Genomic DNA, 240,267 nt, shown 5'->3' on the forward strand with positions numbered 1-240,267 from the left:
AGCAGCTCAGTCATCAAAGCAGCGTTAAAGGAACACTTCAACACTGGGGACCTTCCCCGCACTGCTGTGGCTCGTAGCCTTCAGAAGCAGATACCTTGATCCCATTCAGGGCACTGGGGCTGGCTGGCAGCCTGGATACAGCAGCCTGCAACCCCTGCCCTGTCCTGGCCACCTCTGCATGAGGAATAGGAAGGCCATGTCATCTCTGGTCACGGCAGAACTGCACTTTAATTTCCCTCTCAGCACTTTGCATGCAGTTTAGATGATGCTATTTTGGAGCAACGTAGATATATTCCATGCTCCGGACCTTAGGGAGTGAAGTGTATCACCAGAGCTGGCCTGCAGACGCCTTCTCTGAAGGATAACAAAAACACAGCGAGTGAGATCCAAATGACATAAATCTGCCTCTCTTCCGGGGAAGCCAGTCAGATAAATTCTGCGGAGCTATTAGCCAATCCACCTGTCCTTTCCGCTTCTCACTCGCAGTCTGAAAAGGATGATCTCTCCGAAAATCACTTTAGAAAACAGACATGAAGCGTTGGGGGGTGTCCCCCGCTGCCGCCCGAAGGGCGCTGACGCGGGAAGACCGCCAGAGGGCGCCGCATCCCCGCGCAGCGCCCCCGCCCGCCGCTCGGTTGAGCTCCGCGGCCCCGGCCCTCGGCAGCGAGCTCTGGTTTGTCAGGGCGGGTGCGGCTAAACCGTGTAGTCACCACAAGTGACGGGGCGGGGAGGGAGGGACAGAATCACTTTCATTATCAAATAAGCATTTTTAAGATCCTGCCCTTTATAATTCACAGGAAAATCTCTGCAATGAGCGAGGTACCAGGAACACGGCACATACTTCCTGAAGTCAGGATTACCCAGCAATCATGAAGCAAGGGTCACCAAAGGCCACTAAGTTTGCACTGCTGCCCCAGCTCGCCTGTCCGCGTCCCTGCAGCGGCCGTAAGATCCAGCAGCGCAGACAGCAGTGTCCACCCCACCAACACCCTCCTCCTGTGCTTGAAACACCAGAGGTGGTGGGAAAGGATCCTGCTAAAGGAAGGGCCTCAGCAGTGGCGGGTCCAAGCGTGTTTTCCAGGGGGCACGCAGCACCCAGCCCGTGCAACCCGGCACCCACCTCCACGGGCCAGAGGCTGGGACTTGTGGAGAAACCCTACTGCTCACTAGTCTAGAGAAGGCAAAAGGAGACATAACAGTGTTTAAAGAGGTGAAGGCTGCTGCAAAGGCACAGGGAGAAGGTTGTCCTCCAGACCCACAGTGAGTAGGGCACAAGCTTCTGGGCTTGGATGTGAGCAAACACTAGTTCGGGTTGGACACTTGAAAAACCTTCCTAACACATGGGTTTAAGTGGTAGGGGTGGTTTGGGTGGTAGTGGTGAATTGTTTGTGATTGCAAGTTCGTAAGAACTTACTGTGGTAGGGACAGACATGCCCGTCCAGGAAGCAGCCTGGTGACTTCCCTGGCAATCTGTTCAGGGGCCAACTCAAATGTCACACTGAGTCTCTATTTTTTACAAACCAGAGATCACTGAAGACAATTAAGCAACTCTAGCTAATGTCACCATCACTGCTATCAGTTCCTGAAAAACCTGATGTAAAAATAACTTGTCAAGAAGGAAAAAGGAGAGAGGAAGCAATGGAAGGATGAGGGCAGGAGGGAGGGAGAGAAGAAGCGAAGCGGGGAGAGAGAGACTCTGCACCCCCGGGACTGCCAGGCATGGAAATGCCAGGATCTTTGCGGTTTGATGAACTTCCTCTCATTTCAGTGCTCCCTCTTCACTTTCAGAAGTATTGTGTGTCACAAACCAGGCTGAAGCAGCACAGGCAGAACCTCCAGCCATACTGTTTCTTGTCAGTAGAAACCTGCAGCTTACCTTGGTCCTTGTAAAGGCATGTCCAACCACCACAGCTCTCGCTGAGCCAGCAAAGGAAACACTGCCTGAAGTGACCCAACTGCTGACATAATCAGAGTGCAGTATCATGAGCTAAAGGAAAAACGGGCTAGCAAGGTTCACAAGCAGAGGGCTTGCCAATTAGATCAGATCACATCAGGTGAGGTATTCCCTGCAGGCTAAGGCAGCGCTTCCAAGCTCTGATCAAAAAATCGTTGAACCTTTGCAGCTGAAGCAGTGGGAAGCTTGGGAACATGTCTGTAGTCCATCAAAGGGCTCACAAGGTTTGCACAAAACACCAGCATTGGTGTAGCAGGAGGAGCTGCAGCTCCAGAAATGCTGAATTGTCACTCAGGATGCACAGCTTGAACCAAACATGTTACACTGCAAATAACCAGGGCTTGAGCATAAGCCTGGCACACACTGATAGTTGAGCAAATCTGAGTAAGCGAGGATAAAACATGACCACTGTGTAAGGGACCACTGCTGTGACCTAAGATTGGGGCTGCTGAGCAGCAGGACCTCAACACATGCTGCGCTACACAGTGTAATACCTGCCACCTGCCACACTACAGCCCCGCAGCAGGTCTGGTGCCAAGAAAAACCCATGTCTAGAAGAGGAGGGATTAGAAACAGACTCAGAAGCAAGCAGCTGTGGTCAGCGGAGAGCAGCTGCATCTGGAAACCAGCATTCAGAGTTGGAATGTCCCCAGATGCCAAGAAAACCGTCTGGTGCAATCTCCAAAAAATGCAACCAACTTGCTCTTGTCCAGTGCAGTGTCCCATCTTTGTCAGTGGTCTTCACCCACCAGTTGTGGGGAAAAAAACCCAGGTATTTGAAATCAGTGTACAGCACTAGGTTGAAATGCCCAAAGTGAAATTTTGTTCCTTATCTGTCAGATACTAGATGGCTTTTTTCCCTGGAAGTGAAGTTCTGCATAGTGTATACCTTTACTTGATTACCTGTATTTTGGATGTTCACACATGAAATGCCTGCTTTGTGCTTTTATAGCAAGTTGAAACTATTATTACCCAAAATGGGAAGTGAAATTCCCAACTGTCTCAACATGTCCATACTTGACTTCTACATACCGCATACTTCCCAATCCTAAACTAGCTCTGGCTGTGAAGTACAGCCAAAGTTAGTAAGAAAAGAACAGAAAATGTACCCTCAAATCTGTTCTAATGAAACTCTATTTAGATAATAAACATGTGCCCAGACTAAACGGGTGCTTTAGCTACACTCCCACTGAACTGGGACCTATCAGAAACAGAACAGAGAAACAGGCAAAGGGAAGGAGACAATTTCAGAAAATTATCAGTAGCTATAACAAACTCTTGACGCACTTTTCTTGAAAGAAGTTTTCTTGACCAATAAAACATGTGTCAGCCTAGTAATAGGACGTATCATCAAATACCACTTGTGCTTAAACAGGTGGTGCAACATGTATCTTTCAGGTTTCGCGGGTGAAACATTAACTATTCTCCAGCTCAGGAGGAAAGGTCCACTGCAAGAGAACGGACAGCACAGAAGCAGTAAGCAGCAGGATTGCAATGGGGTGGAAGGCACCGACGGGTAGGTTTAGAGATGACACTGTTTGACCTCCCTGCGTCTTTCATATTCGGCAGACCCACGACCACGTCGTGTTTTCACACGGACACCTTGTGCAGTCCCACGCCTAAGAGTGTTCTTACCCCTTACACCTCTACTCATTTCCACCCCGCTTGCGATGGTGGCTATGCAACGCCAAACGGAGCAGGAGCTTTCCGTTAGCAGCCACAATGGGCACAGCTCCGGAGAGCGCTCCAGGGTTAAAGTCCAGGACTTGAAGATCGGTACCGAACCAGACCTCCGATGCCCGCCGGGCCTGGCTCAGGCGCCACGGAGCTCACTCCGGCCCCGAGCGCTGCTTCGGCCGGCCTGGGAGCCGCAGCCTCTGGGAGGATGCGGCTCGATTCCCCGCCAGAGGCTCCCGAGAGCGGCTGAACGACCCGGCACCCGCTGCCGGCACCTCCGCGCGCCCCGCTGAGCCTCTCCCGCCCGGGGCTCCCGCAGAGACACCAGCAAACCCGGGGAGGCCCCTTCGCTGCACAGACCCGACCGGCCCCATGCGCCGGCACAGACACGCAGCCCCCATTCCCGACTGCGGCGCGGCCGGTAGCGGGAGGCAGCCAGGCGGGGGTAGGGAGGGGAGGAGGCAGGCGGGGTTCCGCGGCTGCCGGGCCCCGCGGCCCATGCGCCTGCCCGTGCGCCTTGGGAACCGTAGTCCGCTGCGCCCGCTGCCCCTAGCCGCTTCCGGGCCCCGCGGCGGCAGGGGACTACAAGGCCCAGGCTGCCCAGCGGCGCCGGTCCCGCCCCGTCCGTGAATGACTAGTGCAGCATGTTGTCCGGCTAGCGTGCCTCGCCGCCGGAGCTCCGTGGCGCTGCCGACGCCTCTTCTCGCAGCGCCTCTGCCACCTAGCACGGCAAGTGGGCGAGGGGAGGCGGGGGGAAAGCCGGCTCGCGGTGCCCGCTTCCTGCCGGGCAGGGGGGCGGTGGCGGTGCCATGTTGGGGCCGGGCGCCGGTGCGGGGGGTGTGTGTGTGTGGCGGGGGGGCTGCCGCGTTTCTCGCCGTGCCCAGTGACCCGCGGGAGGAGAGCGTGTTGTGAGCGGCGCGCCGTTTCCGCTCGCCGCCTACCCTCTCACGTACGCCCGGCCCTGCCCTTCCAGGTGGCCGGCCCGGAGGTACCGCCAGACAGCGCCCGCTCGGGCGGGAGGCGGCCGGGGCCGCCCGCTCTCGCCGCTGGACGCGCTCCCTGGGCCTTGCGCCTGCGGACGGCGGAGCGGGAGCGCTGCGGCCGGCGCCCCACAGCGCCCGCGGGGCAGGGCGGCCGCGACCAGTCCGGCGCTGCCCCGCCGGTGACCCTGCGGGCGGCGGGGCTGAGGGGCCTCTGCAGGCCGGGGCGGGCTCCCGCCAGGCGGGCGAGCTCCTCCTCGGCCTCGCAGCGGGGAGGCTGAGGCGTAAATCCCCGCACCGGCGGGGAAGGGGAGGCTGAGGGCCGCTGCCCGTCCTCTCCCCGTCGGCGGCCTGCGCGGAGGCTGGCGCTGCCGGCCCGCCCGCTCCGAGAGGGCACGGCACTGGGACACGCGTCCCTCGGGGTGCGGCCCCGTGTCCCGTTACAGCAGCGCCCGCGCTTTCCACTCGCTGTGTTAGGGCCGGTTCCTGGCGTCGGGGCTGGTGGAGGTGGCAGCGGGGCGCGGGTGTTCTCGGTGGTTGGTGATAAGAGCGAGGGGTTGGTCTGAGGGATTGGCTGCGATGGTGAGCGGGAGAAAAGTCGGTTTTCTTCTTTTTTTGGTCCCTGAGCAGTTGTGACTCTTCAGAGTCCGCGCTGTGCATCCCACGCAATAAACTGTGAAATCAGGTTTTTCAGTTGACCTTTGAAAACAGTCGTGATTAACCCAGGTCTCGAAAAGATCTCGTGTCCCATAACCTGTGTTTGGCTTTTGAGGGAAATACACACACTGATGATCCTGTATGCTGGTATCCATACAAAGAAGGTATTTATTTTTTGCTAGCTTTCAGGAAGAAAGAGAATGGTTTTATTCGGTAAAACTTTGCAGAAAGTTGCAGCTGCTCAGTGGTTGCTGCTGGGCTGGAAAAGCAAGGGGATGGGCTTTGAAAAGTTAAACGCATGCGTGATGTCAGTAGTTGTCCTAAGAAATATCAAAGGTGCCTGGAGTAGCCTCACTTCTCCATTTTGTAGAGATGTGTATCAGTGCTGTAGTGATGTGTATCAGCTGAACCTACTGTTCCGCTTGATTATGCACATATTCCTTCTTGGAAAACTAACAGAGCAAAGAAAAAATTAAACAGATTTCAAAGGTTTCCCTGCTGTATTTTAGCAGGGGACAGATCTTATGCAGTAGAGGTAAACCATGGGTACATTTAACTATCCTAAGCTAAATGAGTTTATTGAGTACTGGGTTACGGCTGTGGCTCTGGTTTGTGCCCTGCTCTTTGTGGCTTTTGGTAGACTTTCAAGTTTCATTAACTTGAGTTGCTGATGGTAAATTTGTCAGCCGTTGCAGTGTCTGGCACTCTTGTGTCTTAACTGTAGACTCAGATATTGCTTAATTCGGTGCTAGGAGAGTTATACGTATTTCTCAGTGCATTCTTTCTTCCATATGGCAAACATGGTGAAACATTGCTGCTGCTGCCACCACAGCTGTGAGTAAAACACAGTGGTGTTGGCATCTTAGTTGTGAGAGAGTCACCCAGTCGCTTTTTGTAAAATAGTACTTTTTGGAAAGCATATTCTTTTTCAGTATTTGCTACTCAGGAAACGTGGAGAAAGAGATTTGGGGCAGTCTTAGAAAATGAAAAAATGAAAGCAGGCCAGAGATAAGTGTGCTCCAGATTTAATGGGAGTAGTGTGTAACTACAGCTGTCTGAAGTGCTACTGTATCCTGTTCGTATCAGTGATACTTCCAGTATCACTTGCCAGGCAGGGCCAGGAGGAAGGAGGGATTCTGCTTCTCTCCTTGTCCCACCAGGGAGTGACCAGGCTGGATAGCAGCATTGGTTGCCTGTCATAGACGATTTACAATTAATACCATTATATTCTGTTGGTAATGGTTGTTACTAGGTAAGTATTTGCAAATAGGTTTCCAGTGTGAATCATTTCTGAGGTCAGACCTTCAATTATGGAAGGTTTTCGTAAAGGGCCATTCAAATTTGAGATGCTACAAACATGTTAGTTAATACTGTGGTTTTGCATTTGAACTTAGAAACTCCTAAGTTTTTCCCTGCCCAAAGTGAGTCAGGGGCATATAACTTTAGTGTTAACTGCAATTTATAGATTTGTATGAAAACGTGCATGCACTCAGTGACCAGCTCTCCTCCTTTCCACCTCTTTTTCTTAAAAGAAGTAGTAAAGTTAGTTAGAGCGGCTGTTTTCTTCTCCTGCCTCCTTCCTTCCCCCCTCCTGCCTTTAGCTGACATGCTATGCAGTTTGATTGAAATCACTGAGGGGTGCAGAGACTTCGCATGTCCACACACAGCATTGAAGTGTCCTGATGACACCACATACCAAGCTGCAAGAGAGACTACACTGGAGCTCCAGGAGTTTTCATGTGGTTAATCCCTGCAGGCTGTCTGCAAAATAACCTTGTCTGTATGGACAGGCAACATCGGGCGCATGTGTTGAAGGCTGTGTCTCTCTGCAGGAAGGGTGTGCACGCTTGTGGGAGGCAGCAAGAGCCTGCACCACAGCTTAGCAGCAACACGAACGCTGGTGAAGCTGAAAAAAGGTCTCCAGTCACCTGTGCAGTACATCTGGTTCTTGATCCTGCCCGGGCAGGACACGTATGTTGTGTGTTGCACAACCGGGAGCCATCCTTCAGAAGGACAGTGACATATACTTACAGGGTAACCAATAAAGAAGGCCTGTGCGAGGAACCAGAATCAGGAATTGCTGAGGGGTTTTCTCATTTCTTTGGAGGGCAGCAGACAGGAATGGAAATAGAAATAATCTTTTGAGGGAATATCTTTTTTTTTTTTTTTTTTTTTTTAATAACTACTGCACTTGTCAGGTGCAGGGTATTTTACACGTTAAATGAGCGGTGCAGCTGGATGGAGTAGCACACAGGACAACTTCCCTGGTTGCTGTGTGTCTGTAGTACTAAATGGTCAGTGCTAACGTGTGGCTCCTGTATCTGCAGGCCAGCAGGCTGGAATTGGCTTGCTTTCCTGGAGCTTTGTCTCTGTTAGCTCTGTCTTGAAATGTGACCCTCTTTCTTCAGGTCCCTGCGACAGCAGGGCTCTGTGTCTTCGCCTGCTGCCAGCATGTGCACCCGTGTCGTGTAACAACATTTTCGGCTTCTGGGATAGCTGTGTGATTCTGAAAAAGATCAGCTTGTTCCCAAGTCTGTTTGGAGACTAGGATGGAAGGGGCAGGCAGAAGAGTGCTGTATATACTGTGTTTGGCAGTTGGGCAGAGTTTTGTCCTACAAAATCCCAATTTTGCCAGCATAAGGGTTCATTTAAAAGTGTTCATAACAAAATGAATAAATGTGTCTGCCAGTTCTCTTGAAACCCAGCTTCTGTGTGTATCAGCAGACAGCCATTGACACGTGGAATAAACATGTATAGTTCTGTGGACCACAGTCAGATACCTTACAAGCCAGTAGTTGTCTGTGGCAGAACTTCTCTACCCATCTCCTTTGCTGGCTGCTTGTAGGTAATGGACAGAGAATAGAAAATCTTGTAGAACTCCATAGAAACTGTGCATGCAGCAGCTGTGTGCTCTTTTTGCTGTTGCTCTAGTTAGGAGTGTTTTGCAGAGGGTTACCGAGCATCAGAAGTATCACTTGGTTCATAGTTTTTAATGGCCTGGAGAGAGGAGATGTGCTGAGTGGGTATCTTACCCCAAACTCCTGATCGCAAGAGAGTTATAAAATTATTCCAAATTATTCCAATTATTCCAAATTGTCCCTGAATTCAGGTGATTCATATTGAAATAAAACAGGAAAGTGACTTGGGTAGGTATGTAGGTTCTAAAATAGTGTGAGTTTCTGAGTAGCTGGCCTGACTTGGGGCCACGTCACTTTGGTCTTTCTGTCCCATGTTTCTAAATTTAGCAACCTCTTTACAGCCTCTTAAAACAGTAAGGATTTGGCCTATCGTTTGTTCTCAATTCTGCTGTGCGTTAGCATCCTGATTCACCTCATGCTTACTCATTTCTTTTAGTATCCCTAGTCAATGTGATAGCAATAATGTCTAAAAAGAAAACATAATATGAGAATGCCTTCTTGCCTTTCACTGATAAAGATGCGTTTTCAGTCATCAGTGTCACAGGCCAGATACTCCAACACTTCCTTTCAAACAAAGTTAATTTAGTTGTCTATGACTTCTATCTTTTAACTTCCAAAGTGTGCAAATGAATGTTGGCTCCAGGGTGTAGGTCCCTGAGTTTAGGCTGCATACATCAGCACAGTTTGTGTTGCAGGAACATCTCATTGATACTCACAGGGTAAAGAAAAAAGAAATCTGTGTTTCGAAGTTTATGAACTTCTGAGTCATGAGAAACCAGAGCCACAATCTACAACCATCTGTGATCACAGAACCAGTTGCTCAGTTAAGTTTGAAAGGCGTGGGTTGTGTCAAAGAGATACATGCAATATGTAGAGTAGGTCACCTTGGTGATGGGTTTGAAATATATTCCAATTTCTGGATTTGTAGCTGTTGCATGAATTGGCAGGTTTCAACTGATGCATCCTTCAGAGTATGAGCAGTCTATCAGCAAAGGAGAGACACCATTTGGAGCTGATGGTAGTTTGTTTGTAAACACTCGTGAGGTTTCTGTGCAGAAGCATGGAAAAAGCCTCATCAACCTTAAATACTCTACTTCCATTGCAGGGGACAGTGCTGAGACTTAAGTGAGCATCTGTTAATTTGATTTTTTACCTTCTTGGAGGTTAAATGTTAGGCATGGAAGGTACTTTGTTAGGTATTCCAGACAGTGGGTAAAGAATACAGCAGTTTTTCAGTGGGAGAAAAGTTGTGTCTTTATTTTTTGGAGTACTAATATGCCTCTTCTGTTTGCATAAAATAAGTGGTCCTGTTAATTGGTAGTGGCATTAATATGACATGTGCTTATGCTGTACCAGCTAAACTGAATAACCATTGCTAGAGAAACTGCAGGTTTAGAGGATTAAAGGAGCATGGCACACTTAGTGGATGTAAGTAAGTGTTTATTGCTGCATCTCACGCTGAGCAGGTGGAGGATGTGTTCTGGCCAGGGATGCTGGTGTTAGAGGGCTGGGTCAGGAGGCTGATTGCAAAATAGCTGTTTGCATGTGCCTGTGCCTTACATCCAGCGCGGGTCAGTTCTGGTTCAGTTATGGCATGACCTGTGTGAGCTGTGCTATGTTCTCACAGGAGAACACCCACTTGATTGTGGGAGACTTTGAATCAAATTCAGTCTTCAGCCTACCTCTTGTCTTTCCCACAGTGACTCTAAAGGAACAAGAATGAGGTATGTTGGCATGTTACTGCGAGGAAGTGCTGTCCTGGGGGAGGGGGTATGAGATCTTAGAATCATAGAATCATAGAATGATAGAATCGTAAGGGTTGGAAAGGACCTTAAGATCATCTAGTTCCAACCCCCCTGCCATGGGCAGCGACACCTTGCCCTAAACCACGTGGCTCAAGGCTCTGTCCAACCTGGCCAATGATTCCGAAGGGCCAATGATTAAAAACAAAGGACAATTCACATTGCAAAATTGAAATGCTTTGAAAGCTCCAGCAGCCTCCTAACTATCTGTTTAGATACCAGAGGTCAGGTTTCTAGATGTTTTGAAGTATTCATTCGCCTCAGTTCCTCGTTTGTAAAAGAGGGAAGTACATATAATCCTATCTCAGAGGCTGCAGGATTAATACTCTGAGTACTGATGGTTGTCGATACCTTTTTCAATGCTCGTGAATGTTGCAACTGTGGAAAGCAGTAATACATACGCTCAGATCAGGGGGAGGGGTCAAGCATAAAAATGCTGACTTTCTGTTTCGATAAAAGGTGAAACACTGTGGCTCCTAGTTTCTTACTAGTTATTCTGATGTGTGTGCAGTGCGTAGAAAATACAGAACAATTAGTAGGGTACAAAGCACTTTATTTCCCTCTTGTAGTGTCAACATGTTGAAGAAAGCAAATGCTGCTTCTGAATTTCTGTATAGCTCAGAAGGAAGAAAACTATCAATAAAAGTCTTTTTAAAGAATAGCTGACTATGTTGTTTTATAGGTAGGAGCATGAGAGTTTTTTAAAAAAGGTTTTTTTTATTGATTCAACTGAATCACTGTCTGAAGGAGGCAAATTTAGACAAGATAATAAAGGAAGAAGTTCAGCCCTGCTGTAGGAAGATAGCTGTCTACCCACTGTGGTGTGCTTGGATTTTCCTACTGAACCACCTAGTTGAAATAAAACAAGAAAGGACATTCGTTCTTCAATGGCGGCTCGTGTTCTAGAGCCTGTAACTTGCTTTGCTAGAACTCCTGACTTGTGAGTGTACCTCTTGTCTCCTCAAGACTGCAAGCTAAGAGTTTCAGATGCCTAAATATGCAGCTAGAACTGAAACACTTTGGTCAGCTAAGACTACCCAGTATGAAAAATGAGCCAGTAGTTTGTAAGAAGATTTCACTCAAAGAGGAAGCTCTGCTGAAGCTGTTTTATGTTAGGAAGGCTGGAAGACTGATGTCAAATAGCATAGCAGGGAGGTTTTTCTCACACTGCTTTTGTCAGCCGCTGTGCAGGATAAGCACTGCTAGAAGGTGTTGCACGTACCTCTGTGTTCCTTCCTGAACTTGTTGTGTTGAGGAGAAAAGAATAACCCCAAAGTGTAGGGGGAAAAATATAGCCCCTTTTCCACAGTGCTGTTGTCAGTGTGAATGGCTGTCCTGCATGTGCTGTCAGGACAAGAAGACCTTGAAAGGAAAAAGGTGCCTATCAGTGAGATGAATAATGGCTAAACTTCAGGCTTGCAGTTCATTGGGTGGTCTCAAAAATTCCTGTTTGGTTGCCTAGGTATCTTGAGAGCTGGCAAAAGGGATTCATTTCTTCATATGTGTGCACATAAAGAACAATTTTTAATCACCCAGTAAATGGCAGCCCCCCTCAGACTAGCAAGGATGAAGCAAGAACAAGTATTCCACTTGCTGGGGAAAAAGGTGATTGAATCGGGGACCGAATTGGGATTTGGCCATCAAGGAGTCCTTTCAAGAAAATTCCAGAAGCAAAACCTGCTCTTGCTGGGTCATAAGGAGCCAGGTCAGACTCCTCCTTGTTTCTTTTAGCTCCGGGAATTTTCTTGGTGGCACTGTCGGCAGGAACAGTGAATCCCAGATCAAAACAGTCTCCTGGCAGATAAGAGAACAGAAATACTTTTTAATCTCTGATCTTTCTGAGTGCCTAGAAGCTGCATCTCCCAGTTTGTCTGAAAGAAATGCACAGTCATATCTGAGATTTTCAGTATGTGATTTATCTCATGAAGGCCTCTTTCAGGCCTTTGAAGTAGGTGGAGGGGAGGGATTTGTTTGGTTTTGCATGTTCGTGCCAAATCCCATGGTAAGTAGAAGAACTTGAGAACTTGAGGTTATGAGATGGTGCGGTATATGTACTACAGAACACAATAATTCTCTGAACAACTTCTTTTGCCAGTGGCTTTACAACTTGGGGTTGAATTTCCTTCTGTTCCCTGGCAGGTTCTGCTGACCTCCTCTTTTTCACATGCACGTGCACCACCCCCTGTAATCTTCAGTAAACTTTGCAGTGCTCTGCATTGCATCTCTGAATGACAGAATCTCGCCTCCCTGCCAAGTTTGTTTAAAACTCGCCTGTGGTTTAGCAAGCACAGACAAATAAGCTCTGCCTTGTTAGCTTGTCTCATTTCTGTAGGAAGCTGAACTTTATTTAAATAAGTAAATGCAAGGTTGAAAAATCAAGTTCTAAGAAATTTGGAAATGCTGTGATTCAAGTTGCCCAGATGCTTGCCAGGATTTGATCTAGATCAGCACCTTTTCTTGCTGTTGGATGCAGTGAGAGGAAGTGCATGCAGATTCATATGCTTCAGTTCCTTATCTGTATAACAGCAAGTTACATTCAGACCTCCTTCAGAGATTTCAAGATTAGTCTTTCAAGTATTGTGGGATGTGGATCTTGTGAATACACAGATATACAGGATGGTGACTTTTCAACATGGATGAGCTAGATCTGCTTGGAGTCCAAGGTATTTGACTAGTTCCCAGAGTATATGTACTTTCTCCTATGTTGTTGATGAGGATGCTGGCCAGCTGAGCAGCCGGCCTTGTATTTACTCTGTTGGCATGCGTCTTTTGTGCCTTTTGTCGCACTAAACAAGAGTTTGAACACATGCAGCTTTTCATGGCAGTCGTTCAGCTGAGTTTGTTTGCTGTTGGCAACCAGTTACAAGATTTTCTTAATGTTAACTATATAACTGGAATTCCTGAGCATGTTCGAAGGGGTGGGGGAATAAATCCAGAAACAAATCAGCATGAGTAAACTTCATTGAAGATCTCTCTTGCTCCAGTATTAGAAACATCATTTACGCAGTGGTGAGAATGGGATGAGGTTTTCTAAAATGTCACTGGGTGGAAAAGAAATCACTCGGTGCTTCTGTGTGGAAGTCTGTTCTTTAGCTGAAACTTGCAGCTCACTATTTTTAAGAGCGTTGCCATACATAAGAGACATGTTTTTCTAACCCCAGCAGGCCTTAAGCAAGCTTACAACTTTAGTTTGTGTTTAGGGCCAGCTGATGTACTGGCAGAAAAAACACTGTGGTATTTTGCACATTAAGCAGTTGAGAACCAAGCCCCGAGCTCAGCATCAGAGTACTGGCACACCCCTGGCTGATGCTGTAGTTAGACAAAGATTTTCTCAGAGGCCAGTGTTGGCTTCAGCATCTCCACTTTATACTGTCCCTTCAGTTTTGCTACCGCAGTTGTTCCTGCAGCAGTTTGGTTAACTGAGCTTGTAATGCCTTGGTAATGTTATTTTTTAACCTGAATCTGCTCTCCAGTCTGGTTTACTGCACAAGTCAACAAATGGTTAAAACAGTTTGTCAAAGGCAGGACAGGATAAAAACAGACTCTGGGTTCACTTAAGCACACAGTGCAACCAGACAGCTCCTGGTCAGGCTGGCTGAGGTGTCAGTGGGCTGCCAGGTTTCCTTCAGGTTGCAGGTCTCGGAGCAGGGGTTTCCTTCTGCTGTGCCTACGTAGAGCTGTCCACACCACATGTAAAGCCTAGAAACACAAGCAGAAAAGAGCAGTTCAGCTTCATCTGCCATTTCAGCTTACTCTGATATCCAAGTTTCCTTGACTTGACCTCTCAGAAAGGGGGAAGGCACGGTCCTGGTTTTGAGTTTGCATTATGTGTTGTAGCAAAACCAATGGAGCACTTAGGTTGCCTGTTTTTGAATAAATAGTTTGTTGCTGAACCTCTTAGACTGTTTGCAGTGTGTAGTTCTTAGTTTTAACAAGGTATTTACTTTGCAGCTCAGGAGCTGTGTCTGTAGCTGATGCATGCTTGAGTCCTGGGGCTCTGCTGGGTTTTATGGGGATTTTGCTCCAAGGAGCACACAGAAGCCACACTTTTGGCCACTCCATGTTTCTCTTGCCCAGCCTGCAGCTGTGATCTGCGGTTTGCTGGCTGACCACTAGCAGTGGACACCTCAAAGGCATGAATTGCTGAAGTCCCTCCGTACCTTCACACTGCCCAGGCAAACATTCTTTCTATAGAAACATATTTTAATCAAAGCTAGAAAGCAAAACAACTCACTTGAAAACAAAGGCTAAAAACCAGGATGCAGAGTGTTGCATTTGGGGAAGGGGAGGGGAGAGCTTTTGCCATCATGTGCTGGAATGTGCCGGCACCCAGCCAACTTGCTTCCAGCCTCCCTTGGATGTGGGGCAGCAGCCTGACATGTCTCTCCTCTCCTCAGAGCGGGGCAGCAAATGTAGTCTCTAGCCTAATAAAATTAAGCAGCCCTCACATGTGCTGTGAAACAGGTCAGCGGGAGGTAAGCCAAAGGGCTGTAATGAAGAAGCAGTGCTTTCTTGGATTGCTTCAATTTTAGTGGGATAGCAGTGAGAGTAAGAATGAGCACTAGTCGTGTGTTCAGTGTCTTGTGCAATCTCCTTGGAGTACCATCAAAGCCAAATCACAGCACTCTGCCAGCTTTAGGGAGAACTTCTGGACTTGAACAATATGGGTGGAAGAAGGAATCTTAAAACTAAGAGACGGAAACCATTAACTAAGCATTTGAAACCACAGTTCCCAGGGCTTTTCACACATTCATAATCTTACTGATGTTTTGACCCTGGCATATTTGTAAATACAAACATAATAACAGGATGCAGACCAAATAACAATGCATGTGGCTCTCTAGTTGAGTATTAAGACCGCAACTGCTCTCCTATTCCTTCCAGTGGTGAAGTCCTGTAAGTGTAGATGATTCCTAAAATTTGCCTAAAAATCGTCTTGATGTAGCTTGTTTGGACAAGACAGAACTATTGATCTAGTAGAGCAAATTTCTTGCTGTTGCTGAAACCTTTCTGGCAGCCATCCTATATCTTCAATTACTTATGAGCGATCTGGAGGAAAAAGGCATTTTTGTAAAATCTAAGACAGCAAAAAGACAAATCCTGAGTTCCCATGAAATCCACCCTTGTTTACCAAGAGATTCTCAGTGTGTGTGAGAACAGGACTATGCTCTTGATTTAGAGCCAGCTCAAGAACTGGGTTGAAACAGGCTAATTTTATCCTATTGTTGGGGGGATGGGGGTTAACAGCAGCAGAGTTGACAAGGTGGCATTTTTGCATCTTCAATTTGCTGCTTTTATTACTTCAACTTTTATTAAGATTGTAGAGACACTTCTGCTTCTCCCCACGTCCCCTACAGTTCTTAAACAAATATTGTGAGATATGCCATTAATTTTTAATCCTCTTCCTTTCCTTTTACTTCTTGCAGTTCTTGTGTGATTGGTGAAAATAAGCCTACGCTGCAGGGAAACAAGAGGAGCAACAGCCTGAGGTAGGGCTTGGAGCTGATGTTTGTTTCTCAGTACAGTTGCAGGGGAGGTCAAGACTCAATCAGCCAGGTTCTTGCACTCATCCTCGGGGAAAGTCTGCAAAGTCTGAGGGTTGAGACCACCCCTGTGAGACCCCTTTTAAAACGGGATGGGGGGCTAGGTGATTTCCGCCCCCCCCCCCATTTAGGTTCTTCCTTTTCTCCTTTCACATCTGTGTATTTCAAAACCTTTTTCTGGTGAAGCTCAGGAATGTTTTCTTACGAGACACAAGAATGCTAGTTCCTGTGTCCTGTTAATTAAAAAATAAAAAAAGGAACAGCAGACTTAATGTGGTGCTTAGTGCTTTTCCCACCGCAATGTTGTTATGATGACAAAGCCAGCATAAGTGACAGGATTAATTCCATATGTTACAGATGGATACGTTTTTCCAAAATATTTTTGTGACTAGAGTTACGTATGCAAGCAGTAGAGTCAAGCCATATGTTGTGATCAAAAGCTGAGCTGGTGTTAAATTATATTTGTGAATGTAATTGCAATTTACAGTGTAATTGCAGTTTGCAGTTGTCACTGAACAGACTTCTGCTTTGTAGTGAAAGGATAATATGTGACTGTGAATGTTTTAAACTTTGCACTGTAAAGCTGTTGTACTTTTTGGTCTTACTCCATGAAATGTATGGTAAGTTTTGCCTTGCCTTCAGTGGGGCCAAGGTAAGACACCAGGATTTATTATCTGAAAATTACTGTTTGGTATAATGGAATGCAAGAAGAAATTAATTACTCTTGTTGAAAGCTTTTAACAATTGGATGTGCTTTGTACGGTCCTGTTTTAAATCTCACCAGGTTAAGTACAAAGTAAATAAACCAGTCATTCTAGCTCAAAATCTGACATACTTCAGGAAAGCTTGGCTGCTTGCTTGCTGACTCATTAATACTGCCTTTCATTTGGAATCCACCATTGAATGATGGTGGATTCACATCCTGTTTAACTTTTTGACTTAATATTGTTCAAGAATTCCAGAGTCTCCCAATAGTCATCCTGATTCAACTTTGAATTAATATAGCTGCCTAAAGACAGTTTATAGTTGAGCTTTCCCTGATTCTTAACTCTCTCTTTTCTGCATTAATTCTGACTCTTTAACATGGATGACATAGGCTGAATGACTGGGATTGTTTGAGTTTTATGTATGGGTTTTAAAACCTGCCTGTTAGTTAAAAATAAGAAAGGTTTTATTAGCCTAAGACCTGCCTCATGTACTTCTAGTGGTAATATTTAAAAGTCAGTCTTTGGGAATCTTTTAAATTACTTTCTGACCCGTTAGAGAGCAAAACTATGCAGATGCTTTGCATCCTTTTGATTTTGATTTGTGATGTATGTAAAGTCAACATTAAGTTGGGTGTGCGTATTGTAAATACGACAACAGAATAAAATACTTGAGCAGACTCTTCTAGAATGGATATGTGTTTTCTTGTGAGTGCTGGTTAACTTTGTCAGACTCCTGGCAGACTAATGCTTACTGATAGTTGAGTCAAATATGCCATCTTACAAATGGAAATGGTATTATAATAATCAGTGCACATTTTGGCTTCCAACACAGAAATATACTACTGTAGTAGTGTTAAACTCATTCTTTTTATTCTAGAATCAGATTTTGGTTTTTAATGGCATGTCAGGTATAAATATTATCTTCTAAAATAGGCATCAAATAGTTTTTAATATGTTATTTCTCATACTTACCTAGCGAGGAGAAAAACAGTTGTGAAACCACAGATGTTTTGAACTGTTCACACTGCTTAAATTATTTACTTGCTTGAATATTATATGTAGGCTCAAATTGAGCAAACTCACAAGGGGAAAGATGTATTAAAGCATTTCATTGTAATTCCCAGCCTCTTTTTGAATTTGTTTCATACAGGCTGCTGCAGATCCAATGTCTTCCTCTGATGCACCAGAAGATGGCCCAAAGGAAACGTCAAGTGTATCGCAGAATATCAGTATGTTTCTGGTTTGACTGGGGAGGGTGTATCACGTTGGAAGTTTATTAAGCTAAAAGTCCATGCCTTTTCCTTCCCTAATAAGGCTATGGCTGTTGGCACACAAGGGAGTTGTGAATGAGGTCATATCTGACTTAATCTGTTTGTGATTTGTAGAAAAGCCCAGTTGTATAAACCAAATTTGGAAAGAGCAATGACATATTGATTGTCAGTTTGCTGCTGCCATGCTCTCAAAAGAAAGTAAATGGTTTGTGATTTAATAGATCTATTTGGCTATTGTTTTAAGCTCAGTTGTTGCTCTCTAAGCCAGAGATGTAGAAGTATGTATTTGCTTCAACATTCTGGCATCTAGTGTTGTGATGTTGAATAAGTTTTCCAAGTGGAATCCTTTCCCCATGCTAGCATGATGATGTTTTGATACGAAAGCCAAGCCTGCAGGATGTGGGAATAGAAGTGTCCCAGCCAAAACTGTCTTGTGAAGCCCAGGAAGAGCATTAGTCCTTACCTTTTAGTAGTAAGGATCAGATAATGACAGATGGTCCTTTCTCAGGAGGAGGAAAAACCAAAGGCTTCTTAAGATTTGCTTTGTATTTATTGATACACCCTTGTCATGTTAATGCACACGGTGCTCATTTTGAACAATAGGAACATTTAGATTGTGCTTTCTGGCAAATAATAAGCTCTGAACCACCTTAGGGTGTATTAGTTGGTACAAGCAACATAGCTGTAATGTTGAAGTTGCTGAATAATCCCTCAGGACTGCAGCTTTCAGAAATAACAATCATGGGAGCAAACAGAGCCTCGACTAAAGCTATGGGAAAACCATTCAGACCTAAAGAAGCAGATTAATTTTTTATGTTGCTTTTTACTCCAGATATGGAAGTTGGTTTAATAAAAACCATAGCTGCTCCTGAGAATGTTTTCCTTGATTACATCCTTAAATGATAACATCTGGTACTGCACTGTTACAGCAGTTTTTCTTCACATGGAACATTATTCAGTCCAGTTCTGAATATATGTGTGAGGTGAAACCTTGAAAATGAATAGAGATGAAATCCTTCAAGGGTTACTGAATACATAGAAACCACTTTCAACTGGGGGAATCTGAGCCATAAATGGCTTTAGGCTAGGAGGGTATTTGGAGAAGGTGTTATGCACACTTCCCATTTCTTATATTATTCCTTAGGTATCTAATTTTGGCCATTGTGGGGGACAGCATATTTGCTTAGGTAGATTTTGGTTGATCTACTATGGCTACTTTTATGATTGTGATTGAGAGTGCTACAAATGCAGCAGCTCTACCTCTTCTTGCTTTTACTGTCATATTTTCCCCAACCCTTCCTTAGGAACATGGTTTTAGATCAGACCATACTGACTGCAACACACAATGTTCTTGGGTATTGACTGTGAAGTAGTAGGCTACTAAAATGCTAACTAAGAAGGATGTTGGGGGGTGGCTTTTGTTTTATGGTTTTTTGTTTGGATTTGGGTTGATTTTGACATGAAATCTTGAGATGAGTATTTGTGGGACAGATCTGGGACCAGAGCCACACAGTTAAACCTGATTCATTAAATTAATGTATGGTAGGAGGCTGTAATTTATCTGCATCTTTGACATCCTGCCTGCAAACTGTTCACTAACCTTTTTTCTTTTCCTGGGATTATGATCTTATTCCAGGCTTCTGGACCACTTGAGACCTCTGCTAACTTGTGCAGCAGCTTGCCAGAGAGAGGGAGTTGGTTGGAAACAAAACTCTTGATGGCTTTTTTTTTTTTTTCCCCCCTAAGATTCATTACAGCTTAAAGATGATTTACTCAAAATTACTATATTTCCCACTGATGCAGAACTGAAGCTTTTCTATCTCAGTTAATGAGGCTTTCTGGCACTTAACAAGCAACTATAATGGAACTGGTAGCTCTTCCTATTTGCCACGGCAAGCTTGACATAGATGGGCTAAACTCCTGTTGTACTATTGTGCTGTGCATAGTTCATTGTTGAAAGTAGGGAAGAATGGTTAGTTTCCTGACCTGAATACCTCTTAAGGTTTAATTTTCAATTGTATACTGATTCTTGGTGTGTTAATCACAGAAAAGGCTAAGATTGGTACAGTAGGTATCCTATATGTGCCAATATATGCGGGTGACTACCAGCACATTCACACCAGTGTACTTGTGTTGCTATCATTTATACAGATAAAATCCCAAAAGGGAATGCTTTTGTTCTAGAATTTAAAAAAATGCTCTTTTTCTTTATTTTTTTGTTCTTCAATTTAGTGTATACCTTTTCTAAGTATTCTTTGCTTCTCTGTCCACCTCACCTGCCACACAGCTTCTCTCTTTCCCTTACTGAACCGCGTGGACAACCTGTCCCAGTGTCCACAGGGTAGGAAACCTGGACTGAGACCCATGCTTGGAGGCAGCCTCTCCAGTGGTGGCACTCTCAATGATGTAGCCTCAGAATTGAATGTAAGATTACAGTGGTAAATCAATGGCCTTTTAGCTCTGCTCTGCTGTTTAGTGGTGACATTTTTATTTTCTGTTTTACTTACCTGCAGTTTATAGTCAAGTGTGCTTTTCTTTTCTGTTTTTCTTTACATTTATAGCTGATGCAGATGCATTTAAAATTCTCCTGGAGATGAAGATAAAGAAGAGGCAGAAAAAGCCTACTTTACCAAGCACTGTGACTGAGCTTGACACCGAGGATGGTTCTAAAGTATATGTGGTTGGAACGGCCCACTTCAGTGACAGCAGCAAAAAGGATGTAGTAAAGGTAAATACTAGGTGGGAGCCCTTTGGCAGGATGTTTATAACATTCTAAACTTAGCATTAGGTAGAAGGCAGTCCAGCTCTGTGACTTGGTTCTGTGCTGTAACCTCTGGACTCTGTTCTTTCTCATTAGCTGTTGGAGGGCTAACAGCACTGTGGGATGAGCTAGGGGGCAGGCATATTATCTTAATTTTTTTGGTGAAATATATTGCTCTCCCATCTCAAATATTTTTATTTGTCCTTAAACAGATAATGCAGATACAGTGCTAGTGTTACAAGTAGAAGTCTGGCTAGGGAATTTACATTGCCTGTCGCAATAACAGCATCACGTCACACCGACAGCAAATACTGTGGTTGCTGCATGCTTGCTGTGATGGGGACATGCTGAGAAAATGCAAAACCTAGCACAGAAGCTGCAGTTTACAGCTTCTCTGCGCTTGGGGTGTGTATTATTAAGCTGCAAAACCATTCTGTCTGAAATTTGGATTCCATTCTCAAGATGCAAATAGTTCCAAAGCTCTAGTGAAAGTAGGAACTATTTCGTACTGTACCTCATGCAAAGTCTGCAGTTTAGAGTGGCTTTATTTTCCGGAAGCTAGAGGGGGAGGAATCTTGGGCCAGAATCATTAACCCAAGTTCTTACAAAGCTTATTCTAACTCTGATTGCAAATAATTGCAGAGTACGGTCAAAGGAACTTTGTGAATGTAAAAAGTTTAACATCAAGCTTTTCTTCCCTCCTCCCCTGCATAATGTGTTCTCCACCTCCCTGTCCCAAAGCATCCAGTAGATAATGCATTTCACTGTCATCCTCCTTAATCTATTTCTCAATACATAGTTATTTGGAGAATTTTTATTTACTCTTTCATTGTTCTTTTAATTGAAAATGATTGCTGGAATGTGCTTTTTATTAAGTCCCTTTTCTCATGGAAGTGTTGATATTGGCTGTATTTCTCTTTAATCCTTCCTAGACTGGTGTAAATAAATTCATCTTTTTCAGACAATACAAGACGTGCAGCCTGATGTAGTTGTGGTGGAACTATGCCAGTACAGAGTTTCTATGTTAAAAATGGATGAGAAAACATTACTAAAAGAAGCCAAAGAAATAAATCTGGAAAAACTTCAACAAGCTATAAAGCAGGTATGAGTCCCATAGCGAGAATTAAAGGTTTGTGTTAAGAGTAATTTGTCAATCTGCAACCAAAACCAGTGTTACCATTAGCTGGGAACCTAATACTGTTGACCTAGGTGAGAGTAACATTGCAGTGGCAAAGTTAGGTTTAGTATTTTTTTCTTTTCAGCAGGAATATCGTGGGCTCTGTTCCACAATGGGATGGTTTGGGCAGTTGTTAACCTCAGCAGGAATCCTCCTGGGTTTAACAGTTGCTCCATTTGCAGGATGCAAGTCTAACTTCATAATTGTAATGCTCTGCTAATGCATTAAATATGATCATTATTCCTGCAATCTCCATCTGTATCACAGCTGCTTAGGGATCACTTAGTTTTAGTATTGCCTGTTGCAATCTGTTTAGCTGCTTTCCTTTGTCATCCGAGTGTGTTGCTCTTTTTAATTCTCATCCACTTGTCTTTTGAGTAGTTTCTAATTGATAGTAGCCCTTGAGAGATGTTTCTGAAAAATCTGGGCTGGAAAGTGGGATTCTGTTCAAATTATAGCTACTCTGGCAGTTTGGTGCCATCTGGAATGTGTGTACAAAACAAATGTTGTCCTGCATTTTTTCAGTTTCACCCAGTTAGCCTGTGTTTAAGTAATTCTAAGCTAGGCACAGTGAAACAGCACAAAGTTGACTTAAAAATGACAGGACATTTGATTAGAATGGCAGTATGTGGTAAATAGTAAAGAAGAGTTTCCAGTGTCTAGCTGAATGAGATAGATTCATAGATTGGTTTTTTTTTTCGTTTGGTAATTATAGATCGGAATTGTTTTATTGCTGTAATTGGGGAATTTGGAGGATTGCACCACTCGCAAGAATATCATCTGCATCCATATAGAAGCACTTGTAGTGGCTGGGGGCTAGTCTACTGTGTGTGTAGTGTCTTAGTGCAGGCTTTCCGACTCACAGGCAGTAAAGTGTCTTTCCTGTTTTCTTTATGTCCTATCAAAGGAAAGGACATTGCAAAACACTTGCATATTGCATGAATTACTACATCTATCTGTTTGTTTTAGGTAAGGTGAATTGTTCTGATGCATGTAGCCAAAGGAATGCATGCTCTCAATGACCAGAGCAGCATAGCTGGGTGTCTTCTGACCTCGTAAACAGGCACAGAAGCCTTTTTTTAATATCAAAGCTAAATGCAACAGTTTTTGCTGTGCTTCTCTGTTAAAAGCAAAAGGACAATGAAAATAAAACAGCAGACTTTTTTTCTCTGTGGTGTAAATTTGTGTTGGTAGCTTTGTAATTATCACTTCCTACTAGGGCTTGAAGTGATCTTGTGTACAGACTGTAGGAAACAGGCTGTGTTGGCTTCAAAGCCAGAGAATAACACGAAAATCCTTCCTATTGTTACACCTTAATCTTAACCTTTGTTACCATGTATAATGCAAATACTAAAATTTGGACATTGCACTTTCTAAATAATATATTTCTCCATCTATAGTCGCAACCCAACCTTCCCCCATTGATTCAGTAGCAGCATGGGTTATATAGGGAGAACTGTGGAAAAACAGTCCAACTGTCTCATGTTAAATGATAGTGCCTTTGATAGTGTTTAGAAAAATCAAACCAGCTGCTAGGTTGCTTGCTCTTGCTTCAGTTTTCTTCTCATTGAAGTGTGCATTTGGGCCTAAAAGCTACACCAAAAGTCAAAACTGCTTGCAACTTTCATCCTTGAGTTTCAAATGAGGAAAACTGTGTCTCTTTACAATCAGTTGTATAAATCTAAAGCAGTAAAATTATATTTCATTGGTCTTAATTGAAGTTGGAAACTGAGCAGGGTGTTAACATGAAATTATTACACACTCACAATGGGTCACTGGTATTCACAGCTTACCAAGCAACTGCTGCGGGTTAAAACCAGCTTTCTTCCTCCAGACCCTCCTTGAATTTCAAAATCCCTACAGTTGTTTGCACAGAACTACCTGTTTGCTTTCCATTAAGAAAAGCAACACAGTGCAGACTGGTATCTGGCTCAAATGTGGATTACGTGAAGATGCACCGTAACAATTGGCTTAAACCAAACTGGTAAGACAGGTTTTGTCTTATCTTCTCCCCTGTCTTACTGTTTCCACTGTCCCTTCATTGACCATATCACAGCCCCATGATAGTCTGAACAGGGCTTGCTTTTTAGCTGCATCATGTCCCTCTGTAGCTCTGTGATTGCTAGTCCTGACACAGGAGGAGTTGAGAAACTTTGTTCTGGGGCAGAAGAGAAAGTGGGCTGGTGGCAACAAAATCTTAGCTCAGCCTCGCTTTTATAACCTCTTCTTTAGGCTGAAGTTACTTGTGCAGGAATATATTGTTATATTGTATGTAACTTTTTTAAAATCTTCTGGCCAGTTAAAAAGGTCTCATTTTGCACAGTGTAATACAGCCCTCCATGTTTAAGAAAACCTACAGGATTGTCTTATTTAATAAGATGGATATAATGTGCATCAGTAGGTGACTAGTACATCCATGTGGACAGGAGCAGGCTGCTGTCACTTGTTACCTTCACTTGCACTTTAAAGTCAAACCTCCAGCGCACTTGAAGCAGCAGAAAACCAGTTCCAGGCTCCAGGTGGCAAGGCTGTGTTTGCACAGGGCTGTGTCCAGGGGAATTAGGGTTTTTAAAAGAAGAAATCCAGAGGACTAAAACACAAATGGTTTGTTTCTGCCCACAGTTGTGCAGTTAGTGCTGGATCTGTGGATCTGTGACTTGTGATACAGTTAAAGTGTAGCCCCAAGGCCCCCTCCTTTGGCTGTGTTCCCATATGTAGTATAAGCATTTCTCTGCGGAGTCTGCTTCAGAAGCCCTCTGACAGCTGCCAATAACAGATGCCTGGGCAAAGGCATTAGACCCTGCAGTCCTCCTTTGCCTGCGTATTCCTCTCTTTTCCTGTCCTTTTCACTATCTCCATGCTAGTCATGATGTCTGATAAATTGTGTCTTCCTCAGACATCTTTTCCCAAGCCTCACGAGTATTTAATATGTTTAATCTCTTCTCATGTGTTTGGTATTTCTTTGCATGTTTTCTAGTTCAAGTATCTTGTTTTCAAAACAGCTGTTCACTAAAGGTTGTACAGCAGCCCATTGATACTGGTATTTTTATTTTGTTCCTTTCCTGGTAATCCCTCTTTCTGTTCTTGCTTTCAGACTGCTATTGAACATTGGACTGGTAAAATTGGTATTTCACATTCTCTCTCCTGTGTGCTAATAGCTTGGCATCCGTCTGCCTGTGCAGTCAAGTTTTTTCTTACTTGTGCATTACTTTGGTTTATGGCTGGTGCATCTAACCTGTGAAATTATTGCCAGCCACTCAGATGTAGTGTTCTTCTGTGATCATCTTTATCTGACTTGGAATAATCTGATATTGGTAATAACCTCATTTATTGTCTTGCTCCCGTTGTTTTTTGTACATTTTGCCCTTTATCCCTTGATAGTATCTGGCTGGCCATTTGTTGCTGGTTGCTACATAGGCTGCTTGTCACCTTTTATCTCTTTGATGCTGAGCAAATACAGCAGGCACTGAGATCCATGCAGGTTGAGCACAGATGGCTGGGACACACTTCAAAGATGCATTCCTCTGTTAGCCAGCAGCATGAATCTTTCTGTCACTGTGTAGAAATGAAACTTCAAATACATCAACCCTGAAGGGAAGAGCAGCTAGCAAATAACCTCAGAATGCATTATCCCAGTTTTCTTTGTGGGCATCTTTTCTGAACTTTTGGAAACTCTGGTCCCCCAGGCTTTGGAACTGCATCTCAAGGATGCTGAAAACCCTTTTTCTTGCTGCCCTTTCTTCCTCATCTCTCCTTAGGAGCCCAGTGCCCTGTCTTTCTGCCATGCTTGCTAGTTTGTAACATGACAAAACAGATAATCAGCTGGCTTTGAAAATAGGCCCTCTTTTGCCAGCTCTGGTCCTCAGTGGCTCGAGTCCACTTAACTGTAGAAACTGCCTACAGCCTTTGGAGAGGTCACACAAGCATCAGATGTGGCAAAGGGTGGGTCGTTTGAGCGTGGTCCTAGGTGCAAGGAATGGAGACCAGGACCTTCCTCTGGTGGCTTCTCAAACAGTTATATTAATTCAGGCTATCCTGTGTAACCTCATCTTTGGTTATGCGAAGCTTGTGATTCAGCAGGAAATGAGCCTTTGGTGAAGGAAGGGGGAATTCCTCTTCTGGTAGTGGCATGGGCCGATGCCAAATTGGAGGAGATGCGTAACCAAGGTACAGATTTCACTTTGGGACAGGTAACACTCACCCACTGAGTCGTAGTTGTAAAAATAGCTGGTTGAGGACAGCCAGAGCTGGGCAGAAGGAACAGCTCTGAATGGATCTGAGATTATTTTTTTTATCCTTTTCGTAAAAGGATAGGGAAGGGAAATTTTGCATAAGTGTATTTATGAAATTTTTCTTTCTTTTTAGAAAGAAGAATCCTTATTTTAGATCTCTGTTCAGAAACTAATAGGCTATGCATGGAGGGGCCTTCAGTCTGCGTGTGGGAGTCACACTCAGGACTATGAGGTCTTTGCAAAGGTGTTACGTGCTGAAGCCATGCACTGCGGTTTCTTGCACAATGCTAGATTCTGTTTCCGCATCAGTTAACCTAACTGGTCCTCAGCCTAGTTTTTCCCAGTTGTGGGAGTGTTTATGATTAGACCATTAGTTATTTCCTTTTCAGTATCTGTAGAACATGGCATTCACTGTACAGCCAGTGGAATATACTCATGTGTTTTGGGGTTTTTGGTAACCAGATAGATCAAGAACAATTAAATGCATAGTATGGGCTGTTTTACCATTCAGTTATTCAGACACTTTCTTCAGGCAGGTGAAGTAAATACAGGCTGAAGTAAGCCTGCCTGCCTTCCTTTCTTTTCTTAACTCTGCCATGCATTTTTGTTGAAAGTGAGCGTGCTGTGGCCACACTGAAGTGAAAAGCTACTTCACAACTGATACAGATTGAAATAAGAGCTGGTACTGATCAGTGAATTGGCTCCAAAAGACAGTTTCAGTGCTGCTTCTTCAGTAAGATTATTAATGTGTTTTTTTCATGACTCTGAGCAGTGTATTCTTCTTAGAAATCCACACAGCTTGTTAATTTCTTTTTTTAACTTTTAATAATGTTTTTCTCCCTCTTCCACCAGAATGGGGTCATGTCTGGATTGATGCAAATGCTGCTTCTGAAGGTCTCTGCTCACATCACAGAACAGCTGGGAATGGCCCCAGGAGGAGAATTCAGAGAGGCTTTCAAAGAGGTGCGAACTTCAAATGGTTATTGTGAGGTCACGGTACTGGCCTTTTGCTCCCAGAGTTGAACTAAATAAAACCATTTGTTAGTAACTGGAATGGAGCATAGTGCTGAAGCCTATGAAGGTGTAAGAATCAGCTTCAGCTTCAAAGTGTACTCAAAAGTATAGATGTTTGTAGCCCTAAGTGGCATGAAAGAAACTCCACAAAGGCTTCAAATGATAAGGGTTTTTCCTGATGATATTTCTGGTGGCATTTGTTTCCATTTCATTAATAATCTATTGATTTTGTTCCTGTTAAATAATTGGTTTTGAATGCTGGTTATGGATCCTGATCCTTCTGTTGGTGGTGTCAGGGTTTCAGGTTGTGCAAACCAACTCTAAAGCATTAATGCGATCTAACACATTCATCTAGAAGGATTGTTTGGGGAAGTGAAATATGTGACTCGTCAGCTAGTCACATCTGGTCTTTTAACGTTCCCTTTTATGCTGCTGCCAGCTCTGATACTGGGAAGTGAATAGTAGCTGGACTTCTGCTGTGTATCGCAGCTACTCTGGTTTGGTTTTTTTTTGTCTGGGAATCCTGAGACACTATTTTCCCTCTATGTATCCACCTTGCAGAATGGATCTTGCTGTTTTTAAGTTATGTACTGGAAGGAAATCTGAGATAACATAGTTGTTAAAGAATCTGAAATTATTTGGTTGGTTTATCTGTAATAAAAAGAGAACTGTTTCAAGGCTTAGTTTCCTGAGCATTCCAGGCCAGAGTGAAACATTTGCAGTGTTTCCCATTTTAAGTGGGAAAGAAAAAAATCTATCTATATTAGCTCTGTCCTGTTCTGAAGTGGTTGTTTGATATTTTTAAACAAGTATGCATAGGGATGAACTTTCTATAAATTCTGTACTGTGCTAAAATTTGTCAGTCTGAGCTACAGCGAAGTCTCACCTCATGTTGTTGCATGATATCCGACATCAGTTCTTGTTTCATAAGCTCCTTCTTGAACCTATTTTACCATGAGGAAGCGATAGGTTAGTGATCCTGACAAATCCTAGGTAAAAGCAAAATGTCCGCAGTTGTTTCACCTTAGACTTTATTCAGACCCAGACAGATACTGAGCCCCATCTCTTTAGCTTTGGTAATAAGCAGAAGCTTTATGCTTAGGTGAGAGTAACCTAAAGAAGGTGACATTATGACTTAATGTTGTTACTTTAATACCTACTGCATCTTGTAGCTATGAAGCAGTATTTTGGAAACTTTATTACTGCAAAACGAAAACACTACTTGCCATTTATTTTGTTACCTTGTGTAGAACAATAAAACAAACATTCTCTTAATTTGTATCTTCTTTTTCAGGCCAGTAAAGTACCTTTCTGTAAATTCCATCTTGGAGACCGACCCATCCCTGTTACATTTAAGAGAGCAATTGCTGCACTTTCTTTCTGGCAAAAAGTCAAGCTTGCCTGGGGCCTTTGCTTCTTATCTGACCCAATCAGGTATGAATAAGCATCCCATATGTTTATTGGGGTGAATTGTTCAGTTCTTCAGTTTGACTTCAGTACAAGCTGGAAGCCTGTGGTACCCAGCCTGGTGCAATGAAACTTGAAGTTAATGAGAAGGATAAATATGCAAACTACCCTGCAGTAACTCATATTTTCTGAAAAGAAAGCTGGCTTTCTGGTCCTGTTCAGCTCTTTCTTTAATTGCTCTTTGATCCATTACTGCCAGCTGAAGTGAAAGATTTGGTGCTGAAGAATTCCTAGTGTGCTTAAGAAAAAACTTGTTTAAACTTTTTATTTTTCTTTTTTTAATTTCTATTCTGAAAATAATCTTTCCCACTACTGTGTGTGAATATTGTAAATAGAAGAGAGTAGGGCCTTAGTATGCCGATTTATACCTCCTTAAGATTTTCAAAGGACTTGGGCCTGTTGTGCTAACTCACATGTGGATCAGGGCAGCTTGAGAACTGAATCTACTGTCTGAGCATATGTTTGGAGCAAGAGAAAACGTTTGCATTTGTGGACAACATGTGGCCTCCTAATGATTATTGCCTTCATAAAGGCATATTGTTAGGAACTTTTGCCTTGCAGTAATATTTCCCAGACAGCTCTTCTCTTGCTTAGTTTGGTTTCCCCTGCCCTTTAGAGACATCCCTGCGCCAAGTTTGCTTCCTCTTTCCACAAGCAGGTGTGTGATAACTTGCTGAAACTGGGTGAGAACATATGCACAGCTCTTTTCCTAACTTCAGTCTGCTCCTACCAGACTCGCAGTGGTGGGAGGCTTGCCAGGAATGGATCCTCTGAATCTCAGTGCCCCTGTCATGCCCTGTGACTTTAACTCTGCTCAGGGAGTGATCTATGGCATTTTTTTACAGGCTTTTAAAATTGGGCCAGGGCTCAAGCTGTAGTTGTATCAAACCTTCTGTTTTCCTGCACTTAATTGTCATTTCCTGGAAATATTTGCTGTTACATTAATCTGCAAAATGAGTTTGACTCTCTTTCAAGCCATAACTACAGTTCATGCTCGAAGTAAGTTTTCTTACTAGTCTAATACCAGCATGAAACTATTTGCAGGCTTTTGGGGGTCGTTGAGGGATATACTTCTCTGCAGCTTCTCCCATTCTTTTATCCATCCTAAGAACATTTTGGTTTTCAACTGCAGTATTAAGATAATCATAATATGTGCACACTAGCTTCCCACTGAAGTTTGGCCATAATCTCAGTTGTCATACAATTGATTGATCTGCTATGTTGATTTTTACAAGTAACATATGGGTAGAGGTTGAAAAGGAGAAGTGGTTGTAATCGGGAAGTTATTGGGTGGAGGTATTGTGTATCCAGCCATCAACATGAGATTCTATGGAAAATGGAGTAATAGTTCAACATCAGTTGGTTTTGGTTGCTCTGTTGACATTTGTAGTGTTCTTTTGATCTTGGAAACTAAAGAAAGCATATTTGGCATCATTCTTCAGTAGACAAGAGATGCGAAAACAGATGATTCTATTGCCACGAACTATGACTGTACTGCAGTTGTGGGTGCAAACAGAAGGTTAACAGCACCTATAAAAAATGCAAAAGCTCATTACATTTATTCCTGCAGCTTTTACTTATTTTCTGCCCATTTCCTATTCTGTTCAGGGAATTGATTTACAACTTTGACTTTGCTGCTGAAGACCTGTGATTGACACTAGGAACCTCCAGAACTCTTTGCATCCCCTCAGGCTGTGCCTTAGGCTGTGCTTTTTTTATTCCTTAAATAGGAGCTTCTGTGTGTTCAGTGATGAGATCTCCTTCCTTCAGAGGGCTCTATGTTGGCTCTTCTAAGCTTACTAATATACACTGAAAGTGGGGCACCATGATAACAGTTTCCTTTGAAACCTTGGTGCTTTGCTCAGTTGTCAGCTTTTAAACTGGGAAGAGTGAAAATCCAGTTGAACTGCCTACAGGCAAATGACCTCGCTCCCTTTCCCTCACTGTAGAGGCGCTGTTAAGTATCCAGTTCTACAAGTTTATAGAGACTGTTTTGTTTTTGGAGAGGAGAACTGGTTGGAGGAGAAGTATAGAGAATGGGTTTAGGTGAATAATGTGTATAATACCCAATTGTTTTGACTCATTGGTTTGCCTGTATTGGGCTCCAAAAGCGTAACAGATACTGAGAAAACTTACCTTTCTTTCAGTAAAGATGATGTGGAGAAATGCAAACAGAAGGATTTACTGGAGCAGATGATGGCAGAAATGATTGGAGAATTCCCTGATCTTCATCGAACGATTGTCTCTGAACGAGATATTTACTTGACCTACATGCTGAAGCAAGCAGCAAAGCAGATAGAACTACCTCGAGCTTCAGAAAGTAATTGTTTTAAAGCATATATCATAACCAGCATGGTGTTCTTTGTGTACGAGTGTGCTCAGCTCTCAGAAATCTGGGATATTCTGTTCATGTGTGCCGCATGTCGTACAAGATTACAGTGCTTAGAAAAATTAGAAAGGGATGTTACTCAGCTGTTGCAGCCACCTAGAGCAGCGACTCCAAATTGATTTCTTTCTCATTGTGCTATTTAAATAAAACTGAAAAATACTAATTAGCCTGACAGGCATCTGGTATTACAGCACAAGATGGGACAGTCTAGGCTTATGTCCACCTCACATCCACCCTGTTATCTCACCAAATTCATTGTCATCATCACTAGCTGCTCAGGAACACATTTATTACTTAATTATCTCTAACTTCAGAGTTCTTCATACTTTGCCTGTTATAAATTGGGCTGTTAGGAACCCTGACAATGATGATGAAACATGTCACTCTGCATGTTTCAGCAAGGTATAGGCATATAGAATGATTGCATTTCTCTAGCCTTTGGAAGTATTTTGCTGCCACGTGTGATCTGCATGCCCTTCCTATATATAAGCATGCTGAGGTACAGGTTATCTCTTATTTACTGTCTTAATAAGATACTCTTTGTAATCACTTCAGTGCAGACCTCTGGCACTATCCTGTGGTTGGAAAAAATAGCAAGGGGATTGCACTCCTGTTCTTGCATCTCCTGTGCCTAATAATCTTAGTGCTGCCTTCATGAAGTTTGTCCAAATACACCCTATTTCCTGGAAGCTCAGATGGTACGACTGAGAGGCACAGATGTGTTCAGTTACTTGGTCCAAAGAGCAAGCTGAAAGTTTATTGTTTATAATGAGTCCTGGCTGGTCATGAGCCACAAGAGGAATTGCTCTTTGATTTCTTTTCCCCTTTCAAATCTACCTTCTTAAAAGCTTAGTCTCTGGAACACTGGTTTAGTGAATGCCTATGAAATTGGAAGGGGTTTGTATACATTATGAAGGACCTGAAACATAAGATGGGACCATAAAAGACAACAGTGCGAGTGACTACCTGACTGATGGTCACTGTCTCTTAGTTAACAAGAGACAATGACAGAAACAGTTTTGTTTAGAAGTTGTGCATTTATATTATATACATGTGTTCACGCTTACAAGAGGCAAAAAAGGGGGAAAAAACAAAAAGGCAAATTATATACTTAAGATGTATAGTAAAATACAAAACTCTACAATTTGTGTGAGCAGAAATAGGACATCACCACCATTGTCCAAAGCATTTGCTATTGTAGGGACATAGTAAGGGGAAATTCCTGGATGCTATTTGCAAGACTCAAATATACTTTTAGTCTGATATATTCCTAAACTAGGTCTGATTAGTTTCTAGCCTCTGTCTGTCTATTTGCCTGGGGGAACTCTTCCAAAGAGCTTGTAAATGGAACTTTCACATTTAGTTTTTCATTCTATCTTTACTCCACACAATATATTCTGAGAGGGGGCTAAAAGTTTCTCAAAGGACTAAGTTTCAGGCAGGATGCTAAGCATTGCTGGTGTCATCTTTGAGTCCTACCCAGAAGCAGACAGGAACATACGGGTGAGGATGGAGTAGATGTGATGTGCCATGAATAGCCCATTCTGCTGAAATGCTGTGCTCTGCCTCTATTGTAGCTGCAGCTCTGATTTAGAGCAACCCTAAAATAGGCTGAGAAAAGGCAAGTCCAGAGAAAAGATTTTGAAAATGTGTATAATGGTATTAGTGTTCTCAATACAGTTTTGTTTCATATTGAGGGGGCCACTTTTAATTTTTTTTATTGTTATTATTTCTGGAAAAATCAAGAGTGGATATCTAAAGCAAGACAGTGGAACTTACATTATATATTTGTGTATTATATTTATGTATAACTTTCCCCATAGGAAAGCAGCCTCATTACTATTACTTAGAAAGTTTTCTGTGAATTATTGTGACACGGTGCTGTTTTTTCACTGGGGGGAGATATAATCCCACAAGTTTCAGGAACAACATTTTAACTTCCATTGGGTGTTGTGGAATTTGGGTGGTAGATAGGAGGTGAGGGTGAGAGCTGGCAGGTGTTGCAGTGGTCAGATGGTGACTGACTAGCTGCTGCACACAAATGGATGGGGTTTGCTGTTACATGCTGAGGCTGGGTCTGTTAACAGTAAATTTAACAGGGGCAGGTGTAGGCTCAAGCTCTGTTCTCTGATTGCTCATTCTGCTTGTTAGCAGGTCTTTTTGGATTCAAATTCAGATGTGTGCCATCTGCCACTGCCCAAAGTGGTGGAGAAAGCTCTCTGTTCAGGAGACAGCAAAGACCAGGGCTTTTCCTGATGAACAGTACGGAAACATGACCCGCACAGGGAAGGAAAGAAGCTAATTTAGCTTATGTGTGCTGACGCTCCTGCCCTGAGGCTGGAGCATGAGCCCTGGCTGGGTCTGTTTACTGAAACAAACATGTCCTGAAAATCCAGAAACCGTACTGATTTATTCTTTTTTTCAGACTCTTAACATAAGAGGCAGTAGGTGAGATGAGCATTTATTTCTAGTATGTAACAGAGTTTTAATATCTAGTAGTAAGAGTCCCTGCCACTTGGAGAATTGAATTTTGTAATCTCACACATTACGTATTTGTTTATAGCTTGAAATTAGTTCTTTTACTGATCTTTTCTCTCCATCTCTCTTTCTCAGATGAACCTACAAAATATATCCCAGCTGTTGTAGTTGGTGTTGTTGGGATGGGTCACGTACCTGGAATCGAAAAGAACTGGAACTCTGATTTAAACATCCAGGAAATAATGAGGTAACAGTCATCACTTCCTACGTGTCGACACAACAGCTTCTCTTGCTAAAAGACAGCAATAATTGGTTTGTTTGGGGTTTTTTTTTAGTTGTTTGTCACAGATTGAAGAAACATCACTGCTGTCATCCCTGCTCTGTCAGCTCATTGACTTGCAGTGCAGTGCTTGCAGATTGTACTTACAGGAAAGGAAAAGAAAATATCCAAGGGAAAAACGAAATAGTTGGATATCAAGGGAAGTAGAGATGAGAAGATGCCCCTGTCTAGAAAGAAAACTCATTGATCCACATTTCAGTTTTTTAAAACAAGAATTCAAATGAGGGCTGTAGAAGATGATGAAAACAAAACCAGGCTTCCAGTCTAGCTTAGGTAAATATAAACTGTTGTATTCAAAGTTTTTGTTGTGTCAGGACACTGCTGGCTCTGACAAACTTACTCTCACTGTTGCTCATAGCCAATTTCTAACTGTATATATATATAAAGTAATAGTATGTTCTAATGTGTATACCTAAATATAGGCTGATTTAAGTGACGTATCTGGTGAACTCTTACTCCAGAGTACCTATTAAAATAGGTGTACGTACTTTTTAAAAGAAGGAATTGAAGAACCAAAATGTTCAGACTGTGTGTATCCTATAAAGCCACAAAGGTCAGGACTTTAGAAATGTAGGAAGGATTATAATATGACCTGGTACTACTGGTTGCAGTGGTTTAGGATGATAGAGCCTTTCAAATATTGGCACTTTTATCTTATCACGTCTGTTTACTGTGTTTATGCAAGTGCCTCGCTCACCTCTTCAGAATCTCTGAAAAACAGAAATGGCTGTGCCCCACCCACATGGAATAGTTAGGCATTAAAATACAATTTAGAGAGACTTGTGGTGTCGGATCCAATAATGCAATGTACAGAAGCCCTGTCTAACCGTTTATAAGTCTCTTTCAAGGCTAAGCCTTGCCTGGAGTCATGAACTAGATGTCCATATTCCCTTGCAAATAACCTGTAAAATGAGGTTGCCCAAATCCATATAGTCGTATGGCTAATGTTGGTTGCATCATTGATGTTACAGAACTAAATAGCCCAAAGCCAGATTACATGTCTTCAAGGTTACAGAGAGGGTCTTTTCCATCAAAGTTTAGACTCTTTGACATGATTGTCTTTACCGTGCTAGTGCCATAACTAAGTGGAAGGATTACTTACTTTCATAAGACAATAATATTGCATTAGCTTGACTTTCTAAGATAATATGAAGCAAATTACGTTCTTATGATTACTATACTTGAGGCTCATTTCTCATTAAATTTTTTCACCCCTCGTGCTGTTGCACTGCAGTTGCAGAGCAGAGTTGCAGGGTTTTTTGTGTGTTTGTGGTTGTTTTTCAGACTTCTACAGGTACTTAGTTAGGTTTTATGAGTTGCAGTGATTTTGGAAATTGTCCATATAGAAACATACACATTTCTCAGACTTCCAGTTCATGCATTAAACCTGACCCTGAGCTGAAGTTGCTGTTTGCTACAGATTGTTACAAATTGATTTTTTTTTTTTTTTTTTTAATTGCACTGAGGAACTAGAATTGAGAAAGGATAGAGAAGCAGGAAAGAAGGTGTAAAGGCATCTGTTTACCTCATCTTCTGTTCAGTGTGTGTGAACAGAAGTTTTCTGCCTTTTTAAAACTCTTCCTGTGCATTTCCTTTAACCTGCAAAATCTCACCAGGAATACCTTTGCCCTACTTCAAGCACATGGATCTGTACTTGATCTAGTTCTATCCTAATATCAGTGCATCTAACCAGGTTTGAGTGTGCCTGTAATGCTTTTGCACTACTGTAACTGCTTGCTTCTGAATACATTAGAAACATTTTCTAGATATAAATAAATGAGAATGTGTGGCTTTTTTGGAATGACACACAGAGACCTCTGTCACCTGTGAGAGGATTATCTGAGTTGCGCTGTAGGCATGCTGTGGGTGCAGGGTCAGCTGAGCTACTGCAGAGCTTGTTAGTGAAGGTGCAGGGCTACTTGTGTATGTGGCTGTGCTTTCAAAGACAGCTTTATTTTGAAAGTAATATGAACTGTTCACTCTGGAGACGCAAGTTAGTAAGACTGCTTGAAGGCAGGGTAGACCTGGTGTGCCTTTTGTCCTCTGCCCTCCCGGTTCCACGTGGCCAGGACAGACTTCCAGGTGATTCTGTGAAGATCTCAAAGCCAGCCATACCTGCCAGGCTGGAGGCAGCTTCATGTGAAGCCTCTCTGGTTTGTCCGTGCTGTCCCCTGCAAAGCTCCAGAGTGCTCATGCTAGGAGCCTGCGGCTAGGCTGGGAAGCCTGCCTGGCATCCAGGGGTGCACCTTGCTGAAATACCCTCTGAATCTGCGGGGACCAGCCTGGCTCCAGACCTACCCCTCTGGCTGCACAAACCTGACCAGGTCCTGACACACATTATCCGGAATATCCAGGCTCTGTTTTCCTCCACTACCCTGAATGACAGTGAATTGACTGTGCAGGTGTTGGAATTAGGCTGTCCCCTGCATTTCTTCTGACTTTTGTCTCTGGGGAGAGAGAGGCATAGTAATATATGCCTGTAGTATATATAGTAATATGTAGTTTGACAAACCATATGAACTTGTAGTATTCTTCAAGAAATCTTGATGTATTTTAGTTATTTTGATAGGGTGATGTTTATAGGGCAAGTTAAAGTCCATAGCCATTAAGAGTGGCATTGTATATAGGTGGAAAAGGGTTTATTATTTTGTTGTTGTTATTTAATTCGGGTGTATCCCTTGAACATGAAAGAATATGTTATTCATTCATGACACATGTGTTACCTGAAAGCTTCCTGGACTATAAAGGAGAAGGGGAGAAAAGGTCCTTGTTTTGGTTAGAAAACACCTGTTGTTTCCAGCTACACAGATATTAACACTATTTTATATCTTTTGCTTCAGTGTGCCTCCTCCATCAGCTTCAAATAAGATTTTCAAACTTGTCATAAAAGCAACAGTTTTTGGACTGATGGGATACGGCTGCTACCGAATAGGTCAAAGGACAGTGCAGTTTATTCTCTCAATGCCAGCAGCACAGAACTATCTTCAGAAGCTGACAGAAATAAGGTCTCATCATTGAACATCGAGTGGAGGAACTGTAAGAAGAAGGTGGCTGAAAAAGGGTGACAGAGGCAACAGATGCGAGCTGGACTGAAAGAAGAGTGAGATGAGGATCCTAGTCAGAGATGACTCACATTGAGCAACGCTGAATCACTGTATAATAAAAGATTTGATACTAAAATTACACCAGCTATGATCTAATGAGTAGGGTAAGTGTGTTGCATGAAACCACATGATTCCAGATTGAAGAAATATGTATGCAAACGTATATATTATATATACGCATACTGTATATATAATATATATTACTGATGATGTAGTACAGCTTAAGGAGTCTATGTTCATGGCTTCTTTTCCAGAGGAACAGAACAACACAAAGTAACCTAATCGGCTGCATGTGCTCTGAAGTTCAGGGACACTTGAGTGATTCTTTGCTTTTTTTTCCTTGGGTATAATAATACCTAGTGATTGTTTCTGGTGCCAGACATTTTTACACATAATTTAGAAGGACGTCTTCTCAATGTGTGTTTTATACTTCAAACATTTAGGCTTTTTTAAACTTGAGAGCTTTCAAACAATTTCAGAACTGTACAGGCTGTCATACGTACACTGCTCCAATTTCTTACAAGCCTTACTGAAGAACAGGAACGTTGCCTTTAGATTGCGCCCCTTGTTACCACCACCAGTTGGATCATCTTTCTCCTGCATAGAGAAGGTATAGCCACACCATCAGAATGCAATGTGGTTTGTGTCAGATGTTTACAGGACACTCTGTTCCTTTAGATTAGCTTATTTAAACTGTATTATTTAGCCAAATCCTGCTGGATTCAGTATTGTAAATGGAAGAGACTAGACATACCAAAATATTGTTTTGTTGGTTGCTTTTTCTTTTTTTTTTCTTTTGAGACTTTTTAGCTGGTAGAATTCAATATATTGATGTTTTGCTTTAAGTTATCTACAGCTTTTTAAGGTATCTGCAGGTATTTTAAAAGCTCTGTAGATCTTGAATATCTGTGCTCAGGTAATTTTACACAAAGGAAAACAAATTAAGGTAAATTTTAGGTATGAGCCTTAAACTTGGGTGGGACTAATGCTGAATGGTTGTCACAGAGCATTCTTGCAGACTTAGTGTTTTATGCTTTTAGCCAGAAATAATCACCGTGTAAGTCGTCCGTTCATTACTCAATCATTCTCTCCAGTTAATACCTTAAGTCGATTGTTTTACTCTTTTCACAAAGCATATCAGCAGATTCTTCAAGGAACCTGTTAGTGGATGGAGAATTTGCAGTTTACCTTCCCGCTGTTGCAAACTGGCAAATCATGTGCATGCAGGATTTACTCAGTGGCACTGGAAAGCCTGCTGAATTTGCAGAACTAACAATCCTATGAATCCATACGCAAATGCTCAGTGTTGTATATTCAATGTGCTGTACTGTTTATGTAACATAATCAGTGGTTCAGGTCCATTCTTTTCTGTTCTAGTCAGTCCTTTCAGTGTTAACAGCATCCTGTAAAATTTAAATATATGTTGAATTGTCCCAGCCCCGCCTCAACCCTTCGAAGCCATATGGTATTCTTTTGGTGACATGTACATTTGTTTTATGCATCTGTACATGTGATGTAAATTTGAAGTATTTTTAACAATGTGTGCCTTTACTCCAAAGTGATTTAAAGTAAACAGCAGTATGTTCTATGATATAAAGAATAAAATATTTTAACCACCCTTTCTGTTGAAGGCATTTATTTTCCTTATTCATCAGTATTTTTATTGAGAACAAGCACTGGTTAGCTAGATCTAGGACATGGTAATTTCACCATCTGACGCATTTTTCTGAACAAGAACGTCAGTTGGAGTAAATACCTCCCACTGAGGGGCATCTGAGTGTAATGCTGAAGTAGGGAAGCTAGTTTCTCTACCTACCATATGTTACCAGTTAAGAGAGGAAAGGCTGAGTTTCCCTGCCCTACTGAACATGCAGGGAGCCTGACCTCTCAATGTGAGTACCTAAATTCAGAGTCCAGAGTTAGGCATGGTGAGTTGACTTTTGTTGTTGTTGCTGCTTTTCTTTCAATGTCTCTCCAGTGCTCAATCATGCAAGGAGCTGATGGCCTTAGTCCCAGCCCAGCAAAGCGCTCAAACACTGGTTTTAACATCAGGCACAATCACTTGTGCTTAAAGTGCTGCCCTCTGTATGGGACTTACTTACAGACTCTTTAAGTGGAAAAGGTGTTGAATTAATGGCAAAAAGCGTTCAATCTTTCAAACTGAGCCAGGTAAAAAAAACTATTAATGAAGTATTCATACTGGAAGTAAGTACAGATAAGCTGTATTCCATTCAGATAATTTACCAGCTGAGTACTCTGCTCATTGTACACTTTGTCAATCAGTGGTCCATACTTTTTGATTGTCTGTGTGTGCAGCAGAGTGCAGTCCTGTTTTCCTTGATCAGGCAAAGTTCTCTTCAGCACTTGGAGCTGCATCTGCAAAGTAAACTGTTGCTCTAGTCACATACTGTCCATGGGACCAGCAGATGACCTGCACAGCACATGAGCTGTCAAGCTCTGCTCAGTCAGGCAGCCTTAGCTTGCGCACCCCGAGGGCAGCTGCCTGCTCTCAGTGTATTGTTCACCAGCATGCTGCTGGCCAGGGTTGTGTTCATGGTGTCTCTTTTCTATACCGAATACTGAACCAAATTTAAAAATCGATGTCTGAAGGTGACTAATACTGCCTGGATTTCCACTGGAGCTGTTTTTCTGTGTGTGTATTGTTCAAACATCTAAAAGGTGCTGAGAAATATATCAAGTTATCTCAAAGGGCCGGGCAATAGTGGGAACTACACATGGGAAAGAAACAACACACTGTCGCTTGTGTAATTCTAAGATACCCCTGTATGTATTTTCCTGTTTCTTTCTAAAACTGAAATAAACTTTAATTTTAGACTTGAGTGTTTTGAGACTGATTTTATTGCATGATTTGGGGGGTTTCTTAAGTAGTTGCAGGAGAAGGATCACTTTCAGCTCAGACTGGTGCTGAGCTCCTGGGTTGAGTGGGTGTGGAACACAGGACAGAAGTAGCTCCAAAGATAAAAGCTGAAACGGGTCTACTGACCATTCAGGTGAAAAGATACAACTAGTGTGCGCATTCCCACAGCTGCAGGCCTCTTGTGTCTGTCTGGGAAGGGGCATAGGGAATAGCTGGAGCAGCTGTCCTGTTCAGGAGGTCCCAGCTGAAGTGTCCCCTTCCTTGTCCCTGCCTTCCACATTTGCCATCTTACTGACCCGGAGCAAATGAAGCTTTCTGTATTCCAGGGAGGTGGCAGCAGCAAAGATGGGGCTAGCCTTATCCTTACTTCCAGTATGGGGTAAAAGGTGGCAACTGGGAACGTGTGCTCTTGCTCCATCACAAGACCTTGCGCTTGGGCCCTGGGTCTGGCTCCTCCTCCAGCAGCTCCATGCTGGAGGTGGCTGTGGTGCAACATGAGGAAATGCTCACTTTGCTTGTTTAATGTTGGGTTAATTAATACTGTATGTGGATGTTCTAGTGGTGTTGGGTTGGGGGGGGGTGTGTATGTGTGAAGAGATGCCCACTACCACAATACTCAGTGCTGATGCATCAAGACTGATGAGGGAAAGTAGAAAGAATCAGACTAAAAAGCTGTTACATACTTACCTCAGTTTCAGTAGGCCGTGTGTCCTCCCAGCTAAGTGATGTTCTTTCAGTGGTAAAATTCACAAACTGGGTAAATTAGGAGTGATGTTTTGATTTTGGTAGTTATCAATGCACTGTGTCTCTGCCCACCTCCCACTTTCATGGCCAGCAGAAGGGTTTGTACAGCCCCTGGAGCTGTGTGCAGCCCAGGCTGGCAGGGCCACTTGGTCCTTTACCCTTGAGCAGCACAGAAGGCTTCTCAGTGTGCACCACCTGCCCATGAGCATCTTCTCTCCACCTCCCTGCATCTCCCTTCCTGCTTCCATCCCTGTGTTGTCTCCTGCCTCAATGATTACAGCCGGAGTTCTTTGCAGCTGGGACCCAGTGTTACATTTTTATTTTGCCTTCTGCATTAGCTAGAAAATATGAGTAATAGTAATAAGTTAGTGCCATCTACTGACTGCAGATGGTTTTACCTGGTACATCTGTGTTTAAGTGAAAGTATCTACCAGCCCCATAACTGTACTTTAAAGGAGGCAGGTGTTAACCTTGGAGATGTTGGGTTTTGACTCAGATGTGATACCTGGTATTAACTTAAACACCACAAAACAGGAGCAGCCTGCATAGTTACTGACTTGCAGTATACACCCATTTCTTCTTCTTGTGAGTGTAGTGATGCTTGAGAGGTAGGTTCTTGATGAATCAGCAATAACATATTAATCTCCTTTTAAAATTTAAATATCTGCCAAAGAACATGATTATGTTGCTTCCAGGGTAAATACAGAATTACATTGCTAGAGAAGAACATCCTTAGTACACCTTAATATTTTACTCTGTTGTAAGAATTATGGGGTTTAAAACACCTGAAATTAGCATGGATTGCTTCATTTGTAACATCTCGAGGATAGACTTAATTCATCTAACATGTAAGGCCCAGCCTCAGCAGACCTTTACCTTCATTCTTCTAAAAGCTTAACGTATTTTGTTTGTCACATTGAGGGACTGCTGTTCTTCTTAGGTAGCTGGAGACTCACTGGGCTTCTCACCTAAATCCATCATGACCACCCTGGCAGGCTCTTGGTGCTGCTCTTTAGCATGGGGAAGAGCAGGTGGGCTTGGGCAGCGCACAGCAGCCTCGATGGTTCATCACGGTCATCGGCAGTTGCTGCCTGGCAAATACCTACATGGATTGCTGCCTGACTGTGCACAGGCAGCAGGCCAATAACAGCATTCCTGGGCCTGACTTGTAAGGTCAGGCATTACCCCCTCTGGAACGTCCAGGCCTATTAGAGGAAGGCTTGTAGTAGGCAACACAGTGGACCACTCCTCTGTGATAAGGTGTGACTCCCCTCTTCAGACCAGTTACCCCAAGACATAACTGAGGCACACTGTTTATTGACTGCTGAACACAGTATGAGGAAACTAGAGAAACAAAAATAATCAAAACTTCAGAACCAAACCACTGGCCAAGTTACATATTTATGCAAACCGTAAGGCACAGCTATGAAGCTATGAGCTCTTGATCCCAGATCTAACACATTTCACGCACAGCCACCCTTCCACGGCAGTTTTTTAAGTCCCAAGGTGCAGGTTCATGCCCCCACACCCCGCCATGAAGCCAGGGACCTGACAGAGCCAGTCCAAAAGATTGCCCCAGCCAATGCTGCCAGCCTCCCAGGGCTTGAGTCTGCAGGTCACTGTTGCTGCCAGCCATAGGCATCCACACTCCCTCCATCAGCAGGAGCCCTCTGGTCTTCTTCAGTTGACTTCACACCTCATCCTTCACTCTTCAGCATCAGGGGCCACCTTTCTGACGCCTCCTTTCCTCCACCCAAATCCTTCCCAAATAAACAACCTGTTTCCAATCACTTCCTCCCCACTGATCCTGGTTATGCTACAGCCATACTTAACTGCGGTATTTCAGATGCCATTAACCCAGGCAGTTGCAGCCTTACATGCTGTTACCGGCTGGAATACCAACTGCAGGCAGCCTACCTCCCCACAACTCCCCCATGGTTGTCCCATTAGGCTTAGTTTACCTCCTGCAATTACCAGACACAACTATTCCACATCAGCCTTGATGCCCGTGCAAGCTGCCCAAGCGCTAGCAGGACCTTATCTGGTAGTTTACATACTGGAGGCAGCAGCAGAGGCACTTGTTTGTCACCCTTCTGCCAGTGCTGCCGGGGCATTGGCTCTGGGGGGGCATGCTCCAGTGGGACATCTTGCTCACAAGCCACCCCCTGGTCTGCCTGACCTCCTCCAAGGACAGCCAGACCACTGCAGGTGCTGATAAGCTCAATCCCTTGCAGCTGGAGGCCACCACGACTGTTAAGGCTGGCAACGCACGTAAAGTGTTCAACTGGGCACATGAGCACATTCCTCCCTTTTGAAACAAACAAAGCATATACGGAAGAATAAAGAACAACATGACTTCTATCATAACTAATAAGTACAAGATTAAGTGCATTAAGTGCTGCATAGCAGTAGTTTTGGAAACCAACTCATGATATGTCATAGCAACAACGTACAGTTCACAGTTTCAGTCTCCAGTTCTGACAGTTCCGCACTTGCCAAGGTGGTCTCAGGCTTGCAACTTGCCTATTCTCCAGCTTCTCCGCTCCCTTCCGTATGCTGTCATACTGTCTGAGCACCTCATCCCAGCGAGGCTGCTCAGCTCCCAGACAGACATCATTAGCCCCTCAGTCTGGAACAAAACTCCCCTTTTGAGAACAGGCAAATGAATGTAATGCCACATCTTTGGTCTTCTAGAGCCACAGAGGTCACTTTATCCTCCTGCTCTCCTTACAGGTGAGGCAATGCATATACAGTCTGCACTGTTACCAATCACCACCAGTGTCACACTTAGAAGCCATGAGAACATGTGAACAGGGCCTGCAATGCTTTTAGAGTATTCTTGATGATGTTTTAGCACAACGATGAGCACCTTGAAGATGGTTCTTGGTGACACTGCGATCCACACCTGTGTTCAATCCCACATCCACAAGTGATCCTGAAAACCAGTCTTACCAACATGTTAGTTAGAAACATTCTCTTTGGTTTCAGAGCAGTGGTTTCAGGGCAGCTGGCAGGCATCTACTAATGAAACAAACACACACCCCCACCCCTTTTTTTGTTTTCATTTAGTTTTGTGTTTCCCAACCCACGAAACACAGTCACCCTAAATTTTCTCTGGCCCTCCCCTTCATACCCAGGGTGTGGATAAGACCACATTTCCCAGTGAGGGTTGATTTTCATGTTGCTTTATATTGGCATGCAGCTCCACAGTTGTGTGGCACTGGAGAGCAGTATGGGCACATGGTCTCTGCTGGCTGAGCCCCGCTGCAGGATCAGATCAGTACTGGAGGCACACAGCTGTTTACCAACATCACCACAGAGGATATCTGTCTGTGGGGCAGGGCCACAACAGTACCTGGCGAGCTCTTTGGTCCCGTGGCCCAGCACACAAACAAAAGTGCTCCAGCTTAGTCCTCTTTCTTCAGCAACTAGCTTCCGCCTCACCTTGATGGACCTATGAGCTCTCTCCAGTACCCTGGAGGGCTGCAGATGGCAGGAAATACAAGTTCACTGATTCACCCCTTCCAGGACGTGTGGACGGGAGCACCTGTCAAGTGGTTTCCTGTACCTGAACCAGTTAAGAGTGAAGGATCGCATCCGTTCAATCCTTCACATAGTCACCAAACGGTGGTGTTAGCAGTAGCCTCACACACTGCCATTGCCTCTCTCCATCTTGCTGCTCTGCCAATAACAACAAATACAAACAGACACAACACCCCCCTTCATCCCGTTAAAGGGACCCACATAATCAATTTGCCACTGTTCCGTGGTGCCCACTCCCAGGGGTCAGAAGCATAACCCACTGTGGATTTACAGTTCACAGAATGGTTTGAGTTGGAAGGGACCTTTACAGATCATCTAGTCTAACCCCCAGGGTTGCAAGGGGCTTCCACCATTCACATACCCCACAGCCCTGGACTTCCACACAAATTGTGAAAATGGAAAATTTAAATCCCAGTCTAGTCAGCCTTCATTGCACCCCCTGACCCTCCTCGTGACCCTTCATGCTTCAGTACTCTATGGATACTGGGGTGGGAAGAGGGGGTCTCTGGCTGGAACCACCTCATACTCTCCATTTACTACCCCTGTTTCTGTTTTACTTTTAGACTAGCACTTTGCTGACTTGGGAACTCCTGCAATCACTTCACTTCTAGACAGCAAAGCAATACAGTTTCCCCCCGAACAGATCTACCTTGAACTGGTACAGGAAATTAACTCACAAAATGTTTGCTGCCCCCCCACCCCTTTATCCACCCATCCAGTTTATCCTCCCCTACCCACAACTGGGCTTCTATTTTTCTGCTTCCCACTACCAATATCGAAACAGATCTAGGCAGGAGCAAAGGACCCTGATAACCTAATAACATTGTCTCTAATCCCATAGCAATTAAGAAAGTAACTTCCCCATCCTTCAACAGACATCATACCCCCATGTAGCCCCTTCCCCCTGCGCACCAGGTCAGTGTGGTGGAGGTTAATCCCACTGACAGCAGGGGATATGACTCCTAATCTTTAAGGTCCCCCAAGGACGGGTACAGCTTTCTGTTTGGGATAGAGGGAGGAGCTGATGTATTCATCTGCTTCAGTTTTTCCCAAATTTCCTCTTGCTTCACCCCCTTTTCCTGAAAGATTTTCTTCATTTTGGCAAGTAAAACTCCTGTGGGCTGGCTATCAAGCTCTCCTTCATTCACCCCCTGGCTTATCAAATATCTCCAAATTGTCCCTCTAGGAATGTACTTCCTTCCCTTTACCCCTGTCCTGTCCTTCTTCGCCATCCCTTGCCCCTCAGCTCCCATCAGGGTCCCCATGTTCTCCAAGGTAGCCATGCACTCACCGAGGGGGCGACCGATTAACGTAGCCCCCAGGCTGATGAAAAACCCCTTGTGCGGCTCGGGGGCACGGCAGGCCAGCACCCCTACATCCCCCTGTTCCACATTCACCCCAAAGACATCAAAGTCAGGGGTCACTGGCTTCTCCCTCTGCTTTAGCACCCGCAGTAAGACATTCCCACACACGTAGGCTGATGCGTCCCGGACATCCTTCCAGGGTGCCCCATCCATGTTATCTCTGAGGGGCTCGTACTCTCCTAAGTTCCTGACCACCAGCCGCAAGATCTCTCCCCCGGACACCCCTTCGACAGGCAGGGCTCTGAGGATGGCCCCCACCTTGGGCCACGGCAGCCCGATGGCGGTCACCACCCGCTTCGCCACCTCCTGCGTGAAGGCAGTGCGCCGCTCCAGGGCCCACATTCGGTTTACCCACACGGGCCACCCCTCCTTCCGTTTCCTCCAAACCTTCTCTTTCCCGGACAGATCCCCCTCTCCCTGGTGTCCACCTCCCTCTGCCGGCTTTACTTTCCTGGCACCCGCAGCACCCCCTCCTTGCACCGGCAACTCTTCCTGCGCCTCCAAACTCCAGCCGTCCCCATCCCACACCTCTGGGTCCCAGTCTGCCTTACTGAGACCCGCCACCTTCCTCTGGTCCCAGCCGTTCCCCAGCGTCAGCAGGGTGCCCAGGCAGTGCACTCTCCTCCTGAGGCGGGCGTTCTCCGCCGCCTCGTCCCGCAGCTCGTCCCGCAGCTGGCGCAGCTGCTCGGCCTGCTCGCTCAGCAGCGAGCTGTCACAGCGCAGCGCCAGCACTTCGTTCCGAGCGACCTGCAGGTTGTTCTGCAGGCTCTGGATGCGCTGCTCCTTCTCCTCCACCGCCGCCTGCAAGACCCGCGCCAGATCGAACAACAGCCACTGCAGGGCCGAGCACTTCTTCTCGCCCTTGGGGTGATACACTGACACGTAGTTCAGCCACTGCCTCTCCGCACCTTTCAGAGTAGGGTCCTCCCCAATTACCTTATAGTCCCACGGGTCCCCGCCGTGCTCCAGCATGGCCTGCACCAGCACGCCCCTCTCCTCTCGGCTCGGCGGGCTCTCCGGATCCTCCTTCTCCTTTGACTTCCCTCCCCTCGACAGCCAGGACATCTTAACGCCCGCTAGCGCAGCGCCGAGCCGGGACAGCCTCGGGCGAGCCCACGCGTGCCGCGCCGCGGCGCTCCCTCCGCACACCCGGGGTGAACGCTCCGTGCCTTGAGAGAGAGGCGCGACCCCAGGGCACCAGCAAAGCGGCGGCGACCACTCACACCCCCAACAGCGCCCTGCTATGGGCTGCAGCCGGCAGCCCCTCAGCAATGCCCCCGGGCGGGCTGGGGCCGCCAGCCACGGGGCCGGCTTTTATAGCCCCGTCCGCGCCGGTGCCGGCCCCCAAGCACCGCTTCCCGCCGCCCGGCTCCCGTCCAGACACTGGGACCGGGCTCCGCTGCGCCCCGCCCCTGTCCCCGCCCCTCGCCGCGGGCAGTGGATGGCGGTTGCGCTGCTCGGCGGTCGCTGCTTCCCCGCGGTGTTGCTGCGGCGGGCGGCGGGCCCGTGCCGGCGCGGCCCCGAGGGTGCCGCCATGCAGCGGTCCGCCGCTCCCGAGGGCGGCGCGGGCTGGCTGGGCGCCCTGCGCTTCGACAACCTGGCGCTGCGCTCGCTGCCGGTGGACGCCTCGGAGGCCGGCGGGCCGCGGGCCGTGCCCGGCGCCTGCTTCTCCCGCGTGCGGCCCACCCCGGTGCAGAACCCGCGGCTGGTGGCCATGTCGCTGCCGGCGCTGGCGCTGCTGGGGCTGGAGGAGCCCGCGGGCGACCGTGAGGCGGCGGAGGCCGAGGCGGCGCTGTACTTCAGCGGGAACCGGCTGCTGGCGGGCTCGGAGCCCGCCGCGCACTGCTACTGCGGGCACCAGTTCGGCAGCTTCGCGGGGCAGCTGGGCGACGGCGCCGCCATGTACCTGGGCGAGGTGCTGGGCCCGCGGGGCGAGCGCTGGGAGATCCAGCTCAAGGGCGCCGGCCTCACACCCTTCTCCCGGTAAGGCCCGGCGGGGAGGGACGGTGCCGGAGGGTCCCGGTAGAGCTGGGTTTTGGGGGAGCGGCACCCCGGAGCCCCCCGCGGGGCGAACCCGCCGTGCGGGGAGGCCGGAACGGGGACTGCCCGCTGCCTGCCCGGCAGGCGCTGGTGCAGCTGGTTCCGTGCTGAGGATCGCTCCCTGGGGCAGAGGTCGTCTCTTAAGCCCTCGTGTTTCCTTTTATCTTCGCTGCAGCAAATGTGATGCTTAAATGCCAAACCAGAAGGTGGCAAATTCTTCCTCTGGAAAATAAGACTGTAACTGTGTTTCCCTCAGATGGTGCATTACTTCTGTTCCTGGTTATCCTCCTCTGAGGCTTTCTCCCTTGAGGAGGACGCAGAGCGTGGTGGAAGTGGGGCCAGCAGTGTGTAATAGCCACCAGACCGCTTCCTGCCGTGTTATCCTATGCCCCACACAAATGGTATTTAAAATCATGAAATCATAGAATAGTTTGGGTTGGAAGGGACCTTAAAGATCGTCTAGTTCCAGCTTCCCTTCCATTCCATGGACAGGATTATCTTCTGCTAGACCAGGTTACTTCAAGCCCTGTCTTGTCTTGTTGGTCTTTCTGCCAGCAGTGCCTTTCCTCCATCCTTCCTTTCTTCCGTCCCTCCTGTGGGAGGGAGTGGTGGAAAAGCCCCCAAAATGGCATGCTGTCCAAATCCCTGTAAGGGACGTGTGCCTTCATCAGTCAGTTTACCCTGCATTGCTTTTAATCTTTCGGGTCAGTTGTCCCACTTGGGTTTGCTATATTTTGTGTTCCAGCTGTGCACAGGCTCAGTAACACCTTAGTTTCATACACGTGGTGCTCTGAAGGTCTTCTCCAGTGAAGGTTAAGGAAATCACAGTGAAGATCTCAGATATGGTGGCAGCGTTGTAGGTCTGCCCTGGGCAGCTCTCCTGCTTGCCCGTGGCTTCTGAAGTGCTGGGAGTGTGGGCTGAGAACCACCGCTGCCTGCTCTGTTTACTTGTTCTCTATTAAATAAGCTAGTTTGCTATTTGCTGTCTGTTCAGGTGCTATTTGCTGTCTGTTTGGGTGCTTTTTAAATACAGCTGCCATGCATGCCCCTATTTGCACCTCATTTCTATATTAATTACCCAGAAAGATACGAACGAATACTGCTTAAGTGCCATGACAGCAGCCAGTCACTTTTTATGTAATAAGACAGCTATATTTGCCCAATCTTTTTTATTTTTTTGAAAGGCTCTATTGCGTCAATAGAAACAACAGAGTTAATGATTAGGAGGGATGTGTGTAACTGGAAGCTTTATTTTCTTCTGTTATGTGTGGTCTTCATTACGTGTTGCGTCCATCTAAATTGAACTTTAACAGAAGTTGGAAGGTCCAGCTTTCGTTCTGCCACTAGTTTGTTGTGTGACCATGGACGCTGCATGTCACTTCTAGGCTTTTGGTTCCCCACTGCTAAGGGGTAGACAGGAGTTCCTGCCTTCGTAGGCTGAAAACTGTCCATGTCCTCTTGTTGCAGACAAGCTGATGGCCGGAAGGTCCTGCGGTCGAGCATACGGGAGTTTCTGTGCAGCGAGGCGATGTTTCACCTTGGAATACCAACAACGAGGGCTGGAACGTGTGTGACATCGGACTCGAAAGTTGTCCGTGACATATTTTATGATGGGAATCCAAAAAACGAAAGGTGTACAGTTGTTCTGAGGATAGCTTCTACGTTTATAAGGTAGAAGCATGTTTTGTTGGGATTGTTTATTCCTTTAAAGCCAAGCACAGCAGTCTTTTAAAACACAGTTTTAAGTGCATTTACATAACAGCACTGTTTGCATGTTTCTTGAAAACCTCCTCCTGGAGGCTTGGAACTCTTTTGGTGGGCTGTAGGAAGCTACTGCTGTTGTCCAGCGGATGGGATGAGCTGGTGTCACAGCACAGATGAACACTCAGGATGCTAGCCTGGTAGGAAGAACTGAATTCTGCAGACCTCAGAGGAGTTTTTTCACATTTATGCATGCACAGAATACATAGGGGGTTTTGATGTTGGTAGTTGGGTTATAGCTGTACCCTTAATTCCAAAGCTATTCTAATATTGTACTGTCAAAGTTTGGGTGTTCTTTCCCTGCCTGAGAAGTGTACAAGGTTCCTGCTCTGACACACAACGTTAGGATTTCAGGAAGTTGCATTGCTTCTTGTAAGGTAATAGAACCTTAGAAGTAGAGAATTAGAGGAAGAGACATAAGGAATATGTGCATGTATGTGTGTTTATGTATGTGTGCATATATACATGTGGAGAAATCTATCTTACATTCTTGATGTGTACAGTCTAGTATTTTAATAAGACCTATTCCTGTATCTTTACTCAGGGAAAGAATTTTTCTGTAGAAGTGTTTGTAAGAAACTTTAACAGGCTGGTTTTCAGTACAGGCTAGGTCCTCATCTGTCAGTTTGGTTACATGTATGTGCTTCCTTGTGTTGAGTCACTGAGCCCCGCTAGGTTCAGTGCAGGAATATCGTGGGTCTTTTCTCTAAGTCAGGTGAAGAATTGGCATTAAACTCGAGATGATGTGGTGTTAGGGTTACAACAGTAAATGTTTTTATTGCATGTAATATGAAATGAAATTAATAGTATCAGATAATACTTAAACATGTTTTTATTATTTTAAAACAGATTTGGTTCTTTTGAAATTTTCAAACCTACTGACGAATACACAGGACGCAAAGGCCCCAGTGTTAACCGCAATGATATTCGAATACAGATGCTTGATTATGTGATCAGCACTTTCTATCCAGAAATCCAGGAGGCTTATTCAGACAACAGTATTCAGAGGAATGCTGCTTTCTTCAAAGAGGTGAGAAAGATCAGAATCTCTTCCTGAATCTGTAGCGGTCATCTTCAGGAACTGCATCTGCAAGCAGAGATGACTGGAGTTGGTTAATACCTTGTATCCTCTGATTGCCTTTGAAGAAAACACTCTTAATAGAACTGTGTATTGATGAAAGTAATGTTGATATTGATCACACTAGTGAGAGTGTTTTTAACCTTTTTAATAGTAAATCATGATTTCTGCTCTGGGAGAGCTTCCCAAGACTTGTCTCCATTTGCTGAGAACGTCCTAGACTGCAAGGGGGAATTCTGGCCCTGACTGTCAGATAGTGAGTTGATGGTACCAAGACATCGCTTGCAAGGGATCATCTTATAAAATACTGAGAACATTGAGTCCCTTCCTGTCTCTCATGTTCCAAATTACAAACAGGAATGTTGACTGCAAATCATTTTAACTCCAGGCTTCAGAATTGAGATGTTTAAACGCAGTCAAGCACTGCAAGGGCTTGCCTGAGGAAGTTGCAGAACTTCCAACTTTGGGAATGGTAAGATTGGGTGAGATAAATATGTTTTAGATGTGGTGTAGTATCAGGTCATTCTGCAATAGCCCGGAGGAGAGGCTGGGTGATTTCTCAGAGACCCATTTTGAACCCTTTTTCAGTTTCTGTATAAGTTTAAACCTTAACGGTTACTGGAGATCCATAATAAAAATTGGAACTGTAACACCAGTTATAGTAGAATTGCTGTATTTTGCTTTGAAGTAAAACATAGCTAAATTAATTGGTATCTACACTCGATCTCCTGAATATACCTTTTGCCTCACTGTTGATACTGTATTGCTATTCTTGCTATTTTTGATATTGAATTTCTATTACTATATTCCTTTTATCTCAGTGAGCAAAGAAAGAATTTGGGCTAAGGGAATAAGATGCTTCTCTTTGTGTTTTAGTGATTGGTACATAGTGATGGTAACCTTGCTGAAGGGATCCAGTTTGAAATTACTGGAGAACTATTACGAAGGCTCCAATTTGGGTCACCTGAAGTTCAAATAATGTTGCAACCCAAATAAGAATGTTATAACTAGCCAGGAAACCAAATAATTAACCAAATACCACAGTCTAATACACTTGAAAAGTCTAGGTAAAAGCAGTTGTGAAATCTGTTTGAAATCTGAAATGATCTGATTGGGACTGAGGGAATGGCTGCAGCCTGGTGCATGTTCAGAACACCTCAGTAAGAGGTCAGAAGGCAGGCTTAAAATGTGACATTCTCTGGATTTTGTGGGTTTTGAATTTGGGGATATAGTGGTGGCGTTCATTTTGTGTGTTGGTTAGATTTGGGGGGTGTTCTGGTTTGCTTTTCTTGGAGTTGTTTTGGTTTGATTTTTGTTGTTGGGGGGGTGTGTGTGTGGTGTTGTGTTTGCTTTATTTTCCTTTAACACAGCCTGAGCCTACTTGTATTAGTTCTTCAAAAGCAAATGGTTTACTGCCCCCCATCCTGGCATCCTTTTCTTATTGCCCCCGTTTCCATTTCTTTGTTGATTTGTTGTGCTCCTGCCTGTGCCTGTCCATGCTCGGTGCCTGTGCTGGCATTGCCTCTTCGTGTTTTCTCTCCTGAGTGGAGATTTCCCATATCTTTCTCCACCTGAAAAGCATCCAAGTTCCTTACCGAATCTGGGAAACCCATCTGTCTTTTTTAGTAGTGGCGATGTGCTGTCAGCTCAACTCTAATGTATTTTATCTTTCTTTTTGCACTGTGGAAGAAATAGAGAAAAAAAGTACAAGTGTTTGCTTTCTTGACAGACAGTGCTGTCAAATGCAAACACCATTATCTGGACTTCTCAATTGGTAGGTGGTGTGTTTAAATTTAAATGAGTGTGCCCTTGAGATAGTGCTGTTATTTATCTATACATGGTACTTGTTTTCTAGCCTGGCTAGTAGTAGAAAAACGTGATCAAAAAGAATAAAGGACAAAGCAAGAGCAAAGCTGTCGCTTTCTAATCTAATATACCCACCTGTGAGTGGCACCCAGGCTTTGATTGGGTTTCGGTGTTATCATTAGTGGGATTTCTTTTTTACCAGAGCTCTGGCAGAGTGTGATGGACTCATACAAAGATATCAGCAGTCGGAAATTGCCGTACTGCTGGAGTGCTTTCATCCCAGCGCTGGTGGCCAGGGCTTCTCTTGTTTATAAGTTTTACCACCTCCCTGTCACGGAGCCCTTGTGCAGGGTGTGTCCCCATTACTGGCTTATGACATGCCAGTAATCAGTTACGGACACACACAGCTGACTGCCCCATTCAGCAAAAACCGGTAAAGTACCTAACACGAGAATATGGTAAAAAATGGAAGCAGGAGATCTCAAGGTGGACAAAAAGTTTCTGTTCCAGGCATCGTTTGTGGATTTTGCTACTTGTCAGATTATCCCAGGACAAGGTTTTTCCGTTTATTCTTCCTTACCTGCTTGCACATGCTTAAAAAAGAAAAAATTCTGGCTTTGAAGACAGAGGCATAGAACTGATGTTTCCTCTGTTAACTAGATATTTTTTTAAAACCTTAATAAGATACATGTATATTGCAGCTTGGAGAGAATTGTTGCTTTAAATTTCTGTGCATTGACAACTATTTGGGAAGATGAGTGATTTTAACTGTGAAAATAGTTTGATTTAAAAGTTTTAGCTAATGGCAGCATAAAATCTGTATTTACAGCAATTCAGTAAAGTATTTAGAAGCACCTTGATTTATTTAAAAGTCTGGTTAGCTTCCTGAATTCTAGATTTCATAGGGCATGTCTAGTTGTAGTTGGCAGCTGGGCTGATATAATTGACTAACTAGAACTGCTTTAAAATATTATGCTATTTCTTTGAAGAATGGGGCATATGCAGTGATTGCAGTCAGGGATTCCACAGCAATAACTCTCAGTCAAGCAATGGAAGAACTCCGGTGAAACGTGCATTCGGTGAAGAATTGCATTTAAATCAAATCGGTGTTCTTAGAATGTGTTTTCTTAACCTTGTAGCTTTTTTCCACTCTCAGCAAATTGAGGGAAGTACTTCTCAGTGCTAAAACTTGTTAGCAGGGAATACTTTCTTTTGTGCAAACCACTTACCTTCCTGTAAATGACTCCTACATACCGGGTAAACCAAAAGGCTGACTTTATGCTGGGCTTTGTTGCATAGAGTTAATTTTATTTCTTAGACTTTGCTTATGTTTTCTCCTACCTATAGTTAAAGGGTCTTTAAAATTTGTATGAACAAAACAATGTATTTGTATAGTGACTACAGTAGTCAGCAAGTCTGTTGTCAAACAGTTTACCTTATTTCAGTGCTCTTGTCTCCAGTACATTTTAAAGCTGTCAGTTGACTTGCAGTCAAGTAGAGGGGGAAGAAGAGGAGGCAAACAGAAAAGGGGAACTGAAAAACAGGAGGAAAGAGGCAAACTGTCCTTAAGATATTTGTGTGTAAGGCATCCTGCCAGAATCTGCTTCTACTGGAGCTGTAGAAACATCAGTTCAGACTAGGAAATGCTGGGAAATACATGAATGTATTGGAAATATATTGTGTTGGTAAATGGGGAAAAAAACCACCTCTCTTTTAGATAACAAAACGGACAGCGAGGCTGGTAGCTGAATGGCAATGTGTTGGGTTTTGCCATGGCGTGCTGAATACAGATAACATGAGCATAGTTGGACTAACCATTGACTATGGCCCTTTTGGATTTATGGACAGGTCAGTGTGGAATAATTACTTGAAATGTGTGTTATGTATTTGCTGTGTAGAGCTTTCTTGATGTTCACGATTGCTTTAATATTTTAACTCTAAAGTAGATTTATGAACCTTCTTTATGGCAAAATAGATTAAGTTAGTTCTGGTTGCCCTGTAATTCTTCTTTTCAACTTCTTTTTAACCATATTCACAACACCTCTAAGCATTAGACTGTTCTTGTAGCCTGTGGCGGTTCTCAGTGTTTGAGGGGGCAGGAAAATATCTAATGAGGTAACTTTGGGAAAAGAACCAAGGAGTGTTCCCTTTGGATTTTTTTAGTTTCCTAGAGGAGACTAAAGTGAGAAAAATAATGCATCTCACTCCGTTGATGTCCAGATAACTAGAAGAATGCTAACTATTTCTTTCTTTGTAGATATGACCCTGAGCACATTTGCAATGGTTCTGATAACACAGGGCGCTATGCTTACAACAAGCAGCCAGAGATTTGCAAGTGGAACCTGGGGAAGCTTGCTGAAGCTCTAGTTCCAGAGCTGCCCTTGGAAATAAGCGAACTCATCCTGGAAGAGGAATATGATGCAGAATTTGAGAAACATTATTTGCAGAAGATGAGGAAGAAGCTAGGCCTAATCCAGCTGGAATTAGAAGAAGATAGTAAGCTGGTGTCTGAACTCCTTGAAACCATGCATCTCACAGGTTGGTGAAGAGCACAGAAGGTTATTGTTTAGTAGCCCGTGAGTATCTATAATCAAACCAAAATGTAGTTTATATCTTGACCTTACAAGAAAGCAGCCTTGCACAACTACACTGTCATCTGAGAGAACAACAAAAGACTGAAAAATAATTACCTTCTTGTGACCTGTGGGGCAGTCGTTGCCTTATACATGTCTTCCCCTCTCACATTTGCACCCTCCCTGAGGGAGCAGTTTGTTTGCCTCTTCAGAGTGGTGACTTGTACTGCTGCGTGGGGAGTTAGGAAGGAGGTTTTCATGCTGATTTATTAGTTGTATTATTCATAGAATTCACCTTTTCAGGTGGAGACTTCACAAATATTTTCTACTTGCTGAGTTCATTCTTGGTAGTAGACTCTGATCCTTCAAAACTGGAAGATTTCTTAAAAGAGCTTACAAGTCAGTGTGCTTCTGTGGATGAACTGAAAGTTGCTTTCAGACCACAGATGGATCCAAGGTAATACTCTTCTTTACTTAAACACTTTGAGCCTGTGCTTTTAGTTTCATTATAACCATAATGAACTCTGCATGCTGTGTGATGTTTGACTGATTTTAAGTTTCAGTACTTCACTGTTAACTGGGTGCATCATGATCTACAGCAGTGCAAATTCTTGTGTGTTTCATGACTGGCGGATGCTCAGCAGTGACTTGCAGCAGTTGACTCTTGGGGCTAAAGTTGTCTGAGCTTTTGTTTGGTCCTTTTGGTTTTTTTCTCCTCGTCTGTCTCTGCTGACTAAGTACATGAGAGTGCCAGATAGTGAAGCGATATAGAAATATTTTATAGAAGAAATGGATTTGAACAATAATGATACCATGTTCTGCCAATGTACTGACAGCAAATCACTTTCAGCCACCAATATTCTAAGCTAAGTATAACCTAAATGCACACTTTAGGCTCTGAAAACTTTGTGGTGCCATCCATGTCCCATTTGATGGGCCATGTTCTGCAGTCCAGCTACTTCAAGCGTGGAAAAAAAAGAGTCAGTTTTGTTCAATTGCTGCTTATAACAGTGACTGTAGCAGTTTTTCACTTTTGGGAGCAGTGGAAACCAGGGAATGAGTGTCACCCATTCATTTGCCATATTTTTCCTAGCGTCTTCCCAGATGGGGAAAAAAATTAAAGTGGGGTATTTTGGGCATATTTTTTCCCCTCTCTCTGTTTAATATGTGCTCCATGAAGTAATGAATCTACAGAAAAAGCTGAAGAATTTGATGTGTTGTTAAGAATTTGCAGAAAGCAGGGAGTTGAGAAAATGGATTGATGTGAAACTTGTATGGACAAATTGGTGTTATGCCAAGATGGTTGGCTGTAGCCATTTATCATTTCGGAGGTATTACTGGTTATTTAAGTTTTGTGGTGATACAGTAGAATGAAAGATAAATAAATTGAAGTGGTGGATACCGCTTATTTAATTAAGTTCCAGGTTTCAGCCACTTTGGAATTGTAAGCAGATACCATGCAATATGATGATAGCTCCTGTGATAGAGATAAGACAGTATTTCATTAAACACTGCATTCAGGCTTAGAAGAACATGAAAAGTAGCTATAAATCATCACGATATGGATGTAAAGCTTTGGAGGGGAGTAGTACTGTGTTAGAGTGCAGAACTATTTTCATCACAGCACTTGGCTATTATAGAGCTGGGTGTGTCAGATGTGTAAATCAGATTTGGATACTACTTTATATAAACTCAGAAATCAAAGCACCTACCTTATCTTTGCTTACTAAAAGCAGGAAAGTATAATCTGATATAATTAGTTGTCTGTTTTGAGGCCAGGAGATAACATTCTTATCCTTTGTTTATAAATGCATTATAGAAGGAAATACAAACACTCAGTGTATTTTGATATGCTCCAACTTACGCTTTTTGGGTTTTGTTTAATTTATTTTACTTTATGCTGCAGTGCAGTTGTTAATTCAGGAAAAATGAAAGTTAGCATAGCATGGTATTGAAAGCTGCTGTACAGCACCAGCTAACACAGTCAAATTGGAAAAGAATCTAATCCTAGACAAGCTCACAGCAAAATAACCTGGATATGTTAGGAATTTATTACCACAAAGCATTTCTTATTCTGTGATTTAGACTGGATAAGTGCAAAGAAATTAAATAAAGTTGTCTCATATGACTTACAGGATGTACCTTCTCCCAGGTCATTTGGGGTTTTATTAGTACTAGTAAAATTCATAGGTGTTAGATCCTTATTCTGCATGCTGATACAGTGTTAGTGTTAGGAAAAGACATTGAAAAAAAACAAAACCTACGGACTCTGATACCTAAGTAAGTTCAAATTCCTTATTCCAAATTCCTTTCAAAGTTCCAAGGGTATTCTGATGGGAATTGCACATCTAAAACCCGCTGGGAATTCTGAAAATCTGCACTTTTAGAACAACAGGAATGCAAACAAACACACTGAAAAAGGGGGGAGAAACAATAAAATGAGCATAATTTTTGATTTTAAAATTGTTCTGTTAAAGATGAAGTGCTGTTATTTTAAGCTCTCTAGTGAAATCATAGGTTATTGTGAATACTTTCATATCTACTTTATGACTGCAAAAAGCTGATTCTTGATGGGCAGCTCAGCATTAATGTCTAATGTGTGTGTTCCTTTTGTTCCCAGACAACTGTCAATGATGCTGATGCTGGCTCAGTCTAATCCTCAGCTGTTTGCATTAATTGGAACAAAAGCCAATATAAACAAAGAGCTAGAGCGCATTGAACAGTTCTCCAAACTGCAGCAGTTGACAGAAGATGATTTACTCAGCAGAAATAAAAGACATTGGAAAGAATGGCTGGAGAAATACAGGTGAGGTTTTGCACTCTTCAGAGCAGTGTATTTCATTTCCTCATTTTATTTGAGAACATCATGCCTGTCTCATGAAAAACAGCCTGTCTCAAAGTATATACACTGGGAGAGATGTGGGGCCACGCGACTCCGAATATTAACTACTGCCATGGTCAGCATCTGTGTTGCTGTGGATCTTTGTATTTTGTTTACCAGATTTTGGGGAGGATTGAGGGTATAGGAATCAATTGACATCAAATCTAATATTAAAAGTGCTTCAAGAATATTTATGTTGAATTCTAACAGAGAGTAATTTCAGTTGTGAGCTTTTAAGTGCTCAGTAACTACAGCTGACTGACTGTCAGCATTGTATCCTTTTAATTTTTTTCTGAAAGAAAAAGAAATATTTATTAATATAGAAAGCAAGTAGAAGTATTCTTAATCAAGGCGTAACTGTAAACTGTAAAAGAAATCATTGACAGGAAAAGAATATCCAGATTATTGTAATGCGCCTAACTTAACAGGCTAAAAACTCAGTGTCAGCATGAGGGGGGGTTGTGGTTTTTCGGGGTTTTTTGGATTTGTTTTTGTTATGTTTTGTTTTGTTTTATTTTTTCTAATAAAGAAACCCCCTCAGTAGAGCATTAGTTGTTTCCGTTGTGTGGATTAGGTCAGGGCTCCATTCCTCACCTGGCTGCCTCTGATCATGTTCTCCAGTGGGGCTGAGAGTTTTAGCGAGTATTCCTGCTAAAAGGTAGCTCAGACTGCCTCAGCTGTATTGCATCCCTTTGATCGGAATGTCAAAAGGTTTAACCAATAAACAAGCTTAGAAATCCTTCAAGACAAGATCTAAATGTGATGGGTTTTGTGGAGCAGTGTAGAACAGACTGTGCACCAGTGTCTTAGTCTGACTTGTCAGAGAATATGCAGGTGTACTGCTTCCTCGAGCCTTGTCAGGACCTGCTGATGGTCTGTGATGCTACTTTTAAATGAAGTGTTTTGTATCTGTTGTCATGCTGCATTTTATAAACTGAGGGGATTATAGGTGATATAATGTCTATTAAAAACTGCAAATTAAGGATTTCAAGGCAAGGAAACATGTCAACTTTTACATGTGATTCTTGATCCAAACCATTATTTTCACTGCTTGATTTCAGAGACCGTTTGCAAAAAGAAATAGAAAGTGTTAGTGATGCTGATGCCTGGAACGCTCATCGTGTGAAAGTTATGAATTCCAACAATCCAAAATATATCTTGAGAAATTACATTGCCCAGAATGCCATAGAAGCAGCTGAAAATGGGGATTTCTCAGAGGTATGCTCTTACTCCTTAACATCTCTCTGGGCTTGCATGCATGTGTTGTGGTGCTGTTGATAACTGGCATTACGCTGGTGAAATTCCTTCTGGCATCTCAGGCAGTAAGGGGATTGGGAATTTATGGTTCAAAAGGCCTGTATGATTTTTTGAGCGAGCTGTAATTCTAATGACTGCAGAATGAAGCAAGGAATTGAAAATCTGAATCTGAACTTCACCAGCTTCGTGGGCTGATCCCAGAATAAGACACTTGCTCCTGCTTTTGCTGTCTTCAGAATGGTGTTTACCTTGGGAGGCAGTTGGGGATTAATGTACACTCATTCCTTGCTGTGCTGTTGTCTTCTAAAACTTCTGACTTTCACCTGTGGAGCTCAGCTGGGGGATTGTTACATGCAGAATATGGGAAAATGTATTAATTTTGAGAAATGACACAAGAACTTTTATTTGATACTTGTATTTCAAGTTACTTGAGCTTGAGTTCTGTACAGATACAAACTCAGCCAGCTACACTTTTACAGTGTTTAGCTTATTTGATATGAATATTGTTAATCTGTTTAACATTTGGCTTGTCTGGGGTTTGTGTATTAAATACAATGCACTCGATCATTATTTGGTGTGAGGTTCTTTTCTACATCATTTTGCTTTCACTTTCTAAGTTCTCATAACCATGCTGTTTTCTCTTCAGGTAAGAAATGTACTGAAACTGTTGGAGAATCCATTCCAAGAAGCAGAAGATTTCAGGGAGGTAAAGGAAGATGCAGAAGAGGAGGGAGCAACTGCTGCAGCAGCTGCTTGTGCTCAAGAGACCAGAAGCAGACTACCCTATAGCAGTAAACCTCCACTGTGGGCTTCAGAGCTCTGTGTTACATGATCTTCATAACTGCCTTGTTTTGTTTTTTGCTGTAAACTGAAGACTGACCCTCTTTCAGCAGTGAAGAATGCAGCAAGGCAAACATCAGAGTGCTATTAAGTTATTGAAACAACCCTACATTTGGATGCATCTGCAGCAGTCTTCAGCTGTGCTTATTTGAAGCAATCATGGATCGTTGGAACAAACCGATGACAATCAACAGTCTCCATATATCAGTGATTTAAATGTTTTGAGACTAAAAGTCTTTCCTTTGTTCGTACAAGTATTCATACACTGCAAGTAAAAAGCAATATTTTATGTTGAGGCAGGCTGATTTTGACATCCAAATGGAGTTGTTGTTTAGTGAAGACAAAAAGAGCAAGTCAGGAATCTGATCTATTTTTGTCTGATGTCTTAACTAATAGTACTTCTAACATTTATTTACTGCTTTCTCTATGCAGGGACTATTAGTTCTCTTTAATGGAGGAATAGATTCAGTGTTGCTTGTTTGAAGCTATGTTTCATTTAATTAAGAAGTTCATTTCTTGCGAACCTTCAGATTGATGTTTAATCATTATCTATTTTCAGAGAATTTGTGCAGCCTGGGTCTTGGGGGAGCAATGGAATTTTATTTTTATTTAATACATTAAGAGCAGAATGAAGGGAGACCACATGCATTTGCACTTGAAAATCTTGGTGGTAATATTTATTCAGGTTCAGTGTGTTCGCATACAACATGTGTAAATACTTACTAAAATCATGGGTGCAGTTTGTAAGCCAATTGACTTGGGCAAGGCCAGTTAGCCAAATCAGTGTGAACCTTAAAGTACACCAGTACTCAAATCCAGGTTCGTTTTCTGTTTGTCTGCTCTTAACAGAGTCTCCTTGTGCAAGCAGCATGCAGGTGAGGTATCTGTTTGTTCACACTGGTCGGTGGGATCCTTCCATTCCCGCTCTGGTCTTGCACCATTTGGTTTGCTTCCACAGACTTTGAAAAGTTTGACACTGAAAGTTGTCATTCAGGCCATGTTATTTGAGCCTGTGTTAAAGATCACAGAGGATATGGGAGGACGATGGGAGCTGACTTGCTTGCAAATTACTTGTTAATAGTGTTTCAGTTGAGGTTTCAGCAGAAAGTTGGTTGCCACATCATTATTGCCACATCAGCCAAAACCAGTTGTTGCATAGTTAGTTACTACTTGGCTTTCTGAACTGCTTTGTAAAGGAGTCTTAGTACTGGTTCAGGTACCTGAAATCTTGAGGAAGTTTGGTTTAATGCAAAGGTTTCTCTTTTCCAAAGAGACCACCGTCTTACACTGTGAGTTCAAGCCTACTAAATTCTTCTTCCACCCCTGTGCAAGCTTAGTATTAGCTCAGGTTGATTTGTGCTCTTCTAAGTCTTCCTCAAAATACAAGCTACTGAAAACCAGAACAGTTGTGCTGCACTTGTAAGCTGCACTGACAACCAGCTTGTCCTTCTTGCTGCCACAGAGAAGATGATGCTTTGAATGTAAACATAAACATTGTTGTGTCGTGCCTTCAACCTGGACAAACTGATACTGAGTAATGAGTTGTGACAAGCTAGAATCTTTGATGGCACTTTCTGTAACGTTGCAGAGTCCTTACAGAAAAGGACAAGCTTGAAGGTGTATTTACCTTGTCCTTGGAAGGATGATATAGTTGAAAAAGGAAGTACCTTGACAAAGTGGGCAACAACTAATGCTGGCTCGTGCAGCTGGTTGCCTTCTAGAAATAATCCCGTTTGAGAGTTAACTATCAGATTATTTAGCATATAAAATACAAATTATCGTGCACCTCTAATGCCAAAATCCTGGAGAGAGGGATACTTTGAATAGCAATTTTAAAAAGGGAAATTGACTGTAACCATGGGGAATGAAAACATGGTGATGTTTCCTGCTAAATACGTTCTTTGCTTCTAGATAGATGAAGTGCAACAGGTCCAGAAAGCTTTCAATGATGAATGCAGACCCTTGGTGTGACTGCTTTGGTGTGCCACTCAGTAACGTATTTGTAATAGATGCAGTGTGTTCACTGGTGGGTAGGAATATGAAGGGGGTCTAACTGCACTGATACTCACCTGCTTGATTTCTCAGTGCATACAGGAACATCGATGCTTCAGATCTGAAGAAGTGTGATGATCAGAAGTCAAGTGGAAAGCTTGTGCTCTTCCAGCACACTCATTTCAACATGCGGGTAGTAGTTTCAGCTCTGATGATAATGAATTTCTTCTGTTCTTGTTCTGGAGCAGGGTGGAAGCAGGAGGTTGGGGACAATTAGACCAAATTTTGTCCAGGCAAGAATTTTATCTCTTAGCTCAGTTCTTCAGAGAGAAGGGAATACAGCTTTTGACATTTGGGAGTCTAAATACTTGAATCATAAATTGCTTATTGATTTTTACAGCTTGTATTTGCAATAGGTAAACCTGAAAATACTACTACTTATTGGTCAAATATTCTGCTTGTAAAAAAGCCATGGACTTGTGCTCAAAATGAAAAATGAATTGGTGACTCTTCACATCAACAGCTTTCTATGGAAACACTTGATCAGACAGTCGGTGGCTGAGGAGCTGGAAGGACCCTTGCATCAAAGCAGGTGGTACCCAGGTCACAAAACTGAACTGCAAAGCTCCTGGGGACATGTCTCTGGATGGTCTCACGTGGTAGAGGATGGTGTCCTCTCCTGACTCTCTTAAGATTTCACTGTAACTCTGCTTGATGAGCTTGTAAATCTGTAATTCCCAAATGTTTTGCTGTCAGCTCTCACTTTGGAATGTTTTGTGGGTTGTTTTGGTTTTGTTTAGTTTTTTCCTCAAACAAGTGCTATGGCTTTCTTGGATTCTTTTATAAAAAAAACCCCATGAATTTTAATATTCTTTTTCATGCCTGTTTTCTGAAAGTTTTGCTGTTAACCACACTGTTTGCAGACTTCATTTCTTTATAAGTATTTGCTCTGTGTTAACATCAGATGGCCAGGCTATATCACAGACACCTCACTTTGTATTTTTGCAGTGTTTTCTGAGGAGTAGATTATCACAGGTAGAGCCTCCTGCCTCGTCAGTGATCTTGGTAGCATGCTTGGAGCAAGGTAAGGACCCTCACCTTTTACAAAGAGACACCTCTCTCTTAGTTACTTGGCCATAAGACCTATGCTGACACCTCTTTTATTCTTCCTGACATCACTGGAATTAAACCCTGATGTCAGCAGATACAGGATGTGATTTTTAAACTCTGTTCACAGAAACAGACTGTAGGATAGAAAGCGAAGATGCATTTTGTTTGTTTAAATTGAGTAGCTGATGCAGATAATTTTGCCAAAAAGCTACTACAGCCATTTCCATACTGAAGTGCTCACGTAACACCAGAGTTGAAAATACACATTAGTTTTTCTCATTTGAGGTAATTTTCGGCATGTCCTGACTGCCCTTTCTAAACAGTGTTTTCCAAATCCAAACTGATTTTGTTTTGTGCAGGGTCTGGACAGGATGGAGTTAACGTTCTTCATAGCTGCCTTTGTGGGGCTGTGTTTTGGATTAGCAGCTAAACCAGGGCTGATAACACAGCAGTGTTTTGGCTATTGCTAAGCAGTGTTTGCACATCATTAAGGCTGCCTCTTCCTCTGCTCTGCAGGGAGAAGTTGGGAAGGAGACACAGCCCACCTGAACTGGCCATAGGGCTGGTCCATGCCACAGAGCATCATGCTCAACAATAAATAAGGGGGTAGGAGGGGAGGGCTCCTTCATTTCCATACTTTGCTCCCTTTTTTGTTTCTAAAGCCACTTGTCCCTAAGGAAGCAGGTCATCGCTGTAACGCTGTGCCTGAAGCCCAAACTTTGCTGCTAGACTTTTTAACAAAGGATGACTTGGTGAAATGATCAGCATTAGAGAGCTCAGGGTGAGGCCTGGGGTGCGATGCAAATGCAAACAGCAGCGTTTAAGCTGAGTCAGATCACAGAATAGTTGAGGTTGGAGCAGGTCTCAGGCAATAGTCTAATCCAAATTCCCCCCCTCCCCAAAACCCCTATCTTTATAAATGTTTGAAAATTAAAAGTATGACAATGGTGAGAGTATAAGGGATTAAGAGAAAAAAATAAAGTACTTAAAATGGTAAAATTTAAGAGAAACTATTTGTTCCATGTTGGTTTAGTGTATCTTTCATTTAGGGAAAATATGCTACAAATGTAGCAATTGCAGGCTAGTTTTATAACACCATAGAAGGGAATCTTGTGTTGGTATCCAGTGGGATGATGAGCAGTAGTACTCAGGACTTGAATTTGAGAAGTCTCTGATATTTAGCTATTGCTAATCTTGCTGCTCTTTTCCTTCATCATAGAGGAGTCATTCAGAAGTCAACGGGGCAAGGGCTTCTCCTCTTGTATAATGGTACCAGGAGGTTAATTTAGGTGCTCTGAATAACTTTTTCTCTCACTCCCCTCTCTTTGCTGTCTCTGTCAATGGACAGCTGAGGCACTTCAGGCATTCGAGAGAGCTGACTGCAGGTTGGCAGCGTGCTCTTCCTCCAGGAGCTACGCTGGGTTCATGTTAAAACTAAACCTTTGTCTTTCTACACATACACCGTAGCGCCCAAGGTCCCAATCATCAGGTACCGCTGTGCTCCCTAGCGGGAGTCGGGTGCAGGACAAGGCATCAGTCTATAACAGAAGGCAAGCCCACACCTACACACCTGCCCTTACACCTTCCTGAGAGCAAGTCAGGCAGACAAACAGCTCTCTGTCTGCCCAGGCACCAAACAGCTCACTCTGCAAGCCACGTCCTCTCTCAATGTGCTATTCTGCAGAACAGAAGGAAGCTAGTTTAATTAATTAAATATAGCACAGATGAACAGCATAGAAGATGTATGTTACAACTGTGCACTGGCACATTTTTATAACTGACTTCGGTACCAGAGCAGGAGCAGAAACACTCAGGTCAACTTTACAGTTGGAATATTCTGACTCTAATGCTTAATTTCTATTTCAGAAAAATAAAAATTGTAAAACTACCTGCACATCATCAGAAAATAATCATATTCAATGGCCCATAGTACTGGTAACATGCTGCCTGTACCTGTACTTCTACGTAAGTCATCACTGATCAGATAATGAAGTCCCGGTGACTGTATCCATGTTTTAAGCAACTGAGAGTCCAGGATCTCAAAATGAACACATTTCAAAGCAGACTGCCTCTCTACGACATTCTCATACCATGAAGTTTTAAGTGCAATAGTCTCTTTTCACTATACAGGTTAAAAAATGACAAACAAGGAACAGAAAAATTATTAGCAAATTGAAAATGTGATCCTGCAGCTGAAAGCAGTAGTTGGAAAACAATTACCAACTGCTTGAATAGTCAAATACAGTATCTTCTGGCAGGTCATCTTAGCACAATGTGTTTTTATCATGCCCTCTTCCACTGTGACTAATAGCCTTGAAGAATTAGTTATGTTTAGATTGAAAATCAGTATCAGCTTGACAATAAAGTCGTCAAATAGGTACTTATGTCTGAACATTTATGCCTCATCCTCAGTTTTAGAAAGTACTTGTTAGTTTATTTCACATACATGTATTTACATTGCAGGAAATTCACAACACTGAAAATAGAACATTTACACATTCACAGATATACAGGTTTGCACTCTCTCCCCTGTTAAGACCAGGCACTCAGCTCTTCTGCCTTGGCAATAATGACAACATCAATTCTCAGTAGATGAAACAAGTGGTAGGTGTGGTGGGTTTTAAGATGCATCATTCTCTCTATGTGGTGGTTATATTCTTCAAGCTATTAGATGGCGGGTTATTTCACTGAAGAAAATGCCTCTTGCATGGCATTTGCATAAGCTTCTATAAATAATAAGCATATAGGATTATCTGTGGTTTACCATGCTATTATCAGTGATCCTACTCTACAGAGGTCAGTTATCCTTGTAGTAGTTATTAAAGTTGATTCGCAGCAGAAAGTCCTCCAAGTGGGGTTGGTATCCTCTATTTACAAGCTTTGTTACCACTGGAAGAAAAACAAAAAACAAGCTTCAATTAAGATTAACATTGTAAAGTCAGCCTTGGCAGCTCCTGGGCATTTTAATAGAAAACAAAAAAAAAGCAGCCTAATGTAGAAATCTGAGGACAACAGAAACAAATGGTCATTTTTGCACAGGAAAGGTCCTTTCTGGAATTACAAAATATTTCCAATAAGATGCAAAAGAAAGATTACATGTCAGTTCTAAGTGAAACTGTATTATTCTGATAAGGAAATGCTTTCACAAGTTGCTTTCACAGTAAGACAGTGTGTTCTTATCATAATTTCGACTGACCAGGAAGCATGTTTAGGTTCTCTGGTGACCTCTGTGAAAGAAGCAGCTCTGCTAAAGTTTTCTTGAGCATAGCCCATTGTGAGAGAGAAAAACCAAAGAGAAATTGCTGGGACACACCCCTCAAGCTCTATGAATGAACAAACTGACTGCTCTAAACATCCTTAGTAACAAAGGAAAAAGGCAATAGAAACTCCCTAAGCTCACAGGCATCCCATGCAGTAGTAAAAAGGGAATTAGCAAGCAGCAGTAACATGCAAGGAAGAAGGGAAAGTGTGTAGTTAGAAGTTGGGGCCTGAGCCAAAGCCATTGAAGTCCAGGCTACTTTGTATTGGCTTTCAATGGATTCTGGATCAACCCATTGTGAGAGCATTTCACAATACATGGTGACCGAAGGTACAAGTGTAGATGAACAAGCACATACTTGTTTTGTAGTGCTTAATAAAGAGGGTGTAAAGAACCAGGTCACTCAGCAAATTTCCTTACGGAATGGTCTATTAATCTCTGTCCATGAAGCAACCATAGATCTCGCAGTATGGGCTTAGGTGGCTCCCAGAGGTGTTCTGGCTTCCTGTGGAATTTGGAAGCAGCCATTCTAACTCATCCTGAAATATCTGGGTTTGGTCCTTTGACACCATTTTTGGACACCCTTAAAGAATAAAAAGGGCAGCTCATTTCCTGAAGAATACCATCTGACTAGAAAATATTCCAGCAAAATAGATCCAAGGAGAACAGTTGCACTTCCTTCAGGAATTAAGGGCTTTCTAAAAAGAAAAAAGCAAACAAACCCCCATGCACCACCTTTGTACTCAGGGGAAGGTTAAGTAACTTGTACTAAAAAGACAAGCAAGATCTGAAAGAAATGGACAGGAAAGACAGATAACCATTTCTTCACATTATAAGCTGATAGTGAGGAGAAATTTTATTATGTTAAAGCAAAGAACATCTGGCAAATTATCTGTGCAGTTGAGAAAACACTTGCCTGGAGCACTGGATATAAGCTCCAACTAGTGCTTGGAGCCTCTCTCAGTTTTATTCCAACACAGGAATCAGAATGTTCAAATCTCCTAACAATGGTAATACTCAACTAATGCAGATATATATAAAATTACTTCTAAGTACTATCTATCTCTCATTGCTGCCAATAAAAAGTGCCAGAAATCAATTCCAAAGAAAAGAAAATGTAAGCACGTACACAGAGCTAAATACCAAACACTTACTTTGCAAATGAGCAAAAACCTATGGTCAGTTTGGGGATATCTGTTAGATTTCTTGTGTGGACATTTTAATTGATGGATATGCAGACCTTTGCAAGCCATAGTAATGCAGTTTTCATTTGAGAACTACATGTTCTAACACACGGTAAGTACACACATTTTCCCACTAGTACACTGTATTTCCAAAAACTCTTCGTAATTTTTTCAGTTGTCAGTTGACTTTTTCTTCTATCTAAAATGTATTCCATTTCTTACCTTTGAATAAGAAGTGGGAGTAATACTTGAAGGTGTTGTACGACTGCTGCATCAGACCAAAGTTGGGATGAACCGCCATTTGCTTCCCTGCATCGAAGCTCCAGGACTGAGAGATCAGCTGGCTGCGGAACTTCAAAATAAGGCTGAAGATGCTGTGTATAATGTTCATCACAGGGGCTGCCTTCTCTGTCAACAGACCCCTAACAACAGAACAAACACAAATTTAGAGGTGCAGTCGATGTATATTACTGGCTGTAGGACTGTCCTGGGTCCAGCTCTAACAGTTACTTTTTTTTTGCGCTGGTGTATCTAATTTCTAGAATGCCATCTGCTTTTGCAAAGGAGATGACATTTAAAAACATTATCACGCTGAGTCTCCTTCAGCTTTAATCCCCTCTCATCCCATCTCCTCCTACCCAAACAGCAGCTTTAGGCATGTTTTTTCTCATTAAAACTGCAAAAGAGAGACATAAAAGAACGGGTTTCTTTTCTTGCTTATACTTTATCATCATCTCCTCTCCCTTCATCTCCCCACTTCGTTATTCCAGTATATACTCTTTAAGAAGAAACCAAACAACCCTTGATCCTCTCCTCTTATTCAGACTGCCCTTATGCCTCATACACATCAACCAAAGGGCTAAATGCTTGTGATTCCTGAAAGACAAATGCCTGGACAGAGGCATCAGGTCACATTTCTTCCTTCGAAGTCCAGCCCTGGTCACTGCACATATATTAAAGGCATGTACAATGCATAGAGAAGCATTTTACTTCAGCTAGGCTTACTTGTGAAAGCTACTCATGCTGAATGAAACAGCATTTATTTACAAAGGCTATGACAAAGATGAGGTGAAAGAAAAACAGAACTGTGGCAAGTGTGCCTTTAGTCTTCAGGTTAGAGCTGCCCTGAGTAGATGTAAACCTTGCAGAGGCAGGGTGAACAGGAGCTGGAGCCAACTCCAAGGAATCTAGGGAAATGAGGATGGGTAGCTGAGGAAAAGCATCAAAGTATGGACCTCATAATGTGCCATGAAGTTTGTTTCCCTTACAGAGGAACACATTCCTATGTAAAGACTACTTAGTGTGTCAGGTAGAAGTCAGTTTTGCCTATGTAAGTTAGGCTAGACTGGCTGCTACATTCACTTAAAGATTTGAAGTAAAAATAAATATGGTAGCTTGCCTGAAGATTGCTTTGTTGAGGTATTCAGCATGTGTTCTGTGAATTTCTTCCAGGTTACCTACAGAAGACAGTTTGTTTCCAAATTCACACCAGGTAACATGAAGAATCTGATTAGCAATGTAGCCTTGAATAACCTTCACAAAATGCTGCATTTCATGTTTATACAGCTGGAGCTGTCGAAACTGAACAGAATTTGATGCACGACTGACTAAAGCTGAAAACAAAACCAGAAATACATTACCATCAGCACCCACGGAGACCATCTAAAATCAGGATTTGTAAAGGAATTAAGGTTTTTGTTAGTAGACTCTGTTTAAAATGCCAGGGAAGCTTCTTTAAGAAATTGTGGCTTTTGATGCTTGACATGACTGTTTATAAGCAATTGTTTGGCACAGGGTGCTAAAAGCACTTTAAACAGGACACTCTCTAGTTCACTTATTACACATACCAGTGCGTTTTAAGTGAAACCAAACATCCTTGAGAGTCCACACCATGTGCTTCAGCTGAAGCAAAAAGGAAAAGATCTTGTTGTATTTATTCATGCAGCTCTCAGTAATGATGATGTTCAGAGGCCAGTCAACCTGAAATAAATAACAGTGCTGATCATACTACATTTTGTGTTAGAAATTATAAGAATATTTCAGATACAAGTACTTCAGGGACATACAAATTAATATATGCATTTTAACAATGCAGTGCAGTGGCCAGGCTCAATCAATCCTGTAATTTCCATTACACAATTTTTTGACTCCATTCTTAAAGGTATTCCATTATTAAGAACATATTCACCCTATCATGGTATGTAAGAACCATGTATAATTGCAGTACTGTACCTTTGTCTGTGCTGTCTTACCTTGTACCTTAGCTCTAAGCAACTCAGAGCATCAGGCGCATTGGGCTTGAACACTTCTGGAAGATACTTGAGGGCAAAAGAAAGATTGGAAGCAAGCTGGGTGTCACCATGGAGGCTGTACTGTAATGCTTTATTTAGGATGGAATTAAGAACCAGTGGATTCAGCAGTTCACCAGGTGTTTGTCCTGATCCAAGCTAGGGAAAAGAAACCAACAAAACAAACCAATCCTAATTACACAGTATTAACAAAGAGTCTTGGCTCCTGAACACCTACAGCCACATAGCTGCACTGGCAACCAGCTATATTAACCCATGCTATCCTACCTTGCTGTCTTCCCCATGAACACAGGTTAGTCATGAAAATACTGTCTCATCAGAAGGCCCAGCACTCTCTTCAGATGCTCTCCCCTCTGCTCTGTAGTATATCTGAGCTAAGAGTAGGTATTCTGCAACATAGGCCTTCCCACTGGATTTTTAGCAAATGGGCTCTTCCAGCCTTGCTGCCAGCAGATGGGAGGGGACAGAGCAATAGTGCAGCAGTTTTCACAGGAAAATGTGAAATAAAATACCCTTCCATGACTGCTTATCTGTCAAAGTTTGAAATTACTATGTGTAAAATCCTTGCACTCCTCCTATTCCTGGGATTAGCAGCAGGAAATATTACTCTTTTCGTTGGGACTTCCTTGGGCCTGGGCATCCCTTCTGAGCAAAGACCTTCTTTGCCTCAGTCCTTACAATGTTAACAGTTCCTTGCCACAAGGCATCTCGACATAGCGCAAAAGAGGAATCCAGCACAAGCCAGGATTCTAATTCACACTATTCCCTCATTCTCAAGATAAAGCAGGCAACCTAAAACCCACAGTTAAGACAACAAAGCACATACCTTCTCAAACAACAGGTCACTGAGCGACTGAGCAAACTCCCCATCTTCCATCAACAAAAAGTGTCTCAGTGCTTCAAAATGCTTCTCCACGTTCAGTTCCACAAAGTAGTAATCAACTATTGCTTTGTTCACAAGAGAAACACTAAGAATAAAAACAAAGAAAAGGTATGCTTCTTACAAGCAACTCCTTCCTTACTGCTAACATTCAGGTGTGGCTACATTGGATTAATGCTCCAGTACTTAACTCTGACATCCAAGATAGGATGATATTCACACAAGCAAAAAAAATGAAACAAATAAATAAAATCTTCATCCAGAATATAGCAGAATTAAAACCTACCACTTCAGCTAACTGGGTTTTGAACAGTACTGGGAATTATTTTAAGGCTGGCTACATATAATGATCTTTAGAACATGCTGCTAGGCCTGGAGCAACATTTTGTCAATATCCTTCTGTCTTATCTCTGCCACCTACACAAACAGATTAAGAAAGACTATTAAATCCCTGAGAAGAATATCCTAATTGGTAAAGCTCTGACACTAGATACTGAGGGCAGGTCTATAAGCAATATAGGTCTATACCAGAGTTTTCAGTACAGTGTAGGTATTCAAGCCAGTTTTAAATAATTTAACTTGAATACCAGGGATAGGCTAATTCTGCCAGCACACAACTCAGGCTTGCTCACTTTGCTTTGCTGAACACATAAATCTGTCTAGATTGTTCTGGTAGCCAATCTGGATGTTTAAAACTAAGTTCTACATTGCACCAAACTTTGAGTCTAGTGTACTCCGAGTTACTAAACGGAAATCCAAACTTACAAGAAAGTAGATTCCCAAACAGGAAGTATGTCAACACATCTGTGAATAACTGTTTCCATGACAGAAGCTAATCTTGTACATAAGAAGCTTTTCTTTAAAATAGCATTAGATATACTAATAAAATGGTCCAACATATGTGTTTTCCCTATATATTCCAACAGTAACAAGAACAGCTTCTATTATACTTCTAACAGCCTTGAAGCTGAAGTTCCACAAAAACATCAAATATATCCTGATCAATATGAATGAGCTTTCACATGATCAAAAGATTTTTCTTCCTCCCCCTTATCTTTCATCTGCCAAATAAAAACTAGCACAAACATTATAAATAATAGACCTTCTTTTTAAAAGAACAAGGAAACCAATGGTGTCAAAACCATTGCCGCATAATCCACGAGTCTGAGAGCAAACAGTTCCCTCTAAACCCTTGTATTTCAAACAGACATTCAAATTTTTAATTTACTAATAAAAATTTAAGTTTATGTTACTATTTACAATGTAAATCTGAACTTTTTAGTTAGTAACGGGCCATTCACTGAACCACTTCTGGGAGCAAAGAGAAAAATTAAGAGAACAGATCTACGCGCACTCTTGTCTCAAGAAAGAATAACGAAGCATACAACACTAATGGCTAAATTATTGATTCACTGTTTCTAATAAACACTCACTGAGATACAAGTGGAGCAGTAATAGACCGTTTCATCAGCACTGGCAGAGATAAGAGCTCACTCAGCTGTACAGCCGTTTCATCTGTTGCTGACTGTACCATGGGATCCACAGGAAAAGTGTAGGATCTTGGTATCACATGATGCAAGAGATGAGAAACTGGTAGTTCTGCTAAATTTAAAAACATATAAGCATTGTAAGTCACCATATTTAAGCAATTTGATAATCTGTTTCTATTAAACTCTACAAACCCCTCTAAGTTAGAAAATCATAATGTGTCAAAGTGTATTTCTCATCTCTCTGCCTAGAAGCAAAGTGTTTGGCTACTGCAGTTCACAGTACTGGTAATTTGCTGGTAATTCAGGGGGGTTTTTGGCACTCAGCTTTCTTGCTCAAGTTTCCCACATCTTCTATTGATCTACTGTTCCAACAGTTCTACTCACACATCAAATCATAACTATCTTGATATTTTTCAATACAATACTGATCCGATAAGGCTTTCAAATAAGCTTGTTCTTTCTTCCATGTATCCTCCTCTCCTCCTTCTTCCTCCTTAGTCTTTGGAGTATTGTCTTCAGAAGACAAAGTTTCTTGAAGCACACTATCTTGTGGACTTGCTTTTTCAGGTTCTTGTGCCTAAAACAAAAAAAAACCCAAACAAATTTCATGAGAGATGCTGGCTTTGTCTACTCACACTTAATGTGTTCTTACAGGTACTTCACTAGTTGTTCCAACTGAAAATAAAAGAGCTTACTCACCTCTACTTTTCTGACATGTACAAACAGTAAGGTATTACAGTGATTACCAGATTAGGGCAGAAACTTACTGCCTTAACTACCAGTGTGTTTAATCTTCAAAGGAAAAGGAAATCTCAACAACTACTTTGTTTCTTACCTGTAAGATCTCGGAGGAATCTGGAGAAGGGTCCTTGTTGGCCACACTTGCAATTACTGTAATTACAAGTAAATTAAAGACAATACTAAATACTTAGCTCATACTTCAGATCTGCTCCCGAAGTTGTTCAAAATTTCTCTATAGCCTATCACAGGCACAACCACCACAGTAACAGTCCCACCCAGGCAGTTTTATGCCTGTTTTCTACTCAAGATCACGTGAGGTCCTATTTGACAAAGTTTCAGACTAGAATTTTTTTAATGCTCTGTTCCTTCTACATAGGAGACAAGACTAAGCTCAAATTCTTTCCTCTGAATTCTAACAGAGGAATCTGAGATGTCTGAAAAGTTATGCAAGGAATTAAGCAATAAATACCCATTTTGAACACAGACATCTACAGTTACTTTCATGAGCCCTTAAACAAATGCTGACTGGATAAACTTAGTTTTAATTTACCTTCTTGTTTCTCTTCCATTGTATTTTCTTTATTGTCATCTTTAGTAATAGCATCAGGAAGGACTGGAACACTGTCAGATGACTGGGACTGTGGTAAAGTCTTTTCCTTCATCTGTGACGCTTTTGCTTCCTTTCTGCTCCCTTCAGCAGGAGATGATTCTTCACTGTACAGAAGTGTCTGAACTGTGGAGTCAGTTGAAGGACTCGAAATGATTTTACGATGAGGTATTGGATCATCTTCTGTAGATGGGGCCCACTTCCCTATTTGGATGCTTGACTGGGATGCATGACCAAATGGGCTCCAACGAGATTTCAGAGGCTCTGTATCTGAAACCAGTTCCCCAATTTTGATGTGTGACTGTGAAGCATGCCCATGGATGTTCCACCGAGGCCTAGCTGAGACCACCTCTGACACGTTTTCACCAATCTTGATATTGGCATCAGATGCATGACCATGGATGTTCCATCGAGGCCTTGTAGGAGCTACATTTGACACATACTCTCCAATCTTAATATTGGCTTCTGAAGCATGTCCGTGAATATTCCACCTGGGCCTTGAGGGCTCTACCTCTGAAGCATATTCCCCAATTTTAATATGAGCTTCAGAAACATGCCCATGAATATTCCATCGGGGTCGGCTAGATTCAACTTCAGAAGTATAGCTGCTGATCTTTATATGGGAGTCGGAAGAATGCCCATAAGGACTTGCATGTGGCTGGTAAGTCTCCACATGAGGTACATACTCTCCCACTCTAATGCTGGCATCAGATGCATGTCCATGAACATTCCACCGAGGCCTTCTGTACTCTACATCAAATTCATTTTCTCCAACTCTAACATGTCCCTGCCAAGTGGCAGATGGTCTGAGAACTGTATTAAAATCATACTCATTTTGCTGAAGCAATGGTGCATTGTCTTCTCCTTCCAGCGCTCTTCTCAAGACAGGCTGATTTTCACTTACTTCAGGAGTCTCGGAAAGATCCGAGTTAATATTTCGGAATGCTTCATCCAGCAAAGACCCTTGTACACTAACCGCAACAGGTTGTTCATCTTGTGGCTTTGGTAAGAAATCTTCTATATTCACACTGGATTCAGGCAAGGATTCAGCACTGTAGAGAGGACTGAATGCTTTCTCTGAACTTTGAAGACTGCTTTCAGATTCTGCTGCTTTAGGCTGAAAATGCTGATCAGGATTATTATTTCTTGGCTCTGGCAGTGCTTTGTCAGCAGAAGTAGCATATTCCAGTCCAGGCTCAGATTCTTTTTGGCCAACTGTCTCATTGACATGTGGAGATTTCACAGAAGACCCCTAAAAAAGAAATAATTATTACACTGTATGGCTAGGCACATAAGCTACTTTTGAGGGTACACTTTATCACCATTTTTTCAGATGTACTACAAATAGTGTGATAACTACTCACCCTGCTGTTATAGTAAACCTCATGTTTACTGAACTGAAATGAACCACAAAATTAACTCCCTTGAGGGACGTGGAACAGCAACCTGGAGTTGATGTAAGAAAATAAACTCACCTGTGAATGTGGATCTTTCACAACAGGGGTTTTATCTAAAGCCAACTGGCACTGTTTATAAGGAATAATATCTAATTTTCTCCTGTAGCTTCCATCTGGAAGTTTTTCAAGCATTTCCTGTAAGTAAAAAAGACAAAACCAAAAGTCTTTAAGTACCAAATACCAAATTCTCTAAATTATGTTTCTTAAATCTTTTCAGAAGATACCTCGATACGTTTTTGATCTTCTAACAGAAACTTAAGACGGGCTGTTTCCAACTTGTGTCGCTGGATTTTCCATAAGGCTCTCTGTTCCCTACGGGCTGCATCATCAGAAAGTCTGCTATAATGGTCAATTAATTCCTGCCTAAATGAAGACAGAAATAAAGCTAAGTTACAGATTTTCACATACTCATTTTCCTCTTCCCTTCTAAAGAATAAGACCTTTTAGCACTCTAGAGTGAAGCACTGAGAAGCAATTATTTAAAATTGTTTAAAAGTAGAAGCCAGAGGCTTCAATCCCAGAGAATAAACAGTGGAGAAAATAGGGGAATATATTCTTAGTCAATATGTATTTCTATAAATTTTCCTAGTAGGTCACTCATTTATCTTAAGTATTTTTAGATATAACAGAACACAGTGAAATACAACTAGATGCACAACAAGAGCAATTCAAATAATTATTGATCTAACTCGTCTGCTTTTTACTTCTGCTTTGACATACAGGTGACCAGTTTTGCTGTGGGCTCAGCTTTTAATTGTAATACGTAGTCAATTTTTTTGTGAAATTCTGATGATAACAAAACCCTGACTGGAGAGGGCTGGCATGAGTCAGTGCCTCCCAGATTTTTAGGCCACTAACCATTCCCAAATGACAAAATTGCTCACAGATTACCAAAAAATCCTTACATCCATCTTTTAACTGCAAATATTACCCTTGTAGAGCAATATCTGGGAATTGCTAGTACCATAAATTTTAATATACAGTAATTTATTTTTCCCGAGCTTTTTATGATGGCTTTGGAGTATCTAAGCTTTGGGAGACTACTCAGATGCATTTACCTTGCCTTTTTTTCCAGTTCTTCTTCCAAAGCTTTCAGTCTTTTTTCTCTCTCTCTGAGCTCTCGGGCATAGCTGAAATCATCATCAATCTCCTCTTGCTTTATTGCAAGACGACGCTGCATAAATATTTAACACTTTTAAAAGCCATTCTCAATACCAGCTGTAATACACAGACCTGCAAGAAGTTCATATTTGTACCCCATTCATTCAGTTCATTCAACTTCAGTACAACAGATCAAGATATCCTTTCAATTATTTGCCTAAGAAATAAAATTGGCCTTTAGAAACACACAGAAATACCTCCTGGTCTTTTGCAAATTGCTCTTTCAGCTTCTGAAACTGTTCCCGTTTCTTTGCATCCAAAGCCATTCGTTCTGACATTTGCCGATCTGTATTAAAACGGATATTGTTAGTTTACATTAACAAGCCCCCTGGAAAACACATGAAACACCACTGCAACTTACCATTAATGGCTTTCAGTACTTTGCTAGCAGTTTCTCTAGCGTGAACAATTAATTCTTGTTTGGCTATTTCCATGCGTAAATCCTAAACAGAACCCAAACAAAAATACACATGGGACTTTTTACTATCATTTTAGACTTGAAAATACACTGTTGCAGAGACAGGTGCACATGTTATGAAGGTTAGTAATCTATGGCTACAGTACAGAAATATGAATCGAGCAATTAATTATACAGAAAGTCTGTAAGCTAATATTGAAAGTTAGTATTCCAGGCCTTTCCACAAGCCAAATCCATCATATATACACTACATTGGTGGCATTTGAAAGTTAGAAGTCTCTTTGTAACTAAAAGAGTTCTAAAAAAAACAAGTAGCTATGCAAATCACAGTCTCATCTTCTTACTACCTTGTCACATTTCTTACATTAAAATTTAACCATCTTTTCACTACTTTTCAGTAGAAAGGCAAATCTGCTGCTGCAAAGAATAAAATGGAAGTCCAAACCTCATTTGATACATGAAAATATCAACACACCACCTATGCTTTCATAAGCTATATTAAGTAAGTTTATGTGTTGCGATAACAATTCAAACGGCGACTGACCAATGAAAAAGTTCTGGCCATAAATACAAATCCTTTCAGAGTTCTACAAACAATGAAAAATTAGTATTAAAAAAAAAGATAAATCCCAACAAAAAGGTCTTTATTCTTTTATTCTTTTACCTTTTCCTCCTTGCTTATGGAACTGTATCGGGCAATTCTTTCCATCCGACCCACATACACTGCACAGTCTCTCTCTATTTCTTTCAGCTCCTCAAGCGAAAAAATAACTGAAATCCGGGGAACAGGAATATCCGACCAGCATATATAGTGCTGAAAAATGAGAAATGTCCTCTTAAATACATTTTTTAATCATAAAATGTTACCTTATGAACTCAAATTACATTTTTTTTTTAACTTAGCAATGCTTCAAGCACTGAAACAAGCCTCCACACAAGATCTGAAATTTTTATTAGTATCTCTGGTTTTAGCATTAATACCATTAAAAGTAGGAAACAGAGGTATAATGTTCCAGAACTTGCATCACAGGGCAAATTCTCAGGGTCCCTTTTTTTCCCACTGAATTGAGTAGGAATCTAAAATCTGATACATACATTTATATGTATATATTAGCACACTAGTCATGTGCTAAATGCCTAAAGCTTTGCTTTTCTGAATATCCAAATCAACTAAGCCTGAGTAATGCAGCACTGAATGTATCCCGTCTATCAAAAGTTAGGGTTTGTTTACTTACATCCCCCACAGATCCCCACTTAATAGGAACTGTCTGGAACACAACACACACCTACAGGAAAGAGCTCTACACAAGACATAACCCTCAAAAATATGGCCAGTGCACATCACAGAGTACCTATTCTCTAAGCTGAGTATCTTAGGTCTTTCTGCTCCACCTCAACTTCCCTAGATTTCTCAAGCTGTTCTACTGAGTGCAGAAAACAGCTAAGTAAGCTTTAAAAAACAAGAGCACACAAGCATGCTCACACTGGAGTCCCCAGTCTGGTTAAAGCCCAGAGCTGTGTTCCTGGGACTGTGTTAGCCAAATCAAAAGGGAACAGCCAACTGTTCAGGGCATTATCATGGGAAGGGATGAAATGTGTCTGGCACTCTCTGACAGATGGAAGATGATTGAACCTGGGTGCTCCACATCCTGGGGGAATGTTCTATCTATTATGATACTGTGACATTGACTGATAAAGCTGTAATTTATAAAAGAAATGATGATGGCTGATGCTGTTTTATAAAAAGCCCAGTACTACTGGCACATCTGAGTCATGGTTAGAGAATGCTTATCAAAGCAGACTCGGGAGAACTAGCAGAGGGCAATCTCACTTCAGGTATTAGGCTTATGACTGATACCTGATACCAAGACATCTGATACTGAGCTGCTGAGCTCTGTCTAGACTGGACAGCTCTGATCCTAAAAAGGAAGAGAATGGAAACAGTGCCTTTAGATACCTCTGTGGTTGTTTCTTTGTTAGACATGTATAGAGAAGAGGGAAAATACAAAGTAGTTTAACATGTTTTTCTTATCAAGAACAAGACTCGTTCTGCAAAATATGAATAAACTACCTAAGCAGGTTTTGGAGATGTAGTGATAGATCTGAAACACAAGAGCTGTGGAGAACTGAGCCAAGACCTGGTAAGTCAGGCATCTTTAAACAAAAAAAAAAACCCAGAACTATGAGTTGGGTGAAAAAAGGAAGGCACTTGCTTGGAAGCCTAAAACATTTCTGCTTTCAACACAAAGGAAAGTAAGAAGTATAGCATTGTGCTTTGGATACAATAAATTTGATGCTGTTAAAAATGTATATTTCTGCAGTGAGGTGTTAGCAAGTAAGAGTGGATAATCAGCCCACAGGCATCTGCAAGCAAGTAATTGCCTTTCATGAATCAACATCCTACTTAGGCGATACCAGTTTTCAACAAAGAAACAAACTTGCTAAAATCCTAGAATCTTGCTCTAAAGAGACATGATTTTCTTAATGGACTAGGAAGGAACCAAACCAAAACTTACCCTAGGACAGCACAACTTCAGCAAGTTTATGGTTTTCCCACATATGTATACATCATTAGCAATATGTTTAAGAAATACAGGGACACAATCTTCTACTTCTTTTGAAATCAAAACATAACCATGAGTCCAGTAATGTTTATCTACATATCAAACAAAAGGATGAAAGTATGTATTTTTAATTATTTCATTAACAACACAAATTATATAAATTAGAAATGCTCCATATACATACTGTACCTCTGAAACAAAGATAATCCTCATTCACCTGGATCATAAATTCTCCATAAACATCTCTGAATACACCACTGTATACCCAATCATAGATAAATCTAAAAAAATATAATTGTACAGTATTGAGAATCGATCCTCTCACCTTCTGAACTTTATTATAACCAAACAATAGGAATATTCTCTAAAACATCAAAACAAACAAGCTATAGGCAGGATAAAACCCAGCAATTAAGTGCTGTCACACTGATATTTAAAGATACATGTAGGATTATGTCACTGCATTTTTCATAAACCATCTTTATATAGAACATTTCAGTGATAATTAGTTAAGATGCAAGAACACTACCTTCATCAAAGCCATCTTTTCATTTCTGTACATTAATTTACTAAGTATATATCAAAAATTTCAATAAATCTTTGCGGCACACCAAAAGCATAGGGTGAGATAAGCAGGAAAGATTTCTTTTAAAGAGAGGTAACTCGCAGGGAGAAACTGAAAGGGTATAAAACAAAAATGCAATACTAAGCACTTTTTCCCTTGACCTAGACTCATTTTTAATATACATGCAGTAATGAGATCTACTGCTTTGGAATATTTATTCATGCTTTGTCATATTCCCTCTGTGTGAAACCAAACTTTTGAATAAATAAAAAATACAATTATCTGAAGCTATAGATAAAAAAGCTCAGAGCACCTTAGAGATAATATTTTCTTTTCTTACTAGCTGCGGTACTAACACAGTTTCTAGACATTGGGTCAGTGTAACAGGAACCACTGTTCAATTGTAAGATTGTAAGAAAAAAGTTTATAAAATGTTAAATCTGACATTTCTATGATTTATTTGAGCAAAAACCATTATTTAATTTCTTTCAGGTTAATAAATGTGTGGGATAACAATTTCTGCAGATAAGACCTCCTTCCATAGCAGCTCTGACTGAACATGATTGATGCTTCAGTAGAGATCTGCAGCAAGTTCAGGAGTCAATACTGTAAGTAGCACATACTAGTGAACATACTTTCACACTTTTTTAGGTTCCTGCCCTTGCTATTTCAGAAATCTGGCTACCTTCTATAAACTGTGGGCAGGAGCTGTGAAGTGAGTCTTCTAGTAAATCTGAAATTAAATTTCTCCAGAGAACATTTTATGTAGAAGGAAGAAAAAACAAGAAGGGTGGCCTTGGGAAGAATCTTAAATTTAGAGCATTTTGACAAATTTGAGGTTTCTCTTTCTAGTATCATTACGTCTATTAAGTATCACTGTAAACAAAACTGCTGCAATCCAAGGAACTCCACTTCCTATTGTTAGTTAGTTGCATCTACTTAACGAACAACAGATCTATTAATTTTTTTTATTATTATTTTTGCTTACTAAAAGCCCACAAGAATTAACACAGTGGAAATAAACATGAACTTTTCCAGTTTGTGCAAGATCAAAAGAAACTTGTTAGTTGCCATTTTCAGGATTTTACTACAAGTATGAGAAGAAAAAAAAAGATGTGTATCCAAGTCTTACATTTCAGTATGAATTTCCAAGACCAGCAGCAAGAAAGAAGTCTTATTTACATGTATGTATTTACTAATCTAGTCACACATAAAACCCTTATGTTGTTACTGAGCTGCAAAAGGGAGGGAAAGAAGGATTCAGTAAAATTCGTTAATTTTAGTATGTATCTGCAGATACAGCCACATCTTATATTTTCTCTGACAATGTGAAAAGCCATTGTTAAATTACTCACCAGATTAGTAATTCAGAACTGCTCTTAAACACAATTATGCAGAGAACAGTATGGACGCACCTTGTGTATGGTTCACAGCTTGTCTTCAACAAAGACAGAAGAACTGGATAATGCTCATTGCTACAGTTGTTGAGAGCCTCTTTGTACAGATATGAAAGCAATTTAACACCCTAAGAAAATGGAAAAATATTCTAATATTAGGTCACAAACTTCACTATAACTATAATAATGAAAGATTCATAAATGCATAGCTTTACAGGTTTCACTAGACACAGAAGGCAGGATTCATCTCACTTCCTCTAGCTATCTGCAACTAAGATCACTTTATCTGAGCTAGTTACCTCAAACTCACTTTATAGTCGCCCAAGGAAACTACATATGTTTAGACTTGGATCCATCTGACTTGCTACAAACACCTCCTTCTAATTAAATACATTTTAATTAAATGCACCCTAAGGCTTATTTTGGGTCCTTTGTTTACTTTAGGAACTGAAAACAGGACAAAATTACCAATTTTAAAATACCTGGAGAAAGGATCATGGCATTCTAACTGGAAGTCCAAGGCCATATCTTTCATAGTAAAGAGAGCATTAAATATTGCATGTAAAATCCTACCTAATTTTGGAGAACACTAACATTGTAACCCAAACCAAACATAAAAACATCAAATGAATTATCACCGTAGGAAATGAAGCACCAGCTCCGCCACTGATCCCCAGCGCTGTTGTTCCTATGCCACAAAGTTCAGCTAAATACCTAAAAAACAGTATTAAAACACATGTAACAGTTTCAACCAGAAGTCTCTGAGACCACAGTGATGAACTAAAGCTGAATCTACTGCATCAACTGAACAGTAACAGGGATAAAAAAGAAACTGAATATAAACACCTTACATGTTTTCCCTAGAATCTTCTGGATAGACAGAAATCTTTCCGTTAAAATAGATAAAAAATACCAAAAAACTATGTAAGAATGCCCGCATAATATTGTCTGGTATAGTGAATATGAAGAAATAGATTGCATCTTTTCTGCTATGAAAAGTTTAAATATTTAATATTATTCTCTTACCTCAACTGACGACCTAATTTTCTGAAGAGAAAGCTGATTGTTAGAAGACTTAAAGTAGGAGGAGTTGACAAAACACAGGCTCGGTAATATTGAAGATACTTTCTCAGCCCACTTGTGAATGCCTAGTACCAACAGAAAATAAAAATGTAAAGCTGTTAATAGTCTGTCTGTGTCTCACATCAATCGCATCAGGATGAAAGCAAATGTTTTACTAAAATAATTTGCACATGCAGGTAAGAGGGACTGAAGTAAGAGGGAAGTAAGAGTCCATGCAACTTCAGATATTCAGATTAACCAGATGACTCCTCTATACTCTTTATATATGAATACACAGAGTCTGTACCCACGCAGAGTATAACAAAGCATCTTGGTTCAGCTTCTTTGAATTGCCCTTTGAGGAGCTCCTTGTTCTCTAACAGTATAATATGCACCCAGGGAAACCACTTTCCTTACTTTCATGCCTAAAATGGATACAGAAAAAAACTCATCTAGAACTTTTTCTAACAAGACAAGGAGAGAGACCTTCCTATTCGATGTTTATTAACATTGCTGTAAATCAAACATTCAGAAGGAATACATTTTCATAACCAATCCTAACTTAATTCTATGCATTAGAAAGATATTACACAGTGTACATACAGTTCAGCATAACATACAGACGACTGACAGGGAAAACTTGCACTTAATTCTGAACTGAGAAAAAACAATTAAAGGTATTAAATATAACATTTCTCTATTTCGGTTTTTATTTTTAAATATATATTATACATATACATACTGTGTTACGAAGGTTATTGTATTTTAATTTTATACAACTTAAGGTATAACTATGTGATGTTTTCTACATCTAAAAATTATATTCCTTTAGTCCTCAACAGAATAACATGACTACATGAATCACACTTGAGGTAATGAAGACCTCTTACCATGTGTTTCAGTGCAAGCAAGCCCTAAGCACACAGAGCTCTGATTTAAACACAGTAGCACCCTACACTGCCGACCTGAGATGAGCATCACACTTGACATGCCTTGCAGTTTTGCAGAAGGCAGAAATTCCAGCTTTACACAAAATGGAAATTACCATCTCTACCTAAGGTAACTGGCCCATTAAATCTGATGATTTAATACAATTGCTTTACCTGAAACACAAGTCCTTTGCTGTATGAAGAGTCTAAAACTGGCTGAAGAGAAAAACGACTTAGTCGTGTGTAATAGGTTCCATACTCTGCAACTTCTGAGAGCAGGTTGTGCATTGTCTCTGGTGAAGTTCCAGATACATATACCCCTTCCTTTATCACAAATGTCTGAGCAGCCTGAAAGGATATAGGCAGGGGGAAAAAAGCAGATTCGTATTTCATAGCTTTATTCTGACTTAAAATAGCAACCATTCACACACAAAACCAACAAATTTTCAGTTTAGATACTCTGGTGACTGAGACTATACAGCTAGGACAGCTAAACATTAAACTGTTGCAAAATTTCAGGAGTATGAATGGTATTTGCAAATATAGAAAGACTCATTATCTAATTCCTTAAAGAAAATCCAGTCTACAAAACTATTTACACATCTATTTTCAAGATTCATAAACCTATTTTCGCTTACACGACTACAAATACTCTTAACGTATTGCAATAACATCACTATTGCAATATATAAATACTGCCTTATTGCCATTAGACCACATTCAACTTTTTAACTGTATCCACAACTGCAAGATCCCAAAAGAAATACACGTATTAAAGAGGAGACCTCTACAAAGAACAAAAGAAAAAAGATTTGACTAAGAAGCGCAGTTAAAAATCTTCCATACCTGATTGAGTGAAAACGTAGTGGATACCACACCAATGAGGACATTTAAGACATCCTTAACCAGTTCAGGTTCTCTCATTAGTACAAGCTGTGGAAGCTGAAGCACAGTGTTACTAAACAGTTGTAATTCCCCTTCTCGAAGTTTGTAAAATTTGTCAAAAGCTTCTCGCCCAGCTTCAGTAAGATAGGGTTCCTCTTTTTTCCCAGGGGGGCTGTGTCAGAGTAAACACAACATTACAAGGTGATTATATGAAAAGAAGGAAATATACCTCCTAAATCAAAAAAGGCATTTCAGAATTTTACACAGCCGGTAGTGACCACAGAAAAAGCTACTAGTAATATAGACATTTTCAAGGGAATGTGCGTTCCATCAATGAAACTGTACCCCAAACTCAGTACAGTGAAGAAATAGGTAGATAATTAGAACGTCAGTTCAGAGACAGAAATCATGACAGAGAACTACCAGCCTCTTCTGTGGCCTCCCCTGATGCAGTTTTCACATTAAGAAAATGAAGTCAATATATACCAGATTTCCAGGGTCCGTGTAGTATTAATATTCAAATATGTTCAAGAGCAATATGCTCAAAATGCTGTAACGACTTGTATTAACTTATTTGGGCTCTTCCCAGTGAGGATTACTATCCCCTCCAAAACAGTGTCTCCTTCCAGTTACTCCCAAAATTCTGAATTCTAGTAGCATGTATTACATAAAAGCTGTCAGGCGTATGGTCTATATTTGACTCTAAGATCCTTACAGTCTAAATGGCAGCAAAAAAACCTGTCATATTAGGAACAAAGCTAGAGCGTGCTACAGCGGCTGTGAAAAATCACATCAGGGAACTTCTGAGCTTCTCAGGCTCAGAGCTGAAAAACCAGCGTGTAACACTGCAACAGACACATCAATAGGTTATTACTTAAAATTACAGAAAACAGCAAAGTTTCTCCAAGAATCAGGCACACTACTGTCTATCAGGAATGTAAGGAAGATCCCTGCCATACCTTCCTTTTTCTTTTTTCTTCCATTTTAGGGAAGCCAGGAAGCTTTAATAGGGCTATACAGAATGTCCTCTCAGGGGATTCATCTTCTACTGAACAGCCAAAAGAACTACAACTCTAACTATACCACCAAGAAATCCATAGTAATAACTTCTGTTTTGGTTACAGACAGGGAAAATTAATACAATATTGTACAGTACTGGGAGATATAGGTTTAATTATCCTAGTGCTCTACAATTACCACTTTCTCTTTTGAAACTGAAAATATGGGAGCATTTTAGACTGAGATAAATTGTATAATGCAAAAGAAGTCAGATCAGTTAGAAAAATATTGCATTTCACACAAACAAACAGCAAGCGTTTGCGTAATCTCTTCAGTGGTTTTGACAAAGATAATTTTATCTCTTCCTATGAAACAGCTGCAATCCAAGAACTAGTTTGTTGAAACTGCACGACTATTATTCCTTTCTCAATCATTAATGCAATATACTGACTGTTGTGAACTAAACATGAATATTTCAGCATTTATACTGAGGTCATTTGGAACTAAGATGAAATGCACCTCCATACATTTGCATAAGACGCATAGCAAGTTTGCCAGTAAGAGCAGACACATACTATCCAATTCTTTCCCAACATCTTCGTTTGCTGGATCCATATGTAAGCACTGCATCCCACAAGTCTATGTCTGGAGTCATGCTCGGCTCTGACTGAGAATCTGGAGTCAGATTGGATGCCGACTGGAATCCCTCATCTTCCGACTGGTCTATACTTTGGGGAACCTGTCAGAGAGAGTTCAAATGTTATACATTGAAACATTTTACTGAAGAAACATATGCTAATAAAGAAGATTTCCTGCTATCATTCATGATCAAGGGACTCTACATAACAAAGCCTGTGTTGTCCACCCTCCCTTTACATCTATTTTGAGTGTTTCCCTGTAAACACTCTTTCCATTTTTAAGTATCTACTGGTATTAATGCCCATACATAAAACAACAATCACCACCAAAATAATATACTAAGTTTGTGGGTGTTAAACTTTAAACTTACTCCTTTGGTAAGCATATAGTCCTACAAGTTGAGAATCTGAGGTCTGCATATTCAATATGTTACACTAATAAAATCATACTGCTAGGTATTTCATTTGAGCAAGTGAACCAGGCCCTAATTCTTCAAATTTGTAAGCATTTTGTTAACTATGACTAACGTAGTTTGTTCCCTTATGCTTATTCATATGCAGAAAGCCTGCAGGTGTCCAAACAGTGTATTTACCATATCCTCAGCTCCCACTCAACAGGAGTCGTATGTGCAGAACAGTATTCAACTTCAGTAAAAGACAATTGCACCCACATAAAAAGCAGCACGTTCCTCAAGAAATCACAGATTTTCCAGTCTGAGGGAAAGAGTGCAGCACTTTCTCAGAAAGGTTCTGCCTCCCCTAAGTTACGACTTGCATCCATATGTGCACATTGAATGGCACAGAGGTTTTCCTTTTTAATCTCTCTGCCTTTAAGTTTCAATTAAGATGCTGAGTTAAGGGAACTGCAAGAGCTATCCATATGTTAAGCAGAGAGAACAAAATGAAGATTAGGAGTGCAGAGAAGGATCCCTGCTTCATCTTCAATTACAACACTGTATGCTTCTATTACAAATTAAATGACTACCTATAGTTTGAACTATAGTTTCAAAGTGGCATAGTGAAAGCATGCATACACTCTTAAGTCCAAAACAAATGATACCATACTTTAATTGCAAGTCCAGACAAATCTGCATTGTCAGGCACTGGCGGTAAATCCAGCTTGATGTCCATGTCGTATGTACGGCTATGGACAAGAGCACCGAAGAGCGAGACCCGTGTTTCTTTCTCAAACTTGTCCCCAGCCGGACAGTCTCGTGAGAAGAGCCCTATGGCCGGGAGCCCGGTGCCAGGGGCAGCCTCCATGATCTGAAGTGTCTTCTGAATTGTGTCGTTGAACTGACATTCTTCATTTGTTATTAGAGATTGTATGTCGGCTTCAAATACACTTACATCGTAATAATCATAACCCTGATACTTGACATTTCTCCCAACATATTTGTTGTTCAGAAAATAGTCCTTTTTTTGTGGTACAAGCTGGGGAGGCCCTGTTCCAGCAAGCTGTACTAGGAGATCCAAGACAGAGTTAACTTCAGTAAATGGTAAGCATTCAGCTGTTTCTAGCTCCTCCACGAGATTCTCCAGTCTATCCGCCTGAGCACCGAGGCCACCAACTCTCAAATTGAAGGACAGCATCAAGATTTTGTTTTTCACTGGCAGCCTGGAAACGTTTGACTGCAGCTTACGGGCCTCCTCTTGGAAAAGGTTCATGAACAGGGCATTATAAGCAACCCTTTTCAGATTTTGCTTAGCCCTTCTCTTGCTGATCTTCTGCCTGCCCAGGTGGACCTTCCATGGCAAACCTGTCAAGTGTGCTTCACACAAATCACTGAACAACTGCGTGATGCTCTCCATTTCAAATCAAATTGTCAGGTTACAGAAGTTACAGTCCAGTGCTTTGGTTTCATTCAAAGATCTGAAAAACATCAGGGAAAGGAAGAAACACTTATAATGTGTATAAGAAAGATGAGTGTGCTTTAACTCAAACTATGACAGCCCAAAACTGGAGAGAAGAAAACTGACCTAGCACATATTTAGGACACAAGCTATAAAAATAACAGCATGACTTTGATCACAAGCAAACTGATGGTGGTGCAAGCTTAATTCCAAGTGCCTGATTTTGCTCGGCACACTGAAATAGAAGAGGGAAGACTGTTCTGATCTAATACAGGATTTCCTGTGGGAACACCTCCAGAGCTTTACCACCCTATCTCCTCCCAGCAGACATCACCACCCGCTCCCCCCAGCGCAGTGCCAGCGGCAGAAGCCACCGGGCCACGCAGAGAGCGGGCGAGAAGATGCGGGCGGGAAGATGCGGGCAAGAGGGCGCGGGTGCTGACGGTGACGAGCAGCGCGGGGCTGGGCTGGGCTGCAGCGGCACCGGCCACCCCCGCAGCACCCGCCGAAAAGGCGCGGGAGGTGCCAGCACCACGGCGGGGCAGCTCCCGCGGCGGGGGCTGATCCCTGGGGATGCGCTGGGCCCAGCCCCGCACGCCCTGCTCGCCCCCAGCAGCGCACGCTGTCAGCACCCCGCCATATGCCGCTGCTCCCGCCCGCTCCCGCCGCAGCGCTCCAGCCGTACCTGCGGCGGCTCCCGGGGCCGCCCCAGCCGCTCCTTCCCCCGGCGCGGGCCGCCGACCACGGCGCCGCCGACGTCACGCGAGCGCGACGGGCTGCGGAGAGGCGCTGGGCGTGGCGGGCGGCGGGAGCCGCTGCCCAGGACGGGGGGCGGCGCAGGGCGCGCAGGGGCAGTGGCTGCCGGGCCCGGGGCAGTGCAGCCCCGCTGCGGTACCGCCGATAGCACAGCGGCGGGTCAGCGCTGGCGGGCTTCAAACCATCCCCGCGGTGCTTGCCTGTAGCGTCGGCACCCCGTTCACAGGAAATAACACAGTGATACAGAGAGCAATAAACCTCGCTGGTGTCCCGCGCCGCGCAGTGCGGCTGCAGCCTTCTGGCCATACCTGCAAAGTAGTTCTACCAAGAGTACAAGTTTTTCCTCTTAATTCATGTTTTAATAAAATGCATCGAGATCTTAGAAAAATACATATCAAAAAACGACATTCGTATCGTTTAAGCAATGTAAAAATTCAGTTGAAAGACGGCAGAAAAAAGAGCTATTTTTGAGGGTTTTTTTTCCTTGAAAATGCTGAATTATCAATTTCATTTTTTTTTTTTTTTTCCCCCAGTGGAGAGAGAAGAATAAACAAAAAAATCTGTTCTGAAAAGTTTTGAAGCTAAAGTTTGCCCTTGCAGTTTTCAATCTAAAGTACTTTCTTTCTGGAATTTGAAGTTGAGTTTAAAGAAATTCTGAACTGAAGCAGAACATCTTCATGTTCTTCAACTTCTGTTTGTGAAAATGCTTTTAATTTCTTTTGAAACAGATTTTCATTTCAAAGTGTTCAAGGACTGGGTATAATTTCCCATGCAGCAGTAACTGAAAAGCAGTACCAATGAGAAGGGTATCACTGAGAACAGAGAACTGCAAAGACAGATTTAGTTACTAAAATAATGTCAAGTTGATCCCAGCAGCACCACCAGTATAAACATAATTTTAAGTGTTTGGAATTAAAAGGCCACATTATCAAAGTCCCAATCACACAGAGAAGTGCTCTTAAAAATGAGCCCTAAATCACAATCTGGAATGCTGCAAAACGAAGCAGACTGTGGCTATTGCCTCGGGATGTTTCTTTAATTCTGAGAATTGACATGATGTCAGCCTTAGGCTGCTACCAAATCTCTGGGGGCTTGGGGGTTTTAGTTGTTACAGAATTTACGTTTGGAAAGAGAGGTGAGTGAAGTCCCCTCTACACTGCTCTATTCAATTATGTCATCTTATAAATGCAATTTTTCTTTTTTCTCTCATGCCATTATCATCACGAGTGTGATGTAGGACATGCACACACTGTAGCTGTTCAGCTGCTCTTCTTTCTTTTTGCAATTGATAACTACCCATTAGAAAAATTAAAAGAATAGACAATGTTAGGCGAGCCTGTATATCAGATTATGAAATAAAATTTCACTACTTTGAAGGACCTGTTTTTAAGCTTAAACTCCCAATGAAGTGCTGGTGGTGGCAGCAGTGCAAGCACTCTGGTATGATGTTGAATAGTACTAAAATGTTTTGGCTGTTATGATTGCTTATTTCAGATGCCTGTCTTCTGGAATTCTTGAACTCGAATCAAGCTCCTGCATATGCAAGCCTGCTTTACAATGCCACAAATAACACAGGCCCCCAGTTTGCAGTCATGAAGTACAGGAGTTGTTTCAGGCGTCAGTCCCAAATAACTAGTGCCAATATAGAATTTGCAAACAGAGTTCTCCAGCTGAAAATACTCATTTTAACTGTTTTTAAAACAGCAGACAATTGCAAATGGCTCTCATTGTGTTTAGAGATTGACCATCTCTTTTCCTGGTGATTTAAAAGGCAACATGAACAGCAACACATTTTCTTCTGCTGTGAAAAATGATTCTGAAGTCAGTTTCTTGGAATCCCATCCTTCACTGAAAAGACCAATAAGAAAAACAGTTGTTAATCAAAGCTCATACCCCAATTCCCAACCCCGCAAGAACACTTTTATTGGAACCAGAACGCTGCTTTTCGCCATTTCTCCTGAAAGAGAGAAGGGCATTTTCTTTCAGAGAGATGACCACTTTTATCATTGTTTTTTCTGTTGAAAACCAAAACTTTATCTGATTCCTGCACAAATGCAGTACCTGATCCTCAGCATGACTAATCACTACTGAGTTCAGTGAAGTTATTTGTGGATGGGATAAATGCATGAAAGTGTCACCTGATTTGGCACTATGTTCAGAAAACACATTAGCAATCTGAGCCAGTGCACATCTCACATTTACTAACAATTCTTTAAACACTTAACATTTTGGGAGTGTCATTTCAAGATTTTGGAGTAACACTATTCAAAGTCCCCAAGGGTACACTTATTATGCTGTGACATTTGGTGCTTTCTGGCTGAAGTGGCAGAATTAAAAGCATTCATAATTTCATGCTTTTCACAGTAGACCAATTGTTCCCACTGACTTTCATATCCTACTGAGTAACAGGATCCAGCTGTTATTTTACCATCTTTTCAGAAACCTGCCTATCTAAAGATAAAACCAGACAACTTACCTGAACACTGAAGCATTTTCCATTCCTGCTGAAATTGGTCTCTTAATATTTTTATTTTATTTACTTTTTCCTGGGTAGGAGGTACAAAAACTCCAAAGTGAGGGGTAGAAGTACCCGCTAATGCTTTGGCTACACTTTGCATTAAGTTTATCTCCGTATCCTATTTAAGAAGAAAAAAAAACACTCCCAGTAACCAAACTTTCTTTGTTTCAGTAATACATGGAGTACTTTAAAACAAGCTTTTGTAGTTAAGTAAGTTGCTAGTATTAGTGGCAAGAATGAGCAACTTTCCTTTTTCAAATAAAAATGTGTCAAAATGGAGAAGTTTTACAGAAGTTTTACTGAAAAAGGTAAATTATTTTTTATGTCCTGTAAAATTTGTTTCTTTCAAATAGAGAAAGAATCTCAGTTTTCCTTTAGTGATTGAAAAGAGATAATGCTGGGTTAAAGACAGAAGATGTTAGACAGGAAGGGGACTATGGAGCTTGTTTATTTCATGCATCATTTACTTTCTATAGGTAGAAAATAGTGATATATTTTCCTTCATCAAGAAGTGACTTTTCTGGATTCCTGACAGTCTAAATCAGTATCATTTGCTCACAGAAGTTCTATTCTGAAATGTCAATAGCATGTGAAGATTATTTAAAATTAATTTGGAAGACTGCAACTCTATTTTATTTTTAAGAGACAGAAGGATTTTTTCAATTATTCTAAAAAGCCAAACGCATTAAAAACTCCCCAGACATTACATAAACTTGTTACAGAGCTACCTGCAGAGTACCACTATAAAAGTATGAGTCATTTTGTAATGATGTATGCCTAGCTTCCTTTTTGTCTCCGAGTTTCCCTTTAGAATAGCAATAATTCTTTCCATTTCATATTCCTAATTAGTAATGTGCAAATATACTATTCATGTCTACTGCATATCAACGTACAAATTATTGTAGCTTGGACAATTTACATATCAGCACTGCAAATTAAAACAAATGACATTTGAGAAGACTACAGAATTAAGTATGTCAAAACCCACTTAACTGGCAGCTAAATGAATAGTGTATCTTTAAGTGGATACTTGCTGTGGAACAGATTAGAATAAGTATATGTGAACAATTATTCGTTGTTTCTCATTAAAGAAGAGCTAGAAGGCACAAAAGCAATCAAAAGTTACTGTTTCACAGAACACACAGAGCAGTTGTGTTACTCACAGCCACAGGATGCTGCAGAGGCCAAGAGTGTAAACTGAGTTCTTTAAGAGATTAGAAAAACTCATGGAAGATACGCTCACTGGCACTTATCACACACAGGTCTGGATACAGCTTCCGACTTCCTAAATTTAGAAATCTTTAATGTGGTAATGTATGGAAAAACTAGACTAGGGAAAGATTTGTATATTCTTCATTTCCTTTGTCATGCTCTCTACCAGAAACACAAAGCTGGGGTACATTGGGACTCAGTTACATATTATGGCAGTTAAGGCCACTTAAAGGGTACGTGCCATTCTGATTTACCTGCTGCATGATTGAAATCGTGTGTGATAAAGTACAGCATGGGGGAGAGAAAACCAGGAAATTTAGTGGTTTATGATATCAGGCCAATGGGCTGCTTACAGGCACATTTCATGGAAAGAGGCCATACAATAAAAAAACACAAGCATCTGTTTTCAGGAGACAACTCTGAGGAATGAATCCCAGGTGGAAAGGGAAGTTGTACAAAATTGTCAGAACATCTAGTGTCCACAGACATAACCATGGGCTTGCATTCGTGCCTCAGCTTCTCAGTCGCGCAAGGCAGCCTACTGCTCAGATCTCAGCTGTGTCTTGTTCTCAGGACAGAAAGAAATTTGGATTGTTTGCCCCATGAACTCAGAGGTACCAAAGGCAGTATAGATACAGCCAATATTTTCTACTAGGCTGCCTGGAAGCAGCTCATACGAAGCGTGCTGTTGCTTGATTTCAGGTCTGTCCTAGCCACTTCAAAATACCACAGCTTAGCACTACTTCTTACCTCGATCACTGCAAAAATGCGAGACTCAGCTAATCCTTGTAGCAAAGCAAAAAGCAGAGAAATCCCACTTATTCCAAGGCTCCTGTTTGGTCCAACAGCTATTATTGTCAAGTTCGGTTGATAACTGTATGCTACAGGAAGAATGACTCCAAGTACAGCAGAGAAAAAGTCATTTCCTTTGGCATCCTTTAACAACAACGAGAAACTCTTTAGCACAAATATAAAGCCCCAGATTCCCAGATATAAACCAAAACAGTAAGGTGAATCTCAAAAAGCTTTTGATTGACCTAGGAAACGGGACACTGATCTATTTTCACAGCAATTTTTACATTAAATGTGCAGATTATTCATCTTTTCTTTAGTGACTTCATACTGTAACTCTGCCTTCTTGAAGATGAACCACAGTAGCTACTGAAGGTTTCCACAGCCTTATGCATTCTAATATACTCTAAAGATCTGTGAAGGAGTAGTACCCTGGCAAGGGCAAGAAAATGAAGTATTTTCAAAGGTCCAAATTGCAGTGAGAAGTGTGATTCTCAGTGACATTTTATGACTCTGTAAACATATTCTCTTATTTCTTTTTTTCTCTAATGTTGTTTCCAGGGAGTGAATCTTACCTCTTTCCAGTTTAGAGAAATACAGTGTTTGGAGCTGGTCTTTCCAGACTGTTCTTTCTCACAAATATGTATCATGAGTATTTTTCTGCAAATAAAACCCACATCTGAGTATTTAACCAACAACTTCCAAAAAGGTTGAGATAAAAAAAAGGTCTTTTCTTTCATCATTCTTTAAATACAAATTTGTAACACAGGAGCAAGTAACTATTTGCATTACTACATGCCTTAATGTAAACACTAATTAAAATGGAAATAATTTTTAAGGCATTTTTTAAACAAGAGTATTGAAAGCTATGGGCAAATTACTTTTAAGTAAAAGAGGAACTGGCAAAGAAGAGTTATAGATAAGTAAAGATTACTTCCAATAAGGAACTCTGCATCAGCAGCATGTGCCCCCTGCAGTTATAGGAATACTGTGGACATGGCTTTTAGTTATTTTAGTGTTTGAAATTAAAAGGTCATGTTATTGAAGTCCCAATCACACAGAGAAGTGCTTTTAAAAATAAGCCCTAAATCACAATCTGGAATGCTGCAAACTGAGGCAGACTGCGGCTATTGCCTCGGGATGTTTATTTAATTTTGGGAATTGATATGATGTCAGCGTTAGGCCACTACCAAATCTCTGGGTGTTTGGGGCTTCTGTTACATAAAATTTGATACTAAAAAAATGTTACTTATTATATTAGGGCAAATTACATGTCCTCTTTCTTACTTTATATTTTCAATATTCTATGTTCAATAACAATCTAATTTTCAATTAATATACAGGGATTATTCTTTAAACCTAAATCTTAAAGTGGCATTTAGAGATAGCACTTTGTCTTCAGAGATATATTTGGGGATGTTCTGTATTTTGTCTCATGCTAAACTCAATGACCATCAGCTCATGACTGATTCCTTAGTGCAGATTTCATCATACATATGGACACTCATGAACATTTATAAAGCCTTTGGGATCCCTGAAGTTGGTTGATGAGAAAGCGAACACGAGCCAGCAGTGTGCGCTCACAGCCCAGAAAGCCAACCGTATCCTGGTCAAAGGAGGTGATCCTGCCCCTCTACTCTGCTCTTGTGAGACCTCACTTGGGAATACTGCATGCAGTTCTGGTGTCCTCAACATCGGAAGGACATGGAGCTGTTGGAGCAAGTCCAGAGGAGGGCCACAAGGATGATAAGAGGGCTGGAGCACCTCCTGTATGAAGACAGGCTGAGAGAGTTGGGGCTGTTCAGCCTGGAGAAGAGAAGGCTGCGTGGAGACCTCATAGCAGCCTTCCAGTATCTGAAGGGGGCCTACAAGGATGCTGGAGAGAGACTCTTCATCAGGGACTGTAGTGATAGGACAAGGAGAAATGGGTTTAACTTTAAACAGGGTAAGTTCAGGTTAGATATAAGAAGTTCTTTACTGTGAGGTTGGTGAGGCACTGGAATGGGTTGCCCAAAGAAGTGGTAAATGCTCCATCCGTGGCAGTGTTCAAGGCCAGGCTGGACAGAGCCTTGGGCAACATGGACCAGTGTGAGGCATCCCTGCCCATGGCAGGGGGGTTGGAATTAGATGATCTTAAGGTCCTTTCCAACCCAAACCATTCTATGATTCTATGAAGTAAAGAGAAACTTCACCCATCTTCTGTGTTCGGTATGATTTGCATGTCTCCAACAAATATACAAAGCACTCTGCAGGAAACAAACAAACAAAAAAAAAATGTTTACATCCACAAGTATTTTTTTTCTATCAATCAGTGCAATTTGTTTAAAGAGTTTGCATGTAGATTACATAAAAATAATGTATATTGCTTCTGAATTCGGTCCATTAAAAGTACAAAGAAAAAAACATTTATGACAGCTCAAGGGAAGTTCTTTTCTCCCACTAAATACTTTCGAGAAAAAATGAAACCAAGAAAATGTCCTCAGGCCAAAGACAATCAAAATCTGACAAAGAAAATGTAGGCTAGCGCGGCAGTCATCCTTACAAATGTTTTGCCTCTGGTAAAGCAAAAGGGTTTTGCTGGCATTTACAATACTGCCTAAACAACATACTGAAAATGCTCTGTGTACGGAGATGCTATTTGTTTTAAAATTAAGGTTTCAAAGGCTGTTTGTCTTATTTCCAACACCCAGTATCTTATTTTTACATTTTGTCAAAGATCCCCAAATGCAAAAGATACAAATTCACCTTTGAAATCCAAACTGAACAGAATGTCTTAGTGCAACAGCAACAGACGCAGCAGTGGGGGATACTGCAATTCCATTGCATACCTGCAAAATAGGTTCCTCATTCAGCATTAATGCTGCACAAGATGATGCCTTTTGTAAGAACTGTATTTTTACCTGTTTAGATGTAACATTCAAACAAAGCTATTGTTGTATGAAAGGAATCTTAATGATCTATCAATCATAGCAGGGTTAAGAAAATGTTATTAGTTAATTTTCTAAAGAAAGGCCATATTTGATTGTTATGCCAAGAACTGTTCCATTACTTCAGAAGTATGGTGCTCTGCTAAAAGGCAACTGTAAAAATAGCTTTTGTAGGAGGAGGTCATCTTTAATGGTTCTCTTAGATAGTCTGCAGACTGGATACACTCAGTGTACCAGTAGGCAAACTGCACCAGAAAAATACACCCTATGAAAAGGAGGTCATCCCTGAATTTTAATTCTGATTCTTCCTTTAGCCTAGGCAAGCTAATCCTTCCCGGAAAATCCAATGGCAGTATTACTCACTCAACCTTTCAGGTTTCATTTACGTCATGTGGTGCTTTGTACTCTACATGAAAGCTAAGCAAAAAGATAATGCATGCTCCCTCTGCTCACTCCTCCTCTTTGTATTTGTCAACACAAAAAGTTCAGCTTAGCTTCTGCAGCTCATGGCAGGTTCTATTTCTGTACCTTTTTTTTTTTGGTTTTGGTCTATTTATAGGCTTTCCTGGGGGTATGAGCAATCTATAATGTTAGAAGTTTGTCCTTGAGATCTACATATGTCACTTCCAACAGCAAGAAGGTGGCTTACAAGAAAGAGTCCATTCTGACAGTTACTGTTCCTCGCTGGCCTGGTACTTTAAAAAGAGCTTTTTATTCAAAGGGAAAGACTAATTTATTACAGTTAAATATTCCTGTTTGCAGTTTTTCTTCTTTGCTTCTCCATGGTTTTATACATAAACACAAACATGCACCCTCCCAGCCTGCCTGCTCTTCATTCCTGACCCTGCAAGAATCAGAATGCTGAGCTGGAATTACTCTGTTCAGAATCACAGCATACAGTGGGGTTTTTACACCTCCGCTGACTGGCAGGGGGTGTGTGCATGTGTAAATCAAAATTTACTTTGAGTAAACTGTTGTACAGATAATGGTAAATGGGTGCAGCTGCACGTAGCATGGCATCTTGTCATGAAAGGTAATGCAGAAGTAAAGTCTCCCCGAAAAACAGGAGGCAAAACTGTGCATTGAGACAGGAAAATTTTTTACATTTCTTGTTCAGATTTCTTGCTGCTGCTCACTAATGCTGGATACACCAGCTTCTGCCCCCCTCAGCTGGAAGGGTGCATGCCTGGCTCTCCTGTATGGCTGGGAGTGATGAGAAGGTTCTTCCTGGCTCATATGCTGTGACTGCAGAAAAGCTGGACAATGTCTTGCCCAAAGATCATTAGAAAGATGTCTTTGGGTTAACCACGATCCCTAAATAATTTTTTCTCATCTTGCATACTCTTGTGGCTAAGCATGTTCTAGCTGAGGATAGGAGGGTTGTGAACTACATAGTAACTAATATCTGGACAATAATATAGTAGAAGTCAGAGGAATCCAACTCTCCTCCCAGCCTCCACCCCCAAGATCAAAGCAGTTTATTATTACCTCCTTCTTAAGTATTTTCTCTAGGACAGCCAACACACTGCCAAGAGAGATCAGAGTTTTCTCCTCTTTCACAAGGTCTGTGTAAAACCCACTGTAAAATAAATTATGTGAAGAAAACCTAGGTTAGAGGCAATGTGTTCAATAAGGACACCAATACAGTACTTTGCAGTTAGTACTGACAGTGTAACATTTATATAGGTGTTACACATTGATTCTCAAAAATCTAGCTCTACCAGAAAGATGACAACACTGTTCTACCTCCACTGAAATAGTTTTATCTAAAAGTGTTTTGATTAAAAATCCTTCAAAGAACTAAAGGCTGTGAGTGATAACCAACACCAATGTCTTCATTTTTCAAAAGAAGAAACTCTGGCTATAACTAAGTAGACTAAAGCCTAAAAGATGGCTGTGGTGGAGACAGAGCTAGATGACAGTCAGCACAGAGACCTCTCATCCTCATAATTAGGGTGAAAATTAAATAGATAGGACCAACCTGACAAGAGCTTTGAGTTCTGTTTTGTCCATTTCCTTCACCAAATGAACAGATCCAGGGTGCAAATGTGCTGAATCTTTAAAGTCAATTGTTGTTGCTGTTTTGATGGGAGGCACTGGAAATAGAATGTTTTTCATGTGCAGTTCCAAAAACCTTTTTACTTTGACAGTTTCATTGTTGCTAGATATCTTAGCTTCATGCTCTGTGGAGGGGTTTGGATCAGCTTTCGGTAGCAGGTGCGATTTGGTGCTCAAATTTTGTAAAAATGATGTGTCTAGAGAGAGAAAAAAAAAAAAGAGGGGTTTGACATGTATTAATTCCTGAGCAGTGCGTTAACATTTGGTTACATATATTACAATAATTTTATTTATTATTAATGTACAGATGTACATTATGAAACAGTACATCTGTATTCACAGTATGCATATTTATTCCCATGCACCAGCTACAATGTTTCCTGCCACAGATGCTACTTTTCAGTGCTGCTACATTTGTTTTAATGTAGCAAAAGGTCATAAATTACAATAAATCTTATGCCCATACTTTTGACACAGAAAACAGCACCCTCAAACAAAGATATTAAAGTGCTACTTTTTGGCATGATGCAAACATCATCATCAGGCTAAACATCAGCTTCAGAAGTTCTTTTCAGACCAGCTGAAGACATGGCCTTGAATAAAGCCTCACACTGCTTCATCCGTCACTTGATGAATAACTGGTGGCTCAATTATTTTAATCCATTGGTATTAATCTTAATAATTTTGAATTTCTGTATGAATCCATCTACCAATCACATTTGCTTGAAGAAAGATAAGCAGTTACCTTCATACATCAACCACTTCCAGTAAGGTTTATGTGCTGCTCTCACATTTTGAATAGATTCAACAGCACTACAAAGGAAACAGGATTAACAGTATCAGCAGTAATGAAAATAAAGGAAACAAATTACCTCAAAGAAAAAGCAAAACCAAAAAAAAAATCCAACTGAAAATGAACAAGCTCTGGTCTCTTCTGAGAATACAGAACAGAAAGAGAATGAGAGCCAACGGGCAGATTGCTTGGAAAGATTAGATTCAAGAGTCAAAAAAAGAAAAGTGAAGAACACGTGCAGTAGGTGCACACGTTTACACACATTGAGTGAAATCCCAACCCTGACCTTGCAGGAAGCACACCTGTGCCTGACTTCAGGAAAGGCAGGATTTCACCTGTCTTTTCTTTGTCAGACATTTTATCTACACAATGTAAAGATGTCCTTAGATTCACTCAAAAGCAAGACTATCTGTTCAGTAACCAAGTAAATCACATTCCCTGCTATTCTTTGTGTTGAAATCTCTTTTATTATCACTGGTTATTTGCAGCACTTCTGGCAAATGGTCCTATGTCAGCTATCATACAAACATAATTCAGGTCATGTTAAGCCCAGGAGAAATTTTGTGTGATGGAGGTTATTTCTAAGGTGTTCAGGAGCTTGACTGATATAATGGATAAATACATAATCAACTCTCTATTACCTAGGATAACAGCAAACAGATACTGGAATTGGTAGAGGAAAAAGTGATACGGGGGCTATGGGATGTGCTTGGAGCAAAATAACTAGCTTTGCTCCATCAGAGTTTACGAAAAACAATGCTGCTCACAGCCTGTGTATATTTACACCACTTCTCTGACTGATCTGAGCTCCAAGTTTTAACCAACGCAGCCAACTGGTAGGAGCTGCAGCCAGAATGCATGAGAAGCATTACTACTTGAAAAAAATACAGGACAACTATTGAGGTGAGAGAGGGACTGAGGATGGAACATGAAAATGTGGAGGAGATAGTACAGACAGGTAGAGGGAAAGGTGCTGTTTAGACGTGGGACTGATTCAGGCCCAAGGTTCAGGCTGATTTCAGATTCACCACTGTGCAAACACAATCCTACTGTCTCCAGAAAGAAGTTAGACTCAAAGTTTAATTATCTTGGTTCAGGTCAAGTGCTTTCACACCCCAGGCTGTGATGCTCCAAATTCCAGAAGCAGGAGGAGTCATCACAACTGGCTCCACACAGCATAAGCTCTCACTGACAAGAGAAAGGTCAGCTCCAGCTATTGCTGTACCACAGCAATGAAGTGGCTTTGAAGTCTGAAGAACTAATCCTTGCTATTACATTCTTTCCCAAATGCTGGCTGTTATTAACTGGCATTGCCTTGATTACAGCAGGATTGTCTCGGCCTTGAGTGAGATACATCTGTACAGGATAAAAAGGTCCAAGGATAAATAGCATAAAATTATAACCCACTAAATTCTCGCAACTTGAAGTAATTTCAGAAACAAAAGTATATAAAACTGTACCTCGGAAGACTTTTTTTTTGAAAGCAAGTTATCCAGAGCAGAAAATAATATATTATAAAGCATCATATTAAAACCTTGCTTCAGCAAAATGTTCAAAGCATGCACGTCTTTAATCTCTGATAAACACATGGGTGATTCTAAAATTCTTCATACACTTACCTTAGGCAAGGTGCCATTTCTCCAGTTATTTGAGGTACAGGATCTCCAAGCAAAGTTTTTACAGTCATGCAGACGGATTCAGACAATGACTTTAAGTGGTATCCACCCTAGAAAAAAAGTATGTTGTGTCACTTAAGGAACAAGTACTTGTAACATCTATCAGAATATCATCATGGAAAATAATTAAACCTTTGAAATATATCTGAATTTACAGAAATGGAAGAAGATACGCAAGTACATCTAAGTCAATGACTTCCAATAGAAAACCAGTTAAGTTAGAGGCTACTTTCTGAAATTCATTGGCACCCCATGGTTCGACTCACTTTATCATGGTTCGATTAATTTCTGAAATCAGACCTGACTTTGTGATGAAAACCCTGGAAACATATGCCTTCTCCTTTCCTATCCGTGATATGCCATCTTCAACAATTCTGATGGAAGACTCCTTAGAAGGCAAATATCACTGTCCTCTAAAATGTCTGTATATGGGAAATCTCTGTCAGCCTGACACTTTCAAGATACGGTTGTCCCAATGGTTTGGCAGAATTTGGAGAACAACTGAAGACACATTTAAGACTGCTAGATTGCAGATGACAGACTGCTTCTTGCACACCACCATTGTGGAGCAGTCCCACCACTGGCATTAGGAGGGGATGCCTATTTGCACCTCAGCTAGTAGACAGAAATATCTGTAAAATCTTGCTGGAGAGAAGGATGATGGAAGAAAGGTCGTGCAAAACAGAGGTCAAGTGAATCAATGCATGAACAGTTCACTCCTGAAGACCTTGTTGGCAGTAGTATTTCCACATGCTTATGTACGTGAAAAGCCACCATTTTTCTAACATGCAATAGAAATAGGGAGTTGAAATCTGGATTTCAAAAGGAGGAAACATTTGTAGCTGCTTAAAAAAAACCCCAACAAACCAAACAAAAACCCCCACCTCTTTAAAAAAAAGAGCTTGCATAGAGGCTTTTAATAAAAAAAAAAAAAAAAAAAAAAAAGAGGGAATTTAGTGAAGGCTCCATTACTAAGAGTATATTTAGGTTAAGGGCTTTTTAAACACTCCTGGAGTAAGACGTACTTGTAATGGTAATGCAGCTTATTCGCTAAATACATTTTAATGAGTGTGGGACTGTCTGGAGCAGCAGGCTAGTCACTGATCACAAGAACTGAACATACTTGTGGAGGATATGAGTTTTTTGAACAATGACCATATGTTCCTATTTCAAAATGTTAAGTTAAAAAAAAAAAAAAAACCCAGTTTTTAAGACATGCATTTCTTTTCATGTATAACAGCACTGTCAAATCTTAGCCATTTTTGCATTCCTGATTCTCAAAAGAAAGATAAAAAGAATAAATTATTTTGTTAGGAAGTTTTACTTCCTAGCTTCTAGCTTGCCTTACATGGCTCTAATACAAAGACCCTTTCCCTGGGAGTATGTTTTACAGGTCATTACCTCCAGGATGACACACAGCTTGCCATTAGCCAACTGCATCAGGAAATGGGTAAGGTGGGCAAAAACCTCAGGAGTGGCATTCATCCGACCCTAAATCAAAGAAAACACTTTGAGATGAAACCCTGAAACAAAAACATTGGTAAAAAAACCCCATACAATCTGAAATACATGACCCTGAGCTGGAATACTGGAACACTTGCCTTTCATTGCACCTAACAAAATGCTGAACCAACTGCTTTAAAGGTGCAAAAAACCCCACCATAATTATGCCTATTGAATAATATGTCTTTACATGTTTAGTTGTAGTATTTAATGAGTTTGGGTCAGCTTAAAGACTCAAACATGTATTTTTAGCTTAGACAAAGTGACATTGGTAGGACATTTAAGAGGTAGATCAGAACAGATTCATGACTGACAACAGAAAGGCCACAAGTTACTTACTTCAGGGTCACCAATTCCAGAATCATATCCAGAGGAGACAATGACCAATTCAGGATCAAACTGTTATAAAACAGAGAGAGTTGTAGCACATTCTTATGTCCTGTTTTCAATTTTGTACTGGAATTCAGCTGTTATTTAAGCTAGAATATGAATACAAACACTCTCCTTGAATAAACACTAAGATTACCCTTTTACACTATTTTCATTCCTCCTGGAGAAGTTGCAGATCATAATATTGAACATTTAAAAGCTAACATTCCACAAGTACTATTCAGTTGATCAGGACACCAGTCATGCCAGCAGAAATAAGGTGTTAACTATGCTACTGGCAATTCCTGTATTTCTACAACATTCAATAGTACCTGCTTAAGAAGTAGTTAGCAAGTAGGTTTTGGTTTTGCTATTCAAACAGCAGAGCAGAAAAAAAATTACCTCAAAAGCCACTGGAAGCAACACATGGAAAAATGCAGCAAGATAATCTGAATTTTCCATCCCAACCTGCAAAATGTCAGAAATAAGGTCATATTTTCCTGTTGGAATAACGAATTTTCTAAGGTACTTCAAGACTTTAGGGAAAGATAGTATCAGAAGTTAAAGATAAGGGAACCTTACTAGGTCAAGTAAAACAAACTCAATGTAAGTGAGGTGCATAAATATCCACTGAAGTATGAACTTCAGTTCTCTGCTTAACAAGGATGGATGTAATCATCTCCTGAAACACTTTCTGATTTGATGGCCAGGCAAGATATTAAAGAAAAAACAAATATGCATATATGTTTATCTTCCTTTTTTTTTTTTTTGTTTTTTGTTTTTTGTTTTGTTTTGGTTTTTTACATTATCACATTCTGAGCCGTATTTTTCAGTAGACATTCCAATGTCAGGAAGGATGTACACTGTGCTAAGACATCTGCCAAGGAAGCAAAGTGGTGCATTTCTCATTTCTCACAAAGCATTACATAAAGCATGAGATACAAAGCTACTGCATTTGCTTTGTTGTGCTGTAAACAACATTTACCTTATTCCAAGGCAAATTTATGTTAAAACCTTTTCCTTTTCCCAGACCCACAGCATCATAATCAGATTCTTTGAGCGATGGCCAGAATTCCTGATGTTCATAGCGATGCCAGGAAAAATACAAGACACTGAAAGATATAAAAAAAGAAATCCAGCTTGACAAAAGGATTCTGGAACTGACTTTATATCCTGAACCCAGTGACCACATTGACTGAAAGTAAAAAAATAGAGTTGTCTTTCCTTTTTAGTCCTCTTAATGGTCTTGAACTGTGAAACTTAGCATTGTAGGTCCTATGGCAAAATTAACCTAAAAATTAACCTGCTAAAAATTTCTTGTATGCATGCACTCCATTTGGCTCAAAGACAGGGCATTTTCAGAAGAGCAGACTCGTGTCTAGAACCTACTTCTGTGGCTTTTCTGAAAACAATATAAAGCTCATGTATTTTATCCAACTACTACTTGAATACTTTAACTGAGAGATTTGTGAATACAGAGAATATATGTACCACCTGAACACTGGCATGAAGAGATCTTATTACTGGCGAACCAAGGTAATCGTATCAGTCATTTTGTGTTTGCTACTCTTTAAAGTAGAACAGATTTACATATTCCTCTTTTTGTTATATTTTCCCCTCTATTTTATAACAAGTAGAAAACAACAGTGACTAAAATAGCAAGGAGAATGTTTTGTAAAATTCTAGTTTTAGAAATTTAAGAAATCTTATTCTCTACAGAGACAAGCAATCTTTTACCAGCTAATATTAAAAAAATAAAATTGTTCAAACCTTGGATCCTCTTCAAATATATATTGAGTTCCTTGCCCATGGTGCACATCCCAGTCAACAATTAGGATTCTGCACAGACCAGTAAAAGAAAACATTCAGCACAACCATCACAGCATTTTAATCTAAAGGAGGCACAGATGAATATGTTTTTCTGACCCAAAAGGTGTACGATGCCCAGAAAGCTCTAGACATTAATTTAAAACAGTACTCTGTCAGAGTTATCTAAATGCCATACTGGGGTATGAAAAGCTTCTCTAGAGCCAACCATGCACTTACCTCTGTAGACCATATTTCAGTTTTGCATATTCTGCTGCAATAGCAACATTGTTGAACAAACAGAATCCATTGGCTGCATTTCTCTGGCTGTGGTGACCTGGAGGTCTAAACCAAAGTTTTAAATAGTTACAACAAAAGAGTTTTTGGTAAGAAGTGAAAACTCTCTCACCTATTTTCTTACCTTACTAATGCCATTCCATTGCACACTATTCCTGACATCACAGCATCCACCAGCTGCAAAGTCGCTCCTACCGCTAGTCTGGCACAGCGGTAAGTGTTCTGAAAGAGAGAAACTCGTAGTTGCCATCAATCACTAATCAGCTTATTTAAATTAATCACACGTGACATGCTTTTGCACCCCAACAGCAAATTGTCTGGAGATAATTCCACCCAACTGAAGTTGTATGCAGACAGTTGAAAGCATTATTTTACAACACAGATTCCAATATGCTTTTTACTAGATTTACCTGTAATCGCCTTATCCTTTTTAAGGATGTTCTCTCTGGAGCAGTTAAGAAATATTGGATGGACATATTGAACTGACTCATGGAATAACATGGCATCTTTGAGAGTAAGGAATGAAACCTTACAGAGACAAAACATGAAACATGTGGCATTGCCTGGCACAATATTCAAGAGCAGCTGTTACCAAAATAGGATTTGTAGGTCACTAATGGTCTACAGTGACATTAAGTGTCTTACTGACATTAAAAATAGAGCTAAAATTTGGGTAGTGAGCTATACTGGCATGATATAATTAACGAACAGATGACAGGACACTTAGCCAATTTAAATTACAGCATTATACTAAACTTGAAACAGACAACATCATAAATAAATGCAAGTCTATTTAAATAGCAAAAAAATATATTGCAAATTTTGCCCTACTTAGGAAAGTGCCACCTGGATGGATGCAGTAACACAAATACTTGTAATTCCCCACAGAGGAAGCAATTTAACTTACACACCGGATGAAAGAAGAAAGCATCATAATTTCCAGAGACTTTTTTCAGTTCCTCTTCATTCATTGTTTGGGTGCTTTTTGCCACTTCCAAGTGTTCTGAACTGCAGAGGAGAGAGATGTTAATGCAACACTTCACTAAGCAACTATAAGAGGTTTTTAAAATGTGAAATGTAATGAAAAGTAGCTGAACATGTTAAAAGGGGCTCTCTGTGAGACTTTGCAAGTCCAATAGGTGCTCTGGAATGCCAGTTGCAGGGTATAGTGAAAAAAGTAAGGAGCACTATGAAAGTAAGGGTTCATGGGTGTCATCATGCTCTGCTCCTGACTCCCCTTGCCTCCCAGAAGGCTGCCCTCGTGCTCCCTGGCAGGGGCAAACGAGTGCATAAGCAACACGCAGAACCATCTGCAGTTGGCCACAGAATCATCACACTGAGGCAAAAAATGCTGGAGCAGATTTCATTGCCATGACTTCAGAATGGGCAAGCTGCTGCTCCCCTGAACATCCCCCAGCAGAATTAGCTGCAAAGTTTCTCTGTTCAGTTTGCTCTATCTCAAAGACACTTGGGAGAAAGAGGAGGTTTTTATCTTTCTGAAGCGTCCTGGGTTCAGCTGTAGCAGTCATTTTTCTCCTTCTTAGTAGCTGGTGCAGTGCTGTGTTTTCGACTTTAGCCTGAGAACAACGCTGATAACACCGATGTTTTTAGTTCTTGCTAAGTAATGCTTACTTCAATCAAGGACTTTTTCAGTCTCATGCTCTGCCAGGGAAGAGGGGCGCAAGAAGCTGGGAGGAAGCAGAGACAGGACACCTGACCCAAACTGGCCAAAGGGGTATTCCATACCATGGCACGTCATGCCCAGTATATAAACTGGGGGGAGTTACCCAGAAGGCCCAGATCGCTGCTCAGGTTGGGCTGGGTATCAGTTGGCGGGTGCTGAGCAATTGTATTCTCTCCGCTTGTTATTTCCCTTATTGTTATTATCATTGGTGGTAGCAGTAGTGGTTTGTATTATACCTTAGTTACTGAACTGCTCTTATCTCAACCTCTTTTGATTCTCCTCCCCATCCCTCCGGGAGTGGGGGGGGAAGAGTGAGCGAACGGCTGCGTGGTTCTGAGTTACTGGCTGGGCTTAAACCACTGCATAAAGAAATACTAATTTTTCTACACATTTTGAAGTCTCTTCACGATTTTGATTAGAAGTTTACTTCTGATCCTATGTATAAATCAGCATTCATTGCTTAAGAACCCAAAGAGTGAGAATAGGGATTTAGTGGAATAGCAGATTCATACTTCAGCACCTACACCATACTCAACATCATTCGTCTGAGCTAGAGTATGATGCATTTTCCATTGAAATTACTGGAAGTCACTGGAAGTTTTGGAGCAGACCTTTTCAAATTGAGTGAAATATGACCTGGAAGTATGAGATTTGTTATTTCATTGAATTAATCTGAATGGTGATGGAAGTAGGTTTCAGACCTGTGAACCAACAGGATCTCCTCCTCGCTTCCTTCTCTGGCAGGCACATGGACACATCTTTCCACCAAATGGTAACACTTAAGCTGCTCATAGGAGGAGGACAGCCTTTCTGGCACTTCAATATCACAAACAGGACTAAAAATAAACAATAATAGTATTACTATAAAATCATACTAGCACAGCTAACAAATACACTTCATAATGCCTAGCTTTTAACTTCCCATTGTAAGAAGATTCATTACCCTCATAGAGCGACATACAGGAGTAAAAGAAAAATATAATTTTTAAATACTTTTTGCTTCGGAATTGAGCCAAAAATTGGTTCTAAAATATGCAAGCTGAAAAATATGTATGGTTCTTAAATAAGAAAGAAACACAACGGCGTCATGTTTTGTTTGCTCTCTCACCACTCAAAGTAGCAATGCTTAACTACAGACATAGGAATGCTGAAATTAAAAGCTGTAGATTACAATGAAGGGGAACAGAGGAGAAGCGGGTTTGGGAGAGAAGACAAGAGTGGGCTGGTACTCTGAGCACTGCGAAGGTACTGGTCTAATTTATGTAAATTTAAGCAAGTGTCATACACCAATTTCTAACTGAATTTAATTGTTGCCTTTCATCTGAGTGAGTATATCTACATGTACTCATAAATATATATCATATCTACAAGATAAATGATACTTTAGCTTTATAACCAATTTAATTAACTTAAAATACCTTATTTAGAGGGTTACCCAGATGCCTAAAGCTAACACTTCTTGTTAAGGCCTGCCAGACTGGAGGCCTACAGCTTCTCAAATCCAGTTTCAGATTATCATTACAACACCTGGATGCAAATTGAGAATAAAATAAAAACTTTCCTCCAAATGGAAAAACTTCTTATTTACTAGGAAAATTACACTGGGTGTTTCCTATTACATTTACAAAACCTGCATTTACTTGGTATTTCTCTCAGATGACCTGGTAAGAATCTATTCACAAACTATTCACAAAAACGATGGCAGTGACTTACTCACTCCAAAGTAGTTTGTGAGTGGTCATCTCCTCATCATAAATCAGCGCTGTTCCCGAAGCCATTGCTACAGACAGAACAAAACAAAAATCCCAAGACATGTATTTCAGGCAGGAAGTTAACATATCTTAGAACAAATTTAATATTATATTAGCTAGTGATAATATATGTGCACATCATATCTGCTTGCACGACAATTCTGCACTTTAGACTTTGTACTTACGGAACAAAAGCAATTTAGCAGTCCTCCTGACAAGACGGAGGAGCTAAGCAGCAATGCAAAGCTGATGGTACAGACCTTGAAAACGGATGCACACAGGCAGGATTCAGGATTACCTGAATTTTGGAGACCCGGGTGCAGGGCTTTGTGGTGCAGGTGAAGGGGGTATGTCACCCCTCCAAGCCCCTCTAGCCCACGCTCAGCCTTGCAAAGAAAGCTGAGGACCTGAGCACAAGCTTCCTCATCTGCCATTACTCGGAGATACTTACCTCACACGGCTAATGCAAAAGAAAAAGCTACTTGTGAAAAGTTATAAAGCCACGAACTTGAAATCCAGGATTATACACACCACGGACAGCACAATTATGGGGGTCTGCTGTGTTCAAAACTTTACCGGTCTTTCAAAACCCCCGAGACATTTAAGAGAAATAAAGAAACCGGTGTGACAAAGAGGGCTGAGGCGCACCGCGGGCCGCCAGGCCGCCTCACCGAAGCCCCGGAGCCGCCGGAGGGCGCGTTACCCCGGGCCCGCTCCGCTCCTCGCCGCCCGGGGAAGCCCGGCAGCCCCAGGCGCCTTCACGGGGGGAAGGTCGCACCCGGGCACCGCAGCGGGCTGCAGGCGGGTCCCAGCCTCCGGAGTCGGCAAGGGCGGGAAGCCGGCGCGCCTCAGACACAGCCTGGGCCCAGCACCTGGGAGCGCCGCAGCTCGGCCGAACGCTCCTCCCGCGGCGGCGGCTCTGGGAGTGCCGGCGGGAGTCCCCGCCCCGCGGCCGGAGCGGGATTCGAACCCGTGTGTCTAGTTCTCGGCGGCAGCGGTGCCACTGAACCTCACACCCGTGTGTCCCGGGAAGCCGTGAAGTACACAGCAAGGAAAACCTTCGCTTTGCCAGAGCCCTCTGGAGTATGCCTGGCGGGTTGAGTTGTGTTGTCATGCCAAGGGCAGTTCAACCACAGGAGGTAGGGTTTTAGTATGTAACAAATCCAAGAGAAAAAATAAACAAAAACCCAACCAAACACACCACCAATTAAAAAAAAAAGAAAAAAAAAAAAAAAAGAAAAAAAACCAAAAAACCACAAAACACCACCACCAAAAAACAAACAAACCCCCCAAAACCCCAAAACCAAAGAAGCCCCAAACCCTGAACTGTAAGGTGTCCTCTAATATAACGAGAAATAAAATGAAAACTTGAACTGTTTTTGCAGACTAACCAGAAGCTTGTTGTGAGCACGTCATCATTGAATCAGAATGGCTTGGGTTAGAAGGGACCTTAAAGATCATTTAGTTCCAATCCCCTGCCACGGGCAGGGTCACCTGCCACTGGATCAGGTTGCTCCAAGCCCCATCCAGCCTGGCCTTGAACACTGCCAGGGATGCAGCAGCCACAGCTGCACTGGGCAACCTGTGCCAGGGCCTCATAGTGAAGAATTTCTTCCTAATGTCTAACCTAAATCTATCCTTTTTCAGTTTAAAGCCATTCCCCCTTGTCCTATCACTACACGCCCTTGCAAAAAGTCCCTCTCCAGATTTCCTGTAGTCTCCCTTTAGGCACTGGAAGCTGCTCTAAGATCTCTCCGGAGGCTTCTCCAGGCTGAACAAGCCCGGCGCTCTCATCTGTCAGTCGGGAGGGTCACAGCCCACCGGGCGGCTGAGGAGGAGCCTCCGGAGGGCCCTCCAGCAGCAGCCGGCATGTGTCCAGCAGCCAGCAGCCTTGAAATATTTACCACCTTTCCTGCAGGGACCAACACAGACGCAGCAGGATCAAATGAACTGAGCTTTGGAACAACCTACTTTTTGCTAAGCAGTGACTTCATTATACAATATAAACTGAATATAGGTTGTGTTAACTTTTTTTTCCCCTCACTTTCTACTAGTTTTCCAATTCATGGTAGAAAGTGATGGAGCAGGTGCCTGCAGGAGCATGCATACAAACCTGCACTTAAGGAGGACATTAGAGGAACCCAGGTCAGTACAGATGGGAGTTTTAGAAAGCTACTGACCATAAATTTTGCCATATTTGTTTCAAGAAAATATGACCATAATAGACACTGTATTGCTGAAATAGCTTCTAATTTGAGTATTATCAATTACCTGTTGTTATGTCTATTATGCACATTTATAAAACTAAAATTAAGTCAAGGTCTGTCCATCTTCATGTCGTCTTTAGTATTAGTGTGCTGCACTGACAATAAGGATGTTAATCATGTGACACCTGTAATATTTCGCACTTCTTAAGTATTATCACTCCATTAGTTCCCTGCAGACCACTTAGACAACTGGTAAAGTTTATACATTGGCTTTTGTAATGTGTCTGAAAACGAAAAGGGACCTTTTAGTAGCAGGGACCTGATTGTGATTCCAGTTGAACACTATCAGCTCTGTCATTGTAAAATGACACACAGTGATTAAATCTTGTGCCTGGGGCCAACCACATCATGTTTAGTTACTTATTCCTATTTATTCCACTTTGATTCCGGCAAAAGCGACCAGCAGAGGGCTGCCTTTCTTTAAGATACTGTAATGGGAGAAAATGATGTGGGTTAATGATACATTAAGCAAGGGAAAATTTAGGTAACTGAAGAAAATGGCAGAGTGGATGGTATATAAATATGTATTAGCTGGATTAAAACTGTTTTACGCTACGTTTTGCACATAGTACAAAATTTTTTTGCAATAACTCAAAGGAATATTTATACATGATTGACCAAGTTCAAACTTCATGTCATTAGCTGTAACGCTACAGAAAGGAGGCCTGATAATGCTGGGCTTTAAGTTCAACTTATAATACAATTTTAAAAGAAATTAAGACTTTACATTCCGCTTATAATACATTCCTATTTACAAGGTAGGTTTGGCATGAAAGTATAATCATCTTTTTACAAATAATGTGATAAATATTTACAAGCATTTATGGTATCTCCACTTCTGAGTGGCCAAAGTCAGCTGGGAGTCCCTCCTCTGCCAACGATAAACCCGTTTTACTAAAATGATGCCCTCTTCAATATTGCCCACAAGGAGATACACCATGGGACGATGGGTCGGAGTCATCCTCTGTGTACAGTTTTCATTAATAAGCAGCCACTGTTGTATCATACTCTGAGTTTCATAAGGCAAGAGTGAGCTCTGGGTAATGAATTCCACTTGGCATTCAATGTTATACTCTTGGTCATCAAATACTGTTCTCTTCTTGGACAGCTTTACTCTCACTGCTGAGTTAAAAAAGGAAATGTGTGAGTCACTCCATTTATTCAAATGCCAAAAAAGACACTACCAATGAAAGCAGGATGATTCCTTAAAAATACTATCATAATTAATGCTGATAGACTACGGCAAGGCCTTCTCTAGCAGCAGTATACTTTTTAATGGCTGCTTTGCCAGAAATACTTTCCATAAAGTATGTTGTGCCACAATGTAGCCAACTAAACAAGAACAGAAGAGCTGTTTGATTGTAAACTAGATCATTGATAAATCTTTCATGCAAAATAAATCCTCCTTATATTTTGATTTGAAAGAACATATTCTGAAAAAACAATCCAAAGTTAAGAGTCAAACTCTTAATCCTTTTAAATTACAGCAGAAACTGTCATTATTGTAATCCTAATTTTAAAGCATTTTAGAAGGAGAGTCGTTAGTTTCTTTAATAGCAGCCATATTAGCAAGGACTTACCAAAGTTACTGTCACAGAAAACTTCGAGAACTGTCTTGTGTGTAAAGAATTCCTCCACTGCTGGGCAGGTCTGGCAGGCAGGCTTTGGTAGGGCTGCTGAGAAATTACCAAGCATTATCATTGTGTTTTAGAATCTTTTGGTTTGATTTTCTGCTGCCAAAGCTGAGAGCCCAGTGTTTAACCACAGGGGTGACAGAGAAAATACACAACTGGTCAGTGATAATACAGAAAGTCTCTGAAAACATGGCTAGGGATGAAAAAGTTTAATTTTCCATGTGCATTCAGTCCTTGTTTGAACTGGCAAGCTCAATTATCAGCATCAAATACAATAACAAATACAGTATTATTTTTAATACTGCTGCAGTGGGTGGGAAAGGGGTTAGGTGGCTGATTCTATCAGTGACTCTGGATGCAGCTGCACTAGGATTGTGAATACATGAGTTTGGGTGTGATAGCAGCAACTGAGTCCTACTGTTTTCTGCAGAAGTTAAAAAGCCTGAGTACATCTGAATAGTTGAACATTATTGTCATGATATCTCTGTTTTCCCTAAAAAAAAAAAATAAAAATCAGATAATAAATAATTCCAACTTTTCTAAGCTGATATGAGAATTAATTTATTCTATATGTAAATTTATTTGTGATAAGGGCCATTGATAAGTCTATAAAGAGACCTCAAAATAAATCAAACACAGTGTGCTACCATGGCTATGATACTGCCCATAGCAGTGCAGGTGATAACTGCCTTCCTCCGCTATCTAAGCATAGACTACACTTTCTTTTTTTAAAGTGATGCTGATTTACACCACCTGAGGTCTGCTGCAGCTCATGCTACAAGTTCCAGCACTTTCCCCTGCCATCTCCATGAACAGTACAGATAGACATGACTCCACCTATAAAATCACAGACTGCCTGGGAGCAGTGTCCGCTGTATCTCCTTGATTCCCAGGAGCATAGAGTAGGGCCACCCTCCCCTCCACTGTCTTCCAGCTACCTTTGTGCAAGTATTTGTATTCCTTTGGGAGAGATGCCAGGCACATGTCCTCATCTGCAGGGAATCGATCGCAGACCAGGCTGTCAGGCCAGGGGTGTCCGTGGCAGGCGAGCACGGGGGCACAGCTGTTACGAACAGCAACACACATACTCCTACAAGGATGGATAAACCTGTGGCCAGAGGAAATACCAGGCTGAATCACTTAAACTCACCCAGTGATAACAGAAACTATTGCAACAGTGATTTCTCTGCAAAGTACATCAATCATCTGCACTGATATTTAGCATCTTTCAATAATAATATAGTTCTAGAAATGGCAGCTGTGCAAACTGTGTGAGTGGTTTGCACATGGATTTCACTGAGCTTACAGGATTAAGTCACAGTTTTTAAAATTCTTTTATTACAACCTAAAAAAGCTTCAGCATGAGCTTGATTCTATTCACAATAGGTGCTTCAACGCTAAATTAACAAGAGTAAAGTTTAAACTGTAACAAAATAAAACATGATATCCCTTGACAACAGCATTCATTTTCCCAAGGCAAACTGAAGTGGAAGTGGAACATGTTTTCAGTACTTTTCTTTCTGATGAGTACAAAAAAGTTAGAATTACTCCAGAAAAAGTGGAGATTGCCTTTAGATTATGATAAACATTCATCTCATTTGATCCCTGTTCTGGCAAATAAAAGCTGGAGTTTTGTACTGCGCTGTGGTACTTACGTATCTAAACAGATGGGAGCGAACAGGGAGCACAGGAATGTCCTCACGTGGGGGTGACAGTCCGTGTGCGCAAGGTGCTGCCAGGTGGTGGATTTTAGGATAACCTCTGCCATGCTGGTGTGTCCCATCAGGTTGGGAAGCCTCATTTCAGAGTATCCAATCTTGTGGCACATGCCCATCTCCTTGGGTATCACTACGCATTTCGTGGATAATCCAATGTCAAAGCCTGTTGCCACTCTTAGGAAACCATTCACAGCAAAAACAAGTATTTTTGCAGTCAAGAACATCTTCCAGTGGCTCCTGGGCTGCTGAGCAGGCAGCTGTCAAGCCCCTAAGTGCCAGGGTATGCTGAAACCTTGTGGCTTATATATCCCAAGAGCTTAATGAACTGTGGTTATCAACTGCTTATCAAATCACTTGAGACAAGACCAGGTCTTATTGCCTATTCAAGGGATTGTTGTGATAATCAGGGAGGTGGAGACAAAGTATAGAAGCATGTTCCCTAAAGACACAGGTTTGGTATAGACTTCATGTGTCCCATGGTGTCAGTGGCTGCAGCATGCTATGTGGCATATTAAATTTTGACACCTAGAAGGTTTGTTCTGTGCTTTCTAAAACAAATTAAGAAATCCCCAAAAAAGCGGTTGGGCAGACAAGCTGTCTCCTGGGGCTGCTGTGTCTCCTTTGTTTTCAGACACTGCTGACAGGGCAGAAAAAAACAGCGTAGATTGACTTATCAAGTGAAAATGTTTTGCTTGTGCTAATTGCCTGTGTCTCTTCCACTGTTTTACAATGTAGAAGAGATACTTTCTTTGGTCAAGCACTATAAAAGAGACAGCCTCCCATGAAGAGCCAAGTGTTTTGTCTGGAAATTTGGATCCCTATCCTGTTACATACTAAAGGTCCTAACTTGTATTAATTTTAATAGACCTGAAAATAAGGAATTGTTTTACTGATTGGGGTATGTGCCTACCAGATGGCTGTAGAGCTTACATCTTTTATTTATTCAAGTTCAGTGGTGGATTTAATATTGTAGGACTCTTGTAGCTATCGGTATATATTCAGCATGAAAAGGCAGTACACATATGGAGAAACATTATTATTATTTCAAATGAAACTGGCTACACTTAAAATTACTCAAATAATGCAGCGTTTCACCTATTTATTAATACATTATTATTACATCAAGCTGTATGAAAGTAAATTATACCAGATGTGTACTATTTCTCTTCATAGTACAAAAAAAAAAAAAAAAAGTAGTAGTAACTTTCTTAATGAAAAGCTAACAAAACTACTGACTGAGTACTTCACTTCTTAGCATAGTACTGACAAACAGCTCTGCTATAGAGAAACTTTGCAATCACTTAAGGTGACAGTGGGTATGGGTAATGTGTAGTTTACCTATTATGAACAGAAAAGTCAGATTCTTAGTTAAAAGAGTTGAAGATTTAAAGAAAACATTTTGTGGAAACTTTTCATTTGATGAAAACAGTTTTCCAATTAGTTACGGGTGTTAATTTTTATTTCCATTTCTTACTACATTTTTATTAACAGAAATGTTCAGGTATTAATAATAATTAGGTAGATCTACTGTAAAATATCTGGCTTGACTATTAGGCTAAAATGAGTATGTTCGTACTAGTGTATCATCTAGTATTTCTGATGCTTGTTTGAAATACATTTTTCAGAAACAGCAGCTTTTTGTGCTTATACCTAGATGTAGCACATTTAGACAATGTGCTACATATCATTTACATGTTTATACCTAAATGTTAGATTGTTAATCCTAGTATCTTTGAAACCAATGACAAAGTGTCACTGACTCCTTAGCTGTCTTCTTTACTCTAAGCTACTGGGAAAATGACAGTATCTGTATAAATAAGTCAGAAAAAATGACAGCATTCAAGGTTCCAGTAACTAAAGATGTATTAAAAAGAATTGTTAGTTTTTCTTTTCATCTTTTGTTGCCGGTTCTGGGTTGTTTTGGGGTTTTTTTCCAATAAACATGGTTTCTCTGTATCTTTTATCTCATTTCAAAGGAGAGGAACTGAATACCTAACCGGGCCGATTTAGGCCTGATGGTAGCATCCCTTTACCATGTATTCCATAAGAATACATGGTAAAGCTCCATGTATTCTATAAGAAGTTGAAGAGCTTTACTAAAACTCAGTAAAAGTCCCGTTTTCTTGTTAAATCTATGCAGGTATCCCTGGGGGCCACACTTTCTCATAGATGCTCTTGCTACCACTCTGCAATGAAGTGATGACACAAAGCTGCTCAGCACAGGGAGAGGGCAGACCCGCATGCCCAGCCAGCTGTGCAGCTGCTTTGACTGGCTGCCTGGTGTCATCTGGCTCTCACCATACTCAGAGCGAAGCTGTAAGCCTCGCCTCCTATGCACAGGCACGGCTGTGTAGGGTCCAGAGTTCAGCTCGCACAGGCTCCAGAGATCTTGCAGACACCCTGACGTTTCTCATCTGAGCGTCACTTCGGTGTTCCGCAACTGGAGTGAAACTGGACTCCATATGGGAGTGTCTCCCTTCTCCAGCAGGCTTCTGCATCCATCTGCATTGCTGACATCTTTACCAAGTCACCCCTTTATTCTATGAAACTAATCAAATTCCTCTCTGACCCTAAGAGTATTCTTTTGTAATACTTTTCTCATCTGATTGCTATCTGAAAGTAGGTGGCAAGATCTCTGGAGAAGGAAAGCCTTCTGTTGCATCTATGGCATGGTATTGCATGCATATTCCTGAGTGATATAAAATATATATTAAGAAAGAATATTTGGTCTCTCAATTATTTAGATGCTTTTCTCTGTCACTGCCTCGCAACCTACAAAAAAACTTGATTGACCCTAAAACCTGAGTCAAATCTGTTACTCCAGGTAATGAGGGGTTATTGTGCTGCCCTGCAAAGAACAGCTCTGTGGTGCTGCCGAGGGCCTTGCTGTGCCTCTTCCCACCATGGTATGCCTTGCAAACCATCCCGTGCTAGGCCAAACTCTGGCTGTACCCAAGACCAGGCATGCTGGCTTCTGACATAGCAGGTCTGATTCTGAGAGCTCCCTCTGGGCCACCACTGATGGACAGAAGGAGACAGGCATAACGAGAGAGTGTGAGATGAAGATGATCTAATAAGACCTAATACCTCTCCTGACAAATTAGTCACCATAGGAACTGTCTTAGAAATAAATAATTGTGCATCTGAGTCAGTTTCCTACCAGGGCTTCACAGCAGGTAGGTCATTTATGAGCCACTGCAGAGCTGTACCTTAAAGATTCTTTTAGCCTCAGATATGCCTCAAAGGTGGCCAGCTATCTTTTGGTGTTTTGCTTTTGGTGAGCTCACTTTCAATGGGTCATCATTTTGTAATGCTAAAGAAAACAGTTTTTCTCCATGTGAGTACAGTGGTATCATTGAAGGCTGAGGGTCTGACCATGCAGGAAGGTTAAGGCCTCCAGTGAGACAGGAAGGAGCACACTACTGCTCAGCCACATCTGGCACGGTGCTTCAGTGGAGAGCCTACAGGATTCAAGAGTGCGGAGGCCATCAGAAGGACGGCAAGCCACCTGCTTTGCTTCTGTTTCTTCTTGTTTCCTTGCTGTTTTGACCAGAGTAGCCATTCACCCAGGGAATCGTAAGACTACATGTTTGTCAGGAATGACAAAGCTCACTTGAGGGCTGAAGGATCAACACCAGCTCTGAGTACAAAATGTGCACAAATGCCTTTGCTGGACACCTGTGAGTGCATTGGGTTAAGCTGGATCCGAAACCAGCGCATTGTCTGTCATTCAGTCATTTTTGTTAGCTTGCTTTTTTTTTTTCGGGTCAGGAAAGAGCATCATTTATGGGAGCTTCTGATTCTTCTCTCTTCTGACAGTCACTGGGTTCAAGATGTTAGCTGGGTCAAATGACTTACCCTGTGTCATTTTCTGTGTCATTTACCAAAGAATTTGGCAATTTGACACTTCTTTTTGCTATACTCACTTTTAAGCAAGGGAAAGACTTTGGCTGTGCTTCTGTTTAGGCTTAATTATTTTGGTGTTCTTCATGAGCAGATGTTACCTTCAAGCTTTGTTTGACAGCAAGTCATTTATCATTTTTAGCAGGAGTCTTGCAGAGCAGTTATTAAAAATGAACACGTAAAGTCGATTGCCGTTGCTTCAAGTCAGCCAGATACTGTCTCCTCAGCAGGGGCATGAGCTGCAGCACACGTTGCTGTGCCATAGAGTCACCTTTTTTGCAAACTCTCAGCTGCTCATTGACATGGTGTGGAAAAAAATGTCAGGCAAATATTCACACAGCTCGCTTTTGGGAACAGTAAACTCATTTACTGTTGCCACACCAGCTAAACATTCAACTTACACAAAAGCTGGTGGGGGCACAGTATTTCTAATCACAGTGACATGTGTGTGTAGAGGTTGCTTGAATAAAGACTGTTTAAACTGGAAAAAAAAGAAGACTAGTTTAGCAAACTACCACATGAATTGCAGCCTCTGAATACGTTTTGCACAGACAGTGTAAAATACAAGACCTGAGGGTTTAGAGAAACTAGAAATCTGGAGTCCAGCTAAGGCTCTTTGAGGCATCTGAAGAAAGCTGTGTGGTTGTTCCCCTAGCCACCGGCTGCATTTATTGTTCCTGGATATGAGCAACAGTCACCTGCTGATGGACCCTGATAACAGGAAGAGCACCTGGAGGCTGCTCTGTGCTGACTCCTTTGACTGTTACCAGGGAAACAGACAGAGATTAACAAGGAGCCACCCATCAGACCCCGGTAAGAAATGGGACTGATTTTTTCTTCAAAGAAAGTAGCAGTTTGAGAGCAAACTAGCATATGGAGGCATTTTTGGTTTGAATCTATGCATCTGTTGCAATATTCAGCTGGAGTCATTTTTATCTGGAGTCTAATTGCAGAGGTGCAAGGCTCTAGACAAGGATCAAAGCTTGTAACCGTGCATCCACAAAAGAAGGTCACAAACGAAGGCTGTGGAGAGGCGGTCCTCACTCTGATGACAGCTTTGCTGGACCAGCATCCTTACTCAGCAGGGCAGGATTTGTTTAATAACGTGTCCTTTGCTTTATGAAAAAATACAATTAGGCCATGATGGTATCTGCAGAGGAAGAGTCATAGATGATTTTGAAAAGGCCTCGTTAATTTATTTCTCACAATGGCTTTAGCATTCCTTTAATTTTTAAAGGACAGGAATACTGTATTTCCTTATAAATCTGTAATGCAAATTGTTAAAGGCTCAGTGCTCTGGCATGCTGAGCTCTGTCCTTATTACTATCAATCAATTAACTCACAGGAAAGTTTGTTTTAATAGTCAAAGAGAAGTTCGATGTTTTCTGACCCTGCCAGAAGCTTGCTGTGGAACCTTTAAGCCCACTGCATTGTACTCCTCCACACATACCCTGTCCTGGTTAATAGTGCCAGGGTCATGCTGGACATTAAATGTGTTTGAATATGAAGCATTCAGATGCTACAAGAGCAGGGAGGAGGCGTGTGAGTACCTGCACAGATTCCATCAGTGTCACCTAAAGGCACAAGGGTACTGAATACTATACAAAACCTGGGTAAGTAGCATTTCCTAAGTAGGCTGAGTAAATCAGGGATGGAGGAAGGGCACAGGGAGATTAGATGACTTGCTAACCAGCTAGCAGCCAATGCAGGCATACAACCCATTGCAATATTCATTGACTCATTCACCTTTCAGGTCTCCAGCCCAGCAATATTTTTGTCACTGCAGAGCAGGACAAGTTGTGTAAAGTGATTTTAGGGGAAGAACTGAAATTCTGTACTAACTTACTAGTGGCATGTTCATAAAACTGCACTCAGGCCATATCCCATGTGCTGCACAGCAGGGCCTTATAATAAACACTATATTGGCTAAATGCTGTGTGAAGCTGTTTGCTTTAAAGGTAGCTGAAAGGAGGAGAAAAGCCCTGGCACAATTATCATTAAGAAAGTGGAATTTTGCTCTTCAATCATGAGCAGTGCAGCAGGCTTAATGGTGTTGGTTTTGCTCCAGGGCAAGCAAATTCCAAATGATGGCTTTCAGGTGGGAGCAAAATACAATCTGTCTGAGTTTAGGGTTTTACACTATTGATCATGTACCAGATGAGCACCTTCCACAGAGAGCCAGGAGTAATAGCCACTCTTCTCTGTTCTGCCCTCAGGTAAAAAAATTAAACTTCTTAGGATTTTTCTTTTCAGTTGGTATTGATTTGCTGGTGGGGCTGATTCTGCCTATTTGTCTTTTTAGTTTTTAGTCGGTTTTACTGGGTTTCAATTGAGTTTTGCTCTGATTTCTTTTTGTGGAAGAAGAACCATTTGACAAATGGAGTTTCACATATTTCAGGCACAATTTTTGTTCCTGTTTCTTTTAGACTACAGCAGTTTGGGCAGTCTTTTGGCAACTGGGCTGATGCTGGTTTTCTCTCTATCAAATTTCTATCATCATAGCTGAGTCCCCATCATGCAGGTCCATCATGAGCAGCTCCAAATGAAATAAGAAGTGAGGTTAAATGGAGAGCACACCAAACCATTTCCAAACCTGCATGAACAAAAGGGAGTAAAGGTAGGCTCAAGACTGTTCTATAAGGAGGAGGGAAACAGCTGTTTGGGCTACAAGTAAACAGCAAGTACATGCCAGCTATTTGTAGTCGATTGAGAAAGTAAACAGGGTCATCTTGTCTATTCCCCCTGATTCTTTCTTTGTCTGTGGCCTGTATACTGATCATCAAGATAAGACAGAAACACATTAAGTCATGAAAATTATGTCTGGCTTCTGGCTGTCACTGGAGATAACTCTATCAGTTAAGCACGTAAAACCGTGGGTGAGTGTTCTGCTGACTCCAGCACGCCTGGAGCCTGTCCCTTTTAAGTTGCTTGGAGTTACTTTGCGTCTAACTTCTATATACCCCAGCCACCCAGAGGAAAGGCTTTTAGCATCTGATGTTATAACAGCGCATAGCAGCCCAGGCTTTGTTTGCCTGACAGCTTCTTCAGCTTTTTTCCCCTGGTTATGTCTGTCTGATAAAAGCTATCACCGCTTCCCATAAGCCTTGTTATATCTCTACTACAACATTACTAATGTTAAACATATTAGGGCAGGAGAGCTTTTGTTTGCTGAGAGAGAAAAATGTTTTTACAAAGTACGTCCAGAGAGTGATACCAACCTGAGCACTTGGTTGTGTGCGGAAATGCTCTGTATGCTCTGGTTCCTTTTCTTTCCCTGTGGCTTGTGTTGCACACATTGCCTCTGTTGAGATCAAAGACATTTGGTTTCTATTACCCTATCTTGAAGAGAAGTTCACAGATAAAGAAGTCTCCACCCTAATGATTAAACCCTACTTGGATTTAAAAACATAGGCAGAGCCCTTCAGCCTGCAGGCCAGGATTAGAGGGTCCATGACTCCATCACCCATTTGCTAATCTGGACGCAGACCATGCGTGGCCTGCCTGTGAAATGTTGTAATGTCATTTGGCTTTCACAGCCCTTTACCTTCATCCCAGGGCAATCATTTTCTTCCAGTGACACTACCAGGAAATGAAACGGAGATAAATCCATCCTAAATAGCTACACAACAGTAAGAGCTGAATAAATAAGGACAAAATATACAGCAATCATTTAGAAATGGCTCAAAATCAAACAGTACCTAAACCATCTTTAAAACTGTGGTTTACTTCTCTCTCCCTCAGGGAGGGAGAACTAAAGAAATAGTTAAATTTAAGATTAATCAGAAGGGGCTTGTTTTGTTTTGTTTTGGGTTTTTTTATTAGGAACCATTTTCATTCTCTAAATAGCATTAAGGGTTTCATGCTGATTGCAGTGGCCAGAGAATGATAACTGTATCCACAGGAGACTCTTTTCATTATGGAAACCATAGAGGGGCAAATAGTTTAGAGGGAAAGGTATTTTGAAATTAGACTCAGGAGCATCCAAAGACAAAAGATTTGTGATTGCAGCTCTAATTTCAGACCTTAAAAGGAGCATGTTTGCCTGACAGCTTCTTCAGCTTTTTTCCCCTGGTTATGTCTGTCTGATAAAAGCCATCACCACTCCCCATAAGCCCTGTTATATCTCTACTACAACATTACTAATGTTAAATGTACTAGGGCAGGAGAGCTTGTTTTGTTTGGTAAGAGAGAAAACTATTTTTACAAAGTACATCCAGAGAGTGATACCAACCTGAGCACTTGGTTGTGTGAGGAAATGCTCTCTACTTCTTTTCCCTCTTTTTCTCCCCCATCAGATTTTGCCATCCTTGCTTATGCTGAGTAGTATTTTTCTTCCTGATATTCTATGAAAATGAAACAGAAGTACTGGAATTATTGATAGGCTGATCCTGTACCCAAGGAAGGCAATGACAGTTTCTATAGCCCATTATACCTTGAAAGCCAAAATTCTGCCTGTTTTGCTTCTGCTGAGTGCTACAATACATCCTATTGATGTCAGTGCGGTTCTCACGGCATACCTTGATCTGAGTAAGACTGACAGGGGTGACCAATCTAACCAGGCCACCTGTTCCACTCTTTGGTGAATGATCTTTCAGGAGGTTACATAGAAATGTTTGGTTTGGGAACACGATGTTAAAAAAGGATTCAGTATGGAAGGTACTTTACCCTGCCATACGGTTTAGTGAGTAAATACCCTCATCCTAATGTCTTGGCTCTAGAAAGGGATGCTGCAGGTGCATATGCCAAGCTTTAAAAGGAACAACTTCTCTCCCTGTGCTTACTGGAGTCCTTACACAGCTGTTCCCTCCCTGCACTCCGGGGGAAGAAGCCAGTTTGGGTCCATGCCCACACATGTGAGAACATTCACTTGGCTATTTCTTTTTTTAAGGATTAGTGGCATTTGATTTATGTGCTAAGAACACTGCTTGGATAGATAAACACAGAAAAGCTAACACAGAAAAATGAGGGCGCTTCAAATTGGTGTACTTCCAAGTTTTCATTTTTCTGCTTTCCAAGAGGAAAGGACCGTTTCTGGTACAGGCTTTTCATAACCAGCCTTACTGACATGCCCGTTTTTTAATGCCTAACATTGCTGGACAAGAAGAAAGAGATTTAGTCTTCTTTAAACCTACTAACTGATCACAAAGGATACATGAATCAGCTGATGATGTCACATCACCATATTAGAGAAGAATTTATTAACCCTAGGGGAGCCCTCATGCACTCTCTGGTATGAATTTGGCCTATTAAGGCAAAATTTTGGGGGCACAGTGATGCTCTCCGCATGCTCAGCTTGGCTCTTCAGCCTTTCCTGAGCATTTTCTCATGGGAGTCGTGCTTACCCCTCTGCTAAAATCTGAGGTTACAGTGCAAAGCCAATTTTCCCTTTTTATAAATAATTTATATCTCAAAGTACTTTAATGGTGCCAAACGCTAGCTATGGAAAGCAATTTAAAAGCTGGAAGACATGCAGTAAGTTCATAACATGAATCTCATCAAATCCAGGTGATCAAAATCAGTAATCCAGCCCTAAAGCATAAAAAGCTATAAAATTAATTGAGAAACCTAAGGAAAAGTAGTTAATGTTCTGTTTTAGAGATTTAAAATGGCAATGGTGGGTAGCTACAGTAATTACAGTTATAGTGAGCTGTTTGTAAAGAGAATCCCACTCATTTTACAGAGTCTCCAAACATTCACTTGTTTATGTGCGGCCATAGTTTCACACCTGATAATTCAGCAACTTTAATGTACAGCACTACCAGTGTGTTTGGAAGCCGTAAGAGAAGTCATGTTAAAGCCTGTAACGTGACATGGGACCCGCAGTTTATTTGTACCCTGCTGACTTTGCCCTCCCGCTCAGCCAGCAAGGCAGGACTCGATCTCAGCATTCACAGTATTCTCACTGCTGCGGTTTTACCCCTCTTTGACGAGTCTGTTTATTTAAGATATTAGTAATAACTTTGAAAAATCTTCCTGTATCATCTTTTCTTTTTTTAAAGGAAATCTGTGCTCTCTTGCAGTTACTTTCCTAAGTCATCATTACCTTTGGCACACATGCATCATGTATGAAAAACTTCATTAGGGCAAATGATGTTATGACACTTACTTGGTCCAAATCCTGTTAATAACAAATAGGGAATCACAGTGACTTATAGTAGATTTGCCAAATGGCAGCAAAAATATGTACTGATTCCATTTTATTTTTGAGCACTGCCAATAAATTGTTTCAACTTGACCCCAATTTAAAGTAAAACACCGTATCTAGGTCAGGGCAGAAGGTGGGGGGCAGCCAGGGACAGCCCCAGCGCCAGGTGTGCGGGGATCCCTGGGGATAGGGATAGGCCAGGCTGGGACATCAGCCCGCAGGTGGTGGCGGCTCAGCGGGACCCATGGCCAGGCACAGAGCTGTGGGGTGTGGGGAGCTGCAGCACAGGCAGGGCCAAGGCGAGAGCCTCAGCTGGAAGCAGCTCCCCCAGCCAGGGTTTGGCCCTGCAGTGTCTGGAAGCTTCCCCCTGGGGTCTCCATGAGGAAGGGGCCGCCTTTGGCTGCATGAGCTCTGAGCTGGCCTCCAGCGCTGGCAGCTGAACCTCTGAGAGCAACCCCTAGAGCAGAGCTCACCATCACACTGTCCTAAACAGCTACTGCACAAAGGCTGCATTTGTATTATCTTATGGCTAGAGGACAACAGCACAGAGGCATTACAGTGTACACACCCATCACTTTGGGGTGAGCCCAATTTTCCAGCCACTGTTGGCTCTGTGCCCATGTCTGTGCTAGTAAATTAACCATGCCTGGAGCAGTTTGCTGAATCTGAGAACTCCAGCTGGCAAGAAACTGTCCAACCCCATGCTATGAAAGCCTCTTGCCCTCTAAAGCTGGCTGATGGCTTCCCACTGCCCCCAGAAACACTATCCAACCACCGCCAGCTCCTCAGCTGTGCTGGGGGAGTTGCAGGAAGACTGCAGCTGCCTCGGGCCATAACTGTGTTAGTGATTTAACAGAGCAGGCAGGTCAGCACCTGGAAACACTCCCAGCCCTGGTGACTTTGCTAGTGCAGAGCCCACGTGTCCAACGCAGCTCCCACAGGCTTGCATGTGCAAGCCCGGAGCACTTCCCGCTGCAGGAAGGCACCGGGTCTCCAGCCAACCAGCCAGAACACAAGAAACAGTCAAAGGCATCTCTGACGGATGTGGGGAGCAGGATCTAAAGCATCTACAGCAAATCATTTTGGATACCACAACCACGACACAGTGCTTTCTTTCATGCTCTACATTCTGCCTTGTTGCAGTGATTACATAGTTGCCACCTTCTGCAAGAGCTTGGGGGCAGGAGCTATCTTTTCTGGTAACAACATCCTAACACGTTCCTAGAGAAGACTTAGTCATTGTCCTCAATGAAAAAGGTACCACATGAAGGGAAATAACATAAACTTGTGTGATAAAACACATAGACAAGGAACTCCTTATCACCTATGTAAACTGTGTTGACAGTAGTAATGACATGACAGATTGAGACTGTTGGGACTATGATGAACCCCTGAGATGGATCTCCCTGTGGCTACATTTTAGCCTGAAAATCCAGAATTAAGAACCCCTAGCTAACACACTCACTGAAGACACCTTACATTTAATGTAATCATTTAAATGGAATCAAACATTTGCCTGATTTGATCATCTTATTCCAACAAGATGGAACAACACATGTATTTCTAGCTGAACGTACACCTCTGAAGGATGCTTTCCAGGGAAGTTCCCTGCGGTGTTGTGCTTCCTTCATCAATATGCAAATGTGCTCTTACAAAGGAGCTCTGCTTCAGGGGTAGCAGACATTTGTGCACCAGTCGTACTTCCTCTTTATTGAAAGTTTATACTATGTTAATTTTCTGCATTAAACTAAAAGTCTTCTTGGGATTTTTTTAAGAGTTCAAATTCTAACCAAGAATACTTGGTTACTCCAGCCACGGTTCAGGAGTCTTCCCGGGTAGCAATTTTGATTCCTCGTAACTGACCTTTACTTGATAATGTTATCCTAGACCTTGAAATGGGCTTGCTTTAGAGAAAACTTCAGTTAATGTTTTTCTGGTTACACTTCTCGGCCATATTTTCTTTCCTTACACGAACACACTACTGTTCGTATGAAAAAGGAAATTCAACCCTGGCTCAAACCCAAAACGTAAGGAGTTTCCTAGGAACAGCAAAATGGTTGGACACCTGCCAAAGTGGCACTACTTGGCAGCAGGAGCACTTGTCATGTACAAACGGGGCTCTTAAAATGCCTGAAAAAAAGCTTTCTTGGCCCAGGCCCCCAGCGGACTGAATGCCCATCGTTTTCTGAGCACTGTAATTTTACTGTTATAACCCATGATAATATTACTGTTATAATAATAACAATGAATTTCCCATTAATGTCAGACTGAATTGGATGAGGTGGCAGTCTTTGGTTGTCAGTACCATGAGTGTCACTCAGCTGAGGGCTCACGGCTGCAGGCACCATGCAAACACAGCAAGAGTCATTTCCTGCTCCCTGCGAGCACATGCCCCCAGGACACCGCACTGTAAAACTGAGAGCATTCTCAAACAGACCTGAGCAATTTCTTTCACTAAATTTCATTTGGTTGCTTCACAGTTGCCTCTTTTCCCTCTCAAAGATAAGAGCACATTCAAAATACTTCAGTGAAGATCATAGAAGTTGCATGCCTGGATCACTCAACATAGCTGGGAAACGCACCTCATTGCTTACTGATGAAGCAATGGAGTGCTTCACTTGGGGTGAACTAGAAAACTCCAGCATGGAAATATGATGACGTTAAGCATAAAGGAGCTCTGTTTGCAAAGCAGGATAATGGCATTCAAAAATCATGCATCCTTAAATTACTTTCCTTGTCCCACTTACATCCTTGCAGAGGGATGCTGTTCTTGGTAGCTGAAAAGCATGCATCTTTCCCATGCCTGAGAGCTCCATGTGGTTGCTAGGTGGCAATGCAGTTTTTAGATCATTATGTTACTATCCCAGAACGCTGCAAATCTGTGCACAAGAGCTGCTCCTTAACTGGTGGTCCATGGAGTTTCAAAGAGTGCCTCTCTGATGGAAACCTCCCTTGATCTTCCTCCAACTCATGCTTCTGAATTCTCAGATTTTACGTATGTAGTCTGCGAAACTGCTTCTGGTATTATTTGACTTACACAACCAGTTGCCCTACAGTGTATTGAGAAGATGGAGAATTAATCAGCAGATATGGCAGGTGTTATGAGCCTCTATTCTTCCCCTGGTACCTGCAGGGACCATCTAACGCCCTGCAGGAGTATTTCATACCAAGATCCAGTGAATGATAGCATCTAACAGATGCTTTGTTCTCTGACAACCTTAGCTGAAGCAGATCAGAAGCATCTGCTATACGCATGTGAACAGCAGATCAGAAAGTAGAAAGCTCAAAGAATCCCACCCAGCTCATACGCCTGGTAGTTCCAATCAAGAACAAAGTGGATCTTCTGAAAACATTTTGCAGGACACATACTAGCACTCATCTCAGCGTTATCCTGTAAAAAACCCAAGATAAAACCCCAAATAATCAAAAAGTGAAACCGTATGCCACATCTGGCCCACAACACCACATTATCAAAATTCAACACCAACGATGAGTACAATGAAGACTAATACAAATGGGGACAATCTTGCTCAAACAGTCAGTGGGCATGTGGGTTTTCAGGACAAAGGTCCCATATATCCTCCTAGAACTCTGTTAACTCACCATGTTCAACTCAAAGTTACAAATGCTTGATGATTGTCAATTTGGCTTTTAAAATCAGGCTGAGGATTGCAACTGCATTTAAGGACTGAAATCCTGTCCTTCAGAACAAAGCAGAGATTTCTGGTAAAATCCAAGGTGCTGTAAGAAAAAATTAGGTGGCAGTAGTACAATCAGACCAGCTCTGTGTATGACTTGAAGTTTGGAAAATAAGAGGAAGTTTCACATCAGTAGTCTGACTTCCCAAATAAACTACATCAGCATCTCATATCACATGAAATGTACCTACAGTATTAAGTTTCATATCGTTCCCTTAAACAGAAAATAATATTTTCAGGAGTGATGATACAACTGGGAATATACATGGGGAAAATAAGACCATTGCTGTGTAAAAAGCAACACCCCGACCTTTATTTGTCACAATACATTTCAAGTACATGCAAAAGGTATTTACATTTCTCTAAGGCAAACAGAAATTGAGTCCTTATTCCTGAATTGCTTAGCACCAGTAGAAATAGCAAATAAAACCGTAGGAAACGTTGTCTCTCCCTTTGAAGCAGCAGCTGCCTCCCATGCAAAATATTTCTGCTTTCACCTTGCATTTCTTTTAATGAGCTATTTATACTGATAATTACTACTGCTATTTGGAGCTGTTTCTACAGATTTCAACCTCTTCACAGAAACATCTTGCCAAGATGTGACAAAATTTCCACGTTTGTTATTCTACCTTACGGGCTGCTTGCCGATGAGACAGCACAGCAGTACTTCTGTCTTGGCTGGCACATGCACCAGGGTCTTCTCTTCAGTTATTTATAGCATTCTGTACTCCTCCAGTATCTAGAAAAACTAACATTATCTTCTTATGTCTTTCTCATGAGGGCTAGCTGCTTCTCCAGTACTAAGAGAGGGAAAAGCTCACCTCAGCCAATGGAGAGTTTTAGGGAAGTGAAAATGCCCACTGAAGTGTTGGCATTTATGAAGAAAATGCAAAGCAGTTTTTCAATGAAAAATAATGCTCCCTCGAAGTCTCACTAACATTTGAGTCACCTGCATTATCTCTTCAGATATTTGCTAGAATTTAGGATGTTGCAGTTCCATTTAAAATACAGAAGGAGTATTTTCAAAGAAGTTTTTGACAATTTTCATTTCCCATTGACTGGCTCTATCAAGCCTACTAACTCCAGTAAGCACTTTTCTCCCATGACTTTTAAGACTACCACAGAGCTTGATCCTAAGAGAAAACATCTGTTCTGTAAAAAACTAAAGTTCCTAGTTAACGTAAAAGAGTAGTCCAAGCAGGAAGTCAATATTGCAAAATGGGGTACGACTCTTAAGTGTGCCTTCCTCAGGTGACCTGTAGAGTGGAAAAATGTTTTGTTTCAAATTACATTCTCTGCTTTTTTTTTATGCATTCCTGAAACTCTGTTTTTTAATGACTTGTCAAATACATCAATAATTCAAGGTTTCTGTCACCATTTAGTCTCTCTAAGTGCCCATCTCAGTTAATAAATGCTCATCACAATTTGCAAACAAATGCTAATATTTACAGGTGTTTAACTTAACATTCATTGAAAAACAGAACTGTGTCTTGATAAAACTTCTGGCTTAAGCTGGTTATTAAAGCAAAAAAACCCAAGTAATTTCTTACTTCTTTTCCGATTATTACTTGCTAAGATCAAATGTCTTCCTTCACAACTCTTGCACTTAGTAGCAACACACAATGGCATATTGCATTGGGAATAATCCACATCCAACTAGTCAATTGTAAAGACATTACCTTTAGCAAGGACAAGCAATCTCACATGGAAATTCTACACCAAAGGTTTGCCAATTTATCTTCCTACCTCTGAGAAATTATTACGAGCTAAGCACCTAGGAAAATATAGTAAATGGACAGAAACAGGAACTCATGAAGTGTCTAACTAACCTATCCCATCAGGAAGCTGACTCCTTTTGATGAGGCACCTCTCAACAGAAGGTCCGAGGGTTTTTCCAAGTAAGATGAGTTCAGAAGGCTAAACCCAGGAATGGTTATTCTGCACCTGGCACCACTTCTGTACAGTGTGAACAAAACCACTTGCTGCAGGTATTCCCAATGAACAGCTGCAGAGTAGCATTTTTATCCTCATTTTATTTTCTGTGACGTGGCCTGCATGCAGCTTTACTTCTAAAATCAGCACTGCTGATTCCATAACCAGTATGTCCTCTGAGAAGAGGTACTTTCTCAGTGATCATTTCAATACTAAGATGCTAGAGAGCTTCCAAAACTTTAGGAAATCTTAAAATTCATTTCTCCCTGGAAATCTTTGTTCCCTCATCTATTACATAAAGAGACTGCACTGTATTTAGAGAAAAATATCGTGCCCCTCGATAGCAATTGTTTATCCAGTGACTGTTCACCAAGTGTTTGTGAAGTCATGTCCTATTACGCTGGTTACTTTGAAAAACATCTAGGACATTGACACTTCTCTGCTTCTTGTCCAGATCTGTCAGAACTGGCTGGAGCCCAGGTTCTCCTCCACTCACATAGCACAGGGGACACAGGCATTGATTTGGGCTGTTTCCACTATCTGCTGCACTAGCTGAGGTAGCAGAGGCTGACGAGCCTCCCCAGGCATCTTACCAAGGTGAAATATTCCAGAGAAAGTCACATGAATACTTCTTGCACTCAAGATAGTTCAGTGGCCTTGGAGAACAGTCACAGCACATCTCTGACATACTCTGTGTCTCAGCTTGCTTGGGGTGGTGACTTGTACTCTTCTGATCTCTGAGTGGAAGAATTAGTCCTACCTGCTCTTTTGAGGATGGCACCAGGTTATCACAGTCTGAATCCCTTCAAGCAGAAAGAAGAAGTTGTAGGCAGGAATGTTTCTGGATAGTTTTGAAATGCTACTCCCAAAGGCACCGACTTCCACATGCAGAGTAAGACATTGCTCTTTCTTAGAGTGCAGATGACACAGATAATATCCAGTTTATTTATAAAAGTTTTATACACCTGAAATCTCACAAACATTTACAACTTTCTTGTTTTCTTCTGAGTTCTGAAAAGACCAAGTCATAGAATTACACTGCTGTCTCCTTTGACTCCAAAGTCTGTGGTGGCTTGAAGTTCAGTAACTCTTTATATGTAATGCCTGGAAAACAACAGAATAAACATAAGAGTTGCTGGTCTAATCAGAAAAGGAGCTGCACAGATACAAGCAAGGTGCAACCGCCAGCATGGTTAGGTTCTGGTCTAGGTCAGGAAGAGAGAGACCTCTTCAGGCAAAAAGGAGAGAAAGAGTACAAAAAGTAAGGGAATCAAGGATCATCTTTTCAACATTTCAGATTTGAAGAAGTAGTCCAATACTGAAATGTTATGGGTGCTTTCAAAGGGATGCAAGCATTAACTTCACAGTATAGTGGGCAAGATCCTCAGGAAGAGCTACTCAGCAAATCAGCTTTAAAAGTCAAGTCCTCACTTAAAAGTCAAAATACAAACCTCTAACATTAGATGAAAACCAGATTCAGGGTTAGTGTCTGCTGAGATAGGTATGTTTTCTCTCCCTGAGAGAACCTAACTCCATATTAATGCCAACAACTGTTTCATTATACAGCAACAGTCCTATACAGCCAACAGCGAGGAATCTGTTCACTTGTCTCTCCACTGGAAGGAACATGTTACAGAAATGGTTTTGTTCTACATTGCAGAGGACAGGAGGACAAACACAGGAAGGAGAAGGAGAGCCTCTGTTAGGAGACAGAGAAGAAACCTTTGGGGATCATTCCTTGGTAAGAACAACACTGGCTTATCAATAGTGTTTCTCTATCTTAATGATGTCTATTTACTCTGTTCCACCAAAAGCAGAAAACGTTATTTGTAAAGAGGAATATTCCTATTTCTGGATGGACTTTCCATCTGGTTATTTTTTAAAACATCACAAATCTAAACTCACGCTTCCACTCATCTAGCGGAAGATCCATGTTATCAAATGTGTCGTCATATTTCTCAGCTTCAATTTCTTCCTCAGGGTCGTGAATTGGTTCGAAGTAAGGATGCATCAAAGCCTCAGCTGCGGTGATTCGCTTCTCTGCATCCAGCACCAGCATCTTCTCCAAAAGGTTTACAGCTATTGCAGAGAAAAGAAACTGTATTCAAATCACACTACTGACTCCAGCTTGTGCATAGTTAACATTGCCTTGGAGATATTTCAAATAAATACACAGTTACAAAGCAGAATCATTGGGTATTCATTCTACAGCCTTGGGACCCACCTGCATGGCCAGTGTTGTGAGCAAGCTGGGGTGTGCACAAAGCCTGACTCAAGGCAAAGGTGCTCCCTTGCTTCTGTACACAACACAGCCACATCACCTCAGCTAATGCTTCTCAGCTTCTGCCTCCAGGACCACTGCGCTTGAGGCTTTCCCATGTGTCTTTCATCATTGCCACACTACTGTGGTTCTAAGCTACATCACAACCTGACAGTAGCAGAATGAATGGTTGGGTGTAGAGAATAAGAATTGGCCTGTATGTGACCAAATCCAAGGCCAACTAAACTTTGAAGTTCACTAAGCCAGTTGTGCCCGTACAGAATCTCAGTGCTGACTTTATCTGCTGTGTGTTTCTGCCCTCAGCCAAAACAATCCATGAAAATCTACTATGTTCCTCTCCAGTGGATTTTGGATCAGGTCCACTGTTAGACTGTCAAAATGAGCTAGGGTAAACAGATATGATAAATGATTTGTTTATTCACTGTTTTTCTATCTTGAAAGAACGTTCCTGGGTTGGGTGGAGCAGCTGAAAGGAAGAAGAGCAGCAGCATGGGACAGGATACTGCAACTCCTGCTTGCCACATTGTCAATTCTCTCCAACCTTCTCTCCCAGACCACGAGCTGTTGTTCTCTCCATAAGGAGCAGCCAGACAACCACAGAGATGATAGGAAAAAAACATCATAAAATCTAAATGGAAATGTGTCGTTTGCTGTAGCTGAGAAGGTCAGTGAGCTAACCATGCAGTCAGGGTAACAGCTGCTTATTAATCATGTTTATTTCTACTGATTCTGAATATATAATTTTAATTTCATAAATTGAGAAGATTCAATTATCCTAATTTATATTCTAATAGAACTGGCTTTGTGACTGTTCAGGTCATTGGGGAACAGATACAGTTTGGGCAGAGCCATCTCAGACCTCTGGCTGCCTCGGGTCATACCACAGTTATGCACACTTGGTATGCTCTTCTGGCTGTTTATATCTATCAAATCCAAGCCAGTGCTTCTCAGGAATGCACAGATGTTTCTCAGGATGTATTAATTCCATGACTAAAATGTCAGCTTTCTATTTGCTTGCATTTCAACTGCAGATGAGATAGGTCTTTCAGAAATATATTTCAAATACAATGCAGAGAAAAATTCATTATTTATATTTAATCTCCCAGGGCTCTTGAGAAAGCTGCTGCAGTAAAACCATTAAGCAGATGCTGGATTGAAGCCTAAAACACAAAATACTTCTTTTTTCACACTTCTAAGAAACATCTGAGTCCTGGCAGGGTCCAAACTTGGCAAAGTTATGAATTATGGAAAGCAAGAGATAGAAAAGCACAAAAACCATCACATAACCTATCACATGTCTGATACTGCTTCCATTCCAACACAAACACAAGACAACATAGCCATGTACATAGCCACGCAAACTGTCTTACCCAAAGGATTCGCATACTTCAAGATGGATGAAAAATCTTTTTTCTGGACTTTTGGGAGGCTTTTGATATAGTTTTTTGCCTTAAAAGAAACATGGGTGTTTAATTAGACCTTTGCTGCCTTTGTAATCTAACATTAACTATAACGCAACAGTGCTTTGATAGCACATTGTACAAATTAATTCGGGGGGGTCATAAACCCTAATTATATTCACCTTCTTATTGAAAGGAACTTTTCTTTTAATCAAGCCTTAAAATGATGATTAAGAAATGATAATATAAAGCTTTAATTATTAGTGCTCCATACTTAATATATTAGCTAGAATAAATATGTATGCATCATTTGAAAGAATGTCATAGTGAGTTTACAGGAACCTCTTACACAGTAGTTCATTAGTATTTAAATTGTACACTTAGTCTAATGAATAATTTTACATTCTTTATAGTAGGGGCTTAAAGATTCTAGAAGGACATCCACATAAGAATAGAAAAGACAAAGTCAGAGACACCTGCAAACAACTGAGTTTTCTCAATAAGTTCACATTTTCACTACGTTTCCGGTAAAAGTAGTAACGCATCAGCCCACCTGCCTATATTGTATGCTCCGGAAACTCAGAAATATTTAGATATACAGATTTTTCAAGTGTTCTGATCATTTTCTGTCCCGCCTTAATCTCCAGTAGCTCTGTGCAAAGCACTTCAAGGCAGAAGGGTGCCATCAGGGGTCATTTCGGTAGCCAACACATATTATCTCAGCTAGTCTAAGTACTCAGCATGGATTAAGTAAAACTAAGATGTGTAAAACCAACTGACAAAGCCAAATACTCACATCTTGACTGTGCAGCTTTTGAACAAAATCTTGAGTTGGTGTACCCGTTATTTTCATTATTTCTGTGAGCTGGTCCAGATCTGATTACCAGAAATAAGGAACAAAGACTTTCATCATAAGAAAACTAATCACCCTGCAAAAATTGTGTGTTTCTTCACTACTGGAGAATAAAGCAAAAATCACAATGCAGTGACTGGAAAACAATAAAAAAAGGTAAACAATTTTGCTGTCTTCTATCAACACTGTCCTCTAATAATTATCACAACTACTACTGCCAATGAAGTATCACTTGAGGTTGAATTATGACTTAATCTTAACTATTTTCTTAATCCTCAGCAGCAAAATGACAGGGCAAGGTGTTCTCTGTAAATCTGAAACATTTTACTAGATGTTACTTACAGAACGTTTTTTGGTAAAATCTCAAAAAGCAGGAAAAGGACTAGCATGTGCATGTAAGTCTACATACTACAGCAGAATCTTCTGTGCATGTTCTGGAATTACTGAGTCTATTACTAAAAAATCAAAACATACCTTCTGTATCATCACAGAACCTTTTACCTGATTATTTGAGATATGATTCAAAGATCAGCTCTCTTTCTCTATTGCAAAAATTCGGTAATTTTTAATGGTAGATGTGCAAGAGTGGCACAGCTATTAAACAGGCAATCAATGAGAAAGGTGCAAGCCATTTTACTATTCATTTCAATTTATGCTCATCAGTTTTTGAACAGACCTACTGTATCGCATCAGAACTTCTCATAACTTTCTTACATTAGTGTCATAAATTCATTGAAGGATACGATCATTTCCTTTGAACAGAGGCCTCCCTGTTATCATCTCAGCCATTATACAGCCCACAGACCAGATGTCAACTGGAAAAAAAGACCAATACTCACATTAAATTGCCGAATACCTGTCCATTTAAATGTACATAAAGTTTAATTTAAAACATAAAGTGTAAAATTTACTTTTATAGCCCATTAAAAATAAATTAATGCCTTGCCAATTAGGATGAACGGTATAAGTGAAACTTCCAGCCCTTCTCCAGCAAACTGGAGATAATCTGATAATACGCTGAATCAGTTTCTCAGTAACAGGCAGATGCATGTGGGAAGTAAATTTTCAATGCTTTCAAAAACTTCCACGGTTATCCTAGCATTACTTGAATTCCCCGTCTGCCATTTTCCCCTGTCTGTTTGAGTTAGAATCAGCACATCTTTGCAGGAAGATGACAGTCAGTGCAGAACACGAGAACAGAAACCAGACTGTCACATCTGTATACATTTCTATCACCCCTTTGGCACTTTTGGTTACTCTCAGAAAATGTAAAAAATGTCTCCAAACCAACAACCACCACACAATTACCTGCAATTTATCTACAAGGAAGTTTTGCATAATTAGATTGTCATTTCCACCTCCAACTTCTCATTAGTTTCAGAAACAAAGACTTGCTTACATATTGCCTGACTCAGCGAATGCTTTAGCTCCGGTATGACTTTTCTGAAGAGATGCTGACCTGTTTGCGTATAATGCATCCAGTTGAGTATGACCTCTGGGGCTCTGTACCACCTTGTAACCACATAACCAGTCATCTCACTGTCTGTGTGCCTCGCCAATCCAAAATCCAGAATCTGTAGTGGAAACACAAAGAACAGCCTTATCAGACAGCTAGCAATCTATTTCATACAGACTGTACAAGCATGTAAAAGAAAAGAATAAGAGCAATCTGTAAATATTGGTTTATTTTTGCATCTTTTTCTCACTGAAGTGTCTTGTTCTCATTTTTAAAAACAAGACAGAAGTAGTAAGTAGCTTTACAATTTTTTTCCCAAGTTAGATACTCCTATGGCAGCACTAAAAGCTGTAAAACCAGTAAAGAAAACAATAAATTCTTCAATTAGCATTTAAAAAGATAATGGACACATTCAATGGAAAAATTTCCCTGGCCATGGAATCACCATCCTACCATGTTAGGGCTAAAAGAACAGCACCCATCTTAGATGGTATTCATTGCTTTCTTATCTCAGGTGGTGCAATCATTCAAGAGTGTATCCAACAATATTCTGAAGTAAGCAGGTATCATTATTTCTATTTTATGAGTAACTCATACAAGGGATAGCTTCCTGTAGGTCACATTGAAAACCTGCAACAGCATAGGGAATTACCATTATTTAGTCACACTGAGTCTTCTCCAACCTACTGCATCAACTACAGAACAACCCTCTGCAAGGAATGCAAGCTCAGTGCAATTCTTTTAAAGGATTATGCACAATTCAGCTTTTTTCTAAGATTCTCAGATATTTATCTCTAGATACAACAATGCATGTACAATACAGCACAGCAGCAAGATGAAAAATGAACGTTATGGCCTTCTGTCAGCTTCTATAAAATTGGCCTAATAATGCCCACCTGCTGTACGGACCATCAAAAGATGGTGCCAAAAGATGTGGCCAACAGCAAGAAAATTCCACTCCTGGAATGACAGACAGTTTGTATTTATCAGAAAGTTCATGCTTCTAACAAGAAGTAGGGGGCTTGGGTAAGTAAAGTCTATTCAAGATAAATCGTCATCTTCCACAGACAGTTGAGTATGTGGCTTTGCATGAACAGCCACAAGTTTCCATGTGTAACAGGCTTCATATATATGTATTGAGAAGGCAGAGTTTTTACTAGGAGCACCTGCGCATTACTAAACCAAGAGTGATGGTTTTGTAATGCTCTCTGTAATTAGACATTTGAAAATATTTCCGGATAGTTTCATCATTCCCTAGCACTAACAGAAAGGAAAATTGTATATGCATTCATAGATTAAGTGTATAAAATGTTATTGCTTATCTTTATTGCCATACTTGAGACATCATTTCGGTATTTTCCCCATAACTGCTGATTACCTACCAATTTAAAAACAGGAATAAGATGCAAAAGGGAGAGATTTTTATTCTTACTAATAAAATGCACTTGATTATGGCCGATTCTTTGGGTACTGAAAATTTATTGACTCAAAATATTTGCAATAGCAAAATACACTTTTATATACAGCTTTCAAATTTATGCTACATATACAGCATACATCATGTTTCCCCAGGCTGGAAGAAAAAAGGAAGTTTTACATAACAAGTCAAAAGCCACATGAAGTACCATCTATTCTGTCACAGCTTTTTTGGCATTTTCCACACTAAGGCTCATGATACTTGGAGTTGGAAACAGCTAAGATACAATTTGGGTTTGTCTTGTTGTAAAAGCAGAAAACGTCACTGAGGTTTTTTGTGCACTATGTATTAACTTCAGGACTTCTTCCCATTTACATAGTTATAAGGCTCAGGAACAAGCATACCCTGTTAGTACTTGATATGGTACCACTTCAACAACAATCTTCACATGAAATTATTACTCTCATACTCAAATCTTCAACTTTTCAGCTGGAACTTCCAAAGCAATTTTCAGAGCAAGGTTGAAAATCCTTTTCATAATGCAGGAATTATGAAAGAGAGAGCAAATTCCCTCAGCTCCTTAAGGATAAGCTCCCCTTCTACTCAGCAAACTTAATTTTCCTAACTTGCTTCAGTAACTGTAACAAAAATAACTTCTAACTTGGAGGCTGCAGGAAGGGCAGCAATTTCCCCCCATGCACCCTTCACTATCACGTTCCTGACTCCTGTGTAACAGTTGAGAGCATTAGAGAAGGGAGCCAGAAAGCGTGTTGTGAAAAACAGAACTGATTGCTTATTAATTAATTACCAATTCAAGGAACTTGAACTACAGCCAACTTGCCTACAGCCTCATCACCGCTGGAGTTGATGCAAGGGAAGCTGCTGAGCACACAGCGGAAAAGGCTTGCACTGTCCCTAGCAGTGTGGTAGCGTGGTCCCGTGCCCGCGTTAAACTGACTTTGAAAGTGTGCTCACATCCTGCCTTTTGCACCTGAAAGCATGCATGTGGGGGAAGTCAATCCAACTCCTTCAGAGTAAGACAGATCCCCATTAAAGCCTTGGGGTTTTTTTTTATGCACACTTCTGTCGTGGTTTGAGCCCAGCCAGTAACTCAGAACCACACAGCCGCTCGCTCACTCCCCCCCCCCCCCACTTCTTCCTCCCCCCGCTCCCGGAGGGATGGGGAGGAGAATGGGAAGAATGTAACTCCCACGGGTTGAGATAAGAGCAGTCCCGCAACAAAGGTATAACACAAAACCACTACTGCTACCACCAATGATAATAACGATTAGTGAAATAACAAGGGGAGAGGATACAATTGCTCACCACCTGCCGACCGATACCCAGCCCGACCCGAGCAGTGATCTGGGCCTTCCGGGTAACTCCTCCCGGTTTATATACTGGGCATGACGTGCTGTGGTATGGAATACCCCTTTGGCTAGTTTGGGTCAGGTGTCCTGTCTCTGCTTCCTCCCGGCTTCCCCTCCTCCCTGGCAAAGCATGAGACTGAGAAAGTCCTTGGTTGGAATAAACATTACTTAGCAACAACTAAAAACATCGGTGTTATCAGCGTTGTTCCCAGGCTGAAAGTTAAAAAACACAGCACTGCACCAGCTACTAAGCAGGAGAAAAATGACTGCTATAGCTGAACCCAGGACAACTTCTCAACATACTATAGTTGGCTTTCTGCTTATAGACCAGAGCTGCCTCTTGACAACCAGTGTTTTCTAGTTTCAAATCTGCACTTTTCTTCTGCATATGATATCAGAGCTCACTGTACAACCAGGGACATGATAATCTCACTCTGGGAGTCAAAAGAAACAAAAACTAAAGCTCAATGCTACATTTTCTCCTTGTCATTTCACAAAATTTTGTGCTGATATAGAATTATTTGTCCTAGTTTATCTAAAAGCTTAAAAATGTCCAAGGTAATAGAAAATAACTTGTGTTAAATAAGGAGACAGTGATCATATTATGGAAGAATGTCTCAGACCTGGGCTGCATCTCAATACACAATTGCACAGACGGGGGGGATGGGAAAGAGAAACATGTACAACTGTTTTTTCTAGATTCTCTTTTTCCCCCTACCAACCTGGGATCCACTCACCATCTCGTCCCCTACAGGCCAGGAAAAGGCAATGGCTTTCTATGCTGGATAAGGAAATTTTGAACTAACAGGATCCTGAACATTCAGGTCAGTCTCCAAAAAGCAAAAATTTGTATTATACATAATATATACATTTTTTATATATATATGTATGTATGTATGTATACATACACACACATAACATATTCATAATTGAACTACTCCCATAAAGTCTTATGCCTCTTTTAAGGAGGAACCCTTGGCCATAAGATCGAAATGCATTTACATATCAGGATACAAAAGCCCCCATTCAAATTTACTGTTGTTTTGTGAGGATGTATAGGTCAGTCATTCAAGCACATGATATAAGATGTAGCTTGATTTTGTAATTCACTGAAGAACCCTGACTTACCTTTCAGATTGCTAGAGCTAAGAGAAGACAGGTGAGAAAAATCAATTATAAAGATGAATAAAAAATGAAAATACAAGAATATAAGTATTCTGGGGACTGCTGGGGACTGGAAGCAGCCTGGGGCTACCATGTGTGCACTCAAGAGAATATATTCCCAAAATAAACAGTGTTGAGCACTACATAATTCTGCTTCATAATACATAATTGACTTTTTTAATAACAAAGTCATTTCACACAGCCAAATAGATGTACTTTTGCTAGCTCAGGGTACACTGCATAATGATTTTTGAAGTACAAATATTATCCAGCCTAACAGGCTTTGGAAGATTTCCAATATATTTAAGAAACTGCAATCAGAGCTGGCCAGATTCACTATTTCAGTTCAATGATTTAGAAGGATGCTTGAGATGACAAACACGCAAGAGGAGAATTACCATTCAGACAGACTCTACGGAGAACACTTCCAAGGAAGCGGCAACACCCACCTCTCAGGACTGATAACTTTCCACCATGAGTGCTGCAGCCCTGGTCTCCAAGGATGCATGCCAGCTAAGCCCAGTTTTGGTACTGGAAAGGGGTGTGGATGTGCACCATCCTCCTACCCATCCCTAGAGGGAAGCCCCAGTGGGTGGGATGAAGGCAGTCACGGTACACACCGATACTTGCCCCATTCCAGAGAGGCAGCAACCAGGTAATACAAAAAATGCCATAAAATGCACCTGTCTTGCAGTGTAGTGGCAGAAACTGCCATTAGCTGCACTATAGGAGCCTGAATTAAGAATTGTCTCCCTTTAATGAATTTTTTTCTCACCACTTCAACTACAAACAAAAATGAAGCAGAACTGATATATTCTATGATTCCTGCTATGACATACACTGTAGTCTACATGCAATTAATACTACTGTTAGTGGTAACAGTGCAGAAGGAATCACTTTCAAAGAAATAAGATGTTCTTATTCTTGGTAAGCAGTATGTGATTCCTCTCATGCTTCTCTGAAGAGATTAGCTGCAACATATCATAAAAACAGTTCTCCATTACAGCTCTTATCTGACTGTAACCATGACATGACTTTTTTTTCTTTAAAAGTATTTTTAGTTGTGGGACTGCATAAAAACACACCAGTATTCATTGCATCATACACATCACACAGGAAAAGGGGGACTGTCACATACATGCCCTTGCTATGGGCACACAGCTGTGGTGAGGACTGCTCTATCAACTCCAAACCCACAGAAGCAGTTTCAGTTCTTACACTGCCCTTCACACAGCTGGAGGGGGCCAAGGTCAGCAACTGCTCCAACGATGCCATGACTATAACCCACAGCACTGACTTCCTCACCTGAAATCAACTACATCTTGGAGCCAACCCCATCTCTTCCCTGTTAGCATTGGGTACCACCTTCCCACAGTGTCCTATCTGGACTGGATGTTTTTAGCTGGAACATCCTGGGCAACATTTCTATTTGAGGTGCAGCCATTTCTTGTGCTCGGCTCCATAATGGTCTCAGAAATTGATCATTGCCTCTGCCATGCATAGGAAATGCACATTTATCTCAGTCAAGGGCATACAAATAGGAGGTGAATAGATTTGCACTATTCAGGTCTTTACATATTAAATAAATATTTAATTATTCTTGTGGTGACTGAAGTCAGGCAAATGGGAAAATACTTCTAAGGATCAGTCTCTTGTAATTTTTTCCCTCTTCCCTTTCATTTTCCAGCATTCCCCTATTTCTCCACGACTCCTCAAAGCCCACGGCCTGAAAGCCTGGCCCATCACTGAAACCAGTCAGCACATCTGCAGCTCTTGCACCCATTGTCTTCTGTGGTGTATTTCTAAACACATCTGACTGCTTTTTCAAATAAACATATCCTACCTTCAATTCACAGTCTTCATTTACTGCCAGGTTTCCAGGCTTTAGATCCTGTAATCAGATTTGAAATGGATGTTAGTTATCTATTTTACAGCAAGCACAATGAAACACTCTTTCTTTCTTTCATTTATATTTAATGGTTTTCACACAACTACTTACAACAGCAACAGGTAAAACAATGTCATAAATCTAAATGAGAAATATAACAAATCACAGAAACAAAGAAACAAACTTACTTATGTTTGGTTTTTTTCCGAGCATGTTTTCCCCCCAGACAAATCAACTTTTTTCCTGCTAGAAGTCAGGAAAATACTTGCCAGTGAAGGAACTTACTCATCTTACTGTGAGTGGGGTTTGAATATAAATTGGTACTATTGGTAATAGGCATTTTATACTATCATCACAAAGTTAAGGATTCACATAAACATTTCTGCACTGTACGTATTGCATATCAAAATACAGTTTAAAAAGGTGTGATAGGCTTAGAAGGAGTACTGAAGGAATCAAACAAGATTTTACATAAAAGCCTGTGCTCTCTTCTGTGGGAAAATCGATTTCCTAACAAAGGCAATTGAATGGAGACTGCAACACAGAAAAAGAATTCCCTTAAGCCTCTTTAGCTGCTATGGAGACTCCTAATGATCTTCAGAAGTTGTACTTCTAAGTTTAGCAGCAAAGGGAAGTGTACTGGCAATAACTGAGAAGATTTTGCAACATCGGTGACTTTTAGACATTCACAGTTATAGAGAGAGAAAAAAAATCAGAAATAAATTTTCCTTCAACTTTTTCAAACCTTTGACACACTTTGGCACAAGACAGAAGAATTTTCTCTCAACTTTTTATCAGGCATCCACCTGTTTTATATGAAATTTTAAGATCAGAGGGGCCTTCGAGCGGAGCAAATTGGAGCAAAGAAATATAATGAAATCAAGAAACTTAAGAGCCATCAAGAGGGAGCTTAGAAAAGGTCTCAGCAACTGTAAATTTAGACCATGATCACAGCAGTTGTAGAAATAAAAATATCAACTTACTATATTATTTTGGCAGTTTGCGTAGTTTCCATGTCAAGCTTAAAGCACACATCATTATATGGTGTGCACTTTCTGTGCTGCTCCTGATATCTTAGTAAGAAAGGTCAGTTTCTATTGCCGTGATATAGTTTTGGGGGAAGTTATGCTGCTTGGAACCGGGAGGGAATCATTCAGAACTCCTTATTCACAGTGCCAAAGTGACTTTAAGTGGACTTTAGACACAGCAGGGATTCAAAAAGAATCATATGCTTAATTTCTCTCAGAAAAAAATGAGGGTTGAAGGCTTTACAACTTCAGACTATTTTTTCAGTTTCTATGTTTTTACCCCCCCTCCCTTGAACATTAACATAATGTTTAAACAACATTTAAATATTGTTTTTAAAAGTTTAATCTTCATTAAAAAAAAAAAAAAAAGCCAGAAAAAAACCACTTAACCATCTTAGTCTAGACACTATTTGTTCTTGTGGAGACTTACAACTCAGCTTCACAAGGTAATTTAAGGAAGCCAAATCTAAGCTGTATTCAGTGCAACTCAAGTGCCCAGCTTACACTGATGCAGCCATACCACCTTTTGTCTCTACTGAAGAAGAAACCAAAGGCATCATCAAACCCAGACACTATAAACAGAGTTTCAGGTACATTTATGAACATGCTTATACACAAACACCTCTCACATTATCAAAACATAAACATCTTTTATATTGTTTCCACTTACCCTGTGAATTATGCCTGACGAGTGAATATACTGTAAAAAGAGAAAGTATATTTTAGTTAAGGAGGTCCTGACTTAAAGAAGTTGCCTGGGGCAGGGGAGAAAGTACTTTTTCATGGTGCTAACGTAATTCAATTAGAAAATGTTTATTTATTGCACAAATGACCTTTTTAGCTACGTTTTTAACATTCAGATAATTAAACTAGCACTTTGCCCTTCCCCTCCCACAATAAAAAGAAACCACTAAATCAGTTTGAATACTGCAACAGATAATTTTTTTTTTTCTAATTCTTCATATAGTTCTTTCTAATTCTTCCCATACATAAAATCCTGCTTCCAGTTAATTTTTGGCATTGCTATATACATATATATATGTACGTATCACAATAAATCCTACTATTTTATATGTCAGAAATGCTCTCTTGCAACAGATGTCTCTTGTGTGCCATCATAGTTTCATATGTTTCAGCAGCACTAGGTTTTAAGAGACCAATTGAGACCAGGATGAAGGCCAATTAAGGTCTTAGCTGAGAAGTCTTGCTACATGCTTCAACACTTCCTCAATGAAACATGTAGAGGGCATGTTGCAAGATATTCTCTTTTACCTGAATATTTTCATCACCCTTTCAGTGATCTATATAAGGGCTCACAAAAGTCAAACCGAGTTTTTAAAGCAGTGACTGAACAGAAACGAAATCTCTGACATTTACTTTCTTCTCTTTTACACCCAATACAGCACTCCAGATGTGGTCTTATAGGTTCCGAAATGCAGTGAAAAAAGAAAATCTCCTCCCTTAACCCTGTGCCTACAACTTCGCCAGTCCGGCCCAGATCGTGGTAGGGTTCCGCTGCCACACTGCTGACTGCCATGCCCGAGTCCCCGCAGGTCTTGGCACTTGCAGTAGACCAGTTCCTGCTACACACTGCTTGCAGATTGGGCAAGGTTTAACATCACCCACAGGAAATGCCAAAGTGCTTCACAGGATTTCCTGGGGCAGACACAAGGGGCTGAAGGCGTACGACTGTTCCCCAGAACACTGGCTGTAAAACCTCTCCACTAAATGAAGAACTACAAATTGTATCTGTCATGGATGTGCATGGAGTAGATTGGGATGGGAGGAACTGGATGCAGACAGAGGAAGCTTGTCATTTGTATGCAGAGACCAGAGAGGATATACATGGAGGTTTTGGGGGGGTTTGTTTTGGTGGTTTTGTTTTGGTGTTTTTGTAAAGAAATATATCTGTAAGTAAGTAGTTAGACTGCCAACAAAGAAGAAGATGGTGTCTTCTGCCAGTAGCCTTCTTGATCAAGGATATCACAATTACTTGCATTCTAAACCATTTCAATGTCTTCTTACTGAAGCCTCTTGCTTTTCCAGAGCAGATGCTTAAAATATTCTATAGGCTATTTTTGTTGTTATGACTGTACACAGTAAAGAAGTAAGTGGCAAACTGAGAAATCTCTGCACCTAAGAATGTGGCATGTAGAAACAGGAATTAAAAGAACTGCATCCTTTGAGTTGTAGTTAATTTCACCTGTCTGGGGGAAAGAGCATGGTTTTGCTTGTGTTCTCACCCCACTGAAGGTTTCGTGAGTGTTCACAGCACCAAAATCATGCTAACACTTTAAGGAGCACTCCCATATTTTCTAAACTCTCCTCTTAATACAACACTATTGAGATTATATGAAGTAGCACTTATTCCTGGTGCTAATGTACACATCAACCTTTCTGTAAGCTGAAATACTGGTGCTCTGCTGCTGTGTTTCTTTAACAATAGCCGTATTTCTTTAACTGCATTCTATTATCTCCTGGCAGGTAGCAGGACTGGAACTATGCCAGTCTTTGTTCAGAAAATTTTCCACTCCAGTTCAATAACCTTCTGAAACGGGATTCTGTTCTTACCGATTCTCCTCATTAAATTATCCATTTACTGACAGGTTTGTCACTCACAACATGGCAAAACCATCCAGGCCAGAGCAGACATATTCTTCACAATGTTATTACTACTTCACCTGAACAATATTTGATTCAAGAACTCAGTTAATGTGAGCAAAGTGCCTTGAGCACAGGAGATCTGTGCATTATCCTAAAGACAATTTTTGGTAGCATGCATAAATCCTTGAATGCAAGCTTCAGATTGTGCTAGGAAGTTATCCAACAGTTGTCTAAATTCTAAGCATTCTTGTCTGCATATGCAATCTCTGCACAAAATAAAAAAACTAATCAAAGGGGAATTAAAAGAGACTCAGGAGAAAGTATTCCAGGCAGCATGCAAAATGAAAATGATGAGTGACTTGGCAGGGAAGGAAAAACTGAAGAGGAAATGTGTGAGAGTGAGAAGAGAAAGCAGAGAAGCAAAAAGAACAAACATAAATGTGAACCGAAGAAAGTAAATAGAGATTTTAAAAGGGGAGAACTCAAGCAGGTAAATATCACCATGAGTGTGGCAAAAGAAGCTTGAACAGGTGTTTGTATGGCCCAAGAGCTATCCATCCATTCTCAAATACTGCACAGATAAGAAAACAGGACTGCCACCCACCTCCCCAGACCTCCACCAACAGGAACCCAACTGGCACTCCTGCAGAAGAGGGACCCAAGACTGAAAGCACTGGAAGCTCCAGCCCTTTCCACCCACATAAAGACATTTATGTTCAGCTTGCCTTCTGCACTCTTTGACAATGCACAGCTTTTATGTCAAACAAATAAAATGATGAAAGCCCTTCCAAGTTGCAAACTCGTACTTAAACAAAATTTAATGCCAGACTGAGGTCTGGCTAGGAAAAAGACAAAGCAGAGGCACCTCATTGTTTTTAAGTGGTGTCAAATCACATTGTTTTTCCCTACGACAGATGAAGTTAAATTCTGATAAATTACAAGGCTCACCAAAGGAAGGAGCCTCATCCAAGCTGGATGGGGCTTCGGGCAACCTGGTCTCATGGAAGGTGTCCCTTTCCATGGCAGGGGGGTTGGAACTAGATAATCTTTAAGGTCCCTTCCAACCCAAAACATTCTATAAAGTGCTTTTGTACTTCACACAAAGGACAAATGCCTATTGCAGGTAACATTGTTAACACACACCTCCCACTCCAACAGAGTCCATCAAAGTTAAAAAGTGGAAAAAAAAACAAAACCCCAGAGGTTAAGCTTGGGAAGTTGAATGAGTTTTACAACAAAGATATACAGAATCTCCTTCCCAGGTGTTGTAAGTACTTTTCCCTATAATGCCTCAAATGAGTGCTACCTGTGTGCATGCTTGGTTCCCCCTGCCCTGCCAAAAAGGCAATCTAAGTAAACACAGATGCACTTCAATCCAGATACAGTAGTCTTTAGAAAGTACAAGATTTGCATGCAAAACTTGGCAGAGTTTCTTAAACAGCAAACTTACTGATAGCTGGAAAAGGACAAATTACTGAGCCTTTTTTTCTCTGCAGGATAGCAATACTGCTTTCAGCTTAACACACCTCCTAGCAGAGACAGTGCTGCACCAATGTCCCTGAAGCACTGAACCACTCCCATTTCTTGAAGATATTTCCAACTAGGTGTATTGTTGTGTCTGGATGAATTGGTTCAAGATGAATTCAAACTTTAATGGAACAGATGCATTAAAGACTCTTCTCATGTTTGCTGTGCAATAGGAAATGACAAAACAACGCTCTAGTAGCTGAATAATGTCTTACTTCTTACCGGTAACTTTGAGGTAAGTACGGTTACACTCTGAAAAATGACGGGAGAGAAACAAAATATTCAAGAAGTGGTTCTCTTCTTATAGAAGATGTAACAGAGTTACAGAGACCAGAAATACCAATTAACTAAGACTATCTCAGTATCCCTGCTGGTTGCCTTGTAACTGGAATGAGAACTGCCTTCATTTTTATAAGACCCTGGGAATAGCAAGGAACATCAAGAACTTCCTGCTCATTTCCTCTGTGGTGGGTTGACCTTGGCTGGCCACCAGGTGCCCACTGTGCTACTCCCTCATTTGTCCTCCTCAGCAGGACAGGGGGTTAGAAAACACAACAGAAAAGCTTGTGGGTTGAGACCAGGACACGGAAATCACTCATCAATTAGTAGCATGGGCAAAACAGACTTGACTTGGGGAAGATTAATTTATTGCCAATTAATAACGGAACAGAATAGTTCAAACCCAACACTAAACCCACCTTTCCCCTCCACTCTCTTCCTCCCAGGCTCAATTTCACTCCTGTCTCTCCTACCTTCTCCCCCTGAGCAGCGCAGACGGATGGGGAATGGGCACTGTGGTCAGCTCATTACACATTGTCTCTGCTGTTCTTTCCTCCTCATGCTCTTCCCCTGCTCCAGCATGGGGTTCCTCCCATAGGAGTCAGTCCTCCATGAATTGCTCCAGCATAGGTCCTTTCCATGGGTGCAGTCCTTCAGGAGCAGACTGCTCCAGCGTGGATCCCCATGGGACACAGGTTGTGCCACAAAACTGGCCAGGAGCCTGCTCCAATGCTGGCTCTCCATGGGCTGCAGCTTTGCTCAGGCACATCCCTGTGCTTCAGCACGGGTTCCTCTATGGGCTGCAGGTGAATACCTGCTCTGACGTGATCCTCCATGGGTTGCAGGGCGGCAATCTGTGCCACCATTCTTCTCCATGGGCTGCAGGGGAATCTCTGCTCCAGCACCCAGAGCACCTCCTCCCCTCTCCTTCCTCACTGACCTTGGTGTCTGCAGGGCTGTGTCTCTCACATTTTCTCACTCCTCTCTCACAGCTGCCACGCAGCATTTTTTACCCCTCCTTAAACTTGTTATTACAGAGGGGCCACGAACACTGCTGATGGGCTCGGCTCTGGCCAGCTGCAAATCCGTCTTGGAGCCAGCTGGAACTGGCTCTATCTGACATGGAGGCAGCTCCTGGTGTCTTCTCACATAAGCCACCCCTGCAGCCCCCACTACCAAACCTGCCACACAGTGTCAAAAACATCCTCTCTAATTCCTACTCTGTTTTCTTCAGATGTAGGCCAACCATGCACAGCAGCTCTGCTTGCCTGCCCCATTTACTGATCCAGCAGACTTCAGTCAACCTTTGAGACCCACAAACACTGCTCTTGGTCTCCGACACAATCTAGGCCACTGGGACCAAAATATGTTTCTAAGCCATTTCACTGAAATGAAATTCATTATTCATCCTTTCCACTACACTCAACTCAAGCTATTTTTCTACAGTTCATATATTGCTTGCATCTAAAATCAGCCCAAATGATGTTTTTAATCTCTGGTGAATAGTAGAAACCTGTTTCCCAGTTACCAGCAACTAAACAGGCCACTCCACTTATGCCGTCCTTGAGAAAACACTTATTAGGACATGGCTTTGTAATTAGGGAGCTACAAAACTGAAATCGTAATTCCAGATTTAAAGCCCAGATCAGAGGTGAATTCCCTCCAGTTTAAATAAAGCCAATTTCCCCAAACCTGGCTTTAGCTTCTGCAGTTGTAAAATGGGAATTACAGCATATAAATGCACAACTGTAGCATAAAAAGGATAATTACTTAGCATATGTAAAAGGCTATGTGAATTAATATCTACTAAATGAAGAACACAAAATCTGAGATAAGGTCACAGACAAATTAATGATGCAGGAGTCAACAACAAGGTATATTTACTAAGTTTTATGAAGGGAGTAAAACAACTTACTTGACCTTCTGCATCCATGAAGTACTGAGAGACAAAGGAATCTTGCGTATGCTTCTCCTGATGTTTTTGTCCAGGAACAGCATGCTGTCCTGCAATATTATTTATTTTTAATAGTGTTTGGCAGTGCAAATATAGATCTGGAAGATCATCCTGATGGATGTGCCAGACCTTCCTGTATCAAAACCAGTTCTGTATCTCCACTGCACAGACACGTGCCTCTGCAACACACCTTCCAGTACTGCAACTCCACTTATCTCTGTATGAGCGCAGAGGAAAGTCTTCCCATACTTTGTATGTTGCAGGCACAGGACCGTAAAACTGAAACTGTACAGTGCAAGCAGCAGGCAAGGAATGACATTCAGTTCCAGACAGTGCCATTCCATGGCCTCATTACAACATGCGTTTGCAGAGCAGCAAAGGGAATTAAACAGGCGTCACTGCAGAGAGCCTGGCTGAAGCCTGCAGAGCCAGGTTAAGGTTCTTCTTCTCTTGGAATTGTGTCATCAAAATAAAAACATAATAAAGAAGTAGTAGCCTTTTTATGATCAACAGTTGTGAACACCCAGAAAGCAAACACTGTAAACCACAAAGCACTGTAGTGCCAATCTAGACTGAGAAGCATTTTCATATCACATTAATACAGGTTATAGATGGACGGGGAGCTTAAAGAGTATCTTCTTTTTGTGTTGTAAGTTTTGAACTTCAATAAATCACAATCCATTTTTTAAAAGCCAGACAGAGGAAAAAAGTAGTAGCAATAATAAACAGCAGAAAGATGAGGAAGAAAACCATACAAAGTATATGACAGCTTATGCATTTAGAATCATCTTTGTGCGAGCCAGTAACATTCAAATCTATGTTGTTTTGTTGTAGCTGTTGGGTCTGCACTCCACAGAAGTATAAGATCCAAGACATAAAAGAGAGATGAATATAAACATTATTTGTGGGAAAGAGTGGAGAATTAACAGTGAGGCTAAGCTGGCTTACAGTCAGGGTCATTCCCCTCCCCCTTCCCCCCCCCCCCAAAAAAAAAAAAAAAAGGGATGAAAAAAAAAAATCATGGAGAAGCCAAATAACTAACTTAAGGCTGGAGTCTGATTATTCTTTTTGTTCAAGTATCAGAAAATTTTACATTGAAGGTATTATTCTTTCCCCAGATGCCATGCTCTAGCTAAGTCACGACTTACTAGAAGAGCTACAAGATAAAGTCTTCCTACACAGTTCAAAACTAAGCAGATCTGAATGGTCCCTTCTAGCTTTTTATGAATCCTTTCATAATTTCACAGTGTAAAATGCCAGTACATTACAAAACCAGGTACTAAAAAACAAAAGCAAGTGAAGGTGGCAAGAGGCCTGCACAATGAACAAAGAGGTCCTAGGAGAACTTGAAACATAAAAAAAGAAGCATACATGAGGTGAAAGCAGTCAGGTCATGCAGCAGGAATGTGGAGGCACTGTCCAAGTGTGCATAGATGGAGTTAGGAAAAGCAAAGCCCACCTGGTCCTGAAGCTGGTGATGGACATGAAGGGCACCAAGGCGGCCTTCTACATGCACATCAGGAGCAAAAAGAAAACTAGTGCTGAATGGGGAAGAGCATCAGGTGACAAGAGGTATGGAACAGGTCAAGGTATTCAATGCCTTCTTTCCCTCCACCTTTACCAGTAGTATTTGACAAATCATAGGTCCCTGAGACCACTGACATCTTTCACAGCTGCTTAATTCAGGTGCCTATTAGTTTGGGCTTGTGATTTATCTGTGCTCCTCTCAGCCCCTCCCACTCAGATTTGTCACTAAAAGTCCTTCCTCTTTATCAAAGCTCTCCCAGACTTGAAGACTTCAGAGACTCTTTAACTTTACGTGCACGTTACGCAAAGGACACATACTTTTCAATTACATAGCAAACATTCAGATATATGGCTCAGAAAGGTACTTCAATATAGAAATAATCCCAATAATAGAAATAATGACTTACGTATTTAAATTTAGCAATGAGCTTTAATTCTTTGCAGGCTGGATTCTAACACACAGGGACCAGACCAGCACTTGCCATGGTTCTTGAACACTGCTCAAAATCAGCATGAGCCCTAGGAGTCAACAGGGCTCAGAATCCCTCTTGGGGTCAGACTTTCACCCCAAAATACCACAGCAAAAGGTTGATAGATATGTATGGTACATATATACCCTATATAAGGGTGTGGTATGAATATATACACATACACACACCAATCCATATATATATATATACACACACATATGTGCATACAAATATATATGTATGCTCCTCAGAAGAGCACAGAAACGTACTACACTTAGAACAAGTTAGGTGCAGATGCCTTGGCAACAGTGTCAGACCAGTATTGGTAAGCCACGGAAACATTTTTAAATTACAGAAATCTGAAGCTGATGACACAGCTGAAGGATCAAGTCAAGGGGAATCCTGGCTCTAAACTCAACAGCGGTTTCATTCTTAGTCTCTACACTCTCCAACTAGCCACAGTAAGAGGTATGGCAAAGCAGTAACACAATCAACTGCTGGGGAACAAGGCAACTAAAAATCACAGCAGGGACTTTCTGGTGTACTCTAACACAGAAACCAAGGCCATTCTGGATCAATGTGCTATACAGATCTTGAATGACTATCTTTTCTTTTTGCTTGAAAAAGCCACAGACAAAAACCTAATCCAACACCTCCCCTCCCCCAATAACATTTATCACCACAAAACAACTGCTGTGTAGAATGTCATTACTTTTACTATGCCAGGCAAGATAAAGTTTATCCTATCAAAGGATAAGTATTTCTAGCTCTCAATTGTCTCTCAATAATGATTTACTAGGAAAAAAAGATTGTGAAATCAAAATAATAGGAGAAGTGACAAACCTTTAAGCCTTTCAACATCTGATATACCAGGAACTGGATTCGGTCTTCAGTTAGTTTCTCATGCTTCATTATCTTACTCAAGTCTGTTCCCATAAATGGCATGACAAGGTAGCTTAAAAACAAAATAAAACAAAACCAGAATAACTTTATCAAATAAATTGAAACATAATTGTATGTTATAGTTCAGTGACAATATTAAATTACAGATCATTCTGTCTACCAAACAATTCCATCATCATCTCCCCACCCTCCAATTTTCTGTTTTTATCTATTTTGGTTCAAAGCAATATATAAACATCAAGCACTGCAAAGAACAGGATGAGAAGCACAAACCAGACTGCATTTTTATGTTAGCACAATTTGCTAAGTTTACAAATTGATGACTTCAAATCTCTTACAGTCAAACGCGGGTGGGTGGAGAAACAAACAAAATGTAAGAGAGGAAAAACCAACTCCTGTCTGCATTTTGAAATCCAAACTTTAGTAATAATTTATGAGCAACACATTGGAACAGGACAACAGTGGGATCAAACACTACGGGCTCATGTTTAACACTTTGTCTGCCACTTAAAACTTCACAAACTTATTTTTATTATTAAAAAAGTATTTATAATCCACAGCTGGAGTCCTCAAATAATCTGAGTAGGTTAGGCACCTGATTAATACTTCACTTCAACTGGAACTTAATGCCTAATGCATCTAAGTTCTTTGTAAGTTCTAGTTAAAACCCAAAATTCTTACAAAATGAGGACCAGCAACCTGTTCTGGCACATCGTGTATCATACAAGCATGGATAACGCAAAGAATAGAGATGAAGGTGGTGAAAAGCAGCTGGTAGAGTAGAACTTGAATTGGTAAAGATTTATGCATTTCTGATTTTGTACACCATTTCAATCAGCTGAACATCTACAACTGAAGGAGATTCAGCACAAAACATGAGCAGGGAAAGGACTGTTCCTTCATAAAGCAGACAGGACTTTGTCTTCAATCTTCGTTAACAAATTGACTGGCAGAATAGAGGAGCAGGAGAGCAGAGTGGCAGGTTGAGTAGGAGCATGCTCCCCTCTAGACAGGAAGGCTACAAGTCAGCTAAGAAACCCCAGGTGTCAGACAAGACCAGCCTTAGTGACTGGCTCAGGTGAAACCACCCATTATGTTTCTGCTACTTCTAGCCATAAATCCACTTGAAATTGATATTTATACAACAGGCCACAGACAATATCTCATGACTAGTCAGCAAAAAGAAAGTCTCCCTTAAATGACCCATTTGTGATCATTTCACAAAAACAGTTTCTCCACTTTTAAATGTACACACATCTACCTCTGCTCACCTCTAACAGCTTGCCCAAAGTCTTGAAAGCAAGACTTGCCATAGGCTCACCTGTCGCATTTTCAGATATAAAAACATCCCTCCTACTTGACTTGCACCTCCAAAACTCAAAAGATTATTTTAGGGTCTCATTTAAAACAGTGCTTGAGCATACATGTTCATTCCATTACATATGCTATATAAAAGGCTATCACAATAGGCAATATGAACAACAACCTTTCTGGCTCAATGATTGTTTTGGCCCAAATGATCAATATGAACACATGCTCCAAGTTTTCTGTACTTCATTTTCTACATTTTCCAGTCAGATAGCTTTCTTTGTTAACATATAAATATGCAAGGTTAGTTTTGAAACATAGCTACATTAGATGAAATCCAGAATAGTTCTATGAATGTAACATGAAATCTACATTAAGCCCAACAAGACTTCTAACCACTTCTAACCACTCTAGTGACTCTTAATTCACAAGAATTGTAGCAAGATCCATAAGCAAAACAGCAAACATGCTAAGTATCTGAGATGCTGCCAAAAAGTCAGGTACATGCCTGGTGCTAGAAATAGTCTATGTCATGTGCTGTTTGGACCACTGGACTGGGAAAACAGTCAAGGGAGTACAACAGACCACAGCACAGACCACAAATTCAGCAGCATCAGCAGTTTTTAATTAGTCGTAGCATTAGGATGGATCATGCTGAGACATGTCATGCAGCAAGTATCATTTTCAGCCTACTTGTTTGGGTTAAGAATTGTTCTATCATTTGGGCAACGTGGGCCTTTGGGTAAGAAATCAGCACTTGAAAGGTGGATTAGGAAATCCATTAAACTTTCATTTATTAAGGGCTGAAAGTAGTACACACTTTACAGATAAAAAAGCAACAACCCTTCCTCCCACACAAGCAATGTTGCCCTGCTTCCAAACACAAACAACTCAGAACTTACAAGTCATTAAACTTCTCCAGTGTTACATCTGGTGTGAACACATCTAATATTCCAATGACCTAAAAATAAAAGAGAAAGAGAAAAAAAAAACAAAACAAAACCAACAACATGGATTAATACTGATTTAGCACAAAAAATCCTGAACTGCACAATAAGTGAAAAAAATGTAATCAAAACCACTTCTATAGTGAGGCATTAGCTACATGCATAGAGGTGGCAGAAAGTATACCTAAAGTAGTGCCTAGCAACACCAGGATTTGTTGTGTGTTTAATTTTATAACTCTGAAGGCTGTTGATCCTGTGATAAAAAATAATAAAAATGTATTTACTTGAACAAGAAGTTCAGAGGCTGACAGTCTTATGTAAGAGGAGAGAGCATCTTTTAACTTTAACCACTGAAGTGTCAAAAATGAACCAGACAAATCAGTTCATAACCTGAAGCAGTTGTAAGTACTAGTCACTGAGCTGGGCCTGCTGCTTATCAATGAAGAACATTTTAAATGTCTTCCTATTTCAATAACATAGTAATTTAGGTACAGAGACTACAATATATAATTGGGAGTACAGAGAAAAGCTGGAACTAAACTGTTTTTATAGAGAGTAAATTATCAAGAGCTTAATATGATTTACCATGGCTTATACCTCATGTTCTCCTTAAGAGTATTTTTTTTGTCAAGCAAAAGCATTCCATCACTCAACAGAGAAATAACAATCTAGTAAAACAGATTTCCCACCATAGTTTTTGCTATTAGTACGGTTCTCAGCAAAACTATATCAACCGACTAGATGCATTATGGTAACTGCCGATGCTTCTCTCAAGCTCACTAAACACCTGAAAAGTAAACAGAACTCAATGCTCCAATAGAGCTGAAATTGTCTAAAGCCAGATCTCAGCTTGGATGCTGCTTAACCTAGGCCTAAATAGCACAGGCTTGCTTTTAGACATGCTTCTTTTCTACTGCTAATTCATGATCATTTCTGGCTGCTCAGACGAAGCTTCCCAAGCTCTGAACTGCTTGAGGCGTTTCCCAGGTGCAGGATGTCGTTCGTGTTGATAGAGGTGTGCAAGCGTTTGCTGGAAAGCATGCTAAAAGACTAATAACCTTTACTGCCTTGTTCAGACCTCTATCTCCATGGCCATACAGTTTAGGGACATCAGATTATACATCAAACTTAAACAGTGTAAAATTAGAAACTTCAAGAAGGAAAACAGGGCTAGAAGCATATTATGTTGTCCAATCAAAGTACCAAAAGAAGGATTGCAAAATCTACTTTGATAATAATCCAGATGGATTTTTGACATTACTACTATTTCTTAACCTTTAAAAAAAGTATGTGAAAGTAAGAGAAGCAAGAGCAGAAACTGAGGAAAAAATGAAAGAAAGAAAGATTACTTCCTTTATTTACAGCTACAAATAAAAATCCCCAACTGTGATGCAATCCCTACTGCACATATTTTTAGCCTTTCCACATTCAGGGCGAACTACCGCAGTTAGTTTGGGTATTATCATAATGTCATAATGATGAACAAGACAGAAAAACTAATAAAGATGAAGACAGAAAATTACAACTCTATTTCTTTGTAGCCACAATTATATTTGAAAAAAATCACTAATAATATTTTCCCAAGGACTGTTAAATGAAACTAATTAAGAAGAATACTATAACCACTATAAAACAATAATTAAACCCACAGAGAATATGATTATTGTCTGAAATAATACCTTCAGTGCTAATATTATAGCAATAAATTATTTTTTGTTTTTTGCATAACAATTTTACTTAAGGTTTTCCATTTCTAGGTGGAGGCAGGGAGAGAAAGAAAAGAGAGCAGGATTAGGAAGATGTACGTGACAACAATGGAGCATAATGCAGCTCTATGAGCATTTCCTGAGGCAAGCATGTGCACACACACAGAGCGTACACAGCCAGAAAAGTTCTGTGCTCTCCACAGATTTCAGTATTAAAAAGAAGGAAGTTAATGTTTTAGTGGCAATCTTATCCAGTATGCATTTCTTTCCCTATCAAAGGCCACTTTTTCACAAGTCCTGCTTGTTCCCCTCATGGAGATATTTCCATGCCTTCATTTACCTTAGCAGGAAACACAAGAAAATAAACCCCATCAAGTCTGAATTTAACAGTGAAAGACACAGGGACACCACAATAAAAAGAAGGGACATAGAAGAGGATGACAGCAGCGTGACCACACATCTGTGGTACACCACGTCTGTGCACCAAGGCATTATCAGGCACCTGTAGTGAAACACAGAAGCACAAAGAACACACTTCCATAAAGAACATACCAGTCCCAACACATACTTAATGAAGTTCACTAACATTTTACTGCTTCGCCATGCAAGTAAACAGTTACTTAAAGCTGCCTAATATACAACATACATTCCTTCTGAGGTAAGGCTGCGAACTCATGGAGACAAGCTTATCATTGCTGCAAACTCTCTGCAGTGAAGGATACCACTGAGACCAGTGCTCAGCTCCTGCTGAAGGGAATTTTAAATAATGAACCAGAAAACTCTTTTAACATGCCAAGGGCTTCACAATACTTCTTTTCTTGCTTTACAAAGCAAGCTTTCTAAAAATCCTGAAATCCATTTTACCATACAAAATGGGAAGACATACTAATAGTTAATCAATTTTAAAATAAAAGTGAGGGACCCATTTCCTCTTCCTCAGTAATCTTTATTTAATAGCTGTGCTTTGGGATGATTTTCCTGTACTGGAACAGAGTCATGAGTATTTCCATTTAGGTCACAGCTTTCTGCAGATATATTAAGCGCAAAGAGGTACAGGATAAAATAAATCCTCTAAGGAAGATACAACTCCAGATACTTCTTCAGGAAAAGAACAGGACAAAGCGTAGGAAACTCCCCCCTACATAATACCATGGAAAATCCTGTGTCTGTCTAAAATGCTCTCAATTAAATACAGTATTTGGAAAAAAACCTTTGCAATACTTAATGTCCCAGCATAAAGGTAAGACACCATAAAACAATTACAAGAATAATTTGTTTTTCTCAGTGTGGCCTATATGAAATGTAATGGAAGTATCTGTGAACCCTTCTGTAGATCTATTTTTGGTGTTCATTCACCAGAGATGGTAGTGCAGCCAAGGAATGAACCCAGTACATTCTGTGATGGCAATGAAAAGCATCTGTGGAAACCAGCAGGAGCACTGCCCTTTCAGGGTCTCATTTTTTCCCTCATTAACTCTGCCAAAAGGCAATTTCTCAAATGAATGAGCCCACAAAGCACGCACAGAAAACAACCTGGATTTTGTACCTTCCTCACTTATATCTTGAGGAGAGAGTGCAATACTGAGTCTCTCCCATCTTCCTGCAAAGCAAAATCACAGTAACACCAAAACTACCCATATACTGATCTAACTTGTTTTCCACAGCTATGGTTTTGGTTTTACTCAATATATTTACTCAATATATGTTGATTTTAGGTCTTCCCTATGAAGCCAGTGGGTGGTGGGTGACAGTACCTCTAGCCCTTCTCATCCTTATCATCCATCCACCCCCCAAGACATTCATACTAATTACCCTGATCAACTTTAACTACCGTCAACAAATAAATAACAGCTTTATTGGAAGGTGGTTTCTGCCTTTCCCATCTCAGCTGTCTACTTTTCCAAATGTTATTCCAGAGGTGGAGCACAACAGCTAAGAGCTCCTCATCTCTATCCTCCCCTGCACTTTCACATAACGGATTACGTTTATTCAAGGACTGTTTCACTGCATTTCTGTAAAGGAAAGTTTCAGATGTCAGCATCAGCACATCAGTGAAAGACTTGGGTCTTGTATAAATTAATAAGTAAATGTAGGTTATGTCTCATACAGCAAATGCTGCCTTCTCTTGTGGATGTTACGCATGAAAACACAGTGAAGTTGACTGGTTTTGGCACTTGGGCTACAAACGCAAGTACATTTTTAAAGAGAGATCCCTACTGGGGAACACTGAACTACATATTGTGCTGCAGTACATTTTCTGCAGGGTTAGCTCCAAATTCCTGTTTCTGTGCTGTTCCACATCACAGGGCACCTGCATCCTTCTGCTACACCAAGAAGTCTCAATCTTTTCAGAATTTTAACTATCCACGTGCAAGGCATGCACCACAGTCACCTTTCTTCCTCACTGATTACTGCTACATGACACAAGGGATGACTGCTGGACTGAGAGCTCCTTTCCTTTTCTCCTGCCAGTTGGCACACCGGCAGGCACAAACCATACCCACTCTTCTTTCAAAGATCACCCTCAAATTAAAAGGCCTACCAAAATAAGAAAGGATACCAGTGTCATGAAAGACACTGATTTATCTCCTAAGCCAAGTCTCATCCTCTTCACACACAGCCTCTGCCCCATGGTCCTCAATATGATTTGTCCTCTGGATTTGTTAGCAAAGAGTTGATGAGAAGTCCCATGCTACCAAGTTTGTATGGTTTATATAGAAATACTCCTCACTACATTGAAGTAATGTCCTGCTTGAGAGCCATTAGGGAGAAATAAGGTCTAGCATATGTAATGAAAGTTGGTCATGCCAGCAGCCACAGTCGTCTCCTCCTGAAAATGCCTCAATAGACAAGCAAATTGATTCATGAGTTAGCTTTCTTACAAGGTGAAATACAATTCCAGTATAATTCAGCAGGGTGACTCCAGTATATTTTTTTACAGGTCATCCTACAACCTTTCCACATTTAAGGAGATGAGCATATTCCTCAAAGGGTCTGTAATGGAAGCCATCCAGGGTATTAAGCAGAAGTTTTCCTCCATTTTCTCCACTGAAGCATGACAAGCTAATGAATTATATCACTGCGGCACGATCTTAATGGTATCTCCTGCCACCTTAATGGAGGATCAGAGATGCAATTTTTAACATCTGTCAGACCATTAGAATGATGGAAGAAATTGTGAATACAGAGTAAGGTTAAATAAACTATGATAATGTATTGCTACATGCTTAATACAACACTTCCATGGAAGCTACGAAGGGCACAGATGGCCCATCCAGAGATAATCATGGTGAAACAAATGAAACACCACACTCTTTATGCAATCTAACAACAAATGCGTCATGATAACAGAAATAGTTTTGAAAGAAAAGATCAGAAGAGCATATTAAATGTAATTTTAACTATGAAATAAACAGAACCTTGAAACAGTTTATATCCTGAAGCAGGAAGAAGGCAAGATGAAGGTTTGTACTTGCAGATTAGTGCAACATTGCAACAATATCCCAAATCTAATCCACAGTGGCTATTGCCACTGCTGCTGTTAGACCAGCTATCACATACCACATCCTTTACATACTTAGATTACCAACACTCAATACAGAGATAACAGTGGCTATTTTATTGTGATCTTTGAAACAATTACTTCAGTTTTATTATTTTTAATAGCAGGTTTTTATAGTACAGTCAGTTTTAAAAAAATTAGTTTTTAATAGCTGTATTTATAGTACAGTCAGAAAGATCAATAACTGCTATTTTATAGAATTATAACACGTTAGCTAATAGAAGTATCGCGAAACATACTCCAATCACTGTTTTATTTTACTAATTCCTGTTAGAGGGAGATATGCATCCACCATAGTGGGACTCATTCAAAACTTCGCAGACAGACCCACAGAAGCCATGATGGTAACAACAGAGAAAAGGCAAAGGTCCTGCCACTACCATACTTATCATTAAAGGTGTGCACAGCACACTGTGGACTGCTGATGTCAACAGGGGAGGACCTTACTGTCTGCCTGTAAATCCAGCCTTCAGTGGAAATACGCAAAAAAGAGGCTTTTTGACAGAATGGTGGTAGGTAAAAGTGGGGGCTGAAAGTCCTGGCGAGGAGCGACATTGCCATTCTGGTTTAATTTTGGATGGGTGGAGCAGCTAAAGAAGTATCCCAAGATCAGCACACAGACCAGAAATCCTAAAAGGCTTTGTTGCTATTCCTAACTCACTGTGGGTGAAACAACGGACAGGAGGGTGTGAGGCTTGGATGGCAGATGGAAATTCTCTTGATGGGCTGTACCACCCATGTCAGCCTCATTGTGGATGGGTGGAGTAGTCAGCTTGTCTCCAGTGCCCATGAATCCCTGCAGGATCATTTATTCAGTCTTTGTTCTCTACTGAGTAGACGCCATACTCAGTGGTAAAACTTTTCCTTAGTACATAGACCAGATTCTTCTTTCTGTGGCCCAAACTGTTTCCTAAGACTGTAAATTATTTCCTTCCTTCATATATATTGATTTGTAACTTTTACAGATTGTGATCACGCTCCCCAGTGAGCATTTTCTTCTGGACTCTTTAATTATGAAATGAGTCCATGGAGGGGTTCCAGAGTATTATCCTGACGGGCACACACCACATAAAAACTGCTAGGACTGGAAAATGCAACCCAACAGATCACTCTGGGAAATGGAAGAAAAATAATCTCAAAATTCTGGACACAGTCAGGAGCTTGGCAACTGCACGAGCTGCTCTGCTCCCAAATGTTCTGTAAAGAAAATGCTGAGAGTAGGAAAGCCCATGCATGACACAGAAGTTTCCTGCAAATGTTAACTCTTTAACATAGACATACTGGAGTGGTTATAAAGCAGTTACTTCAAAGGAATCATCAATAATCAAATGTATTAAAAGATTCAGACTAAAATGTTAAGCAGCACAAAGGTTCTTAAACCTATAAAAAGGGCTGTTTTTTTCTGGACAGACAGGATATTCCACAGATTATTCTTCAAAATAACCTAGATGCTGTTGTTACTCACAATGTTAACACTATAACATCAAATGGCAGTGACTGGCTATTGTTATTAGCACTTTCTCTCATCCTCGCTTCCGATCTCCTAGCTTTCCTCTAAAGCCATCTGAATGGAGCTATGTGTAATATCCCACATTATTAACATTTTAAACCAGATTCTTACACATAATTTTAAGAACTCACTCCAAACTCTCTTTTCTTCCACATGCATTCTTCATAAGGAGCATTTAGAGCTATTACTGGGATCTTCCAAGCCCACCCTGGGACCATTCTCCCCTGGTATCCATGTTCTGATTCCACAAAAACTTTTCACACAAATCTCTCATCCTTTATTTTTTTCTTAAACCACTAAGCACTACTGGGACTCAACATCTGTATCTCAATGACACTTTCAACACTTCTTCCTATGGCTGTTCTGACACGTTACAAGGGAATCTGTGCAGAGCTCTGTATCCTATTCTCTGCTTCCCAGTAATTTATTTAGTCATTCATGAAGTTTTCCTGTTTCATATTAGTATAAGCCCAAAATTTTCAAATGCTTCACAAATGATAAAAAAAAACCAAAACAGGAAATCCCTACCCCTTCCCAAAGATATGCAGGTGTGCCATGGCCATCTTCATGCAAAAAGAGATGTTGGCACCAGAGACCCCCGGGGACTGCCACATGCTCTGCACTCACCTGCACCTCACAGGAACACAGTGATGGAAATCGTAATTTCTGGTCCTTCGTATCTCTTGCAATGGCCCTGAGAACAAATCCCACCCTGGTCCTAACCTTCCCCACCGAACCTTTCCTACATGGAAACGAAGTGATGTTTCCCACAGGATATTCTAGTTTGTGTGAGCTGATGTTTGTGGATAAAGGGCAGACAAAAGACAGGCCAAAAGATTCCTGAATTCCATTCAGCTACACATCTTGTCCAAATCCACATATTTTCTTTGTTTTTAGGGAGTGTAAGTTGCAGCCTGAAAACTCACGTTTTCGTGCTTCATGTGTTTCAGGAGGCGCAGCTCTCGGTAGGCGCGTTTGGCAAAGAGTTCAGACTGAAACGGGCGGTACAACTTCTTAATGGCCACTTTGGTACCACTTCTTCCATCCACGGCTGAGCTTTAAAGGGAGAAGGAAGAGTTTGGTGAGCAAGGGCTGAAGCGAGGCCGCATCCTGCCCGCGCTGCCCAGCACTCGGCCAGGTGCCTGCGTGACCTCCCTGGCCAGGGGAGGAGACCACGGCGCCTGCAGCACGCCGCGTCTAGTTTCATTCGTTTAAAAGGTTGCCAGGCCCTGTGATGAAAAGTAGCCAATTTTCAAAGGCTTTAAAGAAGAACATCTGGGGAGGAAGGAAAAACATAAAGGAGAAGGGAAAGAAAAATAAAAATCCCACAAACCCACCACCAACACCAGCCCAAACCTGGTGTCCCGCCCCAATGACCCGCACCCCGGGCTCTGGGGACGCTGTCGCTCGGCGGGGCCGCACCCCGCGGGCAGTGCTCCCCGGGCAGGGCAGGGCAGCGCCCCGGGCTCTGCTTGCTCCTCGCAGGACCGGAGGCGTGTCCCGAGCTGCAGAGCCGCGCAGGGCTGTGCTCCCGCGGCGGCACTGCCCGGGCCCGGCTCGGGGCAGCCAGGTGGGCAGCGGGGCCGGGCCGGGGCAGGAACAACAACCGGGAAAGTTGTCAGGGAACAACGCGAGGAAAGGGAGCGGCGAGACGGGCCGAGCCGGGCAGCGACTCCCCGGTCCCGGGCAGAGGCCACCGCGGCGCCCGCCGCCCCTTCACCCCGCCCGGGGTGTCCCGCCCCGTCCCATCGCGCCGCACTCACCAGACGGCTCCGTAGGCGCCCGACCCCACTGGCTGCAGGTCCCGGTAGCGGTCCCGAACTTCCCAGAGGGTCTTGGTGATCTCCTGCCGGTAGAAGCCGTTCTTGGGGGAGGACATGGCGCCGCAGCCCCCCGCCGACAAAGAGCCCGGGCGGGGGGAAGCGGGAGCGGCCAGCGCCGCCGAGCCGGGCTGGGGCGAGGGGCGGGGCTTGGGCGAGCGGCACCTCCCCCGGCCCCACCGGGCGGCCCGCCCGCCTCACGGCTGCCCCAGCGGGGCCGGGGCCGGGGCTGGGTCTAGGCGGTCCCGCCCCCCTGGCCCGGGCACCTGGGGCTGTTCGGCGGCGGGGGCCCGGCTGCAGGGCCTGGGGCAGCGCAGCGAGCACCGGCGGGGGAGCAGGTGCCGCGGCTGTCGCCGCCCCACACGCCCTTTGCTGTGGAGCTGGAAGCGGTCCCGTACCGGCCCTCTTCCGCGCGGGTGCACGCCGCGGTGTGGAACTTGGCTCTGGGCGCGTTCTGGGTCTGATAAGATAAACCGGCTGTTACATGGAAGTGTTAAACAACGGACGGGACTGCCGGTGGTGAGGGCTGGGGGTGTAAAAGCGGATTTTCAGGTGACCTTTGCACGAAGGTGTACGGCTGACGGCTTCCCAGTTCATCTCGGGGTCAGCCCCCAATTTTCAATACTATTTCATCTAGTTACGTGGAAACAAGTTCACACTGGATTCAGTTGCTCAGAGCAAGCGATTCAGTGCATGGTTGGTGTGGCACGGAGCAGTTCGAGCAGCTTGGAACAACTGCAGTGCTGGAGTACTGAGAATAGCCAGCTTCTCGGTGCCTCTGCAGTAAACAGGCCTGGGCCGGCACGTGTAAGGCAAAGACCTGCTTTGAAAAATGTTTTGTGTGTTCTCTGTGCGAATGTAATTAAAATTCTTGTCCTTCAGGGTCTGGTAAAGCCTTTGTTTTGTCTGACTTCACCCCTGAGCAATGTTGCTGAGGTTAGATAATTCAGACCTGCTGTCACTACAGTTCAATTTGTGGCTTAGCTCGAAAGAGGCAATCTGGCCAAGTTTCGTTGTTCCTGATGCCTTTATGGTAGTTGCCATGGGCCCAGGCCATTTTGTGCCTGGCTGCTGAATGTTGAAGAGCTGCCCTGCCCTCCCTCCTCACAGTGTTTACATGCGGGGTACAGGAGGAACAGGGTACACCTCACAGCTGTGTTCCAGTGCTGCTCTGTAGCTTAGTGAGAATGGAAACAACCTCACATTTGGCTGGTAGTGCAGGGCTCGTGTCAAGTGTTAGGTTAATGGTACACGTTTGCTTTTAAAATCCACTGCCCCACCAGACTTTTTGTTTGAAATTTCTGACATCTCTTTTATGCCGTGTTTGCCATTCAGATGATGGCTGGAGTGAAATGTGGTACGGAGAAGGTGTAGGATAGAGCAGCTTCCACTCAGTTTTGAGCCAGTCCATTAGTTACGTTATTTTCAACAAGAAATATATCTGTTTCTAATGCAGTAAGAATTAGTTCTGCTTTTGATCCCTCAGCTACTTTTCCTCTATCCAATTGTGGCAAATGATGCTTTCTTACTGCTTGTTTTTTATCAGTCAGAAAGTAGATGATTTTGATGCAGTGGGTAAAAGTACTAACCCAGCACCCAGACATCACTTCTGTGCAGAAGTTGAGGATACTACAGAGCAACTTCTGTAAGATATTTTAAATTCATTGACGAAGTTGGCCAGCGCTGGTTTTCCCCATGTTTTTCCTTCATATGAGTGTTTAAGTTTACTTTGCTATAGAAGGATGAGGTAGCAGTGTAGGTCAAATACAAGACTACCTTCCCCCATCAGGTCACAGATATAGCAGATGAAATTATAAACAATGAAAAGACTAGGAAATCTACACTGCTGTAACAAGGGAAGCTTTGTCTAATAAAACCATTGAAATTGTCTATGAAGGGAGTGAGCTTGAGAAACTTGAATCCATCCACAGCTGATAGATCTCACAGCAGCGTCACAAAAGACATGAGCCTTAGCATCCTGTTAGGCTCGGCTGGATACAGGCTGATGTGTTTTCCCAAGACAATCTGTTGCAATGATACTTACAGGATACTATTGCTGTATCTTATCCCAGGCATTGTGTGCGTAACAGGGTAAATTAAAAAAGCAATGCTGTCAAATGTTTCTGCTTTTGGAATATGTTTATTTTAAAGTAGATAGAACAAAAAGGGACCTTCTTCAGACATCATGAATGAAAGATAGTAAATGCATTAATGATGCAAACATACCACTCTCCTATGCCCATCCCATAAAGGGAAGCTTGGTGAGGTTGTTACCAGGAAGAAACATTTATTTTGATACCTCTGGTTATTTTTTTTTTAAAGAGCCAAATTTCAATGTGTTGGAAGGTTGCCATCAGCCACAAAGCATATGAGGCAGATGGGCTGCTTACAGTACCCTTTCCGATCCCTCCAGGAACTCAGTTTACACTCCAGCATGGAGGTGAGGCTTCGGTGCTGGAGCAGGATGTCCACAGGAGAGCAGTGAGAAAGCTAACCACATTTTCCTGAGAAATTCTGCTTGTATGGAGCCTGGTGAGAGAGTTTGATGGCAACACTGCTCACAACAAGCTGTTGACTAGCAGCGATAAAATGGCACAGCTTAGTTTGTTGGGAGCTGAACTTCAGGGTAAAGGAGGGGCATCTGCATGAGCAGGGAGAAGGACTGGGACCGTGATCCCCGCTCCAGGCACTGGCAATATGGATTCAACTGGGAGAAAGCAGGAGATCATACAAAGTCCTTGGAAAAGTTAAGCACCTTCCCACCATTCTGTCTGTTCATGTCAGTAAGATGTCTTTTCACATGGTCATTTTATTCTTGATACACTAATTCACTTATGAACAATTTAATTCTGTAAAACATACCTTAAATGTCAATAAACATAAAATCTTGCTGAATTGTCAAAAGCTGATTCCTATAATACTATCTTTTTTAACCAGCTTTCTATATCCCCACATTCAAACAATACTCTGTTCTTGTCTGCTTAGACAGCAGTTGCTGTGGAGGAAGTAAGTCCATTTTATTTATTACAAGAAGTAAAGCTTAAATCAAAAAACATCTTAGTTTTCATCTGAAATATTCTCATGCTGTGCTGTCCCACCCTTCCCCACTGGAGCTGCTGCCAACTATTTTGCAACTTCTCTGTGTTTGTCTCTCTGCCCTTGAGCAGGACGCTTCAGTTCCAGTTTCTGTGACACGGAGCACCCTGGGCACCTCGCCATGCTGCGGGAGCACTCGACCAGCAGCAGGAAGGAATAAACATGCACCACTTAAGTGGTGCTTTAAAAAAAGAGTAATTATTTTGTAAACTGTCCACTTCATTTGTTGAAGAGGTCGAGTGAGATCTTACCAAGTAACTATTCACTACCCCATTATCCCTGCTTGCTGGAGTGGGTGAAAGAGCAAGGCTAGGTGTAGAGGGTAGCAGACAGCTAAGTATAAACCATCAGCTTTTAACACTCTCCCAACTCTTTCTTCTCAGAGCCTGCCTGAAGGTCCTCTTCATACTAATTCCTACAATATACTGCAGGAGTTTAGTTTTTAAACTATCACAGATTACTGCAGTCTGAGATGCTACTGTGCACAGAGTGGAAAAATACGCTTGTGCTGAAGAGTTTCCCAACTTCAGTGCAAAAATAATACGAAAAGAGTGTTAGTGGATATCACTGATTGATAGCTTTTCTTATTTGTCACTGTGTAGTTGTGCACATCACCCATTTAAATGACCAGAAACTTGGTGGTACTTTTACGCCATCCTTCCCGTCCTCCTTAATGTTGCCTTCATTTATTGCATTTCCATCTCCATGTCAGAGAGCCGGACAGGACAGGAGTATGGTGAGTCATTTTGCACAGAATATAATGTAACTAAGCTTTATTCTTGATTTGAGCCTTTGGGCTCTATTATAAAATGAGTATGAAATAGGAATATAGTGCTAATCTACATGATATTACTCTATAAGGAGCAGAGTATGGCTCAATGGAGGCTGCCAGTTATGGCAGATTTGGTGTATATCTGTCTCAGGGCTACCACTGGGATTCGGTATTTCAACAGTGATCAGTGTTGCTTGTGATCAAATTGGAACCTAAAAGGACTAGCTAAAATCTCTGTGCTCTGGTGCATGTCTTAATTTGTGACTATAATTGAAGCTGGGGGACTATGTGAGTGTGAAATGAAGCATTTCTATGCATGCAAGATTGAAGCCTAATTGAACAGTTTCGCTCATTATGTAGACATTTCCTGCCTAATGGATTAAGTGTCAGATTGGTTGGAAGATCAGTGTTTGCACAGGGAACTCACAATATATTCCCTCCTTTCAGTGAAAACTTAGACCTTTTTAGGCATATTAGGTCAATATTTCATCTTGCAGCAGCAGGTCAGTGGCAGCTACACTAGCACAGCTTTCTGGGTATCTTGGTACTAGTCCCTTAAAAGCTCTTTTTGCTTTTTGCCTATTCTCATAAATTAACGACACTTGGTGTTCTCACTTGTGCAAATGTGTTGATTTTCTGAGGACCAGCTTTAGAGAGTTGTGCTCCATCCATAAACACTAGCAGCACAATTCACACTTAAGAGAAACAAGCAGCTGCTTTTAAAACAGAGGTGTTACTATTAATTCCTTCCTAAGGAGATTGATCTTGCCAAGGCTGAATTCCTTTCTGCTGCTACCAAAGGACATCACTTACCCAATTTACAGCGTGAGACCTAAATCTTTTCCACTGAGCATCTGTCAGGGATTCTTGGGCCAAGTCAGCAATGTACAGATATAGTAAAGGATACTTCAGTAATTTGTGCCTGCAGCTGAATATGGTGCTTTTTGAACAGATTCATCTCTGACCAGGTCCCAGAGTCAGGTCTGCTCTCTTATTATGATCCAGGAGCACACATGACGGGAAGAAAGGAAGGAAGTGGCTTTTGTATTGACTGCTCACCACCTCTGACAGAGGTGCTTTTGCTGCCAATGTTTTGTCCTTGGAAGGGCTGTTCCCCTCCTGTCCCCAGGGCGAGCTCTCTATGTCAGATCCTGCAGTGCACTGACCCTCCTTCCCTCTTGCTTTCATCTTTGCACCACATCAAATACATGCCAAGAACACTAATGGGAATTCTGCAACAATGCTGTCTAATTAATGGCTCTTGACCTCCTAGAGCATGATAGAGTTTTTCATGTATCAGTGTTGATTACCTAATTTCCTATTATTTCCTCCCTATAAATTCCCAAAGTTATTAATATCCCTGCTGTTTTATACTTGGGTAGCCACTTTGTGTGTTCTGGAAGGAAGAAATTCTGTGTATTATGGCACATCATACGCTCTAATGCTGTGCTTTTACTCTGAACCATCCTTGTTTTTTCTTTCGACGGGTACATTGTAAATTAGAGATTTCTTTACTCTTGTCTTTCTGCTTTGGCTGTGGCATTTGAATTTCCTGCTGCTGGGCTTCAGTGCTGGTGAGGTAGAGAGCTTAAAAAAGAAAGATGCAGATTTTAAAAGAAGCGCAGTGTATACTTATGCTTGTCAAAAGATTGAGATGTATGCAAAAGATTTCTTTTCCCTTTTGCAAGACCTTCTGCTTCCAGTGATGATAAAATTACTAGACTTTGGGTTGCACTTAACACTGATTATAGAGTGAGATAACAAATAGTGGAAGTGATTTCTATTCAGTAGGTGGAGGGATTAACAAACTCTTGGGGCAGAAAGCTAAAATTAGGTAAATTCAGATTAGAAGTAAATAGCTAACAATGACAGTAATTAACCAGAGAAAGCCCTTGCAGAGCTGTGTTCTTCCCCAGTCACCTCCTCCTCTAGCACTGCCCAGCCCTGCTCCTGTGAGCATCCCCCTTCTGTGCTTTGCAGGTGTTCAGGGATGATAAGCACCCTAATTTAGTGCAGGCTAAAACGTATGTTTGAGGAGACCAGGACTAAAACCAGTTCTCCTCAAACGTACATGCAGTATGTAGAGTACCTACAAAAGCACGATGGTAATAATGAGAGTAAGAGTGGTATCAGATTAAAAACCCTACAGTTTAAGCAGGCTCCACTATGAGTTTTGTAAATAGAATTCTGGCCACCTAGACAATGCCATCATTAAAGAAATTTTTAGAAAACACCATTTTCTACAATAAAATCCTCATTTTTATATTTTTACTCTGTAAAATTTACTTTTAAGCGATCTGCCCTACAGGTTCACCAAGCCTGACAAAGCCCTCCTTGCTCCCAGCTGTTTACCTCTGTTCGCCTGTTTGTGTTGACTGACAAATGGGTTTTTTCCATCTGTGTTCCAATGATAAGCATTGTTAGAGCTAAGCCTTCCACCTTTCTGTCCCAGTGGGGTACTGGCTTTCCAATTACCCTGTCCTGCTGCTGCAAACTGATAACATTACCACACTGCAGTCCTGCATTGGAGTACCACATGGGAGCTGGTTACCTGCTCTAGAAAAACACTTTAATTAGTGGCTTTAGAGGTCTAAGAAATTGCCTTCATTTTGGTAATCTAGGAAGAAGATGTCTCTCTCCCTACTGCCGTTCTTGACATTAAAGTGAGATGATTTATGGGGATTGATGGTATTTAATTAAAAATAGCTGAGTTTTTGTTACCAATTACTGTCACCTTTGATTAGCTTGAATGTGGCTATGACCGTATTCTTCCTACATAATTTATCTCCTAGAAAAGCTACATCTTTGAACATAAAAGGAAATATTCAGAGGAAGATTCAGAGTTGCCAGAAGAACACATTTTGGAAGTGATAGAAAACTTTCTTTCTACCTCATGTAGCAAAGCCATGGCAAGAGTAGACCGTCTGGTCTTTGCCTACCACAGAGTTTTACACATCCTTTGAAACATGTGGCGACGGCCACCCTCACAGCCAGGAAACCAGATTAAACAAACAATGCGACAAATCCCACACTAAATTAATTATCATTGGATGCAGGAGGTTCTTGTGAAATCTCTTTATTTCATGCTTGCCCTTCCAGCTGGAATAGAGCTGCAGAGCAGCAGGCTAGCAAGCTCACAGTCAGAATTCAGAGAAAACCAAGCACTGAGCTATTGGTAAACAAATGAAAAAATATATTTATAATGTATTTATAATAAGTGATTTTCATTATGCAGCCAGGAAAATAATTTAGGGATTTATAAACTTTCACCTGTTTTAGTCTGCATGAAATTCAATTGTTGCACGATCATTACAGGCCTCATCCAGCTTCGTAGAAAGCCAAAGTAATGATGGCGAGACAATGCTTCAGAGGACTCACAAGAAATCCATGCAGGCATTTCCTTTCAGGTTAATATGCCTTGCAGGAAGCTGGGTAAAAGTGGCTGCATTCCACTGGATGTAAGTAGTAGATAACTGGCCAATATGTTCAACAACAGTCCACCAGTTAGTCCACAAATTAGAAGCACATTTTCTAGATGGAATACTTATTTCCATTTCTCAAAGACGACAAAAAATCCTGGGTCAAGTATCTGAAAAATCAAAGTTCTTGGACTTGATTTTTTTTTTAAATCTGTTTATTAAGAAAAAGTTTCCCTTTTACATAGAAAAGATACAGAGGAAGGTAAATAAATGCAGCAGAATTCATGTAACGGCTGTACAACTGAATCTTAATGACAAAAGTTGCAGAAAACCTAAATATAAAAAGCCACCTCCAAAATGAGACTAACAGAGCAAGAACAAGACATAAAAATGAACAGCATTGGACAACTGTGAAACACAAGTACGTAGAAAGACACAGCCAGTACAACACAAGAGGCCTCATGCCCAAGGATATTCCTGTTTCAGTATTATGCCTTCAATGGGGAAATCAGATAAATGTAACGCTTTACAAAATCCTGGTATCTGGTTTATCCTGCAATTTATTATTTAATATCCCAACTTTTCAGAGCTGGAAAGCCTTTAAAATTTTGCGTAAAAAGAAACTGGTGAGATTGATATTTTGTTTTTCATGAAATAAAATAAATCTTATATTCTCTTATGTTGTCATGTCTTCCAATGGCAATTATTAGATTATTTTTCCCAAGGATTAGGCGAAGGAAAGTAAGACAATGAGGAACACTGAATTCAAAGCTGTGAGCTGAACTGAGTACTCTTGCACTTCTACCTGTGACAGCCTCTGCTGAAGCTTGCAGAAGACCACAGAGATCTGCCACAGTGCCTTCGGGGCATCTTCCTGTAGACTTGGGTAAATTCAGCTGCACTCCAGCGATGGCATGGCTGGAGTACCATCGGGAAATAAAATCATCTCACAAACATCTTGTGCAGATTAAAAAATACACATGGGGAAAAGAATGAGAACAGACACTTGAATGGCAACAGAAGACAAAGATTTATTTTTACTGACTTTCAACTGGTGTTAAGATTGCTTGAGAGACATCCAGTAAATTTGTAAGACCACCACAGATATGGCTACATATGCATACTCTGTCTACCTTGCTACCACGCCCTCCCTTCATAAAGGCACTAACTATAAATAATAGGAAAACAGATAAAATGCCAGGAAAAAAACGGACTGCTTGTATGAACGTCTATGTTTATGTTTGATACATTCATGCTTTAAATGTACAATTTTAAAATTAATTTTAAAAGTCACCTTTATTTTGGCAATAAAACTGATAAAATGGAACATGCAGAACACACAGCTTGACAGAACTCAGTGCATAATTTTGTCAGAATGAAGTAGTTCTTTGTCACCCTTCGTGAGTTGGGAATACATTCTTATTACAAGGCAAAAAACCCCCACCCAAGCCAGACAACATCTGGCTTCTGTATGTAATGCATCTGCTTTTCCACATCTTCTCCAACATCTTTGGATACCAAATCTATGTATGACCACAGGTGAAATTGTATGGTTATATTCTAACAGTCTTCATAGTGCAGCAAGGCAAGACAGAGCTGCCTGTATTCACTGTTCTATCTCCAGGCTATCCATTTTTAAGTCAGGGGGTTTAAAGCTAATCACTTCTTCATAGGTAAGTTCTGTAGAGAGGGTGAAGCAGAGAGAAGAATTAGGTGATATTCTCCCCAAAAGAAAAATATTCCAGACAAAACAGTTCTATGGATGCATGTGATTTGTAGTTTGTATTTCCAGCCTTTTTAGAGGTGGGATCCAAAAATAGACTGAATTCACTAGGAATCCTTCTGTTAACCTCAGTTACAAATTAGACTCACAAATACTGTTTTTGTGCAACATGTCTGTCCCCTTGAGCTAATTACTAAAACACAGGCCCTGAAAAGGAAACATCAATTGTGCTGTCAGATGACCTGCCAAAATGATGTAATAAAAGACAAAATGTAATGGGAAATGGAAGCTTTAAAAGCACCCAAACAGGTTTTAAAACATACACTTTTAACTGCAGAGAATGTTGCCTTCAATCACTTATAAATCATTCATAAATCATATAAACCATTTGCAATTCTGTGCTACTGCCTTGGGATCTAGGTTTTGCGGGTTTTTTTATGTTTTATTGTGACTAACTTAATTTTAAGGTCCTCTGGAAGAAAAAGTATTTTGTCGTAGAAGCATGTAACAATTCTATTTTCAACAAGAAGGGCTTAGCTAGAAACATGGATTCTCTGCCATTTTATCCTGCTTTAGGAATAGCCCTTCATCTTTTCATGCTGGCAGTCATGTCCTGGTTTGTGCCTTGCACAGTAATGGAATATGTCATCAGCAGCTACTTCCTATGTAATTTCTCTACTTAGATACTGTATTTTAAGGACCAAATCCTGTTCATGCATAAATATATGGCTAACAATGCATTACGTCAGGTTCTGTTTTCCAAACAGTGATGTTTAAATATCAAACTTATGCCTATTAGCTTGTTTATTAAACAGATCTAAGACAACTGCTACACCTGCTAGCACTCCTCTAAAAAGTATGTAAAAAGCTTAGGGCTGAAATGTTGCTTATGCTGTGGTTGTGTTACGCTGTAGCACGGTGCATGGTGACCAGCGTGCTAGCTATAGTGGAAGATTTCTCTGAAAGAAATTCCATGTGCAGAACCCCTGAGGTGGAAGGATTCATGAGGTGACCCTCTCAGTGATTGACTTGCAGCTATTAAGTAGCATCTGGTCATAGGCAGCCAGCAGGAGCAAGAACGGTCCTGACTGAACTCAGAGGAAGCCAGCGACCCCACAAATTGGACCCCTGGAACTGTATTAAAAAGTACTTCTGCTGGCTGTGCATTGTACATTTATGAAGCTCCTTACCTGGTTCTTGTGCCACCTACTCAGCAGACAGTATAGATGTTACACTGAGATATGTGCAACTGGAGCAACAGCCAAGGAGAGGCATACCATGCAACTCTGAATAGCATACTCCCAGCCTCTAAAATGTGAAATATTTTCTAACTGATTAAACATGGCAGAAAGAAACTATGAGCTTGGGCTGCAAGCCTCAGCAGTGTGCAGTGGAGGCCAGAGAAATGTTTAACTGCACCATGTGTAAGACAAAGTGTCTGAAATCTCATTTCACTTTGGTGCTCAGTCCCTCTTGGGATCAAGTGCCACTGACTTTTAATTTGAACAAGAAAGAGGAGAAGTTGACATCTTGAGAAACTGGGTCAATATTTCATCAACAACACAAACATTTATGCAGATGGTCACCTTTCACATCATCTTACTTACACGTGGCACATACTGTACTTGAAAACAAAATGTTTATTCCCCAAGATAAAATATGGCCAGGAGGAAGACCTGCATGTCCTGTGCTAGTTTTGAGATTTTTGCCTCAGGCCTTTTTTCCCCACTGTATAAAGGAGGAATTTGACCTGTATTTCCAACAAGGACAGTGACGTCCTTCCTAAGGAATTCACCTCCGCATCCTCATTTTGGTTCATGAAGTGTTAAGACTGTTCCTGAAATAATTTCAGTGGAGTTTCGTCACAAACAGAAATCAGCTGCATGACTCAGAAATTGTTAAACTTTCCTGTTAAAGACTTGGTCAACTGAAAGAGTAGCAGAAAACAAATCACCCACTTGTAAGCACAGCAGCAAACTGAACATGCCTCTCAATAAACAAGATGTATGGGCAGTGCTGTATGCTGCCAGGTTTTGCAGAGGAGAGCATGTGAAAGGAGTAAGCGATACCAGTCAATCCTTCTTGTTTGTACAGACACAGTAAGCTTCTAGGAAACCCTTTTCAGGGCTCTAGGAGGTTGCTTTATTGTAGAGAGACCCATGACCCCACTCCTATCTTTCTTTAAGATGTATTTGCTGTAGTCAGCCTGCTTGTCTCCCTTGCAATGCCCAGGATAAAACATGGTACAAAAGGAAGGGCGTAAGACATGGGAGGTCAGCATTTTTCATGAGAAACCTACCCCCTATACTAACACATTTTTATCAAACCTTTCTGGAGTAAAAGCTACAGAATATACAAACAGAAACAGAAGAACATTTATTTAATAGAACTCATACTTCATCTAATCCAAGGAAAGGACTTTATCGACAAACAGGAACAATTAGTTTTCTAGAACATTATTCTCAATTTAAACTCTCGAGTAAGGAATTTTTAGCATAATATGTCCTCATTAGACAACGATGAAATTGAACTGTACTTTTCAGTGCACTTGCAAACTTGACGTTTAGCCACCTTACTTCCCTGATACTGTAGTGCAATATGATCATGATGCAAGCACAGAATTAACTAATAAAAGAAGGTTGTTGCAATATTTCTCAAGGATGGGTTTTGGGGTGACACTGCCAAGTAAAAATCAACTCTCATCTCAAACAGGATCAATAGCATGGTTTATCTATTAATCCCAATTACCTGGCCATCTAAAGAATGATCAACAAAATACACATCTATGTGGAAAATAATGATTTCTGGTTCTGAACAAAGCTAGACCAGAATCTCAAATAGTGTCACTTGCCCTAGGACATTTACTTCAGCTGAGGATCTGAACTAGAAAACTAAGAGCAAGACAGAATATGTGGTGACCTGGTAACTAGCATCAGCTTTTAGTTAAGCTTAAACCTGCTATGGCGACTCTAGTGAGGAGACGACAGACGGGGGGGAGGAAGCAAAATCTAGAAACACAACCCTTCCCACCTCTCTACTCTCGCAACACACATGGATTTATCTTTTTTCCCCAAGGCTTAAGAGTTCAAATTGATTTGGTTAGAAACAGAGCAAAACTGTTATTTAAATAAGGTTTTGTTATACTGCATGCATTAACTAATACGTGCAATTCTGTTACCTTTCCATTCATCTATGTTTCGCTCCTTATTCTCTATTGACTCATCATACAGCTCAGCCTCAGGTTCATCATCTGGATCATGATACTGTACAAAGTATGGATGGGCAAGTGCTTCTGACGCAGTAATTCTCTTATCGCTGTCTAATATAAGCATCTTCTCAAGAAGATCTACAGCTAAGGGAAAAAGAGAAATGCGGTTCAAAGCCAGAAGAGACCATCTGGAAATAAAAGAGAAGGCAACTGTTCATACACAAGCTGTTCTCACTCACCTGAAACACAGTTAACATTATTGACAAACCCACAAAATTTAGGCAATATAACAAATAAGTTTTGAAGATGTTATACCATGAGTACAATTTTCAGAGGTGAAGGAAGCTTTTTTTGGTTTGCTTGTGGTATGCACAAAGGTTCATTATAGTCTGTTTGATTCACCTCTTCAGACACCCAGGGCCTTCATTCTGAAAAGATCTCTGTGTGCTTTAAAGTTAAATATCCTGTGTTGTGCATAATGTACTTAACTTGACCCTGATCGGTGCAAACTTAAGTAAGTTAAAACTGTGATTGTGAGATTACACTTTGAATTAGCTGCACCAATGAAATGATTAGATGAAAACCCCAAAGCAACTTTACAGGACCCATTATAAAGAAAATATGTTTGAAGTTGACAGTTGCAGAATAATAGAAATGAGAGAAGTCTGTAAGGCTGAAATTTGGTTTATATTGAAAGTTTATAATTAGTTCTTCAATATTATATAAAAATGATTTTTAGTGCTTTCATATAAGCAGTCATGAATTTGCCTTGATGATATTAATATGTAGCATGCTCTCATGTACCTCATGCAAATAAATCCCATTTTTTATACGAAAACGTTCACAGCTACTTGTATTTGTAAAAATACAATTGTCCTTTTATATTCAGAATGAATTCAAAACATTTTAACTCATACTTCCCTACATACAATGTTTTAACATGCACTCGATGGAACTGACCAGTCACTGCAGTAAGGTGACTCTGGTGACTCAAACATCTCCTTCGCCATGCCACAAGAAACAGTTCACAGAAACATCTCTTTTGCACAGGCAGAACCAATTGGTTGAAACAAAAATGTTAGATGTAAAAACAATTGCGCAGGATCAGACCAAAAGCCTGCCTAGCCTCGTATCCTGTGTCCAACAATGGGTAATGTATTTCTAGGAAATAATACTCAAAAGGGTTATTCAAACAGCTATACTTCCTGGTATATTCTTCTGTTTGCCAGCAATTCAGCTCATGACCTTCCTGAGCCAGAAGTGATGTCTCTAGCCTAGACTCCATGATATTTTTATCTATTTCTGCTATATATATAACTGGCTTTTGCTTTTCATCCACAGACTGTTTTTGTTTAGGAGGTTCCCATAATCTCCACCATAAACAAAAGACACAGGCTTCATGAAGGGAAAACAGTCTCAGGATGAAAGGTTAAGCAATGCTCTTATCACCGGTCTGATCATTATTATATGGGATCACATAGCAAAGGAAGGCTTGAGTTCTTATGTTAGTGAAAGATTTAGTCTATATCAGTTTGACTTGCTTACCTAATGGATTTGCACCACGAAATACTGCTTTTAAATCCTGTTGAGGCATATGTGGAAGAGATTCAATGTATTTTCTTGCCTAGGAATAAATTGATATACATACCACATGCACAGAGGTTAGATTTTGCTCAGCAGTAACCACATCAACTCTAAAATAACATATGTAATTTTTAAAGTGTTCCTTATACATGGAGAAACCTTGTTTTTGTAAAAACGTATGACTTTATTTCAAACAGTCACTCCTGTATATTGCACAATAAGCAAGAGAGTTTTAAATAGGTATTTTTCCCCTCTATGTGCGTATATTTGTGTAAGCACTTATGTTTTCACTTACGCTTACTGGCTTATTGCAATATAACCCCAGGAAACACATGCACGTAACGTTCAACCAGAAACTGCAATCTAAATCATCTTTCAGTTACCCTCAGCAAAGTGGTATAATCCAATCTGCATCCTTCCCTTTTCTCTCTCCTCTGTCGAACAGTAGCTTCACTAACCAAAGAACAAATCCTGATACTCCCAGGACGCAGATCTTCAGATGTTTAACAGAATTTATAGTGTGCTTTGTCACTGTGTTGGTGAAAGGCTCATCGAAACTCAGCCAGGAAAAGCCTACCCACATATCAGACACATAAATGTCAGCGTGAAGCCTGACATTACACAAGCTATGAATCTCTGGGCTGAGGCAGATAGGTCAGCAAGAGGAGAGGTTGAATGCTGGGATCAGACAGAACAGGGAATTCTGAAATGGAACAGTTAAATAAGAGGCAAATGGCTGTCCCCAAATCTGTAAAAATCCCAGCTGGTCTTTGAACAAATTTAATCCTTAAAAAAAGACCCCAGTGAAATGCAACCACCATTTAAACCCATATTAACATGAAAAACTGACAAAACAGCTCAGTCACTTGTGCTAAAACATCCCAAGAGGTTGATCTTTTAGTTTTCAATTCTTTAATCCTCTACTATAACTGAAAATAGGGCTTGGCATTACAGAAAACCTCTGACCTTGCTGTCAGAAGAATGGAAAAAAATTGTCTGGGATGGCAAGCTGCATTAAGAAATATCTAAACAATAAGATCAAAATACATGGTAAAGAACTAGAACAAAGGAACAGAATACACTCCCTTTCAAGAGGTAAGTACCTCCAAGCAAGGTATGTATCTCCTTTGGCAGTGCTCCTCTAAGCAGGCAGCAGCAGCCCAGAGGTGACCTAGCAGCACTCCCATTCATTAACTTGGTTTTCGTGTTCTCCCCATGCTCTAAATGTATAAATTAGCCCCAGTAATACAGTTTTAGGATTCCTGTAGCTCACCAAAAGCAATACTATCTCCAGTAAATATTTAAGCTGCTTAATCTCATAATCGAAAAACTCACGAACTGTGGGTAATTCACACATTTGTATGCACTCCTCTGAACACGTTACTGCAAAAAACGTAGGATCTTCTCCTGTCCCAGCCATTCCCAGGTGCTGGGTACCCACAGACTCTGGGGTTGTGTGTTGGCCTATGCTAGTGAGGTTTTGTTATGCTTGGACTTTCCAGAAATAGTGTTGCTCTGCCTCTCCTGCTGCTCCCGATTACTTAATCCACTAGTGCATTCATTAGTAAGTTCAAAGGAAACCCACCAACATACACACAAGCTGAAAAACAGCCATTTGTATTAGTCTAAGGTGTATACAGAAAAGGTTTAAGAAAACAGCTTCAGGTGAGAAGGTATCTGTGTGCTGCTGCTTATCTGAATTTTTACACTGTGCCCATCACCTGCTTTTATCAATCAATACCACATCTCATTCCTCACCTGGATATCCACGGTTATTGCTTAAAGTGAATTCTGTAAGTGTAGCTTTAGCAGAGAAATGAAGTGAAAATTGTTAATTTACCAGATTACTATTTTAAAGAAGTTATATGGAGAGTTAAAAATCACACCGTTAACTATAGATGATATCATGAAAGTGAACCTCACGCAAGATTCAGAGAAATGAATAAATATGAATCAAATTAGGGATCCAAATAAGAGCACTCATCAAGAACATAAACACATGTTATTTGATTCCAATATCTCTTTTTAGATCCCTTAGGACAATGGAAAGCATAAAAATTATAGAGACATCAGATTTACTAACGATATAATGCTCCGAGCTGAGAATCAATTTGAAATTCTTTTATTACAAGTATAGCAGAAAACTAAAAGTTCACCAGGACCAATTGCAAAACTCCTTTCAAAAACCGAACACATAAGAACAAGTATCAAAATTAACCGAGCTGAGAGTCAATGCATTTGGATACCTCTAAAAAGAATGGGTTTTTTTTAATCATGGCATTCTAGCAGCAAAAAATAGAGATAATTTTAGTGTTTGCTCATTTCCAAATCAGAGGATCTGCATAACACAATCAGTGATATACGATGCCAATTAAAGAATGCTAGAAAGACACAACAGAAGGAAGCTGTGAACTCACATGTTCTGATGAGATCTTCTTCAGAAGCTCAGAACTGGGTGTGCCCACAACTTCCATTATTCTCTTTAGTTGATCAATATCTGCAGTATTTCAGGGAAATAAACAGCACATGGTCCCTCTGGTTTAAACAATTAATGAGCTTTCATGCAGATAGTTAAGATGTTTAAAACTATTCAGTGAGACAATTCCATCGTAGTCCATGGAAGGATACCAATTCATACCTGCTTAAGCCTAGTCCTGGAGTATCAAATTCTCTATTGCATTACATGAATCCTTCAGGTGTGCCTGTACATGAGAAAGGTACATGCAAAATATTGCCTTCCTGTCCTAGTTCCCAATTTAACATATTCTTAAGCTTAATTTTAACAGCACATTTATGTTTCAGATATCTGAGGGATTTCTGAAGAACAGTCTAATACGATACAGCACATAGGGCTAGATTTCTAATCTGAGGGCTGGCAAGTGGAAAGTTCTCATTTGGTAGCTTTAAAAATCTGTTGTGTATCAGTCTCAAGATTAAAAACTTTGAAAACAATCATTTTTCATTGCCCTATATGACTTGCAAAATAAATTACACTTTCCCTAGAGACTCTACGTTATTTTACAGCTTTATTGAAATGGATGTGATCATATAATTGTAGCCAATATTTTATAACTGAAAAAAAGTCTTATTTCTTGAAAACTAAATGCATGGATTTTTCCAAATACCACATATCGTGTAATCAAACAGTCTGAAGCACAGCCATACAGATGATGAACATCTGGACAATGCCTGTGGTTACAATACAGCCTAATGATGCTGAGCACAGTAGAAAGGCAAGCGGGGAGACCTGGTCTCTCAGCTCTCTTAACAGTTTTTCAGGCAATTCTGGTATCATGTTGTTTTGCACCTAGCAATGGCTTAGTTTTAACAGAAGTATTTGCTTTTTGAGGGGTTTCGGAGTACTGAGAAACTACATTCGCTGATCAAAAAATACTGCCTTTACTCAGCTGCAGTTTTAAGGTTATGTTATTTCAGTAAGATACAAACATGGAAGAAATCTGCTCTGTTGTAACTAGGTTATTATTTAAATACAGATACACAACAAAGAATAAATGTAACTCACTGTTGTTCAGGAACACCTGTTACTGGCTTTTTTTTCCCTATCAGTGGGTCTCATATTCAGCTGTCATATACTTCGAAATGAAAGATTAGCAAAAATTGTTTAGTGTTTTAGTTTGTTAGCTCAAAAACATTTCCATAGAAACACTCAAGTCATTAGAAAAAACCCAAAGAATTAGAGAGTATTGTTATAGCTGCATTTGAAGTTTTATTGTTAAGGATACAATCATTTCCTGGAAATAGGGCCTTCCCTTTCAGTAGCTCTGCCATGATGCATCCAACTGACCAGATGTCAACTGCCAAAAAATGGAGAGAGAAATATGATGAATTGAAGAGACTCTTAAACAGAGTTGCCTCTTGGTTTAAAACTACCACTAGATGTCTTCACAGTTTACCTGTCTGATTGTAGTGCATCCAATTTAACATAATTTCTGGAGCTCTGTACCATCTTGTTGCAACGTATCCGGTCATTTCATCATCAGTTTGTCGAGCTAAACCAAAGTCTAAAATCTACAGAATAAAAATAAAGTAAAATAAACAATGATTTTAAAAATCCCTGTTCACTTCTGTTATAAGTACTGACTTTCCCTGTTACTCATTTCTGAGTTTATCCATGGTCCCTTGCTATCGGTCAAGTAAACCAGCAGCACTCTGCAGGATGAGCTCATCTGCTCTCCCTGCTGCATCCCTGCAGCCTACGGGTCTGCATAAAGCAGACAGCCTCCACTGTGATGAGGCTGGCCCTTTGTCCTCTAAGGCAAACTTCAGATTTTGCCTCAAATTCAATTTTCCACTGACATTTATTTGCTAAAAATAAGCACTGTTACTATAAAAAAATGAAGCACTAACAATGGGAATGTCTGTGTAAAATGGCAAGTGCCACTGGTCATTTAAACGTCTAAAGACCACACGAGCTGATCACAAATCCGCAGAATTTCTGTTGTTTCCCTCTCATGTCTAAGCATTTACCCAAATAACGTATCATTCCAATGCTGCCAGGAGAGAAACATACATCCTGTGTAACAAGGTAAATTTAAATCACACACCATCTGTTTTTGGCAGAACTCCCCCACCGAAACAACAAAGGAGCTCTGTTTAGGTACACATATTACTCACAGCATTGGTAGCAAAATGTTTCTCTCCATATGCTCTCCCTTGCTAAGTTTATATTGATGGGAAGTTATTTCAATTAAATTTTTCCTGCTCATTTCTTTGCTTTCTACTCTTTTATTAGTCTGTGTCCCACTAATTATGGAGCTAAAAGGTATCCCTAACGCTAAGACAGGATGTTTGAAAGGGTACCATCTGAGCCTCAGTGCTGTTAAGTCAGTCATCTGAGCTAGTTAACATCTCTTCAAATAGAAACGTGAATGGCAACCTCCTGTGATGAGATAAGCTGATGGCTAATCCTTTTCATTAGGAGTAAGAAAATTTTAAAAGTATCATTCAAAATTCCTCAGTTATACTCCAATTTAAAGATACAAAAAGTCTAAAGAAAAATAAATAACACACTAACATCTTTACTTCTAATAGACTTTAAAAGCATTATTTATTTCTTAAAAAAGCAAAAATGAAAGCATGAGGCAAACAAGGCATGAATAATGGCATGAAACTCAAACACTACTGCCCCTATTTTTATAAGGGTTTTGGCAATATTTTTCTTTAATAGCTGATCCCTTCTATCAACTGTGTAAACACATATTTTCCTACTTCTGGTTTCTATTTCCTTTTTGTTTGAACCTGGAAATATCCACTAGTTTTTTCTATTAGAAAATAATTTGGTATCGGAGGAAGTAAAGCTATAAATACAAATAAGGCAAAGAGCAGTGCAACAAATGCTAGGCGGGGAGGTGCACAGATACCATAATAGAAAAAAAAAAAAAAAAGGATTAAAAGTCTCCTTTACTTACAGTACAAAAATACAGCACACATTTTAGAGTGCATGATCAGACCCAGATGACCCATAAAATTTCACAGATGCTGAACATACATGCATGAAGACATTAAAGATAATCATGAAACTTGCTGAGCATCTGCACGTTTTACTAAACCAAACAGGAACTACAATTTCTCACCACAGATCCAGATTACTGTGAGACCAAACTGCACTGCTCTTAATTCACTATTGTGTTTTTTTGCTGATCTTGTAGTATTTTGAATCTTTTCTTGTATTCCAAATACTTCCTCACAGCTGGACTAAAGTGCTTACATCATAGTCTCAGTCATAGGGATAAAGACGTTTCTGGCTGTCATGGAGAAATGCTAAACTTCTCATTCTTACGCTTAAAGGATTAGAAAGCTAAAGACATCTTTTCCTTCTCCAGAGTCCCATTCTTATTATGTAATACCATATAATGCAGCTACAGAAAGATATATATTTATATACATGTGTACATTAAAATAGCATTTGAAAAATGTGGATCACAGGGTTTTTTTGGTTGAGGTTTGTTGTTTTTTTTTTACTGCCTGTAGCTGGTAACATAACTGGTAATACTGGTATCTGTTTCCATATCGTCATTTAATTTAGCTTGTATATACTATAAATATAAAAATTAAAGTTGTTACAAGGCTTCATCTAAACATGGCAGATGTAGATACATATCACAGGTCAAACTTTCAAGATATACTCAGTATTTACTCATGGGCCAAATTACTAGCCTATGTACCATCTGCGAGGAATTAGGGATGAAGATACTTGTGTTCATGCTAAAGTAACAGTTGGGAGAAAACACATGTTCATGGAAGTGGGTTTTCTATGCCAAGGGAGCCAGCAGTAGCAAACAGTCGAAATTAATGGAATCAGAAATAAAACCAGTAGCTAATGGTTTCTCAGAAACTCTCATCTTGAGAGCTTTTACAACTTTCTTCATTACAACAACATGGTACCTACCCTCAATTCACAGTCTTCATTTACTGCCAGGTTACTGGGCTTCAGGTCCTGTAGCACAGCAGAGGGAGTTAGTAAAGTATGATTTTAACCTTTTAAAGTATATTATAACTATAACTTCGTAACGTTTGATGCATAGAAGGACACACTCCATTAATTCTTATTATTGCAATGAGTGAACTCACCCGGTGGATGATTCCAGCTGAGTGAATATACTGTGAAACAAAGGGAATAAAAACGTAAGATTTGAAGTAAGAGATTAGGAAAAGTGTAAGTCATTTTTCTTATCTTTTCACTTCTGACACAGATTGTTTTATATACAGAAAAGACTCATGTCACACTACATTTTCAGATCAAACAGAGGCATGACGAACTTCAAAACCTCTCTGTTTTGCTTTATGCAGAGCTGGACATTTCAATAAAGGTAACCATGAAGACTAGATTCTACCATAAAAGATAGCACTTGTGGTGATTCTTCTGTTGCAAGTTTCTTACCAATTTGGAATTTGTTCCAGTCTTATGTTGATCAGCTAGCAGTTCAGTGAAGTCAGTGGCTGGGGAGCAGTATGGTTGACCTCTAGGCGATATTAAGTCACTCTCCCCTGCTGTGAATGCTGACGTGGGTGATACTTGCACCCTGGGACAGGTTAGTGACCAAAATACTCACCTAAGCCACAGCATTACTTCAGGTCCACTTTAAAAGCAAGGACCCAAAGCAGTATTTTCAGTGGCTATTTAGTGTCTCTGCTATTCTACATAAAACATTAAAACTTTAAGATTGAGAAAAGCTTACTCTGTAATTGCCTATCATTCACTTGTTAGGATTAATAGCAAATTTATCTATGACCTTACTGACCAGGGTCAGCAAGACCTTGAAAGCCTTCTCTTCTATTCTCTTGAGGTGAATTCCCCTTTATTTAGGAGCAGAGATGTTGACTTGGAAAACCCAAAGAAAACACCAGGGCATTCTTCTTGTTCCATACTTATGCACTGTTTATCAGAAGGGCAGGGCCATCCCTGAGCGCTCCTCAGAACAGCCAAGAGCAGCTGAATAAAGAGGAAACCAAACCACCACTTGCAACAGAAGGAGCTGTGCCCTTGCTCTGTTGAGATGATGACAATAGCTCCTCTCAGTGCCACAAGCAGTCCTCCACCAGCCAGTCAGGAGCCTGCTAACATATACAGCTCTATGCTAGCCCTTCATCTGCTCAGACAGCTTCTGCAGGACATGAAGCCTGTGCTCCATACTGCTGAACAGACCTACTAGCAAGTCCAAAGCTTATTCAGGTATGCAAATACATGCTGTAATGGACTACAGCATAGATGTAAGTGAGGAGTTATATATGATCAAATGTTCTTCGACTAAAGAGACATGAGAATTTCAACTCCAGAAGAGGTGAGCCACCATCAACCTATCCCCTTGGAAACAGAGACAGAAATTAACATTCACTTTGGAGCACAACTCTTACTATTATTTAGCTCTGACACAACATAGCCTTATATTCAAAATTGCAAAGCTGGATAATTAACTCCAGAATCCATCTTCCTAATTAAGCTATTAACTTAAGTAAATGAGACAAAGCAATTAAGGGCTCAGTTCTGCAATTTTTATTCACTAAGATCTGCACTTAAATTGACAGGACCTTCATGGACATGCATGACAGGACATGCATGAATAAGAATTACTGTCTCAAGCACAAGGTGACTTGCTGAAAATCATGCAATAAGTATATTTCAGAGCCAGTATTTACCATGGCTTGCTTTCAAACATGCAGTTATTTTCCATGTCTAAAATATCAATTACTGTTAAGTTAGCTACTAAAGCAGCTGACCCTTTTCTTTTTGCTTATTCCTGTAAAAATCAACACTGCTCCAAGGAAACGCTTATCACCTTGTAATGGAAAACATTTTCTACACCTTCTGCTCTTTATAGACACTTACATATTTAATGTCAGCAAAAATATATGTATTTTAATTTTTTTGGAAGAAAATTTTGCAACAGTTTCATTGCCAATGGCCTGTGTTATGTGATTGTATATATTTTAACTGATACGATTAAAAGAAATAATGACTTAATGGGCAGAGTAAATCCTAGGTGATTGTGTGCAACACTGTACATTGCTAGGATAAACTCCTTCCAGAAATTTCCCAAGGAACCCAGCTAAGTTGGTTATGTCTTCATCTGTGTGATGCTCCCTACAAAAATCAGAGTTGTAGTTTTTCAAACTGGCTCATGTCTTTCAAAGCACAAATGTGAGTTATGTCGCATATCGTTCTTTACCAAGTTCGCATTCTTCAGAAGTTTTTTCACTACCTTCTTGTGACATGTGAAGTGTCTAAAACACACACTGTGCGCTACAGAACATGTTCACCTGAGACACTATATAGCAAGTGATTCTTCTTCAATAATTAAATAGACACGGATCTAAAGTTAATGTTCAAGGGGAATATTCACACGTATTGTGCATGTAAACATTGGCAGGCTTGGGGGTTTATTTCGGGTTACAAAAATGACTTGATAATTTCTGAACTGATTGCTGTTATCTCTAAACCCTTAAGGCAAAAAAAAAAAGTGTTTAAGTACTGGCACTGCAATGAACCAGTCATTACTACAATATTTTGCTTGCTGCCTCCAAAACTCTTGCACTCAGCCAGTACCTTAAGACCTCGAAGTAACTGATAGATGAGAAACTGTATATGGTCATCGGTTAACTTCTGGCACTTCACAATGTTATTCAGGTCAGCACCCATTAAATTTGTCACAAGATACCTGTGAAAATAAAACAGAGAGCAGAAGAAAAAGAAACACACCTCATTTACGAATGGCAGAATCTAAAGCCTTCTAAAAGCAGCACATCTAAAGAGTAACTACATACACCCATGTAGATTCCTTTTCCATCTAAGGAATCCAACACACCACACAGTTTATGCCATTTAAATCAGCTATGATCTTTAATAACGGAATCACAGCTATGAGATTTGATATAATGAAAAAGAAAAATCATTACAGTATGTTAAAAACTTGTATCTCTGTTTTCCCTGTGACACACTACAGCAGTTCAGTGAGGGGAGAATGCATCATATTTTGAGATTAATAGGAAGCCTCACCCAACATCAAACTGGGAGCCTGAGGCACCAAAGCTACAGTACCCGCAAAGTCACGGAATAGCCAATGATGGAGATTAACACTGGACTGGTTGAAATAAGAGTGGCTTGTGTAACTTCCCTCCCCACCCCTACTGTAAGCTTTATTTTTTGACAAATTTTGCAGAAATGTTGATTCTTTTCCAAAAGCAGTGCTAGGACACAAGTATGCATCTATCATACCCAATTCTCTTTTCTGCAATTTTGCCCCAGAGTCAAAGGTGTTTGGCCACTAATATCCATGGAGACAAAAATATATTACTATTTTTTTCTGCTAAATTGTTTACCTAAGTGTTTATACAGGATGTAAACCAAGAGGAACTCAGCACAAATCGTATGCATAACACGAAAATACACCTAGCCCTAGGTTAGTGTCCTGGGTTCAGCTATAGCAGTCATTTTTCTCCTGCTTAGTAGCTGGTGCAGTGCTGTGTTTTTTAACTTTCAGCCTGGGAACAACGCTGATCAGATGGCCTGGCACATCAGTCCCACAGAAGTATAAGGCTCTAGTAGATACCGGTGCACAGTGTACTCTGATGCCATCAAGGTATCAAGGGGTGAAACCCATTTCTATTTCTGGAGTGACAGGAGGATCCCAAGCGTTAACTATGCTGGAAGCTGAAATCAGCCTGACTGGGAGGAAGTGGCAAAAGCACCCCACTGTGACTGGTCCAGGGGCTCCATGCATCCTTGGCATAGACTATCTCAGGAGAGGGTATTTCAAAGACCCAAAAGGGTATAGATGGGCTTTTGGTATCGCTGCCTTGGAGACAGAGGAAATTAAGCAGCTGTCCACCTTACCCGGTCTCTCAGAGGATCCTTCTGTTGTGGGGTTGCTGAAGGTCGAAGAACAACAAGTGCCAATTGCGACCACAACAGTGCACCGGCGGCAATACCGCACCAACCGAGACTCCTTGATTCCCATCCATAAGCTGATCCGCAGACTGGAGAGCCAAGGAGTGATCAGCAGGACCCGCTCACCCTTTAATAGCCCCATATGGCCAGTGCAAAAGTCTAATGGAGAGTGGAGATTAACAGTAGACTATCGTGGCCTGAACGAAGTCACACCACCATTGAGTGCTGCCGTACCGGACATGTTAGAACTTCAGTATGAACTGGAGTCAAAGGCAGCCAAGTGGTATGCCACAATTGACACTGCCAATGCATTTTTCTCAATCCCTTTGGCAGCAGAATGCAGGCCACAGTTTGCTTTCACTCGGAGGGGCGTCCAGTACACTTGGAACCGACTGCCCCAGGGGTGGAAACACAGCCCTACCATCTGCCATGCATTGATCCAGACTGCACTGGAACAGGGGCAAGCTCCAGAACACCTGCAATACGTTGATGACATCATCGTGTGGGGTGATACAGCGGAAGAAGTTTTTGAGAAAGGGAGGAAAATAATCCAAATCCTGCTGAAGGCCGGTTTTGCCATAAAACGGAATAAGGTCAAGGGACCTGCACAGGAGATTCAATTTTTGGGAATAAAATGGCAAGATGGACGCTGCCAGATCCCCACAGACGTGATCAACAAGATAACAGCAATGTCTCCACCAACTAACAAGAAAGAAACACAAGCTTTCTTAGGTGTTGTGGGGTTCTGGAGAATGCACATCCCAAATTACAGTCTGATTGTAAGCCCTCTCTACCACGTGACCCGGAAGAAGAATGATTTCAAATGGGGCCCTGAGCAACAACAAGCCTTTGAACAAATTAAACGAGAAATAGTTCATGCAGTAGCCCTTGGACCAGTCCGGGCCGGGCCAGATGTGAAAAATGTGCTCTATACCGCAGCTGGGGAGAATGGTCCTACCTGGAGCCTCTGGCAGAAAGCTCCAGGGGAGACTCGAGGTCGACCCCTTGGCTTTTGGAGTCGGGGATATAAAGGACCCGAGGCCAGCTATACTCCCACTGAAAAAGAGATACTGGCAGCCTATGAAGGGGTTCGAGCTGCCTCAGAAGTGATTGGAACTGAAGCGCAGCTCCTCCTGGCACCCCGGTTGCCTGTGCTGGGCTGGATGTTCAAAGGCAGGGTCTCCTCTACACATCATGCAACTGATGCTACATGGAGTAAGTGGGCCGCACTAATTACACAACGAGCTCGAATAGGAAATCCCAGTCGTCCAGGAATTCTAGAAGTCATCATGGACTGGCCAGAGGGCAAAGATTTTGGGATGTCACCAGAAGAGGAGGTGACGCGTGCTGAAGAGGCCCCACCATATAATGAACAGTCAGAGAGTGAAAAGCAATATGCCTTGTTTACTGATGGGTCCTGCCGTATCGTGGGAAAGCATCGGAGATGGAAGGCAGCTGTGTGGAGTCCCCTGCGACAAGTTGCAGAAACTGCTGAGGGAGAGGGTGAATCGAGTCAATTTGCAGAGGTGAAAGCCATCCAGCTGGCCTTGGACATTGCTGAACGAGAAAAATGGCCAGTACTTTATCTCTATACTGACTCATGGATGGTGGCAAATGCCCTGTGGGGGTGGTTGCAGCAATGGAAGCAGAGCAACTGGCAACGCAGAAGTAAACCCATCTGGGCTGCTGCATTGTGGCAAGATATCGCTGCTCGGGTGCAGAACCTGGTGGTGAAGGTACGCCACGTAGATGCTCATGTACCCAAGAGTCGGGCCACTGAGGAACACCAGAATAACCAGCAAGTGGATAAAGCTGCTAAGATTAAAGTGGCTCAGATGGACTTGGATTGGCAACATAAGGGTGAATTATTTTTAGCCCGGTGGGCCCATGACACCTCAGGCCATCAAGGCAGAGATGCAACATATAGATGGGCTCGTGATCGAGGGGTGGACTTAACGATGGACACTATTGCCCAGGTTATTCACGAATGTGAAACATGTGCTGCAATTAAGCAAGCCAAGCGGTTAAAGCCTCTCTGGTATGGAGGACGATGGCTGAAGTACAAATATGGGGAGGCCTGGCAGATTGACTATATCACACTCCCACCAACCCGCCAGGGCAAGCGCTATGTGCTTACCATGGTGGAAGCAACCACCGGCTGGCTGGAAACATACGCTGTGTCCCATGCCACTGCCCGGAACACTATCCTGGGCCTTGAGAAACAAGTTTTGTGGCGACACGGCACCCCAGAGAGAATTGAGTCAGACAATGGGACTCATTTCCGGAACAACCTCATAGACACTTGGGCCAAAGAGCATGGCATTGAGTGGGTATACCACATCCCCTACCATGCACCAGCCTCTGGGAAAATCGAACGGTACAATGGGCTGTTAAAAACTACACTGAGAGCAATGGGTGGTGGGACTTTCAAACACTGGGATACACATTTACCAAAAGCCACCTGGTTGGTCAACAGTAGGGGATCTGCCAACAGGGCTGGCCCAGCCCAATCAGAACTTTTACGTACTGTAGAGGGGGATAAAGTTCCTGTGGTGCACATAAAGAATTTGTTGGGGAAGACAGTCTGGGTTATTCCTGCTTCAGGTAAAGGCAAACCCACTCGTGGGGTTGCTTTTGCTCAGGGACCTGGATATACTTGGTGGGTAATGCGGGAAGATGGGGAAGTCCGATGTGTACCTCAAGGGGATTTGATTTTGGGGGAAAACAGCCAATGAACTCAATTGTACGCTGTTGCCTGCTCTATAACACTTTTATAGCCCACCAGCTAGATATCTTCAGGTCACCAGCCATTGACCCTGACTTCCCTCCGATCATCACCTCAACAAAGAATGAATTTTGAGGAAACCAGACGAGCTCAGCAGTGACCAGATGAGTTTGGCGGTATCATCAGCAGGCAACAACCCAACACTACATACCGTCCCTCCTGCCCTGAAAGACTATTACAAGAGATGGAGCCTGACATCATGGACTGGATGAGTTCAGCAATTTTACAGGGATTGGTCCATGGACTAGGGAATGATATCTTTCTCTGTGTTTGGGTGTGGGTGTATATATATGTGTATATATGGGACAGGGGTGATGGTGTGCTGAGAGATGTGGGATCTGAGCATGACGTGAATGGTATGGAATAAGGGGTGGATACTGTCCTGGGTTCAGCTATAGCAGTCATTTTTCTCCTGCTTAGTAGCTGGTGCAGTGCTGTGTTTTTTAACTTTCAGCCTGGGAACAACGCTGATAACACCGATGTTTTTAGTTGTTGCAAAGTAATGTTTATTCCAACCAAGGACTTTCTCAGTCTCATGCTTTGCCAGGGAAGAGGGGAAGCCGGGAGGAAGCAGAGACAGGACACCTGACCCAAACTAGCCAAAGGGGTATTCCATACCACAGCACGTCATACCCAGTATATAAACCGGGGGGAGTTATCCGGAAGGCCCTGATCACTGCTCGGGTCGGGCTGGGTATCGGTCGGCGGGTGGTGAGCAATTGTACCCTCTCCCCTTGTTATTTCACTAATCGTTATTATCATTGGTGGTAGCAGTAGTGGTTTTGTATTATACCTTAGTTGCGGGACTGCTCTTATCTCAACCCGTGGGAGTTACATTCTTCCCATTCTCCTCCCCATCCCTCCGGGAGCGGGGGGAGGAAGAAGGCGGGGGGGGGAGTGAGCGAGCGGCTGTGTGGTTCTGAGTTACCGGCTGGGCTCAAACCACGACAGTTAGTCAGAAATCTAGCCTAAATTTACCTTGTCTCAGTTAACCAATAGATACTTCCCTGCATTCCTGAACTATCCCATCTAGCTGTGAAAAAATAACCTACAGCTAACACATAACTGAACTGAAAAAGTTTTAAGTTTACTGGCATTTCCGCAGCATCAAACCATTTACCACATACCTATAATCTTATTAACTATCATTCAAAAGAGTACAAAAATGAGCCACATCCTCCTGCCTCCTCTTCTGTGGAAAAATTGCAAATGGATTTATTGGGGTTCTTCAATCAACACCAACTATGGCTGCAAGTCCACTAGAACAGTACATGCTTCTTTTTAAACACCAGAGGGGTACTTACTAACTAGCCAGAATGATTTTAAAATTTTACTTACACTTCGTTAAAATTTTCTATTGATGTTGCAGGTGTAAAAACATCCAGCAATCCTATAACCTGAAAGAGGAGGGAATCAACAGTTTATTTTTAGACATCTGAAAAGCAAGATGTAATTAGTAATGACAGTGATTGGTATTTTGGGGATGAAACTGACAAAAATATGAAATATGGTCGTCTTGAAAACTTGGTGCAGCTGGTACAATAGGTGGTCTATACAGGTATAGCCTCAGCTATCTCCATGACCAACAGAAAGTTATATTAATTACTAAAAGTAATTACAATGGGGCTTCAGACAGTCAGAAATAAAGGCAGGAAAAGTAATATCTCAGTAGAAAAAAGCTGACACATAGTTTATACACTTGTATATTTAAAATTATGCACAGTTTCATGGGGTTTCTCATTCTGTTGTTGTTTAGCTTTTTTAGCATCCTTTCCCCAGGATACTTTTCAATCCACTTTATTTTGTTTGGGCTTTAATTCATCAAGTTACTTTTAAGCAGATGAATACTCCCACAGAAATCAACTCTTTGGCACATAAACTTAGAATAGTACTGAATTATTTGGGGCCTGAAGTTCTACTATCGTTCATCTAAATATTACACTGCTGTTAATTTCAATGAGTATCTGCCCTTAATTTCTCAAGAGAATCCAAATTCAGCAAAAGCAGGTTCCAGTTATTTTTTTTCCTGGACTGATATTTCAAGAGCATCCAGCAGCAGTGAGCAGAATATTACTTTATTTAGAGAAGTTGGGATCACTTGTTTTGGATTTCATCAGCTGTGTCTTCAAGATGAAGTTAGATATTTTTTACTTTTTTTGGAAAGTACTCTTACTTTTACTGGAAGTCTCTAAAGTCCGGTGACTTCACGTAGGACGGCTAGGTCCAGGCATCTTGGGTAGCTAGAGAGCCGCATACACTTTTTGATAAAGATTGTACCTAACTGAAATTAAGCCTATATTGCAAACTTTTGTAATGAAAATCCGAAGGGAAAGAAGCCACTCTCCACTTACGTTCTCATGCTTCATGTGCTTAAGCAACCTAAGCTCCCGGTAGGTCCTCCTGGCATGAATAAGTGATTGAAAAGGTCTTGAAAGCTTTTTTACTGCCACCTTCTGTCTTGTTTTGGTATCATAAGCTGAGCTAGAAGAGAAAAGCAGAAAGTCCACGTTGATGGCATGTTCTACTTCGAAGCTCTCGACTGGTTTGCTGGAGAAACCTGTATTCTCTTGGGAGCTCTTATTCCTTCCTTTGCACTCTTTCACGTTCCACACAGGGACTGCCACCGGGAGAGCTAGTCAGCAGTAACTCTGAGTATTCAAAGACAGTTCTCTTGTTTCCCATCTAGCAAATTACTAATGCTTAGGATAACGTTAGGATAATGACCTCACTTGGAGTACTGTGTACAGTTCTGGTGTCCTCAACATAAAAAGGACATGGAGCTGTTGGAGCGAGTCCAGAGGAGGGCCACGAGGATGGTAAGAGGGCTGGAGCACCTCCCATATGAAGACAGGCTGAGAGAGTTGGGGCTGTTCAGCCTGGAGAAGAGAAGGCTGCGTGGTGACCTCATAGCAGCCTTCCAGTATCTGAAGGGGGTCTACAAGGATGCTGGGGAGGGACTCTTCCTTAGGGACTGTAGTGGTAGGACAAGGGGTAATGGGTTCAAACTTAAACAAGGGAAGTTTACACTAGATATAAGGAAGAAGTTCTTTACAGTGAGGGTGGTGAAGCACTGGAATGGGTTGCCCAGGGAGGTTGTGGATGCTCCATCCCTGGCGGTGTTCAAGGCCAGGTTGGACAGAGCCTTGAGCCACGTGGTTTAGGGCAAGGTGTCCCTGCCCATGGCAGGGGGGTTGGAACTAGATGATCTTAAGGTCCTTTCCAACCCTTACAATTCTATGATTCTATGTTCAGGACTCATCCCCAGGTAACTCTTCCCCATGTGGCAGGAAAAGTAACCAGAGATTAGCTCCATTAGTGCAGCCTCAAGCTCCAAGGCAAAGCTCGTAGGGAATATGAGGATCCAAACTCTGGGCAAACTGGAGTCTTCACTAATTAGAGGAACACTGCCATTGTGTCTAGCAATATTAATCACCTATGTGACCATTAGCTTGCTAGATGATAATGCCACAAAACTGGTATCAAATTAGGATGCAGACATAGCCATTTCCTTGAGAAATACTGGTAACAAGTGAACAGGGGTATGTGTCTCACACTCCAGCCCACAGATCCTGCTGACACACAGCATGTGCTTTACTTCATGCAGATGGGGATGCCCCGCTGAAGAGGACAAGAAATACACACACCATCATTTGCACCAACGGGAGACCCACTGCTTTTTATGCATTAGAAAGACATGACAAGCACAACAAGCCACAAATAAGTGCCACCTGTTCCGTAGGACAGGAATAGAAATGATCCCTGTATGTATCACTTCATGACACTACACAATACAATTATAAAAAAATTCAGTTTACTACCTTCTCTTATTAAAAAAAAAAAAATCTTTAACTTGTTACTCTTATCCATTAAGTTAAAATTGTGTTAAATTAAAATACCTCAAAATTCTCTGTTTAAAGTGTGGATAACACTATCTGTGCTTGCTAAAGAGCATTAACAAGCTGAGAGCCTTCACACATGTTTATCTTACAGAACTTTTTTGGAGTTACAAGCACAAAAATTAGGTAACACAAAAAATGCACGGCGTAGGATGACAACAGTCAACGGTCACACCAAATGCTATTAGCTCCTTAAGAACAGCGTTTTAGACACTCCTGCAAACTGTGGAAGGAGACACCTGCTAGAGGCAAAACCCATTGATTGTGCCTGGAGTAGCTCCCAAATTAATACACTGAGCCTATAATCAGATCTAAGTATGTGGACTCCTACACACATTTGGTGCTCCGCTAAACTCATGAAGAGCCAAGTGAAGACCAAAGCCTCTTTATTTGTAAGCAGTTGGAGGATGAGGTGATGTTTTTAATAAAAACCAACTAAGGATACAAGCAACAAATGGGCAGGAAGAACAGAGTGGCATCCAAAAGATGATTGTGATCCAGTTATCCTGTAATTCACCCAACCAATGCAGAGCACAATCCAGCAACATTTTTATTTGATAAAAAAAGAATAAGAGCAAGTAGATTTGATCAACAAGTTTCTTGCAGGCACCACGGAAGGAGTGAGTCACTCATGAGATAAATGAAACAGGTAAGCAGATTACTTAGCTAGTTTCTTGCAAGCATCACAGAAGCAGATCTTCAGGTAAGTTTTAAAGGTGTACAGGGTTGTGGCTTTGCTGAGCACCTCAGGAAGGGCATTCCCTGAGCAGAAGAAAGCATAGGAAGAAGATGACTGGTATCACTCTGTGGAGTGGGTGGAAGGGACATGACAGAAAGATTTGTTCTGATAGCAGGGTAAGGACCCAGTTATTCAAGATCTGAGGACGCTGTGTTGCTCAAATATACGCAGCAGCTCAAGGAATGAACGGTGTGAGAAGAACTGACAACAGAGGTATCCTAAATGCCACATAACTGGCTACATGGACAACATTAAAGCTGCACAAGTAAATCTGAAGAAATGAAAAGGAAGCTAACATTTTGTGCTAATGTAATAAAGATCAGATATAATTGTCCTGTGTGTAATCCTGGCCAGTGAAGCCACTGGAGAACACCGCCAAGTGTCACAAATATATACCCTCTATATCCTTTCCGACTTTTTTCCAGTAGAAAAGGAAATGTTCATTCCAGATAAATAAATAACATTGCAAACCCAGCAGGCTGTGCTTAAATCTAGGCTCTTCTGGTAATTCACAAGCCTTCTCACTCATGCTTGTACCAGTTTGTGAAATACTGTGTACATTATACAAGGCTAGGATGAATTAGGTTTTAAATCCTGTTATCATTATAAACATCCTTCTCCTCCCAATTCTAAGGTCAAATGTGGGTTTCAGTAGTTTAAAACCCACTAATCTTTAAGATGGATGGCTTTTTACCCTCCATATGACTCAAGGCTGCAAAGCTTTCAGATAGAACAAAGCACTATCTTTTTTAGCTTCAGTAATTCTTACAACAGCTTTTTAGACACAGAATGGAAGGACATAAGGAAGAAGGGGCAGGAAGAAGAAAGAAAACAAATAGCAACTTGAGTCCTGGGACCTCCAACGGGAAATCATGAATTGGAGCTGCACAGGCCAGGGACTGACTTGGTTTAAATGAGTTCCTCTACAGTCAAGAATCTGTACCAAATGATAATCAGAGCTAATGCCTCCAGGCTCTTTTGTTGCCTAGTTTACCATCATAATAAGTTATTAATAGTGAAACATTAAAATATATAGATTTCAAACTGTTTGAACTCTCATTTGTCAGATTCAAGAATGATTTGCATCTCTGATCTCTGCTACTGCCTGTGATCACATTCTGCAAGCAGCAGGCATTCCTTCCCATGTACACTTAACGCCTCTTATTTTAGACTCATTCTCCCCCTCTTGCTATTCTATCATCATAGCTGCAATCTGGGTTGTCCCCTGAATCCCTAATCATCTCCTGAGAAAACTGTTATTAGGACAAGCTGCTCCCCTTTCCATGTGACTTTCCCAAGAATGTTCAGCTTCCAGACTAGTCTCTGGACAGGACATCTCTGGTCCCAGTCACAGCGAAAACAGGGGCCCACCTGTGCTTGGCACCTGCAAACCCTTCCTTAGGGGCCTGTAACCAGCCTGAGTAAAATGATCCAAAACAGCTTCCTAAGAAAAACAAACCCAGAACAAACCGATGCTGTTAACTAGTGTGATTTAACAGGGAAGAAAAGGGTTAGAGGTCCTCACGCTTCCTTACCCTGCGTGACATCCAACTCATACCCTCCCCACTTCTGCATCAAGAATGCAGAAGGCTTCTCCATCAGCCTCTCGGTGTTTGCATCACCTCACAAACAACTGCAGGCAACTTACAGCACCTTTTGCTTTCACAAAGTTAATTTCTACAGGCTTCAGCTTTGGCAAACCATGTGTGTTTATTATACTCACACCTGGAAACAAATCACCCTTCCAGTGGTTCAGCTACTGTTACCCAAGTTTCTTTGAAACTAGTTACTCTGAGGTGTCTTATCTCTGATCATGATGTTACCTTATGTAGCTGGACAGAATAGTACAATGGAGATAAACTTTGATACTTGCAAAGGGGTATCGTCTCCCATCTCTATTCTTTGCTGTTTGTATTTCATTTCTTGTAGGCAGTGAAAATAAGTGACTTTTTAACTTCGTATCGTCAGGGAGTATTTCTGACACTATCATTCAACAGTATGCTCACATGCCTCAATATTGGAACACTATTTTAGACTTTCTATCATAATTTAAAAAGAAACACAATTATTACTTTTTTTTAATTTACAAGAAACAACTTTGGAGCAATCTTAGCAATAGCTTTTTCAGATAGGATAATTCTTGATCCAGAAGCCTTCACAGTTATGACGCATTTCTTGATGTCTGTCCTTCCCAAGATCAAGGATAAAAAGCCATTATACTGCTTACAAGGATGGCATAATTTTCACACAGATTAGAGACTTTTTCTTAGTGTGATTATCAATCATTGCTTAAATTAGACCAACCTTTTCAGTCTTGTCAACTCCTATATTTAACAATTCTACTGAAGTTCCACTAGAGGAAATATAAAACTCTTATTTGGATGCATATTTTTCCCAGTTCTTAAGGTTTCAGAGAAAAGTATGAACACAAGAACCTAACGCAGTCCAAAAACTCAGGAAGCAGAGAGTACAGGAATTTAACTTCATGGTAACTTCATGACTTCTGTTGCAGCATGGGTTTTTAGTAGCTGATGTTTATAAATACGGCCATACATACGGTCATTTCCCTAGTATCCCACGGACAGTTTAGCCTCTGTGGTTGCGGAGTGCTAACACTGGACAGACAAGCCAATCTGTCGTGCACAGCCTGCTCTGACCCTTTGGGATTAGGAGCACATTATTCAGCTACTTAGCCTTCAGCATCAAATTTATTTCAATAGCTGGAGGGCTGCTTGCAGGATCCCAATGTAACAAACCACGCATGGAGTCAACTCATATCCTACTTAGTAACTCCAGTATTCACTGCTGAAAGGACTCTTCCTGGGACCAAGCGGTCCCCTCGGACTACAGCCAGTCCCTGAACTTCCTCATGTTTTGGGCTCAGAAAGGGCTTCTTAGCTGGGCACAGCACTACCCATGATGCCTGGAAAAAGTTTAGCTTGAGCGCAGTGTTCAGTCTAATGAGTCCTCCTCTTTCCTGGAGCCAGCTCAGGTCTAGCTGATGCAGAATGAAGGCACGACCCAAGCTGTCATACGTGGTGTCAGTCTTGTGTCTGCAGCAAACTCCCCATTTGCTGCAGGTTACCAGTTGCAGCTGATATTCCATCCCCAGATAACCATGAGGATTTGGTTGTCTACAAAGGTTGTCTACATTTGCTTGTGGAAGCATTATGTCTGTACAAATAATTAGGTTTAATTATTCAAAGTGATTCGGTTGGGGTTAAGTGCAAAAAATACAAAGAAAACTAGATTTTCCAATTTATGTCATATAATTCAGTGTCCCAGGTTGTGAGGCTGTTATCTCTACATCATCGGAAGTTTGACAACTGGTTGGACATGCTATACCAAACTTGGAGAGAATGCTGTACGTAAACAGATCCTTAAGTTTGCTCCCTGTGACAATGACACTGGTTTTACCCATATTGTTCTAAGCTTCTATTTTTATTTCTTTCATTGCAGCACAACACAAGTTTTTGTTCTTCATTGGGTCACATTCCTTCAGATGATTTCCCATTACATGTAAGTATTATGAGAAAAAAAAACCCCAAAAAACCAAACCAGAACAAAAACCAACCAAGAAACGAAAAACCAAACAAAAACACCCCAACAAATCCCACAATAAAAAACCAAAAAACCACAAACCCACACACAAAGAAAACCCCACAATTCATGCTCAAAATACAGATTCACAATTTTGAGCTTTTATCTACAGACCTCAGCATCCTTTCACATACCCACTGACTCCTTCCATTATGGGAGACACGAACCTCCTTGTGGACAAACGTTCCCTTAATTTGTAAGATCCTGACTTCCTGAGAAAAATAAGTAACAGGAGTAAAAGGGTGTATGTGAGCAAGCGCTGAGGGGAAAGCACACACACCATCTATCTAATACCAGAAAACGGACCATAACAGCTATTGGCAGTGCAGCAAGAGAACACCACAAAAACGCTACGCACAGTAAGCTTAAGTTAAGCAGCAAAGTAAATCCAGGAAATAGTTCACTTGCTGCTTCTTGATAAACATTTTGTTACTTTATGCAAGTTCAAGTTGGTGATTTCTACCCTGCAAGAGCGAGATTTAAGGTCTGGAGTGCATGTTTGTTCACTAAACCACACAAATCATGACAAACACGAGCATCAGAAGGAAACCATAAAGAAATGAGATGGTAGCAAGACAAAAGGTGGGAGGATGAGTAATGGGCGGCTCTGAAAGGACATGTTAATCTCCTCACTAGAGGAAAAAAAACCCTTGCTTGATGATGACAGGTTATTGTAAAATTATATCCCATCACTTGGATATTATTCCAACACACCATGCTGACTGCTAGCATGGTTTTGGCTTTAGAACCATCACTGTCAATTATCTCAGAATAATTTACCACTAAATCTAAATATAAAAGCACAAAGTATCTCTTAACATATGCAATATAATTGCTCCATAACCAACACAAAATTATGTACATACTTTTAAGCAGACACTGAAAAATACTAAAAAAAGTAATTGCTATCCATATGTTTACATGAATACCTCACCGGTCTTCTTTCAATGTAACATAAAAATGCTGTATCAGCCTCTGACTCCACAAGCTATTTTTATTTCCTGACCTCTTATGTCTCCACAGTGACCTAAATATTCAAGTAACTTTACAGAGGAACAGTCACACTTTTCTTGGTGAAGTTATAGACAGTACAGCTTATATCAGTGGGAGTGATACATTTATAATCGTACTTGTGAGAACAACATACAGAAGGTTGGGGTCATAAGCTGTTGGCTTCTTCAGCGTGTGTAACCAACTCATGGGTACTAATTTAATCATGGCTTTTAGATAGCCCATAAGCCCAATGTCAGTATGTAAACAAGAAAATCAGTCAGCTGCCATTAAGCCAGTACACTGCTAATGACAAATGTATTCTATTCAACATTTTGTTAAAAATAGAAAACCACTACCAGGTAGTTATAAACTGTGGGCTTTGAACTTACAGGTGGAAGTGCTCGTGGTTAATCTGGATATAAAGTTTAACATGAAAAACACCAGTGCTTTTAAATACATTAAATAAACCAAACCAGACAAAAATCTCACATTCTTGTCCTTCTTTTTCCTATTCCTTCCCAGTTCTCCTTCACATTTCCCGTTTTCTCTCTCTACAACAGCCAAAATATTAAATGGTAACAATTTGTTCACAGATCACGTAGGAGTTTTGAAACATCCTCTTCCTTCCTGACTGTATACACAGAACTAAGATATTGGATTTTCGGTACCAACTAGCTAATACGTTCTGAAATCGCAAACAGCTACTTGGGAAGCTGTGATGAAGCAACCAGGCCCTAAGACTTTAAGGGCTCTGAAACAGGGACTGTGTGCTCTAGCCAATTGCAGTCCCAATCACAACCAACAGCCGGAGAGGAAAGGAGTTAGCTATGCCACTGCTGCACCACGTGGTCAGAAGATTATATTGAAGTAGGGATGCAGGAGACTCTTTGCAGAGAATTTATATTCTGCTAATGTATTTCTACAGCTACACAGGAAGGTGTAATTCCATGATCCTTGCTGCCTTTCTGCCACAACCGGCTCATCTCCTACCTCTCATCGCTCTTCTATCCCATGCCTTCCACCTCCAAAAATACCTCATTAATTCCTCCTGAAAGAAAACCTGCACAGTACAAAGTGGTCTTGCTCACTTCTTGAGCTTGCCTTTTCTCCACCGTTCCTACAATTCCCTCTTCTATCCTCCTCACACATACAGATGTTTGTCATCTGCTCTCAAACTACTCCACAGGCTTAGTGACAGCATCCTACAGAGATCTCTGTCACAGCCATTCTCAGCCCTTCTCATCCTTCTCCATAAACACGTCCTTCCTGATTCAGTCTCCTTCATTAAAAGCATTCTTAGACATTCTCATTTAAAATAGGAACCTTGACCCCACTAATTACCATCCCACTTCCTTTTCCTTTCCAAAGTCAGTAACTACACTGTTCCAACAGCTGGAAAATATGCACGATGAAATCGGACAAAGGAATGCCGAGCAATCTGCATCCCATCCTAGTACTCCAACAAAACCACTCTTAATGACTCTGTAGTGATGTCTCCCTGGCCAGTGCTCAGAAACACTCTTCCATCTTCCTTCATGTATCTTTCACAAAATTTCTTGAATTCTTGACCTCCCTTGGTTTTGTAGCTGCAAACCCCATTGTGTCTTCATTCCTAATGGCTATTTCATCACGTTCCTCTGAGGGTCTTGCTCACTCAGCAAGTTTTTTTGTTGCTTCACTTATTTTCATCCATTCATTGTAGCAATGTTGCTGCAAAGATCCTCCTCCTAACCTGTAACACTGATCATGCAACTGCTGGTATTTAGTTTCCCCTCCATATTGGAACAGCACTTTCAAGGCCTTGTTTTTAACTATTATTATTACATATACTCACTCTTCAGAGGTGTCCTGCCTCTGACTGAACTCTCCTATCAGCCTTCATCTCTCAATTTTCAAGCAAGTCTTGAATAAGCTTAGAAGGGCTCCTTGTAAATCTCTGCAAAACTAATGAAAGGCTTCAAAACCTTCCTTCTGAATGATGCATACCAAAACCATACAACTGCTAACAGAACTTGGACAGCAGTATTTTAACAATATTGCTTGAAATATTTCCAATAAAACCATAAACATTTGTAGTATGAAGTTCAGCTCGTGTATTAGCACTGGAAACAAAAGACCTAATCCAAAAGAAGAACAGGCCCAAGGGAGTCCATGGAAATCAACATGCCAGCAATTCTACCCTTAGCCTGTAGAGATCTATACGGTCTTCAGTTTCCAGCTGTATTTACATACAGCGGGTTTCTGTTACTAGTCTAAAAGTTTATCTCAGCATTTAAACTAGCATGTAATGTTTCACTGACACATAATTCCAGTAACCTGATCTTGTAGTTGAAATCATACACCTACTATCACTACAGCTAAGTAAAAGACACCTTTAAACAAAACATCCTAAAGTCATCAAGCACAGTCTTGGATGCAGGAATTTTTCTCTTTGTCAGTCAAAGACAATTTATATCAGCTTTCAGAAAACCTCACATGCTATCAAGTTGTCTCAGCATCTCCTTAGAGGTCCTCAATGTGAAAAGGATGGTATCAGCCATGTTATGTTCCAGTCTTGCAAGCTACTGCCCTCAAAACACTTGAGTGACAATCTAACCAGATGCACAGGACGGGGCGGATAGGGGAAAGAAGAGTTAAACTTCAGGCTTAAAGCTTTCCGCTTTTATTTTTCCACTTGTACTTCCTCAAAGCAAAATAGAAGCCTAACCATCACCCCACCATTCCCCACTTTTACCCAAAATTAGCCAGGACAAAAACTTAATGGATCTTAAGCATGCACTTAAAGACAAACAAACTTTTTTGAGGGACCTGCTGAAGTGCTGCACTGAATAAATGTTTGCTTTCCTGCTTTTCTTGAACTGAGGCCTGTACCATTACACTATGATTTAGCAGGCCTCCTTTTTAAAATGTGTTATGTCACCCGAGTTGGTGTCAGGCACTGCACTCTTAAAATTTAAAGAGACTGACTGCATGATATAAGTGCTATTGATGCCAAAGGCCTCTGAGGAAACAGTGCAGGAGTTTCTGGTTGGGACGAAGCTCTGGACTCACTTTGGTTCACCTTGGAAGGTCTGTTATTTCCAGAGAAGGCAAAACACAGAGCTGGCAATATGCTAATGGAAAACAACCTGTTGGAGAGATCAGAGACAGCACCTGCAGAAGGCCGTCTGTACCTCCCAGGCAAAAACAGGACTAAGTAGTTTGGAAGAGAGTTTACAGAGGCATACAGGCTTTAAAAAATAAGACAACCAATAGTAAACCAAAAATCTGTCCACGTTACATATTTTGTGGTATAATAAAAAGTTTTTAAGAACAGAAGAGATGAAGCAGCTCCTTCTCAAGCAGGTGGTAATGCTAGCTCTTAGAGGAAAAGGTGGACAGGTACCAAACCATAGTGGACCAACCAGGTCAATACAGCAGGGAGGCAGAGACACTGCAGGCCAGAGTTCCAGTATATAAGCCATATTACTGGGACAGTTGAAAGACTCAAACACAGCTAGAAATCTAATTTAAAAGGAATAGTCACAAGGGACAAGAGTTGAAAATGCAGTCTGACCCAAGACATGAATCATCTCTTTTCTCTAGAACTAGATAGCTGTAGATGAAGATCACCTTGTGAAAGTCATGCTTGCTTCCAATCTAAATGGCTATCAGCTTAAATACTTCATTTAAAATCAGAAATGTTTTTTAAACTCACAATTAGTAGGGATAGCACCTGGTCTATAAGAGTCAACCAGCTCTTTGACTTCTGTGAGACATGAATCCAACTTTGAGGATGGACACTGAAAATGCATTTTTCAAGAAAACTTTAAATTTGAGTTTTGGTTTGAGGAATAGTAAAAATAATGGCCAAACATAAAATACCCAACCAAACCCAACCCTCAACTTTATAAGCAAAGCTATAGCACAAAGAGGAAACAACTCCAAAGGAAACAGTTGTACATGTAAATTTGTTATTTGCTAATATGCAAACAACTCCTGGAAAAAGAAAAATTAACCAAAACATACTGCTGAAGACTCCCTTGATCATTTTAAATGGAAGTGAACTACCGCACACATACACCATACTTCCACAGGACTTTCTTTTTTTTTTTTTCCTGAAGTCTGGAAAAAAAATAATCAGATCTGACATCAGCAAATGACAGAACATCCACCAGCTGGAATGGCCACAGGAAAGAGCCCAGGCAGGCGGAAGCCCTCCGCAGAGTTAAAATACAGGAGTAATGCAGAATATACTACAAGGAAACACCTGTCGGTTCTCTCTGTGGTTCATGTAGATGCTGAGATGCAACTCCACTTGGCAGTGCGTCTGAGTTCTGAGGATTTCCAAGGACTGTTCTTCATGACGTGTCATTAAAAAAGTGAGAAATGCAGCACAGCTCTTTATGCTGCGGAAGGTTTGCTTTTATATATATATTCCACATCTAAATAAAAAAACATTCTGGAAAGCACTGTGCTTGATATAGATACTTCTCTAACAGTGAAACTGTTTCAAAAGAATAATATCCATCTCCATAGCACATTTGATGCATCTGCATATAAAAACCCAAACATGAATTCTATTTGACTTACAAAATGTCAATAAACTGGCTGAAAACACAGCCTCCTGACACAACCACTTCTATTGATTTTGAGCTGCAAGCAGGAAAAGGGCAAGCAGAAGTTAGCTTAAATGCAAATATTTCCAATATGTTTCTTATTGCCAGTTATCACGTCAGTTGCACAAGTCTATTGGATGTGACTGATAATTTACTGTGGGAAAGGAGGAGGTAGGTCTAGATAAGAGTTTCACTGAGGTAGAAAAAGATTTGTTGCAACAACTTGGTTCCTGTTGTAAAGCCAGTGTTTGGAGTTCAGGACCTTGGCTTCTGTTCATCAGAGCACTTAAAAATTTGTTTAATTCCAGTGGTTTCTGTAAGAGTTAAATATGTTTTTAGGTATTTTACTGAATAGCAGTACAATTATTTGTATTACAATACAGATATTACTCAAGGGAACAATTATGTCTCGTGGGTCTCCTGGGTAAAGCACATGCACACAGAGGGAAAAAAAAAAAAATCAATTTCAATAGACACTAAAAATAGATTACTTTTCCGAGAGAGACGAAAACCTTTTCCTCGTATTCGAGCTTCTGTTTAGGTTTATAGTTCATCGATGTTAACAAGGCTATTAATATAGAGTAACATTTTATTGCTTAGTCTGTTCTTAAATGTGTATTTTAGAGAAAACCCTTCCCACAGCATCTTCCAGCCTCCATTCTATATGCCAGTTCCTAGGCTTCTCTGTTGACAAAATACTAGGATTTCCTTGGCTTTGCAGGTAGAAAAGAAGAAAGTACAATGAATTAACACCACTAGTAGTTTAAAAAACCAAAGCACCAGTCGTGCTGCAAGTGAACCACCACATTTTCATTTCCTTTGCAATTTCTCAAGAAGTCTTGACACCTCATTACAAAATTCAGCAGAGTAGGTCTTCCCTTAAAACTACCTCAGCACAAATAGGCAAAATAACCAGAAATGCAGGTTCAGTTGGAGCACAACAACAGTTACTCTCCTACTGCATATCCAGCTTCTCGTTTGAAAGATAAAAGAGGAGAAAGTAAACTAAGATTTTATAGTCTAAATGAACTAGGTCCTTGTGAAACCGTTCACATCAGGCAGTCGCAGGACTATACTTACTACAATGGCAGGTACTGACAATCACATAATATTCGTGTAGATTTCCCTGGTGCAAGCATAAGCCTGAAGTAATAAAAAAAGAGAAGGATTCAGAGATACTTCACCGTAGTCCAGAATGTTTCTGCTGATGGTTGGAGGTTTTTGAACTGCGCAGTCCTAGTTTACACATAATTGGGGCATTTCACAGAGCTAGTAAAGGAAGCAACAAATCATAGAATCATAGAACGGTTAGGGTAAAGGACCTTAAGATCGTCTAGTTAAGAAACTCCATAAATGTTCTCTAGTGTCTGACTGTGAAGGGGAAAAAGCGAGTGACTATTGCACGAGTTTAGTCCACGCAAAAAAGTTAAGTTCGAAAGAAATCTTTTTGGTATTGTACATTTATTTAAAGGCCCGTTATGGATTGTTTTCACATAATTCCGCTTACCAAAGAAACATAATTCTTTTTGGGAAACCCCTCAAACATCACAATTATTTCCAAAAATTGATTCAAGCTTTTACAGACATAGCTAAGTGTGCTTCAAATGCGAAAACAACAGCCCAACCCGCACTGGAGGTTTCCGAAAGTGCAAACCCGATACAGTAATTATCGAAAGAAGGGAAACGTTTTATGGTAAGATACGATAAACCCTTACGCAACCCTCAGGCGTTGCCTTGGGCGGCAATCTGCGCTAATTTGCGATTGATTTTCCCCCAAAACGGCTGGGTGAAGCCCTCCTCCTCCTCAGCCGGCCCGGCCCCTGCCCTCCCCGACCCCCCTCCAGGGGCTTCCCTCCATTGTTCTCGCGGCCAGAACTCATCCTCGCGGTGTGCGTCCCGGGCAGTGAGAGCGGTCCCGCCGGGAAGGGGAACCCCCACCACAACCCGGCAGGACCGCGGCCGCTCCCGGGGCAGCAGCGGACAGAGCTCCGCCAGCCGTGCCCCGCGCTGCGCCCCGGTCCTCCCCGCTCGGACACGCGATGACTGTGCAGGATTCCCGGCTTCGGGGCAGTTTTCACTCCGGCGGTGGGGGGCGGCCGCGGCTCCCTGGCAGGTGCCCCGCCGGGCGGGAGGCGGCCGCGGGGGCAGCGGCGGGAGAGCCGGCAGGGGCCGCCCTCAGGCGGTGGCGGGCCCGGTTGCCCGGGTTACGGCGAGGCCCGGCCCGGCCCGCGGGTGAGAGCCCCGGCCCCGCACCGCACAGCCCCGCGGGCACGCCCCCGGCCCGGCACACTGCAGGCCGGCCCCGCTGAGCCCGGCGGGCGCCCCCTTCCCCTCCCGCCCCACTTTGCCCCGCGCTCACGGCCCCCGGCGCTCGGCACGGTCGCCTCCCCGGCATTGTGTGCCCCCCGCCGCCGGCCGGCAGCACCTGCCAGCTCCCGGCCGCTCTCCCGCTGCCCCGCACCTACCAGACGGAGCCGTAGGCGCCGGAGCCGACGGGGGTGAGGTTCTGGTAGCGCTGGGGCACCTCCCACACCGTCTTGTTCAGCTCCTGCCGGTAGAAGCTGCCGCGCTCGCACATTTTGCCGGAGCCGCCAGCAGCAGCAGCGGCAGCCGCCTCTCAGCCGGGGCGGGGAGCAAGGCGGACACGACCGGCGCCGGCGGGGAGGAGGGACCGGGAGGGGAAGGGGAGGGGAAGGCGGGAGGCCGAGGGGGTGGGGGCAGCGTCCGGGGCCGGGGGGCGCCCGGCGCACAGGCCGCGGAGGCCCGGGGCGGCCCCCGGTGTCCTCCGCGGGGGGTGCGGGGTGTGGCGGAGCGCGGGTCCCGCCCCGCAGTGGTCGGCATCGCTGCCGGAGCGGCGGCTGGCACCGCCCGAGCGGAGCGTGCGGGCGGGGGAGGACACCTGGCCCTTGGCCTGCCATCCCGCAGGGTTTCAAAGCGTTGCCCACACTTTTCCTGTTTGGCCTGAAGCTCTCCTCGCCCGGGGGGGGGGAGCAGCGGCGGAGGCGGTGACCCTGCGGCGGGGCTCGCCGGGACATCGCCCGTGGACCGCCGGGCCAGCAGCGGCCCACGCCCGCTGACGGAGCTCTGGCCGCCTCAGAGCTCTCGGGTTCACTGGGAGTCCCCGGGTACCTACAGTTTCCCCTGAAAGCGTTGAGTCCTGCATGCAATCATCTGAACGCCTCTGCTTGTCGTCAAGGGAGACTCCAGCCCTCAAGACAACAGAGGAAAAACCTTGAAAACTTTAAATCTCCAAAGCTCGTGCACCAATTAAAGTAAAAAATTCCAGTTTGTTTACTGCCTTTTCTCAAAATGTGCTTTATACAATAGTTCAATGACTTGTGGAATCATTGCAACACTAGTGCCATGTTGCTTGTGTGGATTCAGTATACGGAGATTTCTCCACACCTGCCTTTGAATCAGCATGGAATGTAAATCACATGCACTCTGTAAATCAGAACCCTCGTGTAAGTCCTGTCTGTTCCTGTACCATGAATTGCAGTTCACTTTGACAAATGGATGCTCAGCTCACGGTAGGACATCACTGTGAGCATACAGAACTTGTATGCTTGAATAGTTGTGAGCATGATGAGCCAGAAGGCAAGTTTTATGGATGTTCCAAACACTGGATTGTTCAAGTTCCACTTCCGAAATCCCAGCCCCTGTTGCACAACAGGACTCCCATACTAGGACTACCTGAGTGAATAATACCAGCAACTTTGGCACCTGCTCAGTGCATTTCAAATTGAAAAAGACACAGATGATGCTACTACAGCCATTTACCTGCAGCCATCCACTTACGGGGTACTAAGTACTCCTGAAACCATAGCCTAGTTCTCACTTGTACTCCACTCTAGGACAACAGACTTCCAGTCTTTTCCAAACTGCTCCTTGGTCTCACTTGAATTTCTGTGCAAAGAGCATAATACTTGAAGGAAGTGGTAAGTGTGAAAATCCCAAGAAGATGTTCATTTATTTTATTTTTCTCAGCACCACCATTCTGAGTTTTAAAATCAGAGTAACAGTGCAGTCACTCCACAACAAGCCAAGAAGAAATGTTTCCGCCCCTGCCCCCTGCCCCTAAAATAAGCAGGCCTAAATGTTTTCCAGTGCCAAAATGAAGCAAATACTGGCTGACTTTTATTCTACTTGGTCTCTGGAGGTGTTTTGGCCTCCGGCCCTCACCCACTCACCAAGTGTTAGATTATTTCTCACTAACTGCAGCCATGATTTTTGGAAGCTGAGTCTATCCGTATCTGTCTAGGCTTCTAATTGTGCAATTTCCACAGGAGCTAATTTTCTATTTGTTAATATTTACAGGCACTCTCAATTTCCTGTCTTCTGTGAGCTTCTGTCAGTTATTTGTATTGCAATCATGACTCTGAGATTGTGCTTGATTATCTTGTTTTATTGGATACTACATATGTGATGTTCTACTCCGTGCAATGAGGGAGATATTAGAAAACAGGCTGGAGGACAGTGTATGTGAGTTGTCTCAGAGCTAGGCAGGTTACAGGTCCCCAGAAGCCTCCTGTAAAGCAAGCCCTGACAGCTGCTCCTCCCACAGCAGAAGCAGCTCATCCATCTTTGCTGGCGCTGTGGAGACACATAAGGAAGTGGAAGAGGCAGATCCCTTGTCATCCGTGTTCTTGTCTTCTAGTTCCTGTTTTACAGGCTGGCCAAGTCTGTGTGTGTACATGGGAGAGGAGAGTGAGTGCCCTCTGAAGAGATGTGAAGAGAGAAGGTCGCGGCTTCCTCTGTACATATGTTGCCTTCTTGGGAACTTTCATTTCTTATACATGAAATACTGCTGTCTTAAACTGTGCCTGAGTCTGTGTCAGCACTGTCCATGGACGGGGGGGGGGGCCTAAAACTGATGTGGACACTGCACACCCCTTCTCCTCCTGCCCTTATGGCTGTATAACTCTCTGACAGTTCCTCACCATGCCAAATGCTGATGGCTGGAAGACCATCATCCCAATGACAGGGCAGCAGGACTCACCACATCTCATATATGTCATTGCATTGCAGCATGAGAGGGAGGCTCACATGCTGCAGTGGGGTGGGTTAAGACACCAGGCAGCATGTGAGGTAGGATCCAGCTGTGTGAGCCTCACGCCTGGTGAGCAGGGCATGACATGGACGTGAGCCATGGCTGCAGGTGTGAGTAGGCTGTGCCCCAGAGCAGGGGATGCGCAGTCCCCCTGATGCTCAGCAGCTCCAGTGGGTACCAAAGGAAGAAAACTTGCTGGTGTAGAAGGGCACTGTTTTCTGTTGTGGCTGTTCCTGCACTGTATAGTCAAATCCTACGATATTCTTACTAGAACAAGCCCCAACGAAAATAAAGTAATTTATTATATTAGCTAGTTCTGAGTTAGTAATGTCTAGTTATTTCTATTTTATTTCCTTTTTATTGTTTTGTTTGATACATTGTGGAAAGCTTGCACATCTTTGCCAACCTTCTTCTGGCTCCTTTTGGTTCTCATTCTCTCTCTCTAGCTCTTTTGATTCTCAGTTTAGGACTCACAATTCGTAATACAGTTTAAAGATTGCAACTTTCATATTAATAATAAACATGGAAACTCGAAGAAAGAAAATGTCACCTTACTACTGAAAACATCATTTCCTGGTTGGAAACATAATCATATTATTGTAAACCCAGCACTGATTTAAAACAGGCTTTGGAAAACACAGGACAGACTGTCAGCAGATCGGAGTTCAGACGATTCTCAGTGTAATGGCTGTAAATATAGGGTAGCTCTAATAAGGACTAAACCAGGAAGCTCGGGTTAGATATAAGGAAGAAGTTCTTTACTGTGAGGGTGGTGAGGCACTGGCACAAGTTGCCCAAAGAAGTGGTAAATGCTCCATCCCTGGCAGTGTTCGAGGACAGGCTGGACAGAGCCTTGGGCAACATGGTCTAGTGCGAGGTGTCCCTGCCTGTGGCAGGGGGTTGGAACTAGATGGTCTTAAGGTCCTTTCCAACACAAACCATTCTGTGATTCTATGATTCTAAGTATCAGTGAGGTTTTAGGATGAACCACCTTAATTCTGTCACTACATCTTTTACAAAATAAACCTGAGAATGCCATGAAGATGATTTCTGTGCTGCTTTCTTTTGAAAATGTAAGGAATAATTAACATCTTTGTAAAAGAAATAATTATATTGTAATGTTATATCCATTACCATTAATAATAAAACATTGTGGTAATTAGCTATAGCTCTGGTTTTATTTGCAGGTTCTTGCAAATTTCTGAAACCATGTCTATGGATATGTAATTATAACATAGGAAAGCCGTCACTGTTTGTAATGACAGAAAAAACGAAGAACAGGCAGCAGGAAAGGCTTAATGAAGCCTTCTGTAAATAGCGAGTCAATCATTAGCTAGTTTCCATGAGATTGCTTTCCTAGAGACTGTATCTTTATTACTGAATTACAAGACCCTTGCTGCATATGCCTGCAAGGTAGTATCACTTTTCTTTCTGCTATAAACACTCTTTGCTGCTGAATTCCTATTTGGAAGCCTTGTAGAGTGCCCAAGTTGATTCAGATGACCTGCTACAGCCTGAACCTATTATGTCCTGTTACAGCTTAGATATTTAAACTGGAGAAACCTTTTTGACACTGTGAGAAGATGAAGGTCTTGCTTTGGAGAAAACTTAAACTTTAGCTACTCATTTTGACCCTCAAGTTTGATAATGAAAAGTCCAAGGTATTTCATACCTATGATTAGGTACGAAATCCACTGAGAAATCCTGTTATTGACGGAAGACTTCCAAAATCTGGCCTATACCATAATAGTTACATGGCAAGAATAGGTTTTTATTCTTTCTGAGAAGACAGATTCTAACATGGTCTGAGTTCAGAGCTGAGGCTTTGTTTCTTTCTCTCCCTCATTCTTTCTATGTGGAATTGGTATGGTCACTAGATACCTCTGTGCCACTTTTCCACATTTATGAACTGAGTCCAGGATTGTTTCCCTATTCTAAAAACAAATATATGTTTGATATTAGCTCAGATAGTAATAGCACTCGTACTAGCTATGATTATTGTTTGCAGACATTGATAACATTTTTCAAATATTCCTTTCATACTGCTGTGGATGCAGGGTGGGAAATATTTTCTAATATCCTGTGAAATAGATGTAATTCCAAAAAAAAAAAAAAAAAAAAGAAATCGGTCTCCTTTACCTGAAGTTACAGTGAAGTGTATCTTGGCCTCCTGTAGTCTACCAGTACAGGTTGGCAGTGTTTTCTTCATCCAGGAACAACATACGGGTATTATTCTAAGCTCATGTTGGTATTAGATTTTCAATGAGATTTGGACTGCAAACTTGCTAGCAATTGGTGTCAGAAGTTTCCAAAGAAAATTTAATAAAATACAATATCCTGCTCAGTTATGTCAACAAGGGCTCCTCGTTGTATGTATATTCAGAACAAGGCCATCACCAGAAAAATAAATACAGATTTAATTTCAAAATTATTCGTAATTAACTAAACAAAAGTCCAGATATAATGAGGGAAGGCAGAGATGGGCTATTAATATATAGTGCTATTTTTTGCTTTGTATTTCTCTTGCAATCCATGTAATTATGTTGCCTGGTGTCTCACAACAACTCTGTGGTGCTTTATTCTTATGCATAATACAGCATCATTCAAACACAGCCTAATATTGACATGTATAATCAGTAGCTGCGGAGAGCCCAGCACTGCTCCCATTCAAGTCAAAGGCAAATTTCATTATGTGAATGGGAGCAAGAACACATTGTTCCAAATGCATTAATTTGGGTTTATGTCCTGAATAAACATCAGTTGTAAATTTCTCCTGGTTGGCTCTGAAGACACTCCAAAGATAAAAGCAGATGTGGATGTAAGAGCTGTACACCAGGCTCTAGGCTTTTCTGATGCATATAAGAAATCACACTCAAGGAAGGCTGTTTAATTGACTATTGTGTTGTCTCTTTTGGTTCCAAAGAAAACACCATGGGACCTTTAAAATGGCTGCATTCCTAATCATGAATTCCTCTAATCACAATCCAAAAATATTTATGTATTGGAGCAATTATATTATTGAGTTGGCAATTTGGCTAAAATTGTGTTTATTCTACACACTAAGTCAATATGAAGCGAGCTTGTTACTTACAGGTCTTCTAAATAGCCACGGTTGTAGATATGTACAAACTTGCACATACACTGTAGGGCTGCTTTGCCCAATTCCTGTGAGCTTCAAAACATGGCAAGCACTAATAAAAATATACAACAATATGTGAGTTCTGATTCAGCTTTAACTCTTTAGGAATACCTAGAGGAAACAGTTACCAAAGTTGTAAAAGCAGAAGACAAATCTCTAGTAAATTATCAGCCTAGCTTAGTATGGAATGCATGTATTCACATGCCTTCATTTGCCATCTGCTACTCATCTACAGAATTTTGTACTTCAACCTGGTGCTGCTAAAGCAGTTACACTCAACCTTATCATACTGAAAATACTGCATCCTTCTCCATTACTGTGCTTTTCAATCATTATTTGATATATTGTGAAGATACAACTCAGGCTATTTGAGAAAAATGGTACAAATTCAGCTGTTCTATTGTACACAAACCTCTTCCACCTATCTGCAGGGTTTTTTTCCACCAGCATGACTCCAGTACACTGTGGGCTTTTCCATAAAGAGGAAAAGTGGAATTTCTACTTTAATAACAGTTTCCTTGTCAGCGATGTTATAATATCACCTTCTTGGTTTTGACATAATATCCTGTCTTTGAACTCTACTGGAGAGACTTCTAATTCCTCAAAGTGTGTGTCCTGGGTTCAGCTATAGCAGTCATTTTTTCTCCTTCTTAGTAGCTGGTGCAGTGCTGTGTTTTTAACTTTCAGTCTGGGAACAACGCTGATAACACCGATGTTTTTAGCTCTTGCTAAGTAATGTTTACTACGACCAAGGACTTTCTCAGTCTCATGCTCTGCCAGGGAGGAGGGGAAGCCGGGAGGAAGCAGAGACAGGACACCTGACCCAAACTAGCCAAAGGGGTATTCCATACCATGGCACGTCATGCCCAGTATATAAACTGGGGGGAGTTACCCAGAATGCCCAGATCACTGCTCGGGTCGGGCTGGGTATCGGTCGGCGGGTGGTGAGCAATTGTATCCTCTCCCCTTGTTATTTCCCTTATCATTATTATCATTGGTGGTAGCAGTAGTGGTTTTGTATTATACCTTAGTTACTGGACTGCTCTTATCTCAACCCGTGGGAATTACATTCTTTTGATTCTCCTCCCCATCCCTCCGGGAGCGGGGGGAGGAAGAAGGGGGAGAGTGAGCGTGCGGCTGTGCGGTTCTGAGTTACCGGCTGGGCTTAAACCATGACAGTGTGTCAGCAAGGCTCCAAATAATGATTGTAATGTGATGAATTATACTGCAGATGTTGAGCAGTGTGGACAGTAATGGACCTGATGGAAGGCATGACCTCTACTGAAGCTTCATAGGGGCTTGACAAAGCCAGTGAAATGGTGGTTGCATGGCTTGGCATGCTATTCGTTCATTGGGCATATTTGCACCCACAACATACTTGCTAAATATCTGGATTAAACTTTCTGCTATTACTATTATGACAGGATGGTAAGACAATAATGTGATGTGTTTCAAATAATTCCAAACAGCCATTTGGATAAAAAATATGATTCATGTGATCCACAGTCTGTTCAAGAGCTGCCATCCATAAAGGGGGACAATTTTTCACAGTTTCGTCATAATTCGGGATGTGTTTGAAACACATTGGATCTTTCAGGCTATTTAGACAATGCATCTACTGAAGTCTAATCATGTATCTACTAATGAACCTACACAGTCTATATGAAACTGCTGTGAAAGAGAAGTTTATTACTCCTCAGTTTTTCTTGTACTTACTGGAGTTCTTATGAACTGAGCTGCGTAAGCTGTACCCACACATGAAGCAACCTTCCTATATCTGTATTGTCCTCTTGAAACAAATAAAGCCATAAACCTTTGTATCTAGAGCTGTGTAGACATATGGTGTTTATCTACTAATATTTCAGAAATAAATACGAGGTGGCAACTTGGTTTACCTGGTTTATATTATTGTACCTGACTGTACACAGTTAAATTGATGAATAAAAGCAATGGCAGAGATAAGGCTCTTTTGAGAAACAATTAATTGAGAGCCCTGAATCTGAGGATTTAAGCCCTTTAATGTCCCTTTAATGTCCCTTTTATAAACTGGAACTTAACAAAGGAAATGCTAAATCACTGTAAGATCAGAGGCTCTGGAAAGGAATGGTGTTATCTGCAGCTGAAAGAACTGGGTGAGACAGATCTTGACTGCAGCAAGTACATGGCCATAAGAAAAGGTGAAGGGAACTGTTGGAAAGAGCTTTCAAGGGAAGTCTGCCGCAATGATAAGGAATATAAGACTGGAGGCAACCTCATAGGTAGGTCATTGAGTTACAGGTGCTACATTCACCATCGCAAACTTACTCTGTGCCAATTTAAAATTCATTTTTTCTGGCCTTATGAGAAAATTTATACTAGTTTGTAAGGTACCAGCATATACTTGTGCTTGTGCTGTGGCCTTTCCTTAGCATTTCCATTTCCCTGGTGAATTTCCAGATATTATGCGTGTCTGCGGCAGGATTCAGATTAAATATGCTGAGCTCTTTATGTCTCCTGCGTTGAGACAGGCTTGCCCTTCCCTATATGGTTCTAAGGAGGTGGGCAAGCAAAAACTGTAACAGTTCCTCCTGTGGAGTTGGTTATTTTATGAAAAATATTGTGTGATGGTTCTCTGTGGCCACTGGGGAGTTAGGAAGTAGTCCTTTTTTGTACTATAGTCTATTGTTTAAGCCAGAGTTAATTATTCCCAATTTCCTTGAGCCGTTACTCCGCCTGTAGCAAGACACACAGACTGTTCTTTTTGCTGCTGGCTTATTGTTATCGCTTGCTTCTAACGGTAAGATAACGAATAGGCTACGTTTTCTTATTGACTGAGACTCCTGGGTGTGAATGGCATAACAGCAGGCTCTCAGAAGTTAGTAGTCATGCCCATTGCCTTGTGTGAACATTTAAATGACATGACAGTGACCTGTAGCAAACCCTTTTACATCCCCAGAGTGCATTTGGAGGCTTCTCTCTCAATGTGAGCATAATTAAACTTGGCAGAGGTAAGAGACCTACAAGCAAAGGCAAGAGGCATTTTAATACAATTTTTCAATGCATGCAAAGTTACTGTTTCTGTCACGCTAAGTGGAACCAATGCAAGATGTCTTTACTGGCAAAGGCAGCCATTTGTTCTAAACACCAGCCTGTTTTACAGCAAAATACCTTGGTAAGCTAATGTTTCTTAACACCACTTCTTACCATTGTTAATCTCCATTTTATGTAGGATTAGACTGAGTATACCTGAAGGAAATTCTTATCACCAGCTAGTAAGACAAATATATTCTTAATTGCAGATAACAGAGAGTGATTTTAATGCTGTGCTGCTGGTGTTCTTACAATCATCAGAGAACCCATCTTTTATTAGTGCCACCGTAACACGCTCCACCTTACCCCAGTTAGCTTCTTTATACATCTAGTGATCTGCCTCTCTTCTGTAGTAGTGTGACACAGTGTATGAGCTTTTAAGCAGCCTCTTCTTCAAGTATAATTTTTGGTTTCATCTGTTCCAATTTCACCTGTTCCAATCTGTTTCAGTTTCTTCCTGAAAGACATCAGCCAACTGCTTTGTCCAGCAGTTTCAACATTTTTCACTTTGGGATAGAGCCCAATATTTTCCTTAAAACCTTAGATTGATTGTAAGCATGGCCATTGAAACAAATTCTCTCTGCCAATCTTTATCCCTCCATTTCATAACACAGAGGTTTAGCAAATACTATATCAGTTTCACCTAACTCTCCTTCTAGAAAGCTCCATAAAAGGCTTTTCCCAGAAGGGTCTTTAGAAGCACGAGGTTTTCTGTAACTTTTCTTATTTTATTGCTTTTCACAACTTTTCCTGTTTTGAAATATAGAAGCAGCAAACCTTGAATCAAGCTTCATTTGAAAGTGGTTTTGTTGTGCACTGTAAAATTCAAGTTCTTTACCGTCTCCCTAACTTAATGGATGCCCTTGCAGGGTGGCCATTTCCTCCTTCCGCCTGATCTGTATCTTGTTTTTCTGTGTGATGCTGTTGCACCTACCTAGCAGCTTTATCAGGTCTCTCTCCCCTGATTCAGCAATTATTAATGTGTTTTCAAGGCCCAAACCAATGTCTGGAGTTACCTCAGTTTGAGTATCCTATGCTAACACATATTTTGAAACAAGGGTTAGCATCATTTCAAGGCCCCTGTCTTAGACTTCCTCCAATTTAGACAAGAAGCATGTTACCAGGAGCTCATTCCAAGTACCTCTGAATGTTGTTGAGGTACATCATAGTTTTCAGGGCCTGGTTCTGTACCAGTTTTGCTGTTTGCCACTCAAAAGAGACCAAGTTGCCATGTTACTTCTGCAGTTTCCTGCCCCTTGCTTTGGCGTGGTGAATTGCTAAACTCAGAATGTTCCACTGAGCTCTTAATCCAGCTGCATACTGGGAAAATATGGTACTTTTTCTTTGACTCTGCTATGGCAGCAGAAGAGCTTTGCAATCACCAGTGGCTTTGTGGACAGGTGATCCTGCAAAGTCATTCAATCTCAGCACTATTTTGTGTGCTGACTTACAGAAATTGCTAGCTAGAGTCTCCTTTGCTCTCAGAAAATCAATAAATAATGTCATTAGCTATTAGAAACTCCCACACTCGCCATGCAGGTAGAGCAGTAGATTTTTTTTGTGAGCATCCAGCCTTTTGAAACTTTTTTATCTCCTAAATAAGTGGTTTGCTCACATTGCAACAGCTGCAAGGTGATGAGGTCTTTTTAGTTCCATTCAGCTGGCTTTTCCCTTTCCCTCATTTCCAGTTGCGGATTCCAGCTTCATTCCAAATTGGCAGGACTCTCACTTGACAAATAACAACCATTTGCTAAGATTGGACACCATCAAAGCATTCATACTGCACAGTTTTGCATCAGTTGTGATCACTGTAACAATATTTGATGGCAACGGGAGCCTGGACTTGACCTGTGAGGTTTCTTCCCAGTACTGTGATGTTCATTCCTATTACAAATCACACAAACAAAAGACCAAATGGCAAAGGGAAGGAAAAGCTAAATCACAGCATACAGATAAGAAACAGCAGAAGAAGGAGTTCTCTGGGAAGCCACAGTCCCCTACCTCAACCGCACTGTCCAATGACTCACTATACCTCAAACTTACTACAAAACTTATTTACAGCAGAGCTCAGATATTTACAACTACATAAAAAGCTGTGTAGACTAGAAAACATCTTTTTCATTTAAAATTAATGTAAGATGAGAAGGCTGGATTCCTATTTTCAATTATTTCCTTCTATAGTTCTGCATGCGTAGTTATCAGTAGTTCTGCTTTAATAGGAAAAAGATCTTGCCCTAAATATCCCTGGACATTCCTTTCCTCGATATTCACCCCAGTTGTGTGACCATTTTCTTTCCTTGTTTCCTTTCTTTCTTTCCTATGTGCCTTAGACAAAAGCAAGCCCTGAAGATGTTTCCAGCAGCCCCACATGGCAGAGAAAAAGCCAAAAAAGAAACTGAGGGCAGCTGGGTTGGCTTGCAGTAGTTTCCACCGCTGTGTTGATCAAGCATTCTCTCTCATTAGCTTACGTAGAACAAGGAGATTTGACCTACTGGATTCTGCATGCTCTCTTTCTTCCCTTATAGCTACTTTTCACCATTCTGCTGATAGATCCAGGTTATATAGCTGTAGCGATCTGCCAAGCAGGGAATTTCCCCTCTGTCAAGCAAGCTGTGGATAGTATGAATGTGTGAATAGCCTAGAAAGATCGTTGTTAAGAGACCATGAGGAACAAAATCACTGAGCTTGGGGTTAGTGACCTTCTGCTTTCCATTCATGAGTTCTGCAGTAAGCATAACTCAATAACAATATCTATGCAATATTTGTTCAACGAGTAAACAAAAAGAACAACAGTAATGAAAGCTTATCCAAGGTTTGCATTTGCTTTCTGAGGTGCAAACTGATAAATGTCTGGCTTAGACATAAATAGTGGTTTCATTAGATCTTTTGGTTAAGGTGATGGCCCTTAGCATAAAGAATATGACAGGTGATGCTTTGAGATGAAATGGTAACAGATGCCTAGACTATAAATGTTGTAGCTTTCCCTCTTTACTTAATGAAATAACTGTAATCATAGAGAAGAAAACAGACAAATGTTTCACACATACAGCAAGCTTCAGCAGTCAATCAAGCAATTGCCTCAACACAATGAACAGAGTCTTTCCAGCTCTAGGCCTTTGCCACAAAGCTAATAGCTCTAGTGTTCCAGAAAGCAATCACATGCCTCTTGCCTTTCCCTGCAGGTGCAGCTTTCCTGCTCAGTCCGACCATAAATACTGTATTTTTGCACTCCCTTACACAGGAGCAAGTTGCAATCCTGCAATCAGGAAATGCCGTGATCAGAAGTCATTACTGTGAATTCTCTGAAGTCAGGTAAAGGAACACAGGGAATAGCTTTACATGATTTTAAAGCCTTTGCACAGGGGCTGCTAGAGTCTCAGAAAGAGTAACTGGAGGCTGAAGTCAAATGATAGGTTATTGCTCCCCTCCCCCTTTTTTTCCCCATTGAAGCAGGAAAGGAAATTAAAGATGTCTGGTTTCATTAAATAGATTTTTATTATAACTAAATCTTAGACAAAAATAGAGCAAGCAAGAGCACTGCTGTTTCTCTTTTTGGCAGGTAACTTGGTAAAGTATGAGACAGGTGGCTTCAGGAAGTAAAATACTCCATACCGCTGCAAGTGCTTGGCGATCTGTTAAGATAGCAGCTGTTCCACTCTTGATCATGAGGAGAAGGCAATTACTGTAGCCTCAGTTATGACTACAGGTAAGCAGGCAGGCTTCAACACGACTTGAATCCCGACTCTTTTGCTTCTGTTTACCAGAAGCCAAATACTACTCCAGGCATTTCACACAGCAAGTAGACATGTCCATTAATAGCCAGAAAGAGGAAGGATGTTCACTAACATCAGCAGGTGCCCAAACCTTAAAATATGTGATTCAGTTCTTGTGGTCACACTGATATCCCATGGGATTTTATACAAATCATTTAGTTTGTCTGGTGCAGATACTTCAAAAGACTTGCTTTTTTCCTAATGCCCAAAACCTTTATGTACTTGTCCTCTAAAGAAGAACACGCTATGAAGAGCTAGGTACCAAAGCTGCACAGGGATTAAGCATCTAGCAAGTGTTGGAGTCACTCCTTCCCTCTAACACTAGGAAAACCAGACACTTCTCTATACAAACTTCAGTGCTTGGAGAACTCATCTAGGAGTGAGAAGTATGATTTCAGTTCTTCTTGAAACTTACTTTTTGAACTATAGATTTCTTCCTACTGCCTAAGGCAGTCCCAGTCCCCAGGTTCCAATATATGGGGGAGGAGAAAGGGAAATGCAAAAGGATCATGATGGGATGGGAAGGAAAAACTATTCCTCCTACAGAATGTGTAGTGTTTTGTACTAACAGAATTTAAAGATCAAACAAGCTGGAGGGCAGGTAAGCTGCTCCTCAGTCATGTACCATACCTGGATTCCAGCTGCTGGTCTTCAAGTCATCAAGGACATTTTTTATTTTTTGAGTTTGTTCTTTTTTTCTGAAATTTAAAATAATTTTATCTCTTTTTCTTGGTGAATATTCAATTCTTGTTTGCAAAATGGATCAGCTTCAAACAAAGGAAGTAAGAGTACTGCTGCAGCACCATAACCCTAGTCCTTATGGTCCTAGTGGATGAAGGAAGGACAGGGCAAAGAGCAGAAAGGAGAACTTTGATTCTGCATAAACAGAAGGAAGCACAGAAGCCAGCCAGTCATTTCCTAAGGACCATAAACATCTGCAGCACGTCTTCCAGAGGAGGAGCTCGATGGATACACTTCAGGAAAGCCTTAATTTTAGATGGTAGTCAGCTCAAGCATGAGAGTTATGAATTGCTAGGTCTGAAGAGATTGAAGCAGTTCTATTTATTCACAGAAGTAAAACTGTAGGCAAGGGACCTTCTCTATTAAAACCCTGATAACTATGGACTTGGACACTAGGAGAATGCAAATTTTAGTCTAGGTGACAGTAACAGTTGAGCATCAAAGGAGCATCTGTGGATGTAGTGGATTTTGAAGAACATAAGGATATTAACAATGGGGGTGAGTTAGCGCAGGCCGAAAATCAGAAAACAGACCTAAAAAGACTTTATTTTCTTCCAGCGCAAAAGCAGACATCCACTAATGTGAACATGTAAGGGTAAGAAATGAACCCCACTCCTGTATCAGCTTATACCTAGGGGCATTCTCCCCCACCTTACACTATGTAGAGGGGTACAACCTTCACTCCATGCCACATATGTCCTCCTGATGTTGAATCATTCCCTGGCTCCTGAACAGTGATGCAGCCTGGCTTCAGTTCCTTGAGGTCTGGGAAGGTGCAAGTTTTTGCTGTCATGGAAGGGAAGAATAAGATAGGCTTGTAGGGAGGAACCAAACAATTAAGAGGTTTTATTGCCTTGGTACATCTGGTTGTGCCTGCTTTAGTTGCTAGCATGTGCTGAGGACTGTGATCTTAAAGCATCACAATTGCAATCCAAAAGCTGTGGTTACGAACCCATGATACAATCACACCTTCAGTTTGCTGTGTGAACTTATCCGGGGGACGTATCTGTGCTGCACACTGTGTATGGAGTAAAGGCAGATGAGCCAACATGCCAGAAAAGGCAGGGCTAGTTATGAGATGTGAAACTCCATGCTACTGTGGCTTATTTAGAAGCAGCCCAGGTATTCACAGGTAACACGGAGTTGTGCTGAGCACACCTTGAATACAGGAGTTGGTAATATTTTTCATGTAAATATACTTGGCAAAAGAGGCTGGCAAAAATAATCCATTTTCTAGTCAGTCAGAACTGATGCCATTGACTCCCTGTGCCTTGGTGATATTTAAAATATTGCTGACTGCTGCTGTGTTGATACAAGTAATGCAAATCCACACACTTCTGACAGTGAAAACCACAGGAAAACAGAGGCTCCAGGGCCAAGCAGTCTGTTGTAGCAGGAAATGTTTTCAGAACAAAAAGTGACTGGGTCATGCATAAGCTTTGTGATAGCAGTTGTTTTGGCAGCTGAATAGTCTGTTGGGGGAGGCAGATCAGTTCATCTCCCTTGGCCTAGAGTACTTCTTTCCTTTATGAATTGGCTGCTTTGACTTGCTGGTTTTGGTCCCTAGGTTTTGTTTACTTTTAAACTTTTTTTTTGTAAGAAAAGAAAGATGTATGACAGAAGAGGCCACAGGAATCTGTGGACAGAAATGCCTCTCCATTGGCAGTGTCTGATTTTTAAGTAACCTTGGCATATGTCATATGAATGGGCTAGGAGATAAACTCCAATCCAGGCATAGGTCACTGTTAGTGCAACAATCCATCTAGCTTTACTGACTTTCAATACACAGGAAATTTTCAAGCAAGCAAAGATCTCGTGGGAGGTGGGGGTATGTCAACGCATGGAATCTAACTTCCATACCAGTTTCAGGGACTTTCCCTTCTAAAGCCTAAGTCATTGAAATGGGAACATTCCTGAGTTAACAAGAGCACATCTTTCCTTCCAAGCCACCCACCAAAAGTCTTCAAACAAACAGAAGTGATTCATGGTGATATGAATTCCCCTGACACATGCACAGCCAAGACTAATATTATGGTACAATGTGGGATGTTTGATTAAACAAAATGTTTTGGTACTCACATTTGACAAGTTTTTGCATAGAGCAATTGTGTCAAACTATGCATCTGAGTGAGGAAACTGTAATTTGCTCCAAGGCTGAGCGTTCATGGGTTTTTACTCCTTTCACTTTCTTGTTTCTCTGGCAAGAGGCAGCTTACACCACCATTGTAACACCTGAATGTATATGACATGTTCAGACTGTTCTGCTGAACCTGCAAGGGGATGCAACAAGTAAGGGAGATCTCACTGGAGAGGTGCAAGGACAGTGCTGTGGCTCAGTGGAGAGCTTGAGGGTGACTGAACTGACTTTGCAGCGTGCCTCAGGAGCTTGGGGCATGGGCAGAGAGCATTGAAATGACTGAGAGGCTCTGAACTGGATTTGCCAGGTGCAGGTAGGCTCGCTAGCCTGGCATCAGTGCCTGTTCTGTGGGAAGCAGGTTCAGAGTGAGCAGGAGGAAGCAGAATGAATAAGCATAGGTCAGGAGTGAGCCAGGAGCCAGGAGTGACAGTCCTGGTACTACTGGAGATGGCTAAGCACGGGGAGGCAGTAACAAAGATCTGGCTCAGACAGGGGCAGAAAGCCGTGGGTCTTTTTCACAAAAGCCTCATCTAGAGGAAGGTTGATAACTACTGAAGCAGACCAGATGATCAACTCTCATCATTCGCCCAACACAATTATCTAGCAGACAAAATACAGTAGGCAGTAGCCATTTTGGGGGGACAGGGCAACCAGGTGCTGCAACTTCTAGATGCGGAAGTGCCTGAAGAGATGGATTTTGTAGCAAGCGAGTAGGTGTGTCTTGATAGGATGTCCCACATATGACTGGATGAAGTGAGCACAATCTTACGAGCGTGATCATCAGCTGAGAAAACAGCTGTCACAGGAATTCTAGCATGAAATAACTGCTGATGAGTTCAGCTTTCCAAGAGGGATGTAAAGCCTGACTAGTGTAAGCCAGGATCAAGACTTTCATTGGATTGTGTCACCAATTTTTTCATATGCTTTAAATTTTCTTCATTTTTAAGATCTGCATGCTGAAGCACATAAAAGCCTGTATGAGTTCAACCTGCTTATAACTGTTACGTGCTATTGCCTGTACATCTTGATCAAACTGTAAGAAAGGCAGAGAGTTCAAGATCAAAGCACGCAGGAAACTTCTAGTGTGGTCAGACTAGTAAAAACTTGTGCTTATCGTCACGTTTGTATGATCATTCATGTCGTGGCTGTCAGAAGACAACTGATACTTGTGTCATTCTGCACGCTACAGTTTGCCGTGGTAGCCAGGGTGCTGTAGTTTCTAGAAAGAACACACACCAGGGTTTCAAGGCCATTAATTGCAAGTGAAAGCCAAGACTCTGCTCTTCATACTGCTCTTTGTATGTACTGTTCAAAGTGATTCCTGCCAAGGATCTTAGCCAAGATAATGTTTATTTTAACTAATGTCCTCTGTAGCCCTAATTCATTACTCTGGGCTTTTACTACCAAGATGTTACAGACTACCTTTCCTTAGTATCTTTAAAAAGCACCATGTTATAATTTGTGTTTTAATACTTCTGTCAATGTAAACTCTTGATGCACTGAGATCTGCGTAGCATTTTAAAGACAGACACTTTATCAAAAAGTTTGAGGGCATGTTGAATTAGAGTAGTGTCCTGAAAAGAAGAAACCTTGTCTCCTTTGTGAGGCAGCAAAGGCAAGGATAAAATAGTTAAACTTCCCACTGAGTTGTTTTATTGCTGGAAATATACTTGCTGTCCTTGAATAACAATTTGAGACTTCAAGCAGTGCATAAAAATTAAGTGCTTAAAAGCAATCTTGGTTTTTGAAACAGACACTCACTCAGCATGAGCAACCTATGAAGTTTGCATGGGCAATATGAATAGTTATTCAGACATACAGTAAATGATCTTGGAAGAAATCGCTTGCAGCAATTGCCTTGAGGCATTTTTGACTTCAACCTAGCAGGTCCTTGTGTAGCCAAAATCCATGCTGAGGCCTCGCACCTGCACTACGTCATTATGAAAGTTCATCACAACTATGCTGTACATTGGCCACTGCTTTCTGAGAAGAGTGTATGGTGCAAGCATTGTGGAAAGGGTAATCTATGCCCAAGAAGAAACTCTGGAGGACAGATGACGAGCACCTTTCCAGGAGATGGTCTTGTTTTCCCTTTCTCCGTTCACTCTCTGGTAAAGATTCATTGACAGTTGTTACAAGTCCCTATTGCTGGAGGCCAGTGAGAGCCTGGACCTAAGATTCAGCCTGTTGCCCCATGCTGAGCTGATACCTACCCAAGTTTGACTTTGCTTTTACTGCTGCTCGGAGTGAAAGAGACACGTAGCACATACAACAGAATAAAAAAAAGAATGAAGTCTCCATTGCTGTGCTTCCTTCCCTCCCTAAAAGTCATGCTAGTTTAGATCAATGAAACAAAAGCAGTATTCAGTGGAAAACACATAAGTTTTAAGAGTAGAAAAGTAAGTTTACAATCATAGTTAGATATCACCACAGCCCCAGGCAAAGACAATTCACCATTAATATTAGATCGTATTTGGATATTACAAATACCTGTGCAACTTTTCTCTCCACCATAGCTTCTTCCATCCATGTTCTCTGTTCTCCAAGGGGCTGAGGCAATAGTACTGCAGCAACTGGGATGCTTTAAGGGCGTAGAAGTTGAGGTTTTTGAAGAGAGGAATTAGCCTATATTAGATTTTTAAGGAGAGGAATTAGTCTATATTAGGTCTGCTCATGTAATCAAAAAAAGACGTATGCTTTCAGCTTCAGAAGTTCTTGACTTTCACAGAATTGAAATAAAGAGTTAATGTTAAATTCTGTCTTATCAAATATGGACCTAAAAATTCCTCTTACTTAAGCAGTGCAAATTAATGTACCTTTGATGATATCAAAGGCCAGCAGTTCAACAACTTGTGAGACAGGAATATATTTTGAATGGCCCATAGTGCAGTCTGGGACAGTGCTGGGAAATTCTGCAGTTTGAAAATTCATCTGTAGAAGGCATAAGTTTCTGGTGGCATCCTATGAATTTAGAGGCCACAGACAATCCCTGCCCTTTAGAGGCAAGGTATTGCCAATTGGTTGATCGGTATTGTCTTTCTCTGTGTGAGGCAGCGTCCCTCAGGTCTCACTGAACTTCTACCAGAGCTGCTCTTAAGCTCTAAATTGAGGAAGAAAATACACCTTAGCATGTGCTCTTAAAGGTCGCTTCTCCAGCTTTAGAGCTCAACCACCTTGGAGGATGATACATTTATATGGGCTCAAACACAGTTTTTAATTGAAGCTGTTAAAGGTCCAGACTGAATAGTGCTTTTAAAATTTGTCCTAAAATTTGACGTGTCCTCTGAATCACGTCATATGAGATCTGTATTGTATCAAGTTGCCTTTTTACAGCTCTAGGGCAAAAACTTAAAAGCAAAGCATTTTTAAAAGTCCGAATGAAAGAAAGGAAACACAAAGAGGTTTGTCTGGCTCACAGCCAGGCCGAGGTTGCTCTCTGGAGAATATTCTGAAACACAAATCACAAAATATGGAGACTTGCCATGTCATCAGTTATTTTTAGCAGAGTGAAGAACAAACTCAGTTTTATGAAATATGTAAGATTAAAGTTGCAGCCATAAAATTAACTTTGGTTTAGGTTTGTTCCTTGAACTATTGGTTTTGAACACTATGATTTGCATTTTACATATCCCTTGTTGTTGTCTGCTGTTCTGTATACAAGTTCAAAATACACCATGTTTTTATCTAGTAAAAGCGGTCAGATTGAATAAACAACCACGTAATTAAAATGTACTATGAAAAACAAGAGCTAGAATAATTTGAAAATCCTGCACAGTTCCACACATTTTTAAAGGCCTTGCATTTCTGTACCTTAAGTGGCAGCTTGCCTGATACTTTCATAAAATTTCAAGTGGTGATACTCCATGATCTACTCATTCACATCTTGCTTGGTTATTTATTCATAACGTATTTCCTGCCTCTGGCCGTAATTCAGAAGATATTTTGTTCTTTTCAAGTGCTATAGTTCTTAATCTGTACATGCTTTAGACTTTAATGGATCTCAAGTTGTGATGGCATTCATGTAGATATTGATATGCTTATGTGAAGAACCATCAGCACATGCAATAACGTTCTAGAAACCAATCTTGCTGTGAGACACAGAATCAGATCTACTGATGTGGGAGGCAAATACTGATGTCAGTGGCAGCCACTCAGTTATGCCAGCTCAAGGTGAGAAGGAAACGACAGTCTGTTAACCAGTTCAAGAGCTGTAGCCCACAACTTCCTCTGCTTCCTCGCACTCTAACTAATGTCCAATGTTAAACAGTTATTCCCAACTTTCATTTAATTTAGTGTAGCCAGTTTGCTGACTAAAAAAATCCCTGCTGCTACACAGTCCCGACCTGATTGCAAACTGTTTTCATTCCAAGAAGTCATACCACACTGTCCAGGATGTTTCCTTTTACCAAAATTATTTTTCTCCTTTAAAGCAAAAGTAAATGAAAACTGATGAAAAGCCATATATTCATGCTGGTAAAAATAACTGCTCTGTAAAAGTAAGGAAATATTTCTGGCACGAACAGTGACTCCCGATTGCTGAAGATTTTCTTACGCAGAGCGTGGCCACCATGTTAGTAGAAGGACTGGGCAGCTGCTCTTGCACTCATGACTGAGTGCATTTGTTAGTGAGTGCTAATAGCAAAGAGGAGGGAGAGGAAGAGGGATGTACGGTTTTCTCAGTTCTTTGGAAATTCAAAATACTTGCTACTGCAGTACTCAACAAGTGAGTCCCAGTTTGTGTGCAGGTGATCTACAGGCTCTACTGGCACATGGAGGACCATATCCTCCTCTCTTTTTCCTCAAGCAAACTGAGACTAATTCAACTGAAATTCATGTTGCTGAAGTAGGGAGGAGAGTCAGATATGAGGTTTTGTTTTCTTTTTTTAATTGAGCTTTTCCAGGAAGTTTTCACTAGCATGCAAGGAAAGATGTCCCCTTGCATTTAACTTTAAGTGCTGTTGGCAGAAATGTTCCAGTTTAATTAAGATGGTAAAAGAGACTGCGACTTTTAATGTAGGAGGAGAGCTGCTTTCAAGGAGAGCTACAGCAGAAATAGCTTCCTCCAGCAGAAATGAAATAGCTGGGGTAAAAGGACACAGTGCAAATGAGGATTAAATAGCAACACAAAGGAAGAATAAGGAACAGATCAGTGAGGAGGGAGCTGAAGACCAATAAAAAAGAGTGTGAGTAACAGTTTTAAAGAAAATGGCTTCTCATGCAAGAGTCATTAAATACTAGACTATCTCTCTGACAATACTTTACTGTGTAAGGAAGTAGTGATCACTGTGTGAAATTATGATTTGGAAACTGGAAGGTGAAAAGTTCTAACTTACAATGTAGCCCACCCCACTATAAAGCCTGAGAGCTTGAAAAGAAGCTATTTTTTAAAGATCACATCATAGATGCACAGGATGATGGAACTATGTATGGAGAAAAGAAATGAGAAAAATAAAGTTAGAAGTTAACATCCAAAGCACTTCTTTATGAATTGGAAAGCAGTTCTTCAGACTGAATACATCAAAACCCTAAGACAAATTGGTGAAAGACTTCCGGTGCTAAACATTAGATTTCTGCAACTTGCAGTGAATGACCGTGTGTGTATAATAAAAACCATCTTGAATAAGAGAAAGAAGGTCAAACTGAAGAAGTAAAGAATGAAAAAAATATTTAAAGGACAAGGCGGGGGGAAAAGCAGCTCTGCAAATAAATGTAAGAAAGGATGCATGAAAAAGCAGCTTGTCAGAGGGGAAAGGGACGGAAGAGCATGATGGGAAAACCCAACAATTCAGATATATAGCTGGTAATGAGGCAGTTCCTGGGTGTCCTTACCCTGCTGCAGGGATGTGGGGAGGTCAGAACCCCACTCAGATTAGACAAGGATCAAAGACTTCCAAAAGCTGCATAAAGCAAATTTTTCTTTCTAACATAGTTTGGGATGCCTCTCAGCTTTTGGAAGTGAGTGCAGGAAGAGAAATGGAATGAAAAGACTGAGGAGGAAGAACATAAACAGGGGAAATGGAGCTATTTTTTTCCCCCCAGTATATTGTCAAAGTGGTGAAATGTAATTAATATTGATCCTCTGTGATTCAGAAACTGCCTGTAGCAGCTTCTTTGAATCCATATGCCACTTGCACAGCTGCTGTTGGTTTTCTGAGGGCACAGAAATGCACCAAGCACCACAAACCATGCAGAAGAGAAAAGGTACTGCTGGGCATTGCTCTGATGGGGGAGCTGAATAGAGGCAATGTTTTGTTTTTGGCAAGTGCATTTAAATAGGTGTCTAACCCAGCAATGCTTTAAATTGTTAGGAACTGGGGAAGGTGTTCATGAAGTTGCTAACACATACAGCCATGTTTGGGAGCACTCTGGTAGACAGAATATAACATAGCTACTCCAAGCTGTGATAACAGTTCATCATGAAGTTCATCATCTGTGTCACCTGCGTGCACTCTCATATAAAACCTCCTAGAAAACCCGTGTCCTGGAAAGCTGGAGGCAAGAGCAGATCCTGCAGGCTGCCAAAGAGCCATTGCTGATACATCTCTGCCCATCAATTTCATGACAAAGTTGCCACTCTTCTTCCCAGCCAAGGTAAGGCACTGCATGTCACTGTCTCCCAGCCTATCTGTCCTATCAAATTGGCTTTTCTCCCTCTGTCTGTTTTGTGTTTTGCTGGCACATGCAGGTTTTAATCCCTCCACCTGATTAGTTAGGAGATAAAACAGCCTTAATCCGATAACAGCAGGATAATGCAGCACTGCAAAGATAGGATGATTTGATTATTAAATAATTTTCATTTATTTACTTACTTATTTATGTGCTCTTCAGCAGAATGCAATGGGTTTTGTTTCCAAGAAACTAAAAAGTTGTCCTAAAAGCACACGGGATTTAAGACCACTTTATGAAATACTGATATTCTCCACTAAGAAGAGATTTCTCTGAGTGCACTGTGGTAATGTTTTTATGCTGGTGTTTTTAATGGACTTAGCCTATCCTTGGTTGTCTCTTCTTGGCTCAATTTGACCAGCCTGGGAAATTTTGTACATTCAGAAAAACAAAACACAGGCAAATGCTCCCTTATTAGAAAATGTAGCTGCCCTCCAAAGAAATTTCCTTGTAATTATTTCCACAATGACTTGGATGAAATAACTTGCAAATTTAAAGCCTAAATTGACAACTTATCAAATATTTGTGTTAAACCAAAGTGATTTGTGCAACATATTAGTTATTCATCCCTGTTTCAGATGGAGCAACTGTGAATTTGGAAACCCATTTCTTTAAGTTGTCTAAGTAAGCTTATTAGACATCTTGTGAAACAGGTGTTTAATAGACCTTCCCTTTGCACTGAGGTGTGAAACCCTACTTGTTCACATCAGGAGGCATACATCTGGCAGTCAGGATGAGGAAAGGCACATCTGGGTTACATGACAGAAGTGAGCCTCCAGCCTGCCTCCAAAGCACAAAAACACCCTCCAGAGGTCTGGCTGGAACTTTCTTTCCTGATATCCCTCCTGGTTGGTGACTCTGGGTGACCAGCCACAGATGTCTGGCTGCTCTAATTGCAGAGGGTCCTGTGGGGTGGGGAGGCTGAAGGGGGCACAGGCATGGTAAGGCAGCTTCTCCAGAGCATGACATGCCAGTGGCAGAACTCAAAGCACACAGTCAGCAGCTGTAGTTACTCAGGCGCAGATCAAGGCTGGAGCCACTGACCTCAGTCAGACTGGAATTTGCAGCCTTTTTGATAGTCTTTAGCTCCTTCTGTTGGCAATATTTAGGCCTTTTATTTGAAGTTAAACATATTAAGTATAATACAAAAAAATTATGTATTTCCACTTATCTTGCTGAGTTCAGTTTGGAGGCTTATGCCAAGGAAAAATTAAAATCACAGTGGGAATCTTCACAAAGAAGTAAAGTTGTATTGTATGTAAAATCACACAGACAGACACACAGAGACACAGAATTATAAAACAACAGCATCTACAGAAACAGGCAGAGTAAAACTGACCTTTCCCCATAGTAGAGCATCATAGCATCATGATGGGTTTGGGCTGGAAGGGCCCTTTGAAGATCACGCAGTCCATCCCCCCTCCCATGGGCAGGGACACCTTCTCCTAGATAAGCTTGCACAAAGCCCCATCCAACCTGGCCTTGAACACCTCCAAGAAGTTAAGCTGCATTATCTTGTAGGTGGATGTAGATTTCACATGGGGGCTGGGGGCTGACTTCTGGTCAAGCCAGCCCACAACATCACCTGCAGGCTCGTGCCCTCTGTGCTAAGATGTTTTGATTTTGAGACACAGGACCCAGCTGAAAATCACCCAGTCTATTATCATCTGGTTCCTGTGCACCTGTGCCAGGCAGCCCATCCTGCATGGTGAGAGCCTCCGGCCTAATGATTTGATAACACTGAGCAAGCTTGACTCCGAGCACAGAATATAATATATGAAAGTCTTTGCCAAAGTTGGATAAATAGATAAATAGATCGACTGATTTTAGAAAAGTCCACCACTGCCTGACATATTTATTTTGCCTGTTTTCCGAGGAAGAAGAGTTTCCCAAGAAAACAATTAACATAATAATTATAATGAGAAATGAGCTCAGGACTTTTTTTTTTTAGTTCAGAAAAATGAAATGGGAAGTAAGATTCAGATCTGTTACTAATGGACGCTTCTGGCAGAATAAAATATGGAAGAACATTTTTTATCACAGGCACTGGGATTTTAGCTACAGTGAGTTATTATCAATATCTAAAAGACAAGAAGATCTTAAAAGTTGAAGTTTCAAAAGTAAGCGATATAAAAGACTACATCTATCACAGATTGAAACTACAGGGCAGGAGAGGTGAACAGCCGTTGAATTCACACAGGAGGATTGCAAATGCAGTGCTCTTTTTTGGAAGCTTCTAATATTTGATTCCATTGTAACCTTTTGTTAACAAGAATTTAAGTCGTTACCTCCCCCCCTGCATGAATTGGATTATTTTATGTAGGCTATACTATATATATATACAATAGTACAGCCTATTATTAATATAGTCTCATACACTTCATCATATTTATAGTCTCAACAAAAGTTAATGATTTTGTTGAGGTTTCCTTGTTGAATATCTGCTCTGCACTGAAATTCTAATTAGAAAATTTTATACAACACAACTGACCTGTTTCTTACAGTTGTGCCTTACTCTGCCGTGTGGTTTCTCAGGTGGGCACTCTCCTGGGGCTGTGAGCTGGTCCAGCCCAGTCCCACAACTCTGCTGACACTGTTGTTCAGCTCTGGGTGAACCTGTGTAACACCAAGAACTACTCACAGCCTCACCAGAGGGTTTTAAGTACCCTCTATGATTTCTGAGCTCAGGAGAGATATTTAAGCAGCTTTTCGTGTCTCTTACACCAGGCAGGAGCATCCTTCAGAAGGTCTTCTACCCTCTTGGTCTTTTCTCTCCACGTTCTTGTCTTTGCACCCTGGTGCCAATGCTTCCTGTGATGGTCATTCAGGTGTGGGCAGACAGCGTTAATACATATGTCCACTATTGCAGTTACAGATGTTCTCCACCTCATTTCAGAACTCCCAACAGCAACACCTCTCAAGCATAACACCACCACCTATTCAAAGCAACCCTCTTCCCCATGCTCCCTTTCCACACATTGCCTCTTTGTCCCACCAGATGTTCACAGGACATCCTCTCTTTTTCTGAGTAACATGGACAGGGCTTTACCTTAGGCTCTCACTGGGAAGGCTGGTCAGAGAGTGGCTCCTGGACCAGGTAAGTCATGCAGGCAACTGAAATGCAGTTCCTGCAGAAGGATCATGTCATGTGGCTGGCATCAGGGTTGTGCTATTTGGAAGGCTGAATCCCTGTGATGGAAGGATGTCAAAAGGGGCTGCTGAGGCTGGCTGTTAGACCACCCGAAACCCTGCGTGGTCCTGTGGCAGAGCACAGGGACCTTTAGATCTAAGAGCCTTGTTGCTTTCTTCTTGCTGTCAGCTCCCTGATGGTGTGTCAACCATGGGAAGATCCATAATTGCTTCTAGACAGCCTACGGGTGTGTTCTAGGCAGCAGGAGGCAGTTACTACTGAATCATGAGCTTTTCTTGCTGCACCTGGGCAAGCTGGCAGTTTCAATGTTTGGACAAGCTGCAGTAATGTTTTTCAGCAGGTCTCAGAGTGTCTGTTTCCAAACACTAATGGGCAAAGCTCATACCTGTCCCAGATAGACTTAGAATGATGGCAAAACCACCTGCTCCCTGAGTAGATTGTTCCAGGAGTTAATCATGCTCCCTGTGAAAAATGCCACCCTTATTTCTGTTCTGGTTTTATTTGGCTTAGCTTCCAACTAAAGAATCTTCCTTTTCGTTCAACTTCGACTATTAGAAATCTTCTCCTAAACACATACTTTGATCAAATCAGCTCTGAGCTTTCTCCTCAACAAACTAAGCAGTTTGGGGTTCTTCTGTTATTAGATTCCCTGGGCTTCAAATCATTCTTCTAAATCCTTTTGGAAGTCCTTTCACATTTTTCAGACTTCTCCAAAGAAAGCAGCAGTTAATGCTGGGCAGTGTTCCAGGTATGGTCACAGAGTCTTCATCTCAGCTGTGGTGCGGGAGGGATGTGTTGTGCATTCTTGGTCTTCTAACCATGCGTTAAATTAAAGCCATTCTGGCTGTGAGTTTGCTGTTGCATAAACCACTGAGTAACAGAAATCGTGTCATCACTGCTTTTTCAGACTTCAGTCCGCTACAGGCCTCCCCCTGTCTCTCTGAAAGGCCACATGAAGAATTTCTATTTTAATTTAAAGCCTTAAAGATTCAGCTCATCTCTGAGAATAAAAAAAACCCATCAGAAGCTTTTAGAAATCTACTTTTCATAATTTATTTCCAAACCCAGATGCCTATATTAGCTACAACATTAATACTGGTTTGTACTCACTAAAGCAATTTCACCTTGTTTGGGGGCTGGTTTCATTGGTCTCTGTCCATGTCACTATTTTAACACACAGCATATTCTGCAAGGCTGATGCATTAATTGGGTTAAGAAACCAGAACAGGTATTTCTGGCCTGAGAGGCTTCGCTCATTGAACCCCCAAGGGCATTTTACTCTGTTATTGTGGATTTTTGACAGTTTTTATTTCAATTGAATCAGAATTGTTATCTGTCCTGGCTTGTTTACTGGCTTATTTGAATGATTACACAATTGTCACACTCTAGGAAATAATTCTGCTATTCAAAGCATAAGGCTAATCAGAATTTTCTCCTTGGAAATAAAAGATTATGGGTAAATAGCATAGAGGAGAACAAGGCTATATTATCTCATGAAAGCAAACAACAATCATTAATCCCTTTAAGTGCTCAGTTTTGAAGTGGAATTGCACAGTGCATGGTATAGAATTAGTAATCAAGTATACAGAATACAAAGGGATCGGTCTGAACAACTAGAGAGATGGACAAAGTAATTAGACAAATCATTCTCTAGTTTGCATGTTTCTGTAAGAAATGCTCTTTCCTCCTGTTATTCACATGCTGGACTGCTGTTTGCACAGTTCTGTGATTTTCAGTTAATACTGCAAGAGACATTAATTATATTTGCTTTAGAAGTAGTGTTATTATGTCAACACTAGTATTTCTGTTACTTGATTATCACTTTGAATCACCATAGGCATTTTCATCACTTGAAAAATGACCAAGAAAGGACATCAGGCTGCACATTAGTTTGCATTCAAGAACATGAAGGAGACCTGGCTAGAGATCTTTGGTACCTCATAATTCATACAAAGTTTGCTGACCTTTCTCATAGACCTTTTCTCATAGCTGTCCAGCGGCAAAGCATCCAGGCCAGTCTGTTCTAATGCATCACTTGGGAACCAATCAGTTAATAAATAAAGCAAAGATGTGGAACCTCAAAAGGTCTTGACAATTCATGTCTTCAACACATCAAGCTGAATTTTAACCTAGGAAAATTCTTTCTCTCCAAATACTTCACGCAATGTCTCATAAGTCTATTGAAATTTAAACTGTGAATTCAATTCCTCTACATGGAGTAACTTCAAGATCATGATCAAACTCCAGGTGACATATGTTCTACCTGAATAAGTTGAAGAAAAAATGGTTTTGCCAGACACATGTTCTCACCTTAAAAATCATATGGACAAAATACCCTATCACACATGGGTTGCTGTATAAGGTGGGATTGTCAGGACATTAACACCATCCTCATTTTGTCACTCCTTCACTGTGCTGGGTTTATACATCCTGATTGCTCCCCAGCCCTAAAGTGCTATATACCCACTTTCACTAAAGTGTTCACAGCTACTCAGGTCTGTTATTCAGGGTATAGCTCTTTAGAGAGTTGTAAAATACCTTCTAGGGAAGCCTTGCCTTCTGAAAATAGGCCGTGACAATGAGGTTGTAATTGTGTTTGAAAAATTTTGCCAGAAATGTGTATAAGCCCTAGTATAGCCCCGGGTGAGGACAGTTTTATCAGCACTTGACACACAACAGTCGTATCGTTTAGGTGAAGGCAAAAGCGAGCAGAAATATTTCATCATGTTTCCAAGCTTCCTTGTGAAATTTATTGCCCATGAAAATAATGGATTGCAGAATTAACCTGTCACACAGAGAAACAGATAATGCGGCCCCGAGGTCTCAGCTCAGCGGCGGTGGTCAGACTGGAGGTTACTGGCAGCATGATGATGCTGAGGTATACGCAGTTGTGTGAAATGATTGAGGCAGAAATCTTCCGGTTAATTTTTTCCCATACAGTGCAAAACCACATGAATTAACGTCTTCAAGATCTTTTTCATAATCCCGGGGCTGGCACTTTTCCCTGAGCAGTGTTTGGGCCCTGAAGGTCGCAGAGCTGTGGTGGGAGCCTGGCTGAGCACTTCTAATGGGAGGTCCTGTGCAAGTGTCTCCAGAGGAATGTTACCAATGCCAGGGCCTCGTTTGTGCCACCTGAGTGTTTCCTGATGGCCTCTCCAGGGGTTTCTGAAGGCCGTGGCCCTTCTGGGCTGGCTGACTGGCGTGCTCATAGAATTGTGGAATGGTTTGGGTTGGAAAGGACCTTAAGATCATCTAGTTCCAACCCCCCTGCCATGGGCAAGGACACCTCACACTAGACCAGGTTGCTCAAGGCTCTGTCCAGCCTGGCCTTGAACAGTGCCAGGGATGGAGCATTTACTAGTTCTTTGGGTAGCCTGTTCCAGTGCCTCACCACTCTCACAGTAAAGAACTTCTTCCTTTATCTAACCTGAACTTCCCCTGTTTAAGTGCAAATCCATCACGCCTTGTCCTGTCGCTACAGTCCCCAATGAAGTGTCCCTCTCTGGCATCCCTGATGGACCCGCAGGTGTATTTTAGGCACTTTCTGTGGAAGCGTTGGAGAAATGGGGAATGTGAAAGGTCAAAGCAACCTCCTCCAAGAGGCCCCAGCTATTTAGATGCATTGTGGGAGCTGGGAAACCCTGGCTTTTAAAGTGCTTTAAAAATAAATGTTTTACTGTCGCTACCCAGTTGTCTGGTCTGGGGTCAGGTAGTGCCAGTCTGGCCTCTCCGCCCGAGGGCGAGCACCGGCAAATCTCCCTTTGCGTCCTGTTCGGGCCCTCGGGAAGGAGCGAGGGCTCGGCCCACACAGACCCCCGGGCACGGCGGCGGCGCGGGGTAGCCTGGGCGAGGCTCCCGCCCGCCGCGAGATGGCGCCCGCCGCCAGGCGGAGCCGCCGCCCTGAGGGCTGTCGGCTGCCGGGCGGCGAAGCGGTGCCGGGGCGCGCCGTAGCCGCCACTTTAAAGGTGCCCGAGGGGTCTCGTGTTTGTTTCTAAACAGGTATTCACGATTCCGGCAAGTGCAGGTGCGAGCCCGCACGTTTCCAGGCAGGCAGCATCGCCGGCCGCCCGTGTTCCTGCCTCCTCCTTCGCCCCCTCGGGGCCAGCCCCGGCCCCGCTGCGGCTGCCCCCGCGGCCCCCTTGCCCGGGCTGACTGCTGCCCCGGGTGGAGGACCGGCACATTTGGGTACTGCCGGCAAATATGGTGGAGTAATTACCAGCTAAAAGGACGCACCGTTTGCGGCTGATTGAAGTCCCGACCACCGAATTGCGGTTTTTAATACAGTTACAATATAAAAGGTGGTAAATCACAGTAATATGAAAGCATTTTTAACCTACTTTAAACAAATTTTAGTCGTGTATGACATTTTACACTACATAAATTTTTTAGTAATTCGGGATTTTTTCCCACTTCAGCCAGACAGCCTTACTAGTGTCTATTATTCGCTTTGCCAGGAGAGAAAGAAGAATCTCCCAGGAATGCAATAAGCTATTTGGTGTGCCGGTTTATGAGGATGTCCACTGGTAATATTTATCAACTTGCAGTGTTTTGGCTGTCTTTTCCTAAGCGGAATTCAAGCCACGGAGTTTGCGAAGTACGCTCGGTTTGTTTTAGTGTTTGTAATATTTTTGTGTGAGCTGTGTGCTACTCATTAGAGAAAACAGCAAAACCAGAATGAACCCTAAAGCAGTTGGAATAGCGATAGGAGAGAAAACAGCACCAGCTTGCTTTTGTGATTAAGGTCAAAAAGGAGACGTTGAAAGAAAATAACAGCGTAGGAATGTTCCAGAATGTAGTAGTTTTAATTTTCTTAGCATTAAGCTAAGGCTTCAGGGAACTGATGCAGCCTTTCCGATAGAAGTGATTTAGTGTCAGAAATCTAAGATAAAACTCAGTTTGTGTGGGAGGAAAATAGATGGAGGTTTAACCGAAGAACGTTTCTTATAAATTAGGACAACTGAGCAGAACAGCAGCAAGGACCTGCTTCTGGTGGTTATGGTTCTGCTGAAATACTGAGGTTTTTTCTGTAAAAGCAAAGGAAAAACATTCTAATTAATTAGATTTATTTACAGCCACCGGGTTTGGGAGCAAAATAATTGCCTTGAGACTGAAGTGCAGCTGCAGCACACATTCCAGATGTGAAATGTAACACTGCGTTGCGGCTAGCCTTATTTTCTGATTTAAAGCCCAGGATTGGTCAGGACTGGTAAGTGAATAAATTCATACCGTCCTCTGAATTAATGCAGCGCAGAGGTGCTGTCACATTCCCCAAATAATCAGCTGTGTTTTGGGGACAGGAAGGGAAATAGCATCCTGCCAGATGAAAAGTCATTCTGAGAAAGTTCATCCACTTGGGTCTGGGATGTAGGAAAGTGTACCGCCTGGGACATGTACTCTCACCAAATCTTAATTTGCATTGCAGTTTGTAGCTCAACTCAGCAATAAGTTACCACCTCACTCCTCATGTAGATCTTGCTGTGATCTTCAGGTGAGGGAGTCCACTAGGAATCCCCCCTGCCTCGCTCCAGGTGTGTGCTGCATCCTGCCACACTTCCCCTGCAAAGAAGTATGTGCTTCCTGCTTGTCCTTTTATTTATTCTCCCATAGTTCAGACCATTTTTATATTAGGCCACTGAGAGACATCACATGAACAGCTTAGAGAAAACAAGAAATGGCAAAACAAAAGAACCTGTAGAAAAGCTAAACTTTGCCACTTTCCTCAGACGCCTAATGAGACCTAATGTTTGCAAGAGCATTGAATAAGCTTTCCCATGACTCTCCCAGCTTCTTTGCCAGCAGACCTTGATGACAAGTAACACTTTTTCTCAGTAATTTTTGAAGGAAATGGGATATGTTGTGCCATGCTTAGTGCTTGTTTTAAACCAAGACAATCTAAACTGATATGTGTAATTTTTTTCATTCCTTTCTTACTCTTTCCTCAGCATAGCTGGACAGAAGTATCATAAGCATGTGCTCTACATCCCCAGCCTATTATCATTTTTTTTTTTACCTATTGGAAATGGTTTTCTTTAAAACTCCAGCTGGCTTAATTCTTCTAAAGTGTCTTTTTACATCTGTTTTAGGTGTCTGATTGAGATATGCTGAATAGGGCAGATTTTTAGAGGCCCAGGTGTCTGATTCCTTGGGATTCCTCTCTTTGAGATTACTTTGTTTGGAAGCAAAATTCAGTGCTTTTTCCATAGGAGGCAGCCTGGGCTTAAAGCAGACAGAAGACAAAACCTCCCACAGTTCATTAGGTTAGGGAGAACCATACAAGAAACTCCAGTTAATTGAAATGTACTTTATTTCCTCCTAACTTGTGCTGTCAGATGTCAAACTTCCTTATAACAGGAAAGGATTTCTTTTGGCATAGGACACTATACTGGGTCTCCCTTCTGTAAAAATTCCAGTGCTGCTTCAGCGTTACTGAGGGCTTGGAGGAGCAGGGATTGCTACATTCAGGCATGGATATTCAGCAACAGGTTCAATAGGAGCAGGCCTGAGATGGTATAACATCCAGGAGGGTAAAATGAGCCGTTTTGAGCACTAATGAATGAATGGTCCTTCATGAAGAGGAAGCAGAATTCTTACAACAACTAGTCCAGGTCCCCGCATTACCTATCCCCACCTTTTTATCTCTCCATTAGTAGAAACTTCAAAGAAGTTTGAAATGTTCCCTTAGGTGGTTTTAAACATTAGCTTTCTGGTGGAAGCCCAGGCTGGGTTGTAAGGTATTATATAGTGCTAGGCGATGGACCAGATTTCATCCCAAGATAGACAAGGATGTTATGGAAAGGAATGGCAGTGTTTATCCTGGGATAAACAAGCTTTTTAATTTGCTCCTTAATGTGTCAGAAACAGCTGGTTTACCTTTCTGTGAGTCTGAACTCTCAAACGAGGACATATCAGGGATAATATAGGAAATGGTGTAGGAAAAGTAGCACAGTGGCAGAAAGTTAAATACAGCCTAGCAGGAGAAAGGGTAGAGTATTACTGTTCTGTTTGAGATGTGGTAATTGTCTTGGTGTGTTCATTTTTCAGCTATAAATACGTATATCATGGTAACTTAAGAGATAGAATTTAATTAATGCTTTTCATGTAATGCTTTTGCATCTATAGGTATAGTGTTTTAGGGCATGTTGGAAAAATTAGGGCATGTACAAAACATCAGAATTAGAGAGTTTACTCCGCAATGACATCAGAGAGTTTGGATGGTTCCTGTGTCCTCTGTGCCTCTCTCTATCCTGTCTGTGCTGCAAGTTATGTGAATACTTGAGTTTCTCATCCAAAAAAATAAACCAAAATTAACATCAGACTAAGAACCTCCACATCACTGTACAGAGAATTTAGCCCAGTAGCCTGTCTGTCACGGTGACTATGGCACTTCAGCAGTAATGCTCAGAGAGAGCACAAGAGAGAGCACGCACACAGTGATGTGTCCTGCCCTACTTTCCCCAGTCAGAGGTGGAATTAAGACTACTATTTTTTTTTTTTCATTATCTTTTTCCAGTGGACCAGCCCTCCCTGAATTTCTCTAATGACTTTTTGACTTTATGTACACTTTTGGCCTGCACAGCAGCCTGTGACAGTATAATTATGCACTATGCAAAGAAGTACCTGCTCTCTCCTAATTTGACACCTGATAATTTCAGTGAGTGCCCTATAGTTTTTGTGTGGTGTGACACAGTGAATAATCATTACCTCATCACCTCTTTGGCACCATTCATTGTTTGTAGCCTTTCTCATTTGTCATTTTCCAACCTGAAGACTCCTCACCTGTTTGGTGTTCTCTTATACAGAAACTGTTCGCTGCCTTGGACCATCCTCGCTGCCTTCATCTCTGCTTTTCAACTTCTACTCCCCTGAGGTGAAAGGACCCAACTGCATGCAAAAACTTATCAATCATGGGCAGGTTTTTGTGAAAACATAAGAATAGATTATAAGCTTGTTTTGATTTGTTTCTGAACGGGTCTGATGAAATCAAGTGCTTTCAGTCACAAGGTGGGAGAAGTGGTAGTGATGTCCCTTGTATATAGATCTTAGCCGTTGGGGTATGTCATGAAAGGAATGAAATGTGAGTTGAGATCCTTTCTGCCTGCTTTGGATGGGAACTGAACTGGTGCCTGAGCTACAGGCTGACCTGGACAAAGTCTCTCTTGTTTTAGCTGCTCTGGTTTTGCCCAGAGCAATTTGAAAGCCTCTGAAGTAGGAACTGAACCCCAACCATTTCACTTCCCAAGTGTGTGCCTTTAATACTCACTTAGGGGAATAGTTCCTTGCTCGTATTCTCTACATGCCTTTGTGATGAACAGCAAGCTATCAAATGCCCTTAATAGCAATCAGTTTATTTCCTTGTATAAGCTTGGGCTGATGACCTCTAGGTTGCAGGAGTTCAGAATCCTAGTGACTCAGGACTCCTTTATCAAACAACTGCAGTTGCCAAGGGTGTAGTTGCTAATTACTGAGCTGGTATTACGCACACCTAAGCACTGCTAGGAGCGGCTGTTCAGGAACACCTGAACACCACATCTTTGTGGTAAAACAGTCGTGGCACTGGCCTTGCTTTGACTACTCACAAAAATTTATTTGGGAGTTGAGACAGAGGCATTGCCAGAATTCAGCCGAGCTGCCCACACACACTTACCAGCAAAGGTGCTGTCACTGATCGAAAAGAGGGCAGATATTTCTTAGGCATAACTTAGGCAGCAGAGAGCTGATCAGCTTGGAACTGTCTCTACAGTTTGGAAACTAAAGATAGAATGTCTGTTGGTTGTGGAGTCCAGCAGCTTCTGGTCCCAGCAACACATGGTTTTGTGATATATCTGGCCTCAGTGCTGAGCCCTCCCCATTCTTCTCCCTGCTGTTGGCCCCCTCCCTTCAGGCTTTTGGAAGCACAGCCACAGAGGTCCTTTACAACAAAGAAGAAGAAACACCTTTTTATCTATTGCCAAGATCAAAAAAAAGGGCATGTGGCCTATTTTGACTGTACTTTAGGTAGGTGTAATTAGAGCCAGCGTTGTTGGCTTCCATTAGGCTTAATTAAATGGGGATTGGTAGGCAGCTCTCACTCTGGCCAGTACCTCTTCCACATGGCTTTTCCTGCCCTGGAAGTATTCGGCAACAACACTCAGTGCTGCTTTCTGGCCTCTTTTGGGCCCAAATGTTTCCACACAATGCTCATGCTTGATGGCAGTTCACCTCATTAACAAGGAGCTGTTTCTGTACTAGCACGCCTGGATGATCTCAGGTCACCTAGCCAGCGTGGGATACACCAGATCTTCCAGTTCCAGTTCTAATTGTCCTCATAATGGTCTTTAGAAACAAAAAGACAAATCAGTGTTTGCAGCATGAAAAATAGGAGAAAAAATGACTTGTTGACAGTTGCCTTTCTGCTTTAGGAAAGGTTTGAATTTGCATTTAAAAGCACAACCTTGTCTGCAAGCCCAGCCACCAACTCAGCATCACAGGTTGTTTGGGGACACAACATTTGACCTCTATGTGGCTCAGGGTTCATCTGCAGGGCAAGAGGAGCTAGCTGTGGTTTGCACATCACACTGACACATACCTTCTGGACATAGCGATTCATGTCTCTGCATCTGCTCTGTCATCCCTAACTTGGCAGATGAATCTAAACGATGTTGCAAGGTGCGTGTTACTCTTTTCCTCTCCTAAGAAAATCCTTGGCAAAATAGCAGGATCTAGATGGTGTATAGGTGAGCAGTGTGAGCTGGTCTGAAATCAGTGCTCCGTAGAAACACCTGGCAGGCAGTATGTTGAGCTTATGACAATTGCTTCCAATCCTTTTCCATTATTAATAAAAGCCCAATAAAATGTCTGCTGATCCGGACTTTTAAAACATATTCCTTCCCATCCAATCTATTTCATAAGTTGTTGAGAAAATGAAACGAGTACTTCAGGGATAAGACTGGTAGCTCAGGCATAGCTGTGGCAAAACCAGGTTGCCAGACTACTGTGTGCTGTTGTTTCAGCCTTCAAAACTATTTCCTCTCATTGCAGCTACATGCTTAGATTCACCCTGGTGAACTTTGGAGCTTGATGTAGACGTCTCACCGGAGTACAGCTGGTGTGGGTTCCTGCTGTGACAAAAGGGGAAGAGCCATATTTGCAGGACAAGTCAGATAGTACAGGGGTTGAATCACTCTTTGAACATGCCTGGTTTTCTCCCTGTTGATTATATTTTTAGCAAAGGAAGCCATGTTCCTGATTTAGTTGCCCTAGTGAAATGGTCATGGTCCTGCTGTTGCAGTGAGCCCAGCATTGAAGCAAGCTCTGAAGCATGCACTGGAAGCATCCAGAGAAACAGAAACATTTAAGCAGAAGGAAAAGAGGATAAAGCAGTAACCATTTTAAGATGACAGATCGATTTGCCTACCTAGCATGCCAGCATTGAGCGCTGTGTAACAGATATTGTAAGTGATACAGTATTGCCCAGTATGGAACAAAATTATTCTTGTGATAACAGCTTATCTCCCAGCTGATACAGTGGCATGGAAATGATCCATGAAAATCTGGCACTCAGATGAACCCCAGAGCTGGAACAAGGGAGGGAGGC

General features: G+C 41.6%; 8 protein-coding genes across 17 annotated transcripts; 2 read left to right on the forward strand and 6 right to left on the reverse strand.

Annotated features, from left to right (window-relative positions):
- Nucleotides 1-3,448: 3,448 nt before the first annotated feature.
- TRABD (TraB domain containing) lies at nt 3,449-38,092 on the forward strand. 4 transcript variants are annotated; one of them, XM_030480230.1, is made up of 10 exons: nt 3,449-3,470; nt 15,415-15,477; nt 17,389-17,467; nt 20,071-20,237; nt 21,232-21,372; nt 26,532-26,642; nt 27,988-28,127; nt 30,308-30,480; nt 33,163-33,274; nt 36,208-38,089. In XM_030480230.1, the coding sequence occupies exons 3-10, from the start codon at nt 17,404-17,406 to the stop codon at nt 36,383-36,385; spliced, it is 1,086 nt and encodes a 361-aa protein (XP_030336090.1). In that variant the 5' UTR covers nt 3,449-3,470; nt 15,415-15,477; nt 17,389-17,403; the 3' UTR covers nt 36,386-38,089. The 4 variants fall into 4 exon arrangements, with proteins under 4 accessions (XP_030336090.1, XP_030336088.1, XP_030336089.1 ...); XM_030480228.1 differs by lacking the exon at nt 3,449-3,470 and adding an exon at nt 4,254-4,360 and having other exon boundaries at nt 36,208-38,092; XM_030480229.1 differs by lacking the exon at nt 3,449-3,470 and adding an exon at nt 4,262-4,364.
- A 3,302-nt stretch (nt 38,093-41,394) lies between these two features.
- Nucleotides 41,395-46,360, reverse strand: LOC115604845. The gene is made up of 2 exons (XM_030478303.1): nt 43,662-46,360; nt 41,395-43,576 (listed from the first exon to the last, which is right to left on the reverse strand). The coding sequence occupies exon 1, from the start codon at nt 46,063-46,065 to the stop codon at nt 44,599-44,601; it is 1,467 nt and encodes a 488-aa protein (XP_030334163.1). The 5' UTR covers nt 46,066-46,360; the 3' UTR covers nt 41,395-43,576; nt 43,662-44,598.
- A 73-nt stretch (nt 46,361-46,433) lies between these two features.
- On the forward strand, nt 46,434-62,095 carry SELENOO (selenoprotein O). Its single transcript, XM_030478301.1, has 9 exons — nt 46,434-46,983; nt 48,508-48,711; nt 49,651-49,831; nt 53,403-53,533; nt 53,943-54,223; nt 54,562-54,715; nt 56,879-57,064; nt 58,201-58,357; nt 59,043-62,095. Exons 1-9 carry the CDS (start codon nt 46,442-46,444, stop codon nt 59,235-59,237), a joined length of 2,031 nt encoding a protein of 676 aa, XP_030334161.1. The 5' UTR covers nt 46,434-46,441; the 3' UTR covers nt 59,238-62,095.
- A 2,624-nt stretch (nt 62,096-64,719) lies between these two features.
- On the reverse strand, nt 64,720-87,497 carry TUBGCP6 (tubulin gamma complex associated protein 6). Its single transcript, XM_030478300.1, has 26 exons — nt 87,423-87,497; nt 85,949-86,756; nt 84,821-84,984; nt 83,208-83,418; nt 82,536-82,709; nt 81,397-81,518; nt 81,009-81,084; nt 80,389-80,498; nt 78,598-78,689; nt 78,361-78,500; nt 76,509-76,658; nt 75,788-75,869; nt 75,624-75,712; nt 75,324-75,439; nt 74,490-74,628; nt 74,284-74,400; nt 72,752-74,060; nt 72,296-72,351; nt 71,845-72,037; nt 71,404-71,572; nt 69,917-70,058; nt 69,034-69,228; nt 68,629-68,761; nt 68,181-68,394; nt 67,004-67,203; nt 64,720-65,227 (listed from the first exon to the last, which is right to left on the reverse strand). Exons 2-26 carry the CDS (start codon nt 86,693-86,695, stop codon nt 65,136-65,138), a joined length of 5,232 nt encoding a protein of 1,743 aa, XP_030334160.1. The 5' UTR covers nt 86,696-86,756; nt 87,423-87,497; the 3' UTR covers nt 64,720-65,135.
- Nucleotides 87,498-87,830: 333 nt separating this feature from the next.
- On the reverse strand, nt 87,831-107,773 carry HDAC10 (histone deacetylase 10). Of its 3 annotated transcripts, none has more exons than XM_030478306.1 (21): nt 107,551-107,773; nt 106,842-106,908; nt 105,830-105,964; nt 104,352-104,452; nt 103,569-103,666; nt 103,388-103,492; nt 103,112-103,180; nt 102,327-102,453; nt 101,744-101,809; nt 101,312-101,371; nt 100,871-100,960; nt 99,413-99,519; nt 97,746-97,813; nt 96,924-97,197; nt 96,431-96,521; nt 94,761-94,843; nt 94,208-94,261; nt 92,591-92,675; nt 91,974-92,159; nt 89,970-90,129; nt 87,831-89,341 (listed from the first exon to the last, which is right to left on the reverse strand). In XM_030478306.1, exons 4-21 carry the CDS (start codon nt 104,376-104,378, stop codon nt 89,316-89,318), a joined length of 1,776 nt encoding a protein of 591 aa, XP_030334166.1. In that variant the 5' UTR covers nt 104,379-104,452; nt 105,830-105,964; nt 106,842-106,908; nt 107,551-107,773; the 3' UTR covers nt 87,831-89,315. The 3 variants fall into 3 exon arrangements, with proteins under 3 accessions (XP_030334166.1, XP_030334165.1, XP_030334164.1); XM_030478305.1 differs by having other exon boundaries at nt 104,356-104,452; nt 107,551-107,698; XM_030478304.1 differs by lacking the exon at nt 107,551-107,773 and having other exon boundaries at nt 104,356-104,452; nt 106,842-106,966.
- Nucleotides 107,774-109,957: 2,184 nt separating this feature from the next.
- On the reverse strand, nt 109,958-112,722 carry LOC115604847 (secreted frizzled-related protein 2-like). Its single transcript, XM_030478307.1, has 4 exons — nt 112,436-112,722; nt 111,719-111,888; nt 110,727-110,819; nt 109,958-110,268 (listed from the first exon to the last, which is right to left on the reverse strand). Exons 1-4 carry the CDS (start codon nt 112,720-112,722, stop codon nt 109,958-109,960), a joined length of 861 nt encoding a protein of 286 aa, XP_030334167.1.
- Nucleotides 112,723-126,533: 13,811 nt separating this feature from the next.
- MAPK12 (mitogen-activated protein kinase 12) lies at nt 126,534-161,303 on the reverse strand. 4 transcript variants are annotated; one of them, XR_003990425.1, is made up of 13 exons: nt 161,094-161,289; nt 160,257-160,386; nt 152,508-152,566; nt 150,238-150,349; nt 141,704-141,733; nt 139,961-140,008; nt 134,170-134,284; nt 133,454-133,525; nt 132,654-132,733; nt 131,828-131,906; nt 130,082-130,255; nt 128,937-129,280; nt 126,534-127,500 (listed from the first exon to the last, which is right to left on the reverse strand). XR_003990425.1 is itself a non-coding variant. In XM_030478309.1 (12 exons), exons 2-12 carry the CDS (start codon nt 160,269-160,271, stop codon nt 129,210-129,212), a joined length of 855 nt encoding a protein of 284 aa, XP_030334169.1. In that variant the 5' UTR covers nt 160,272-160,381; nt 161,094-161,303; the 3' UTR covers nt 126,534-129,209. The 4 variants fall into 4 exon arrangements, 2 of the variants coding, with proteins under 2 accessions (XP_030334169.1, XP_030334168.1); XR_003990424.1 differs by having other exon boundaries at nt 128,770-129,280; XM_030478309.1 differs by having other exon boundaries at nt 126,534-129,280; nt 160,257-160,381; nt 161,094-161,303.
- Nucleotides 161,304-169,448: 8,145 nt separating this feature from the next.
- MAPK11 (mitogen-activated protein kinase 11) lies at nt 169,449-204,773 on the reverse strand. Of its 2 annotated transcripts, none has more exons than XM_030478310.1 (12): nt 204,434-204,773; nt 190,494-190,623; nt 189,481-189,539; nt 184,017-184,128; nt 181,544-181,573; nt 181,362-181,409; nt 178,867-178,981; nt 178,696-178,767; nt 177,370-177,449; nt 174,914-174,992; nt 173,339-173,512; nt 169,449-170,117 (listed from the first exon to the last, which is right to left on the reverse strand). In XM_030478310.1, the coding sequence occupies exons 1-12, from the start codon at nt 204,544-204,546 to the stop codon at nt 170,044-170,046; spliced, it is 1,086 nt and encodes a 361-aa protein (XP_030334170.1). In that variant the 5' UTR covers nt 204,547-204,773; the 3' UTR covers nt 169,449-170,043. The 2 variants fall into 2 exon arrangements, with proteins under 2 accessions (XP_030334170.1, XP_030334171.1); XM_030478311.1 differs by lacking the exon at nt 204,434-204,773 and adding an exon at nt 203,153-203,232.
- Between the last annotated feature and the right edge of the window lie 35,494 nt (nt 204,774-240,267).

The sequence above is a fragment of the Strigops habroptila genome, chromosome 3 (assembly GCF_004027225.2).
Source record: "Strigops habroptila isolate Jane chromosome 3, bStrHab1.2.pri, whole genome shotgun sequence".
Classification (NCBI taxonomy): Eukaryota; Metazoa; Chordata; class Aves; order Psittaciformes; family Psittacidae; genus Strigops; species Strigops habroptila.

What these genes read in the sequence shown, in the direction of transcription:
- TRABD (XM_030480230.1), top strand. Translation starts at nt 17,404, where the DNA reads ATGTCTTCCTCTGATGCACCAGAAGATGGCCCAAAGGAAACGTCAAGT. An exon ending in TCAGAGAGGCTTTCAAAGAG is followed by an intron (nt 26,643 to 27,987) that starts GTGCGAACTTCA and finishes CTTCTTTTTCAG; the next exon opens with GCCAGTAAAGTACCTTTCTG. An exon ending in AACATCCAGGAAATAATGAG is followed by an intron (nt 33,275 to 36,207) that starts GTAACAGTCATC and finishes CTTTTGCTTCAG; the next exon opens with TGTGCCTCCTCCATCAGCTT.
- LOC115604845 (XM_030478303.1), bottom strand. Translation starts at nt 46,065, where the DNA reads ATGTCCTGGCTGTCGAGGGGAGGGAAGTCAAAGGAGAAGGAGGATCCG.
- TUBGCP6 (XM_030478300.1), bottom strand. Translation starts at nt 86,695, where the DNA reads ATGGAGAGCATCACGCAGTTGTTCAGTGATTTGTGTGAAGCACACTTG. An exon ending in ATTCCTCCGAGATCTTACAG is followed by an intron (nt 72,038 to 72,295) that starts GTAAGAAACAAA and finishes TTTTTGTTTTAG; the next exon opens with GCACAAGAACCTGAAAAAGC. An exon ending in CTCCCACTTCTTATTCAAAG is followed by an intron (nt 65,228 to 67,003) that starts GTAAGAAATGGA and finishes TTTTTCTTCCAG; the next exon opens with TGGTAACAAAGCTTGTAAAT.
- HDAC10 (XM_030478304.1), bottom strand. Translation starts at nt 106,966, where the DNA reads ATGTTAACTTCCTGCCTGAAATACATGTCTTGGGATTTTTGTTTTGTT. An exon ending in GAACTCAAAGCTCTTGTCAG is followed by an intron (nt 96,522 to 96,923) that starts GTTGGTCCTATC and finishes TTTATTTTACAG; the next exon opens with TGGGTTTTACACAGACCTTG. An exon ending in ATACCGAACACAGAAGATGG is followed by an intron (nt 92,676 to 94,207) that starts GTGAAGTTTCTC and finishes TTTTATTTGCAG; the next exon opens with AAAAATACTCATGATACATA.
- LOC115604847 (XM_030478307.1), bottom strand. Translation starts at nt 112,722, where the DNA reads ATGTTCTTGACTGCAAAAATACTTGTTTTTGCTGTGAATGGTTTCCTA. An exon ending in GCTCCCATCTGTTTAGATAC is followed by an intron (nt 111,889 to 112,435) that starts GTAAGTACCACA and finishes CTCTGGCCACAG; the next exon opens with GTTTATCCATCCTTGTAGGA. An exon ending in TTTCTGTGACAGTAACTTTG is followed by an intron (nt 110,269 to 110,726) that starts GTAAGTCCTTGC and finishes TTTTTAACTCAG; the next exon opens with CAGTGAGAGTAAAGCTGTCC.
- MAPK12 (XM_030478308.1), bottom strand. Translation starts at nt 161,209, where the DNA reads ATGTCCTCCCCCAAGAACGGCTTCTACCGGCAGGAGATCACCAAGACC. An exon ending in CTGGAGAAGTTTAATGACTT is followed by an intron (nt 150,350 to 152,507) that starts GTAAGTTCTGAG and finishes TTTGTTTTTAAG; the next exon opens with CTACCTTGTCATGCCATTTA. An exon ending in AAAAGCTGCACAGTCAAGAT is followed by an intron (nt 131,907 to 132,653) that starts GTGAGTATTTGG and finishes GTTTCTTTTAAG; the next exon opens with GCAAAAAACTATATCAAAAG.
- MAPK11 (XM_030478310.1), bottom strand. Translation starts at nt 204,546, where the DNA reads ATGTGCGAGCGCGGCAGCTTCTACCGGCAGGAGCTGAACAAGACGGTG. An exon ending in GATGCACTACAATCAGACAG is followed by an intron (nt 178,768 to 178,866) that starts GTAAACTGTGAA and finishes ATTTTTTGGCAG; the next exon opens with TTGACATCTGGTCAGTTGGA. An exon ending in CCTATTTCCAGGAAATGATT is followed by an intron (nt 177,450 to 178,695) that starts GTATCCTTAACA and finishes GAAATACTGCAG; the next exon opens with ATATTGATCAACTAAAGAGA.